The 286,201-nt window shown below is 46.4% G+C and overlaps 1 protein-coding gene and 2 long non-coding RNA genes across 3 annotated transcripts in view; 1 reads left to right on the top strand and 2 right to left on the bottom strand.

Moving 5' to 3' along the window:
• Positions 1–39,385, bottom strand: part of UBASH3B (ubiquitin associated and SH3 domain containing B) — a 73,761-nt gene extending 34,376 nt beyond the window's left edge. Inside the window, exon 1 of the mRNA XM_063417917.1 lies at positions 39,081–39,385. Within this exon, the coding sequence (XP_063273987.1) occupies positions 39,081–39,223 (143 nt within the window). The 5' untranslated portion in view covers positions 39,224–39,385. The remainder of the gene's footprint in view (positions 1–39,080) is intronic.
• A 42,151-nt stretch (positions 39,386–81,536) lies between these two features.
• LOC134561095 (uncharacterized) lies at positions 81,537–222,695 on the top strand. The gene is made up of 14 exons (XR_010082855.1): positions 81,537–81,788; positions 85,096–85,145; positions 118,597–118,788; positions 146,606–146,676; positions 146,918–147,028; positions 150,220–150,266; positions 158,223–158,347; positions 181,364–181,420; positions 187,866–187,897; positions 193,333–193,416; positions 195,300–195,475; positions 204,643–204,738; positions 217,641–217,715; positions 218,321–222,695. It is a non-coding gene; the product is annotated as an uncharacterized LOC134561095 (long non-coding RNA).
• A 52,971-nt stretch (positions 222,696–275,666) lies between these two features.
• Positions 275,667–278,035, bottom strand: LOC134561192 (uncharacterized). The gene is made up of 3 exons (XR_010082864.1): positions 277,965–278,035; positions 277,338–277,457; positions 275,667–276,436 (listed from the first exon to the last, which is right to left on the bottom strand). It is a non-coding gene; the product is annotated as an uncharacterized LOC134561192 (long non-coding RNA).
• Positions 278,036–286,201: the final 8,166 nt, after the last annotated feature.

Genomic DNA, 286,201 nt, shown 5'->3' with positions numbered 1-286,201 from the left:
AAGGCTGTCTTACAGTGCTGATCAGCATTTAGCAGTGCTGCCACCAGCTCTTACTCTCTTCATTCTTCCTTTTTAATCAGTGATTATTGTTGCATCTCCTGACAGTGTGATCACATATTCTGGTGGTATTTCAACAACTGCATTCCCTGGGAGCTGTAAACAGACCCACAGGACGAGGAGGAGAGAGGGGAGGATTTATTACCCAGCCCAGCCCTGCTCCTGACATTTAACTGGAGCCCTGATATTGGTGAAGGATAAAAATTTGCTCGCTGTGAAAGTCAAGGCTTTCATTTTCAGCACAGCCCTGGCGAGAAACTAAAAGCAGAGAGAAGAAATTGCCTGTCCAAGGTCATCTCCCAGAGTCATCACTCTCCTCAGTGCTGTTTTTGTGTATCCAGCACTCCCAAAAACAAAAAGGGGAGTTTTTTATGGGGGTGTACCCTGTGAGCACAGGGCTTTGCCACCTCCCAAACAAATGTTTCACACTTGCTCTGCCCCAGAGCTGGGTGTGCTCCTGCATTTCTGGAATCAATCCCAGGAGCTGTGCTGGATCCACAGCAGAGCTGCAGTGGCTCCATCTGGGCCCCCCAGAGCAGAGTCTGCCTTTTGTTTTGGGTGCCAGATGCTCACAGTGGGACAACAGCGAGGGTGGCTTGGTGTCACCCTTTCCTGGAGCCTCTTCCCTGGGTCATGCCCATATTTCCTCATTTTTCCTTTTTCTGGTGGCATTGCAGGCTGAATCCCCTCCTTTGTGTTTGGGTCATGTCCAGATTTCCCCACTTTTCCCTTTTCTAGTGGCATTTCAGGCTGAATCCCCCCCTTTGTGGCTGGATTAAGCCCAGATTTTCCCACTTTTCCCTTTTCTGGTGGCATTGCAGGCTGAATCTCTTCTGGGTTTGGGTCATGCCCAGATTTTCCCATTTTTACTTTTTCTAGTGTTATTTCAGGCTGAATCCCCTCCTTTGTGTTTGGGTCATACCCAGATTTCCCAATTTTTCCCTTTTCTGGTGTCATTTCAGGCTTACTCCCCTCTATGTTTGGGTCATGCCCAGATTTCCCCATTTTTCCCTTTTTCTGGTGTCATTTCGGGCTGAGTTCCCTCCTTCATGGCACAGTTCCAAACCCTCCTGCTGCAGCAAGGACAGACCTCACCCTGGAGGAGATTCTGAGTGGAAACCACCCCAAAGCCAGCAGTGGTGGCTGTCCCTGGGCTGGATGAGCCCCGAGGGGTGGCAGTCCCCCCTCTGGGCACAGAGCTGTCCCCACGGCCAGGGGACCTGCAGGGCCCCTCTGCTGGGCTGGGGGTCCTCCCCAAAGAGCTCAGGTGATCCACGGGCCTGGAGAAAGAGGGAGAGGCAATCCAGAGCTGGGGATCACCTGCAGCCACCTCAGGTTATACAGAATCCAAAATAATAACAGAATAACAGAATAACAGAATAACAGAATAACAGAATAACAGAATATCAGAATAACTAACAGAATAACAGAATAACAGAATATCAGAATATCAGAATAACAGAATAACAGAATAACAGAATCCAGAACAGAGGACAGAGAACACAGGATACAGAATAGAGAACACAGAATAAAGAATAAAGAATCACAGAATCCAGAATCCAGAATCACAGAATATAGAATCACAAAATAGAGAATACAGAATAGAGAATCGAGAACACAGAATACAGACTCACAGAATACAGACTCACCAAATACAGAATATAGAATCACAAAATACAGAATATAGAATACAGAATATAGAATCACAGACTCACAGAATCCAGAATCACAGAATATAGAATCACAAAATAGAGAATACAGAATAGAGAATCCAGAATAGAGGATAGAGAACACAGAATCCAGAATCACAAAATAGAGAATACAGAATATAGAATCCAGAATCCAGAATCACAGAATACAGAATATAGAATCACAAAATATAGAACACAGAATCCAGAATACAAAAACCAGAATAGAGGATAGAGAACAGATAATCCAGAATCACAGAATATAGAATCACAAAAGAGAGAATACAGAATATAGAATACAGACTAGGAAATCAAGAACACAGAATACAGACTCAAAGAATACAGAATATAGACTCAGAAAAGACAGAATATAGAATACAGAATATAGAATCACAGACTCACAGAATCCAGAATACAGAATACACACTACAGAATCACAGAATACAGAACAAAGAATTCAGAATCACAGAATCACAGAATACAAAACACAGAATACAGAACACAGACTACAGAATCCAGAATCACAAAATATAGAACACAGAATACAGAATCACAGAATTCAGAATATGGAATCCCAGAATCACCAGGTTGGAAGAGACTTCCAAGACCATCCAGTCCAACCCAGCCCCAACACCTCAACTAAACCACGGCACCACATCCAATCTTTATTTAGGTGAAATTCCTCCTCCCCTCTGCCTTTTCCCTGCCTCTTGCTGTGCCCCATCCCTTTTTCCCTGCACGTTCAGCCCACGGATTCCCCCAGCACTGCCAGCTCCTGCCATGGCCGATGTTATCCCAGGGCTCCTTGACAAAAATCCCCGTGCAAGGCTCCCTAATTAATCCAGGCAGAAAATAAATAATTGTGAGAGTGAACTATCCCCAGCCTGGTCCCTGCCCTCCCCAGGGGAGGATCTCTCACCTCACGGCAGGAAAGCAGCTTTTACCTCTCACTCACCATTTCTTTATCCTCTACTAAATACCTTTTGTAAAAGAGATGATAAAATTATCAGGGAAAGATCACCCTAAGTGAAATTCAGGTGGAAGGTGTGTCCCTGCTGTAGGCTGGTGCAGAGCAGCTCAAGGAGGACAAAAAGGGAGCTCTGAGTTCTCAAGGGACTTTTATTTGTACAAACATCAGCCCTGGGCTGTGTCAGAGTCTTTCTGTCTGTTGAACGGAAAAAATAAACTTTTCTTTTCAGTTCAAAACGTAATTTCCTGCATTATTTAATATTCTGTTCAGTGCATTTCTGAAGGATCACCTCTCCCAACAGATTCAGGGTTCCAGGATCCAGCTCTGCTGCTGTCAGATTTAAAAATAAACATTTCTACAAGAGGCTTTTTTTATTATTATTATTTAAAGTAAAGTAATTTTTACTTCTCTGCTGCCTTTGCTGACTGGGCACTGGTTTCCAGCTACAGGCTGCTGCTCTGAACTGCACATTTGAAGTTATTTTTGAGATGTGTTATTACCCTGAAGTTGCATCTCGCCCTTTTTGATGCATAATTTAGATTTTAGCCTCTCATAAATTACATGCCCAAGGAACTGCTGATGCTTCTGGGAAAGGAACAAAAAAACCCCTCCAACAACAATAATGAGAGTGTACAAAGTATTCTTTGTGGAGAGCGTTCTGGATATGAACACATTTATGCTTCTCTGAGTTTTCCTCTATTTTGGTCTCTGGGGTGTTTACACAAATACAGAACCTCCATTGTTGGGTGATTCAAGATCAGGGAGATCTCGTGAATCCTCCCATCATCTGCAGCATGAAATCACAGCCCTCTGTGGCACCCAGAGGGATGGAGGGAGCAGAAAAGAAATGAAAGGAAATTTGCTTTTTTTTCTCTCATTTTTTCCTTGCAGAGCAGCAAGGCCAGGCAGAAAACCTCATGGAAAAACAGAATTATTAAAGTCGTGAGGGGGTTTGAGTAACTCAGTCTCGTGCTGGATTTGGTTCTATTCTGCTGCTTGATGTTGACAAATATATTTTATTTTTGGGTGCATTTTGTCTTCTGCTCAAAATAGAGGGAGGGAGGTCTTTGCCTGTGCTGCTTCTCTTTAGGTTACCATAGAATTTCTTCTAAAATCTGCTGAAAAAATTCCCAGTGGCTTCCAAATGGCTCTGGCCTTAACATCTCTAATTAAAGGTGAGAGCATTTTGGACAAGTGTATGAAATGCCACAGCTCCCTCCTGAACCTGGCTTCAAATTAGTAATGCTGGGTTTAAAGTTAATTAAAATCAGGGAAAATCAACTTCCTGTTGCAAAACAAACTGAAGATTTCTGCGTTGTACCTGAGTAATTGTAGCTGATTCATCTGCTGCCCCCGGGGTTAAAAAGAAGAGGAAATTATTGCCTGAAATTATCTCTCCAACCAGAACTGAGATACAAAGGGGGATAGGAGAAAAAAAAAAGTCAAAAATGGGATGTTTTTCTAAGAATTGGAGGCAACATCAGCAGGTTTTTAAGTGTGTAATTTATAAAGGAAGTGATTCAAGTGAAATTAGGCACTTTAAAAAAATCAGTGAAGTGTCGAGGACATAATAACCCTTGAAGAATTTTAAAAGCCTTTTCACATTCGAGTTCCTCACTCCTGTAATTTCACCTTTTTTACTTTGTTGTTGTCAGTTTAATGGCACAGCTCCTAACAGCAAGGGATTATTTCAGAATCAACAGAAAAGGCAAAGTCAATCCATATCCCTCCTGTCTGCCCAGAAAACCTGAAGAAAACAACTCCAGTGTGTCCTAAATGCTTACAGGAACAAAAATAAACCTCGGGTTTTAATGATGATTAAATCTCACTGTCTTTAAGCCAGGCTCAGGAGTTTCTGTCCTTACTCAAATTCTGAGTTTTGCACATTTCTCTTGGAGGAGGTACAGGATGGTGAGAAAAAAAAGAGTTCAGAAAGTCCAACCCTAAAACCTCGTGGCAGTTCCCAAAGTTATTAAAAATCAGGTTTTTGTCAGGATGTGGCTGATTTTCTGTGCCATTCACAGGGAGAGCTCCAAGAGCATTTTCGGGGCAATCCACCACCATGGAAAAACCTCCTCAGTGAAGTTCCCATCATTCTCCTCCTCTCAAATCAATGTAAATTGAATTATTTCAGGCATTTCCCACACAGAAAAGTTTTCCTTGAGGTTTTTTAAAGCTTTTGGTCTCCTGCAGCAGCTGTAGGGCCTTTGCTAAAACCAGGAACAGAAGATCCTGGAGAAAAGCCAAACCAGCCTCACACCTTGTCCAAATCCATGAGGATTAAGCGCTTTATGTGGCCTGAAAAATCAACTTTTTTGATTAAAAAATAATAATAAAAAATCTGTCTGAGAGCTACACATTTCCAAACCCAACGTGCAGTTTTTGTCAGGAGAAGAGGTGGAATTTCCCAACCAGGATTTATTTTTTGGGGTGTTTTGAAAAGTTCTGCTCAAGCCTCCTGCCCAACATTTCAGCCTGGCCTTCCCTTTGTGTGATGGAAGGCTGGATTTATCATGCCCCAGGTTTATTATTATTATTATTATTATTATTATTATTATTATTATTATTAAGCCTCCCCTGGAGGCAAGGCTGGGTTTATCACCCCTCAGGTTTATTATTATTATTATTATTATTATTATTATTATTATTATTATTATTATTATTATTATTATTATTATTATTATTATTATTATTATTATACCTCACCTGGAGGCAGCCCAGGTTTCTTATTAAACCTCACCTGGAGGCAGGCTGGGTTTATCATGCCCCAGGTTTTATTTTTATTTTTATTTATTTATTATTATCATTATTATTATTATTAAACCTCACCTGGAGGCAGGCTGGGTTTATCCTCCCCCGGTTTTTTTTTATTATTATTATTATTATTATTATTATTATTATTATTATTACTACTACTACTACTACTATTACTATTATTATACCTCACCTGGAGGCTGGGTTTATCATCCCCCAGGTTTGTTATTATTATTATTATTATTGTTATTATTATTATTATTATTATAATTATTATTATTATCATCATGATCATCATTATTATCATTATTATTACTATTACTATTACTACTATTATTATTGTTGTCTGCTGACACTTCTTCCAGCAGAGTTTAACTCCTCCAGCCCCAGGAACTGCGTCCAGAAGGGTGGTGTAGTTTGTTTGGTTTTTTTGGGGGGGTCTTGTTTATTATTATTATTAATTATTTATTATTACTGTTACTATTACTATTATTATTACTATTACTATTACTATTATTATTATTGTCTGCTGACACTTCTTCCAGGAGAGCTTTAACTCCTTCCAGCCACAGGAACCACTTCCAGAAGGGTTGTGTAGTTTGTTTGTTTGTTGGGGGAGGGTCTTGGTTGTTGTTATTATTATTATTATTATTATTATTATTATTATTATTATTATTATTATTATTATTATTATTATTATTATTATTATTGTTTGCTGACACTTTTTCCAGGAGAGCTTTAACTCCTTCCAGCCACAGGAACCACTTCCAGAAGGGTTGTTGGGGTTTTTTTGGGGGTGTGTGTTTGTTTGGTCATTTTTTATGTAGTTTTGTATAATAATAATAATAATAATAATAATAATAATAATAATAATAATAATAATAATAATCTGCTGACAGTTATTCCAGCAGAGCTTTAGCTCCTTCTAGCCTCAGGAACCTCTTCCAAAAAGGTTGTGTTGGTTTTTGGTTTTGGTTTTTGGTTTGTGTTATCATTATTATGAATTAATTAATTAATCAAGAAATATTTGTTTGCTGCCAGTTATTCCAGCAGAGCTTTAACTCCTTCCAGCCATAGGAACCTCTTCCAAAGAGGTTTTTGGAGGTTTTTTTTTGGGGGGGTGTTTGTTTGGTCTTTGTTTGTTTAGTTTTGTCTCAGTATAATAATAATAATAATAATAATAATAATAATAATAATAATAATAATAATAATAATAATAATAATAATAATAATAATCTGCTGACAGTTATTCCAGCAGAGCTTTACCTCCTTCTAGCCTCAGGAACCTCTTCCAAAAAGGTTGTGTTGGTTTTTGGTTTTGGTTTTTGGTTTGTGTTATCATTATTATGAATTAATTAATTAATCAAGAAATATTTGTTTGCTGCCAGTTATTCCAGCAGAGCTTTAGCTCCTTCCAGCCATAGGAACCTCTTCCAAAGAGGTTTTTGGAGGTTTTTTTTGGGGGGGGTGTTTGTTTGGTCTTTGTTTGTTTAGTTTTGTCTCAGTATAATAATAATAATAATAATAATAATAATAATAATAATAATAATAATAATAATAATAATAATAATCTGCTGACAGTTATTCCAGCAGAGCTTTAGCTCCTTCTAGCCTCAGGAACCTCTTCCAAAAAGGTTGTGTTGGTTTTTTTCCCCCAGGAAGAACAGAAAGGAAGCCGAACCTGCGACTCGGGGTGTTAGATAACATGTAAATGACGGTGAGTCACAGTGGAAAATCGCAGATAAAAATTGCACAAAGGCTTATTTAGGCACCATCTCATGATTGCTGCGCTGTGAGCTGTGAGCTGTGAGCTGTGAGCTGTGCTCACACACACTCCAGAACGAGCCCCTGTCTGTCCATCCCTCTGTCCTGCAGCTGCCTGGGGGGAGAGGAGATCCAGAGCAGGAATATTCACATTTTCACATCCACCCACATCCCCCACGAAGGAACCCTGCAGCTTCAGTCCTGCTGCTTTTGTGACAAACACCCCAAAAGGGACCTGCACCAGCTTCAGTCCTGCTACGTTTGTGACAAACACCCCCAAAATCCCCACACTTGCAGGGTTTTTGCTGGGTTGTAAATGGGATATTCCTAATTTCCAGTCTGGAACACAGGCAGCTGCTGGGTGATCCTGAACCCAAGGACTGGGGATGGATTCCAAGGGATGCTTTCCCAGATTTTGCTCCAAGAACTGCTTGGAAAGAAGGTCAGGAGAGGCAGAAGATCTGACTTGTGGCAGGAAACACTGAGAACAAGGTGCTGGGAGTTTTTCCCTCTGTGCATGTGGTATTTCTGTAATTCAAGCTGCAGCAGCAGCCAAGCTCTGAAAACAAACCCAAAAGAGGAGCCAAATATGTCAGTAGGAGCTGGAGAGCAATTCCAGCAGTGCCTGAGAGTTTGAGGATGGGAGATCTTCCTTTCCCCTGAATCAGAAACCTGCCTGAAGTCCTGTGCTGAGGAAACTTGCAGAGAGGAGACACAAAACAGCCTGGCCAAAACAAAAGGAGATTTCATTTCCTGAAGGGCGCAGGTTCACAAATAAGAGCCAGAAACCGTGGCTGGATTTCTGGAGAAAGGCTGAAATAGAGCATTTTACTGTAGAGAAGGAGTTTCCATCTCACTCACCCTCCCCAGCTCCCCACAGCCCGGAATTGTTCCCAGTAGGATCCTCCTTTTATTTCCTCTCCAGCCCAGCTCTGGGAGGCTGAAGGAACAGGGCCAGCCGACCTCACAATTAGCAATGTTCCTCCTAATGCTCTCCCGTAATTTGTCTGCTTATTTTCATGCATTAGCCTTTATGAGCTTCACGAGGCCACCTTAATTGCATTCCCTTCTGGCTGCTCAGGAAAGGGTTTTGTTTGGTTTTTTTTTTCTTTTTCTTTTCCTTTTTCTTTTTCTTTTTTTTCTGTCTTTTTTTTTTCTTTTTCTTTTATTCTTTCTTTTTTTTTTTTTTTTCTTTTTCTTTTTTTCTTTCTTTTTTTTTAATTTTTTTTGCATGGATTGAAAGCAGAATTTGGAGCCGGAATCCTGCGATCAGGGAGTTCTGGCAGGGACCATCATCATCATCATCATCCTCCTCCCTCGTGGGGAGGAGCCCTGGGTGCCAGTCCCAAGGGATGCTCCAGCCAGGCCTGTCACCCACACAATTCCAATTTTATTCCTGTCATTCTCTCAGGGCAGCTGTGAAAAAGGCATATTGTATATGTGGCTCTACGCAGATATTTACTATATGTAATCTGATAGATAGAAAAGTTATACTATATTAACATTAGAATAATATAGTGAATGTAGTTTTGTAATTAACAGTAAGTTATAGTACAATAGAAGCTGTGTATGTGTGTTATATTTTTTTGCTCAAGAAGAGAAATTCCTCAGCACAGAGATAACATTCACAGAGGCCCCTAAACCTTACAGAGGCCTCTAAACCTTCTAGTGAAGAAGAATTTATGGCCTCTTATCCACAGAACCTAACTTTCTCAAGGACGTATGCTCTCATGCGTTCTTTTAATTAACAGAAAACTTTTGTGACAAGAAACAGCTGAAAATTACTCGTTTTACGTAAGATATGAATAGTCATAAACTGAAGGCTTAAAAAAGAAGACTTCTCTTTGTTCGGGGCCCTTCTCCTTCCTAGCCTTTGTCTGGGAGGGAGGGGGGACAAAAGCCCGGGCTACCTTCTTTGCTCTTGTTGTCTCATTATTTGTCCTGTCTCTGAAAACTTTTTTTAAACTTTTATTATTGTATTAATATTTTTGTAACCAATTTTTATTCTTTATTAAATATTCATAAATTTAAAAAAAAATGAGTGATTGGCATTTATCGCAATTTGGTAGCAGAGGTCGGTTTAAAATACCCCACTGCGGGTGCTGTGGGAGGATTAGAGACCAGGAAGACGCGTCCCGCCTGCATTAGGCGGCCCCGGCTCTGGTCCTCGCAGAGTACCCCAGAAAGGGGTAAGATCCAAGGACAAAGGGAGACAATAAGGCAAAGAGAAGGGAAAGAATTCCCTAAAAACCGCGGTAACCAGCTCCTAACATCAAAGTGTGCACGAAGAATAAAGACCCAAGAACAACGGAGTGGTAAGAATTGCTGGGACTGGGGGTGGCGGCGTTTGGCGCGGAACGGGGGCTGAAAGTGTGTGTGCCTGAGAGGCGGGCTGGGGTAAAACCCAGACCTTCCAAGCGAGAGCGGAGTCCCCTACGCTGCGGTTCCGTTGTCCCGCGAGGGAGGCGGCCAGCACCGGGACGAAAGTGAATGGTAAAAAGGAGTGAGAGAAACCCCCCAGGAAAAAGGTAAAGTGTGTGAAAAAGGGGACCCTAAAAAAAAAAAAAATAAAAAAAAAAAAAATAAACCCAAGAGCACCTGAGGTTGGGAAGGGAGAACCCCCCAACACTGTCAGATTGAGGGTTTTGATAACCAGCTGGATTGGAGGAAGCAATTCCGAGACATCCAGGGTTATGTTAAATTCTGCAGAATCTAGGAAATAAACCCAAGAGCACCTGAGGTTGGGAAGGGAGAACCCCCCAACACTGTCAGATTGAGGGTTTTGATAACCAGCTGGATTGGAGGAAGCAATTCCGAGACATCCAGGGTTATGTTAAATTCTGCAGAATCTAGGAAATAAACCCAAGAGCACCTGAGGTTGGGAAGGGAGAACCCCCCAACACTGTCAGATTGAGGGTTTTGATAACCAGCTGGATTGGAGGAAGCAATTCCGAGACATCCAGGGTTATGTTAAATTCTGCAGAATCTAGGAAATAAACCCAAGAGCACCTGAGGTTGGGAAGGGAGAACCCCCCAACACTGTCAGATTGAGGGTTTTGATAACCAGCTGGATTGGAGGAAGCAATTCCGAGACATCCAGGGTTATGTTAAATTCTGCAGAATCTAGGAAATAAACCCAAGAGCACCTGAGGTTGGGAAGGGAGAACCCCCCAACACTGTCAGATTGAGGGTTTTGATAACCAGCTGGATTGGAGGAAGCAATTCCGAGACATCCAGGGTTATGTTAAATTCTGCAGAATCTAGGAAATAAACCCAAGAGCACCTGAGGTTGGGAAGGGAGAACCCCCCAACACTGTCAGATTGAGGGTTTTGATAACCAGCTGGATTGGAGGAAGCAATTCCGAGACATCCAGGGTTATGTTAAATTCTGCAGAATCTAGGAAATAAACCCAAGAGCACCTGAGGTTGGGAAGGGAGAACCCCCCAACACTGTCAGATTGAGGGTTTTGATAACCAGCTGGATTGGAGGAAGCAATTCCGAGACATCCAGGGTTATGTTAAATTCTGCAGAATCTAGGAAATAAACCCAAGAGCACCTGAGGTTGGGAAGGGAGAACCCCCCAACACTGTCAGATTGAGGGTTTTGATAACCAGCTGGATTGGAGGAAGCAATTCCGAGACATCCAGGGTTATGTTAAATTCTGCAGAATCTAGGAAATAAACCCAAGAGCACCTGAGGTTGGGAAGGGAGAACCCCCCAACACTGTCAGATTGAGGGTTTTGATAACCAGCTGGATTGGAGGAAGCAATTCCGAGACATCCAGGGTTATGTTAAATTCTGCAGAATCTAGGAAATAAACCCAAGAGCACCTGAGGTTGGGAAGGGAGAACCCCCCAACACTGTCAGATTGAGGGTTTTGTGAAGGGCATTGTCTGGCCAGGTTAAAGAGTGTAAAAGTGTGTGGAAAGTAAAAGGTACCTTGTAGTTGTGATTGTTTTGTAGTGTGTGAGATTAAGTGAAAAATAGAGTGGAGTGAATGTGGACGAATGAAAGTATAGAAAGTGTAGATTTTTATTTAATTTTAAGTTTTATTATAGTTCCTCAGAGAAGATAAATTGTATTAAGAAATAGTGTGGGAGAAAGAAGAAAAATAGTTTTTGTGGGGGTAAAAGGGAAGGTGAACAGAGACAGGGATGGGTAGAATAGAGAAAATTTTGAAAGAAAAGGGATAGAAGTCCAGTGGGGAGAAATCATCGACAGAGATACCACCCTAAGATCGTCCCCTGGGAGTTGCACTGCCGGCTCCGGTGTTGGTGCCTGTCTCAGTCCCAGTGCTTGCCCCAGGTTCTGGCTTGTCGCTTGTTTCTGCCCCAGTTTCCATCCCAGGCAAGAGTCCGCTGTTCGCAGCGGCAGCCCAGCCGGTTTCTCCCCTCCCCCCCCCCTCGCTGTTCGCAGCGGCGGCTCAGTCGGTACCCGGCCCCCACCCCGGTCCCTCTCGCTATTTTCCCGCAAAGGCTTTTTCAGCCTCATTCCCAGTATTTTGTTTGTTTGCTAGTTTGTTTTGGCAGCGCTGAGCGTTGCCGCCACTGCCTTGCTTTTGTTGGAAGCGGCGAGTACGGTCGCCATGAGCCACGCGGGGGGGTGGCCGCGTGGTGGCTTAGCCGACCCTGGAGGGTCCCCCCCCCCCCCCACGGCGGCGGTGGCGGCAGAGCGGCCGGTTCCCCTCCCTCCTCCCCCCAGCAGCGGCGGTGAATCCCCCTCCGCTTGCGGCGCGAGGGGGGGGGCTTTTCCCTCTCCCCTCCCCCCCCCAGCGGCGGCGAGCCCCCCTCCGCTTGCGACACGGCGGCGGCAGGGCGGCTGGTTCCTTCTCCTCCCCCCCCAGCGGCGGCGGCGGGTTCCCCGTCACCCCCCCTCCCGTTCGCGGCGGCGGCGGCGGGGCAGCGGGCTCCCCCCCCCCCCTTCCCCCCTTCCCGGCGGCGGTTCCTCCGCTGTCGGCGTGTGGCGGGTTGGTCCGGTCCCTAGCTGCCTCAATAGCGATTCCAGCTCCGGTGGTGCTGGGCGTTGACTGCCGGAGGCGGCTGGACCCGCCAGCGTGGGCCATGCGGAAAGCGCGGCCGCATGGAGGAGACCGGAGATTGCTTCCCCTTCGGGAATTCCGGTGGCAGACCCCGCCCATGCCCCGTCCTTGGAGGACCAAAAAAAAACTCAGTGATCAGTCCTCCAGAGCTCCCCACTTCCTGTTGGGGAAGCCGTTCCCTTGGAAACCGCAGTCAATGCAGATCATCTCAGGAAGAAAGGGAGACGGGCGGCCGCACAGCCGTGCCATGGCAGAGGGGCTGCCCAGTGGAGGCGGCGGCGCCGAGCCGCGCGTGGGACGCGCAGCTCCCTGCCCGCCCCTCCTCCAGCTCGCTTATCAGCGCCCGCAGCTGCCCTTTTCCTTATGACCGAGAGACTCGGGTCATAGAAGTTTTAAAGATTTTTTCAGTGTTTCTCATGCGCTAGCCTTCAATTTCTTTTAAATCGGTAGCCTGTAAAATTCAGACAGCGTGCATGTGTTCTGGGATGTTTTAGGAAGGACTTGTAAGTTTTTTTTTTTTTTGGGAAGAAAGGAGACAGTGTCTGAAGCTGTGCTTTTTTTAAATGACTGCTGCTTGATGTGCTAACATTTTTTTTTCAAGCGTTTTTCACTTAGTGAGAGAGAGCTTGGCCATGTGAAGTCAGTGTTTAGTGCTTTCTAAGTGTCTCTTCTACAGTTGATGAATGAATGTGTGTGAAAGTTGAAGGAGGAGGAGTGAAGAAAGAGAAGTATTAGTGTTCACTGGATTATTTGCTTAGTCTATGTTATATTTTAGAAGATGCAGACAGGAGGAAGAGTTGGAATTTGTGGAAGGTACAAAAGCAAGAAGAATTTGTTTGGTAGATATTTCAGAGAGGCATGGTGTAAGTAAAGATGTGATGGAGTGCAGGAGCAAGAAGAGACTTTTGCCTGTCATCAGGGATGTGGTGATATAGAAAGATACCAGAATTTAGATAGGAGATGTTTAGTTAGTCCCAGGAACAAGGAGTAATTTGTTAAGATGAGAATTACAAGTGAAATTAGAAATAAGAGTGGCTCCAAAAGATGAAATAATTTGGCAGACCAGGAAGCTAAGGTGCAGCAGAGAATGAAGCTAAAAGGTTCATGTTAATATTAACTCCAAATAAGGAAAATTGAAAATTCCAGAATTTAGTGAAATAGAGGAAAAAGAATTGAAAGAAATAAGAGGTAAACCAGATGAATCAAAGAAACAGAAACTTCTTGATAGAAGGCAATTACTTAATAAAGTACTTACTAGAAAAATATTAGAAGACATGCATCAGAAAACTCACTGAGGTACCCAAGCTTTGTGTGATTATTTCCTAAGAAACTATGAATACATTGGGATTTGTAGAATAACAGAGAAGATAACTGAAAGATGTATAACTTGTCAAAGGATAAAATAAAAAGATAATGAGGAGAACTACACTGGAAGGTAAGGAATTAGCCTTTAGACCATTTCAAAGTATCCAAGTAGATTTTACAGAACTTCCTCAAGTTCAACGATGGAAATATATATTAGTAATAACAGACCATTTAACTCATTGAGTGGAGGCAGTTCCCACTGCCAAGGCTACTGCTAATGTGGTAAGTAAAACCCTTTTGAAACAAATTATTCCAAGATGTGAGATGGTTAATAAAATAGATTCAGACAGAAGAACACACTTTACATCAAAAGTGTTACAACAATTAATTCAAGCTTTGGGGACCCCAGGCCCAGCAGCTCTGGCTTTGTAAGAAAACCCTAACAGAAGCTGTGAGGCAGCTGTACCAGGACCCCCCTGACCTTAGGCCCCTCTGAGCATTGGGGTCTAAGAAGAGAATGAATGTCTTTGTCCCCAAGAGGGAAATCCCAGAAGCCCCAGGGTGTCCTTGGGGAAGTGTTCCTAAGTTCTGCTTCTGTTTGTCAATAATGCTGGGGTTGGTGTTGTTTGTTAACCTGTGTATATACACCAAAAAGGAACTGTTATTACTGTCCCCAGATCTTCGCCTGAGAGGCCCCTAATTTTCAAAATTACAATAATTCAGAGGGAGAGAATTTGAATTCTTCATTACAAGGGTGGCTCCAGCTTTTCTGTGGCAGATACCTGTCTTTCAGACTAAGACAGGACCATTTTTTTAGTTATCCTATAAAACTTAGGTGTGATATTTATAACAGTATTTTAGCATTGTACAGCTTATATTCCAAGATTTTGTTAAAACCTATGATCAATTTAATATGCTGCCGTTTCTGTCAGCTATATGGTGCACACACAGATAAATTATGTGTGCCAAAATGCAATTCAAAGGAATTATAAATTGCACCATATCAAAATTGTTGTGATTAATATCTCTAACTCCAAAATGAGAAGGTCCTTTTCAGGTATTGCTGGCACTGAGGCTGCGATCCGGACCAGGGAACGAGGGTGGATCCACGCCAGCAGAATCAAAGGACCTGTGGAAAAGCCTAAGGAGTAGACAATATCATCGGAACCGGGTGATACGAAATTAACCCTAAAACGGGAATGAGAGGTGATGAACTGGGGAGATCCACATGATCCAGGAAACATACGCAGGATCACACCTGACTGAAAACTTAGACTGAGTTTTGCATCAGTGGTTTCAAATACCACCTGAGAAAACTTTAAGACACCTCCAGTACCCTCCATGGGGAGGAATACTTCCACCACAGACAGGAGGATCGAGATTGTTTCGGACAGAAAACCCCTGTGTTTTTGCCTTAGCCTGTGATTTATATAAAGAGGAGGGGGAATTACAACCTCATATATTGCCAAGCCAAATACCCTGTTTGATTCACCCAAATACTGGACATGCTGGTTGGTTTAAATGTGTTTGAGCTGTGGGAAAAATTGGTACTGTAATTCACCCAAACGACACTCTCGTTGCATGAAGTGTAGGGTGTCACCTGAGCCCCCTATCCAAGCAGAATTTGAAACAACTAAAATAATAACTTGGTTGTGTGGTTGGGAGTTATTAGTGCCTGTTGAATGGGAGATAGCTGAGGAAAAGTGGGAGACCACCATTAAGGAGTGTCAGAAACGATTTGCCTGGAAATTAGCCAAGAGAAAGTGACAATAGACGAGAGGGCAAGACCAGATTGGCCTCTATAATCGCCACCGAGAAGATCACATACACCTGCTGTGGGCTGCAACCCCATAGGCATGGGAGGTGGGACTATAAGCCATACTGGACCTCTCCTGGTTCTGTCACTCATTTTCTGTCTCCTCCCTTTTGGGATATCGACCAGGCCATGCTACAGGTGTTACCAAAAATTGTATATGGAACGACACCGAGGCTCCTTCTTTATTTCTCACACTCATATCAACAGTCACTGTTATAACCCCTCCAAACTGGGAAACTGCATACACAATAGGAAAAAGTATTGGATTGCGGAAAATTTAAGGGGAAGTGAATGTGCAAAAGGGGACAAATAGATGTGTTTCACCCACATTACTGAGAGTAAAGCAAAGGATTTGGCCCAAAACTCCCCCCACAAGTGGAAAGGGAGCTGTACTCTGGGTGTCATACAACCAGGATTTTTTTCTTTTGCCTGGACCTGAAGGGGATCACTTAGGGATACTAGTTTATGAAGATCTAAAAAGAAGCAAGAGAGATGTAATTGGAAGATTCCAAAAATGGGGAGATGATGAGTGGCCCCCTGCACGCATACTAGAAACGTACAGACCAGCCACCTGGGCACAGGACGGGAGTTGGGGATATCGAACTCCCATTTATATGTTAAATTGTATCATAAGGCTTCAGGCAGTCGTAGAAATAATAACAAACAAAACTGGTCTGGCAATGGAATTAATATCCAGGCAACAAACTCAAATCAGAGCCGCTGTGTACCAAAACAGATTAGCACTAGATAACCTATTAGCTGAAGAAGGGGGCGTTTGTGAAAAATTCAATACATCAGATTGTTGTTTATAATGGAGATGCTATCCTAGATATAGTCAATGATATCAGAAAAATCGCCCATGTACCAGTTCAGAAGTGGGAATCCGTGCTAAGTACCAGCTGCTGAGATAATGTGCTAGGAGTAGAATGGTGAAAGAAACTAGGTTTTTTCCTCTTATGTGCTACAGCTAGTTTAATATTCTTTCCTTGCTTGATCCCTTGTTTTATTAGATTAATCACTAGTGTAGTTCAAGGTATGCAATTTGTAACCTTAGATCAAAAGATGGATACAACAAAAACGGTGCAAAAGATTATGGTATTAAGGAAACAAAATAGAGTAGAAGACCCCCCTCCAAAAAGCTAGACTGATTTATGAAGAAAATGAACATAGAAGGGATGCAAGAGAGCAGTAAATATCCGCTCGAGCCAATTTATTATAATAAGAAAGAGGAGGGATTGTGAAAAAGGCATATTGTATATGTGGCTCTACGCAGATATTTACTATATGTAATCTGATAGATAGAAAAGTTATACTATATTAACATTAGAATAATATAGTGAATGTAGTTTTGTAATTAACAGTAAGTTATAGTACAATAGAAGCTGTGTATGTGTGTTATATTTTTTTGCTCAAGAAGAGAAATTCCTCAGCACAGAGATAACATTCACAGAGGCCCCTAAACCTTACAGAGGCCTCTAAACCTTCTAGTGAAGAAGAATTTATGGCCTCTTATCCACAGAACCTAACTTTCTCAAGGACGTATGCTCTCATGCGTTCTTTTAATTAACAGAAAACTTTTGTGACAAGAAACAGCTGAAAATTACTCGTTTTACGTAAGATATGAATAGTCATAAACTGAAGGCTTAAAAAAGAAGACTTCTCTTTGTTCGGGGCCCTTCTCCTTCCTAGCCTTTGTCTGGGAGGGAGGGGGGACAAAAGCCCGGGCTACCTTCTTTGCTCTTGTTGTCTCATTATTTGTCCTGTCTCTGAAAACTTTTTTTAAACTTTTATTATTGTATTAATATTTTTGTAACCAATTTTTATTCTTTATTAAATATTCATAAATTTAAAAAAAAATGAGTGATTGGCATTTATCGCAGCAGCTCTGCTTTTCCACAGCTCCCTCCTGGAGATTCCCCCGAGAAGTCTTGGCCCTTCTTTCCTTCCTGAGCAGCTCAGCTGGAAATCCCAGCACCCTGAGGTGGGAGCTTCCCAAATCCCAACCACCTTGGCTTTGCTTCTTCAGCCTCCTCTGAAACCCCTGCAAGAACTCCTGAGTCAAAGCTCATTTAAACATCCATGGAATGGAGCTCAGAAACTTCCAGAGGGAAACACCCCCAAAGTGCCTGTGCACAGGCAGAGGAGTTAAAATACCCCAAAAAGTGCCTGTGCACAGGCAGAGGAGTTAAAATACCCCTAAAAGTGCCTATTCTTAGGCAGAGGAGTTAAAATATCCCCAAAATTGCCTGTGCACAGGTAGAGGAGATAAAATACACCTAAAAGTGCCTGTGCACAGCTAGAGGAGTTAAAATACCCCTAAAAGTGCCTGTGCACAGGTAGAGGAGATAAAATACACCTAAAAGTGCCTGTGCACAGCTAGAGGAGTTAAAAAAGACCCCAAAAGTGCCTGTGCAGAGCAGGGGAGATGAGGAGTCTAAGGGCTGCTCTAACCACCAAGTATCAACTTCATCCCCCACCCGCCTCCCACACACAACTGGAAATAACTTGAAATAATTCATTTAAGTGTGTCTGTAGTGCAGTTCCGTATCCAGTGTGTTAAAGGGACGGCGTTTCCCTTCGGAATAAAGGTGATTTTTCCCTTGTTGGAGGGGAAGCATCGCTCCTGCACCCAATTTCCTGAGTTTTCCTGAGTGCCTTGCAGGGCTCAGTGGATTGAACTGCAGGCTGCTGTCTCATTACCCTCATTAGGAGATAGAAAACCACAGCACAAATGGGTTCAGCAGCTAAACTTAGCACGCAGTAATTCAGTGAGAGAACGAGGAACGAGATAATTCTCCCATGCTGCTTGCTAAATATTAGAAGGGAGAAAAAAAAATTACATCTCATCTTCCTTCTGCTCCTGTTGTTTGTTGCCTCAGGCGTTGGATTTTTGTGGGTAATAGCACATTCAGGGCAAAGAGTTAAGCAGGAATGTTTGTGGCAGAATGAAAGGAGGAGTACATGCAGGAAAATTTCGTGTTGGAATTATCCAGATGGGGATAGAAGCACCTGACTGAGTCCCATCATGAATGTTGTTAACGTGGGGAAGAGTTCAAACCTCTGGAATTGTCTCTCCTTTTCTCTAAAGGCTTTTGCACGGCCCAGCTGCTTCCAGGAAATTCTGATTTTCATGTGTTTAGCATATCAGTACCTTTGCAGCATTAATTTGGGTTTTATCAGCAGAGGAATATCCTCGAATGTGTTTTGTTTTTGTTTTAATGGGCTCCACTCATTTTGGCCTTGCAAATGGGCAGGAGAGCTGATAAAAAGAAGGTTTTGCTGGTTTTAGCACTGCACCACCACTGAACTGTGAGAGAGAAATTGAAGCTGAAAGAGCCAACAAACTCCTCTGGTGGTTTCTGTGCTCACAGCTCGGCCAGGGCAGGACAGCCCAAAAAAGGGAGAGGATTTCAGTTCATACTTTTGGCTTTCATCATTTTCCCCATCCCCCTGAACCATTCAGGCTGGAAAAGAGACCCCTGAGTCCCGTCCTTCCCCCAGCACTGCCAGGCCACCTCTGCCCGTGTCCCCAAGTGCCACATCCACGGTGACTCCTGCAACTCCACTGCTCCCTTCCTCTGCCTCCACCAGTGGATTAAAATCACGATTTAGTGCCAGGGCTTGGAACAAATGCTCTTTAAGGCCCCTCCAACCCATCCCCTTCCCTGATCTGTGGTTCTGGGGCAGGTCTGGGGTGCACCGGGGGTGTCCCCACGTGAACAGAATTCCCCTCAGCCCTGTGGTCTGCACCCAGGGGTGACATTTGGGGACTCCTGCCCTGGGAGTGTTTCCTCCTTGCAGCTGAGTAGGAAGCACTCAAAGAACCACTTCCTGCACTGCCAGTGGGGCAGGAGGAGAGCTGCTGTGAGTTTTGCATTTCTCTGAGCCCTGCAAGCCTCAGCAGAGAGCAAACAGCACGTGGCACTGCCACTGTGCTACCAGAGGGAATCTCCTGATCCTTAAAGCACCTTTCCCCTCCTGTTTAGAGTGCAAAAAAATGGAATTACAGCCCCCAGGCTGGCAACTCCCAACAACACAAACCCCAGAGCTTCCCATTCCTGGGAAGTCACAGAAATGCTCTTTTAAAGGCGCAACACCTGAGCGGGGTGCCAGCTCACATTTCAGCTTGCCTGGGAGGAAGCAGAAATCAGGGAGGCAGCGGAGCCCTGGCAGCCTCAGAGCCTCCTCTTGCTTCCTTTCCCCTCCTTGGCAGATGGCAGCCTGGCAGGGGTGTTAAATCTGCTCACAGCTAGCGGGGTGTTGTTCCTTCGAGTGCTCCATCCTCGTTCCACGGGAACAAACCACCCCTCCTCACCAAAGCACGGCAGCCAAGAGACCAAAATGCGGCTGGGGGTAAAAGAAAGTTTAAAAAAAAGGACATCACCTACATCCCCTGACCTCCTCTCAAATAAACAGGGTTGTTCACTGGATTTTCTCATGTCTTTTGTCAGTTTTAGCGCTGAACCCTGTGTGCTGTTCGCAGCCAGGCTGCCCAGGAGTGCTGAAATGTGCAGGGTGGGAGATGCTGTTTGTTCAGAGGATGAGGCACAGTCCCTGCCCTGAAGTGCTCACAGCTCACCCAGAGGAGGGAATAAACAGTCCACGGGACAGAGGATGGAATAAACCATCTTTGGGACCTCTTAACTCCCAGGCAAAGCAGCTCAGATGTGCTGTGCAGGTCTCAGGGGTTGTTTTATTAAAAGTTTTCCCCTCCCAAAGCTGTGTGGTGTCTGCAGCAGCACCATCATTTTGGATTTTCCCCTTTGCCACCAGCTTGGCTGTGTCTGGGAGGGTCCAGCTGGCTGACAAGGCACCAAGGAGTAAATCCAGAATGGAACTGAAGGCCAAGCTGGGAGCAGGAGCTTGCAGCACTCTTAGGGACATGGGGATGGGGATCTGGAGAGCAGATTTCACCCAGGACACCCCACTCTGCACCCCAGGGTGTCCCTCCAACCCCTCATCACGCAGTGCTGTGAAACCCCGAGGTTTTTGCATAAAAACGCTCTTTTTCCAGTGGAATTGTTGTTTCAGATAACTAGAGGGGCTCTCTGTGGCAAACACTGAGTTACACGCGCTGCAGGCCCGGTGTGAGACGCGTGCAGGATGTGCTGGGGTGGGGGCAGCCAGTGGTTGTAGAATTGCCCAGTGCTTGGTCACTCACACGACTCTCAGCTCTGAGTTTGACAGTTCTGACCCGTTTGTGACTCTTTTTCCACCCCTCAGCAGCCGAGGCAGGGCAGAGCCCCCGGGGCAGCCCCAAACGCTGCTGAGGCTGCAGGTGGCCCCTGGCCAGAGCAGATCCTGCCCTCCCAGGCCTGCAGGGAGAGGATTTGGGGTTAATCCCAGCATCTGGTGTGAGTTTGGTTGCAGAATAAAGGTTCACTCATCCTGAACGTGCAGATCACAGAATGACCAGGTTGGGAGAGACCTTCAAGGTCATCAAGTCCAACCCCTGCCAGGTGTATCCCTCTCACAGGATGCACAAATCCCGCCTCACAGAAGGGAAACTGAGGCACGGAGGGGCGAGGTGGCCTGAAAAAGGATAAACAAGGCATTTTGGGGACTCGAAGGAGGAGCATTCCAAATTTGAGGCTCAAATTCCTCATGGCACAGCCATGTGCTCTTCCAGCATCTGGATTGTCCGTGGTTATTGACGGATAATTCGGGTGGGGATGAGTGCACAGAGAAATCACAGAATCACAGAATCACCAGGCTGGAAGAGACCTCCAGGATCATCGAGTCCAACCCAGCCCCAACACCTCAACTAAACCACGGCACCAGTGCCACATCCAGGCTTTCCTTAAACACATCTTCACCACGAAAGAGCTTCTGCCCCAACCCACTGGGGTGGAGCCCCCATCTCTGTTGGAGTGTAGAACATCCCTGTGGCCACCCTGGAGGGTTTGGAGACCGGACAGGGGGTCTGGGGTCTGTCCCAGGGGCTCAGGCAGCCTCACACAGAGCCCAGGAGGGCACTGCCTCTGATCCCTGCCATGGCAGTGAATGCCCACAGTGTGTGAAGAATCACAAGCCGAGAGAATTCAAAATAAGCAGTATTTAGTTTATCACAGAGTGTAAATGTAGAATTTAGGATTTTTAGTGTATGGGGTTGAAGAGGCAAGATGGAGGAATTGGGGAGTGGCCCCTGTGCTCCTTGTTCTTGTTCTCATCCCCCATTTTCTGCTGAGCTGGATCACAAGGATTGGTTTAGAGTAGAAATGACGTTAACATAGGCAGTGAGTATTGGTAAGATTCCGTAAATAAAAAGTTCATTGTGGACGGTGGTTGGACAGAGAAATGGTACAAAGGGTCCGGGACCCTCTGATCCAGTCCTGCTGTTGTCCCTGCACTTTTTGGCCTCTCATCATTTTCCTGCAAGCTGTGACCAGGGAAAACCCTCTTGCAGTGGATGTGTTCTGAAGGAAGGGGGATGGAAAGCAGCCGGCCATGAGCTGTGCTCACCTGGCTGAGCTCCTGGGACAGGCTCTGTGATCGAATGAACAAACAAAAGAGGCACCAACTGCGTGGAAGGAGTTTTCCCACCCACACAGCAACTCCTTGATCTGCCACCAAGTGAGAGCCCAGCTGTTTGCTGCTCTCAGTCACCTCTGGAGGCTGTGACCTTCCCTTGCAGGTCGGAGGAAATGGGGTGGCAGGGATCCCAGCCGTGTCACAGCCTGCCTCTGCTGCAGCTGCAGCTTTATTTACTGCAGGGTTTATGCTGAGGCTGTCCCAGCTCCTTGCTGGTGCAGATGTCAGCTCACATGGGGCTCCTTCCTTCTGCAGAACGGGGCAGAATTTCCTCTCAATATTCCTGTATCGCTTCCCCTCCACTTCCAGCTCACTGCTATCGCCCATGCAAGGACAGCTGAGCTAAGGATCCAAGGACAGGGCACTGGGATTTGTTTGTATCACACGGCACTGCCTTGGGAAAGCTGAGCTGGAACAGGGACTGGACAGAGCTGGAGAATAAAGCAGAGATTTATTGAAAGGGCTTTAGGGTACACCTTGGGCAGGACAAGAGCCTGGCCAGGGCTACACCCAAGGTGGACCCAAAATGGTCACAAAATGGACCCAAAATGGGCACAAAATGGGCACAAAATGGGCACAAAATGGACCCAAAATGGACACAAAATTGGCCCAAAATGGACAAAAAATGATCACAAAATGGACCCCTGGTCACGAGGTCTCACACTTTGACAAGTTTTGGCATATTGGGGTTGAATTGTCCAGTTACAACTCCAGGCTGTGAGGTCCCATCCTTCTTGTTCCTCCCTCCAGCCCCCCTTGTTTGTGCTTTGGGGCTGAAAGTTGTCCTTGGTGTGCAGCAGGAGAAGGATTTGTTTTGTGTCCCTGTGCAGAGCTGAGTGACCCTGAGTGTGAGCTCAGAGCTGCACCCTGGGCAGCACAGAGTGTGAAATACATGAAAATAAAACTCAAGGCATCACCCCATGCCTCTGTAGCTGGTTTATAGCTCTGTTCATCCCAGGGCTGGCTCGGAGCAGAGCCCCACGACTGCTCTGCCTGATCATGGCTGGCTCCTGCCCTCGCTGAATAATTTCTGGGGTGTTCCAGCAAGGCTGAGTTCAGAGGATTCCTCAGTGAGGTGACACGGCCGTGCTGGCAGCCAGGAGAACAGGGGGGTACTGGGCAGATAAGACTCTCACTCTGAAATGTTAAGATAATTTTTTTTTTATCTGAAAAGGAGAAGGGGGATTTCCCACTTCTGCCTTTTGGCTTGCCATCAAGAGGGAATTCAGCTCAGTGATACCCACCAGCATCGTGCTTGCAGTAACTTGTTTCCTCAGGTCTCTCCTTTTCCCTCAAGAATCAGTAAGATTGAACCCTAGATTTTAAACTACTTGTTATGATTTAATTATGAGCCAAATCTCTGCTCCCACTGATTTCATGTCTTTGCAACATTATCTTTGAAATCTGCATTACACTCCTGCCCTCAGCCTGGGGTCACAGCAAGGAGACCCAGCCCAGATGAACCATGGCTCTGCTAATCCCTCTCCTGAAGGCCAGGGTTTAAATCTACCTGACCCAACTATCAAAATTTACACTAAATTAATAACTAAACTCTTCCAAATGCATTTAAAAGAGTTCCTCCAAGGTCTCCCAATACAAATATAAGAGCAGCACCCACATGAGTGTTTGAGGACGTCGATACCTCTGGGGAGAAAGGAAAAGCAGAAGTTTGACTTTATTTTACCAATAAAACTCAGCCCTCTCTGCTGAACTCAGGTTTGGATGCTTCTAGATGTGGCTTAAGCCACCTAAAATAAAAGCTCAGGAGCTTTGGGCATCCTCTGGAGCTGATGCAGATCTTTATTCAGACAGCCTGAGCTCTGAGCTTGAGAGGTTTTGTGCTTAAATCCAGAAGCAAACACCCTCGAGTGCTTTGAAGATGCTGCACTGAGTGGTGGGACTTACTGGCACACACTGTGGTTAAAGGACAAACGCATTCAGAAAGGGAAATTAAAATTAGGATTGGCTAACAGAAATGTTAATAAAGGTGAGATTTGATTCATCAAGCTCCTGGGAGTATGATCAACAAAACCTACAAATATGTTGTAGGGCAGGTTTGTGTTTCCAGTGCAGCCTTTGCACATAATTTCCTTGGGGCTGAATCATTTCACCCCACAGACCCTCCACGACAATTCACTGGGTGATTAAGGTGCATTTTTCAGTTTTATTGCGTGATGTTTGCCGTCAGTCTTCATGTTCTGTTCCAAACCAACAAGCTCTCATGGTTTCTACTTCTAATTCTGATGGTCTGTGTTGTAGAGAGGGGGGGGATGGAAAATAAAGAAGAAACCAAACCACACACGGGCCACAAACGATTGCTTAACTTCAAATATCCATTGGAGGAACATTGTGTCTGTGGGGATAAATGTCTGCATATGCCTGGACAGATACAGAAAATAGGTAAAATAGGTATTTTCTGTGTGTCCTTACAGCTACCAGCCCTGAGGAACCTCAGGGATTTTCAGCATCACAGATCTGTTGTGTTTGGACGGATTTTCCACCGCCTCAGGATGTTCTGGGGGAGCTGGGGAGTTGCAGAAGTGCTGCAGGGATGGAAGAAGCATTTTCCTTTCCCTCCCCAGGTTCAGGAGTGCACAGGGGACAAACTCGCCCTGTGCTGGGTCCTGGCAGCTCCCCTGGCACTGTGAGGAGGCAGAACAGGGAGAAAACCCAAATATCAGTGCTTGGGTGGAAAAAGGGACCTCCACTATCTCCTACCACGCTCTTACGGCTGGTAAGGATCATGGAGATACTTAAAAGTCAGAAGTGACCCAAGAAACCAGAAGAACATGACTTTTAAAAGGTCACAGCGGTTCTAAAACTTGCACACTTCAGAAGAAGGAGAATTATTGTTCCTCTCCTTTGAGTGTGTCATAGAGAGGCGGGGAGAGGAAGACACAAAAATCCTGAATTTCAACATTTCTTTTCACCTAGGGTGGGCCAGCAGCCAAATCACCTGTCAGGAGAGCAGAGCTGCCAGCAGAGCTGACCCCAGGAACAGGCACTGCTGGCAGATTTACAGCCCACATCTCTGACCTTCTCTTCCTGCCCCCAGCAGGAACAGCTTCCTGCCCTGCTCCTGGGAGAGGGGAGGGATGGAAAGCAAGCCAGGGACGGATTCTGGGATGCGCTCAGTGCTCTGAGCCACCACACCACGGGATACAAGATTCTGCAACAGCAGAGACCCCGAAAAGGGAAAATATCTGAACAAAACCCCCAGGAGTGCCGAGGAGCAGGGCTGGGAAGCGTTGATGGGGTGGGAGGAAAGGTGGCCACGTGTTCCCAGCGATGCTGGACAAGCCCCGTGGGGAGGGCTGTGCTCTGCAGCTGGGTGGGAGCTCTCAGTGCCCATGGCCACCTCACATCTACTCTCCTTGCGTCCCCAAACCCCTGCAAAGGTGTCCCCTGGCACGGGGAGCCTGCCGGGGTGACAGTGGCCCCGAGCTGGGCGCTCACAGTGATTCAGGAGCCTCCTGAAAGTCAACCCCGAAGTTAATTCAGTCCTCTCTGCAAGCTTTGGGCAGTGACAGCAAACACAGCAGCCTCTGAGAGCTGCAGGCCTGGGTTTGTTGGGTGTTTGCTGTGGGACCATTCTGAACACGTGCACAGTGGGGAAATCACTCTGTCCTTAACCAGGCTGAGCTCAGCGTGCTCAGGGAGGCAGAAACAAAATATTCCTTTACCTCAGCCCGTGCCATTCACTGAGATCAATGGCATGTAAATGTAAGTTTTTATTCTTTCTTAAACCAGAACCTACAAGCCCCAGAGATCCCGTTGAGCCAGCAGCACAGGAGATTCACTGTCACCAGTCACTGCAAACATTTCCACGTTCCCTTCCCAGCCTGCAGCCCTGCCAATCCCCAGGCCAGGCTCACCACACCCCCAGAGCTGCTGGGACAGGAAAATCAATGCTTCCAAAGGATCCCAGGGAATGATTCCTCCTCATGGCAGCGTGCTCTGAATGAGGCTGGACAAAGGGAAGCTCTGATAGCCATTGATTTTTGAGGGAGAGGAGCTGCGCCTTTGGCTTGAAAATGAGTTGTTTAAAGGTAAAGGCAAAAAAAAATTAAAAAAAAAAATCCATGCAGGCTCGGGGAAGGTGACTGTGGCTGTGCAGAGGGTGCAGGGATGAGGCCCCACCTCTAATGAGGAGAATTGAGAGGGGCTGTGCTGCAGACACACAAGTGCCGTGAGCAGCGAGACGGGGGGAGCTGATAACGAGAATGAAGAACTTCCTTTGATTAGTGCCTCTCATTTCCTATAATACAATCTACATCTTGAAAGAAAGCTCTTGTGTTCCGTGTTCGATCCCCCTGCCTCCTTCAACCTCCTCCTCCTTGGGTGCTTAGAAGATGTTAAATAGCAGCATTGAAAGAGAAAGGTTAATCTAAGCGAGGTAGGATATAAAGGTAGAATATAAAGGTAGAATATAAACCTCTTTTTTTTTTTTCCTCTGGATTATACGATGCAACACAACACCAAAGGCACAGGAGGAGCCAGTTCAGATGCAGCCAAATCGGGCAGGCAGGAAAGTGCAGAACGTGGCTGTGAGAGCAGCCAAGGCAGAGCTGAGAGAATCACCGGGACTGAGCAGGAGGGGATGGAATCATTGTCCAGATGCCTGAACGCTGCTTAAAATCCATCCCCAAATCACCACTGAAAACAACTACAGAATTCCTGGCTGTGTCCGACATCCCATCCCAGTTGTGCTCTCCCACTGGACTGGTTTTGGCCACAGCACGGGCTCAGCTTGCCACGAGCAGGTGCAGGTTTTGGATGCCCCCGTTTGGGCTGTGGCAGGGTTTTCAGCAGGGCAGGACGCTCCCGGCAGTGCTCACACCGCCTGCTCTGCCCTGTCAGAACCTGAAAAACTGACAGCCAGCCTGGAAAACAGAAGCTGGATCCTTCTGTCCTTGCACTCCCCTGGCTTTGGAGGGGTGGGGATGACACTCTTCCCCCTGCTGACGGCAGAAAAGCTGTGGGGGGTTTCTGTGCCTTGCTCACCCCGCAGTGGGAGCAGAGCAGCTCTTGCAGGGCAATGCCCGTGCTCCAGCCCTGCTCCTTCCCAAGGAGATGAGGGCTGTGGGCACAGCAGAGAGCAGGGCCAGAGGATGGGATTGCCCATCTCGGAGCAAACAGGAGAGAAAAACAAACATCAGAGAAAAACCCTCCCTGCCAGCACCCGAGAGGAAATGCAATTGGAGCTCCATGCACCCAAAGGGAGCAGTTCTGGTGCTCAGCTCAGGGCAACACCAGCACCAAAGGAGTCCCAGCACAGCTCCACCCTGCCCTGCCTTGAAAACCAAACCTGGCCCAAGGCCGTGCTGAGAAACCCCAGTTAAAACCAACGGAGCTGCTCGTGTGTCTGGACTTGAGCAGCGCCTTTGGATCCTCCAGGCTGGCGCCAAAATCCATCCTGGGCTCCTGCCCCGAGGCAGGACCCACATGTGGGGACCTGTGTGGCTGCTGGGAGCATTCCCTCTGCCCAGCTTTGCCCTAAAGCTCAAAAATCACTCAATGTTTATCCCTTAAGCACCCCTCGGCAGCTCCCAAACCCGGCTGAGATGCTGCTGATGCTCCCTGCTTGTTTTACCACCACCACCACCAGGGAAGCCACAGTTTTCAGGAATTTTCATTGCAACCAAGAACTTGTCTCTGCTTTGACTCATACCTTGAAGCAAAGGGACAATTATCTAATCACAACACTCAATCCCAGTTTTCGTAAGCTCATCTAAATTGTTCAGCTGCTTCAGATACTTCAGTGATTAGAGAGATATTCCACAAATAAACTGCCTGTGTGTTCCTGACACTCAGAGCTAATGGGCTGCGAGCAAGGGGAAGATAAAGCAGCGTGGAAAAAAGGATTCCTTCCTCACCATGGCTTACACCTAGCCTAAGAGACCACAAAATTTCATGTCTATTACTGAAGTGAAAGTCACATCAAAGGTCCTGGAAGGTTTGGGGATGTGCTGCAGCGAAACTGAAATCAAATCCAGTGGGTGGAAGGTTGAGGTGGATGCCTGGAACAGCAGCTAATTTCCACCTAAGAGCACATTTTGGGGTTATTCACGGCCTGATGGCAAATCCAAATCACCCAGCGCTGCCAGAGCCTCTCTTTGTGTCCTCAGGCAAAAACCTCAAAATGCTTTCATGCTCAGGGAGGTGCCTGATTGCAGAGGCGCTGAGCATCCCTCAGCCAGCATTTCCCAGAGTGGCTGCTGACTTCAGCTCCTCCCTCCTGCCCTTCCAGAAAGGCCCTGGCTCCAGGACACAGCGAGGCACAGCACACAAACACACCTCAGCTTTCACAATTAGTTCCTTTCAGTGAACAAACCCAAACCCCACAACTTCCTCCTGTGTTCTGAGTGAGATTTTTAGGGGATTTTTTTGGGCTTTTGATGATCCAAGGGGGAATGGTGCCCTTTGTGTGCTCCAGACACAACTCCAGTGCCCCATTCGTGTCTTTGATGGGTTCATCCCCAAACACGTGTGAGGCAGGGAGCTACTGCACCCCTGAAGCCAAAAACAGGCAGCACCCTGCACTTGGGGCTGGCTGTGGCTCCAGGAACCAAGGAAGGTTCTTCTCCTGGGCTGGTGGCTCGGTTGTGCCATTCATTTCAGCTCCCTGTGAGGTCTGAGGAGGTTTTCAAGTGACTTTTTGCTGTCGGAAGGGATGAACCAGCCCCTGTGAGCGTGTCCTCCCCACGTCCCGCAGAGGCAGAGAGAGGTTTGGGTGCTGGGTTGGGTGCTGGGGCACTGCACAGCCCCCCTGGCTGTGAGAGAGGCTGAGGGGACATCCCTGTCACCCTTCTCCCCCAGAACAAGCTGCTGACAGCAAATATGTCAAATTCCTGAGCTGTCATCCCAGGGGAGTCCCACGGCACCTCAGCAAGCTCCTGCAGCTCTGCTTGGAGAGCAGCAGTGGCAGCAGCTCCAGGAGAATTTTGTCTCCATTTGTCGTGGGGATTGGTGGGGGTGTGCACAGGGAGGGAACATTAAGGCATGGAAATCCTGTTCCCGTGTTTTGTGATCAGAATTTAGTTCCAAACCCAGTCCTGGCCTCAGGCTCTTCAAGGATGACACATTTCTGTGAAAGATTCTTCATTTTCCCCCTCCTGCTGTTGCGTTTTCTCCGGGCAGCCTTGGCCCTGCCCTTTCAGAGCTCCCTCTGCAGCAGATGGGCCCTGCTGAACACCCAGAAGGAGCCCAGGAATCAGCAGCTGCTCCCTGGAGCTGCCCAGGAGAAGGTGGAGAGGGATCTCAGCAGCCCCTGGTGAGGCTGAGTCACAGCAGAGCTGGCAGGACACGGCCAGGGCGAGGAGCACGGGTGATGCACAAGTTCCTCCACGCGGGATGCGCTTCCAGAGGAGTCACAGGCTGTGCCAGGAAAAGCTGGAGGGTTTCAGCAGGAATGTGTGAGTCCAGCTGAGTGCCAGCACATCATCCTTCCCTCCCTGGAGTTCCCAGGGGCTGGAATTCTGATCCCAGTGAGGATGAGCAGCTTTGGAGCAGGCAGTGGAGGAGGATGGGGGTGATGCACTGATCCCCCAGTCAGGGTGTTTGCAGGGGGTTAAATCCTCTCTGTGGTGGCATCTGATGGCTTCTTTGGGAAGCTGGTGATGAAATGAAGGCTGAACTTCCCATGCCAGTGGAAAATTCCACCTCAGGGAGAAAAGAGGAAATGCCAGGGGGGAGCAGGTCATTTTCCCCCTGCAAATCCCACTCTTTCCACCAAAACCAAACAATTTTAAACCCCCCCACGCAGCTGGTTTCAGGTTGGTGTGAGGGGTTCTGACTGTGAGCTCAGCCCTCACAGGCCTCGTGGCAGGGATGGGCTGATGGCTAAAGGACACAGCGTGGATCCCCCTGTGCTTGCAGCATTCTGGAAGGAGGCATCAGCTCTTCTGTGCTGTGGGGCCCTTCCTGACTCGTCCTCTGGTGAGGAGATTCCCATGGATGCAGCTGCCTGGAAAAGCAGGGTTATGTGCCTGGAAAAGCAGGGCTGTGTGCCCCAGCTCCAGGCAGGGAGCTGGAGTCACTATTTGTAATATTCTCCACACATAAACGTGCTGTGAAACACCTGAGGTTTGTATCTTCCTTCCCAGAGGCTCTGGTGCTGACTCTTATTTATGCCCAGGCTTTTTTTGCACTCCCTGAATGGTATAAAATAGTCTAAAATACCCATTTCTCTAAAGGAAACTTTGCTAGCAATGAAAGTTGGGTTATTTCTGGTGAGGATGCTCAGCTGCTGCGCGTTGTTATTGCTCCCACAAAGGAAATGGTGCTGGGCTGATTTACACTGCTGGAAGGCTTTGCCCCTCAGCACATGAATGCATTTATGGTACAGCTATGAGGAGAGTGTAAAAGGAACAGAAATGTGATTTGCAAGGTGCAGCTGTAAACTCCATTCACTCCCAGGCTTGCTCCTGCTGCCCGTGCACTGCAGTGAATAAGAACCAGCTCCAAATCTGGGTTAGCTGGAGATTTCTTTGAATGGAGCCTGGGAGAAGTGGCTCATCCCTGGCTAATTTATTGTGATCTGACACTTGCTGGGGCTTGGCAGCTCCTCTCAGAAGGAAATATCGATTGGGAGGCAGAAATCCAATATAATTGTAGAGCAAGGGAGCAGGACATCATTGACACCACTTAGAGCTGCAGTGGTGGAGAGCCCTTTGTCTCCAGTGGATGGCAAATGTTCATTAAGGTGCCCTCTCTGCCAGCAGGAGCCTCCATGGATTGTCTGGAGCTGCATTTTGCTGTCTGTAAAATGGGAATGGTGCTCAGCTGCTCCTCATGCAGCTGTGGGTTCACCCATCAATCTAAATGGGGGAAAAAAGGGGATTTTGGAGGCAATGCTGGGATCAGGGCCTGTCTTTCTCCTTCCTCCTCCCCATCCTCCCCTCTGGAGGCTCTTTCTGGCTCCTGTTTCGTGCCAGCTCCTGCAGCAAGGAGGATTTACCTTTCCTCCTGGCACAACAGGGCTGTGGGACATAAAAATCAGGTGTCTGCTCACAGGGGGAAAACCATCACTGGGGTTTCATCTTGAAATTTGCATCACCAAACTGCAAATGGCTCTCGGTGAAATGGGGAAGAGCTCAGAAGAGAGGAGCACCACCTCCTCTGTTTCAGGTGTCCCTTTATGCCATTTGATGCCTGCTCAGAAATGTTTGGGACATCTTGGTCTCAGCCACTGCAGCCACACAGCGATTTCAGCAACTCCCTCAATTTCTCACTGGATTTTTTTCTTTTTTATTTTCCTTCCTTTTGCTGCTGTCCAGCTCAGCCTTTGTGCACAAGCAGAACGTGGTGGGGACAATAAAACACCCGTGACTCTCCTCCTTGGGTGTGTTCATAGAGGGGCAGAGCAGCCCGTGGTGGAGCACAAAGGCTGCAGGGAGCGGTGCTGGGATCCAAAACGCTGCCAGCTGCTGAAACACAGCTCCTTTGATGACTCTGCTTGCTGAGGATAATTAGACTGGTGCAGCACAGACACACACACGGATGTCTCCATTCTTTTTGCAGTTGCAGAGCACATGCTGTGAATCCACGATGAGCTCTCAGTTAAAAACCCAGGGCGGCGTCTCCAACTCTGAGCAAAATCTGGGAGTCCAAATTCACTTTCAAAAGTGACTTAAAAACACCCAAATGTCCTTGGGAGCCAGCAGGATTAGCGTTTGATATTTAAAAGCACCATGTTTTTATGGGGTTTTTATTTTTTTTTTTTCTCAGGATCTTTCAAAGAATGGAATTCCCCCCTGACTTCTGCCAGTCTCGAGGGCTTGCAGCATCCTCCGAGCACAGGCTGTTCCACAGGAAAGTGGCAACAATAATCCAGGGATGAACATCCAGAGGGCTTCACAAGAGGCAGAATTCTGCAGGAAACAGCCACTGCCCAAGGGGGACGGAGAATCAGCATTTAACGCCAACAAGGCTCAGTTCAGACCTGCTGTGAGGTTCAGGATAGCTGAAATCCTGAGCTCCTCCTGCCACTCTTTGCCTTGAGAATCCATCAGTGCATTTAAACTGGCTCCTGGCAGTGGTACCAGGCCTGGAGAGAGGTGAAGAGAAAGGAAAAGGGACAGAGAAGATAACCCCGGTATCTGCACCCCTCGGAGCTGATGGGAAGCTGGAAGGGAATTCCCTCCTAAGGATCGAGTCTTGAACTGCTCGGGGCTTGGACACAGAAGGCACAGAGCAATTTTCAGGCTCCCTCAGTGACGTGTGAGGTCTGGGTTGCCCTTTCTGAGCTCCTCTCCCTCCCAGAGCAGAGGGTAGGATCAAGTTCAGGACCTTGGCTCCGAGACAAGGAAATCATCAGAGGGACGGAAGCCCAAGGAAATGTTTTCTTGTCACCATGTGATTCTAACAGCAAAACAAACCAAGTACTCAGGGACCAGGAAACTCTCTGACATCTCTGTCAGCGTTTGCCAAAGGCAGACAGCCTTGAAAAGCACATCTCAGCAATCCAGGGAATGCTGGCTGCCCCAGGCCCTCGGGGCACACGGTGATGCTGCCCAAACACTCCTGATGAGCTCCCAGGGCAGTGTGGGGCGTGCAGGCACTGCAGAGGAGTTTGTTATTTTTGTTTTCCTCCCTGAACACACACGAGCTCGTTCTCTCTGGTCCTGCAGGGACTCCCTGCCCTTGGCTGAGCAATCTTTGTGCAGGGGTGCTCTGGCCTTGAAGCCTTCCCTCGGTGTTGGTGGCAGAAAGGTTTTCTCTGTGGGTATCAGCCCCGAATATCTGACTGTTCCACGGCTCCCAGCCATCAGATTTGACTCACGGCACTTCTGTGTCCGTTTGATTCATGGCACTTTTGTCTCCTTGTCACCCTGAACCACTGAGGTGACACCAAGCACTGCTGCTGCCATTATCATTTTACACATGATCTTATCACAGGAGTGACTCCTTTGCCTCTGATAAGAGATCTCCCTCCCTCTGAAAATGTTGCACCATGTCATGGAAATTGTTGTTCTGCTTGGAGCAGATCTAAGCCTTGTCATGAACAGACTGAAACTCTACAGATTCAGGTGCAAGTATCAGCCTAACTATAGATTTGATATCTAAGCTTCTCTGTTTTCAGATTATACTGTGGAAATGAAGAGCCCTCTGTGGTTTATCACTTTGGATCTTTAAAGTAAGGAACTGTCTCATGGAGATCCCCCCACCCCAAACACACTGGACCCACTGACACAGAGCAACCTGAATCCTGCAGGAATCATCTCAGTCCCACGGCAGAAACCTGCAGCAAAGCCAATGGAAAAAAAAATAAAATCCATGTGCAGAGCAGGCAGGGGGCTGAGTCCCAAATGGACCTTCCTGAAGCCTTTCTGAAGCACCTCCCTGGCAGCTGCTGCCTCACCTCACAGCCCCTGTCCCGCAGAGCTGCTGGATCCCCTCCAGCACAGAACTGTCCCGAGCCCCAGGGCTGACCCAGGCACTGCAAACACAAACCAGAGCAGTTCAGAGCTCCAACCTCACCCCCTAAACCCCAGTGAGAGCTGAGTGCAGGGAACCCAGGCCCCAGGGCTGACCCAGGCACTGCAAACACAAACCAGAGCAGTTCAGAGCTCCAACCTCACCCCCTAAACCCCAGTGAGAGCTGAGTGCAGGGAACCCAGGCCCCAGAGCTGACCCAGGAACTGCAAACACAAACCAGAGCAGTTCAGAGCTCAGGCTGCTCCATCCTCACCCCCTAAACACCAGCGAGAGCTGAGCGAGGGAGCCAGGGGCTTGTGCAGGTGATTCCCAAAGGAGACCTCCAGAGCTTCTCCCTCTGTCACCTTTGGAAACAGGTCCCCAACCCTCCCTGGGGAGCTCGTGCTCCCAAATACCCACGGGCAGGACTGGAAATGGAAGTGCTTTGCTCAGGTGGTTTCTCTGCCCCTCCATCCACGGCTCTGCCCAAGCCCCAGATCCCTGCCCCAGCGATCAGCACAGACAGAGCTTTAGGGGAAGCTTTTCCCTAAACCCCTGTGGCTGCAACACCTGGATTTTCCATTCGAGGGTTCAAGATTTCCTCCAGTGCTGCTAAACTTGGAAATCCCTCTCAGTGGAGCCTCCCAAGCAACGTTTCTTCCCTTGGGATGGGCTTTCCCTCCACGCCCTGGGCCAGCACGAGTCACTGGGAATCAGGAAAATCCTTCAAATTCTTGGGCTCAAGGGGGACTCGGGGCTGCTTTTGGGCTAGGTCTTTGTAGCAGGGTGAATTTCAGCCAGGAGCATTTGCAGAAAACAAAACCCCCTGAAGGCAAAGCCGTGCAGGAAGGGAAACCACGTCAAAATTGAAAATGATGAGCAGCACTTTGTAATTTCCCAAATCCAGCTCCAGCCCTGGAGGAAGGAGCGACTCCGGGCCTTGCTGGGCTGAAATCCCGAGATGTTGCTAAGTCTGTTACTAAGCAAAACATGTCTTAGCAGGCTCAAATCCCCTTCAGAACACCAGAGGAGCTTTTGCTGTTTGTAAGCTGGATCTGAGCTTCATTTCTTCCACAATAATGAACCCTTCAGTACTTGTAAATTCTCATCGTTTCTGGGAAGGCAAATCCACGTCAGCCTGGTTTTCTCCAGGTCCGGGGGAATTAACTCCTCCTCAGGCCATGAACACGGAGTTAAAGCCTTTTCCAGATGAGGGGAAGGAAGATCCATTTAGTTTTGGAAAGCTTTGCCACCTGTGTTGTCTCTTCTGCTTATCAGAGACAGCGCAGTGACAGGAAAAGCACAATATCTCTAATTTAGGTGTTCTGGTTATGGGCAATGATTTATTCAGCCTCAGTAATGGCAGGGACCAGGGAATTATCTTCATTTTTTTAGGCCTGGATCTCTTCTCAAACAGCGTCCCAGAGCTGTGGCTTGAATTCAGAGTTGTGTGCAGCAACTGAAACCTCTAAAATTTTATACATTTATATATCCATGTACATATGTGAACCCAGATTTTTTTTAAAAAAAAATCAGGATTAATTATTTTTTTTCATCCTAGAATACTAACTTGCTGGTTTTGAGGATGTTTTGGAGGAGTATAAAGGCTGACATGAAACTTTTAAAACCTTGCAGATTCTGGAGCCACATTGATTTCTGCACCGTGCAGGCTAAATAAGTTTCAATAATTCAAGTTTGGTCAAAGGTCTGAATGAAACTGCAGTCCATCACTAATTTTTTTTCAATTTCAGCCTTTTATAGACACATTATGGATTTTTTTTTTTAATTGCTTCTACATGCATAGGAGCTGTAAGTGATCCCCTGTGGTTTTGGTGGCCTGTAAATTACTTTGTGCTTTTCTTCTCTCTACTCTCAGCAATATCCAGGGATTATAAACATTAGTGAGAGGTGCTGGCAGGCAGACTGGATGACAATTAGGTGGAACCACTGATGGGAGGTTCATTGCAAGATGATAAATAATATTTTGGGGCAGCTGGGAAGTAATAATTGTATGAAATCTCTTTCTGGAGGAATCCTCTTGTTGTGTTTAGGGCGTTGAAGCACTGGGGTTTGATTAGGCCTTTGTGTAAAATGTTTTTCTTGGTGCCCAAATTTCAAAATGGGAATTATAACATCACCTCTGCCTTCCTTGCTTGCTTCAAGCAGAAGCTGCTGGGGATGGGGACAGCCTGTGGGACCAGACAGTGTGTAATGTAATGGAATAATTGCAAAATAAAACAATAATAAAGGCTGTGAGCTGGCAAAGGAACAGCAGCCCGCGGTGCTGCTTCAAAGGGATGACAATGCAGGGCTCTGGGCAGGTGCCACGCTCAGGTCAAAGCTCCCAAAAGTGGTTTGAACACCACCCTGTGATTCAGAGGAGCCCTGAGCTGAAGCTGGTGCTGGAGAAGGAAAACAGACAGAGCTGTGCCAGACAATTCTTCAGAGGGGACAGCAGGGAAAGCCTCAAAGGTGTCAGCGTGGGACACTGACATTGGTGCAGCCCCATAAATTGCTGTGATAGCTCAGAAAGGAAGGACATGTCCTTTGACGGGCCCTTCATCCCCAATCCCCCAAAACCACCTGTGGGATGGACACATAAAGGCTTTTTTAAGAACTCCTTGATCTGAACCCAAGATCCATGGCAGTTTTGCACTGGCTACCTGAAATCTTCTCTTGGCTCCTGCCTGGCTCAGCCCAACTTCTCCCCTTAGCTGGGGAAAAATCAGTGCTGGACTGCAGGCAACACCTGGAACAACACCTGGAACAACACCTGGAAATCACCTTCAGCCTTTCCCCTCGGATTATTTTAACATGTTCAGGGTAAAGCTGGACATCTCACTCCTCAGTACCACCCTGGAAATTCTGATTGCAGCTCAGCCCCGTGTCTGTGGGCCTGCCTGCCCTGTCCTCCCTGTCCCCAAAATCAGTCCCCCCCAGAGAGGCAGGAGGCCGCTGCTGCCAGCAGCCAGGGGATTTTGTGACATGCCTGACAGACTTGTCTGACAACTCGGAGGTTTGTTTTGCATAAGCCACTCAAACAGATGGTCACCACTTGAAAGTACCAGCCTGGCTCATGTTTGTGTGCAGAGCTGAAATCCCACTGCACTGAATTCCTGCTGGAGCTGTGGCTTTGGGGCAGGACACAGAGCTGGGAGAAAACCCACAAGGGCTTTAAGGCTTTTTCTCCTCTGGCAGGGAGGATGTTTTTACCTCGCTGGCATCTTGGTGTTCCCATTCCCACTTAGAGAGAGTTAAAAAGCATTCTCTGCACCTTTAGGGAATGTCCTTTTGCCCTGCACTCCTTTCTCCTGAGCTCCCAAACCTGTGCTCCATCCACGTCCCACCCTCGGCGGCACCGCTCGGATTTTATTTGGTTTATTTCTGTTTTGCTTCTTGTCTGAATTGGCATGATGAATTATTTGTAGCTTTTCCAGCAGGGTGGAACAGGGACACTCATTTCTCCTCAGATGGGACAGTGGTGCCTGTCCCAGCAGAGAGCTGAGCTGTCACACAGGGTTGTAGCTCTGCCCATCTGCCTGGCTGCATTTCCAACAGGTACTTCTGAAATTTTGCCCATTTTTCTGGCTCGTTCCCTGTGTTTAACCTTCTCTGCTCTGCTCAGTTGTCACACAGGGTTATCCTGAACTCCATATCCAGACAGATTCACCCATCTGCCCGGCTGCATTTCCAACAAGTACTTTTTTTGCATTTTGGGGTATTTTGCCCATTTTTCTGGCTTGCTCCCTGTGTTTAACCTTCTCTGCTTTGCGTGATGAAGCTCTGAGTGCATCTGAACAAATGTCAGTGCTTTTTGGGCAGGAATGTGACCCACAGACACAGCTCCTGAGCCAGCTGAGAGCAGGGCAGCCTGGCAGCCTTGATGGCACTGTTGTGCAGGTAGAACCACTTTCATTCATAGGATCAAGCTGGGTTTTTCAATTATTTTTATCTTATTCCAGCTCCACTGAAAGATGCACATCTTTTCTTCCGAGCTAAGCATGAAGTCACCGCTCTGCCCCGCTCCTCATTTGCATTCCCGGTGTCTAAAAGCCGTGTGCTGATCTCAGGAGATAACTGATAGCCAGAAGGAGTGCAAAGCAGCACCGTGGAAAACAAAAATAAGATTTCCTGCATGTGCTGGTGGAGCCGTGCAAACCCACAGATCCGCAAGGAACATATGCCCTTAAACTGCACGTGCCTGCCTATATTTATATTTAAAAAAACCCCGAACTGTGACAAGACAGGCTGCAACATCCCGGAGTTCTGATTGGTATCAACAACAAACGGAAAACTTGGGGAGGTCAAGGACCCATCCCGATGCCCACCGGTTTCATTTGCATCCCAAAAGGAGCAGTCCCACTTCAGGAGTCCCTGCCCCTCATTAAGTTATCATTACTTTGCTGCCTGATTAATTTAAAGCACAAGCACACGCAGGGAGGTTGCACCACGGCGTGAGTTGGACAAGGAAAACCGAACCACTTCGCTGTGGAAATTTATTTCTGTTGCCCCGTTACTTTTAGGGTGACTCGTACACGGCTTAAAGAAACCCCCCGGGTGTCCGAGCTAAAGCAGTTCCAGTCTGGGTGGCGAACGCTGCCCGCCCTGGCCATGCCCAGCGACCCGGGCGGGCCGCGGGGACGGGACCCGCTGTGCCCGGGGCTCCTGCCTGGATGCGAGCGGAGCATCCCGCGGGCGCCACAGCATCCCCGGGCCGCCCGGGGAGAGCATCCCGGTGCCGGGAGAGCATCCCGGTGCCAGGAGAGCATCCCCTGATCCAGGAGAGCATCCCCGGGCCGCCCGGGGAGAGCATCCCAGTGCCAGGAGAGCATCCCCTGCTCCAAGAGAGCATCCCCTGCTCCGGGAGAGCATTCCCTGCTCCGGGAGAGCATCCCCTGATCCAGGAGAGCATCCCCTGCTCCAGGAGAACATCCCCTGCCCCGGGAGAGCATTCCCTGACCCGGGAGAGCATTCCCTGCTCCAGGAGAGCGTTCCCCGCTGCCAGGAGAGCGTTCCCAGCCGTCCGGGCCCTTCGGAGAGTGCATCCCCAGGCCATAACCCCCTCAGCCGTCCCGGCAGCGCATCCCCCCCGCTGCCCGGAGAGCATTCCCCGCTTCCCTGGCTGCTCCGAGAAGGCATCTCCGGGCCGCTCCGGGAGCGAATCCCCTCGCAGCCGGGAGAGCATCCCTGCTGTCCGGGAGCGCATCCCCCCGTTCCGGGAGTGCATTTCCCTCTCCGGCAGAGCATCCCCCTGCTCCGGGAGAGCACCCCTGCTGCCCGGGCCGCTCTGGCAGAGCATCCTCCCTCTCCAGGAGTGCATCCTCCTCTCCGGGAGCTCATCCTCAGCTCCAGGAGCTCATCCCCCGCTCCGGGAGAGCACACCTACTGCCCGGGCCGCTCCGGCCGCGCATCCCCCTGCTCCGGGAGCACATCCTCCGCTGCCCGGGCCGCTCCGGCAGAGCATCCTCCCTCTCCAGGAGTGCATCCTCCCCTCCTGGAGCTCATCCTCCGCTCCGGGAGCTCATTCCCCTCTCCAGGAGCTCATCCCCGCTCCGGCCGCGCATCCCCGCCGCTCCCCGGGCTGCCTCCCCGGCTCCCCGGCGCTCCCTCCCGCGTCCGGCCCCGCGCAGCTCCGGAGCAGCGCAGCCTCGCGGCTCCCCCCTCTCTCTCTCCACCTCCGTAAAGCGAAAGAAAAGAACGAAATAAAACCCCCCGCGTCCTGCGGGGCAGCCACTTACGCCCGAGCCTTGGGGAAGCCCATGGAGAGCAGGATCTCCAGCGACGAGCCGTGCTTGACGGTGCCGGCGCGGTGCTGGCGGTGCCGCCGCGGGATGACTTTGCTGTAGAGCTCCTCTCTGGCAGCCATGGCGAGCTGGGCCATCAGCGCGCTGCCATCGCCGCCCGCGCACGGCCATGCACGCCGCGGGCTCGGGGACAGCGCCGGGGACAGCCACGGGCGCGGGGAGCGGCGGCGACACCGCGACACCGCCCCCGGGCAGCGCGGACGGGCGGGGAGCGGCGCGGCCGGGATGGTGCCCCCGCCCCGGAGAGGGTGGGAGGGAGGGTGGGAGGGGGATGAGAGGGAGAGGGAGGGAGAAATGAGGGTTTGCTTTAAAAAAAAAAAAAAAAAAAAGAGAGAGGAAAAAGGAAAAAAGAGAGGAAAAAGAAAAAAAGAGAGGAAAAAGAAAAAAAGAGAGGAAAAAGAAAAAAAAGAAGAAAAGAAAAAAAAAAAAGGAAAAAAGGCCAAAAAAAAGCAAAAAAGAAAAAAGGGAAAAAGGCAGGAAAAAAAGGCAAAAAAGCAAAAAAAAAAAAAAAAAAAAAAAGGGGGCATAAAAAGCAAAAAAAAAAAAAAAAAAGGCAAGAAAAGGGGAAAAAGGCAAAGAAAGGTAAAAATGCAAAAAAAAAAAAGGCAAAAAAAAGAGGAAAATACAAAAAGCAAAAAAAAAAGGCAAAAAAGAGAAAAAGGCAAAAAAGAAAAGGTAAAGAAAGAAAAGGCAAAAAAGCAGAAAAGGCAAAAATAGCAAAAAAAAAAAAAAAAGGAAAAAAAGGCAAAAAAAGGAGCATGGGCACATGTGGGTTTTTTCCCTTTGTTTCTTTTTTGTTTGTGTTTTTCTTTGTTTGGCCTTTTATTGTGATTGTTATCTTGATTTATTTATTTGTTTGGTTCAATTATGCCTTTATTAGAAATCTCTTATTTTTTAATTATTTATGCTTTTATTTTTGTTCACTTTGCCTTTATTGTAATTTTGATATTTATTATATTTATATATATATAACACTTTCCTTCTTTTTCTCCTTTCTTTCTTTCTTTCATTTTTGCTTTCCTTCTTTCTTTCCCTCTTTTTTTCCTTCTTTCTTTTACTCTTTCTTTCCTTCTTTTTTCTTTCCTTCTTTTATTCTTTCCTTCTTCTTTTATTCTTTTATTCTTTCTTTTATTCATTCCTTCTTTCCTTCTTTTATTCATTCCTTCTTTCCTTCTTTCCTTCTTTCCTTCTTTCCTTCTTTCCTTCTTTCCTTCTTTCCTTCTTTCCTTCTTTCCTTCTTTCCTTCTTTCCTTCTTTCCTTCTTCTCTCTCTCTCTTTCTCTCTTTCTCTTTTTCTTCCATTTTATTTTTTAGGAAATCCTCTCTGTGATCCCAACCAAACCCCACAAAGAGCAGAGAGGGGAGCTCGGGGCTCTCCAGGTCTCTCTCTGCTGCTTCCACTGGTGTGGACTGGCCTGGGTGGGAATAACCCAAACTCCAATCCCATCCCACCCCTGCCACGGCAGGGACACCTCCCCTGTCCCTGGGTGTTCCAGCCTGGCCCTGGGCACTGCCAGGGATCCAGGGACTGCTCTGGGCACCCTGTGCCAGGGCCTGCCCACCCTGCCAGGGAACAATTCCTGATTCCCAATCTCCCTCTGGCAGTGGGAGCCATTCCCTGTGTCCTGTCCCTCCATCCCTTGTCCCCAGCCCCTCTCCAGCTCTCCTGGAGCCCCTCCAGGCCCTGGCAGGGGCTCTGAGCTCTCCCTGGAGCCTTCTCCTCTCCAGGGGAGCCCCCCCAGCTCTCCCAGCCTGGCTCCAGAGGGGCTCCAGCCCTGCAGCAGCTCCGGGGTTTCTCTGGACTGGCTCCAGCAGCTCCACTCCTGCTGTTTGTGACCCACCTGGACGTGGCTCGAGGCAGAGGAGCTGTGCTCCAAAACTTTTACCTCATCCTTGTGTTTGCTGCCCTCCCTGCAGGTTCCTGTGGGCTGGGAGGGTCAGATATTCTGCTTTTCTCCCCATTGCATTTCAATTCATCCTTCTCATCCTTCTCTTTGCCTTTTATTTTTTTCCCCCTAACTTTCCCTTTTTTTTCCCACTTTTCCTTTCACTTTAAGCACAGGTAGATCCTGCTCCTCCCAGAGCAGGCCCAGCAGAGAACAGCCTGAAATCCCAACCCTGCCAGCAAATAAAAACCCATTAAGAGGCATTTTTAAAAATAGTTTATGTTGGGGAAGGAAATCAATACTGGCAATGACAGATCCATCACTGCAGTTGTTATTATTCGCATTAGGGAAAACCAAGAGCTCGTTTCCATTTTGTTGTATCAATGAAGGGGAAAAAAAGAATTCCCCTCCCAGCCCTCTGCTCCTTCTCCCCCTGTGCCAGTTGATTTTTCTGCCTCTTTATCCACAGGGAAAAGCCACCCCTGAACTGGGATTCCAGCTCCAGAAGGACATCGCACAAAAAAACGCAAACCAAATGAAAAAAGTGATTCTTGTTCCTCTCTTAAAGTCACTTTTACCTCCTCTGATGTTGCTGAGGTTAATTTACCCCAGCTTTTAATTGGCAAGGACTTCATTAAAGCCAGAGGGTGAAACCAAGGAATGTTTAGTCGTGGATTTCAGCTGTGAAATCAGGATCAGGCACCAAATCTACTCCATTTTAATGCAGAAAGAGAATTAAGGGTATTAATAACAATATTTTCCATTCCATTTTAATGCAGCAGGAGAATTAAGGGTATTAATAACAATATTTTCTATTCCATTTTAGTGCAGAAAGAGAATTAAGGGCGTTAAGAACAACATTTATGCTCAAATTTGGGTTGCTGGAGCCCCCAGAAGGGTTTGACACCCACGAGCTCCTTCCAGCCATGCTGAGAGCACCACAAAGACCCTGAAGGAGAAAATAAAAATCCCAAATTAACCCTGATCCCACCTCCCCAACACCCCAGGGGAGTGCAGGGACCTGCAGCCAGCAGAAAATGTTTGGCTTTTTCTCCCTGGGCCTCCCTGCTGAATTACTCAACCAGGAAATAACAATAAAAATGAGATTTGCTATGGAAGCAGCTTCCAGGGACTTTGCCCAGATGGGAATCTCTTTCCTCTGGCTGTGACAGATTCATAAAACAAATCAAAAAAAAAAAAAGAAATAAATCCACATTAGAGAAGCTGCAATATTGAAGTTTGGCTGGTTGGATGAGTTGCTGCATCAAACAAGAAGGAACAGAAATGGGATTTTTTTTTTAGGTGAGACTAAAATAATTGGAAATTATTCTCCAAGCCTGCCAAGATCATGTCCTTGGAACTTTAACATCCCTGCATTTGATCTGGCTGTGCTTTTTTACATGCAAACCTTTTCTTTGGGAAAAGAAGGTTTCTTTTTCTAGCCCCAGCTATCAAATGTGTGCCTGGAAATAAAACTGCCACCCACCTCTTTTCTTTTTTTCTTTTTTTTTTTTTTTTTTGATTGTAAGCTGAAAATGAAAGCTGTCACAGTGATCAAATAGGGAAAGGGAAGAAAGTAAAAGTAGAAAGCAAATTTTCTAAAAGGAGAACACCCAGAAAAATGTGTTGCAGCCTCCAAAATTAACAACAATTTCAGCAAAAAATCAAAATATACAAAATGGTTTGGCTTTCTATGAAATGTGTGATATTCAGTTGATTTAAAATGCTGTCAGATTTTCACAGAAAACATTTAATTTTTTTCTTTTCTCATGGCCTTGTGTTGCTGGCCTGGTCCCAGATATTTCTGTGTGTGCTCCCTCATTGCTGCTCACCATTCTCCTGTTTCATGGAGAAATTCTGGGTGCCCAAAGCCAGAAAAAAGAGTAAAAATCCCTGCCCAAGAGCTTTGACTGTGTCCTCAGTGAAATCCTTCAGTTTTCCTGAGTGAACTCCAAATCTTATCCCTGTACCTGCAGCAAAATGAGTTTTTAGGGGATTATTTTTATCACTTCTTTTGGTGCAATGTAGAATTGAGAAGGGAAAGTTTTAAAAAGCCACGTTGGACAGGGAGGGGGGATTTCAATAGGAGGAGCTCAGGCTCCTGGGGAATTTGAGGCAAATTGAGCCTTTTCCAACCTGATGCTCCCTCCTGCTGCTGCCATGGGAATGCTTTGCTCCCAAAAAATGGGAATATTCTGAAATAAACAGCACAGCAGCAGGAAATGGAGCAGGGGCTTTGCTTTCCCCTTTATCCCATATCCATCCTTGACAAGTCCATCCTCTTTTTTTTTATTATTATTTCCCTATGTGCTCAAAGGGTGAGCCTGTGCTAAATAATTAAAAATAAATTGAAATAAAAAATAAAACTCAGCCCACCCTCAGCAGTTCCCCTCCCCTCACCCCTCCTTTTATTTTATATTTTTTTCCCAGTCTCCTAAGTTTCCACATGTCAAGGAACGGTGATTTATGCCTGAGGAAAATCAACAGCTGCCTCACACTTGATTCAAAGCAGCACCAAAACAGGAGGGGAAATTATTCCGGAGGAGTTTTTGTGGAGCTGAGAGCACAGAAACAGCAAACTCCAGCCCCTTTGCTGTGCTGTGGGTGCTGAGCTCTGGTGGAAGTGGAAGAACAACATTCCTGAGAGCAGCCCTGAGGAGAAAATCACCTTTGTCCAGCTTTGGTGCCTGTTGGGGCTGGATGGAGGAGCTGGAATCAGCCTTTGTTCTCCGCAGGGAGAATTCCCTTCCTCCCCTTCCCTCTGCCCAGGTGCTCCCAGAGCCTCCCCTGCTCTCAGCAGTGTCTGAGTCCCCCTGGAGCCTTTAAAAACAGCGGGAGCAGCTGGGGAGGGAACAGGACCCTGTGTCCCAGGGTTGCTTTTCCCTGAGATTCTCCCCTGGGTTGCTGTTCCCAGAGTTAATCAGGTTTTCAGTCTTCTCTCTGCCCTGGGTGTTTCACACCAGAGGCAGAGACGACAAGCTGAGTCCCCAGTGCACATTTCCAAGGTTGTTTATTCTTCATTATCTCAGTTCTGTCCCAGCTCTGCCAGGCCTCCCTGGCAGGGAACCTGATCTCAGTCCTGTCCCAGCTCTGTGAGGCGTCCCCAGCAGAGCAGGACACGCGGGGGACTGGGCGGCTCAGAGAGCCCCACACCTTATGTACAGTACCCCTGACCCAACCACTGTCCACAATGAACTTTTTATTTACAAAATTGTACCAATACCAACTGCCTATGCTAACATGTCAGTTCTACTCTAAACCAATCTCTAAAACCCAACTCAGCACAAGATGGGGGACGAGAGCAAGAACAAGGAGCACAGGGGCCACTCCCCAATTCCTCCACCCTGTCTCTTCAGCCCCATATGCTAAGAATGCTAATTTCTATATTTATATTCTATAATAAACCATCCACTACTTATTTTAAATTCTTAGGATTTGTGATTCTTCCTGCCTGTGAGTGTTCACTGCCATGGCAGGGATCAGAGTCAGTGTCCTCCTGGGATCTGTGTGGGTCTAACTGAGCCCCCTTGTTCAGACCCCAGACCCTCCTGTACAGACCCCAGATCCCCCTGGACAGATCCCAGACCCCCCTGGACAGATCCCAGACCCCCCTGGACAGATCCCAGACCCCCCTGTCTGGTCTCCAAACCCTCCAGGGAGGCCAGAGGAATGTTCTAGACTCCAACACTGTGCTCTGTCCAGAGGGCTGGGAAAGGACTTTATCCCCCCCATTTCTCCCTGTTGGAACCCTGGGCACTCAGAATTTCAGATTTTCTGTGCTGGCAGCACTGACCCCCAGGCAAACCCTGCATTGACCTGAGGCCGTTGAACAGGCTCCAAAATTGAGTGACAGCACTGGGATTGTGGATTAAATAGAAGTGTGTGATATCACAGGGTGCAAAACTTAGAGTTTAAGGGTTTAGAATATAGAAATACATATAAAACAAGATGGAAGATTTACGGCAGGGGCCAGTCCTTCTTTTCCACCTTCTTCTTCATCAGGTGGTATTTTGTAATTGGGTAGAAAAATCCTCATTGCAGGCCACAGGTGTTTGGTTATTGGGTTAAAAGTAAAAATAATTCAGGTGTCATTTCTCAATTGGACGATTTGTGCTCGGCTGTCCCTGCTGCACTGGTGGGATCCAGTTTGTTTCCATCCTTTCTTTGCTGGGGACTGAGCCAAGAAATAACGTGGTACAATAGAAAGCTGCTGGGATTTCCCCAACTCCCCCACGCAGCAAAATGTGCTGAGCTGCAGGAGGTTGTACAAAGTCTACAAATCTCTTTCCTTTGGGGGCTTTTGTTTTGCTTAGATTTATTTTTTTAAATTCTTTTTTTTTTGTTGTTGTGGTGGTGATTTGTTTAACTGCATTCCTGGGCCCTCATTGTATTCCCTGGAGACAAAAAAATAAAAATTGCTTTTTTTTAACAGAATATTGGGAAGGAAGGGGATGGGGTGTTTGTGGTCATTTGAAATGGTCCTAATTCTTTGGTACAATTGGTCAAAATTGTGGAATTGTTTGGAATAATATGAGAATATCATATGAGGATATTGAAATAATACAATATACAAATAAACAAGGGTTGATTTCATTTGATCTCAAAGACAGGCAGTAACCAGCTTGAATCAATGCAGTGGAGCTTTGGTTTTTTCCCCTCATTTTTTCTTAGTTATTTTTGCTTTTTAACTTTCCTGTCTTTGTGCATAACAACAGCCTTTGAATGGAGAAGAGCCTGGAAGTGCTTCTGTGAAAATGCTCAGCCAAGTTTCACAAAGTTCATTGAAACAGAAATAATAAAGCAGCACATGGCAGAGATAAGCAAAATTTGAAAAGGAAACATTTCCAATGCAGTCATCAAACAGGCTTAGGGACACAGGAGAGCAATTTTTAATGTTTATGATAACAATATTATCTGGAAAACATCACTTTACCAATGATTGGAGAAGAGGATTCTTTTACATGTGTGTGCGTGCCCGTTATAAACACATTTCTGTAGCTTGAGAGGAACTTAAAGCTGTAATTTCAATATGAATGAGCTTCATCCAACATCCTGCTCCTGCTGGAAGTGTCTGCAATTTATTTCATATTTAAATCTTCATTAGATGAGTGGCTAAAAGGGAGAGGCTGCTCTGTGTAAATTAAATTCCCCCGTCTGTGGCTCCATGTGTAACTCTTTGCAATCATTTACTCAAATGTTACATTCATCCTTCGGAGCCTAAATTTCCATGGAGCTTTGATTTCAGCTGCTTCTCTCTTTGTGTGAGTGATGCAGAGAATTAAATACTCTCAGTCCAAACTCTGCATTGATAATATTTAGCATAAACCTTGCTCTTATAATCTAAAAAAAAATTAAAAAAAAAATCAAATTTCTTGATTGAGACAGTCCTAAAAGTGCACACATATGTTTAATTTTACTACTCAGAGTATCCTCGTTGTATTCCCAGCAAGGAAATGATTCCCTGGGTGTGCTGGGCTGGGGCCCAAGGTAAGAGTTGATGCTTTCCACAAGACATCCCATCAGAAATAAATCTGTCCGTGCTCTGCAGCCCTGGCCTGGAGTCACGTGCAGTTTGTGTTTGGTGTTGGGATTTTCAGGGATAAACAAAACAAGGGAGGCAAACGGGAAGAGAAGGGAAGGGAAGGGAAGGGAAGGGAAGGGAAGGGAAGGGAAGGGAAGGGAAGGGAAGGGAAGGGAAGGGAAGGGAAGGGAAGGGAAGGGAAGGGAAGGGAAGGGAAGGGAAGGGAAGGGAAGGGAAGGGAAGGGAAGGGAAGGGAAGGGAAGGGAAGGGAAGGGAAGGGAAGGGAAGGGAAGGGAAGGGAAGGGAAGGGAAGGGAAGGGAAGGGAAGGGAAGGGAAGGGAAGGGAAGGGAAGGGAAGGGAAGGGAAGGGAAGGGAAGGGAAGGGAAGGGAAGGGAAGGGAAGGGAAGGGAAGGGAAGAGTTCCTGTTTGTGACTCCCTGCCCGTCTGTTCCGCGTTCTGTGGGACCGCGGGAGCGTTTCCGTGCTGTGCTCGTCTCCTGTGAGGAGCTCCCCCCTCCTGAGCTGCACCCCCAGACCCTGCAGCGACAGGGGGAGGTGACAGTGACAGTGACCAGGCGACAGCAGAGCTCCCAGGGTGTGGGAGATGCTCCAGAGGTGTTCAGGAACGGAGGAAGGAGGGGATGGCAGCAGGGCTCGGTGGTCACCACCAATCTGAGACATCATCGTTGTCTCCCTGCCTGGACTGGCAGCCTAAAAACAGAGCCCAGGCAGAATTAAGAGAATAAAACCCAGTTCTGTTTATGGAAGGGCCTTCAGGTTCATTTAGGGCAGACAAATCCCCCCAGGGGCTGCACCCAAAATGGACAATGGTCACGGGTTTGCACACTTTGATCAGTTTGGGCCATTTGCAGATTGGGGCTTCATCTTCCAATGACAGCTCCAGGTAATGAAGTCATTGACCCCAAGTTTGCTGCCCCAACTCACTTTTGTTTCCATCTCTCAGGCCTGAGGCAGTGAGGTGTCCTTGACTGCCAGGCCTGGAGAGGAATTGCTGTGTCTGCCCAAAATGGGGGGGCAGCAGCAGCTCACACTGTGTGTGGAGTTTGGAGTTACACACTAAAGAATTGCAGGATCACAAACAGATGAAAAACATAAAAACTAAAATTCTAAAGCATCAGGACAGAAGTGCCAAGAAGATACTGGAGCACAAAGATCTTTAATCTTCTGACAAAAGGTCTTCTGACACTTCTAGAATTCCTAGAATATACTAGAATTCCTAGAATATACTAGAATTCCTAGAATATACTTCCCTGAGTTTTTTTGGAAATGCAAAGGCATCCTGCAAAAATCCTCTTTACACCCTCAATTAGAATTTTTTTTTAAAAAAGGGTTTTGTTCAGCAAGGTGTTTTTGAGCTGTTCTGTGGCGCTGTTAAGAGGGAGAGTTGTTGTGGCTGTGTTCAAAGTACAGCCTGAAAGCTCATTATCCTCATGGAATCTGCTGGGATTTCCTGCTCCAGCCTCTGAAATACGGGAGGAGAAAGTCCTAAAGTGGCTGGGCTCAGATTCCTGCTCTAGGTTTAGAAATGTTGGCATTTTAGGGGCCAAGAGCAGCTGAATTTAGAGGAGAAAAAACGTGGGTAATTATAAATGTACCTTGATGCAGTCCAACTGAACTTAAGCCTGGGTTTAAATGACTTTGAGCTTAAGCCTGGGTTTAAATGACAGCCTTTGCTCAAGGATTTGGGGTGAAATAAATGGGTTAGGGGAGGGGGGAAGGCTCCACCAGGGAATGCCCCAAATCCTTCAGGCGTGAGCACAGGCTGGATCCTGCTGCTCTTCCCCTGCAAAGGGCTGGATTTGGATTTTTGGATTTTTGGATTTTTGGATTTTGGATTTTTGGATTTTGGATTTTTGGATTTTTGGATTTTGGATTTTTGGATTTTTGGATTTTTGGATTTTCGGATTTTTGGATTTTTGGATTTTGGATTTTTGGATTTTTGGATTTTGGACTTCTGGATTTTGGATTTTTGGATTTTGGTGCTGCACTTCCCTCTTGTGTTGGCTGCTCGTACTGGATTTCCTCTGCCTCCAGTGTCCCCCCAAACCCTGCAGGATGCAGCTTCTCCCTTCCCTAAGATTTTCTGGGATAATTAAATAATTCCCCGTGCTATTTTTGATTTTTTTTTCTCCTGTTTACTTTTTTTTCTGCGCTGAGAGAATTCTGCCTGGCTTGGCATCCCCATGGCAGAGGCCACAAGAAGAGGAGTCACCCTGGGATGGTGGAATTTCGATTTTTTAATGAACAAAAATGAACAGATTTCTCCCAAAAGGGAAAAGCCCTGCCTGTCCTTTCCCCCTCCAGTCCATGAAATTTAAACCAGTGCCAAAATCAGGGTCTGTCCCAGAGCTATTAAACCCAAGGTAGGGGTGAATTCCCTGACTTTTCTTTTAGAAATAATGAGTTTTTCCATCAGCTGTTGTATCCCAGCCCTGGTTTCTAATTCTTTCTGTAAAGAACAATCACAGAGTCGTAGAAAAATGATGAAAACTGAAGCACAGTGACCCCAATTCATTATTTCTCACTGGGATGAAGAAAGAGGTCGAAGCTGCTTAATCCCAGTGTGCCTAAAAGTGGCTTTTTTTCCTGATTTTGCCATTCCTAAGCTTTGTTCTGGTCTCAGAGAGGCTGGAAATTGTGGGTGTGGAGAGGAGTCTGTGGTTACAGCAAATTCTGATTTTGTTGTGTACAGGTTGAGGCCCAGTGGGAACAGTTTTTGCCTGGAGGGGAGACATGGGCTGAATATCCCTGTAAATATTTGGATTTTAGGCACTGACTGCTCTGGAATGGTGGGAATTGGAATTACAGAGCAACTGGCAATGGGATTTCAGCGTGCAAAACCTCCCTGAGAGCTGAACTCCACCCTCCAGGTGTTTTTGGGGAAGGTTTTGAGAAAGGACCATGCCAGGGTGTCAGGAACCTCCAGTTTCTCTTTGGGAGCTTTTCTCTAATTCTTACACATCTCTCAGACCTTTTCCCTCCTCAGGGCCAGGTGAAAGCGGTGAAAGGAGCACCTGGAGAGCTTTTTAAATCAGAATGTGGCTTTTTTGCCCCATCTAGTGGGTACAAAACGTATTGAGCCTGGATTTGTTGTATTTTAATCCCAGCACTGAGATTTTCCAAGGCAGCTCGCAGTCCCTGATTTCTGTTTTTTCATCTTGTTCTTTGGGCAATAATTGTGAGTGGGAAATGCACAGAGAGAGGTGAATCTCACCCAAAAATAACTCAAGCTTTACTCATGTAGTGAATAAGCCACATTTATCCCAAAAAGAGCAGCTTGGGAGAGGCCAGGATTTTCTAGGTGAGGGCACAGGGTTAAAGGGATGGGTGTTCAAAATTGGGAAAGAAATAAAATAAAAATTTCCAGCTCCAGCTTTGCAATCCTTGGGTGGGATGCTGTAGATCCTTTTTTTTTTTTTCTATTTTATCCCTGCAAACGAATGTGAAGAGAGCACAGCAGCAATCACGGTGGTAATTGCTGGAAATCAGCTATTCTCCTGGAATATCTGATTTTTTAAATTATTGTTTTATATTCTCTGGATTTCCATTGAGGTGGAATGTTCAGTTTTCACCTGCTTTTCTCTGCCTGAGAAAATCCCTGGAGTCAGGGGCTGGAAACAAAGCGTGTGCATATCCCATTCCTTCCATGCAAACCCAATTATTTTCCTGTGCTGGGAGTTTGAGACAGGAAGGAAAATTTTGTCTCCTGTCCTCGGATTTTGGAGCAGTAGCTGCTGGCCTGTGTGTGTTAATATGTTAATAATTAATGTGTTAATAAACTGTGGGTGGAACTGCAAACCACCCTCAGCTGGAAAAGGTGCTGAGCTCTTCCTGGTGATGTGTGCTACTGGCTGCAATTCAAGAATGACAGGTTGCTTAAACAAAAACCAAAAAAAAGCCTGTGGTTTTATCACTTTCTTCCAGCCAGATGTTGAGTCCAAGCTGTGATTTTTCAGAAAACTTTCGCAGGGAAATGAGATTTCCCTGAGCAGAGCAGCTGCTGCCTCACGGGGGCCAAGCTGGGATGTGAAAGGCTCCAGTCTAAGCCTGGCTCAGAAAACAGATCTGAGCCTAAACTTGGCATTTTCAGAGAACCTCAGAGTGGTTTGGGTTGAAAGGAAAATTAAAGTTGATCCTGTTCCACTCCCCTGCCATGGGACAACTTCCACTGGCCCAGGCTGCTCCAAGCCCCTTCAAATCCCCTCAGTCCCAAGGGAATTTGGCTGGGTGGGCTCCCTGCCCCACCCTGTGCTTTGTTCCCACAGGGAATATCAGACCCAACACCCCTCACAGCTCTCCTGGTTCTTCTGGCAAAGGATTTCTCACTGGGAGTTGTAATAAAAAATTCAGCCCAGCTGCCGTGGCTGCTGCCAAGCCCGACTGGCCTTGCTGTGACAGGAAAATAAAATAAATCCACCTGGATTTATGTTATTATTTATTTATTTTCCACCAGGAAAGAGGGGCTGGATTTGGGAATATTCTGGATTGAGAGCAGCCCTCTCACACTGGTGGACAACAAGGTTCAGGTTGGATTTTCCAAGGGTTTGGAGCTTGTTTTGTCCTTGGACATCCTTGTGGAGCTTGCAGGGGGCTGAAACCAGAGAGCAGAGGAGGTTACAGCAAAAATAACAACAGCAGCCTCTCCATTTCATGCCCTGATCAAACATACAACACTCCAGGGATCTCCCTGGGCAAAGTTCAGTTCCGTCAGCCCAGGGATGCAGGGGAAATTCAGAATATCTGCTCACTCCTCAGCAGGCACAGAATATCCCCTTACCCACGGCAGGGCTGCAGCAAAGGGGGGAAAAGCCTCGATTGTCCAGCCCTGCTCCGAAAGATGGAACAGGGAAGAGGAAATCAATGCTGTTCCCAGTGTCCAGAGGTCTTCCCATGGCTGGGGCAGGCTTTAATTCCCAGATTTTCACACGGATCTGAGAGGGAGAGAGGTGATAACACCTTAGCAGAGTGCTGGGAGAGAATCTCTCTCGTCTGTCTGAGCAGCTCGGTGGAAACTTGCAGAGAACAGCAGAAACAGTTAATAAAAATAAAAATAAATAAAATAAATAAATTAAAATAATTAAAATAAATAAAATAAATAAATTAAAATAATTAAAAATAAATATAAATAAATATAAATAAATATAAATAAATATAAATACATTAAAACTACATTAAAATACATAAAAATACATAAAAACTATAAAATTAAAAAATAAAAAAAATTAAAAATAAAAAATAAAAATAAAAAAATAAAAATACATATAAATAAAAACAAATAAAATATCTATAAATAAAATAAATAAAAATAATAAATAAAAATAATAAATAAAAATAATAAATAAAAATAAACTCCCATGCTCAGGGCACAACAGATGTGTCACCTGTGCTGCAGGTCACTCCTCAGAGCTGCTGCCAGCGTGAGGCAGGCTCAGAAATGTCAGTGTGAGGCCAGAGGAGAGCTGCAGCAAGCACAGAGCCTTTTGTCACAAACATTTCAGGTTTTCATGCTGCACCAGGGCTCCTGGGGGGGTACAGAGCAGGAATTCTGTTCTGGGCATCCCCAGGCAGGCAGGAGGGACACAGAGAGGAGATGGAGCTGCAGGGACCTTTGGGGAGTGGTGCCCTGGGATTCATTCAAGGGCGTGCAAGGAGTTTGTGGCAGAGCCAGGACCTGCATCCAGCCCTTCCCAGCGTGGTGCCTCAAGAAGAAAGGCTATCTTTCATCTAAATTAAAAACCCCACAATTTTACAGAAGCTTCAGGGCCTCTGTCTAATCTATTCACGCAGCATTCATCACCATGGCATCTAGGTGCCACTCTCCTCATCCCTTAACCTTGCCAGAGCCTGTCATGAATATTCCCAGCATCTTTTATGGCTTTCCAAATGAGATGAGCACAATCTTCCACTCCCTGCCTCCACCTCCATCCCAGCACCCTGCCAGATAAACAACCCACCCGTCATACCCACCAAAAAAAATTAAAAAATAAAGATAAAACGCCGAGAGGGTTTGCAATTAGCAAATCTTGCACTTGGCCGTGTTTTGGAGGGTCTCTGCTCCCCTCCCCGGCAGAGCTGGGCGCTCTCACAGCTCGGGCTGTCACTGCTCAGCCTGGCAGCTGCATGAAATCAAGGCATCAGGCTTCTTTTAATTGAATGCATAATGAGGTGACTGGCAGGTTTAATTAACAAAACTCATCCTGTGTGTGCACCTGGAGGTGAAAATAAGTTTAATCAAGAGGAGTTGGCAAGTGCCAACAGCTCTGTCATGGTTTTCCCCCTCCCCGTTCCTGCTCCCTCCTCTTATTTTGGTTGGTTTCAGCCAGGCTTTATATTTGCAAAAATGGCTCTGGGTGCTGATTAATTATCTTTTGCCCAAGATTGATGAGTTGTTGCAGCCTGCCTGGTAATGAGAGCCCTCGCTCCTGGAAAAGCTGCACTGGAAGCTTTAATAATCAGGCAGCCTTGGATAAACTACTGATGGCAAACACTGGAGGTGCCTGAATTCAGAAATCCTTGGTCCATGTGAGGAGAACTGGGGGGTTCCTTGGGGTGTGGGGCCTCCTCAGGAGTGCAGGGCTGAGGGAGAAGCCCTGAGGGGTCTCAGTCACTTCTGGTTTGATGTTGGAGGTCACTGGGCTGGTAAAAAAGTCATGGGTGGAAGGTGGAAAGTGCCTGAACGCCCTCCCTGGCTCCTGGAGGCCGGGCAGGAGGGAATTCCCATGGGCAAGGACAACCTGTGCCACCCCTGCCTGTCCCCACAGGACACCCACAGCACCTCCAGCACCCCCTTGGCCCTGCTGGACCCAAAATGCACATCTGGGAGGTGGAGCTCCATCCCTGCCTGTCCCCACAGCACCCCCCTTTGTGGAAAATGGATTTATGGAGGATTCTCAAAGCCTGGTGAAGGCTCACACAGCCCTGTGCAGCCCTGTGCAAACTCTGAGATCAAAAATGCAGAATTAGAAATGCCATGGGATGGGACAGACATTGCTGAGAGAGAAATGGAACTGGAAACAAGTTTCAAATGATGGCCTTGTAAACAGACCGGATATTTTGGAGAACTAAAACTATGAAAGGTGCATTGCAGCAAGACCCACAAGGGGTAATTTTAAATAATTGGATTGAAAGCATTTACAGCATTTTGTGGATTTACAGCATTGTGTAGCAAAAGCTGATAGGCCAAGAAACACTCATGATGTATTGTAATTAACAAATAATTTGGCTTCTGGTTGTGATGGCATGGATTGTAACATCTGCACCGTCTCACCCTTCTCATGAGCCTGAAAATGGAATAAAAGTTTGTAAAATGCCTCTCTGGGTCAGAAAAGGGATAATCCAACCCCCCTTGGCCCTGCTGGACCCAACTGCCCATCTGAGAGGGCGCAGCTGCAGGTCTGGAGGTGACAGTGGCCGGTGGATGTCCCCTGCCCAGCCAGATGTGGGCAGTGGGGACATCCAGGGGTGCTGCTGGTCCTGTCCCCATGCCCAGCTGGGGAAGGCGTCCCCCAGGCCGGGTCCTGGCAGAGTTGTGGGCGTTGCAGGGGAGGTTAATTCATGCAGGCTGTCAAAATATCCTCCCTGCTGCTCCCCCCTTGACATGCCCTCTCTTTCTCCTGCCTGAAAAGGCATTTGCCATGGTATTCTAATGCATGGCCTGTGTTGGAGACGTTACTGACAGCTGTTGTATGACTGCAGGAAGGAAATTATGACTCCCTAATGATAACATGTCACGGCGTGTCTCGCTGCTTTTCTTCTCCCCCGGCTGTACATTCCTCCTGCCAGCGCCTCGCTCACTGCACTCCTGCTCTCAGTTGTGCAGCTCTGACGTGGGTACCGTGTGCTGAGAGCAGGGAAAAGGTCCTGAGTGCTCCCAGGTTTGTGAGGAACGTGGGGAAATTTTCTCCCCCTCTGGTCCTGTGGCTCCTCCTGGATTCCCTTTTCCAGGTCTGGTGCCTCCAGGGAAAGGAGGACATGGAAGTGTTGGAGCAAGGCCAGAGGAGGTGATGCCTGAAGTTTTATTTTCCTGTATTTCAGGCTCTGTGCTGCCCAGGGTGCAGCTCTGAGCTCACACTCAGGGTCACTCAGCTCTGCACAGGGACACAAAACAAATCCTTCTCCTGCTGCACACCAAGGAGAACTTTCAGCCCCAAAAGCACAAACAAGGGGGGCTGGAGGGAGGAACAAGAAGGATGGGACCTCCCAGCCTGGAGCTGCAATTGGACAATGAAACTCCAATGTGCAAATGAACCAAAACTCATCAAAGTGTGAGACCTCGTGATGGTTTATCCATTTTGTGTCCATTTTGTGCCCATTTTGGGTCCATTTTTTGTTAATTTTGTGTCTGTTTTGTGACCCTTTTGTGACAATTTTGGGTCCATTTTGGGTCCACCTTGGGTGTAGCCCTGGCCAGGCTCTTGTCCTGCCCAAGCTGTACTCTAAAGCCTTTTCAATAAATCCCTGCTTTATTCTCCAGCTCTGCCCAGTCCCTGTTCCAGCTCAGCCTTCCCAAGGCATCAAGGCCACAAAGTTGATGAGGATGGGAGAGCTGGGGCTGCTCAGCCTGGGGAAGGTTTTGTGGAGCCCTCACAGCACCTCCCAATATCTGGAGAGTGCCCAAGGAAGCTGGAGAGGGACCCTGCCTCGGGAAATGTAACAAGACAAAGGGGAGTGGGTTCAAACTGAAATTTGGGACAGATTTTGGGAAGGAATTCCTGGCTGGGAGGGTGGGCAGGCCCTGGCACAGGGTGCCCAGAGCAGCTGTGGCTGCCCCTGGATCCCTGGCAGTGTCCAAGGCCAGGCTGGAGTGACCTTTTCTGGTGGGAGCTGTCCCTGCCCATGGCAGGGGGGGAAGGAGATGAGTTTTAAGGTCCTTTCCAACCCACACCACTCCGGGGTTCCATGGAGCTGTCAGAGGAGATTCCCAGTGTGGGAACTTGGCCTTTTTCCCTTTGGGATGCTTCTCATCCCATCCCACCCAGCTTCTTTGTGGAGGTGCTGAAGCTCCAACCTGCCCAGGTAAGGATCAGGGTAATGACCATGAGCACCCTGCCAGTTTAATCTCTCTGTGACTGCTTTGGCTTTTCCCTGATAAACTCTGGAAAATAAAAAATATAAATGGCTGGAAGCTGTGGGAGAAGGAGCCTGTGGAGCACACAGAGGTGTCTCTCCTTGTGGGCCACCACGAGCCCCTCTCAGCTGTGATCTCACACCTCCAGCCCTCTCAGGGATCTTGGCACAAAAATATAATGAGGAGTGACAAAAAAAAAAAAAGACAAAAAAAGAAAAAGGAAAAAAGTCTTTTACATCTGCTTTAGGGACCTGACTGGAGTGACAAGTGTGTTTAACCCAGATTTGAATTCCCCTGGCGTGGGAGGGTTCTGTGCCCAGGCAGAAGGCCCAGAAGGGTCATGCATCATTTACAACCCCCTGCTCCAAACCAGGGGCAGGACGGGGGCAGCTGCGAGTGGAAATGCAGGTTCAGAGTCTTCAGCTCAGCAGGAGCCCCTGTTGTGAGCAGGGGCAGAACCCAGCTGATTAACAGCTTCTGGCAAGGGCGGCGGGGCTTGGTTCCCTCTTGCTGCCTCTGGCACGACAGGGAAAGTCCTTTCCCCACGGCTGCTGTCTGCCTGTCCCCTCTGAGCAGCTCCCAAGCCATCTCTGGGGGACTTTGACAGGTTTTGGGGTCCCCCAGAGCCACCCAAGAGGTAAAATGTCCCTCTGTGTGACATGCTGAATTCCTGTCTGTCTGTAAAAGGGGGGTGTTGCTGCTGCTCAGAGTAAAAATCTTCTAATTCTGGGTTATTTTAAAGAGAATTCTGAAGTATTTGAAGCTAGGGAGGAGCAGCAGCACCAACAGGTGTCAGGAGATGGTGTGGAGAGTCAAACTGGGGCTGCTGGAATTTCTGGGCATCCCAGAGGATCCCAGGGAGCCTGGCTGGGCTGCTGTGCTGTAATCAGCTTTATCACATGAGAATAAATGCAGAAATTCCCGGAGGGATCTGCTGCCTGGGAGGTGATCCCAGAGCCCTCCTCACCTTGGCATTTTGGAGGTCTGAAGGCATCTCTTAGATATTTTTGGAGTGGGAGCTGGATTTTGGAAGTCTTTACCACGGTGACCTTTTAGAACCACTTGAACGTGCTGTGGGATCCCTGGGTTTTGTGGAATCTTTGTTTTTGTGGGATCCCTTGGTTTTGTGGGATCCCTTGGTTTTGTGGGATCCCTGGGTTTTGTGGGATCCCTGGGTTTTGTGGGATCTTTGTTTTTGTGGGATCCCTTGGTTTTGTGGGATCTCGGTTTTGTGGGATCCCTGGGTTTTGTGGAATCTTTATTTTTGTGGGACCTTTATTTTTGTGGGATCTTTATTTTTGTGGGATCCCTTGTTTTTGTGGGATCCCTTGTTTCTGTGGGATCCCTGGGTTTTGTGGGATCCCTGGGTTTTGTGGGATCCCTGGGTTTTGTGGGATCCCTGGGTTTTGTGGCATCCCTTGGTTCTGTGGGATCCTTGGGTTTTGTGGGATCCCTGGGTTTTATGGGATTCCTTGTTTTTGTGGGATCCCTTGGTTTTCTGGGCTCTGAGCTGCAGCACAGGCCAGCAGGATTTCTCCTGGACACTCTGCCTTTGTGTCCCAGAAGGGATTTTCTTATTGCCTCTGGTTTCAGAGCATCAGGGAGGGAAAACACCCTGTGGAAGGTGTTTCAGCACCGGGTCACTGTGACAGCCACAGGAGCCTGAGGAAGCTGCTTCCCCTGCTCTGTGGGATCTGCACATCCTCACGGCTCCAAGATCCACTTCCAACACAGGCAAGATCCCATTTCTGCTTCAATTTATGCAGCTGTGAGGAAAAAAACCAGAAATTAATTCATATTGCCACTGAACCAGGGGTGGAATCCACCTGTCCGTAGCAATTCCACAAGAACTCTGCACAGCACACGCCTTGTTTTGTAGGAATGCACAAAACGGGGAGTTTGACACCCTAAAAGTTGGTTTTATTTTGGAATTGATGCCAGTAAAGGCACATTTCCCTTCATCCCCTTTCAGCCGCTAGACACACAGATGACAACACAAATAGATGTGCACAGGACGAGTTTTTCAGGCTTTTTTTTGCCCCCTCCTCTCCAGAATAATCTAAATATGGATCAGCTGGCTGGGAAAAGGAAGAGCAGCTCCGGGGCAGGGCTGAGGAGCCGCAGCCACAGGAGGTCAGTGTTGCACTGTGGAAATGGCAGAGAAAAATCGGAGTGGCCTTGGAGGAAAACTTGACCCGGGAGGGAGGTCAGCTCCTCCCGGGCACCTCGGGGAGTTCGCCAAGCTGAGCTGAGCTGAGCCCGGGGCTGGTGGAGGATGCGATGATGGGAGGAAGAGGGGATGTGTCCCAGTGGGGAAGGGAAAGGGCCAAAAGGAGCGTGGTGAGGATTTTGGGGAGGGAAAAAGGCAAAAGGAGTGAAAAGGGGAAAAATGGCAAAAGGAAAGGAAAACAGCAAAAATGGCAAAAGGAAAGGAAAAGGCAAAAAATGGCAAAAGGAACAAAAAAGGGAAATATGGAAAAAGGAGCAGAAAAGGCAAAGATGGCAAAAGGAATGGGAAAGGGAAAAATGGCAAAAGGAATGAAAAGGGCAAAAATGGCAAAAGGAGTGAAAAAGGGAAAAAATGACAAAAGGAGCGGAAAAGGCAAAAATGACAAAAGGAGCGAAAAAGGGAAAAAATGGCAAAAGGAACAAAAAAGGCAAAAATGGCAAAAGGAGTGAAATAGGACAAAAATGGCAAAAGGAACGGAAAAGGGGAAAACGGCAAAAGGAATGAAAAAGGGAAAAATGGCAAAAGGAACAGAAAAGACAAAACTGGCAGAAGGATTTGACGCCCCGGGGAGCTGGGAGCAGACACTCGGGAGCTGCAGGCTCTCCCTGCTGGCCCTGCTTTTGGCCTGGGCTGTTTGGTGGAGGAGCTCAAGCCCTTCCCCCGTGTCCCCATCCCGTGGCGCAGGTGGGCGGCTCGCCCGCAGCTCCGCTCCACTTATCAAGGCTTGAAAAGCCCTTCCCTGGCTGCTCCCGCTCCCTCCTCCTGCGACTGCTCCTTCCAGGGTGGTCCGGGGGCAGGTTGGAGCAGGAGGCGTGAGGGATGCTGGCGGGGCTGGCTGCTGAAAGGGGATTTGCATTCCAGGAGATTCCGAGGGCTGTGTCCAGCCACTCTCTTCCCTCAGGGCTCTGAAATATGTTTTAAGGCCCATTCCCAGGGAGTTCTGGCAGCTGTTTGATGTGGTGGCAGCTCTTTTAGAGAATGGCTGGGCCGGTGACAGAAGTGAAACTCGAATATTCTCCAGTAGGCTCTGCGGTTCCTTCATTAAAAACAGACAGATAAACAAACAAATTACAGCCCATTATGAGCATGTCCTTCAGTTCCTCTTCAAACAGACTTTTGCTGTTTTAAAAAAGCCTTAAATAAGGACACAGCCTCCCCAGTCTTGGCCATAAAGTGTTGGCTTTAAGCTTTCCCTGTGCCTCTGGATCCGTTGTCTTTGCTGTCTTCGAAGCGTCTGATGTGAGCTTTAAATTCGTTTGGCTTTTCCTGGTGAGAGGCTTCAGAACAAGATTCCTCGTGTGCAGTCTTTGATGTTACACCACAAAGGATCTCCCCCTTTTCCCAAATGCTCTGCTGAACCCCCATTAAAAACAAAAAAGGAGGAGAAGAGTTTCATGTAGCCGGGCTGGGAGGAAGTGGGGTGACCCATGGAAATGGTTTTTGTGTCCCTCACAAAGGCCCCAGTGCCACGGTGATGGGCTCAGCCAAAAGATCTGGGCAGGGCTGGGCTGAGTTGTCTTTGCAGGCTTGGAAACATCACGTGAAACACTGGGAAAAATCCAGCCAGAGTTTTTCCTCCTCCAAAAGGAGATAAGGACCTGTTCTGCCCCCTCTGACACTTGGTGGTTTGTGCTTTTTTGGCCCCAAGCTCCTGCTGTCGGGACTGTCCTGCTGTCGGGACTGTCCTGTTGTCGGGACTCTCCCTCTGTCTCACCCCTGTGCTTTGGGCACCTGAGTTTGCTCCCACCCCTAAAGCTGAGGGAGAAGGAAAACCATTGAAGCAGGTCAGAAATGTGAAGAAAATGAAAAAAAAAGAAAAAAAAAGAAAAAAAAGGAAAAAAAAAAGAAATGTGCTGACTTACAGGAGTTTGGGAAGAGAGGTGTCTGTGTGTTTAGAGAAATATTAATTGATTGAGTGGGAAATGAAAGCTTAACCTTTAATATTTGTATTTAGGTTTATTCAGTCCAGGCAGGTCAGAGCTCAGGGGCAGAACTCGAAGTGCAGGGTTTTGGTTTTGGGGTTTTTTTTTAATTTATTTTATTTTTTCAACTTTATTCTGCCCTTTCTCTTTCACAGACTGACACAAAGCTCCCCATTCCCCCTCGCTGGTTTTGCCTTTGCCTTTTGAGGGGTTTGGGGCTGTTTTGTTTGGGCTCTGCTCGCAGGCTGAGCTCAGAACAGGTGCCTTGGGTGCAGCCTGTGAATCCTCAGCCTGGTTAAAGGCCTTTGTTCCAAGTGTGTTTCTGCAGAGGAGAAACCTAAGCACTGACCCTTTTCAGGAGCATCTGATGCGTGCACCGTGATTAGAAAGAGTAGGGGAAGTTAAAAATAACCTGTGGAGGAGGCATTCTAATGAGCAATTATCATTCCTTTCCATTGACTTTTTGCAGCGAGACTCTCCATGTGTTTAGTCTTCTCCAAAGAACATGCCAGATGTTAGAGTGAGTGATTTGTTAAGTCCCTGAATTCTATTCTCACTGGTGTTCTGAACCATTGTCAGGTTCTTTTATTTATTTATTTTTTCTTTTTATTTTTTTGTAACTATTAAAATAATTGGGCCCTGAACATTCTGACCTGATAACGCAAAAGAATCTTGGCTGGCTTTCCTAGGGGTCAGGATTTGTGAATAGGAAACTTGGGGAGGGTTTGCCAGAACAAAGAAATGTTTCTGCATGCAAAGATCTTCAATCAGTTAATCTGAGGTGGAATCATCTGGCTTCGGAAATCATGCCTCCTGGCAAAATCTGACTTTTGCATTTCAACATCCTGAACTTTAGTCTCCAAGGAAGCTTTTGTGCTTGTGGGGCTCTGCTTTTCTCCCAGAAGAGAGCTCTTTAGAAATGATTGACGACGAGGCTGATTCCACCTTCGCAAAATTTTCATATGGGGGAAAAGCAAAGGTCCCTTTACAAAGCCACCGGAGCCCTTTGCCGTCCCCGTCCCCTCGCAGGAATCTTAATTGGATTAAAATCCAAATCTGTATATTGTGATTTTGCATGCCATGGATCCCACCCTCTTGTTTTTAGGCGCATTGGCCAAACTCAATGAAGTGCACGGTCAATGTTTGAGCTCTGCCTTTGGTGTCCCTCGGTTGGAGCTCATTAAGCATTCGGGGAATAATAATTCTGGGACTTGAACTTTGATCTGAGGAATCTGGCAAAGAAAGGGCCGGAAATTGCAGCAGCCTGATTAGCTACCCCAAGTTGATCAACTTTTCTGCCAGATGCAGGCAGAGCTCCCAGAGGCTCCCAGACAATGGTGGGGGTGAGGCAGAGCGGCCGTGGCCGTGTTGTGTCTGCGCTCCCATCACATCCCATTACTGTCTCCCATGCAGATGGCACTTTGAACCACTCCACGGCCAGCCAGAGCCTTTGTCCAAAATATCTACTTGGCCACGAAATTAATTATTATTATTATTAATTTTTATTTTAAGTGTTTGCTGATTTTCGCACACTTTGGAGTTGCGCGGTTTCGTTAGGGCTGGAAACATCAAATTATCGTGGGAAAACGTTTCCCTCACAGCTCTGCCTGAGCTTTGCTTGATTTTTCTTGAAATTTGTGGCAATTTCAGTGGGACATTGTGAATTAAAGTGAGGCAAAACTGGGCCGGGCTGTGGAGTTTTACATGAGCAGTACTTTACCCCCCAGGAGGAAATTTAGGTCGGGGTATAAAACCTAAAATGCTTAGATTTGGAACAAGACAGGGGTTGTAATGTGTTTCCATTTCCCCCCAAAATACCAGGAGAATCTCAGCTGGAATTCAAGCACATGTTGTGACAGCTAAACTCGATGAGGAACTGGATTTAGGGCTCTGCTGTGTCTGACTGGGGATTTTCTGACCTTGGTGACTGAAAACTCCCAGCTGTAACTGGAATGAGGCTGCTTCTCCCAGAGCAGAGCCAGAGGCTTGGATATCTCCTTTCTTGGAAAGGAGTTCTTGGTTCTGCCACCACCAGAACACCTCGATAACACTGAAATATCGACCCCTCCCATCTCTGGAAAACCCTCCTGGTTGTTGTTGCTTTTCCTCAAAACTTCGTGCAGTTTCAGTTTCTGTCAAGAGGCAAATCAAATGTCTACCTCAATATCCAAGGGAAATAAATATCCACAAGCTCAGTGCCATGTTTCTGGATGCTCGGCCAGCTGGCAGAGCAGGAATGGGATGTGGAGCTGTTCCAGAAGGGCTTCTGATGAAGACATTTTTTTTTTCCTTATTCCTGCTAGAAATCAAATGCTAAATATTGTAGTTGAAAACCCAAATGGTTTCGGTTCCAGCAGTGAGACATCCTGGTGCCTTGAGACTGCAGTGCTCCCTCCTTGCTCCCTCTGCCTGTCCCAGGCTCAGGGTGATGCAGTGCTCCTTCCCATGGAAATGTGCTCAGGATGTTTTCCAGGAGGAAAATCACTGTCAGAGCAAATAATGGTGTTTGAAAGAAAGTTTCCTTTTCAAATGAAAAAAACCCAGCGTGGTTTTGGCAGGCTCCCATCTGCCTCCCATTGCAGACACTCCACGTTATGGTTGTGTGTAGCATCAGGAACTGCCTTGAATGTGATTTTGGAAATTCTGTGTTGAGTGGCTGGGTCTCAGCTTTCATGGTGGGGAGGTGTCTCCCTGTCAGAGCGCCAAGCATTCTGTCAGATCCCGTGTTTTCTGTCCCTATATAAAGCTGAGCTTCGCTTCCAGGCTCGGTGACGGAGGAAGCTGACACTATTCCAACATGTTGTTCATATCCTGAAGTCTTTTAATTTCCCCTGGCTGCTGTTGCAACAGCACCATTTCACTGAATAAATTAATCACAAGCTAAGATTTGTTGAATATGAAGCCTCAAACCCCAGGTTCTGCCTGTGACCTGGAGAAAGCTGCTCCAGCGGGGTGGTTTGTCATTATTTTCCCCCTCCATGGGCGAAAGGGTTACAAGAACCTCTGCTATTGTTGCTCGAAAAAGTGGCTTCCTGTGATATAAAGTAATTTTTTCAAATAGGAAACATATGGCCGGTCCCTAACAACAAAGTAATATTCAGGTGCTGATGGCATATGCCTCCAGTCCTGTCACAGGAAGCGATCTTGGAAATCTGGTGGCAGGGGCTTATCCACACTGATTTGCAGGAAGTGGGCTGGGGGATGGAATCTGAACCCGGCATCAGAAATAAATACATTTACATTTTTAATTTCGCTGTCCCTGCCTTAGGAGTCTCTGCAGCGCATCCCTTGCTAGCTGTGATAAACAAATCCTACGTGAGGTCTGTGGTGCTCTGTTTAATACCCATCTGAGGAATAAAAAAAATCCAATAATTTCACAGTGAGAGCGATGAGGAGTCTCACATGAGGAGTGACAGGAAAAGAGGGAATGGCTCCAAACTCAAAGTCAGTGGGTTTAGGTTGGATATTGGGAAAAAAAATCTTTATTATGAGGGTGGTGAGGCCCTGGCACCGGTTTTCTGGAGAAGCTTGTGCTGCCCCATCCCTGGAAGTGTTCCTGCCTCTTTTGTGGCTTTTTGGGAGCACCAAGAGCTGCTGGGGTCTTTATTCTGAGTTACATTGCTCCTGTTGTGGTTCTCCTGTTCATACAGCCAGGGCTTGGGCTGAACCATAGTTGGGGGTTTTATTTTTATCCTCCACTGCTGGAATTTTTTGCCTCTAATAATTAATAATATTTGCCTCTGTTTCCTTTGTGAGCCAAACTTCTTTTTCTCCTGGGTTCTGCCTGAAAACTTGAATTTTTAGTTAAAAATTCAAGTGTTGTTTATCATAGCCCAGATATTCAGGTGTCTTCTCAACTTGAGCTTGGGCTGGGCTTGCAGCCCAAAGTTGGCCAGCAGGAGCTGGTGGGGATCTGGGGATTTGCTGTCCCCAGGAGAAGGGAGAAGGGCCAAACCAACCAGGGCTGGGTGGGATCAGCCTCTCTGGTGTGGGAATCTCACACCTTTGGTGTCAAGCTACCAAACTTCTTCGTGGTTTCCTCTTCCTTCACAGAATTCTGCATTTTGGGTTGTTCAGAGGGCTGCAGCCCCCCCTTCCCACCCTCCTTGCCTTCATTATTGCTCAGTTCCCCAATTAATGCTCTCACACCTGCAGCTTCTTCATCTACAAACACGCCTTGGCTTTAACCCTTTGGAGAGGCACAGCTGGAGAAATGGCAGGATGGGAGGGGAAAAAATCAAAAATCTCAGGATTTGGAGTGACTTTTGTGTCAAGAAGGGACCTTTGAGTTTGTTTTATCCCTATATTTCAGGGGCTGACACCAGGAATGATTTTTGTTTGGCTCTGAGCTCTGAGGAGGCAAATGGCCTTAACTTCCAGAAAGGAAATAAGGAAATAAATTAGGAAATAAATAGGCAAGCAAGAGTTTCCTCCTGGAGATCCTGGATCCTGGAGGAATCCTGGATCTCCAGAGCTGCAGCAAGTTGCAAAGAGACACAGGAGCTGGGCAGGATGGATTAGGGACCTGCAACTCTGCGTCCCTGCTAGCGCTGCAATAAAAGTGACAAAGGGGGAGAGGAGTGGGGCTGCTGGAAACTCAGCGTGACTGAAGGAGGAAAAAAACCACGCACAGGGTAATTTATTGGCAATGAAGAACCATCAGCAGGAGAGAGGGAACCTAATTCAGCCCCGTTAATTAGGTATGGGACTGAAACCTTGGTCTTGCACAGCTCCAGCCACCGAGTCACCGGGGCTCTCGGAGGACTCTGACTGCAAAACCTTGAAATTAATTTTAATTGTTGGTTCAAGTCCCTGCCAGAACAATAAGCAGGAAAACCCCTCCAGATAGGCCTCGGGTGGGAATGCCACCATTATCAGCAGCTTCCAGAGCCTTCAGCTGGGTGTTCTGAGTGTCCAGAGCTGTTTTAGCACCAGGTTTTAAAGGTTTTCTGCTGTCTAAAAGGGCAGTGAGGGGTGGCACAGCCTTGTCCAGCTTTGTGTCACCTTGTCATCTCCAGAGGTCCCTTCACCCTCAGCTCTTCTGTGATTCTGTGACCCTGTGCCCACCCAGCCCCTCAGCAGCCCCCCCAAATTTTGGAGGTGTTTAACCCCACCCTCCCCTCCCCAGCCCCATAAACACAGAGCCCTGCTCCTAACAAAGGAATTGGGGTTGTTCCCCAGGTAATTTTCCCTTCTCCCAGACCTTAGGAAGCACTAAATCCAGAGAAACAGCAACACCATCCCGGAGAAACAACCAGAAAAACCCTTCTGAGGCTTAAAGCACAAAGGAGATGTTTTTATGGGGCTGGGTGAGGCACAGAAGGGATCCCGGCATGCTGATAAAAGGATAATTTTTTTTTTTTTCCTGGATAATTCCATGTGATGTCATTCCCAACACTCCTGGGAGGCTGCAGGCAAAGCCAGCGTGGTCAGCTCGGGGCTGGGGGGAGCAGAGAGGAGGAGGAGGAGGAGGAGGAGGGCTGGAATCCCAGACTGGAAATGTTTTTACAAATGAAGGAACAACAACAACAACAAAAACCCCGCTCGGGCTCTTCCTGCGCGGCTCTGGCGGGCTCGGGGAGAGCCGGGAGCTTGTCCTACAAAAATGATTTGTTAGACAGGTCCAGCCGGAGCTGCGAGCAGGGGGAGGAGGATGCGAGGAGCCGGGGCGGAGGGGGAGCCTTGGAACGGGTTCAGGAATGACTGATGGGCTCCGCTGAAAATTTCATCCGACTACTACCTTATGGAAAGGGAGGGGGGCTGAGCGGGGGAAGGGGGAGAAGTGAGAAAAGGCAAATGGAGAAAGGCTGCGCTGTCTGCTCTCCGGCATCGTGATATTTTATTTTTCCACCGCTAAATGCAAAATTGATTTTTTTTTTTTTTTTTTTTTTTTTTTTGGTGCATTAAAAAAAAAAAAAGGCAAGCGAGCAGCTTCTACCTCTCTCTTCTAATTCCCAGACAAAGGAAGCTGAAGCAGACACCCCAGACAATGGATAGTCCTGTCTCTCCCTTAAGCATTTGCCTTTCTCAGCAGTTAAGGTTAAAAAAAAAAAAGAAAAAAAAAAAAAAGAAAAACCAACCAGCAAACCCTAATTGAAGGAATGAATTAAAAAGATGACCCCGGAAAAACGTGGCAGCCTTTTTATTTGATGAGGAATCAAGTTCACAGCGTGTCAGCAGAGGTGCTGCGGGCCGGGCTTTTATTTGTTTCCTGGCAATAAGAACATTCCTTTCCAGCCTGATATCATCCTCTCATCTTCTCCCTCCCTCTTTCTATCCCTCTCTTCCTCGTCTCGCATCCTTTTTCCTTCCTCTCTTTTTTCTCGCTCACCCCCTCGCCCTTTTTTTCTCTCCCCGCTTGCCAGTTCAGGCATTCTCACATACATTACCCCTTCCTTTCATCTCGGGGCTGACCTGAAATGACCTTTTGCCTGGCACTAGACGTGACTTAACTGATAATAGCAGATACTCGGGGGCCTCAAGCGGTGGCTTGTCTCGGCACGTAGAGGGAGGGGAAAGAAAGAAGAAGAAGAAGAAGAAAAAGAAGAAAAATCCCTATTTTTAATTTATTTTTAATTTATTTTTAATTTATTTTAAATTTATTTTAAATTTATTTTAATTTTTTTATTTTATTTTTATTTTATTTTTAATTTATTTTTAATTTATTTTTATTTTTTAAATTTTTAAATTTTATTTTAATTTTATTTTTAATTTATTTTAATTTATTTTAATTTATTTTAATTTATTTTAAATTTATTTTAAATTTTTTTAAATTTATTTTTAATTTTTTAATTTTATTTTTTTCTCCTAGGAAAAACATGCATTCTCTGCAGCAGCATTTCCTGCTAGGCAACGATTTAATGACACTTTGCCCATGATATAAAAAAAAATCCTTCAAAAGCTTTCCCGGGAGTGTCGAGCCCGAAGCTGTCGAGGAGCAAAAGGAGAGAGGGGAGAGAAATCTGTCTGCAAGTGGTTAAAAACTCCACGGCAGCGTTTTGATGCCACTGGCTGCTGGTGCTCTGCATTGCGTCTCCCCCGTCTTTGTGCTCCAAATTCTTGTTGGAACAGCACAAATGTCCTTCTGTCTCCACTAATCGCCACTTTTTAGGTGACTAATCTGGGCGAAAGGTTATTATTTGGCTTCTTAATGTCCCTTGAAGCCATCGCGGCAGATATAAGATTGCAGGCGGCCCCGCTGGGGCTCTGATTTTTTAATTTTCACTATTTATTTGGATACTCGGTGAGGCTGGGTGAGTTACCACAGCAACGACTCTGAGTCTTGAACATGAAAGGGCTCTTATTGTGCCATGTGGTGCCTCAGAGATACAGAGAAAGAAGGAGGCGGGGAGGAGAATTCCTCTTTGCAGAAACAATAGCCAGACATTATGTGAACTTTTGGGGCTTTATTATAAAGTTTGGAGCGGGGCGGGGAGGGGGGAGAAGGAGCTGCGAGGGTCTGAAAAAAAAAAGAAATGTGCTGACTTACAGGAGTTTGGGAAGAGAGGTGTCTGTGTGTTTAGAGAAATATTAATTGATTGAGTGGGAAATGAAAGCTTAACCTTTAATATTTGTATTTAGGTTTATTCAGAGAAATATTAATTGATTGAGTGGGAAATGAAAGCTTAACCTTTAATATTTGTATTTAGGTTTATTCAGGCCAGGCGGGTCAGAGCTTGGGGGCAGAACTCGAAGTGCAGGTTTGTGGTTTTGGGTTTTTTTTTTTTAATTTATTTTATTTTTTCAACTTTTCTCTCGAGAGAAAGGGAAAGGGGTGGCTGTGAGGATGTGGAGAAGGTACCAGAGTGCAGCCTGGCTTTCACTGTCCCGGATAAGGGAGCCACTGCAGCCCCAGACAATGGGAAAACCTGGATAAAGGGGTCACTAAAGGGTGCAGAGCAGTGAATGGCTGCGTGTGGGAGCAAGGCTGGTGCAGGGGAGCTCATTAATTCAGATTTTCTGCTACCTCGGCTGGCTCCAGCGCCACTCCAGTGCCCCTGTGCCGTGTCCCCGTGTCCCAGAGGGGTTTATTTGCTGCTGTGCTGAGCTTTGGGGTTGGTTTTACCCCCCCTGTGAGGGAGCTCGGGGTGTTCCTGCTCCGTGGCACGCTCGGATTCCCACCTTGTGAAAAACCTGAGGTGGGAAAAGCAGAGGTTTCGGCTTCTGGGTGCAGAATTACCCAAAATATCCAGGCATTGACCCAAGCTCCGGGGTGGCAGCATTTTGTGGGGGTTCCCATCCAGTTTCCCCCTCCCCAGCTGCTCTGGCTGTGCAGAACTCCTGAGCTCTGGCCCTGCTGTAGCTCAGGGTGACCCATTTCCCTCCCATCACCCATTCCAAGTCAATTTGGATTTTCCTCTCCCAACTGCAGCTCCAGGCACGGAGTTTGGGGTGAGGGCAGAGGGGTGGGGACGGGGGAGCAGGGATGGAGCTGCTGGGGATGGGAATTCTGCTGCTTCAGCTTCCAGGGCTCAGCCTGAGGTGCAGGGAGGTGTTATCCATAATATTCTGGTTTGCCAGGATCTGGCCAATCCCCAAAACTCCCTATGAAGCTCATGCTTGGATATCCTTGGATATTTGGGGTGATCCTGCAGCTTGCCCTGCAATTTTCACCCTTCAGCCATCACAAAGTTCTTGGAGTTCCCCTAAAATTTCAGGGAAATGTGGGCTTCTCATGAAGGAAAAGGGATTTCAGTGGGATTTAGCATTGCTGCAGCAACTTTGGAACAACCCTGAGAGATTTCTCTGGTGCCTCCCATTCCTCTCTGCCCTGTGACGTGCAGATCTTGGTGTATGAACTGTCAGTAAATTAACATCAGACATAAATACAAACGTGGCTGAGTTAATATTATAATATTATTAGTTAATATTATTATGATTGTGGGAGTACCCATCTCTCTGTGGAGTCTCTGGAGTGTTTGGCTCCAGGTTTGTCCACGTTTTCTGTGTACATTGAATATTTGCTAGCCTGGAATATTTTTTATACCAGAATTCCTTTTCCCTCACCATTTCCTGCAGCTCAGGTACTTTAAATTTTGGCTGATATCATGTAACTACTTCAGGATTCCTTTCCCTCTCCAGCACAAGTTCCAACCCTTTCCTTAATTAATTACCTGGGTTTCCAGCTCTTCTTCTAAGCAGCCCGTTGCTAAATTGAGTGGATTAAATGAGTGCTGCAGGTGGAGAACGAGGCAAATCAGGGTTTATTGCTGAAAAGCATCACTGGAGTGATGATGATTGTGCATTCCCGGGGAGGTGCCAGTGTCAGCTCCTGAAGGTCTCTGCAGCAGAAAAGATTCCTGGCTCCTTTCCTGTATGGGGTGCCTGGGACCTGTCAGGGTGATGTTGGCACTAAAGCTCCCTCTAATTCTCCAGCCACACACGAGGGTGAGATTAAGGGGGAAAAGTTGGGTTAAATCTCTAATCTCTTCATCAATAAGAAAAAAGGATCGTGGGGAGGTGATTTGGCTTTGAGGCTGAGGAGAAATGGGTCAGAAGCAGCATTTTCCTGGCTGTTCCTATACCAAAGACACTTTAAATATGTTGTCATCATCTTGGTCTTCCCTGCTTTCCTGTGGTTGGGCCAAAGGCCACATCCAGGCCCCAAAATCCCAGAGATTCCTTCCTTTTTCTTGGCACGGCTCCCTCTGAACACCTGCAGGGGGAACATTGAACAGAAAGTGGATCTGAGGCCACTCCAGAACCTCCCGATCTGGTTTTAATTCAGTGTTTGCAGAATTAAAACCTCTCAGTCTCTCGCTGCAGGACTGCAGCCACTGCAAGAGGAATAACAACAGCACATAGGGTATGGCAGAAATGGGTATAAGCAATAAATTCGCCTTTTTATCCTTAAAGATGAGGATGTGGCACCTTGAGGACATAGTTTAGGGGTGGGCTCAGCACTGCTGGGTTGAGGGTTGGACTGGATGATCTTGAAAATGGATCATTTTCAATCTAAATGATTTTATGATTTAATATAGAAATGCTTCTGTATAAATACACCGGTCACAGGTGAACTCCTCATGTGTGTGGAGAAATCAAAAAAGAAATGAAAGGACAGAAAGGGAGACAGGGGCAGAGCAAAAGCAACAGGAGCCACAAAACCCCTGCAGCTCCTTTCTGTCCTGAGTGGAACCCACCCCATGCTCTGAGGTGTGGGAGCTCCTTCCACATCCCACACCCAGCAGTTGTTTCCTCTTTCACCAATTGCTAAACTCCTGCAAGTTAAAAACACCGACAGGACGGGATTTAGGTAAGCTTGGGTTGTTAGGAAATCTCTTCACAAACTGGGGAGTAAATCAAGCATGTGGAAATGGCTGTTAAAAGCATTTATATTGCTCAGCAATTTGAAAACAGAGGAAGATGAAAAGGGAATGATGTCCACGGCGAGTTGGAGGGGGTTTGTGCATCCCAGGGGACGTGAGCTGGAAATTGGAGCGTTGCTGAAGAGTTGTGACCCATGAACAGTTGTGTCTCCTTGCAGCTGGCAGGGGAGCAGCAGTAACTGTGTGAGTGCTGGCCCTGCCTTGCTCAGTTCAGGCTTTTGGTAAAGAAAGGAGAGGAAAAGCTTTGACTCTGCCTCTGCCCTTGCTGCCTGTCCCTGGGATGGGATGTGAAGCCTGGCTGGTGTTGAAGTTGGGATTCCTGGTGGGTGTTCCCATCCTTTCCATGAATTCCCATCCCTATCCCTGAGCGCAGACCTGCAAACCCTCCTTTGGCAGGGGGATTTGGGGTTCCCTGTCCGTGCTTTCCTGCCCTGGAACAGAGCAGCTCCCAGCAGAGGTGCTGGGCTGGGCTTAGCAAGGCCGGGATGCAGGAACAGCCCAGGGGAGGGGCACAGCCAGGCTGGGCTCTCCCGGGGCAGCAGCACCATCCCCAGTGCCTGGAGGAGCAGCTGGGGCTGGGAGGGGTTCAGGGGATGCTGTGAGAGCTGAGGGATCTGCAAACTGCAGGCTCAGCCTCAGAGTGGAATTTGGGCTGGGCCTGAGAGCTCTGCATCCCTCTGGGCTGCCTTAAACACGGGCACTGCTGGGACAGGGGCTGGAGGCTCCCTTGGGAATGATTTCCCCTGGAAGTTGCAGGCAGAAGGAAGAGAAGCTGCTAATAAAGAGGAAAAGCAGAGATTTATCCTTGAATATAATTTTTCTTTGTTTTATTTAGGGATTATTTGCCGTGAGAGGCTGTGGCTGGAGTTGACTCTGTGCTCTGTCTGTGGAGCTGTTGTGCTCAGCAGAGATTTGAGAGGTGCAGGGAGAGGAAATGGGCTCAGCTCAGGGCTGACACTCCCCTGGAGAGGGGCAATGCAGGTGCCAGTCCAGCTCCAAGCATTTCCTCCTGGACTGCCCCATGCAAAGTAAAAAGATAAATTATTGAAATAAACCCGTTGTGTTTCCAAATTGATAAATGCCTGTCCGTAGAGGCTGCATTCCAAATGTGCATCCACTCTTTATTATGAATTTCAGCTGAAGCTCATAACAGAAACCTGGTTTAAATCCCACTTTACTATTTATTTTCGCTTCCTTTGAAACATTTTCTCTGTCTGAGGCACGTGAAGTGCTTTGATGGCTCAGCAGAGAGGTAAATGCAGCATCTCCTTGTGCATGGAGCAGGAATGGCAGAGCAGCATCCACTGCTCCTGCTTTGTTCACATTGCCTCTGAAATAGCTTGGCTTTTCCTCCTGATGCATAGGTTATACTCATTAATATAATGAGTATAATATAATATATAATATATAAAATATAAAATATAAAATATAAAATATAATATATAATATATAATATATTATACATAATATATTATACATTATACATTATATATTATATATTATATATTATATATTATATATTATATATTATATATTATATATTATATATTATATATTATATATTATATATTATATAATATATATTATATAATATATAATATATAATATATAATATATATTATATATTATATATTATATTTTATATTTTATATATTATATTTTATATATTATATTTTATATATTATATATTATATATTATATATTATATATTATATATTATATATTATATATTATATTAAATATTAATTTAATTCCATCAATTCCTTGCATGCTGGCAGGAGCATAAGCCCCCAGCAGAAGTGTGTGAAGCAGTCTGGAGTGATTTTTCCTCTCCTGCTCTATTTGTTTCTCTAAACCTTGTTTGTATGCAATTGTTTGTTTAAACACCAAAAAAAAAAGCTACAAACATTTTACCACGAGGTGTAGCACTCAATACCAAGAGCTTCAGTCCTGCTGGCTCTTCTACAATTAGGGGTTTATGGCAGGAACACATCTGAGAGTGGTTTCCAAGTAAACACCAGACAAAGTTCTGCTTGCTGGAGATGTTGTGGGTATTTATTGCATTTACCTCTGCAGCAAATGAAAAGCTTTCCCTCCTCTGGCAGGCACCAAGGCAGTTACTCTGAGTCCTGTGGTGATTCTGGGAATTCACCCAGACACCTTAAAAGCTTTAAAAGAGCTAAAAGAGCTCATAGAAAAATAAAAAAAAACCAAAGTATTGCGTGTGGTGCACAGTTAAGGAGGTGATGCAGCCACGGGGACAACAGCATTTTAAACAGGGACTTTTAAATTCATGGGACACAGGACAAACATCCCCTGACACTCGCTCTGACCCTGCAAACTACTTAAATGGGATAAGCCAAGTTACCAACAGGCAAAGAAAGGATAAGGGAGATATTGAGAAGAAAGGAGAGTTCTTGGAATAAATCAGCGGCCAGGCAGTGGCTTGAAAAGGCAGGGGGTGTGTATTTGATGGAAAAAAAAATCTCCAGGAAGGAGTAGATGCATTCAGGTGAGAGTTAAAAATCAATTGGTGCAAGCTAAAGCTGTTTAGGGAAGGCTGGATATAGAAATTTCCATAGTGAAGTGTCAATATATCCAAAATCGAAGCGTTCCTCTCGGTTGTGATGACATTTTTCATCAGCTCTCTCAGGTGGGATGGGAAAGAATCCTGCTTGTTTTTCCTCTGGTCACAGAGGATATTGTTACATTATCAAGGTTGTTCAATTTAGGGTGATCACGTTTCAAATGCTCCATCTGGGACCACCTTGGCTCATGGGGGTGCTGGGAGGCTCCTGCAGAGCTACGAGACCTGGGGACCCCCTAAATCTCCTTGGGGATCCCCTAAATCTCCATGGGGACACCCTAAATCTCCTTGGGGACCCCTAAATCTACTTGGGGACCCCCTAAATCTCCTTGGGACACCCTAAATCTCCTTGAAGACCCCTAAATCTCCTTGGGGACCACTAAATCTCCTTGGGAACCCCCTAAATCTCCTTGGGGACCCCTAAATCTCCTTGGGGACCCATAAATCTCCTTGGGGATCCCCTAAATCTCCTTGGGGACCCTTAGATCTCCTTGGGGACCCCCTAAATCTCCTTGGGGATCCCCTAAATCTCCTTGGGGACCCTTAGATCTCCTTGGGGACACCCTAAATCTCCTTGGAGACCCCTAAGTCTCCTTGGGGATCCCCTAAATCTCCTTGGGGACCACTAAATCCCCTTGGGAACCCCTAAACCTTGAGGATCCCCTAAATCTCCTTGGGGACCCCTAAATCTCCTTGGGGACACCTAAATCTCCTTGGGACACCCTAAATCTCCTTGGGGACCACTAAATCCCCTTGGGAACCCCTAAATCTCCTTGGGAACCCCCTAAATCTCCTTGGGAACCCCTAAATCTCCTTGGGGACCCCTAAATCTCCTTGGGAACCCCTAAATCTCCTTGAAGACCCCTAAATCTCCTTGGGAACCCCTAAATCTCCTTGGGGACCCCTAAATCTCCTTGGGAACCCCCTAAATCTCCTTAGGGACACCCTAAATCTCCTTGGGGACCCCTAAGTCTCCTTGGGGACACCCTAAATCTCCTTGGGACACCCTAAATCTCCTCGGGACACTCTAAATCTCCTCAGGGACCCCCTAAATCTCCTTGGGAACCCCCTAAATCTCCTTGGGGACTCCTAAATCTCCTTGGGAACCCCCTAAATCTCCTTGGGGACCCCTAAATCTCCTTGAAGACCCCTAAATCTCCTGGGGAACCACTAAATCTCCTTGGGGCAAGGCTGTGCTGGTTTTGCACGTGGTTTTTGTGGGTGCCCTGGTGTTGGTTAACCCATCACAGACCCCCACATTGTCCCACACATTTGCAAAGTGCTTTAGGAACCCCTAGCAAAGTTACAGCCCTGGAGGTGTGGAAACTTCAGCAAAATTCTCACTCCAAAATCCAACTCTGCTGCTGCTCTGTTGTTGTAGACCTCCAAAACAAAGGGAGGAAATTCCCCAGTCACCTTTCCCCTCCCTCAGAGCGCTGGGAGTTAAACGCCACGGTCCATCTGAATTTCTTGTTGCACTCAGAAATGCAGTGGAGAGTCCAGAGGAGAGCCCAGCAGCTCTCCCAGTGCTGCAGAAGTCACTTTGCAGATCCTCTGTGCTGCTCTCACCATGCAGAGAGGGCTCCTTTTGCTGCAGAGCCAAAGTTGAACTCGGCAGAGACTTGGAGTGGAAGGATTGAAATGATCCCCTTGATTTTCGGGGATGAGGAGCTCCCTGTGGAGAGCTCTCCTTGCACAGAGCTGGGATTGAAGCCAGGCCGTGCCCTCAGCCCCGGGGTGTGATTAAGGAAATGGATTTTATTGTCTTTTATACCTCAGCCCTGCCATGGTGCCCATGGACAGCTGGCATTTTCCTCTTACAGACATGCCCGTGCTGCCAGCCCCTGGGAAGTGCTAAGTCTGGAATTTTGCACGTAGCAATTCCGAATTGATGTCCAAATTCTGGCCAGCCACGGCACAGGGTGCTTCATTTAGGTTGGGAAAGTCCAGCAAAGAAGTGAGGAGTTGCCTTTCAAAGAAATGTCAAGGTTGTAGGATCAAGGAGGCCAGAAAATCAAATTCCTGGCCTGGTTTGGGTTTTGTAGAGCTGGCTGGATTTAGGATCCAGCGTCATTCCTGTGCCACTGTGGTGGCTGAAAAAAACCTGCATTTTGATGCTCCTTGTGGTTGTTTTCTGCTCTAAACTTCGTGCTCAGCTCTGATATTCTCTGCACTCTCAGCTGAGGCATCTCTACCAGGCTGGGGTTGGGCACCAGGAAACTCTTTAATCCCGTAGGGATTGATACACAGCAAGTCCTTTTATGCTGGCAAAAAACACACCCAACCCTCTCAGTGCAATAAAATGGCTTTTAGCTCTTCTTGCTCAGAAGCAAACTCCTAAACCTTCTTGCCTTATATCAGAAATTACGAACAAATCTTGATTTCCCTTCCCCCTCCTTTTTTTTCCCCCTTTCTTCTCTTCCCTTCTCTTTTAAAGTATCATGTCTCATTGAAGTTGAGCTGTTTTCAGGTTAGAGGCGCAGCACAAATGATGCAGCTCAGCTCCTTCAGAAGAATTGCACTTCAGCATCTCTCCACGAGTTATTTATCACATGTACCTGTGCACACAAAACATTTAGCCTTGAGACAGCTCTCTCCTGAGAGAGGAGAAAATTAAATTCCCTGAGCTCAACGCTGCTGCTTGTGCAGTTTGTCTTTTTCTCCTCCTTCCATCAACTTTATTTTGCCTGGAATATAAAACCAGAGGTTGTCACAGGTAAATGCCTGCTGTCATTTATTACCCTACAACAAGACACTGAAAAAAATCATCGTTAATCCAATTTGTTAAACTGAGTTGAGTCCCCTGGAATTCTGTGGCTGCATCTTTCCTGCTTTATTTGCTGTCTCAGCTTTATCACAGCAATCTTTGGTTACTTTTAATCAGGGAGGTGAAGGGCCTGGCCCAAAGTTGTGTGGAGGATCAGGGGGATGCTGGCACAGCCTCGGGAGCTGCTGTGCCTCCTGCTCTGTCCTTGCACCACATTCAGAGTCCAACTTTCTCCTATTTTAACATTAAACATGTCTGGATTACCTGCTGCACACTGGAAAACGCGCCAGCTCCTCTTATTTAGTGTTCAATCAAATGAATACAGTAAATTCTTTGTTTGAGCAGGTCCCAAAGTTGGAAGAGACCAATAGTTTGGCAATTTTTTGTACACATCACACACTTCCACTCTGTTTCTTCCCTCTGATTCTGCCTGCTGGGGGTTTGACAGAAGAAGCTCTTTAGCAGGACTTGCAATCTTAATTTCTGTACCTGAATTCCCCACAGAAGCAGCCCCAGAGTCCCTTTGAGTCAGAGTTTGCTTTGCCTGTGGTACCAGCTCTCAAGTTTCCTCCTTGACTCTCTTGTCTGGCCCTTCTGATCTCTTGGGGACATTTGGGGACACAGCATTATCTCAAATCCGGCTGAGTTCCTTGTCCTGTCCCAATGAATCCTCCTGGGTCACTTCTTCTCTCAGTGGAAGGTTGGAATGAGCTTTGCTGGAGCAGCTCCACCCACCCCAGCAGCTCCAGGAGTCACCCCAGTCTCATCCCAATACCCGGAGCCCCTCCTGGGGCTGGGAAATGCCCATGGAAAAGCCGAGATGTTTCTCCAGACACTCCCAGGCAGAACAGGCATTCTGCAGCTCCAGAGGAGCCCAGCTCCCGCTGAAAACCAAAAGATTTGAGGCTTCTGAGGCACTGAAAGCCTTTTGAAAAGCTCTTGAGCAGCCAAAACCCAACACGACAGTTCAGAGGAGCAGAAACCGAGCCCCACCCTTCAGAGCCTTGCTTTAATTTGTCCTTTCCCACCAAGAATTGAAGGATGGACTCAACAGAGCGCCGAGAACAATGGGGATGCAGACAGAATTCCTTGGGAAATCCAGTTTTTTTTCCCTCTGTAGTGCTTCCAGTGGCCACAAGGCAGCAGGGACAGGTAGGGCCGTGCTGGCACAGGCGGCAGTGCCCGCTGCTCGCGTACGGCGGAAAAATCGGGACGCGCCTCCAACCCCTGCGGGCAGAGAAGACGCTGCAAATAGCATGGCCACGTTCCAGGCTCTGGCAGCACAACGGGAAACAATCCAGGCTTTTCTGGTGTCAGGAAGGAGAGCAGGAACGCGTTTTATGCGTCCTGAGGGGGAAAAGAGGGAGGCAAAGCCGTCCCAGCTGGAGCTGTCGGCTCTGGGAGAGGCGGGGGCTTGGCGCTGGCTGAAAGCGGCGCATCCAGAGGAACAATGGTCCCCTCGTGGGTGTGTGCACCGTGGAGCTCGTTGGGAGGGAGCTGGAGCCACAAATAAACATCTCCTGTGGAAAAGCCACTCGGGGAAACTCAGTGAAGCTCTCACATCCCCACACGCCACGTGGCAGCTCAGCAAGGAGAGGCAAGGAGGCCTTGCAGCAGATCAGCTCCAGCCGGGTTCATTTCCAGGAGCCAAAGGGGGACCCAGAGCAAGGAGAAGATCTTGGGCTAGATGTGGTAGGCAAGGACACAGGCGCCGCGGAAGATTTCAGAATGTAACAAGAAAGCAGCTAAGACTCTTCCTCCCCCTCATCCACAGCCTTGTCCATAAAAATAAGCAAAAAAAATCCCTCTAAAGTATACAACTCCCCTCTAACTTCAGTAAATTTCCATTCCCCTTTGCTAACTACTAAAACCCACCATCCCTTTGTAACATAACAAAACCCCTTCAAGTATTTAACCTCAAAATCCAAGCTAATAAATCACCATTTTGACCATCCACCATACTAGTGTCAGTGTTTATCCATAGCCCAAAGAGCTAAAGCAAAGCTCAGCCGCCGTACTATCCTTTAATACCAAATCACCAACCTTCTACCTAAAAACAACAGCTAGTCTCAGGTTTAAGTATGAGCTTCAGCAGCCTAAGGCCTTGAGACAGGGGGTGGTACAAAGGGCAGGTAAGGTCAGTAGGGAAAACAGGAGTGGTCACTGGGGTCCCACCACCAGTGGAGACACAGGAAAGGAGGAACCGAGGGGATGGGGGGATTAGGAAAGGGGGGACCATGGCAGAGCATCCGAGCACCATCAGGGAGTTCTCTCTCTCAGGCTGGGAGGAGATTTAAGTCTGTCCTGCCAAGGTCAGACTTAAAAACCCACCAGACTTAAAACCCCACCAGACCCTGGGTTTGAGCCAAGGGGCTGCAGGGGCTGCACAGATGTGGTGCCGTGGTGGGCTCTGTCCTCACCCTGGCCAGTTCCATGTCCGTGGCCCCGGGCACGGCTCTGCTGGTCAAACACAACCCGTGGGCAGCAGCCCAAACCTGAGCAATGCCCTGCCCAGAGCTTGTGCCACTCTGCCAAGGCTCAGACACAGAGCGCTGCTTTCAGACATCCTCGTGTCCCTCAGTTGTTCAGAGAGCCCTGAAATGGTTTGGGTTGGAAGGGACCTTAAAGCTCATCTTGTTCCATGGGCAGGGACACCTTCCACCATCCCAGGCTGCTCCCACAGCAGCTTTCACTCCCCCAGCCCTGCTCCTGCCCCAGGGCTGCCTGGAGGAGGCTGTGCTCTCCTCTCACTGCTGTTAGTCCATCTAAACGTGGGGAATGTCCTTTTTCCCCTGCTCTTCTCCATCCTGCCCAGCTTTCTGCCATTTGTTGCAGAGCCTAAAGGATGTTTAATCATCTCAGGGGTTGAATGGAGTTACCTGTCCCAGCTGCAGAGTCACAGGTGGGACTGATCCCTGTGTGAAATGAAATTACTCTCAAAAAACCATGTTATTTCCATGTCAGAACAGAATATATATATATTTAATATATAAAAATATATTTATTTTCAGGTGGAGATACTTCTGAGTTCATTTCGAGGTGCAGCCACCCTAATTTTTGCATCCAGTGCTCCATACAATTTCTCCCACATCACTGCAGAGAAGAGTTCTGTGGCCTCGGATGCCCTGGCTGATTTTCCTTTCAGCAGGAGAACGGGAGGGAGCGTGTTTTCCACTTGGACACGGGACCTGTCTGAGAGCTGGGCCAGGCTGCGCTAAATAAATCATCGTGCCAGGCGCTGCTGGCTAATTAGGCATGAAGGGAATCAGCAGCCTGCTCCCCCTGGTGTGACACACATTTGCCATGTGCCTGCAGCTCCCAGGCCTGCGGATCCACCAGGAGAAGGCAGCCAGCAGCCCTGGGGGGCAACAGAGCCCCTGTCCCCCCATCTTCAGCCCCTGTCTCCCTTCTCTCCATGAACACCGGATGATTTCAGCTCTTGGCACATCCCAGAAAACCCTCTGAGATGGTCCAGGGGAGATAAAATTGTACCTGCAGCTCCCAGGCTTGAGGATCCTCCAGGAAAATGCACCCAGCAGCCCTGGGGTGCTGGGGAGCTGCGGGAGCAGCCGTGGTGGGGTGGGATTTGGGATTTGAGAGGGTGGGGTTTGGGATTTGGGAAGGTGGGGTTTGGGATTTGAGAGGGTGGGATTTGGGATTTGAGAGGGTGGGGTTTGGGATTTGAGAGGGTGGGGTTTGGGATTTGAGAGCATTTGGGATCTGTGGGTGCAGCTGGGGTGTCTTACTCTTGCGTTTAATTTTTTGAGATTAGGGCAATAAATTGTTTTTGTTTTTGATGAGTTGTGAGCTGGGTGCAAAGACACACACAGAGTTTTTAGGTTTTTTGTGGGGACTCTAACACCTTACACAGTCCTTGTGTGAGTGACAGGAGGGCTGGCACGCTGCAGCTCTGGGGTCCCTGGGGCGGTGTCGCGCTGTCCCCTCAGCCAGGTGCCACCTCAGTGTCACACCAAAGGAGCTGCACTGCTGTGTCCTGCTCCTGGTGGCACCTCGAGCTCCAGGCATGCCCTGTTCACACAGCTGGGCTGCAGGGACGGTGATGGAGAGGGGATTCCTCACTCAGAGGGTGGCAGGCCCTGGCACAGGGTGCCCAGAGCAGCCGTGGCTGCCCCTGCATCCCTGGCAGTGCCCAGGGCCAGGCTGGAGCAGCCTGGGATGGTGGAAGGAGTCCCTGCCCATGGAACAAGATGAGCTTTAAGGTCCCTTCCAACCCAGACCGTTTCAGGACTCTCTGAACAACCGAGGGACACGAGGATGTCTGAAAGCAGCGCTCCGTGTTTGAGCCTTGGCTCCATCAGCTCAGAGCCCAGGGTGGATCCTTCCAGCCCCTGTCCCTGCTCTCCATGGACATCAATGGACACCTGATGGTTTTAATTCCTGGCACAGAAAAGCCTCTGAGATGGTCCAGGGGAGATAAAATTCCAATTTAGCTGCCTGTTAGGAAAGTCCCCTGTTAGGGACTTTAATGCATCTGAGGGGAACCAGGGACTTTCCTGACCAAAGGAAAGCTTTGGGATGTGAAGTGGAAACAGCAAAGAGAAAAATGTTTTGGTTACTGCATTTGGGTTTAATTAGCCTGCCATGGCTGCTTCTCCAAACCAGCTAAAAACTTTCTCTGGGGGTTTCCAAAACCTCTTCAAGCTCTGTGCACTGGAAATGCAGCACAGCTTGGTTTTGTCACGTAGGATTTGGGCTTTTCCAGTTATGATCCTGAAGGAAACAAGGGAGACCAGGGATGTGTGGGCAAGGAAACAATTTTTTAAAGAAATGACATCACTTGGCTGCCCTGAGGAGCAAAGCGGTTCTGAACTGCGTTAGTGTGAATATATTCCCACTGTGCACAGCCAGAATCTGCAGGCTAAATCGGGTCTGTGTTCTCAAGGTCTGGGCCGTTTGGACTCCAGAAATCTGATTTCTGTCACGGTCTGTCCTGCTCTCATCAGGACCTGTGGAGCCTGGCTTTGCTCAGACACTGAGGTCATGATGAGTTTTAACCTGGTTTAAAATTCAGAGGCCCCAGAGTGTAATGTCCCATGCGGCTGTGACTGGGATTAGTGCTCCTTACCCTGGCAATGTTATGGCCTGTGTTATTTCACTTTAAATCTTGCACTTGGCTTTTTCCTGAAGGCTCTGCCGGGGCAGTCAGGGCCAGCAGAGCCTCCAGGACAAAAAGGCTCCATTTCTGCTCCTCTGGTGGAGGAAGATTGAGACGTGAGAGCCAAGTGGAACCTCCAGGAAAAACTGGAAATACACTGGAAAGCTTTTAAAAAAACCCCATGCACTTTTGCACAATTGCTTCTCTTCAGCAATTCCCTGTGAATTTGGGGAAGGAGGGGTTTGCTGCTGCGCAGGGTTCAGGCACAGCGACGGTGTAAATTGCAAATTGAAGTGCCAAAACCAGTCTGGCCTGTGCAGGTCACTGGAGTAGACACAGCTCTGGCCTGAAAGCATTTGTAATCTAAAACCCCGGTGCTATTCCCGCTGGAGGTAATGACAAAACTCCATGTGATTGCAAACGGAACAGGATTAGACCCTAACTAAATAAAAGGAGCTTTTTTCTTTTTTTTTAAGTCATCAGATACTCCTTCCCTACGACAAATTCAAACAGCTTTTGTTCAGGAGTCCGAGAACTGAGTTTAGTCTGGGCAAAAAAAAAAAAAAAGCACAACTTCTTTCCTCACTTTCAAGCAGGTTTGGAAAGACAAGATTTGAAAGAGAATTCCCATCTGTTATTGGAGCATTTAATCATTCTCTAAAAGCCAGCACAGTTTTATTTTCTCTGGGGAGCGAGCAGCATTAGCTGAAGCATAAAGCAAACTCCACCAAGTGTAGAAAAAACTCACCCTGATGTCCTGTTTGACAAACTGACCTGCGGGTCACAACCTGAGTTTATTGATCCGTGGGGCCTTGTCTGGGTGCCGGGCATGTTTTCTGGACTTTGGTTTCAGCTGCATTCCTCACTTCTCAAAGAGGGGGTGTGGATTTCTGCTAGGAGTAACCACTGGGAAGGAAGTAATGTTCATTAAGTGTGCAGGCAGTGCAGGACGAAGCATGCTCAGTGGCAAAAAGCTTCGCTCCCGTGCCTGTCAAGCTCGAGGTTTGAACTCGTTCCAGAATGCCGGATTTACTTTTCAGGAAGGAACAGTACCTGCCTGGGCTGCGATTTTTTTTCCCTTCCCTCCTCCTGCTCAGAGGAGTGCAAACAATGTTCTTTTGATGCTTTCCTGCCAGTGGGAATCTCGCCCTGGAGAAGGAGACCAAAACTTTGCTACCTGTGAGAAACGAAGACTGCGTAGGTCAGTACGAGGGGGCGCAGAGGAACTGTGCCAGCAGCTTTTGTGACTTTTGAACTGCCCTCTTTCTGCTCTCCTCTATCCCTTCCCGTCTTCAGCAGAGCTGAACTTTTTTTGGGGGGGGAAAAAAGAAAAATGAAATAAAAAGTTCAGCGGTTCTCTGCTTGTTCGTTCTCTCTGCTGAAGGTAAACTTGGTTTTAAGTGGAAACAGCCCCAATTTGCTGGGAGCTGAGCTTAACTTCTGCAAAGTCGACTTGCTGAGAGAACAGAAATTTGTTTTCTCTTTACTTTTTCTCCTCTTTCTTCTTTTTCCTATCAGTGCAACCCTGGGCTTGCAGCGTGTGCTTTAAAAGCCTTTTCCCCCCTTTCTCTCCCCGCCCTCTGCCTCAGAGCTGAAAATGAGACTCGTTCTTGAATAATAAACTCTGTGTTATCAAGCAAATCTTGTGGCTTGTTCATGTGATTGTTCCCAGTCCCAGCATCGATGGGTTTTGTCTTTTAATATATTTTCCAGTTCTTTCTGGAAAAGAAATTGCAAATCTGTTAGCAGAGAGGTGAGAGAAAGCAATTTTAGTTGGTAACTAAATTTTACTTGGTGGCTGAATTTTTAAGCTTTTGTCTTTTTAAGTGCTCACTACTTTTTGCTTTTAAAAGCATATTTAGAACTCCTGTCTCTCAAGGATTAAAAATATTCCCAGCCTTAGAATGGGAAAAGAGAATTTTTCTTCTTTCTGGGAGACTTTGTGCTGCCTAATGGAGATTTTTCTGAACATAGGCCAAACGGCCAAGAAACAAAATGACCACTGAATAAGAAGTGAAATGGACTTAAATAATTAGAAACTGCCTGTAGTTAATGATTGTTTGAAGTGGGTCAGAAACATTTGGCAGCTTCTGGTGTTAAATTCTGTCCTCAGATATACTTGGGAATAGTTATTTATCAAAAGTTGGGATTTAAGTTTGTGTGTTTGAGGAGGGGGTAGAGATTGGATATTTGAGTTTTAGAAACCGAAGAAATTACTTAAACCCATGCAAAGGTGAAATCCTTGTGTTTAAAAGCTGTGTATTTATTATGTATTTGTTCTAAACTGGGAGATATCCCACGCAGAGGATCTCAGGAGGAAAAAGAGGGATAGCAGGTATGATGAATAACTCCTAGCTGGAGGGTTAGGAGTGGAAAATATCTTTGCAAACTGCACAAGGTTTGCTAAGAAAGCTCTAAGAGGAGGAGTGGGTCCTGCTGGATCTCCAGGGGGGTTCCCACTGGGATTACCTGCCTCATGCCCAGGGAGCAGCCAGGCCAGGCAGAAGGAATCTGCAAAGACCCAAAGCTGGAGCTCTCTGATCTCTGCCCACGCTCACCCCCTGAGATCCAGGGGAGTTTTTGATCAGGGAAGGGCTGGGGAAATGTCTTTGCCTTTTGATTTGGGGCCTGCAGATGGACGCGGTGTGGCCGCGGGGCTCCCTCTCCCCCCTGTACATTCCAGCCCTCCATTTCCTGGGAAATGGGGAGGGTCTTTTGCGAGGCACTTTGCATATTTATGGCAGAAAAAAAAAAAATGCCTTGTGCTTTGAGAGATGAATAAACCCAGGCTGCAAAGCTGCACATCCTCGCCTGAGTTTTGAACAAACTTTTGGAGCCTGAGATTTATCCCAGATCCAGCGGGAAGGCAAAGCATTGTCCTCGTCCAGGCACAAACAACGTGGCCTCCCCATTGTTCCCTTGCAGGTATCCAAATTGCACAAATCCAGCTTTGTAAAAACTCACTTGATGTTTAAAATTATAGTTCAGGATAGGAAATATTTGGGATTATTTAATTTCCCTGCCTAGGGTTGAAATTTTGCCATTTGTAGGTTTGCAAAAGTTGGAAGTGGAAAACAACTCTTGGTTCATGGAGACCAGACTTTCTCCTGTGATGTGGAATATTCATGTCCATTAAATGAGGGTCAGCCAGATTTTGGCCAATAAACCATTTAGTCTCCTGTCCTTCTTTGTTTTCATCCTTAAGCACAGATTTATTTCTTCCTCCGCCTACCCAGGTATTCCCAAGGCAAGTCTGCTCCTGTTCTCTGGTTGCATTTAAACCTTTCTTCATTTCTAAACCAAGGGAGGGGAATTCCACAGTTCCTGGAAAGGCCCAGGTCTTTCTAAGGTTTCATTTACCATTTCTAAGCTTTCATTTACCTCCAGGAGAAAACCATTGCAAATGCGCTTAACCTCATTTTCTGTCTTCCTTTTTTGTGCCGTATCCTGGTTTTTTTTGGATGATTTAAATAGGGGGAAAAACCTTCATGTGTCTCTCCAAAGTTCCATGGTTTTGATCTTTGAAATGGAGATATCACCTTCTGAATGCAGCCACAATCAAGAGGCAGAGGTGAAATTTGGATGGAGGAGGCAGGAGGAGGGGAATGGACTGGATCCTTGGGGTGAGCAGAGCAGGAATTTGGTGCTCTTGGAATTCTGGAGCACTTCAGGCACCCCCAGGGCTCACACATCCTTTTTTTTTTTTTGAAGATGGGGATTTCTCAGCGTGTTTTGAGCACCAGGATGTCGAGATCCAGCTGAAACAGCCTGGCTAAACCCCCTGGGAAAGGAGAGGCAGCTGGGATGAGGGAAGCAGCCCCACATGGGGGTGTCTCTGATGGGTCATTCCTGAGCTGCATCCTAAATGGGATTTAGGAGTGAGCACATTCCTGGAAGGACCCTGTGGTCGTTGGGATGTTCTCCAAAGAACAGGGCTCTCCCTATGGCAGAGCACAGGGACGTGCAGAACAAGGGATGATTTATCTGGAGGAAGCTGAACTAGGTGAGGACAAGGAATCTCTCTGGAGGAGGCATTCAAAACTCTATTTTATCACGTCTTGTAAGGGGAAAACTGCAAATGGTGCCTCGGGCAGTGTTTGAGGTGTCTCAGGCTGAAATGTGCATTATCATCACCCTCCTGTCCTTGAGAAGAACCAAGGAACAGCAGGACAGGTCACTGGAGGCTCTTGTGCCTGATGTTTGGTGAGGATCAAGTGCCTCAAAACCCTCCTGGGAACATCCAGAATGTGCTTCTTTCCCCACCCTGCCTCTCCTCAGGGTGAGCACGTGGAAGTTGCTGCAGGGAATGAGCCATGGAGGAGTTGGAAACCTCTTTACAAGTTCATAATAAAACCTTTTCCCCTTAATGTGTTGAATTTATTCTGATTTTTCCTAAAAGGCAGAGAGGTGTTGCAGGTGTTGCTGCATCATTTGAGACATGGGACAGTGATTGTGAGCAAAAGACAATTCCTGGTGTTAATGGTGAATTCCTGCCTTTATTTTTGCAGGTAGCAGTGGAAATGAAAGCAATTCTATTTCCCACACAGGCTCCGTAAATGTAAGTACAAATGGAATTTATTTTGCCATAGGTGGAAGCGTGAGTCTAATAAAGCACAAGACACATGTTAATGTTGTGTGGGGTTTTTAAAAAAGCAAACAGACAAAGAGGTCAGGGGAAATGTACTTATTTGACATTTTCCTGCTGGCTTTGCAGAAACTCAGGGTTCATTTGGATTTAGATCCAGCTGCATTTGGGCCAAAGTTGTCTCTGGAGAAGTCTGGGAGGGACAGGAGAGGAGAAAAGCTTTTAGCTCTGTCTATTGAGAAACCTCCTGGGTAGCAATTTCAGAAACTCCTGCGGGACTGAGAAGTTTAACTCCTATTTTTAGAAGTATTGTGGGAGCTTAAATCAGGCTTCAAAGCTTTTAGGAACCTGGAAAGGCAGGTGGGAAGCCCGTGGGATCTGTGAAGTGTCTGAACAGGTTCTGAGCCTCTCTCTGAGAGTTAATACTTAACTCACCACGGGGACATTAACAAAACCCACCTGACTCCTGCATCAATCTTCCCATACCCAAATCCTTACACATCTTCCATCTCCTGATTTCAGAGGAGCTGGCATTCGGAAATTCTGAAGCCTGAGTTTGAGGCTCTCGATGAGTTTGAATGTATTATGCACTGCTTTCCTATCCCAAATTAAAATATTAAAATATTAATCCCAGTATTAAAATATTTCAGTGCCTGTTGGTGCCTCGTTGTGGAGTTCACCGAAGTTCAGGGGAGTTTGCTTTGTTTGAGGCAACCCCTTGAGAGTGCTGCAAAACTTAAGCTGAATTTCAGTGCAGACCCTGCTCTCTGCAAAAAAAACCAACTTTTTAGAGCTGCAACCTGGGCCAGAGTTCATCATCTGAATCCCCTTCCCCGGGCAGAGGTGCAAAGAAATGGAACTTTCCGCATCGAGATGCAAATTCTCCATAGAAATGGGGCTTTTCTGAGCTGCTCTTGGGGTTCAGGTGGTTGAAAAAATGAGCTTTGTGTTCCCGAGGCAGCAGGGACCGGGGTTTCTCCACAGTGCCTTTGTGTGGGGATGTGTAAAGCCCTCAATGCGTCATTCTTTCTGCTTCAGCTGTTAGAGACTCCCATCTTCTCTATTGATTTTACCCAGAGCTCTGCCTGCCCTTGAAGGTGTGACCTGTACCTCGGGCTAATTTATTTCTGTCATGGCTGCAGCATATTTGAGAGGGCAGCAGGGGTAGGAGGGAGAACAATGAATTCAACGTGGAATATAAATCCCAAGCCTGCAGCCCTCAGACATTCCAGCACACAGCCCCATTCTCCCGCCTGGCATTCTGCACGGTCTTGGATTAAAAAGAGGGAAAGAAAAAAAAGAAAAAAAGAAAAAAAGGGGGAAAAAAAAGGGCAGGCATTTGTATAACTAATCAGGTGAGCCATTGTGGGTAATCCCTTTGGTCACACACGCTGGCATGGATATTAAAATTTGCTGGGCTTCTAAACCACTTACAATGACATCTTAGTTTGTGAACCTGAATGAAAAAGCCTCACCTTGATGGCCTGGGAGTGTTTTTGGAGCTGAGCACTGGAAATTTGTGTTGTGGATGGGCAAACCTTTGGTTTTGTGCTGAAAACTCGTTTTGGGGGGCAGAGTGACGGATTATTTTTTTTTTATTTCATTTTATTTTGCGTTGTACCACATTTACTTTCCTGTTCACCTTTTATGGACTTAAATACAAATTTAAATGAGGTTTAAACTCTGCAAGTCCTGAGCTGAAGCACCTGGCCCCTCTCACCATTCTCTGGGGCTCAGTGGGGTTTGCTCTGATGCCCTGCAGCCTTTCCTGCTGCCCCACACAGCTCAGCAGCAGCTGCATTTCTCCAGGGAATAGGAACTTGTTGCTCCCGAGTTCCCCTGCAGGAGAGCTGAGCATCCTGTGCTGCCCTGGCTGCAGGAGAGCCCTGCTGGAAAACCTGGGCTGGGCTGGCACCGAGTGATGCACTGGGATGGCTGCAGTGATTTCCAGCCTCCTGGATTGAGGTTTTGGGTCAAATCAGTGAATTTGGGCTCCCCAGGGTGATCAGGGTGATGGTTGGGATCAAATCAATGAATTTTGGCTCCCCAGGGTGATGGTTTGGGATCAAATCAGTGAATTTTGGCTCACCAGGGTGATGATTTGGGATCAAATCAGTGAATTTTGGCTCCCCAGGGTGATGGTTTGGATCAAATCAGTGAATTTTGGCTCCCCATTTTGATGGTTGGGATCAAATCAGTGAATTTTGGCTCCCCAGTGTGATCAGGGTGATGGTTGGGATCAAATCAGTGAATTTTGGCTCCCCAGGGTGATCAGGGTGATGGTTTGGATCAAATCAGTGAATTTTGGCTCCCCATTTTGATGGTTGGGATCAAATCAGTGAATTTTGGCTCTCCAGGGTGATGGTTGGGATCAAATCAGTGAATTTTGGCTCTCCAGGGTGATTTGGGATCAAATCAGTGAATTTTGGCCCCCCAGGGTGATCAGGGTGATGGTTGGGATCAAATCTTTGAATTTTGGCTCCCCAGGGTGATGGTTGGGATCAAATCAGTGAATTTTGGCTCTCCAGGGTGATGGTTGTGATGAAATCAGTGAATGTTGGCTCCTCAGGGTGATGGTTGGGATCAAATCAGTGAATTTTGGCTCCCCAGGGTGATGGTTGGGATGAAATCAGTGAATTTTGACTCCCCAGGGTGATCAGGGTGATGTCTTGGGGTGAATTCCTGCAGTTCAGGCTGCTCAGGTCAGAGTTCTGCAGCACAGGAGGGGCTGTATCAAAGCTGTATCAAATAATTCCGATTTACTGCCTTCCCTGGAAGTTCAGGGCTCGTCCTTCAGGAGGGCTGAGCCAGGAGAAGCTGCCCTGGGGTTTCTGCTGGGGGCCAGCAGGAGAGGTCGGGATGCTGAGGAATGCAGAGCACTCTGGAGCTGGGTATATTGAATTTCCAGGTGATTTTCTGGCCACAGAAAGCACTAAATTAGCCTGGGATAGCTGAATTTAGTGCAACTACAACCGCCCTGGCCTGAATTCCAAGTTTGTAGTTAAATCTGGTTACTTTCTGTGGGATTTGGTGTTGAGTGGGTCTGTGCCCCACAGCCATAAATGTTTGGTGTTCTTACCCCAAAGATTTTGTGCAGAAGGATTTTGGTAGAGGGGAAAAAAACAGGACAAGAGATGTCAATTCAGGGTAGAAATGTGAATAAAAAGAAGGTTTAGGATTTATGGAAGGGGCACAGGGATATAATAAGAAATTAAACAATATCTTTTGGCACCTCCACTTTCCTCATATGTATGTCCATTAGATCGAAAACACCAAAGATTTTGTGCAGAAGGATTTTGGTAGCACTTGTAGAAGGGAAAAAGCAGAACAAGATTTGTCAATTCAGGGTAGAAATCTGAATAAAAAGAAGGTTTAGGATTTATGGAGGGGGCACAGGGATATAATAAGAAATTAAATTATATCTTTCATCACCTCCACTTTCCTCTATTTTCCTATATTTTTCCATATATATATATCTGTATATACATTGGATCTGTGCCAATATATTGATTATTCCCAGGGAACAAAGCAGCCAGGGCTGGGCATTCCAGCTGCAGCCTCCTGTATCTTGGCATCTTTGTGTTTATGGGGCTCTCCCTTTTCACTTGGCCCCCAAGGGCAATAAAGGCAGCCAAGATCCGGCTTTTTCAGAGCCCTGCCACTCTCCCAAAACACAGGGAGGAGGGAAGGAGAGGCGGTTCCAGCACAGAAAATACCCTGGGTGCTTCTGTGAATGATTTGCATGCTGAGCCTCCTCCATCTGCCTTAGCTGCAGCAAAGCTTTGTGGTATAATCTTATTTTTGCACGTGGTGAGGCTGTTTGGCTGTGTCACACCAAGTGCAGCCTTCCTTTTGAGGAACCACCACTCACCACCAGTTTCCTCCAAGGGGCTGGAGAGGAGTGAGAAATTTGGAAATGGACTCCAGATTAAAAAAAGAGTGGTGGGATGGAGTAGAAACCTCTTGGAAAACCCAAAGGGGAAGATTCCTCTGAACTGGTGGATTTCTTTCAAACCTTGCAAAAAGAGGTTATTTTATGTTAAAAACAAACCAAACCAACCAACCAACCAAAAAAACCCAAAAAAAGAAAAAAACCCAAAACAACAACAAAAAAAACCCAAAAAAACAAACAAAAAACAAAAAAAACCCCAAAAAACCCAAAAAAAACCCACACACACACAAAAAAAAAAAAAAACCAAAAAAAAAAAACCAAAAAAAAAACCAAGGAAAAGCTGAAAGAAAGAGGGGGAGATATTGATCCTTAACTGATACACCAAGGCTGGGGGTTCAACACCTCTGGAACACTCAAATTCTGGCTAGAACTCACCCCATGGGGGATTTTTTGGGAGTATTTCACTGCAAAAAAGTTGCCCAAAATGTTATTTCCCCGATTTTTTTTTTCCTCAAGGAAAATTTTTAGTTGAAGTGGGAAAATAAGGGGCAGTTCATGAGCTGGAGTGGAACCTGAAGTTCTCAGTGTTTCTCTCTTTGTGCCACCTCCACCAAAACTTGTGCTTTGCTTATGAATTGTTGTTTGCAGCTTGGTGATTTTTGTGCTTCCCTCCCTGAAATGCAGGTTCTGGCAGAGGTTTCAGCTCTTGCTGCAGAGGGTGGTGTGGCACAGGGTGAAAGTTTCTGCTCCGGCCACTTTGGCTCCTTCTGAGGCTCAGTTTCATCTCCACATCATCCCAACCTTTCATTTAATGGGTATTTTCTCCCTGCATCCACTGGGCAGCTTTGGAAATTCAGAAAGGAAAAAACAGAATAATTAAAATTATTCTATAATTGGGAATCTGAACATCTTCAGTGGAGTCCAGGTGCCCTCCTGAGGAGCTGCTGGGCAGTGGGAATTCTCCTTTAGAACCCTTGGAGCTGTCAGCACTGAAGAGATGAATCCAGTTCATGTTTCCTTGATGTTCTGGAGGTTTTGGGATTTTTTCCCTGCTTTTCTGGGTGTTCTAGAAAGTGTTTGAGTGCTCAGGTTAACCCCAGAGGCAGCTGTGAGTCAGTGAGGGGAGAAACGAGTCCCAGGGCTGATGGCAGGAACAGAGAGTGCCAGCACATCAAAACCCTCTAGATAAGATGTCTGAGGTGTAGTGAGGGATTTTTAGGGCTGAAAAGCATCCCAGTAATGCACCTGAGATTTTAGTAATGAATATCTTATAAACTAAAACCATAAATTTTTTTTTTTGGTAGGAAACGAACCAAAAAAACCCAAAAAAACCCCCCAAAACAAAAAACCAAAAACAAAAAACCAAAAAAAACCAACAACAACCAAACAAACAAACAAAAACCCCAAACCAAACAAAAAAAACCCCTCCAAAACCCAAAAAACCGCAAAAAAAACCCCAAACAAACAAACAAACAAACAAGCCACAAAAAAACCCCCCAAAAAGAAAAAAAAACCAAAAAAACCAACAAACAAAACAAAAACAAAAACAAAAAAAACCAACAACAAAAAAAAACCCCAAAAAACCCAAAAAAACCAAAACAAAAAAACCAAAACAAAAAAAAGCAAACAAAAAAACCCAAAAAAAGCAAAAAAAACCCTAACAAAAAACCCACAAAAAACCCACAAAAACACACAAAAAAACCAAAAAACAAAACAAAAAACAACAACAACAACAAACAAACAAAACAAAAAACAAAAAAACCAACAACAACAAAAAAAACAAAGAAAAAAAACAAAAAAAAACACCCCAAATCTGGGTGTGAAAAAGGAGCATTATTGCACCTCTAGGTGTAAAGCACTGAGGGATTGTGGCACTGGGGTGGGCAGAAGTTGATTTTTATGAAGTGGAGATCACAGATAAAGCACATTAAAGTGCCCTTTGTGGTCTCTTGTTCTTGGTGGAAGTGATTTCGTGTGAATTTGATTTGGTTCCAAACTAAATTGGGTGAAACCAAATTCGAGCCACTCTGATTGTGAAGTAGGAAGTCTAAACAGGGTTTTAAGCTGTGCTCAACTAACTCACCTCAAGAATTAATATAGTTTGATTATCTTGAGTGCTCAGAGTCCACTTTTGATTTTATCATTCACTCCTTGAAGTATTTGGGTTTTTTTGCCTTTCAGACTCCAAGATAATGTGCTAATTTCAGCTTTCACAAGAATAAAAAAGACATTGCAGAGAACATCTTTGAGAATATGAACCCCAAAGGTGTCAATATCTGAACTCAGGTAATTTTAGGCTAATTTTAAAGGTGTTCTTGCTTTTGAAAGTTCAGATTTGTAAAGGTTGGGGTTTATTCTGTGCTCTGGAGGCAGTGATGGAGTTTTGGTTGGGAATTTGGTTTTTGTGAAGTGGAGCTCGTGGCTTAGCACTGGATTATTCCACACAAGGAGGGGAAAGAGCTTGGCTGAGGGAGATCCATGGTTAGGATGGAACAAATCCCATGGAAGGACAGGATGGGATTGGAGGGACCTTAAAGCTCATCCTGCCCTGGCCAGGGACACCTCCCACTGTCCCAGGCTGCTCCAAACCCCAATGTCCAACCTGCCTTGGGCACTGCCAGGGGACAGGGACAACCCCAGCTGCTCTGGGCACCCTGTGCCAGGGCCTCCCACCCTCCCAGCCAGGAATTCCTTCCCCAAATCCCATCTAATCCCGGCAGTGGGAGCCATTCCCGTGTCCTGTCCCTCCATCCCGTGTCCCCCTCCAGCCCTCGGGTGCCACCTCAGCTCCCAGGACAGGGTGGGGAGAGTTCCTCACCTGCAGTTAAACCCCAAAAACCTGCAAACCCTGTGATGGACACCTCAAACTTTGCTGTTCCTCTGTTTAGGAGTGAAGGCGTTTCCCAAACCTGTGATAATGATAATTTTATAGAGATCAGGGACTGAGAAAAGCCTGGTGGGTTTTATTTCCCCTTGTGCTGCTGTAATTTTGGGGGGCGAGCAATTCAAGAGCTCTGCGTGTCTCAGTTCCCTCACCTGTCAGGGGGGGAATTACTTCACAGGGGACTGGAAATATCATTATAATGATCCTTGGAATGTGCTTTCATATGCTGGGAAGGAGAGTGGGAGCGTTCACATGTACCAGAGAAAAGGGGGAAAAAGTAGGTTAGGCCTGTCTGAGCTTGTCATGCTTCTCCTGTGTCAGCAAACTCGGGGAGACAAGAGAAAGGAGAGGAAGAGAGATCAAAAGAATACATTAAATTAAAAGGTAAACAGGGAAAGTTAAACTTGGAGCAGCAAGGAGGGAGCTGCACGGGGCCTGCGTTCATCCGGATTTTCCCGGCGTGGGCTGAGATCTTGGACATCCACAAAAATTCCAAGGAAATCCCTGTGTGGGCATGAGCTGGGGGTGCTCTGCAGGTGAGCAGAGCCTGGGGAGGGAATTTGGAGGGAGGGAATTTGGAATTTTCTCCCTGGTGATGGAGGAAGCAGGGACAGGTAGAGCCGAGGTGCTCAGAGGGTTTTTGCGGTTTGATGGCAGCGAAGGAAAGGGTTGTGACACCTGGGCCTGCACACTGGGGAAAAATTATTTATAAAAGTGGTTTTATGTTGTCCCAGCTCTTGGCAAACTGAGTTTTAGGGACTTCCTAAAGCGCAGGCTGCACCTGGAGCAGCAAAGTTGAATTTAATGTTGAATTTGGGCTAATCCAAGTGTCCAAGGCCGTGTTGGACAGGGCCTGGCATGAGATGAGTTTTAAAGTCCTTTCCGACCCAAACCACCCCAGGATTCTGTGAGCAGAGTTCTGAGCTGTGCTCATGTTCTATTCACTTTAATCTCTTCTGTCTGCTCATGAAATAGGCCAAGGCAGCTTTAAATGCAGATCTATATTTTCCATATAAATTTTCCATATAAAGTAGATGGAGGAGAACAAAAAGCACATGGGGGAAAATTCCTGACAGTCAATAGATGCAGGGTTAGTTACATTTTTACAGAATGATAGGTCAAACACTAGGCTGCCAAAAGCAATCATACCACTTGTAATCTTCTTTAACTGTATCCAGCCAGAAAAGATGAAAAAATTGTTTTTCTGCCTTTGAAGAATGGAAATATCTTTTCCCATTCCCGCCCTGACTTGTTTTACCGTGAGAGATTCTGGGTCCACTCAGCTAAATCATCATAAGCAGAGTGTGATGGAAACAAATTGAGCCTCAGAGCTTGTCCTAAAACTCTGCCTTTTGCACCTTCAGCAGCTGGGGAGGGTTTGTTTGGTTTTTTTAAGAAAAAGTGCTTGATTTGCATGCTGAGCCTCCTCCATCTGCCTTATCTGCAGCAAAGTTTTGTGGTATAATCTTATTTTTGCACGTGGTGAGGCTGTTTGGCTGTGTCACGCCAAGTGCAGCCTTCCTTTTGAGGAACCACCACTCACCACCAGTTTCCTCCAAGGGGCTGGAGAGGAGTGAGAAATTTGGAAATGGACTCCAGATTTAAAAAAGAGTGGTGGGATGGAGTAGAAACCTCTTGGAAAACCCAAAGGGGAAGATTCCTCTGAACTGGTGGATTTCTTTCAAACCTTGCAAAAAGAGGTTATTTTATATTAAAAACAAACCAAACCAAAACAAAAAAACACACACACACAAAAAAAACCAAAAACCCAAAAAACCCCCAAAAAACCACAAAAAAACCCCACAAGAAAATCCAACAAACAAACAAAAACCAACCAACCAACCAAACAAACAAAAAACCAAACAAAAACCCCAAAACCAAACCAAAACAAACCAAAACAAAACAACAAAACAAAACAACAAAACAAAAACAAAAAACAAAAACACAAACAAAAACAAAAACAAAAACAAAACCAAAAAAAACCCCAAAAAAAACCCACAAAAAACCAAAAAAAAAAACCAAAAAAAAAAAAAAACCAACAGACTTTTTGGGAGGTGTGGAACAGTCATCCACGTGCCTGAGGATTTTGTGTGTGATTTTTGTGTGTTAGACTCACAGGGGAGATTATCTGCAAGGGCAGGGGGTGACAGCACAAGGAGAAAGAGCTTCAAACTGAGAGAGAATAGGTCGAGACTGGATATTCAGGAGGGAATTCTGCTCTGTGAGGGTGGTGAGGATGCCCAGAGAAGTTCTGGATACCCAAAACATCCCAGGGCAGGTTGGAGCACCCTGGGAGGGTGGGAGATGTCTCTGGAATATTCCATGACCTGGTGGAGGTGACAATCCTCACCAACACCACTGAGACAGGAGCTGCAGGCTGAGCTTGTGGTGAAACATTTCCCCCAGGGCTGTTAGCAAGCACTGGAGCCAGCTTTAACCCAAACTAAACTCTTGTGGTGCTGATGTGGTGCAGTTTTTGATGGCAAAATCGCTTGCATAGTTTTAATTGCTGCCTTCATGGAGAATAAATTGCAATATTCTGGTGCGTTTGCAGGATAGAGTGACCCAGAGCCAGCTCAGGTTCCTCAGCAGGGTGAGCTTCAGGTGAGGTTTGCAACTCTTGCTTTGAGGTTTGATGCAAATCTGGGTTATACCAGAGAAGAATATTTACCTTTTAATTCAGAACTGCATGTGGCAGGTATCTACTTCAGGAAAAAATGGGGGTTTTGAGGCACTCTCCAAACCTCTTCACCTTTTGCTGCCATTCCTCAGAGTCAGCTTAGCTGCTTGATTTAGTGATGCCATAAAATAGGAGCCATCTCTGGTATTTACAGACTTGTTTTCGTGCTTCCCCGACGGTGCTTAAATCTTCTTACCCCTCGTGCCACCTCCTGAGCGTGTCAGACCATCACCCCCTGAACAGCCCGGTGCTTGTTGCTCTTTAAATCCTATTTTCTTTTGCTTTTTTGCAAACCCAACAGCAGCCACTTTCCCTTTTCCCAGTAGCCCCTAAGCAGTGAGGAAGGCTGGCCACTGGCCAATTCATTTAAACCTCTGGAATAATAGTTTGCTCTCTAATGAATAGTTTGGCTTTAAATCTCTCCATTCAAGGGTGGTGGCACTCCTGAAGCTGACAGGTACTTATGAGACGCTGAGGAAAGGTCATTTGTTGGGTGTTACTTTCATTGATCTGTCCAGAAATCCTCCTGGTCGTTCCCCTGTGCTCCTTGAAGGCAATAAAAAGAGGCAAAAAACAGGCAGAAAATTCATTCATTTTCTCATATTTGCTTCAGAAGCCACAAAGAGCCCATTTGAAGTCAACATTTTCCTATTTAAATGTCACAGAATTCAGCCTCACAGTTGGCATCACCTTATTTTGATCAGGGAAACTGAGGCACAGAGCAGGAGGAGGTTTTTTTTTTTTTTCCCTGGACATCAGGCGTTAATCCTGGGCTGGAATCTGGGAGCTCCTTGCTCTGCCTTGCAGAGAGCTGGAGGAACACCACCCTTGGGAGATTTATTGCGCATTTCATCCCTCTTCCCCCGTACCCATAAATCAAATGCTACCATTTTCTTCCTGAAGCTGGAGCTTAATGAACCTAAAAGCAATCCAAGGAAGGAGCACAAAAACCCGGCTGTGCTAAAGCCCTGGTCCATTTACAAAGGAGAACCAAGAGCATTGGTAAAGTTATTTTTACTGTAACTTGAGTTTATTTTCCATAGGAGTTGCCAGACCTGGATTTCAAGGCTTGGCTTCTTGATGCCCAGGAGAATAAAGTGACTTTGACATCTCTTAAACAGGCTGGGAGGGAATGGCTCCTACCTGGATTAATGATTGGACTCCATGGATTTTCCCAGTTTTAATGATTCTCTTCTATTAGCTGCATGCAGTGGACAAGAATGGGCTTAAATCTCACTATTTTTGGCCTAAATCTGAATTTTTCGGTGTAAAAGTTTGGTGTTTGGAGGAGATGAACATGATCAGTGTTTGTGCAGGACTCTCAGCGTGGTGTGGAAACCTTGTGGATGTGGAGCTCCAGCTCACAGGTCACTGGAATTCCTCCTGAAAAGCTGAATTTGTGAGAGAAGAGGGTGGTGAATTGTTAGAAATTAGGCCTTTAAGAATTAAACAGGAATAAAACAAATCTTTTATCAGGACAGACAGCAGAGAGACCACAGCATCTCACCACAGCAGAGAGATGTGTGGATCTTGGGAGAGGATGGTACAGAAGATGTAGAGATTGGGGTAAGAAAAGGGGAAAAAAGGGGTTTTGGCATAGCAGGGTGAAAGCTGAAGTCAGAGGGAGCAGGAAGCTGCTCCCACGAGGTGTGAGCGGAGCTGGGAATGCAGAACCCCAAGGATAAGGCAGGAGAAGGCTCCTGGAGCTGTGGCAGGGCAGAGCTGGCAGGAAGGGGACGGGTCCCACTGCAGAGAGGAGCAGAGCAGCCCCAGGCGAGGAGCTCCCAGCCCAGGGAGGTCCTTCAGGGTCTGAATTCCTGGCCCTGGCACACGGTGAATGAAGTCAGGTGTGGGCCCCCACCATCAGCTGGGTGATATTTAATATTTAAACCTTTAAAAGTGGAGGGAACTGCACTGGAGCACCTCTTCAAGAGGAAGGAGCACAGTCCCCAGTGATGGACTCTGTGCATCCTCCATGACTTCTGCTCAGAGTGATCCCAGAAAATGAGCTCAGGCTGAAAAAAAATCTGGATTGATGCCTTCCAGTTGATTCTCAAGCCCTAATTGCTCCTTCTCTCCACTTTTTGCTTGGTTTTGTGGCAGTCAGGGATGGCAGAGCATGATCAGAAGCAAAATAATGCCTGGTTTGGGTTTTCCTGTAGCAGTTTTATTTCCTACAGGACCAAACCTTCCGTGTTATCCCTGTCTGACAGAGGGGAGTGCAGGACTGGGGAAAGGACCAAAATGATGGGGTAGCCAAAAATGAAAGCAAGGTCTGCTCCTGATGGAGAGGAGCTGGTCAGACTGGAGCATTGTGTTTTCTCCAGGGTACAGGATGGAAAATCTGCTTCAGAAATCGGCCATTTCCTACATCAGAAAATGAAGGTTATTTGGTAAAGAAACAAAGTGTTGGTCCAAAGGTGACTGGAGTCACTGGAATTCTTTCCATGGGAGCAAATCTTTGTTTAGCAGTGGTTGGCAACAGGCAGGACAACACCCCAGGAGCTGTTTCCCATCTCAAGCTCTGCAGCAAACACTCCTCACTCAGAGCATGGTCAGCTGTTGGATTCCCATCTGGAAAACGGTCCCTGTTGGTGATGAAGAGGTGCAAGACTCCCATTTTTTAACTCTGTGGTCTCTACATATCCCTGAATTCTTTCACGAGGTCAACCGACTTCTGTTTGGAGCAGGAGGCAAGAAAAGAAAAATGGAGGCAAATTGCAACAACAAAAGTGAAAGAGAGAGGAAGCAGAAGGTATTTACCTCTCACCTGCTACAAATTACCCTGCAGCAGAAAGCAGGGAGGAGGAGGAGGAGGAGGAGGAGTGGGATGGTGCAGGAACAAAAGGCTTTTCTGCCTCGAAATGCACCAAGGTGGGAGCCCTGCCTTTCTCAGGAGTTTGGTTTCAGCAGCCAGACACATCCTTGGGAAGGGCTGGCCCAGGGCTCGGGGGCTCTGGTTGCTCCCTAATGACACTCAGGCTTTGTCCCCTGGCCGGGCAGCGTTTTGCTCGCAGGCTAAAGTTACAGAACTCGTTCCATATTGGCGTTTGATCCTGGGAGAAGGGAAAAAATCTGCTCAATGCGGTTCTCATTAGCCAAAAAAGCTGTAACATGCTGGAGTCATTAGTAGTTTGTTGATTGAGTTAACCGTGCAAGGCGGGCTGCAATTGATCATCTGCATTCTCATTAAATATGCCGCAGTCTCGGGGAGGTTGTTATGGAGCTGCTCGGAGGGCAGGCAGGAGGAATCTTGGTTTCAGCCCAGAGCACCAGTTTGAAAATCTCTTTTGACTTCAGGCTCGAAGTGTATAATTAATATCAGAGATGGGACTGAGGTGTGACATAAAAATAATCTTTCACTGGAGTGTTACTACGCAGGGTCGTGTTTCAGCTTGAAACGGGGAGGGAGATGGAGGCTGAAACTTGAATCCAAATCTAAACTTTCTCAGTGCTGCAAGAGGCGAGGGAAGTGGTGAGGGGTCTGTGGCTGCAGGATTTCCACTTGGCCCTCTCCAGCAGGTATTTGAAGGAAAGAAGCATTGCTGTGCTTCATTTAAAGATAATGAGGTCTAATAAACCCTAACCAAAAGTCAAATTCACTTCATCTTTGCCTCGCTCATAAGCGAGTCAATAAGTGAAAAAGATCTATATGCAGAGAGGCGATAGAATTTCACTTTCAAGAAATGGGTGAACAGGAGTTGCTGAAGAGGGTTACCTTGAAAATATATCATGATCACTTTAAACCTTGTCTATGTCTTTCAGCTTTTGAAATGCTGAAGATCACATCTTGAGGGAATTTGTTGGAGCCTTTGAAGTATTTTTATGTTAGGCCCCTATGGCAGAAGATTGTACAGATCAAGAAAGTACCGAGTAGATTTATTCACAGAAAATGCATTTAAATTACCCAGCTATACGGGTGCACATTCTTCATTTATAGCCTGGTGTCTGGGCTCTGAAATCCTCCCAAGAATTGAGGTCATAGAATTGGAAAATGAGCTTCTGTACACCATCCTTCTGGCCTTTCGGATGTAATGGAGTCTGCACTGTGTGGTAAATTGGACGGAATTCAGAGAAGAGCAACAAAAACAATTAAGGGAGGAGAGGAACTGACTTACATGGAAAGATTAAAGCGTTACAAATTTGTGGCTTGGTGAAGCAGAGACTACTGCGAGTCGCTGGAAGTTTCTGGAGACAGGAATGCGGCTTCAAAACCCCTGGTCTTGTCTGAACATGGTTTTGTTTGTGTGTTTGTTTTAAAGGAAAATCTTTTCCGAGCAATATCCTCATCTGGTGTAACTTACCCCAGTGCCAGTGAAAACAATGGAGCCGGGGGATCTGGGCCAAATTATACTGTCTAAAAATGTGGCCCTTGCACTCTTTTAAAGCTGGCACAGCAGGGGTGGAAGTGGTGGTTTAGGGAGGCAACTGGTGTTTAACTCCTGCAAGGAAATTCCTGGTGTATCCAGGACGCAGAGTGGTTAAATGTGGAGGATTTTTGGACATCTCCCTTCCATAGCACCTCTGCAAAACGCTGGCCAGAGCCAGCAAGCTTAAAACGTTCCATTCCTCAGCTGAATAGTGGCAAATAATGGGCAGAGAGGGCATTTCTGTCACCCTGTTTTTCACATGCTCCTGCAGAAATACAGGCAGCTTTTGAACCAGCAGAGAAACACCCAAAACAGCCCCAGAAAATGGGGAATGTTGTCATGGGAAGTTCTGAGGGGCTGCAGGTGTAACCCAGCCCTGAGTGTGAGTGGTATTTGCCCAGAGGAGCAGCCCACGAGCTCCTCGAGTGGAGCTGGCTGGGGCAGGCACAGCAGCTCAGGTTTCCAGCCCCAGGAGCCCCGAGCTGTGTCCCTGCTGAGGGGAGCAGGGTGGTGGCTGCTCTGCAGACACAAGGCACGGATTGTTCCCCGCGGCCCGCGGGGATTGAGTTACGGTGAGGCCGGGCAATTAAAATCGTGGGCTGGCTCTGAGGAGAATGAAGTGTGAAGCCCGTTGGACTGCGAAACAGCCTCAGAAGGGAAGTGATGGAGGCCCTGGTGCTTGGGGAGTGGGACTCGTCCTGAGGATGGAGTGTTAATTGAAGCATCGTGGCCAAATTTGAAGCGAGGTTAATTCCTGGCTCCCTCGCCTGCTCCCTGTTCCAGCTGGGCAGGGAGGGATCCCATCCAGGGCTGGAGCCTGGAGTGCTTGGCTGCATGGGCAGTGGAGAAGCTGCCACCTTTGCCATGAGTGATTGCTTTCATGGGATGGGTGAAGCTGCCAGGGAGCAGAAGGAGGAGGTGGAAAGGCGGCAGCTACAAATCGCAGTTTCCTTCGTAAGCCACGCTCTTCAGTGAGGGGTGAAAGGGGCCAAACCTCTACTAGGACTAATTTTGAGTCTTACCAGCTGCACCAAAACACCAAAAGCCCTAAAGGGCCTGTGGAGATTGTGTTGCCATTGCCTGCATCCTGATTCCTCTGAGTCAGGAGCTGGGAGCAGTGAGTGCCCCATTCCTGATCACCCCAGCAGTGCCCAGCTCAGGGGGTGAGAGGAGGGAGCAGTGAGTGCCCCATTCCCCATTCCCCATCCCAGCAGTGCCCAGCTCACTGGGTGAGAGCAGGGAGCAGTGAGTGCCCCATTCCCCATTCCCCATTCCCCATTCCCCATTCCCCATTCCCCATTCCCCATTCCCCATTCCCCATTCCCCATTCCCCATTCCCCATTCCCCATTCCCCATTCCCCATTCCCCTTCCCCATTCCCCATTCCCCATTCCCCATTCCCCATTCCCCATTTCCCATTCCCCATTTCCCATTCCCCATTCCCCATTCCCCATTCCCCATTCCAGCAGTGCCCAGCTCAGTGGGGAGAGGAGGGAGCAATGAGTGCCCCATTCCCCATTCCCCATTTCCCATTCCCCATTCCCCATTAATCATTCCCCATTCCCCATTCCCCATTCCCCATTCCCCATTCCCCATTCCCCATTCCCCATTCCCCATTCCCCATTCCCCATTCCCCATTTCCCATTCCCCAGTCCCCAGTCCCCATCCCAGCAGTGCCCAGCCCAGTGTGGAGAGGAGGGAGCAGTGAGTGCCCCATTCCCCATTCCCCATTCCCCATTCCCCATTCCCCATTCCCATACCCCGTGCCCCATTCCCCATTCCCCATTCCCCATTCCCCATTCCCCATTCCCCATTCCCCATTCCCCATTCCCATACCCCGTGCCCCATTCCCCATTCCCCATTCCCCATTCCCCATTCCCCATTCCCCATTCCCCATTCCCCATTCCCCATTCCCCATTCCCCATTCCCCATTCCCCATTCCCCATTCCCCATTCCCCATTCCCATACCCCGTGCCCCATTCCCCATTCCCCATTCCCCATTCCCCATTCCCCATTCCCCATTCCCCATTCCCCATTCCCCATTCCCCATTCCCCATTCCCCATTCCCCATTCCCCACCCCCATTCCCCATTCCCCATTCCCCATTCCCATTCCCCATTCCCCATTCCCCATTCCCCATTCCCCATTTCCCATTCCCCATTCCCCATTCCCCATTCCCCATTCCCCATTCCCCATTCCCCATTCCCCATTCCCATTCCCCATTCCCCATTCCCATTCCCCATTCCCCATTCCCCATTTCCCATTCCCCATTCCCCATTCCCCATTCCCCATTCCCCATTCCCCATGCCCCATCCCAGCAGTGCCCAGCTCAGTGTGGAGAGGAGGGAGCAGCAGACCTCTCCCCGCTGAGATGAGTGTTTGGGGAAGAGGGATTTGGAGTGTGAGAAGGAGGCAGCCAGACAGGAATACCGAATGTGGACTGAGGATGCCGGGGGAATTGTTTCCATAGAAACCCAGCCATGGAGGCTCGCACTGCTCCCCCATCTCAGACTTACAAATTCATGTGATTGCCTCCATGGTCAGCAGAACGCCTGGAGAGGAGGTGGGTGATGAGGAAAATTCGAGTTTGCTGCAGATGTGGGAGCGTTGTGCTGGATTCTCTGTCTGAGGGAACTCGGAGCGGCCCCAGCTCTGGGATGTGCTGCAGTAAATCAGGATTAACTCCTGGGCACTGAATGGTGCCCTACTGGTGTCAGACAAAGGGAAACAGGCCTAGTTTCTTGTAGTTAAATGAAGGAAAAGAGAGAGAGAAAAAAAAAAAAGCGTTTTCATTTGTTTCTTGCTGCATTGTTCTCCCACCTTTGTTGGCCAGGCCTTTTGCAGACATCATCTCTGCCTGTAAATCCACGGCATTCAGAAATGCCTCAGGAAATGTTGTTCTGAAATGTCCTCCGTGGAAGCATCAGGTCTCTCCTTGCCAGGATTTATGAGGGGCCCTGGGAGCCTGTTTCCTTCGTTTGTTCCTGGAAAGATTTCTCCTTGGAAAATCCAAGATGTTTAGGACTAATTTATGTTCTCCAGCCCCTTTGAAGAAACCAACACCTGCAGGAGCTCCCAAAAAAACCCAAAATGCAACCCCCATCTGGGAGTCAAGGTTTGTGTGGGAGAAGAGGCTAAAGGAGGTCAGAGAACCCCAAATGAAATGTGGAGGTGCCAAGGTTTGGTGTAAATGTGGGCGTTGGGTTCCTCTGACCATCTCCTGGAGTTTAATTTGGGCCCAGCTGATCAGGGCTGTCTGATTTTTTTAAACCAGCCAATCTTCACAATCCACAAACTTCATCTTTTATCCTCTTTTTGGATGAGATTTTAGGGGTGGAGGGGAGAGCAGGAAGTGGAGATTTGGACAATTCTGGACATGATTTGCCCACTGTCCTCTTCTCCAAGGAATGGCTCCACAACCAGAAATTTATGTGCTGTTGTTTTTCTGGCTGCACATGGGGGGAAAAGGGAAATAAAGGCTGAAATTCTGGAGGAAATGGCTCCCATCTCTCCTCCTGGTCTCCCCACCCTCTCAAAAAGTTGCTGGAGACCCTGAAAGCCTTAAGAGTAACCCAGCTCTGGGCTGGTCTCCTGATAAGCACAGATAATGCTCCTGCAGCTCCGAGAGGAAAACATCTGAGGTTTAGGGAGGGTCAGCCAGGAATGACAGCTGCAAATATGCAGGGAAATGAAAGAGCTGCAGGGTTCCACCCAGGAGAGAGGAGAGCCTGAGACAGCCCCAGAGCAGGATTTACAGGAGGAGGTGCCCAGGGAGGAGCATTTTCCTCTCGGGTTTGTGTGAGCTCAGCGTTAACCCCGACCCACGTTTCACTTGCTTTGTTTTGGAGATGCTCTCCCTTGGACTCGGGGTGAGATTGCTCTTCCAGGGCTCCTCAGCTGCCTGTTTTTTGTGGTGAATTGAGCAATAGTTGGTATTTTCCTTAAGGATCTGGGTTGTGGAGTGAGAAGGGAGCATTCTATAGCGTTGAGGTGCCCTAATTTCAGCTGAAACCTCTGTGTGAGGCTAAAATTAAAACTTTGGCTTCAATAGAGTTAACTTTCCTCCTAGAAGCCAGCACGGGGCTGTATTTTGGATTTGTGCTGACAGCAGTGCTGATAGCACTGGGATGTTTGAGCTCCAGCAGAGCAGGGCTTGCACAGAGCTCCTTTTTGCACCTCACCCCACTCCCAGGGGTGCACAGGGGTGCACAGGGAGGGGGCACAGCCAGGACAACGACCCTGAGTGACCACAGGGATATCCCAGACCATGCTCAACATAAAAAAAACTGAGCAGCCACTCTGGACTTCCCAAAACAAGCAGAGAAAAGGTGCAGCCCAAACCCTTTCTCTGAGCAAACATCTGCTCTGCCACTGTTGGAAGGAGAAAATTGTTCATTTACTGAGGGGTTTTTTTCCCTCCATCAGTTAGTGAGGAGAGCAGCTTGGCCCAACTTTGTCAGGCTTTTTAATCTGGGCTGACTTTTTGCTGAACTGCCTCTGCATATGAAATGGAATTGGTTCCATTCCCCACTCCCCTCACCCATCTCCAAAACTGCTTGGTTTGATTGTGTTGGACGATCTTTGTGGAATTATTCCTTGACTTTTATCTGAAATCCATTGGTAATGGTTATTTAAGCTTTTTTTCCCTGTGCTCTCTGGTTGTTTTAATTTCAGGGAGTCCATCGAGGAGTTTAAGTCTGTATTAGTTATCATATTGATGGATCAGCCAAGCAAGGAGCATTTGGAAATGCACATATTCCTGTTCCATTGACCTGTGATATTTGAAGGATAAGGCTCTGCATGCCATTAGCAGCTGGAGCATCCATAAACATTCCTCGGCAGCTTTCGATTTGGGTTCGGGATATTTTGAATGTGCACATGGAGATTTTTTTGTTCCCATTAATCCATCCAAAGGCATTAATTGGTTTGTTTGCCATTTATTTAACATTTTTCCTCAAAGGGATGTTGGGTTAGCTTGTGCTCAGCAGACTCAGGGCTCTGCTCCTGCTAAATCAACCCTGCTGATGCCAAATTTGGTGGGAAATAAATCCCAGCAGAGGCACGAACAGCATCAGTACTTTGCTTGTGAGTCTGCTTGGGGTTGATACAAGGAAAAAGAAGAAGAAACTGTGGCCAGAATTTGCTTCCCACGAGCAGGTGTGCTCTCAGTTCAGCGTGTGAGGATTTTTGATGGAGATTGGGATTTTCTCATTGCTTCACCCAAACTTTCAGATCTAACTCTGTTAAAATAAGTAGAAACTGGTTAAAACTTGGTGATTTGGTGATCCAAGGAGATCCCTCCAGTCTTTAATGGAGGTGATCCAGGTGTGGAATCCATATTTACCCCCTCCCTAGGAGTGTTTGGAGGCTAAATTCACTCGAGTGTGGAAATCACGTTGTGATCCTTGGATAAAAAAGTATAAAATGCACCAGCACAGGCTGTGGGAGTGGTAAAGAATATTCTTCTCTTTAAAATTCCGTGGGCCTCTGAGGTCTCTGCCACGGCGCCTCTCCAGAGTCCTGGTGACTGCACCAGGAGTTCGATCTGGTCCTTAGGCAGAGAATTAATCTGGATTATTCTTACAAAACCCATCTCAAGTGAAACTTTTGCCGATATTTTTCCCAGAAGATCCTTCTCTTTCAGTCCAGAATTTTATCAGCAATTCTTATGCTAACAGGGGTCAGGAGATGAGATGTTTCTCACGTTACACTTGAAGCTTCTCATGAATAATGGCCTGTATCACCTCTATTGTCTGTCCAAAACATAAGCAACCAGACATAAGGCCAGAGGAGAAATTTAAAGGGTGCTGAATAAGCCAGCAGGACGGACCAAGAGCTGAGATAGTCGGGGAGTGAAACAAATACAAGGTGGAGCAGATGGTTATTTGGGGAATATCCGAGCAGATTAACTGCCAGGCACTGCAGAATGAGCCAGGCCCAGTTCAAAAGTCCCCTGAAATCTTCAGAGTGAGATTAACGAAGCACAGACGAACATCACTGTAGCCAAAATAAATTAGAGGTCATTATTCCCCAGTGAATTTTCTTAAGTGTTAAGTAGAGCACATCAGGCTTTTCACAGAAATCTGAGGGGGGTTGCCATGCTTAAGACCATCACTTGCTCCCGTGCAAGGGCAATCTGTCCACTTGAAAACAATTTTTATTGTCCTTCTCTCCTTCCCCTAATTATTTTCTTTGCCCTTTTTGCTCTCACATATCTGTGTGTGTGTGTGTGCGTTGTATTAAAAATAATTTTTAAAAAAGGATTGCTGCAGTTTGAGCAGGACGAGAATCCCCAAAATACGTGGAAATTCCCATCGTGGAAATTTCAGTTCCCCCCAGGCCCTTCAATCTTTTTCCTCAGCGAGACTGCAGCTGCCATCTGATTTGTATTTATATATGCTCTTTATAGATATTAATGCAATAACAGATTAAACCTAAAGTAACTGTTACTACACAGAGACATCTCAGGGGTCTGATCTTGCAAACATTAATGCCTCTGAATAACTTTAATCTTGTGCATTGTGTATTTGAATTTAATGGGGACTCTGGCATGCCAAAGTTTCTCACATTTGCGAATGTTTGCTGCAACTTCAGACTTCCCCCATATGTTGATGTCAATTTGTTTTTGCAACCTCAATACGGTTTAGAAACCTCAGCCTCTGATCACGGTTTGTGGATGGCTGTTTTCTCAGTTCTGCTGCATTCATTGGGCCAGAATTCCAATGGGAGAAATGGGAAAAATGGGAAAAATGGGCTAAACCCTCACTGCTGGCCCCACCTGCTCACACCAGGCTAAATTTCCCTCTCAAGGGCTTCTCCAGGTATTTTTCTTTTTAGCTGGCCCGTAGGTAATGAGAATTATGATGTGGCAATGCTGTTTCTTCCCAATCCTCTTTCTGAAGGTGAGTTTCCTGAAAGAAACCAGATTGAAAAACTTGGGAAATATCCCAGTGGTGCTGGATAAATCCCTGGAGTGTCCAAGACACCAGGGAGCTTCCCCAGGGCAGTCGGACTCTGCTCCCTGTGGAAGGGCTCAAGGTGAGCACAGGAGTTCAGACCCTCTGTTGGATCATCTGCTCTGTGTTTTTAGATTACAAGAACTCTCTAGAGGGTATTATTTTCATTATGTTTGTACTAAATAGAAGGTTTTGAATAAAAAAACCAAAAAAACCAAAGAAACAAAAAACAAACAAACAAAAAAAACCCCCAAAAAACAAAACAAAACCAAAAACAAACAAAAACAAACAAAAACCCACAAAAAACCCGAAAAAACAAAAACAAAAACAAAAACAAAACAAAAACAAACCTACAAAAAACCCAAAAAACCAAAAACAAAAACAAACAAAAAAACCCACCAAAAAACAACAACAAAAACAAAAACAAAAACAAAACCAAAAACAAACAAAAAACCCACCAAAAAACAACAACAACAAAAAAACCAAAACAAAAACAAAACCAAAAACAAACCAAAAAAACCCCCCAAAAAACAAAAAAAAAACCCCCAAAAAAACCCCAAAAAATCCCACCAAAACAAAAAAAAACCACAACAAAAAAACCCACTAAAATGGGGTTGATCTGGGAATATTTTGACGGGCAACCAAAAATCTTGACCTGTCCTACAGAGGTGTTGAACATCCCCCAGTGAGCCCAGAGAGTTTAAATTCCTCATCCTCTGCCCCTGAAGCTCCGAATCCCGCTCAGAGCACACTCAGCCTGTTGGAATCCACTGCTGAAAAGCAGCGCTCACTTCAGAGTTCAATAATAATGGTAATTTTACAGCCTAATGTCAGGGTAATAAACTCTTCCACCAGGCGACTACTGTGAGCACCAGGAAAGTTTTATTTCTCCAGGTTCAACAGTTTCCCTGTGAGTAATGTACCCTTGGAGGAGAGGTGACTTCCCTCCAACGAGAGCCCTGAGATGTCTGTGTTTGCAGTTAAGGCTCACTAACCACTGGCATCAATCTGATAAGCATCTGATAGGGCCCAATTATGCCATTTCTCAGCTTTGGAGTGAATAAAATTTATTTCCTAGCCCACAGGAATGTGAATAGATTGGTTTTGTTCCGTTATCCTGGCATTATTTAAGATTAAGCTGCTTTTTCTGGGAGTTATCACCACACCTGCCAAGAGCAAATCTATTTGTGTGTTATGTTTAAAAGTGTAGGAGAAGGAGAAGAACAATAAGAGGGTGAGAACCAAGGTAACAACCAAAAGGAAATCATTAGACACTTGAATTAATGAGCTATTTGCTTAACTAGCACAAATAACATTGTCCATAACCACGCTCTCCCAAGCTCACACTGCTGGGAAATTCAAGGAATGCACAAAACTGATGAGTCTGGATGGCACAAAGTTGTGTGGGACAGTTAAAACGCTGGGCAAGGCTTTGGAAATTTATTATTTTCCAACGTCAGAGGAAATTCAAAAGTTTTATCAGTTTTTGGCTGCCACAGCCCTGTAGGAAATCCTAATGTTCCTCATCCAAGGGCTGCACACTTGGAGATGTAAATGTCTAAAAATTAGGAATGCTGCTGGTCAGTCAGAATCTCTTTAACCAGTGAAGAGAACGGGGCCAGTCCAGAGATGGAATCATCTGAACTACTCTGGAAATGAATTTCTTGGAAGTGTTTCACTTGTTTAGGGAGGCTCCCTCAATAATTTTGCATCCAAAATCATGAGTACAACATGTAATGGCCAGATTTAAAAGTTTAGTAGTTGGAAGAGGCAGATAAAAACCCAAAGGCTGATTTGGGGATTTTTGTGTGTTTTTAAGTAGAGCCCATCATTCTGAAAATCTTTATAGCATCTCTAGGCACAACTCTTGAAATAAAAAATAAAGAAAAATGTAGAAAGATTATTTTAAAAACTAATAAAATTTTAAAAACTAATAAACTAATTATTTTAAAACTAATTTTTGTTAATGAAATGACTGAGGGCACACTGCTGATGAGGGAACAGGAGCTAATTGCTGCAGTCTGGCTGTGATGGGCTCTGAGGGTGGTGGAGGGTGCTGGTTCTTGCTCTCAGCTGTGGAGCAGCCTCCAAATTTCATTGGTAATCCTGTTCAGTTTTCCATTTGTCTGGAAGGAGAAATAAATCCACTGGATTATATCCACCCCAAGCCCTGTGGCTCTGAGTAGAGATCCCAGCAGGGAGATTGAGAGAGGGCAATTAATGAATAAACTCCTTCCTGTGCCTCTCCTTCCCCTGCAGTGTGTCCTTATCCCATTTCAGGGGGCCTGAGGAGCTGAGCTGGTCCAGGAGAGGCTGTTCCAGCCTGGGAGCTGCACTCTGGGGTAAACTGGGAGCAGCAGTGGCCCCCAGAGATCAGAACCCCTTCAGAACCAGGGAAAAACAAACCTGGGAGCTGCCAAAACTTGTGGATGTGATTTTGTTGTTTTATTAGTGGAGACAACCCAGACCAAAACTTCAGGGATTTTTTTATTTCCTGGCACGGTGAGGAATGGGGAGCTGGGATCACCCCTACCCCACCCTGGGCTTTGACTCCTCAACCCGTTGTCATTCCAGTGGCACCAGTGTCCTTTTTGAAGGAACCAGTGTCCCCCTGTCTCACTGAGCTGCCTAGAAAATACAGAATTGTCCCAATATATGTCCCTCCCTTTATTTAAGAACTTAAACCATGTCCAGCCTTGTAATTCCATGCACATCCTCCAGATATTTTAACACCTGGATGATGCTGAAGTTCCCTTTCAATCCTTTAATTCTGTGATCTCACCCACCTTCAGGTTTTCCTCTCATTTGCTCATCTACCTTTCAATGATATCGTGCTGCCAGATAATTATTTGTAAAAAGCAGACATTGGAGTACTTTTATTTGGATGGAAAGGGGTGATTGCAGCACTCTGGATCTGGAGAAAGCTGGGGTTGGATTCCAGATGAGGAGACACCAGGGACATTTTACAGGTGCTGGCTGAGGAGCAGAGCTCCTGATTGCTTTAACTCTGACCCCTAATTGTTGTATTAATCACGGGCAGGAGCACCAGGAGCATGGAGAAAACGTCTTTTTAGTGGAAAGAAAGCAAAGGAATAATGATTATTGCAATGCTGGGATTGCACCTTGGCAGCTGAATTCCCAGCTACCAATGGGACAAAGAGTTGGATTTTGGGCAGTCCAGGTGGGATTTTTTTTCCTTTGGGCAGTCCAGGTGGGATTTTTTTTTCCTTTGGGCAGTCCAGGTGGGGATTTTTTTTTTCCTTTGGGCAGTCCAGGTGGGATTTTTTTTTCCTTTGGGCAGTCCAGGTGGGGATTTTTTGCCTGTCTGTCCAGAAACAAGGAGGTACCTGGCTCTGCTGGCAGGCACCCCACAGTTTTTGCTCACAGATGCTTCACCACGAGCCCAGACTTCCTTTGCCTCAGCCCTGAACAAGGCAAACAGTTAGAGAAACCCTCTCTTCATCACATTCATTTGCAGTGATCACTCCCCAAGCTCCACTGAGAGAGAGGAGGACAAGGAGCCTGAGAAAGCCTCCCGAAAGCTTGTCCAAACCTATTTTAAAAGGAAAAAAATATAGAAAATAGCAGTGTGCAAGTCTGTCTGCAGCTACAGCAGAGGGAAGCAGATGCAGGCAGGGCTGCCCATGCCTGGTGAAGCTCTGGGAGCTCCTGGAAGGCAGCCAGGGCTGAAATCATGGCTGGAGGCAGCAGCGCCCTTTTGTCCCCTCTCCCCGAGCTGCTCACCCACAGGACATTTGCACTTTATTGAGCACAAAGTGTGCACAGGGCACTGCTCAGAGCCGGGGATCTCCAGGCGTGGATGAGCTGTGGGAATCCTGTGCAATCCTGCAGGAACAGCCCCAGCCCCTGGGATTAAAGACACCTCCCTGTGTGGGGCTCCTGACACGCTAAAACCACTCAGGGCTGGTTTTCCTTAGGCCAGGAGAGGTGGGGTGGTCAGTCCTTGGAGGTCACTGAGGTGGGAATGCTTCCCCTGAGCTCCAAAAGCTGCTCCTCAAAAATATCGTGGGGTCCTGACACAGCTCCAGTTGTGTCTTTGTGTCCCCTGCAGCGAGAGGACAAGGTGTGGTGATATATAAATATATAAATATATAAATATTGTGATGCAATATCAATATTTTGCATTTGCCTTCCTCTTCAGAGCCCCGTTCAGCCTCGCCCCGCCTCATCCCAGATTTCATTTTTTTTTCAGATTTCTTTAGCCTGCATTCAGCTCTCCTGTTTTATTGCAGAGGGATTGTCTCTGCTCAGACATGATTTATTTATTTATTGTTCTTTGTCTGGGCACCTCAGACTGTGCTTGAGTTGCAAATTTTGCAATTCAGCTCATGGGCACTGTCCCATTTCGCTGTTGCTGCCCTGGAGTTTGCAGTTCCCATCCTGGGTGCTCAGCCTGTGTCTGGCTCCCTGTGTGTGGCACGGATGGGCACATTCAGCAAAGCTTTCTCCTTTTCTTTTCTTCTTTTCTTTTTCTTTTCTTTTTTTTTGCTGCTGAAATTTGAAATTGCTGAAATTTGATCGTAAAAGATGTCAAGGGACAAAGCCAGAAATGCTCCTTTAAGGGCACTCTTTGATATTTGGGGAAGTGAACCTTGAAAACCTCCTGTTTCCTGTTGTTCCATTCCTTGTTTTCTCTCATAAAGTTCTTTTTTTCCCTTTTCTGAAGACTTCCAATGTACACAACCTCCCTGAAAGTCTAGTGCTCCCAAAAGAAGGTCTTTCTGTAGGTTTTGACCCAGCTCCATCTCCTATCCCAGCTGCAGCTCTTTTTCCTTTGAGGTGAAGCCAAAGCTGCTGAAATTCGTGTCAGTGCTGGAGGTTGAAGAATTATCTGACCCAGAGGAGGGGCTGGGGCTGGTGGGGACACTTCACCTCCAGTTTCCTGTCCAGGACAACACAAGGGGATCCTTCTGGAGCCAGGATTTGTCTCTCACCACCGCTGACCCACTCTTGTCTCCTCTAAATCTCTCCCTCCTTCCACGGTGGTGAAGCCCCTTGGTTTGAGTTCACTTCTCAGAAATGGTATTTTGTAAGCCGGGCATTTTAAGGCACACAATCTACCTTTTAAGATGAAAAAAAATTGCAAATTATCTCCTTTTAATCACGCCTGTGTTCTGGTGAGCTGCACTTTTCCCTTGCCTGTAGCTCTCTCCTTCTCCACACAATCCCCCCAACGCCTGCAGGAAGGGAGTTGTGCTCCCTTCTGCAAAGCCTCGCTCATTTTTTGTCATCCATCCAAAATATCTTATGCCACTTTGCTGTGGTGAGGTCCCCCTAATCTCATCCCAGGGCTGCTGCTGGAGGTTTTTTTTTGGTGTGTGTGTGTCCTGCCTGCCCTCGCCCCCTCCCCAGCTCGTTTTGTCGAGGTTCAGTCGCCGCGTGAGGCAGCTCCGTGTTGTGATCTGGGGTTTGGGTGGATAATTATTGCCAAAACCAGGCTGCACACCCTGCCCTGGGACAGCCCTGACCAGCCTGCAGGAAAAACAGGCTCCTGTTCAGAGTGCCTGCCTGGAAAACACTCGGTCAGCAGCACAAAATACCTGTCTGCAAGAGAGACTGCGCCGCCTTGAAACGGCGACAAAAAAACCCCCGTGGGATTTCTGCTCTGAGCAGGGCTCGGGGTGACACCGAGCCTGGTCCAGCGTGGCTTCAACACCCCCCAAAATCTCACCAGGAGGATGAAATCTTCTTTTCTCTTCCCTTTCTGGTCACGTTTTACCACTGGAGTTACTCAGCGAATTAATAGGTATAGAAATGCAAAGCTCTTTTCTTATTACACGCCATCGATCTGATTGCAGTGTCATTAATTGAAAGACTCGGGAAATGTGATGGATGGTTCAGTTCAGGATTCCACATTCGTTTTGGCATAGCCCTGCAGGAGAAAAGCTGCATGAAGCTGATTGAAGGGCTCTTTTTGTCTGACATGAATTATTCTTTCATTGTCAAACCTTGTAACAGCATTCAGACATAGGGAGATTTACAATGTGAAATCCTAAATGGGGTCTATTCTTAAAATAAAATTAGAAAAAAAAAGGGAGAGAGCTTTATCTTGCAACGTTGAAAATAGCTATGTTTAAAAAAAAAAAAGAGACAACCCCACAACTATTCCTCCAAATTAAATATCTTCTGCAAAACCCAAGGGGCTGATGTTTCTCACTTAATTTTAAATTATTCTGATGGTGAGGACTTAAATGAATAAAACAATTGCTTTAATCACATAACAGTTGTCAACATTTTTATTACATTCAAATATATTTGTTTGTCTGAGAGGGTTTGTTTGTTCTCCCCACTGCTGTCATTTCCCCAGCAGAACGATTTGTCCGATTAGCTGGGAATCCTGCTGGAAAAATCCTGGAAAAACGACACAAGGCTTTCCTCTCTCTTTGGGGAAAACCTAGGTGGACGCTGCCAAAATGTTTATTTAAGGAAATCATTCTGCATTTTAGAAAACATTAAAAAAAAACAAACCCAAAAACACCAGCTCTGTGTGCAAAGATTTCAGCTTTTCCCAGCTGCTGGCTGCAGGCAGATCTTATCAAACGAGCTTGGGTGGGATTTGGGTTTATTATTTTTTTATTTTTTTTTTTTTTTTTTTTTTTTGCTGTTGATCCGGGGCAGTTCTGTGGTTAAATCCTGCGGGTTCTTTTGTCTGTACAAAAAATTCGTGCCAGGCTCTGAGGGTTGGGAGATGCAAGCACTGAAAAGCAGCAGAGAGGAGCAGCCCCGCTCCTCTTCACACCCCCAGATCGCCGTGCGAAGCTGATGAAGAGTTTGGAATGCCAAGCAGCCACCCAACTCGTGGGCTCATTTAAGAATAAAACACTGAAATAACATTATCCGAGATGGGAATCAATGTCATGCCTGTTACAAATGCTGGAGCTGGGAGAATAGCGAGATTACACAGAGCAGACAGATTAGATGAAGAAGAGTATTCCATTACATTACATCTGATTAGTGCTGTCTATTCATCAGTGTGCGGCTTTTTTTATTCTTAAAGAAAGCTGGCTTATTTTATGGGAACGGGCTGTGCTGAGGGAACGAAAAGCTGGAAGAATTGGATGTAAAATCGTGCTGGGAATAGGCAGCTCCCTCTTTGAACCACCTTCCTCCCTCAGCTCCTTTCCCATCCCCAGATCTGCGTGCCCAAGTGTTTTAGCAGGCGGATCACCACAGAAAATATCATTTTTTACTGTTATTTAACCACTTTTCACCCCCAGAAAGGCATCGAGTGCTCACTCTCTGCCTGACCCCCTGAACAAATGCCCCTTCCCACCTGAGCTGGGCATTTGCAGGCAGCGGGACCAGCCCGATGGAGGAGATGAGGAATTCCCACTAAAGTGGGGAAAGATTCTTTTTCCTCCCCGAGCCCAAGGAATGAACGGCACTGATGGGAAATGTTGTCCTCATCCCCCGCCCCCTCCCCCTGCCTATCTGCATGGAATACCCCCCGAAACGTGGATTTTTTAAGGTCTCATTGTTCGGCGAGAGGGTTGAGATTATTTTTGTAGAGGTTTTTTTATTTTTTTTTTTAATTTTGGGGAGGGTTTTCCCTGGTCCTGCCGGGGATGCAGAGCCCGGCCACTGCAGGTGGGAATCTCCAGTCCTGCCATTCCCAGAGCTGAGTTTGGGACTGGAGCTGCCTGGAGGGTCAGAGCACGACACCCACCGAGCAGCGGGCTTTTTCTAGCCCATTCTTGTTTTATTTTCAGGCTCAGCTCTGGGATGCTCCCACCCAAAGCCGGGCTGTTCCTGCAGCTCTCCTTTAATCTTGAGCACCTCCAGTGTCGTTAGCAGCTCCAACCTTCCAGCCACTGGCTGTCCCTAAAAGGTGAGGGAGCTGGGGAGGGGTTGCTTTCGTTAGTTATTTGAAATTGAAGATGATTTAATTTCATTTTATTATATATATATATATATATTTTTTTTTTTTCCTTTATGCCGTCTCAAGCTAAATAAACTCAGTTCCTCCCAGCCCAATAGCAGTGAGGATATTTTGATTTTGGTGTCACTACTCAGCCTCCCACGGAAGCTGAGATCAGGAGAAGGGGAGAGAACGAGAGAGTTTGTGCAGCCTTGCAGGACTCTCAGCATATTCTGCAGCAAAGGGGGGGGAAAATTTGCTTATTCTCAGCCCCAAACTCTACAAAACCGCTTCATTTTCGGAGTTGCCCGCACTCTGAAATGCGGGCTGGATAATTTCTGCAAATTCAATTAGAGTTTGGAGCCCGTGGCCGCTCTGATCAAATCTGTGTAAATAACGTTGTCCCCAGCCTGAGCTGTCACCTCTGAAATGCTCTCTGGATTGCAGCCTGGCTCTGTCTTTTCTTGTGCTGGAGTCAGGGTGGTGCTGGATTTCGGAGCTTTTTTGCATTTTGTTGCTTTTGGTTTCGTTCAGGGCTTTTAAAGAAAAAATAATATTTTAAAAGGTTTTTTGGGGTTTTTTTTTAGTCCGTTTTGACTCTGAGAGTTTTTAAAGGTGAGGCTCATTTTTTGTGAGGTTAAGAAGAAGGAGAGAGTAAAAGGTACCGTATCTTTCTTCTTAATTGTTTGGCTTAAGTCTAAAACATCTGAAAAAACACCCTTAAAATGATCTTAGAAGTACTACCAGTCGCTTAATTAATAAAAAATAGTAACAGATTTAGCTTACCCTCTTTATGGACTTAACTTCAGGAAATTAGGCATCCACTCTGTCTCCTCTGTAATAATCAGTTTCTTATCTAACAGATATGAAACGACCAAATACATCTTACATCATTCCCATCCTTAAACTCAGGAACAATTGCTCCAAAAAAAAAAAAAATTAAAAAAATAAATGGAAGCACTGCTACAGCTCAGAGCATCCTTTACTTTAAACCCTTTTAAAGTGCCCCGTTTATTCCCACCCCAGCTCAGCTTAATTCCCTTTTATTGTGTCGTTGTGCTGAAAATATACAGTGCCATGCCTAATTGTGCTGCTATTCCACATTAATAACCTGGAACTTTGCATCCCAACGAGCGAGGAGCACGGCAAAAAAAAGAAAAAAAAGAAAAAAAAGCAGAAACAGATGCAATTATTTGTTGCTGGCTAAGTTACTGTACGTGACCCAGGTGCTGGAGGAGTATTTGCATGTGTTTCTCACCTTTGTTCACCCAGACACATGGGGATCTGGAGCTATTGCTGACTAATTGATAGTTGTAGTAACTGCTATAGGCTCCTTAGATTAGAAATGCATGCAGACGTGTGTCTGGATTCAAACATTAAGGAACACACACACTCTCACTTACTTACACGGGCAGAAAGTCTTCGTACTATTAGAGGTGTGTGATGGAGATAGCAGGACATAAAACAGAAGAGAGAGAGACACAGGGAGAGAGAGAGAGACAGAGACAGAGAGATGGCATGCAGCATATATACCCCTACAAATAGTTCTAAAATGCGTTTGCAAATGCAGAAGTCTTCAGAACCATCCAACAGTTCAGCACAACCCTTTTTATCTCTTCTCTGCGGGACGTCTCCATCCAGATTACTCGAAAAAAAGCGGAAAAGGTGAGAGCTCTGCCATCTTAGCTCTGAATTCATCTGATTTCCCTCTCTTTTTTTTTTTTTTTTTTTTTTTTTTTTAATATCCCCCCCACCCCTCTCTCCCCTTGTATTCCTCATGCCATTGTCCATTCTTATGATGGCAGCCGCCCTTGCTCTTGAATGCAAGTGTCACAGCGGGAGCAAAAAGGGTTCAGGGCTGCATTGTCAAAGCCATGGTTGCCTATTGTTTCTTAGCCTTTCACTGCTCTGCTTTTCCGAGCCTCTTTCCCTATCAGTGGCCCCTGTCAAGGGGAGGAGTAGGGAGAAAATTGCAAGAGTTAGTCGTCCTTTTTATTGCACACTGTTATGATAAACAGCCCCAGCAATACATCCCACAAAATTAGGAATTATAACGACGGGACGGGGGGAAAAAAAAGAAAATTTCTTTGTAGGTTTGCGTTTGGCGCTGCCCTTATGTCAAAAGCTTGGTTTTCTTAGGAAAGACTTTTGTATTGGTGTGGTTTTTTTGTTGGTTTTTTTTGGTGGTTTTTTTTTTTGCCCAGCAAAAAATAGAGGCAGCTGCAAAGTGAACAGTGAGCTATTTAGCCACAAGGTAAAAATTTCCTGTTGCTATTTGGGTACTGATGCTTTTCAATTTTAAAGGTGTGTGTTGGGGGGGAGGAAGCATGACTGAAAGCATTTCTCTAGCTGTCCATCCATTCATCCATCCATCCGTCTCTATTTTATGTTTTAAAGCAATTGAAAACGGGTTTTAAAAAGGCCAGGGAGGCTGTTTGCAAGTTGGTTTTATTTGGGGAGAAAAAAAAAAAATAATCTCTCAGAGCAGAATGAGGTTTGTGTTTCAGCTGATTGAATCTTGTGCTGGGAGGTGAAGGGGGATGAGTGTCCTGCTCGTGCCACAAAGTGCTGCTTTGTCAGGGCATTCAAAGTAAAATCTTGTCACAAATTTCTCCCTTTGGTGGAGGGGGAAAAAAATTAATATAGACAGGAGTTTGCTTGACATTTCAGCATGTGTTTGATTGTCTTGTGTGCACAGGCCAGCTCTGCCCGTGTTCAAAACTTCAGGGAGGTTACAAAGTCATGGCCTCAAAAGTTTTTTTTTGTTTTACTGCGTTTGAGATGAAATTGCTGAGAGGAGAAAATGATTTCTAAAAGGGGGTTGCCCAGAAGAGTGCAAACATCTTTATGTGTTCAAGCTGTAAATATTTGACTCATTTCATTTTCATTTTTTTTTCTTTTTACTTGCATTAAAAAAAAAATCTAACAAAGTGAAAGAGAAGCAAATGCACTTTGGTTTGTGCTTTTAACTGTTTCTGTAAATTTGAGCATCCTCCTTTCAATCCTTAAATTCATCCTCACTGCCCTCAGTGTGCAGGATATTTAACAGTCTGGGGGTTTAATTTTTGCAAGCCTATTATTATGTTCTTTTGGCTGAGCTGTTGTACGATCAGGAATTATTAAAAGCAAACACTGCAGACCGTTCAAACATGAGCTGCTTGAGGCTGAATATCTGAGCCATTGCGAACGTCTGGTGCTATTTTATCATGTCTAATAATACCAGAGTGCTCGCACAGATGTAAATATGGTTTAAGTCTTCAAGAAGCTCGCAGAGAAATGCTCCTTGAGCTGCTGGCTCCTTGGGCTTGTCTTTGGTTTATTGCAGAATATCGAGTCGGCCGAGCCTCCCCCGTGAGAGCTTTTCCTGGGAATTTGGAAAGGGGGCCAAGCTATTTCACCTGGATTCCCTCTTAACTCCCAGGATGCCGAAATAGGAGCGATTTGAGGAGCAAATTCTCCCAGCCCATCCTGCAGAGCACTCGCTTTGCCTTTCCTCCCCGTGCTGGTGCTTTTTACACTCATTTATTGCCCCGCACCACCAAGTTCTAGGTCAAGTGTGCGCCTGTTTGGAATATCGTTATGCTTGAAACTTTTTTATTTTGGGGTTTTTTTTTGATTTTTTTTTTAAGAAATGATGAAAGAACTCTGGCCTTGTTTTAAATCAAGCTCTGAATGCAGCCGAGGCCACCCTGGGAGCACAATGTTTAATTTCCATTCGACATCTGCCTCATATTTACCATTGCAGCCCGGGGTCTGCGTGGAAGGAGCACTTATCGCCGATAAAAAGTTTGGCATCTCTTTTGTCAGAGGTTGTAATTTCTGTTCTCTCAATCTGGACTGTCATTTTGTAAAATCTTTTGTCACCGGAGCTGAATGGAAAACCTGGAATGTGCCAGAGATTAAAGAAATGGGGGAAGAGGATTCAAATGTGCAGAGCAATTCTGGTCGCTTCACTCCCCGAGACAGATGGTGCCTAATCCTGATTTTTCCTTATTCCAGTGTAAATTCCGAGCTGTCCCGCTGAATCCACGGCTGAATACTGATGAATCAGGATCAGGCCTGGCTCATTTCTTTGCTTTTTGAGGCTGTGGGTTTATCTGGCAGAGCTTTCTGCATGCACAGCTCTGGTCCTGCACTCCTGGGGAGTCATTGAGTGACTCCAGCACACGGGTCCCACTCCTCCTCCTCCTCCTCCTCCTCCTCCCCTCTGACCTTCCAAACCTAGGAATAAATATTTGAATGACTTGAGGTGTTCTCTTTAGGTAGGTCTGGGTAGGGAAATCTTAGAGCTGAGGGGGGATTTGGGGTGCCTGGACACTCCAGAGTGGCAGGGGAGTGTGGTGGTGCTGGCTGAGATGTCAGCTTTGCCAGGGGGGAAAAAGAAGTTTTTTTCAGAGCAAAAGCAGAAGCGTTTGACCCCACAGATGAATTTTGCTGTAAAAAAAGTGATTCAGGGGAGAGGTGTTGCAGTCTGATCTGTTTCAGGTGGAGAAGGGAAAACTTCCTTCTGTGGTTAATTTTTTAAGTTTATTTTATCTCCTTATTAATCAGAACAACTTGTGTTCGCGCTGCTCTTAATGTGAGAATATAAAAATGTCTTTTTTTGCCCCAGATTCTGCTCTGTAATCTGAAGTTGAAGTGCTCTGTGTGGTGTCAGCTCCAGTCCCACCTATCTCACTCCTTCTTGTGGGATTTCAGTGAGCAACACTTACAGTTCTGTTCTACAAAGAAATAAATATTACTTTTTTTTTTTTCCCTCTCATAGGAGTAACTTCAGTGGGAATTGCTCATGGAAAAGAGAAAGGATCACCTGGATTCTTCTGGAGCTGGGAGTCAGGGCCAGGAATCTCCAGGAAGGACCTGCCCAAGGCACAAGAAGAAGATCTCACCTGTCCAGAGGCTCCATCACACCTGGAGCTTCAGGCAAGTTCCATCTCCCCTGCTTGGAGCTCCACTGGTGAGTCCTTACGAGTCCTCACACGCAGGAATTGTGTCAGTGAAGTTTTATTTCATTAAAATTTGATGAGAATTTGGTGCGTTAATCAGGGTTCCTGTCCCCTGCCAGTGCCATTGCACACTTGTGGAGGGTTTGTAGAGTCCAAAATGCAACCAGAGCTACCGCAGGAAAAGCTGAACCCTTGATTTCATAATTAGCCTTTTGCTAATCCCAAATCCTTTTTTGTTACCACTTTAAATCTCTGATTAGGCAGCCCTCTGCCTTTTCAGGGTTTGGGGATTTGCAAACCCCCAGAACTGAGCCACTGCCATGAATTTTGTGTCCAGGTCGGCTCTGCTGCCATGGGCATCACCTGCCCGGGGCCTGTCCCTGGTTTCCTTCTTCTTGCTCAGGGAATTTATCCCTTGATAGCAGCAGAGCTTGGCAGGTAGAAAAGAGATCCTTTAAAAGTCTGAAAGGAGTCTGAAATCAGGCATGAAAGAACTCCTTATCTTCCACTGGGAAAAGCCTGCTTGGAGAGACTCAGGCAGGCAGGGGAAGCTGTGGGAGAAGTGTGGAGTGGAACACCAGCCAGGCAATTATTCCCCTAATGGGTGAGATGATGTTGGTGTTGAGGAAATCAGGGGAAATTTGCGGTTAACCCTGCGTGCTGGGAAGATTCTGAAGGCAGGGGGTGTGCAGGGACAGTCCTGACCTGATGGGAGCTGTCACAGCAGCAGCTGGAGGCTTCAGCAGGTTCTTGTGGGGAATGTCAGGGACTCATCCTGCCTGGACTTCCCTGAGCTCAGACAGTTTTGTGCTCAGACAGTTTTAAATGAGGAGGAGATTTCACTCCTCCTCCTTCAAAACACCAAATCAGAACTCAGAAAGTGAGCACAGCAGAAAACTTTTGTGTGGCAACATTGGCAAGGAAGAGGAAGAAGGATTTTTTAGTGGTTGTTGTTTGCTTTCCAGCTCGGGTCAATCGCTCTGTTTTGGTGTTGTGTCAGAGGTGCCTCATGTGCTCAAATCTGTCTTAATTCACATTTCAGAACATTATTGCCCTTCGCCACGAGGTGATTTGGGTGGGAAAAGCATGGTACAACTTCAGCTGTACTTGTACACCTGCAATCTGCTCTCTTGCTTTCATCAGGCTGTGCATGGAATTCCCACTTTTATTGACAGGAATGCCTTTTCCTGAGCCAGGGTGGTCGGTGTGGAAATGCTGGGCATGTCCTGAAGATTGTGGGGATTTTTTTGTTTCTTTCCATTTGCTTTGACTACAAAAGGCCCAGCCTGGGTGCGAGTTACAGGTTTAAAAAGGGAATTTCACAGATTGTGTTTCTGCCTGTTCTTTTGGTTTTCCAACATTTTTTTGTCCATGGTTGGAGAAGGGACACTCGTGTCTGGTGTCACCTTTGAGGGCCTGGCTGCTTTTTCAGTTGCTGCAGGACTTGGAGGCTTTGAGAGAGTTTTGGATGGAAGGAATTCTTTGGATGGAGAGTTTTTGGGGAAGGAATTCCTGGCTGTGAGGAAGGTGAGGCCCTGGCACAGGTGCCCAGAGCAGCTGTGGCTGCCCCTGGATCCCTGGAGGTGCCCAAGGCCAGGCTGGATGGGGCTGGGAGCAGCCTGGGATGGTGAAAGGTGTCCCTGCCCATGGGATGAGCTTCAGCTTCCTTCCCACCCAAACCATTCCATGATTTCTTTAAGGTTAAGAGGCCTCTCCAGGCCTTTATCAAAGTCAAAATGAGCTCTGCACTGTTGGCAGGTTCTCCATCCTTCACAGCTTTTCATTTTCTTATCCAGCTTCATCCTGTTCCCTGTGGCCAAACCACCCAGGAATGAGATGAAGAAATTAGAAATAATGTTCTGGATTGAACACAGGGGAACCCAAGTCCCTCAGTGCTGGGTTTCAGAGCAATAAATCAGTTGCCAGTCACGTTCCTCCTCCAGAATTCACCCCAGCTCTCATTTCTGGCTCTCTCTGCCCCCGTCCTGCTGTTGATAACCCCCCTGATTTCCATCTCTGCTTCATGTTCCTGCCAGTGCACAGCAAATCCTGCCAGGTTTCTGCCAAGTCATCACCTTTCCAACATGAAAATCCCTCCTAAAACCTCCCTCCTTCAGCACTGACCACATGAAATGATTTCTTTTTCTCAAATATCTGCATTTTGTCAGGGCTCTGGAGAGATGAGCCATCTCTGAAGGAACTGGGTGGTATTTTCTCTGTAACCATGGTTCTTTCTCCTCATTTCTGGTTTTGTTGTGAAATTATCTTGAGCTCAGGCATCATGTCAAGGGATTTTAGTTATTCTTGGGTGCCTTTTTGGGTTCTTTAAAATAACAGGTGATTAAACAAAAAAAATTAATTGATTCAGGGGTGCAATCTGCAGCTCAGAAGAAAACGCCCAGTTGGTTTTAAAATCCAGGAATGGGGAGGGTGGTGATTACCCAGAGTAACTGGTCTGGAGGGAGGTGACCCTGGAATTAGATGGGTTTTGAGGTTTTGAGGTCCTTTCCCACCTCTCAGTGATCTCATGAACACCAGTGGAGGATTTTCTCTTGCTGGAAGCCACAGGGTGGATGAGGAATGGGATAAAACCCAAAATACTTTGGTTGGATCCCAGGAAGTTGCACCAGAGACCTCCTGAGTCCTTTCCCACCTGATCTGGCTCAGAAACTTGGGTGGAGTCACAGAATTGATTAAATTAATCTCTTTTTTCCTCCTTGGACAGTATTCCTGTATTTAAAGGTCCTGAAATCTGCCAATGTCACACTGCTGCTGCCTGCCTGTTTGATAAATATGCATTTTCCTATTTGCATGTATTATCTTTTAGTAGGAGTATTTTTTTCTTTTTACTTACTGCTTGTGTTCCCTCTTTGAATTGTTGGGTAACATATAATAATAATAATAATAGTAATAACAATAATTATATAGATATAAGAGTATCAGGTAGCAGAAATGTTCTACCAAACCCAAAATGTCTCAAAGGATCTCTGGTATAGATCCCATAGGACAAGCTGTAGGTTTGGGGCTCCTCCAGGAAGAAACTTGCCCAAACTTTCTCCTCCCTGATCTATTTTAGCCATTCCTGCTAAAATCCCAAACTCTGGAGCTGCAGAAAGTGCCTTCTGTCCTTTTTTTTATTATTATTTTTTGGCTGGTGGGATCGTTGCTTTCTTTCCACACAGTGATGGGGAAGAAGGGATCCCAAAATGAGATTACATCTATCACAAGGGATCCCAAAATGAGATTATATTGTCACTGTCATCTTTTTTTCCTTTAATTTGTGACTTGTAGAAATCAGGCAACTCAATCTCGGCTCTTCAGCCTCTGCTTGGTGTAAAATGCTCAAATTTGGCTTTCTGGGAGAAATCCACTGGGCAAATATCACTCCTCTGAGGCTTTAGGAGCTTTAGGAAACAGGTCTGGATCATGGAGCATTTCTTCATTGTAAGAGTTCCCCTTAGAACATATTAATAAGCTTTTTATTATTTTTTTTTAATTTTTATTTTACACCTGTAGAAGCTGGGAGCAAGGAGAAAAAGACTTGCCAGTGTTTAGCAGTGGATTCAGTCTCAGATAAAATCTAAGCCCTTAATTTAAAGTAAAAGCTGATGAGGAGTTTTTCACTAAGATGTTTTTTCTATTGAAAACTGTAATAGCTCAGTGAGTTAAATCCTGGGAGAGATATTTTTTTTTTAATATCTCCTTGCAAAGAAATGGAGGAAGAGTTCAGTTTTGCTGAAGTTTCCAAAACTGCTGGAAGCAGCACGAATGCTGGTGTGTCATCTCTCGTGATTTAAGATGATCCCAGAGCTTTGTAAACTTTCCAGGGGTGACTCAACTTTTGTAGGTGCACTGGGTGTAAAGTGGAAAATGGAATGAGGAGACAGAGGATGGAAGGAATTAGAGGGAAGGAAATAAATAATCCAGTTTACAGTTGAATTCAGTAATTAATAAAATGATGGTAAATGAAAGCAGTGAGAGTTTAGCGTTCAAAGCCAGTGTTGGATGGGTGTGACTTAATTTCGTGATGGAGAAATCTAAACTCTTGTAAATGTTATTTTGGGACCTTCTGGGCCATCTGGTTTGGGGACAGGCTTGAGAGCAGCTCAGGCCAGGGGCTGGATGACAAATCCTCACTGTCCTGAGGTTTAAACCAAACTTGTTGTGGCTGCAGATGACAGGATGAGCTTCCCAGAATTCTGGTTGTCCTTTCAGTGTGTGCTTCATCAACCAGGCTGTGATTAATTGCAGCAGGGCTGCTTTTAATTTGAAACAGGATCTCAGGCTGAGCTTTCCCTCCATGTACAGATCATATGTGGGCTGGCTGTGCTGATTTGTAAAAAAAAAAAAGTATTTACTCCACATAGTATTATATATTTTAATTGTATAAATATATCTATCAAATATATCTACTTATCTATTTAATCAATAGGTATCTACCCATATAAATAAATATTTGCTCTCTGATTCAGCCACAATGTCAGCAATGCTTCTGTGTCTGTGCTGCTGGGGAGGGCCCAGCTGAAGTCACAGAGGCTCTGTGTGAGTTCAGCTGCTTGTGGCACCTCTGGAACGTTCCTGACGTGTGTCCCCTTTCCCTGGCAGTGCTGCCGGGCTCTGTCCTGCCCTTCCCTGCACAAACCCAGGAATTTGTGCTGTGTCTCCCCAGCCTCCCCAGGATCCCATCTGCCGCCTGCTGAGCCGGGTCTGGGAGAGCAAACTGGAAATGGGTTGGTTGGGATGCCCAGAGCTGGGCTGGCGGGGATGCAGGGGTTAATTGTGCCAGGTTAATTAGCTCTCTGCATGGGGCAGGGCTGAGCACTGTCCCTCTGTGAGGTCACACCTTGGGGGCTGTGTCCAGTCTGGGTCCCCACTGCAAACAGGACCTGGAGGGGCTGGAGCGTGTCCAGGGCAGGGAACGGAGCTGGGGAAGGGTCTGGAGCCCCAGGAGAGGCTGGAGCATGTCCAGGGAAGGGTTTGGAGCCCCAGGAGAGGCTGAAGGAGCTGGGGAAGGGTCTGGAGCCCCAGGAGGGGCTGAAGGAGCTGGGGAAGGGTCTGGAGCCCCAGGAGAGGCTGAAGGAGCTGGGGAAGGGTCTGGAGCCCCAGGAGAGGCTGAGGGAGCTGGGGAAGGGTCTGGAGCCCCAGGAGAGGCTGAAGGAGCTGGGGAAGGGTCTGGAGCCCCAGGAGAGGCTGAGGGAGCTGGGAAGGGGCTCAGCCTGGAGAAAAGGAGGCTCAGGGGGACCTTGTGGCTCTGCACAGCTCCTGACAGGAGGGGACAGCCGGGGGGATTTGGGCTCTGCTCCAGGAACAGGGACAGAAGGAGAGGGAACAGCCCCAGGCTGGGCCAGGGGAGGGGCAGGGGGGACAGCAGCAGGAATTCCCCCATGGAAAGGGAGCTCAGGGATTGGAACTGCCCAGGGAGGGTTAGGATCCCCTCCTCTGGAGCCCAAGGAAGGGCTGGATGTGGCACTCAGGGCTCTGGTGGGGAGGGGTCACAGGTTGGACTGGATGATTCTGGAGGATTTTTCCCAACCTTGCTGATTCCGGGCATCACTGGAGTGCCCAGATCCCAGTGGAACTGGCTCTGTCTTGGCTCTTAGACTTGGGACTTGCAGCTCAGGCTGGAAGGAATTGTTGGTTCAGCTCTGGAGGTCCTGGCACAGCTGGACAAAGCAGCTGTGACAAACCAACAACCTAAAATGCCCTGGGCTGCACTCTGGGAGATAAAAACCTCATGAAGTACTGAAATAATTTCATTTCTGTGACATTCCAGGCTGATTTTAAGCGACTTTAGACATCTTCATGAACTAATTCACCCTAAAGGTGGGCATTGATTATGATGCTCACTGGGCTTTTTACAGGAGGAATAGAAACAATAACCCAAATTCTCATCTCTCCCTGCTTTGTCCCCCACTGTAACATCAGTGGGATGCTCCACCAAGGCTCTAGAATAGGGATATTACAGTGGTTGCACAGATTTTGTTTGATTTAGATTTAGATTTAGATTTTATGGGAAGTTATGGAATTACTGCAAGTTGTGAACCTGTTCCTGGTGATTTCTGTACGGATTCCAGTGAAGCCCAAATCTTGGGAAGCGATTCTGGCTTTAGGAAAAGACTGACAGACACTGGCAGCACGTGCAAACCACAAACACAGAGGAGGAAATCTGTGTCAGGATCTCTGTCAGGTACAATTTAAGCTGGGATGTTTAAGCAGAATGAAATAGTTTGTGGGGAAAACTCACAATGGGAATGCTGGAAGCTGATTTAACAAACTGCTGGGGCTCTTTCAGGGAGCTCCAGTGGATTTTTGGGTCAAACTCTTCCCCACATGTGGATTATCCTACCTCAGCTTATTGACAGTGGGGTTTCTCCCTCTCTAAAGAAGAAGCTGCTGGCAGAACTCAGCCCCTAAAGGGCACAAAGTGAACTCCTGTGGCAACCTCAGTATTGCAAAACCTCACCAAACTCTGGGTAACTCCTCTCAGCAAGGTGATCTCGTTCTCTGCAGGGCTCCCAGCCTGAGCTGTGCCAGGACAGGCACTGTCAGCCCCACACCTTCCATCTCCTGTCGAGTTCTCCTGCAGAGCTGAGTCCCATCCTGGTTTATTCTGCAGGAGCCCTCTCGGGAGGAGCTTCAGGAATGCCCCAGCCCATCCCCTGAGTTCGTGTGGCCCCACAGATTTATTTAAGATTAATTCACTTAACACTTCACTGAAGTGATGCAGGAATTTCTCATTATGTTACTCAGTTTGAGTGCAGTGAGCTCAGGGATGGGGCTGATTTGAGCAGAAGCCCCCGAGTACCACAAATATCCTTCCTTCCTTCCCCTTCACAATCTCTTCTCATTCTCTTCTGGTTCCCCTTGGCTCTGGATCTTCCATATTCTTCAGAATTTGGAATTAGCCTTGTTGATTTATTTATAGATTAGTGCAGCCTGGTTTTAAAGTTAGAGAAGGGACCGAAAAAGCAGAATTTGCTCTTCATCAACATGAAGATCTCTTCCTTTGCTCTGACAAGCAGCTCAGCTGTAACCAGAACAGCAGATATAGATACAGCATAATAGTTAGGATATCATTTATATACTTATATAAAAAAAAAAAAAGACAAAAAGCCCTACATAATTCATAATTAAGCTGTTTTGTCATTATTTTATGGATTAAAATAGGGTAGAAATGTGCTTGTGAATTCCTGAAAACAGCAATTTAAAAAAAAAAAAAAAAAAGAGAGAGATTTAGGAACCTGTCCTTAAAAATAAGACAACACTTCAGCTCAGAATATAGCATTAATTGGAGGCAGTTAATTCCCATGGATTTCAAAGTTTTTTACTCTTTGTTGATGCTGAGCTCAGTAAATCACCCCCTGGATAAGTTAATCACTCCCTGGTTGGGTTAATCACCCCCTGGTTGGGTTAATCACCCCCTGGTTGAGTTAATCACCCCCTGGTTGGGTTAATTACCCCTGGTTGGGTTTGGTGCCTTCTACATGTGTAGGAATAGAAATAAAAAGCCTTGGACAGTTATGGGTGGGTCACAGGGACCGTGTGATCATTTGCAGGTCCCCCTCATTCCCTGTGGTTTGTTTTGTTCAGGCAGAGGTGAAAGCCTGGAGCCTTCCCTGCCCCAGCCCCTGGGTGTCTGTCCAGCCCTGTTTGTTAATTGTCCTGTTTTAATTTGGTCAGGAGCTCCTCCTGGTGAGCTCCTCTCCACCCCCAGTGTCCTGGGCTGGCTGTAAACTGGAATTCATCCCAGCCTCAGGTGCCCAAAGGGCTCAAAACTCTCAAGATCAGCAGCTCAAAGTGGCCCAAGAAGCTCCTGCTGGACCCTGTGACCACAGCAGAGCATTCGTGAGGTTGCTTTGACTTTTCTCCAGCATCAGAAATATCAGTGGGGATTTTAAGGACAGAAAGTCACCAAAATTCCCCTGCCATAGAGCCCAGGGGAAGGGAAAGACCCCTCTATCCCAGCACTCCTCACTTCCACTTTGCTGCTCAGGGCTCAGAGGTGGAAAGAACTGAGAAAACAATCCCTAAAATGACATTTCCCTCTTCTTTAAAGGCAGAGAGGGGTTACCCATCCTGCCAGCCCTGCCAGTTGTCTCTGTTTGCACACCTGAAGTGCCTCTAGTTGCTGTGGCTGTTATTTGGGGTAGCTGCTGCCTTTTCCTCTTTCCCCAGTGGTAATTTCTGGATAAATGGGAGGCACTGGAGCACCTCTGGGAATGAGCAGGTCCCTGGCTCCTGTTGGTGACACATTTGTGTCCCTGCCTGCTGCCACCTGAAGGACTCTTCACCACCCCTCACGTGCTGGGGACAGGCAGGGGGGCACCTGGGCCCACAATATTATGTCACAAAATAGAAAACACCCGACCCCGGGGCAGCTGTAATGGCATAATAGGATAAATGCGAGGGGAAAAACAGCAGGGAATAAATGGGAATAAAAGCTGCCTCTGAGATGGGGCTCTGTATTTACCTGGACAGCAGAGAGCTGGGGAACTGGGCCAGCACGGGGACAGTGACACTCTAAGTGCCCCAGGAGGTGTCTGTGGGTGAAGTGGAAACGCAGCAATTTATTTTAGATAATAAATAATAACAATAATATCTGTGCTGGGGCCTGAAAGGCTTCGCCCAGCTCCCGGCGCTGCTGGGGCCTCTTTGGTGTTGGATTTCCTGATTCCTGCTCTGCTCCTGGCTCTCTGAAAGCCTCTCTGTGGTGTTTTGTGCTTTATTATGTCTGGAGTGGAGAGCAGCTTTCATCTGCCTGTCTTTAGCCAAAACAGCCCTGGGTTTCAGCTGTTTGTAGGGCAGAGGAAGGTGGATGGACGGCCAAGGCTGTCCGTGGCATTTCCCAAAGCTGGGAATGTCCAGGGCCAGGCTGGAGGAACTGGGACAGGGAAAAATGTCCCTGCCCACGGCAGGGGTGGGATGGGGTCAGATTTGAGCTCCCTTCCAAGCCAAGGCAGTCTGGGATGGGGAAATGGGAAATCAAAGAGGGGAAATCCCAACTCTGCCTTCCTCACCCACCCCGCAGCCCACAGGAGGGGTTTTGCTGCAGGTCACAGGAATCTGGGCTTGCTCAGCTTTGGTGTTAAATGTAGAATCTTTCAGGCCAAGACACGACTTTCTGGCACTCACACCCATTTTTAAGCTGGGGTTTTTTTTCCTGCTGCTCTTTGATGTAGGCTCAGCTTTGCTCGTGGCTTTGTGGCTTATCTACGTCCCTAATTTCACTTTTCACTTCTTTGCTGACTGGGGTGAAGATCCTCCTGTTTAAGTGATGAGTCATTTTTACTTGGATGAAAATTTGCATTTTTTTTTTCCACAGGGGCACTTAGGAACAGGTTAAATGAACCATTTAGATGATTGAGAGAGGGAGATGCCAGGGGAAGTGGAAATGTGTGCTCTGCTATTTTGTTCCTCTTTGCTTCAGATTGCTTTTATTCATTTAATTCCTGAGATGGGGATTGCTGAGTAGTGCCTCCCTCTGCACTGCCTCCCTTTCCTGGATTTCTTGGGCTGAATTGGTTGGAATTCATTGATGGATTTGAAATTGTTGTTTTCCCTATAGTGCTGTGCCATCTAACAGAAAAATCCACGTTATAATTCCAGGAATTGTCAAGGTGGACTGAACTGTTGAACATGCACAGAAAAAATGCACGTAGGAGTCTGTAGGAATGAAAGATGTGGAGTTAAAAAGTAGAAAATGAAACTTTAAAATATGTATTTTGTGAATTTTCTCAAGTGGGGCCAGTGGTTTTGAGGAGGAAAACCTGGTTTTAAAAGTCCTAAAGTACGAAACATAATGAATTTTAGATTTTTTTGCAAGGGGCAGGGGATGTTTCCATAGCTTTTATGGAAAAAAAAAAGTTTTTTCTTTTTCCATGATGTGCTGAAGTACAGGTGCTCCCACAAAGGGAGGAGCTGAGGGGCAGAACCTGACTTTGAATCCGAAATAAGGAGGGGAGATTTGTTCTTATCCCGAATATAATCCCAAAAGACAATGCTATCACCTCGTTTGGATTTAAAGGTTGAAATAACTGAACCCTTTGGAGCAAAGATGATTTGCAAAACCATCCCTTGGCTGAGCCTGTCCCAGAGAAGGAGAAGGACCTGTTGAAATATCACTTATTAGGAGTTTGCTGCTTTTCAGTTGTGGTTAATTCTGAGTAAATGGTGTATTAATAATTGGGTTAAACCAATTCTTCCCACAGAAATGTAGGTCCTTGCCTGGCCTATTTACTGGAATGTCAGGGGCTGTCCTATTTTCCAGGTGTATCCCTCTCACAGGATGCACAAATCCCGCCTCACAAAAGGGAAACTGAGGCACGGAGGGGCGAGGTGGCCTGAAAAAGGATAAACAAGGCATTCTGGGGACTCGAAGGAGGAGCATTCCAACTTTGAGGTTCAAATTCCTCATGGCACAGCCACATGCTCTTCCAGCATCTGGATTGTCCGTGGTTATTGACGGATAATTTGGGTGGGGGTGAGTGCACAGAGAAATCACAGAGTCACAGAATCACCAGGCTGGAAGAGACCTCCAGGATCATCGAGTCCAACCCAGCCCCAACACCTCAACTAAACCACGGCACCAGTGCCACATCCAGGCTTTCCTAAAACACCTCCAGGGATGGTGACTCCACCACCTCCCCAGCAGATCATTCCAGTGCTTTATCACCCTTTCTGTAAAAAACTTTTTCCTCATATCCAACCTGTATTTCCCTTGGCACAGCTTGAGGCTGTGTCCTCTCCTTCTGTCAGTGCTGCCTGGAGAAAGAGCCCAACCCCACCTGATAAAACCACCTTTCAGGGAGTTGTGAGAGTGATAAAATCACCCCTGAGTCTCCTTTTCTCCAGGCTGAACACCCCCAGCTCCCTCAGTGCCCCTTTCGGGGCTGGATCAGGCTGTGATGGCGAGGGGGTGCTTTGGGAAGTGGTCTTTGTTATCAAACAGCCTCTCTGCGTGGGCACTCTGCGTGTGCTCCCAAAACCCGGCCTCTCCTTGCTCTCCTCCCATTTTTCACTGCCTAAAAAAAATAAAAAATATAAAAAATATCTGGATCTCGCCCATCCCTGCTGCAGCACGGAGCAGCCTGGCAGGACCATTCCCGTCCAGCTGCAGGAGGGTGGGCATCACTCAGCCCTGGTTCTTCAGCATCACCTTCAGCATCATCCGTGCGCTCCTTCAGCATCCTCGATCCCCCGGGCCGGGGGCTCTGCCTTTGACCCTGGCACCTCGCCGGCCCCCGGGCGATGCCGCCCGGCTTTGTCCTCGCTGCCGGCCCGTCCCTGCTGCCCTCGGCAGATGTCCTTTGTTCCCGACAAAGATTGCTCATCCGATTGTGCGGGGTTAGCGGGGCTGCCCCATCCCGCCCCGGGTCCCGGCCCTTCCCAGCCGGACTCTGCCCCTCCTTCCCCAGCCCGCGAACACCACAAGGAGCCTGCTTGGCTTTGCTTTTTTATTTCTTTTTTTTGTTTCTTTTTCCTCCTCCTTCTCCCCAGGGGTCTGGCTGGATTATTTCTGAAGCTGGTTTCTTTCTTCTGTGAAAGTAAGCCAGGGAAAATAGATTTGATTTTTTTTTTTGAGGGGTTTCTTCAGGTCCCACCTTGGCTAAATCAGCATCAATCTCTCCTCGGTTTTGATGTAAATCTGACCCACAACATCTAAATAAATTGGTTTTTGGGGAGGGGGGGGTGGATTTTTTATTTGTTTTTAATTTGCTGTGTGTTAATGCAATGCATCAACCTACCAGAAGGGATGGGAGAAAAATTTAAGGACAATGACGAGGATTTGTGTGGCAGCCTACAGGATCTGAGTGCCTGATCCACTTCTCTGTGGTGCCAGAATCTGCTGAATTCAGCACTCAAATCCAGGAAGACAAATCCCTGTAAAGCAGGAATTGCACTTTTTCATGGACTTTAAGGCATTGGGGGTGCACGGCTGCAAGTGAGAATTTGGGAATGTTGGAAAAGCAGGGATGTGGCAGCTGCAGGGTGTCCTGGAACGGCTCAGTGAGGAAAATGGGTGCAGGGGCAGGTGCTGGGCAGCAGGGAGGGAAGGATGAGCTGTGAGCCTGGGGCAGGGAAAGCTGATCAATTCTTAATTGTCTCCTAATGACTTCCGAGTTCAAGGTTTCCCCTTGAATTCCAAGATTTTGGCAGGATCATTTGAGCCTTTTGCTCCTGGTGAAACCCAGGCCAGCCCAGGGGTTGGCTTCTCCCCCACTTGAGGAAGGAGTGGGAAAGTTTCTGCCCTGTTCTCTCTGTGTGCTGAGTTGTTGTTTCTCTCTCCAAAATGAAGAAAAAGAAGAATAGATGTGATTTCTGCCCTGCCCCCCCAGCCAGGCTGTTTGTCAGCATTTTGCTACTTTATTGGAACTTGTGCAACCTGAATCAGGTCCACAAGAGCTGCTCAGAGGCCCATTATTTTCCATTATTATTCCTTGTTGCTCCAGTATTACTTTTTCTTAGGAACTATTTTTTTTTTTCTCTTTTTAATTTAGTGTGGTTTCACTTAAACCCACACTTTTCCTCCTAAAACCACCATAAATTACTCTGTTACCACCTTGCCTCACTGACTGCAGCTCTTTTCACATGGGATTCTTGGAAAGGAAGGGATTTTTTTTTTCCCCGTGTCACCAGTGGGAAAAAGGGCAAATTTAAATTAATAAAAAAATCTGTTAAAGGAAAAGTGCTTCTGGTGCTGAGGTCCCCTTTTGGTCAGTCCTGTATGTGATCCCCCTCTTCTGGCTGTCTGCGGAATTGGATACGGAGGGAAGCGGAGACCAGCACAGACAATGGGATTTGGGCAAATCCCATCATTTCCATTTTGCCGCCTGAAGGAGCTGCGTGGAACGAGGGAGCAGGATGGGATTTTGCCGTGTTTTGGTGTGATGTGTGCTCTGTGAGAAGATCCCGGCTATGTTTGACCTAACTCTATTTTTAGTGTCTCTTGCAGCTTGAGGGGGGGATTGGTTTGTGTCTGGGAGAGGTCAAGGTGTGAAATGTGAAATGCTGTGGTTGGGTTGTGCTTTACATTTTATTTGTCTGCATTAAAATCCCTTGGGAAGGAGGCAGTTTGAGAGCCAGTCCCAGGATACTCTCAGGAGGGGCTGTGAGAGGCAGGAGCAGAAAAATAAACAAGGAAAAAACCAAAACAAATCTCCTCAGGTGCTGTGGATGGTCCTGGTTGCAAAGAGCAGATCTGTGAAGGAATGTGGGGTGAGGAAGTGAGATGGAACATCGGATTGGGAACCTCTGGGCTGGAATTATTGCAGTATTTTTTTGGTTGTAGGTTTTTATTTCAAAGCAATTTCAAAGCCATATTTATATCCATGTCCCAGCTCCATCTTCCAGAAACTGAGTCTGATCACGAAGGTCATTAAGCACAAACGTGTTCCTGACTAATTGTCCAACATTTGCCATCTTGCTCCGTGGTGTTCCTTTCCTTTTTGCAGCAGGAACCACACTGGAGTTCATAACCTCGAGCCAGATGTTTTAGAGGAGGCAGGAAAATATTCTGGGGAAGGTGTTAAATTACAGGCTGGGGTTGGATGGGAGAGAGAGCTAAAAGCAGGGAGAGATCTCCTCATTCCCTCCCTTCCCAGCTTAAGGAAGCAGCATTCCCTTACTGCAGCCCATCCTTTCCAGGGTGAACCAGGAGCTGAAGAGTTTTCTCTCTTCTTTTGTCCTTCCTGGGCTGAATTCGCTGCAGTTCCTGGTGCTGGAGACTGAATGTGGATGCTGGACCCAGTGCTGGGTGTAAAACAAGCCAGGGAATCTTCCTGGAGTCCAGATTCCTCTGGAGCAGAGAAGTCTCCTCTGTTTATGGGGGCTGTAGGAAATGGTGACCCTGAAATGAGGCTGGGATGTGCTCCTGGCACTCAGGGAGGCGTCAGACAGGAGCTGGACTCACATTTGTGCCAACTGGGGGAGACACATTTTCCTTAAAGCAGTGGGAGATGAGTTTTGAGTGCCAACGCACCCTGAGCACTGCCAGGGAACCCTTGTCCCCAACAATGTGTCCTCTTGGCCTTGGGGAGGAACCAGCTCCAGGCTGATAAATGGTTGGACTCGAGGAGATGAGATGGTGTCATGAGTGTGTTTGAAACTGCCTCACCCCTCTGCTTCTCCCTCTCCCTGCCCCTTTCTGTGCCCAGCAATCTCAAGAACAGAATCTGGGCCAAACGGTGCCTTGGGAAATGCCACCACGCCACTCGTGCTGTGGGAAATGCCACCACGCCACTCGTGTCCCCCTCAGGGCTGGAGTCTTCAGTCAGGTGCCCAACACCTTCTGGGGGAGCAGTGAGCCAAAAACCGCCGCAGCCCCGGGCTCTGCCCCCGCAGATCCACCTCCCCTTCCGCTGGGAACCTTCCAGGAGTAATAAATCCACCCTGCCCTGCTCTGAATGCAGAATTGATCGGGCTGCAGGAGCCGGGGGGATCAATGGTGCTGCAGCGCCTGCGCCGCGGGCAGCGCGGCCCAGGGCGTGCCCTGCGCATCCGTCTGTGCCCATCCCTGCTCCCTCCTGCTGCCCCTGTGGGTGCCACTGGAAATTCTTCTTGGTTTTTGTGAAATCCAGAGGTGCAGCGTGGCCGGGAGCCGCCTGTCTTGTCAGGGCTCCTGTCGGAGGGACGGGGTGGCTGTTTGGGGTTGCTCATTAGGTAAAAAATGACAGAAATCGCTCTGAAGACGTTTCCCTCTGCGGGAGGGAGCGTTTCCTTTGTTTTCCCTACAAAACCCGTCAGGTTCTCCTCCCCTGTGTTCTGGTTTGATTCGAACCAGGCACAAACACCAATTTGTGTTGTAGTTTCACCAATTTTAACTTTTCCCTGCCAGTGCCCCAAATCCGTGATGGTTTTTGTGCTCATTCTTTTCCTTTCTGTGAAACAGATTTTGGGAGAGAAAAGGCAGAACAGGCCCAACTTAAAGGTTACAAAGGTAGGTTTATTAACATTCATTAAAAGAAGAAATCGGAGTTGCACGTGTGCTGCACACGTTTTCCAGCCACCCAAGAGCCACATCCTGCCAAGGTGCTGAATCATTCCCCCCCAAAAAAAACCCCCCAGGCACCTGCAACATCCCCCATCCCACACGGAGACAATTCCAGCTTCCAGGGATGTCTTTTAAACCGACCCAATGCAATAAGGAAAGGAGCAACAGATGCTGAGTCATCACCCAGCAGTGCTGTAGCACCGTGCTCACCCCAAAAAGCTGGAATTGGGTTGGATTTCCTTAGCCTGGGAAGCAGGAGAGGATACGAGGGCATTGGAAAAAATAAAAATAAAAAAAGGAATGGAGTTAAGGTGGTTTTGGTAACCTGTGTATGACTGAGAGGATAGGAGAGCATGGGAAAAAATAAAAATAAAAAAAGGAATGGAGTTAAGGTGGTTTTGGTAACCTGTGTATGATTGAGAGGATAGGAGGGCATTGGAAAAATAAAAATAAAAAAAAGGAGCAGAGTTAAGGTGGTTTTGGTAACCTGTGTATGATTGAGAGGATAGGAGGGCATGGGAAAAAATAAAAATAAAAAAAAAGGAGCGGAGTTAAGGTGGTTTTGGTAACCTGTGTACGATTTTCAGCACTGCTTTGTTTTTGAGTGCATATATCTATTTTTTATTGGTTTTCTCTATTTTTTTTTTCATTTTAATCTCTCTCAGTTACTGCTTTTTGTTTTGTTTTCCTCCTCCTTTTATATTTTGCTGCAGTCTGTAGGCAGCTCCTCAGCCACAATGGTGTAAACTGCTCTGAAGTAAAAACAAAAAGAGATTACATTGTCCTCCTCCTTTATTTCACGGATGCTCACAACACCTTGAAGAAATCACCGAGGTTTTTTTGGGAAGGATTCAACCCCCAGCCTGCAAACGGAGCTCTTTGGCTTTCCAAGGGCCGAGCTGCATCTCCCTTTCCTCATTTCAACCTCGCACCTCTGTTTTGAGATCATGACAAAGCCCCACAAACCCCGAAGAATCAATCAACCCCAACTAATACTTTAATGACTCTTTCCTACCGAGGAAACAAATTCAGGAGAGCACACACACACACACACGCATGAACAACAAAAAAAATTCTATTTTTTTTTTTTTTTTTTAAAAAAAAAAGGGAGCTAGAGGCTGAGGAGGACCTCGTCTGGTCAATGAAAGAAAGAGACGGATGTCTGGTGCCATGGCAATGGAGCAGGGATTACTTTGCACTGGAAAATAGGTTCTTTTTTTTTTTTTTTTTTTCCTTTTTTTTTTTTTTTTTTCTATTCCATTTTTTTTTTCTCAGGCAGCTAAGAGTTGTCACCGAGTCTGAGAGGCCCATTTAGAGGAAAACGAGCCTCTGAGGAGAATTGAATGCTTGCTTTCAGCGGCTGCTGCATGAACAGTCTGCTTTGCTTTTCGGGCAAGGCAGGATGCAAACACCCAGATTTGTTTGGAGCACTTTTCCCCAGCCCTGTGTGTGTGCATATGTGAGAGAGCCACAAAACCCCAGCAACTGCGAGGGACGTACATTAATAACAAAAATACATTTCTTTATCCTGGCGGTGATTCCATGAGCGTTTCTCACTCGATTGTCTGATTTTTTGGGGTGTATTTAGAGTTTTCTTGCCATTAGGCTGGATTCTGATCAAGATTAATTCGTTGCATTGAATGCAAGTCAAGACATTTTGTGACAAAAGGGGTTTTTTTTTTGTGGAAAAGGATGATTTGTGGAGATTCTTCACTGGGAGCATTTTCCTTCTCTGCTGCTTCCTCCCTACCCCCAACTCTGAATGTTCCAGGGTTGTTTATTTGTTTGACTTTGACTTTGTTTTTTGGGTTTTATTTGGGTTTTTTGTTTCTGTTGTTGTTGGTTTTTTACCAAGTCGCTAAGTTGCAACCTGCAGAAAATATTTTGATCAAGACTCCATTTTTTTTGTTGTTGTTATTTTTTGAAAATTCATTTTATTTAACAAAGAAATTGTCCAGTGGAAACAAACCAAAAAGATGCCATTTTCAATATGGCGTTTTTTTAGCTGCCGTTTTGAATTTCTGAACTTTGAAAGTATTTTTTATCTGTTTTCTTTTCTTTTTATTTTTTTTGTTACCTCTTGGGGTGAAGGAAAGGCTTCTTGCCTGTCTGCCAGCCAAGAGATGAAGGTGTTCTCTGATCTGTGAATCATCCACCCACCAGGTTCCAGACAAGCAGATACCAAGTAGATTTTTTTTAAAGCAGGTAAAATGGAATAAAAGACCTTGAGGTGACTTTGCTGGGCTTGGCCAGGGAGTCCCAGGTGCCACCTGGGGCAGTTCTTGGTGAATTCCCCCCAATTTCCCACCCCAGAACGTTCCTTGCCATCACACGTGGGGGAGATCAGGAGGTAATTCCACTGCAAAATGGGATTTTTCCGTGCTTTGAGCTTTCCCACATGGATTTGAGGGGAATTGGGTTGATTTCTTCCATTTCAGGGACCAGGAAGTGCATTAATTTTGCACTCTGGGTCATTTAAACACACATTTCACTGACATCAACAGTGGCACAGGTTGCAATGTATTTATTGATGTTCTGAGGTGATGTTGCTTTTTCCCATGGTAAAACTGCCTTAATAAACAAGCCAAAAAAATGTTTTTGAGATATGTTAATCTTGCTCTACATGTGCCCTGCCTTTTGCATGGCAGGGCCACATGAAAGCCTTGAAATCCGAATTTTTTCGTGCTCTCTGTCCTTTCTGGGCTGAGTTGATGTTCTGAGCTCTGTTGTTGTAAATGGAATGTGTCTCCTTTCTCCTGTCTGCAGTGAAAAATAGCTCCTGTCTTTGATCTTCCCCTCATTGACTAAAAAGTAACCAAAAATAATCCCCCCCTTTTTTTTTTCTGTGTTGGGGGGTAGGTGGTGAAATGTGCCAGGATTTAAAAAAAATAAAATAAATGTGACCCTCCTTTTCAGCAATTCCAAACTGTGAAACAGAAAATCTCTGTCCAGGTAAAAAATTTGAGTTGTCATAGCAACAGCAGGATGGCTATTTATTTTTGGATTTCCATTTTCACTGATTTATTTAACACATTGACAATCCATTTATAATGAAGAGGAATTCAAGAGGGTTTTTGTTTCTGCCTGGGTTTATACCGAGCCAAGGTTGGGTTACTTTTCACCAGAGAAAATAAGCAAAGATAAAAGAGGTAAATAAAAAGGAAACCTTGTGGCTTTCGGGGGCTTTTCTTGTAGGCAAATACGGGCTCACAGGAGAGTGAAATCATGACTGGCTTGTTTATTTTGTCTTTTAGTGCTGTAAAACAGAACAAAGCTTTGAGTGCAGGGCAGCTGCAAGGCACAGGAGCCACAGATGCTCACCCACCTCCACCTGCCCTCCTCTCAGGGTTGTGATTCCCTGAGATTCTCCTTGGGGTTGCTGGTCCCCAAGGTGCTCAGGGTTCCCCCAGGGTTGCTGTTCCCTGGGAGTTTCCCCTGGGTTGCTGTTCCCAGAGTTAATCAGGTTTTTCATCTTCTCTTTGCCCTGGGTGTTTCACACCAGAGGTAGAGACGACAAGCTGAGTCCCCAGTGCACATTTCCAAGGTTGTTTATTCTTCATTATCTCAGTTCTGTCCCAGCTCTGCCAGGCCTCCCTGGCAGGGAACCTGATCTCAGTTGTGTCCCAGCTCTGTGAGGCGTCCCCAGCAGAGCAGGACACGCGGGGGACTGGGCGGCTCAGAGAGCCCCACACCTTATGTACAGTACCCCTGACCCAACCACTGTCCACAATGAACTTTTTATTTACAAAATTGGACCAATGCCTACTGCCTATGCTAACATGTCAGTTCTACTCTAAACCAATCTCTAAAACCCAACTCAGCACAAGATGGGGGACGAGAGCAAGAACAAGGAGCACAGGGGCCACTCCCCAATTCCTCCATCCTGTCTCTTCAGCCCCATATACTGAGAATCCCAGATTCTACATTTACATTCTATGATAAACTAAATACTGCTTATTTTGAATTCTCTTGGCTTGTGATTCTTCACACCCTGTGGGCATTCACTGCCATGGCAGGGATCAGAGGCAGTGCCCTCCTGGGCTCTGTGTGAGGCTGCCTGAGCCCCTGGACAGATCCCAGACCCCCTGCCCGGTCTCCAAACCCTCCAGGGTGGCCAGAGGGATGTCCTGGACTCCAACACCCTCCCTCCCTGCCCAGGCTGCAGGGAGAGCTCAGCAGGGCCTTTGGAAGGGATTCCTCCCCTCCATCCCCCTGCAGGGGTCAGGGGGAGCCCCCAGGGCAGGGATAAAATCCAAATTTCTCCTTTTGCTGGTGACCCCTGTGCTCTCAGGGCTCCCTCAGGCTCAGCTTTGCCTGCTCTGTGCAACCCAGCCCTGCTCCAGGGTTTGGGGGGATCTGCTGGACTTTGGGGAGCCCAGACGCTCCTTCTGCTCGGGTCCCAAAATCATCGACCCTTCGAATGAACTCTTCCAACCCATCTCTGAGCAAGGTTCCCTCTCTGAGATGCTCCTCAGTGCTCTGAACAGCCCCACTGCATCTCAAATTCCCCATATTATTGTTATTGTGATGATGATGATGATGAATATTATTATTATTTTCCCCTATATTCTGCCTTTGCAGCAACAGCTCCCATCCCCTGTTGGATGGCAGAATATAGAGGAGAAATAATAATACCATGATGAATATTATTATTTTTTTTCCTATATTCTTCCATCCAACAGTAGATGGGAGCTGTTGCTGCAAAGGCCTCATAATGATGAATCTAATTTTATTGTCTCATTAATATTAATTCTTCATATTAACATTAATTATTATATGAATAATATGATAGTATTAATTTGTTGCTTTGCAGCAACAGCTCCCATCCACTCTTGGATGGCAGAATATAGGGGAAAATAATAACAATAATATTCATCACCATCATGGTATTATTATTTTCCCCCCTATATTCTGCCATCCAACAGTGTTGCCTGATTTTGGGCTGTTTGTGCCCAAACGGGCTGTGCTGTGCTCTCAGGAGGGGATGGTTTGCCAGGCCAGGGTTGCTCAGCCAGGGGATGTGTCTGGAATGTTCTGTGCCTAAAAATTTGATCCACCCATCTCTGGATCCAGGCACTCACAAAATCAGAGGTGCCTGGGGATTTTCCTGCCTCCCAGCACTGTGAGAGCACTTGGAAATGCAGCAAAACACCCAGGAAACCCCTGGAATTCAGCAATTCTTGTGCACCTTCCTCCCTGGAGATTCAATTTCTCTGCCTGCCTTTGCCATCACATTGACCTGCCACAATTAAACCAAAACTTCAGCGTTTGGTGGCTGGAAATCCTTGGAAGATCGGGAAGATTTGGGCAGATTTTGCAGGAGGGAGAGGTGGAATCCAAGTGGATCAACCCAGGGAGAGCAAACCCAGCAGATCCTGCTGCAGAACCTGTCTGGGAGTGTGGGGATGGAGCAAATCTCGGCCTGGGTCCTCTCCCAGGCTGCATCTCCTCTCTGGGATTTGTTTCCTGGGATGGATTTGGGTGACTGGGATGGATTTGGGTGACTGGGATGGCTTTAAAAGAACTCAGTGCAAATTGTGGCACACCGGGGGAAATCTCCAATCATTTCCTCCCATTATTGCTGCACCAATCTTGCCTGGTGTTCAGGACAGGAGGGCAGCACCTGCCCAAAGCGTTGCACTTTTTGAGGCCAAACCTGTTAATTTGTGAAACATGGGCTTGGTTTTGAACCAGGAAAAGGCGAGGTTAGAGGGAAAAAATATAAAAAAATAAAATCAGGTGTTATTTCTGGCTGGGATCTTGAGCCTGGGATCAAGCCTGGGATTTTGGGAGGGAGGAGAGTGTCCATCAGCACTTCCCCCTTTTCTCCTGGCAGAGCATCAAGTTTGCAAATTCTCTTTTGGGGGCTGGCAGGGTTGGTTTTGTGTTTTTTTGGGTTTTTTTTTTGGTTTTTTTTGTTTTTTTTGGTTTTTTTTGGGAGGGGGGAAGGGTGGGAAAACCCAAGGCATCAACTTCCAGACATAAATACAATATGGACAAGTCATAAACATTATTAAAGCAAGTCTATCCCTGCAGGGCAGGTTTTTTTGCTCATAATGCTTTCCTGATTGCGCTTCCGCAGCGGCGGGGCCGTGAATAGCGCGCTGATTATCCACGGCCCGCGGAAAAGCGCTGCCTTTGTGTGCCCGGGGAACTTTGCATTTTCACTGCCGGGAAAAGCCGCCCTCCCCTCGGCCCTGCAGCCCCAAAACCTGCAAAAAATCCCCCAAACCTGGCACAGCCCAGGCTGAGCCACCAAACACTTGGGGGAGTGGGGAGGATGAGGAGGATGATGATGGTGATGATGAATATTATTATTATTTCCCCTTATATTCTGCCTTTGCAGCAACTACTCCCATCCACTGTTGGATGGCAGAATATAGGGGACAAATAATAATATAATGATGATGAATATTAATATTATCATTTAATATTATCATATATTATTCTTTATATTATATCATTAATAATTATTAATATTTCCCCTATATTCTGCCATTCAACAGTGGAAGGGAGCTGTTGCTGCAAAGGCAGAATATAGGCGAAAATATTATTATTAATTATTATTAATTATTATTAATTATTATTAATTATTAGTATTTTTTCCTATATTCTGCCATCCAACAGTGGATGGGAGCTGTTGCTGCAAAGGCAGAATATAGGCAAAAATTAATTAATTAATATTAATTATTATTAATTAATTTCCCTTATAGTCTGCCATCCAACAGTGGATGGGAACTGTTGCTGCAAAGGCAGAATATAGGCGATAATAATAATAATATTCATCATCATCATCATGATATTATTATTTTTTTCCCCTATATTCTGCCATCCAACAGGGGATGGAAGCTGTTGCTGCAAAGCCACAAATCAATATTATAATATTATTAATATAATAATCAATGCTAATATTAATAATTAATATTAATGAGACAATAAAATGAGATTCATCACCATGATGCCTTTGCAGCAACAGCTCCCATCCCCTGTTGGATGGAAGAATGTAGGAAAAAAATAATAATATTCATCATGGTATTATTATTTCTTCCCCTATATTCTGCCATCCAACAGGGGATGGGAGCTGTTGCTGCAAAGGCAGAATATAGGGGAAAATAATAATAATATTCATCATCATCGTCATCACAATAACAAAAATATTACTCTGAAAATAGACTCTGTGACATATTAACAGAAATGTTACTAATTTCTTCTAAAAAGCCCCAAAAAGTTGGAGAAATCCAAGTCTTTTTAATGTAATATTTTCTTGGAGCTCATCTGAGGTATCCTGGAATATCTTGAGTTGGAAGAGACCCCCAAGGATCAAAAGTGCCCCTGACTTGTTCAATATTCTGAACTACACAAAGGGAGAGTCCAAATCAGACCTGTGGTCAATAACCAGAAAAAATCTAACTTTACACAAAGGTTGGTGTTGGCAGAAACGCCGCATAAAAGACCCCTGGTGCTGGATCCAGTCAGAGCAGCAGAGTTTTCAGGCAGATGCTCAAGGTGCAGTCGTTTCATTATTCAATTATGACAGAATTCTCCCCAACAACTTAATGAACATTCATTTGTGATGTATTAAACCACTTTTTTCTGTTGAACATAAAGATCAGTGCTAGGAGCTATACATTCTGCGAGATAATTGCACCGTGTAATTCTGGTGCTTCAACAATTTATACTGAAATATTGATGGATATGTTCCAACACTCTTCTTTTTTTTTTTCCTTTTAATTCTTTTTGCAAGCATATTTCATAATCTTTTAAATATCTCTCCCCTGAAAACTTCAATGTAAAGTACAAATCCTCTTATGTAAGAGAAGTTTAATGCATCTGGATATTGCTAAGCAAACAAAAGCATTTCAGGGCCATTTCTGTTCTCAGAAATAAAAGAAATTGGTAACAGAAGGTATTGTAAATATGAATTTATGAGGAATATGCAATAGCAGAAGGGCATGACTAAGAAAAAGTTCAGGGCTTCTCTTTAATATCAGAAATACAAAATATCTTTTCTGATTTTTCATTAGCATAACTAAGAATTAAAGAAAAAAAAAGAAAACTCTTCCAATTTCAAATAGGAATTTATGCTAAGTGACATTTTGCATAATCTCCTTAGGAGAGGCCCTCTGGAGTTTTCTGCGTGTGGTTCCAGCATTGACCCAAGACTTGAATCCCGAAATTGAGATGCAGTGGGGCTGTACAGAGCTCTGAGGAGCACCTCAGAGAAGGAACCTTGCTCAGAAATGACTCGAAAGAGTTCATTCGAGGGGGCTGAGTGCTGTGAAAATCCAACTTCAATCAAGCCAATAATAGTCATTAACATGCAGCCAGGATAAAGGATTTTGTTGTGAATTTATATAAACTGTGCTGAAAGCTCTTGGCTTTGCTCTGGGAGGAAAGTGTTGGGAGATTGCTGAGAGCTTGGCTTTACCCTCTGGGGTTAATTGGCACAGAAAATCTGAGGGTTTACCTGAAAGACGCTCTTGGTTCCTGGCACAAGAACAAAACCTGAACTGGAGAGAAAGAGCTGGGGAATCCATAAAAGCTCCTGGAGTTTGTCACAGTGTCCTGCCAGGTGTGAACTCACAGTCCGTGTCTGGTGCTCTGGGTTTGTTGCTCCCCTGAGCACGCCATGCCAGGATGGATTTCTGGTTACTCCTTTCCTACTTTTTTCTGTCTTTTGGTGCATCTTTCCTGCACTTTTGGTCTGCCCCACCCCTGGGAGTGTCCAAGGCCAGGCTGGGTGGAGCTCTGAGTGCCCTGGGGCATGGGAGGTGCCCCTGGCCAAGGCAGGGGAGTGGAACAAGGTGACCAATCATGTCTCTTCCAACCCAGACCATGCTGTGGTTCCTGCTAAGTACAAACTTTGACCAGACAAAACTTCAGAACCCTCCTGGTTGTCCCCAGCCATGTCCTGGAAGTCCCCTGGCCGACAGTGAGCCAGGATCAGCCTTTTTTCCCTTCAGCTCCTTCCCTAAGCCCACGGGGCTGGATGCTCTCTGTGGGAATGGTGCCAATCCCTCACCAGGAGCTGCCCCCAGCCCCTCATTCCCAGGGCTCCAGTAGGAATCAGATCCTAAAGAGTGCCAGGCCAGCTGCAGTGTCCCAGTCCCAGTGTCCCAGTCCCAGTGTCCCAATCCCAGTGTCCCAATCCCAGTGTCCCAGTCGCAGTGTCCTGAGCCCCTTCTCCACTGGAGCTGCACTGTTCCAATCCCAGTGTCTCAATCCCAGTGTCCCAGGCCCAGTGTCCTAAACCCATTCTCCACTGGAGCTGCAATATCCCAATCCCAGTGTCCCAATCCCAGTGTCCAATCCCAGTGTCCTGAGCCCGTTCTCCACCAGAGCTGCAGTGTTCCAATCCCAGTGTCGCAGTCCCAGTGTCCCAATCCCAGTGTCCCAATCCCAATGTCCCAGTCCCATTGTCCCAATCCCATTGTCCCAGTCCCAGTGCCCTGAGCCCCCTCTCCCCTGGAGCTGCAGTGTCCCAATCCCAGTGTCCCAGTCCCAGTGTCCCAGTCCCAGTGTCCCAATCCCAGTGTCCCAGTCCCATTGTCCCAGTCCCATTGTCCCAGTCCCAGTGCCCTGAGCCCCCTCTCCCCTGGAGCTCCTGGGCACTGCTGCAGCCCTGCCCTGGCACAGGGACGTTGCCCAGGCAGTGCCCACCCAGGGCTGTCCCCTTGGGCTGGCTGCCATCCTTTCCGGGCAGGGGTACAGCTCGTGTCCTGAGCCGTGCCAGACACGCCGGTTGTGCCCCATTTCTGCACGTGAGCCTGGCTGAACAAAAAACAAGGAGCTCTCTCTGTGTATTTATATCCATGGCAGGGCTGTTCGTGGATGATCTGACACCTTGGGGTGCTCCTGGGGGATGATATGAGGCACCCAGTGCTGCACAACGTGTTTTGGCAACCAGGCAGGGGTGGCAAACCCCGTGCCCTCCTTTCCTCTTGCAAAGTCTTCGTGTTTCTTTTTGGCACATCCCCGCAAAGAGGAACAAGATGCAAAACCCTGCCAAAGCTTCTCGTGGAATAGATGACATTTATATTGTTATGCAGTTTGATGATCTAAACATACCATTGCCTTGCCTTGATAGCCCAGGGCAAGTGCTAATCAGCTTGTTTGGTGGGCAGCCTGCCATCTGAAGGGGGGACACAAATAGAGACAGTTTGTGCATCATCCACCAGCCTTGCAGGAACACGATTCCCAGCTGAGAGCATGGAAATGTGTCTGTCTCCTGAGCGTGTGCACGTTGGCATGGAAAAGAGAAGTGACAGCGTTAAAGAGAATGTTTTTGGAATAAATCAGGCTTGGGTTTTGTAGCTGCTCCAAGCTGGGTTTCGCTGTGTGAGTCACTGGTGGAGATGGTGGGAGCTCTGGGGGTCACCAAATCTGACCAGCTGAGCTCAGACCCCGTGGGACCGCTCTGCGTGAGGAGCTTTGCTTCGCTCTTCATCCTCTGGGGCATCTCCAAAAGATGTTTGGGCTCACAGGTAACAGGGAGGATGAGGAGTTGGGGTTCCTGTGTTTTCTTCTGGGCTGTTTGTCCTCTCTGTGTGCCTGGCACCAGCTCGTGCGTGTTCCAGGAGCTGGATTTCTGTGGGGTTTCAGGATTAGGGACTTTAATCAGGGTTTGCTGGAAAAGCGTTCACTTGTCTGGATGGATGGAGGGATGGATGGATGGATGGAGGGATGGATGGATGGATGGATGGATGGATGGATGGATGGAGGGATGAATGGAGGGATGGATGGATGGATGGAGGGATGGATGGATGGATGGATGGATGGATGGATGGATGGATGGATGGATGGATGGATGGAGGGATGGATGGATAGAGGGATGGAGGGATGGATGGAGGGATGGATGGATGGATGGATGGATGGATGGATGGATGGATGGATGGATGGATGGAGGGATGGATGGATAGAGGGATGGAGGGATGGATGGAGGGATGGATGGATGATGGATGGATGGATGGATGGATGGATGGATGGATGGATGGATGGATGGAGGGATGGATGGATGGATGGATGGATGGATGGATGGATGGATGGATGGATGGATGGAGGGATGGAGGGATGGATGGAGGGATGGATGGAGGGATGGATTGAGGGATGGATGGAGGGATGGATGATGGATGCATGGATCCATTGATGGATGGAGGGATGGATCCATGAATCCATGGATCCATTGAAGGATGATGGATGGGTGTTGACTCTTCAACAAAGGCATCCATGGAAAGCCAGGAGTAGAGGTTGTGTTTTGTGCCGAGGAGGATCTTGTGGCTCAGGAGCAGAGTGGGGAGGGTGTCGTGGTGGTGTCACCTGTGAGTGAATTGAAGCTCCTTCTGTCACTGCAGGAGAAATTCTGCTTGGATTTAAGGGGAGGAAGAACCAAGACGTGGGAGAGTGGTGCAGCTCAGCGAGGCTGTGGCATCTCCTGAGGTTCTTCAGGTTCCAATTTTAGTTAAGCCACAATTTGAGTGATGGTTCAGGTGACTCCCAGCCATCTTTTACACCCTCTGCCCTTTTGTTCCACAAACCTCTGTGACTCTCCTGGGATGTTCTGGATTGCAGTCAGATGAGGATGCGCCTCTCCATCCTCATCCTCACTCCCAGCAGCATCTGAAGTGCTCTCAGTGCCATCTCCCACCTTTTTTTTTGGCTGTTTGATGCACACCCCTTCCCTCTTTCTGTGCACCCCTTTCCTGTTTGCTTGTCTTTCCCTCAGAGTGGATTTTAGGGCTGTGTTTCAGGGAAAACTCGACCTGTGGGTGTTCCACAGAAACAATTACCTTTCAAACCCCTGAAGATGGGCTGAAAGTGGATATTGCATGCAATAAAGGGGGACTTTGGGTGTACAAATAGAAATTGAGTTATTTCTGGTAATCTGGCCCTCATCCCAGGCTTTTTGAAGGATAATCATCGTTCCAAGAGAGGTTTTCATGGACTATAGCATACACTTTATATTTCACTGTGTAATGGAACCTTCCCTACACTCAAGGAAAACAATTTACAGAGCTAATTGCTGAACTCTGCAGATATAATCCTTTAAATGGGTTCTGTCAGATAAGAGTTTATGTTAAAAAAGAAGAAATGTTCTAGAGGAAAATTATTGTTTAGGGAACATTGATTTGCATGAATTAATGTTTTCACTTCAGCTGAGAGTTAAAAATGGATACTTAAGCTAAGCCCCATTTCAGTGTAACATCAATGCTTCATTAGTTCTGGTGAGAGCTGAAATCCATTGTTTGTTTGCTTTTTTTTCATGCTGTCAAACTTCAGCTGGCACCGGGTCAAACTATCCCAAAGATTTCATTTTTTGAATTAAACTAAACCAAAAAAAAAGAAGAAAAAGAAAGAAAAAGAAAGAAAAAGAAAGAGAAAGAGCCGTGCATGGACTCTGGGAGGGGAGGATGGCTCAGAGCTCTCTTTGTTACTCACTGCTTCAGTTTAGACAATGCTCTCCACCCTCCTGTCTCAGCCTACTCATCAGGGAAATTAGGGGTGGTGTTAATGATCTTACCTGACACCGTTGTGGCAGCACTGAACTGATGAGCATTTGCAGAGTACAATATTTGTACAGAGGTGCTGCAGGAGCAGCCATCTGTCACAGCTCTCACCTTTAAAGGAGCGTTTGGGGCTGGGGTAACTTTTGCAGAACTTGGGGGTTTTATGGTTTAGGTTTTAAGTCAGGGCTTAGCCCAGCTCTGAGCTTTTATAGTCTCTAAAATCTGGGTTGTGGCACGAAGTGAGAGGTTCAGCACTGTTTATGATGTGTTAATAATGAACTAGATAGAATATTTAATTTAATTTAATTTAATTTCAACCCCTTTTCTCCCATGCAGCCGAGTGCTGGTGGCAGACTGAGGGAGAAGGAGCAAACCCCAGCATGTTAAAGCCACTCGTGGAACACAGGGTATGTGGATTTGTTTTCCGTGGTTTTCTTTAATTATCCTGCAATTTCTGTGTTGTGCTTACCTCGATTATATTCAGAGGAAAGTTTCAGAATCAGAGATATCCAAAAAGGAAGAAATTAAGGAAAATATTCACGTTGAGGCCACTCCAGCTGTGACCAGAGCTGGGCTCTCCAGCACTCAGCAGCTGAGGAGAATCTGGAGATAATTTCTAATTCCACCATGGATTCCCTTCTTTTCCAGGCTCTGCCAGTGCTGGTGAAGCCTCTTCTGAGAAGCACATGGAAAATCTCCAATCCCAAATCCAGCTGCTCCTTCCCCCTGGCCAACAGCCTGAGGAGGAGCTGAGCACAGGTGAGATCTTCATCCTGGAGCCTTTTGGTCCTTGTGCCAGCTGGGAATTGAACTGAGATTTCAGACCTCAGGAACGTTTAAACTCAGATTTATTTGTATAATATTTGTACTGTGATATATCACACAAGCCCACTGCTGCCACAATTTTTTAACTTGAAATTAAGGGGTTGGAAAGGAGTAATCTTTAAGGGCCCTTCCAAGTTAAATGATTCCGTGATTCTGTGAAATTCCTGGGTGCAAAAACACACATTAAGTGGAAAACAGACTTGACTCTCACATTAAAACCTCCCTTTATTTCATTTGACACCCACCATCCTGCTCAGAAAACTGGATTTATTTTTGAAATCCCTAATTAAGGATGGGAATTCCACGTCAGGCAGATGCTGTCACTGTCTGCCAGCCCTTCCAGCAAAAATCCATGTGCATTTTGGGTGCCTTGGGCTCTGAGGATGGCTTTGAGAAGCCTCTCCCTCCTGGGACCTGCAGTCAGATGAGTTGCATGGGCCAAGTTTAATCCCAAAGTTAAAGGAAAAACACCCTGAAAACAGCAGGAATTGCCACAGGATTTGGGCAGTAAACACAGGTTAGGACAGTCTGGGTATTTGCTTTAATCCCCTCTGGTTCTATTTTGAATTTGCTGTGTTCCTACTCGCTAAACCACTTTCCTTTTTCGCCCTGTTTCCCTGTGGCTGAAGGAGGAGGGATATTTTGGAAGCTGGAAAAGTGCCATTAATTCTGAACTGAGCACTGCCACCCTCAGACCCTGAGCCCCTCTAGGACTCCCCACAGGGATTCCCCATCCTCCCCCAAGGCAGGACCTTTCCTGAAGGTTTGAGGGGATGAGGGAGTTGGGATTTAGGGGGTCCTGCTCCTTAGGCTCAGCAGGAGGTGTTCAGGGAGCCTAAAAATTGTAAAAATATTGTAAAAATATTGCCAAAATATTGCCAAAATATTGCCAAAATATTGCCAAAATATCAGGAGTGCAAGTGCATCCTTGAGCTGGATGGATTTCTGAACAGCCCAGGATAGTGGAAGTGTCCCTGTCCATGGAACTGAATGAGCTTTGAGGTCTCCTCCAACTCCTTCTGGGAATTCTAGGAGGCTTGATTTATTATTTTTTAAAATTATTTTTTGTTTCCTCCCAGCACAATGAAATATTGAACCACGTTTTGGCGTGGTCCAGCAGGAATTCCTGGGGGCAGAATCTCCAAACCTGTCACAGAGCAAAGCCTCCTTTATAGAGGAGTAAACAAATCTCACTTCTACTTTTTGGGGTTTTTTGTTGTTTTTTTTTTCCCCTTTTTCCTTAAGCTGATATTTGGGAAAGTCATCTCACCTCAGGTGGTGAGGCTTGGAACAAGCAGGAAAAAAAAACCCCTCTGGTGTTTGCTCATTTCTTAGGTGCACCACAGTGCCCACAGCTCCTCTCACCACTGCCAGAGAAAGTTTGTGTAAGTCCCAAAATAATTCAAATATTTCCGTGCCTCTGGCCCACCAATATCCCCATTTGGTCAGCCTTTTATAGAGTAATTGCTGTTTGACACGGCACCACAGCTGGGGCTGGGCTTATTTTGGGTCAGGAGATATAAAAAGCTGCTTGTGAAAAAGAAAAAAAAATAAAATAAATAAGATGCCTGTGTTTGTTGATCTGTCATCCTAAACAAATGAGTGCAGGGAGTTGCTCATTTGCTTATTCTTTTTGATTTTTTTTTGCTGCAAGGGTCATTTGTGAGAGCGTTGGTTTGGCACCAAAGGCATCCAGCCTGGCTAATTCAGATATGTCTCTAATTACCCAAATTCCAATTATTCCGGGGTATTGTGGTGATACTGGGACAGTTTTATGGGGTGGCACAAACCCAGGAAAAAGGGTCAAGGCTTAACCACGGGAAATTCATTTTCCTGAGCAGGTGATGGGTGGGAAGAAGCACCTTGAGGGAAAGTCCTGTCCTCCAAACCCTTGGATTTCTGAGCAGGCAGCTCATTCCCACAGCTCTGCGTGGTGTCAGCAGCGTTTTTTTCGAGTCCAACATCAAAGCCCCTTCTAATTTTAATGCCTTTGATATGCACATGGGTATTTATACACACGGATTTTATATTCTGGTCATATATGGATGTACAGGAGTGCAGCCAGGGAAAGGGAAAGCAGCACCGTGTACAAACACGTGTCACTTTTGTCTGTCCCCAAAATACAGGTGCCTGTGTGGGAAACGAGTTGTGAGGCTGTTTATGGGGCCAGAGCTCAGGAAGTTGGGGTATTTTATCCCCTTTTACAGTTTCCCATGCTGGGCTGGTTGGTTCACCTCAAAAATTAGGCGTCCCACTCGATTTCACAGAAAATCCCAATATTTTTAGGAAATAGGAAAGAATGTTGTCCTCTGGGATGGAGCAAGTGGCTCTGGATCAGGAATCAGGGGTTTGGTTGTCTTTTTCCTGCTGTTTTGATGGCCTGGGACAATCCTTAGCACTCTGCTGCTCCTCTGTTTAACAGCAAAATGGGATTTTAACAGCGAGTTACCTCGCCCTGAACTGCCTCAAAATGAAATTAACTTTGGAGAGCTTTTGGCATCAGAGGAACGGAGCAGTTAGGAGAAGTATTCCTGTGGTTTGGCTTTATTAACAATCCCAGCTTCTTGAGGAATTGTGTCCATGGAATGGGGCTGGGAAGCAAACCAGGAGCTCAGAGGCAGGGATCAAATCCCTCCACGGGCAGTTACACAACAAAGCAAGGAGGGCTGCAGCCCTGGGTTGATTTTCCCTGTCAAAAATTCCAAAATGCACGTGGAAAACCATTTCTTAGAACAAAAAAATAAAAAGACAGCTGATGTTTCAACGGCTTTTGAGGCAAGGAAGATCTGAAAAGGAATACATTGGGGATTTTATCTTTTGAACTGAAAAAAAGTCTGAGAGCAGAAGGGATCTGGGCACAGTCCTTGGCTCAGGAGGGGCTCTCAGGTTTCTTGGCTCCTTGTGCTCCCTCAGCTGTGCCAGGCAGGTGGGGAGTGGAATCCTGGGATCCTGGGCTAGAGGCAGATCCATCCTGATAAGGGAAACAGAGACACAATTTTCCCTCTGCTGGGTTGGGGGTTCCTGTCAGGACTCCATCATAGGGGATGGATATTGCCAATATCCATCATATTATCCCTATATATATTATAAATATATTCATATTTACCTTCTTGCTGTTCCTCCAGGTGCTCCACCCCAGCTCTGACTTCTGCTGGATTTCTCCATATTCCTGGTAAGAATCTGATTATTTTTTTCCAACTACAGCAAATCTGACATGTCCAGGTGAATGTTCCTGTAGGAAGTAACAGGAAGGAGAAAAAATATGGAGCCAGGCTGTCAGGGATGGAATCTTTTCCATCCTGAAATTACTCTGAGAGCTTTCGTTTTATTTAAAAGGCTTTTATTGATCAAAAAAGCTTCATTCAGAGTCTCTGCCTTGAGCAGCTACAACAGGTTTAACTCATGGTAGAAATTCTTACTTGAGTTCATTTTATCACCCTGGGTTTTGCTTAATTCTCTTAAAGGTGACAGGGAAAGCCTCGCATAAGAGATGGAAAAATAAGTGTATTTATTAATTCTCCTCCATGGAGCCCTGCACCAGTCTGAGCTCCCGGCTGGGAGGATTCACAGCACAGACCCCTCCACACTGCAGAAGCCCCAAAAACGAGCGGGTTGGTTCTGAAGCTGGGTTTGATGCCTTGGTCCCATTAATCGTGGCCGTTTTTGGGAGCTCAGAACATCCTTGCTGTTCTGCCTCAGGATGAAACACAGATCACAGGAGCTGCAGAGAGATCCCAAAATATTTGAAGCTGTTTAAGGAACTGTAGACCCAGTTCAGAGTTCTTTGCTGGGCGAGGCCAAGCAGGGATTTGAACCGGATTTTTATGCGCGCTCTTTTCTTCTCTCTCCTCCTTTCAACTCCAAGTTCCATCTTATATTAAAGAAACCATCCCTGGGGATTTCACAAAAATGCTTTATTCAGGTCAGACTTTTTTTTTCTAACAGACCTGGTGTCTTATGTCCAGCCACCCCCACCCCTGAAACAAATAAATTGGTTTAGCAGTGGAAATTTCCTGAGGAAATTTTCCTGTCTTGATCAACAATTTGTGTTATTTTACAACAGTTTGGGTTAGAACTCTGCCTAAGTGTGTAATATAAAGGACAGAGAGCAAGGGGCATGTCCAGGATGGGAAAATCTGGTATTTAGGGGACAGTGTCCATCCACTGGATGGCTCTGCTGGGTTCATTGACCTCTCGCTGTCCTGGACAGAAAAGGAAACTCCAGTTTTTCTTGCTTAGTCCGGATGTGACTCACCTGAGTGGGGAAGGAAAACAGCCACAGGGCTGGTGTCTCACTGGTGTCTCACTGGTGTCTCACTGGTGTCTCACTGCTGTTTCACTGGTGTTTCACTGGTGTCTCACTGGTGTCTCACTGGTGTCTCACTGGTGTCTCACTGGTGTCTCACTGGTGTTTCACTGGTTTTTCACTGGTGTCTCACTGGTGTCTCACTGGTATTTCACTGCTGTTTCACTGGTGTCTCACTGGTGTTTCACTGGTGTCTCACTGGTGTCTCACTGGTATTTCACTGCTGTTTCACTGGTGTCTCACTGGTTTTTCACTGGTGTCTCACTGGTGTTTCACTGCTGTTTCACTGGTGTCTCACTGGTTTTTCACTGGTGTCTCACTGGTGTTTCACTGGTGTCTCACTGGTGTCTCACTGGTGTTTCACTGGTGTTTCACTGGTGTCTCACTGGTGTTTCACTGGTGTCTCACTGGTGTCTCACTGGTGTCTCACTGGTGTCTCACTGGTGTTTCACTGGTGTCTCACTGGTGTTTCACTGGTGTTTCACTGGTGTCTCACTGGTGTTTCACTGGTGTCTCACTGGTGTTTCACTGGTGTCTCACTGGTGTCTCACTGGTGTCTCACTGGTGTCTCACTGGTGTTTCACTGGTGTCTCACTGGTGTTTCACTGGTGTTCCAGTGTGCCTGGGGATGGCTCCCCAGCCCAAGAAACTTCCTGAAATCTCACTGGAGAGGTGGAGTGGTTTTATGTATATTTGGTTTTGTTTGCTAAATTTAATGTGGTGGTTTGAGTGTCTTTTGTTTGGTTTTTTTTTTTTTTTTGCTGTGAGATAGGTTTTGGAGAAAAAGGTAAAACAGGTCTAATTTAAAGGTCAATAGATTTATTAATGCATATTAAAAGGAGGGGAAAAAAGAATGAAAATGAAACTTTCAGAACATTCTCTTTTGCTTACAAACTGTTTCCATTTAAAGTAAAACTCAGCTGTGTTAACCCATGACAAGAGGGCATCACTTACGCTGCTGTGACACCTCCCCTGAGCTGGGGACACCAGTTCAGCCAGGCTACTGGGAAGGAGCTGGCTCTGCTCGGTGCCCGGGCAGGATGCTGATGGCCCTGGGGTCCCTTTGGCTGTGGCACTGCAGGTGCCAACCTGCCACCCTTCCTCTCCTCCTGTGGGAGCGCAGAGACGCGGCAGACGGGGCTGGAATGCAAATGCAGCCCTGCACAGCCCCGTTCCCCCTCACAAACTATTGACTGCGTGTCTGGCTGGCTCTCCCCTGGTAATAGGCCACAGGCAGAAGGCAGCAGGGTGAGGAGGAGGAGGAGGAGGAGGAGGAAAACCTGTCACGATCGTTCGATGCGGCTGCCGAGCCAATGGGAGGAGAACGCCGTGGATTGGGCTGGGAGAGAGCAGGGCTGGGGGGGCCTGTCTTAGCAACAGCAGAGAGCAGCTCTGCCCCCTCCCAGCCTGCCACCAGGCTGGAAAGTTCCTGATGATGTCCCTTAATGGATTTGTCTCGCTCACGCCAAGTTGGTACGTGATCTGGGTGACTTTGCCGCTTCGTCCCTCTTCCCCGTGGCCCTCTGGAAAGGCTGGAAGGGAATCTTTGCTTTATCTCTCCTGCTAAAACCAGCAAGTGAGCTCCAGGTAAAGAGATCAGCTGCTGGATTCAGTGCTGTGTGAGCCCTGAGAGCAAAAGGGAGTTTTGTATTCTCTCTTTGTGGATGGTGCCTTCCTCTTGACACCTTTCCAGGGCTGTCTGGTGCTCAGACAGCCACTTTTGTGCCAGTCTCTTGTGCCAGCAGGAGCTGGACACCTGGACTGTGTTCCCATCTCTGCTAAAGAGCCCTTCCATGGAGCCAGGTGAATCCCTTCCCTACCCTCCAAAATCCAGGTCACTTTGGTCTTTCTCAGTTAAACCCATCCCTGTGACCTGTGGGCTGAGAAAAGCCCGTCCTGCCTCACCCCTTCTCTGCCTTACAGCAGGAGTTGCTCTTCCTGCCTCTCTGCCTCTCCCCTGCTCAATCTATCACCCAAAAAAAAGGAAAGAACAGCAGCTGGATTTGTCCAACCACTTTGGGAACATTATTTGGAGACGAGCACCGGCACTGGCAGCACGGTGACCTTGGCTGTCCTCCCCTCCCTCACCTGCTCAGCATCCCCAGGTCCCCCCAGGAATTGTGCACAGGGTTTGGAGAGCCCTGCCTCTGTCCAGACGGCGGGGACAATAACAGCAGCACCGTGGGGACCGGTGGCTGCTGGCCTTCGGAGGGTGGCCAATGATGTCTGGGTCAGGGAGCCTTTCACTGCAGTGTCAGGGAATTCAGGCAGCTGTCATCGCTTCTTAATTAAAAATAGCTGAGACTCACTCACATTCCTGTGCTGTGCGCTGGCTCATTTGTCATCTTGTCCTCTGCTCTGCAGCAAAGCCCCTGAGCAGGAGCGGGCGGAGGGGGGGAATTCCTGCGGCAGGTAAGGGGAGCAGGGAGCAGAAAATCCCTGCCAAAAGCTGCTCCTCTGAGCAGGGTCCAAAGGGGATGAGGACACAGAATAAAATGTATTTATTTGGAATTTATTTATAAACCCATTTTGTATTTATTTATATACATAAAAACTCCCCCAGCAGTGTCAGGAATAAATCAAACTGTCCTGGGGCTACAGGAAATTTTGTGGACAAACCAACTTCCATTTTTCCATCTTGAATTTCCAGCACCTTCCTCCTGCCCAGTGCTCGCAAAAACCATTTTTTTTTCAGTCTGAGCCAGGCAGACCTTTCCTAGGTGACTTGATTCCTAATTCCATATGAAATGGAATTTAGTGCTATCTGTGATTGCTATCACCTTCCAGCAGGTTTCACTAATTTATTTGGGATATTCCTGAGGGCACAGCGAGCTGGGAGCTTCCCCAGAGGTTCAGGAGCTGCAGAGGGAAAGAAACAGCAGGGCTGTGATATCATTACTGAAGGAAAATGTATCCTCCTCCCCTTGCCAAAAAAAAAAAGGATTTACTGCGATTCTCACTCGTGCTCGGAGCCAAGGGACAGTTTTGGCATGGTGAGAACTTTTCCTGGCTTCCTTTTTCCAAGCAGATCAGAGATGGAAGGGCATGAGGCTGCCTGACTTCCTGAACTGGAAGCTGCATCCGGATTAGCATATTTAATTGTCTGAGATTGGCCTAATTTCCATGAATTTCACTAATCCGTTTTGGAACCTGGTTACGTTTTCAGTCCCCACGGCCTTGGGTAGTGATGAATTCCAGAGTGAAATGAAATATTGTTGGGAAAGCCCATCCAGGATGTCCTGTACACCCTGCCGGGGAGGGAAGGGATGGCTCTGCTGCCTGGGCTTTGGATTTGCTCATCCCAACCCGGGATAACTCCCCTGGGACCACCAGGGAAGGGAGGCAGGACCAAACCTCCCCAGCTTCACCACCCAGTGACCAACTGGGACCAGTCTGAGCTCCCAGTCCCACTGCTAAAAGGGGATTTTTCTGGCCATACAGTGATTCCCCTCAGGAATGTTCCTGCTGACCTGACTGAAGATCCAGAGACACTTATGGATGTTCTAAAACCAGGTTTATTTCCTGCAGAGGGGAATTTCACTCCATAAGAATGCACCTTAAGGGATACACCAGGTTTAATTTAATTTATTATCCTCAAACTGATAGGTTTTTTTCCTGAGTCCAGCTCAAGAAAGTCATGGAAGAGTCCATAGGGATAAACAGGGAAATGAACTGATTTGTTTGAGGATTTTAAGTTATTCTGAGGTGGGCTGGAATTGAAAATCAGAAGCAACAGGTAAAAGCTCATCTGAAGCCCAAAGGTGAGGACAGAGCTCCATGTTAGTCGAGACATTGTCACTGCAGAATCTTTTTTTTTTTTTTTTTTTTTTAACTAATTAAACTCTGATGACTTCAGCTGCATTTTCAGCCTCTGATTAAGGGCATGATACTAATTAAACTCTTGAATTATTAAAAATGCAAATAGTCAGACCTGTGTGCTGCAGCAGACTTGCTTTTCCATGCTCCAGGACAGCAACGGGAATATTTGACAGAGTCCCTTGTGGCCACAAGTTTTTCTTTTCCCTTTTTTTCATTGATGGCTGAACTCCACTGGATGCAGAACCAAAAAATTCAGCTGCTGGGGTGTAAATGTCCCCAGTGCCTTGCAGCTACATAGAGAAGTTTGATTAAAACACAGCAAGTTTGGGGAGAAACTCTGGGTTTTTTTGACATCCTGGCAGTGGCATTTTGGCTGGATGGAAACACCACCCAGTCCTTGGAGATGCTGCCAGCAGCAGAACTCTCGGAGCTGCCTCTGAGCTCCCACTTTGTTGTCGTGGCTCAGGATGTGAGGCAGGATGAATTATTTGCTCCTCTTGCTGTCCCCTCAGCTCCCGTCCCCAGCACGCCCTGAGAATTTCAGAGAGGTGTCCCCAGCCCAGGAGGTCTCACTGGGGCCCTCCCTTCATCCTAGCTGTGTTTTGAGGTCTTCTTGTGGCCCTTCCTTCATCCTAGGTGTGTTTTCAGGTCTCCCAGTGGCCTTCCCTTCAGCCCAGGTGTGTTTTGAGGTTTCTTGTGGCCCTTCCTTCATCCTAGGTGTATTTTGAGGTCTCCCTGTGGTCTTCCCTTCATCCTAGGTGTGTTTTGAGGTCTCCCTTTGGCCCTTCCCTCAGCCCAGGTGTGTTTTGAGGTCTCCCTGTGGCCCTTCCCTTCAGCCCAGATGTGTTTTGGTGTGGCCCTGCTGCACAGGAGGGATCTGAGGGACCTTTTGATCTCTTTGCTGCCCCATCTCAGCAGGCACCGAGCCCCTCTCTGGAGGAACGGCCGTGCTGCTGTACAAACACCTCTTTGGGAGGGGTTTTGGGATCACAGGTGGGGCTCCTGTCCCGTTGGAGAGTCCTGCAGGGGTGCACTGAGCTGGGCTTTGGGCTGAGCTGGGCTTTGGGCTGAGCTGGGCTTTGGGCTGAGCTGGGCTTTGGGCTGAGCCGGGCTTTGGGCTGAGCTGGGCTTTGGGCTGAGCTGGGCTTTGGGCTGAGCCGGGCGTTGTTGCCTCTCACTGTCCCCCAGCGTCCCCATGTACCCAGATCGTGGCAATTTCCGTGTTTATTATAAAAATTTTGTGCTGTGCCAAAGCCAAGAGCTTCAGTGGTCCCTTGAGTGCCACTTGTGCATCTCTGCTCTGCCCTGGCCACCCCTTGGGGCCGTGGGACTGGTGTCTGTCCCCTCCTGGAGCCCTGTGCCCCTCTGCAGCAGTGCCTGCAGCCAGGACACTGGAAGGACATTCCAGGAGCCAACACAGTTTTCACCTGCCCAGAGGGAAATTTCTTCCTCCTGCCTGGTCAGCTCCTCACAAAGACACCAAATGAGGTGCAGGGGGCACTGTTCAAATGCAGCAAGTGCTCTTCATCTTTAATAACCTGTAAATCTCACCGGGGTGAAGGGACAACAAATTATTGGAGTCACAAAAATGGCCCAGTGGCTGCAGTTGAGGCCAGTCAGATAAGGTGGTAAAGCCATGGGGTTTTTTTTGTTCTCCTCCTGACTGTCCTTTTGGTGTTAAAACAAAGGAGGAAGTGGTCATTACTTCACCTATGACAAGGGATTTTATTTTTTCCCCCTCCTCCTGCTCTAATGGGCTGCAGGTGTTCCACAGCCAGCCCAGGCTAATCAGGACAGACTTTCTGGCCACAGGCCAAAATTATAAAACTGTCCAGGGAGAGAAGACAAGAAAAGACGAGGGGTGGGGGTGTGTGGGAAGGAAAAAAAGAAACCCCAAATAATAAAGCGAGCGAGGGAGTCACTCCATGCTGAGATTTTGTACTTTTGTGTCTCCTGAAGTGAATACATCAGGAATCAAAGGTTTGAAAAGTCATTCAACCCCTCCAAAGGAGAGGGGGAACCATCTGCACGCCAGGCTGGAGCTCTCTCCTCCCCGTGGCACCGGGGTAACCCTGGAGTAGCTCCTCCAGGGTTACAACCAGCTCTGTTGGGAGGTGGGATCCTGGCTGGGTGTGGGCATCTCCCTGCCAGGATGAACGTGGGACCAGCCCTGGAGCTGCATCTCCATAGTGACAGAGCTGCCAGGGAATCACTGGGGGCTTGCCCACTGCTCATTAATTAATCCCTTTCCTGCAATGCTGGAGCTGCAGAGACAAGGCAGAGCTCTGCAGCTTCTCGCCCTGCTGGACTTCAGTCCTGCCCTTCACCCCGCGTGGGCAGCAGTTCCCTGGGGTCTCCCGGGAGCTGGGGCAGTGCTGTGGGAAGGGAAGAAGGGCTGGGGAGGGGGGCAGCCCCCTGTGCCCCCTCAGCTGGGGCTGTCTGGGGAGGCTGGGCTGGGCTGGAGCCTTCCCCAGTGCTGGGTTCTTGGGTGGGAGCCAAGGAGCAGCCAGGATGAGGGAGCACAGGGAAAAGCTGGCTCCGAGGCTCTGGCTGGCTCCCAGCAGCTGGTTTGCCTTGCCCTGAGGCACCGTGGCTAATGCTGGAGCCTCCAGAGGAGCCCCTGTCATTGCGGGAGCGCCTTGGGGACCCTCCTCACCTTCATCCTCCTCAGGCAGTCCCCGAAGGTAAGTGAGATGTGTGCAAGCCTCAGGGCATGTCCATGGGAACAGTCAGGGTTTGGGGTCAGAATATCAAAATAATGAACACTGAGGGGTGAACTCATGGGATTCCACGTGACAGAGCCCAGGCACCAGCAGCTCATCCAGGTTTGTTCAGAGCCAGCGTTTGGTTGGGCCCAAACACTTTGTTTTGTCTGTTTATCTAAGATATAGAATGGATCTAAGATATAGAATAGGTTTGGATGCTTAGCAGGGAGAAAAAAACCCAACAAAACCACCAAACAACAAAACCACGAGTGACTGATGTTAATTATTTTCATTTCAGATCTCCTTTTGGCAGCTGGGTGAGAAGGGAATGCCATGGCCAAGGAGGGATTGCCAAGGAGGGATTACCAAGGTTCAAGCTGTATTCCAAGGGAACACGAGCTCTGGATGTCACCTCTGCTCCAGGTCAGTGCTTCTCCCTGGACTCTGCCAGAGCTCTGAGGAGCATCCCTGATCCCTCAGGTTTTAAAGGTGATCAAAATTGCACAGTGGAAATCCCCTGGTAGCAGGAATTACGTAGCTGAAAGGCTGAAATGATTCAATAAATTGTATTAGATCCATTTTTTTTTCTTATAGGAAGCAAATGGCCAATGAAAAGTTTCAGAAAGTGCTTTATAATCAGGCAGAGTGAGTTGGGTTTGAATTTTCTGCTTTTTTGCATTTTGCAGTTGGTTGGAAGAGTCTGTGAGTTCTGGCTTGTTGTTTGCAAAGTGCTGAGAACACCGAGACGCTTCTGAAAATACAAATAATAGTGGCAGTGACCAGTAGCTTATGGCTTAGAAATCCCTGGATTTCTTTATTCTCCACCCCCTGGAGTATCCTGTGCTTCGATTTCTGGCTTTGGATGCCAGTAAAGCACAGCTGGGGCTGTGGGGATGGGATGCAGAACCACCCGGATTCGGGGTGGCAGGGACATGACTTCATGCTCCTTTCTCCTTCAGCTTATCTGAGGGGAGGAAACTGGAGACCTTATCTTCTTCTGAGTGGAAAAACTGATTTCAAGTGCACATGTTTGAGGCTGCAGCAGCGAGCCAGGTTGGCTTGACTAAACCACAAAATCTGACTGAGCCTAATTAGAAACCAGGATGCCTCCCAGCACTTAAAGGTTGCTTTCAAGATTCTGATGAGCTGACAAAACAGATTAGTGAGAGGTGGGATTGGTATGAGCCATGTTTGGCATTTCCCTGCTCCGTGGCAGCAACAAGAGGCCCTGTGTGGAGATCAGAGCCCCCCGTGCATGAGCCTGGGTGAATTCACTCCAAATTACTGCACAAAACTCCCGGGGCGGATGGGCTGCGCTCGGCTGGAGATGCTGCTGATCTCAGGGCTAAATGTGGTTTAGTTCTAAACTGCAAGAGGAGAGGTTTAGGTGAGGTGTTAGGAAGGTGATCAGAGGGTGGCAGGCCCTGGCACAGGGTGCCCAGAGCAGCTCTGGCTGCCCCTGGATCCCTGGCAGTGTCCAAGGCCAGGCTGGACATTGGGGCTTGGAGATGTCCCAGGGGTGGCTCTGGATGCGTTTTAGGTTCCTTCCAACCTAAACCATGCTGGGATTCAAGGAAGGCCAGCCCTGAGCACCCCAGGCTCTCAGAACTGATGCACAGAGAGCAGGCACTGCCAGCTCCTAAGCCCTGTGAGCAGTGGTGAGGATTTCAAAGTCCAAGGAGGGCCCTGCAGCAGTTTTTCACACGTTTCTCCCCAGGGTTTGTTTTCCTTTGAGGCAGTGCTGGGTCCCCGTGCTCCCCACGCTGTGTTGGATGGGGCTGTGCCAGGCTGGCTCACACTGGGCACTGCTGGCACCCACTGCAACCTCCCAGTTCGGGACCAGTGGCTACTTTGGCCACCAAAGCTTCCCCCTGCTGCTCTCCCCAGTTCCAACACCCACCTTTGCTCCTGCTGCTGTTTACGGTGCCCGTGTCCTGCCTAGAGGCAGAAACATTTCATTCTGCTCCCTGGGCTTCAATATAAATCAAATTTTCCAAAATCTCCACTGGAAACCTTCTCTGAGCATCCAAGAGCTGCTGCTGAGGGGTGCAAAGGAGCAGCCACTGCAGAGTCTGAGCTCCCCTGGGGCCAGGGTTTTCCTCCCAGGCCCCGGGCACGGAGCTGAGCCACCCCTGGCAGGTCCCCCTGCCCTCCCTGCACACACGGGGAGGTTTGAGGCTGAGCAGACAGCTGGTGCTCTCCCAGGGCAGCCTCCTGTCTGGGCCTCCGCTGTGCTTTGTCCAAATCCCATCTGACTCCTTTCCAAAAGCGGCTCAGTCTGCAAAACCAGACCAGGTGCCCTGGGTCGGGCTCATTCCTGAAATACCAGCTAGCAGCAAAAAAGCAGTTTGGATTGGGCTTTAAATAAGTAGGAAGTTCATTTCAAACTGGTTTTGTGGTGGCTTTTTTTTTCCCCCTCACTTAAAGCATTTGAATCTTCCCTTACACTTTCCAGATAGAAAACTGACCTTGCTCGGACCAGTCCCTGCTCTCAGACCTGATTTATTGCGTCCTCTTTTAGGAGAGCTTCAGAACTGCTCAGTGCCACCCTGCAGCCTCTGAAGCCTCTCCTCTCACACACATTCTCTGCTCCCTGACCTCTCGGGTGTTTCACAAAGGGTGCAGCTCCCAGCAGGTCAGATGGGAGGTTCTGCCTTCCCAGTCCACCCCTTAACTTGCCAAAACAGTGAGGGAAATAAAAAAGCTCCCAATAGACCTCACCAGCCAGATTTGGTGGAAGAGCTGGAAGGCTCTGGTGGCCTCTGAGCTGTGGTTTAGTTCTGCACCCCTGCTCCCTGCCAGGCTTTGTCCTCCTTCCTCCAAACAGCGCCACTGGCGCTGCTGCCAAGGAGATGGGCCCCGATTTGGGAGAGGAGCTTTGCCAACCTTCTGTGCCGGGGCCTTTGCAAACTTCCCCAAAGCATCTGCTTTGTTTCTGGAGCTGGGCTGCCCTGAATGGTCCTTTTGTGTGCTCTGCCCACGGCTCCAAGCGGCTCTGGAGATAAATGTGACAGCTCCTGCTCCGGAGAGTCCCCTGGCACTGCCCCTGCCCTGTGCCCGTCCCTGCTGTGTCACTGGGGATGTTCCTATTGCTGTGTCAGCCCCACAGAGGGACCCAGGGCGTGGGGACAGCTTTGCTGGGCCCCTGCTCTCGGGGTCAGCCACGGGGACACAGACGGGAGCAGCACTTTGCACTGAGCTGTTCACCCTGTCAGCGCTGTGGGCTCGCTTGAGGGGCAGGCAGAGGAGTGTGAAACGACAGCAGAGCTCTGCTCCTGCAGTGGCTGCTCCTTTGCACCCCTCTGCAGCAGCTCTTGGATGCTCAGAGAAGGTTTCTATTGGATATTTTGGAAAATTTGATTTATATTGAAGCCCAGGGAGCAGAAATAAATGTTTCTGCCTCTAAGCCAGAAGCTGGAGTGTCCCCAGTTCCAGGCATCACCCAGAGCTGTACTCCTGCAGGTTGGGACTGGCTGCTCCTTTGCACCTCTGACCAGCAGCTCTTTAATGTTCAGAGAAGGTTTCCATCGGATATTTTGGAAATTTGATTTGTATTGAAGCCCAGGGAGCAGAAAGAAATGTTTCTGTCTCTAGGACTCTCAGGCCAGCTGCTGACGTGTCCCCAGTTCCAGGCATCACCCAGAGCTGTACCCCTGCAGGTCGGCAGTGGCTTTGCACCCCTCACCAGCAGCTCTTGGATGCTCAGAGAAGGTTTCCACTGGATAATTTGAAAAATTTAATTTATATTGAAGCCCAGGGAGCAGAAAGAAATGTTTCTGCCTCTAAGCCAGAAGCTGGAGTGTCCCCAGCTCCAGGCATCACCCAGAGCTGCACCCCTGCAGGTCAGCAGTGGCTGCTCCTTTGCACCCCTCACCAGCAGCTCTTGGATGCTCAGAGAAGGTTTCCATTGGATAATTTGAAAAATTTGATTTGTACTGAAGCCCAGGGAGCAGAGGGAAGTGTTTCTGCCTCTAGGATCAGGGGTGTCCCCAGCCCAGGCACGGCCCCGAGGGAGCCGCTGGGAGCCCGGCTCTGCCCTGGCTGTCTCTGGACAGTGTTTGGCTGCTTTTATCTCTCCAGGCTGTCTGGGGGAGCCGGGGCTCTGTGCATTGCTCGGCATCTAATCTGCACTGCTGGGCCCAGGCAGGCTGATAAGGAGCAGGGGGAAAGGTGGGAGTGGAAAATGCCATTTTTGAGGGGACAGCTCAAGCTGGGCTCGCTGGTCCCTTGGGAATTGCTCAGGACACGGCCTGGGGGTGTTCCCTCATCCCCTCTTTTCTTTTTTGCTTCCTTTTTTTCTTCCTCTTGAAGGCCAGGAGGAAAAGCTGCCTAGTAGGGCATGGCTGAGGAATCTCAGCTTGGGGGGTGACCTTAGCAAACGTCACTAAAAGTGTCCCAGGCGGGTGGAACCTTGATCCACCTCAAGGCAGCTGAGTTGCAAAGATTTCCTTTGTATTCTTTCCCTTTTTACCTGGGTTTCCATTGACCATCACCTGCTCACTCCAATCCTTGCCTACCCCTGGAGAGGAGACCTCTGCCTGGAGCACGCTGCAGTTTGTCCATTTTTGCTTTTTGCTGCGGGGAGATGAATCCAGATGAGTTTCCTCCGTGAGGGGAAGACAGCAAAAATTCCTAACAGATAAAAGACATTATTGCTGGTGGGTGAGAGGGCTGGGAGGTGCTGTCAGAGAGGGGAGGTGGGGCTGTGGGGCAGGGCAGAGCTGATCAGCTGTGTCCTTTCAAGTGCTTCAGCATCAAAGCCCGCAGTGAATGTCACACCCTTCCCCCTGTTAGGACATTTGGGGATCCTCTCACCCTTCCAGAGATGAAGAACCCCACGCTCTGTGCAGGGCTGGGATCACAGGGTGCTCGTGGCACGTTCCCCATTCCCAGGGATGGGTGGTGCCTGCTCTTTGTGTGCCCTGCTGAAATCAGTAAACGCCTTTGTGGGCACCTGCGTGGCAGGTGACGAGCGAGGTCGGCGAGGAGGGCACCCGGCAGCCTTTGAAAAAGAAAAGGATTTTGATCCAGAATAGTCCTCATGTCCTACTTTCCCAGTCCCCTGGGCCAGCCTGTTCCTAGAGCAGGGCTCTGAAAGCAAAGAGAAGAGAATTGTCTCCTCTCAGGGATGATCTAAGGAATCTGCTGTCCCCAATCCTTGCTGTTCTCTCCAGCTGTCACCTGGTTTGTTCCTCCCGTGCCTCTCGTTAACATCTTGGTGACAATTAGGTGAGGGATGACGTGGCAGGTTCATGATTTATTTTCTGGTTCTGATTTAGTTTCTGGTTGCTCTGGGTGCTCAGGAGTTAATGCTGGCGTTTGTGTGAGCCCAGTGCTGCCTCATCAAGGTGAAAAGAAATTTGGGTTCAGACCCCTCTGCCTTCTGTCGCTGTTGAAACCCAGCCCGACCCCAAATGGACCCGAATTTTACATGCAATCCACATTTCCCCTGCATTCAGCCCGGCCCAGCAGTGACACAGCCCCATTCAGAGCCGTGAAAACAAATGCAAATCCCTGTGCCGTGGTTTGTTCTGCTGGATTAGCCCATTTTCCCCCCGGATTGATGCAGGGGCATTTGCAGGTGTTTTCTCTGTGGCAGTCCTGGCATGCAGGGTTTGGGAGAGTGGCACTGCGGGCTCTGGGAAGGACACTGCCAATAAAAGGGATTTTTTTCAGGATAAAAGGGTGGATGCAGCATCCTGACCCTTTGGATCACGTATCCTCCCATCCCTGGGACCCTTCATGATTCCTCCAACCTCGAGGATTATCACTGCAAAATAAAGCAGCCCTGGTAGGATGGGCTTTTTAATTTTATTTTCCTTTATTTGCTTAGAGGTATAAAAATGGTATCTTTTAACCTGTCAATTTGCATTTAGAACACAGCTGAGGTTTGAAAGAAGCTGTCCAAAATGAAACCCAAGAGTAACAGGAGTGTGTTAGGAGAGCCAGTAGGCATTGAATAGTCTCTGTGGTGGCAGAAAAGCCTTAGGCTTCAACTGATTGCTAATTATGTGGCTTTATTCCTTTTTAAGAAAATACCATGCAAGGTTTGTGAAGGAGGTAAAGTGTGTTAATCTGTGGCAGAGTTACCAGTTTTGGGATTGGTGGTTTTTTCTTTATTTTTCCCCTTTTATTTTATTTCATTTTTTTAAATTCCCATGCCTCAATTTGGTTTTACAGCCTGGTTTGAAAACGAAGCCACATTCTCAAGTCCTGCCACCCATCTCTTGGAGCCCCCTGTGCAAAGGGCACGAGTTATTGAGTTATTCCACCTTAAAAAGAAAAGGGAAAAAAAAAGAAAAAGGGAAAAAAAGGAAAAAAAAAAGAAAAAAAAAGAAAACCAGCTCCAAACCCACGCTGTGCAGAGAGGGAGAGAGTTACAGCAAGTGGGCCCCCCGCTTTTCTCCGAGGGGGAATGTAAGCAGATCCTGCCTCAAACTGCTGCACTCAGCAGTTTTCAGCTTGTTTTAATTGGCCTGGCCTGAAAGAATTCTGAATGCTGTACCTGTGCCAAGGAAAATGCAAATGTTTCCCCAGCCCGGGCTGGCGGGGCCTGTCCCCAGCATGGACAGGGGGCATGGACACGGGGACACGGGGACACGGGGACACGGGGACATGGGGGTGGGGGACAGGACCTGCCCCAGCTCAGCTCTGGGGACAAAGGGCTTTGAAAATCCAGTGTGAGCAGGGAAATGCAGGGTTACCTGCTGGATATCCAAGGGCTTTGGAAAATCCAGTGTGAGCAGGGAAATGCAGGGTTACCTGCTGGAAAATCAAATGTGAGCAGGCAGAAATGCAGGGTTGTCTGCTGGATGTCCAAGGGCTTTGGAAAATCAAATATGAGAAGGGAAATGCAGGGTTACCTGCTGGATCTCCAAGGGCTTTGGAAAATCCAGTCTGAGAAGGGAAAAGTGCAGGGTTACCTTCTGGAAAATCAAATGTGAGCAGGGAGAAGGGCAGGGTTACCTGCTGGATGTCCAAGGGCTTTGGGAAATCCAGTGTGATAAGGGAAATGCAGAGTTACCTGCTGGAAAATCAAATGTGAGCAAGCAGAAATGCAGGGTTACCTGCTGGATGTCCAAGGGCCTTGGAAAATCAAATGTGGGCAGGGAAAAGTGCAGGGTTACCTGCTGGAAAATCAAATGTGAGCAGGCAGAAATGCAGTTACCTGCTGGATGTCCAAGGGCTTTGGGAAATCCAGTGTGAGCAGGGAAAAGTGCAGGGTTACCTTCTGGAAATCCAGGAAATTCAGGAGCTTTGTGTTGCCTGGCACTGGGCTGGGGGATCCTTCTCTTCTCCCTTTCCATCTTTTGGTTTCTCTGTGGAGTTTTCCTGTCGGGAATGGCCCTGGGGCATCCCTGCAGGCCCTGGGGATGGTGCTGGTGGCTGTCCTTGGAGAACTGAGCTCTCCCACTGCTCCCAGGAGCTGCAGGGATGGGCAGGGTGGGCTCTGGGCTGGGCCCAGTTCCCACTGGACTCCCCTGGATGGGAACTGTCCCAGGTTTGGGAGTGTTTGTAGGGGCACAGCTCAGGACTGCAGCCCCATTTCCCATTTTTCTGCTGCTCATTCCCTGGAGATGTTGGTCCTGCACAGGACTGTCCTTCATTCAACCCCAGAACGCTTTGCGTTGGACAGGACCTTAAATATCTTCTCCTTCCACCCCTGCCACGGGCAGGGACCCCTTCCACTCCCCCAGGATGCTCCAGCCTGGCCTTGGACCCTTCCAGGATCCAGGGGCTGCTCTGGGCACCCTACTCCATCTCAAAACTATATATATATATATATATATATATATATATATATATATATATATATATATATTTAATCCTGTTTATCTCCAAAAAGAAGTAGCAAAAATCCCCAAAAAACACCAAACCAAACTAACCCAGCCACAATTCCTTTGGAATTACCGGATTTTGTGTGTTTCCTGTGGTTTTACACACCCCTGTGGGGCTGGGCTCCAATAGTCCTCACAGATGGAAGCGTTCCTTGTGCTGGGCATCCCTCAGGGTGACCACTCTTGGTGCAGATAACTCCACAATACAAATATTACAGATTAAAAGCACGTTTTTAGGCATCCACAAATCATCCCTCCTCCTAAAGGGCACATCCTAAAGTGCTGGAATGAGAGGATAAGAAAAATTACCTGAATTTCCCTGAAAAATTACCAGAAGAAGAAGCTGGCTCAGCTCCTTCTTCTGCCTCGGCTGTGATTTGGGAAAAGAATTAATTTTCAATAACTGGTTGATCAATTCCTTTCTGTCTTTGCAATTCCCTATCCAGTAATGAACATGCATCCTCTGCATTTTCTAGAGAAATATCCAGCATCTTAGGGTATTTAAAATTAGATCTGTATACATTTACAGAGTAATGATTATTCTGAATTTCATCCGAGGCAATTAAAAAAGCATCATGATGACATTTAAGGTGATATTTTTCTCCCCTATGTTAAATAATTATAAATAATAATAATGATTAAACAAATTATTCTGTTCCTCCCAGTCTGGATCAACCTTTAGGTTAATAATCTAAATCATTAAAATTCATCTGTCTCTCCAAGGATTGAGTAGTTAAAAAAAAAAAATCGTAGGAACCTTTCTGCAGAAGGGTGATTGATAATTACCAAAGCAAAGATGTTCTGTGGGTGAAAAATGGGGCAGCTCAGCAGATTGATTGGGTTTGATGCTGGTCAGGTTGAGGTGATGTTTTCAGCAAGTAAACTTTGTTTTTTAAATCAGTTTTATCACTGGCATCCTCTTTGGGGGATGATGCAGGGGTCAAGCCCAAGCCAGCTCCCACCAGCAGAGCCATGGGGCGACCCCAGGTCACTGAGGGACATTTTTGGAGATTATTTCTTAATTAGAATTAGAGTTAAGCCCTTATACCTGCAATTTTTAATTGTTTTTCTTCAAACTGCCTCCATGAATGAGATTTTCCTTGACTAACTTCAATCATTTAAAATCCAGAGCTGAGACTGGAAGTGTCCATCATTTCCTCTACTTTAAGTGTGGCTGATTTACCTCCAGAGCTGCCTAAATCTCTTTATTTAGGCTTTAAAACACCAAAACAAAGAGCCGAGAAAGTCAAATTTTAGGGCCCAACTTTTGGAATACCCAACTTTTAGGATACCCAACTTTTGGGATACCCAAATTTTGGGAAATCCAACTTTTGGGATACCCAAGTTTTGGGATACCCAGATTTTGGGAAATCAACTTTTAGGATACCAAACTTTTGGGATACCCAAATTTTAGGATACCCAAATTTTGGGAAATCCAACTTTTAGGATACCCAACTTTTAGGATACCCAAATTTTAGGATACCCAAATTCTAGGATACCCAAATTTTGGGAAATCCAACTTTTGGGATACCCAGATTTTGGGAAATCAACTTTTAGGATACCAAACTTTTGGGATACCCAACTTTTAGGAAACCCAACTTTTAGGATACCCAAATTTTAGGATACCCAAATTTTGGGAAATCCAACTTTTGGGATACCCAACTTATAGGCTACTACAGCTGAGTTGAGAATGCAAACCCAAGTTTTAGGACCCAGCTTTTAGCAAACCCCAACTTTTAGGAGATTACAGCTGAAAGGTGAACAAGGTTCACGCTCTCAGCCTCTTTTCCTGTAGACACTGCAACAATAATGTAGGGAATAAAAAAAACCCCAAAATGCTCAGATTGTGCCTTGCTCCACCTCTTTGCAGAGTTTCTCAGGAATTATCTGTGTTCATCCATCTTCTCCTCTCCCTCTGGGCTGTTAAATCTTTTCCCTCTCTGCTCCAACCAAGCCTTTATGTTGTCTTTATAAATTGCTTTTTTTGTCGTCGTTGAGTGTGACTGAGGTTTGCAGGAAAACAATCCCCCTCCAAAGGAGCTGGACCAAATGGATTCCCTAAATACAGAATTGGAATAAGGGTGGGGAAACACCTCCTCTAGGGGAATTGGGATCAGAAAGATTCCCTATATAAAGATTTTAGAATTAGGATATAAAATAAAGATATATGAACACCCCTTTTCAAAGGAATTGGGACCAAATGAGTTCCCTATATACAGAATATAAACTAAAGATTTAAAATAATGATATATAAACACCCCCCTCCTAAGAATTGGGGCCAAATGGATTCCCTAAATACAGAATATGGAATAGAAATGTAGAATAACAATATAGAAACACCGTTTCCAAATGAATTGGGACCAAATGGATTCCCTATATGTGGAATAAAGATTAAAGATATAAAATAAGGGTATAAAAACCCCTTCCTCAAAGGAATTGGGACCAAACGAGTTCCCTATATACAGAATATAGACTAAAGATATAAAATAAGGATATATAAACACCCCCCTCCTAGGAATTGGGGCCAAATGGATTCCCTAAATACAGAATATGGAATAGAAATGTAGAATAATGATATAGAAACACCCTTTCCAAATGAATTGGGACCAAATCGATTCCCTATACATGGAATATAGATTAAAGATATAAAATAAGGGTATAAAGCCCCCTTCCTCAAAGGAATTGGGACCAAATGATTTCCCTATATACAGAATATAGACTAAAGATATAAAATAAGGATATATAAACACCCCCCTCCTAGGAATTGGGGCCAAATGGATTCCCTAAATACAGAATATGGAATAGAAATGTAGAATAATGATATAGAAACACCCTTTCCAAATGAATTGGGACCAAATGGATTCCCTATATATGGAATATATGGAATATAGATTAAAGATATAAAATAAGGGTATAAAAACCCTTTCCTCAAAGGAATTGGGACCAAATAGTAGAATAAGGATATAGAATAAAGACATATGAACAGCCCCTTCAGAGAAATTGGGATCAAATGGATTCCCTAAATAAAGAATGTGGAATAAGGATATACAATAAGGGTATATAAACATCTCCCTCAGAGAAATTGTGGCCAAATGGATACTCTGTATCCAGAATATGGAATAAAGATGTGGAATAAGGATATACCTACACCCCCTTTAGAGGAATTGGGATCACAAAGATTTCCTATCAGAAATAGGATAAAGAATATAGAATAAATAATGTAGGATAAAGAATATAGACTAAGGATATGGAATAAGGATATATGAGGAAGGTCCTGCTTTCAGAGGAAGCAGGACCAAACAGATTCCCTAAATACAGAATATAGAATAAGGATATATAAACCCCACCTGGAAAGGAATCAGGTGCAAACAGATTCCCTTTATCTGGAATAAAGCCTGAGGATATGAAAAACTCAGACAAAATCTGGGGGACTGCAAAATTCCATCTTGCACACAGACCTGGCTGTTGACAACTCTCCTCTCTTTTCCCTCTTTTCCCCTTTTAAACACTTTTTTTTTTTTGACTCCCATCTCCTCCCTTATCCCAGCTCCTGCTGGAAATGCAGGGATCCTCCCGAGCCCGCAGCCCCTGCTGCTGCAGACAGACAGACGGACAGCCAGCCAGCCTGCCGTGCCCTGGAGAACAGCCCTGCTCAGGAAATGTAGCTATTTCCGCTCTGCTTGCAGTCAGGAAATGAGGAGGAGGCAGCACTGGAGATATTTTTTGAATTTGACAGGATTTTTTTTCCCCCTCCCTTCGGAGCAAGGAATGCTCTGGGCCTGCAGCAGGGGGGGAAACGCGTGGTGGTGCCGGATTTTGGGGTGGTGCCGGATTTTGGGGTGGTGTTGGATTTTGGGGTGGTGCCGGATTTTGGGGTGGTGCCGGATTTTGGGGTGGTGCCGGATTTTGGGGCGGTGTTGGATTTTTGGGGCTGTGTCAGAGCCAGGTTAAGAGCTGGGGTTTGAGAGCAGAAAAAAATGGGATCAAATGATCCAAATATTCCAAGCCGAAAGAGTAAACATGACCTCATAAAGCGTCTCTGCTCCCCTTGCTGACGTCCTCGTTCGCTTGCTTGACTTAAAACCAATTTTTTTTTTGAGTTGGTTTTGGTTTCAGTGTTTTGACATGAAATAAAAGGATTTCAATTAAAATTTAATCATTTTAATTCTGTTCAGAATCCAGAGCAGCACCTTTAGGGTGCTGCACGTGTGGAAATTCCCATCCACTGCACTGAAAAGGGATTCAGCTCCCACATTTCAATATTGGCCCACTTTTACATTCATTTTAAATAGACTTTCTTCAAATTAATCTCATGAGATTGTAAAGCAGTCAAGGGTGCTTTAGTTTTAATGGAAGATGTGTGGCTAATCCCCTGGATTGCTGTAAAAATCTCCTTCTTATTCGTGGGAATATCCTGGAAATTCCTACTGCAAGTAGTGCTTGAAACGCTGCAAATGTTTCCAGTGGAGGTGGAAAAATATGAATGGTGATCATTTAGTGGTGTTTGAGAAATTTGTTGGTTTTAGAGTTAAACAGAAGATAATTCTTGCAAAATATTTCAAATTTAGCTATTTTCAGAAGCAGGCCCACACTTGGTCCGAAGGAAGGTTTTCCTCTTTTCTTCCTAAAAAAATACAGTCGATCAGAATTTGCCATTTCATCAAAATATTGACTATTTCAAAAAGGCAATATATTCACTAGGGATGGATTAAAAGAGTTCTGCATCGACATTGGATTATTCTTTAATATAGGAAAAAATAAGAGTAAAGCTATAGTCAAAACTATGTAGAAGTAAAATGCAAAAAATAATTTCTAATGAGATATAAACCCTTTGTTTGGAAGTTTTTGAATGGAGTTTTAAAGGATTTAAAGGTTTTTCCTGGTGTTATTCCCCGCAAAAATGTTGTTGCACCATTATCCTGATTTTTCCCAGGATGTTTCCACCACGGTTCCCTGGAATTTTGTGGGATTCTGGCTGAAATATGAGCTCCAATTGTTGATGTTTTGGAACCAAAATCCCGCCACCACCTCGGGAAGAGCCTCTGCCCCAAGCGTGGCTATTCCAAGAGTTCCTACAGCAAACCTTTCCCAAGGAAGGGATTTCTGGAGCACCCCGGAGCAGCCAGACCTGGAGCCCCAGGCGTGGCCTCCAGGGGTCAGAAATGTGTGCCTGACATTCCAAACTGGGATCCAGCTCTGACATTCCAAACTGGGATCCAGCTCTGACATTCCAAACTGGGATCCAGCTCTGACATTCCAAACTGGGATCCAGCTCTGACATTCCAAACTGGGATCCAGCTCTGACATTCCAAACTGGGATCCCAGCTCTGACATTCCAAACTGGGATTGCAGCTCTGACATTCCAAACTGGGATCCCAGCTCTGACATTCCAAACTGGGATCCCGGCTCTGACATTCCAAACTGGGATCCCACCTCTGACATTCCAAACTGGGATCCCAGCTCTGACATTCCAAACTGGGATCCAGCTCTGACATTCCAGATGGGAACATCCCAGTCTGACATTCCAAACTGGGATCCCAGCTCTGACATTCCAAACTGGGATCCAGCTCTGACATTCCAAACTGGGATCCAGCTCTGACATTCCAAACTGGGATCCCAGCTCTGACATTCCAAACTGGGATCCCAGCTCTGACATTCCAAACTGGGATCCCAGCTCTGACATTCCAAACTGGGATCGCAGCTCTGACATTCCAAACTGGGATCCCAGCTCTGACATTCCAAACTGGGATTGCAGCTCTGACATTCCAAACTGGGATCCAGCTCTGACATTCCAAACTGGGATCCCGGCTCTGACATTCCAAACTGGGATCCCACCTCTGACATTCCAAACTGGGATCCCAGCTCTGACATTCCAAACTGGGATCCAGCTCTGACATTCCAAACTGGGATCCCAGCTCTGACATTCCAAACTGGGATCGCAGCTCTGACATTCCGAACTGGGATCCCAGCTGGATTTTCGTGCACATCCTCGGTGTTTCTCCTGCGGTTCCCAAAATCTGCTTGGCTGTGCCACGCCGTGTTTGGCTTCCCCCAGGTGGAATCGTGGAGGGGTTTGGGCTGGGAGAGACCTTAAAACTCCTCATTTTGTGTTTAGGTTGGCAAAGGAAGTTCAAAGTGCTTTTGGTGCAGCTCAAAGAGCAGCAGAGCCGTGGATTGTGGGTCTGGAGAGACAAAAAGGAGGGAGAAGAGGTGAAATTATTCTCTTGTGGTCATCCAGAAGGGAAACAGGAACAGATAAATCTGACCCAGCTCGTTCCCTCAGCACCCAGCGCCTCCCAAGCCTTGTCCCAGCTCCCTGACATTCCCTCTGAGCTCAGCTGTGGCCAAGGAAACGCAAATATTGTTCCTCAGACGTGCAGAGCTGCCCAGGTCCCCACAGCCTCCATCCCAGCACCACCCAGCACCCAAGGGGGCGTCTGGAGGCTCCAGGAGCCCCTCGGGATTTTTCCTGGAGCCTGCAGGAGCAGCCCCCGGCGCGTTTGGGTCGGGTTTTCTGCGGCAGAGCACAGGAAAAACATTTGCTCATGAGGCAGAGCAGGGACACGGTGCCAGAAATAGAGGCTCCCGCCGAGGCTGCAGGATGTTGTGTGGTGTTATCATATGATTCATCCACTCTGAGGCTGAACAATCAGCAAGCCCAAGGCACTCTCACTTTCACGCCCTCTGACACACATTCCAGCGAGGACAAATATCCTCTGCATGAGTAAAACCTCCGGGCTGGGGTTTTTAACTCGGAAAGGTCACTCTGGGAGCGTTCAGATGTCGAGTTCGGGCTCTGCTGCCCGGTCCTTGAGTGTGGGGAGGGTTTCTGGGAGCGCTGTGACGTGCTGGCTTAGAAAATCCTTTCTGGATGCTGATCACAGTGATGGCTGTGGAGAGGGACTCCAGAAAGGCCACGGTGGAAACCACTGAAATCAATTACAAAGAGAATAAATCTGGCCCAGATGTTGTGATACAACCGAGCTGAAGGCAGGAGGGAGCTGGGCTGAGGAGGAGATCCAGGAAAGCTGGAAAAGGCATGGCCAGAGGCATCCAGGGGCTTGCAGGAAGGTTCTTCTCATGAAAAATGTTGCTTGGTGGCAGCAACAACACCTGGTACCAGGTGAGCAGCGGATTTGGAGACTTGTGGCACATCCTGAATGTCCCCCAGCATGGAGAACAGCTGGATAATGGATGAGCTTCCATGCAATTCCTTCCACTGGAGGTGTTTTGTTCTTTTCCCATGGTCGAGGGCCACCACTGGCTGTGCACTCGGTGGTTCTGTTTATTTAATTGAATTTCATTTACTCCTGGGCCCCCTGTCCGAGCTTGGCTCTTGCTGCTGGTGGCCCCTCCAGGCCTGGGCTCTTTTCCCTCGCAGCACTAGATGGCAGTGTAATGGCAAAAACCTCCCCTGCCGGGCAGGAAAAAGCCAATTTCACCCCCAAAACCACCCGGGATCAAATTTAAAATTTGAAGACGAAACAAGCAAACCTTAAAAAAGCCTCCCCAAGCTCCTTGAATTCCCACAACCAGGACAAGCTCTTCACTGATGACCCAGTGGCACAGGAGTGATGCAAATTTATGCCACCCACAGATTTGGCCCACAGCAGCAGCACGGCCAAACTTGTACAGAATATTTGGTCAGGAGATTTGGGTGAGGTCTAAAATGCAGAAGCACCAAAACAAACAAACACGATATTTTTCTTCAAAATGAAGCTCGTAATTCTTTAGCAGGATCATGTTTGGAGTTGCTTTGCAGCCCCAGAGGTTGCGGTGCAATAAATTAAGCTCATTTCAGATCCCTGCAGGATTCAATCCCGATTTTGTGGCCCAAAAAGGGGATTTAAGTGGTGCACAGGTTTGATTTTCTGTAGGGAAAATTCCATGCCATGGAAGCACACGGGGTACGTGCATTCGTGTCTGTTTTCTGAGGTCTGGATTAGCGCCCTCATTTATGACCAAGCCTTTAAAAAAAAGGGAGGAAAATGTCACAGTATAGAAAAATAAACAGGGTAAAAATAAATGGCAGAAAGAGCAGGCTGAACATGGCCCTTTCTGGACGTCACCAGGAGAGCTGCTGGCCCGGAGCGAGATCTGAAGGTCTTTGTTAGGAAACGTTATTGCTGAGATTTTCACTGTTTGGATTTCCTGTTTTCCTCACTTCTGGACCCTTTAACTTTTGTAATCTAAGCAGGGTCAGGTCTGGTCATCCGTGGGGAAACAGGCTGGCTGTGAACAACAAGTGCTGCTGTAGGTGAGCGCTGGGGAGGCGCTGGGGCCAGCCAGGATCCTCAGCACAGGCTGCTCTGACCTCCTGGGCAAAAGACTTCCCTGTCTGGATGAAAAATACCCAGCCTTGATTTTGAAACGTTGAGTGATGGAAATCCACCTGCTGTCCTTCAGGAGAGTCTGCAGGGGGGGATTGCCTTTGGCTGATAAAAATGAAAAACCAAATGTCTTGGTTTTGGTTTAATCTCCTGGTGGTTCTACCTGCCTGTATTTCTCATGGAATTTTTTTTGTACAAGTCTTTGATGCCCTTAGATAATGATATGCTCCAAAAGATGTTCCAAGAGCCATCATCTCCCAGCTAAGATGTGAAATCTGATGGGAACCAACTGATCTCTCTCAAAACCTGTAATATTTTTAGGCTGTGTCAAAATCCATTCAGGTCTGACCATCCACAAACTCCCCAGGCAGTATCAGTGTCATAAATGCTTTTAGCAGTCCTGGGCTGGAGTGGGGACTCTCCGTGTTCCCATTGGGCATTGGGACAAATTTCCTTGCAATAATTTAAGCAAATTCAGCTAGAAGGGATGAAGTGAAAGCAGTGTCAAGGTGCAGGACTGAAAATAAAGGTTGAGGAGTCCCACCCACTTGTTGGCAGGGGATTATAACCCCATTGTGGTCGGGGCTGTGTGAGGTTCTTTGTCACTGTGTAATATTTAACAGTTGCTCTGAGGGGAGTGATTAAAGCTGTACAACGTGGCCAGGTACCAGGTGAGCCTGGGAGTGAATCCATCAGCTTTGTGTGGAGCCTGAAGGAACAATGCCGAGGTGTGCTGAGCTCATTTTCCCTCCTGGACGTGCTTTTGGTCTAAGATTAACTTGGTCTTGTGTCCCCATCCCTGGGGAATGACCAGGAACTCTGCTGGGCACCATCAGCATCCTTCTTTTCCTTTCCACCATTCAGTTTCCTACCTCAAACACTGATTTGGGCCATTGGCTCTGCTCTGAAAGGTGATCTTCACATGGCTGAAAAGCTCCATTCCCTTCCCAATTATCCACTGGCTTTTCTCTGGGTTATCGTGGCACAGCTCATCCATCAGTTCTTTGGGACAGTGAAATCGTTCTGGCTACAATGAAATTAAATTCAACTGGGAAGACTCTCATAGGGTAGGATTTGTGCCAGGACCTCCACACAACATTTTGGTTTTCACCTTCAAATCCACAGGTGTAATTGATGCTGTGCAGGCATTTAGGGCTGCTCATTTATGGGGCTGTCTTGAAGGAAGGCAGAGAAATCACCTGGGGTTGTATCAGTGTCGTTCCTGTAAAAGATTTGGGTCCGTGCGTTGATGGATGGACAACGCGTGGTTCCAGTGAGGTTCTCAGGAATCTGAAGGTGTCAGGGCACACTGAATTATGAATTACTGAACTTTGTGTGAGTTCTTTGGGACAGTGAAATCGTTCTGGCTACAATGAAATTAAATTCAACTGGGGAGACTCTCAGAGGGTAGGATTTGTGCCAGGACCTCCACACAACATTTTGGTTTTCACCTTCAAATCCACAGGTGTAACTGATGCCAGGCAGGCATTTAGGGCTGCTCATTTATGAGAAATCACCTGGGGTTGTATCAGTGTTGTTCATCTAAGAGGAGATTTAGGTCCGTGGGTTGTTGGATGGGCAATGCGTGGTTCCAGTGAGGTTCTCAGGAATGTGAAGGTGTCAGGGCACATTGAATTATCAATTACTGAACTTTGTGTGAGTTCTTTGGGACAGTGAAATCGTTCTGGCTACAACTGAAGTTCACAACTGGGAAGACTCAGGCTTGGATTTGTGTCAGGACCTCCAAACAACATTTTGGTTTTCACCTTCAAATCCAGGTGTAACTGATGCCAGGCAGGCATTTAGGGCTTTTCTTCTCAGGAATCTGAAGGTGTCAGGGCACACTGAATTATGAATTATTGAACTATGTGTGCTTTGTAACCATGAAATCTCTCTGGCCACAACTGAAATTAAATTCAACTGGGGAGACTCAGGGTAGGATTTGTGCCAGGACCTCCACCCAGCTTTTGGTTTTCACCTTCAAATCCTCAGGTGTAACTGAGGCCAGGCAGGCATTTAGGGCTGCTCTTCTCGGGGATGTGAAGGTGTCAGGGCACACTGGATCACGAATTATTGAAGGATTTGTGCAGCAGGAGGACGCGGGGCGCTGCTGCGCTCTGGACACAGCGCTCCCACCCCTCCTTCCCCCGAGCAGGTGCCGAGGGAGCAGCCCCGGCTCTCCCTGAGCTCCAGCGCTGCTCCAGCGGGACTCGGGGATTTACAGGGCCGAGGGCCAGCAGGAAACTCCGCCCTGCGCCGCCCCGGAGCCCGCAGGGAGCCCGGAGGGAGCCGGGGCGCTCCGGGTGACTCAGAGCCGCTCCCGGGGCTCCGCTCCTGACCCTGCCCGGCCCCAGCCCCAGCCGGGATTCACCGGGAGGAAACGAGCGGTGAAAACAAAAAAAAAAAAAACCCAAAAAACCCACAAAACAACACAACCCCCCCCCCAACCCCCAAAAAACAACAAAAAAAACCCCAAAAACCCCCCCCACAAAAAAAAACCAACCCCCTCCCCAAAAAAAAAAAACCCCAAAAAAACAAACAAACAAAAAAACCCAACCAACAAAAAAAAAAAAACACACCACCAAAAAAAACCCCAAAAACCCCAAAAAAACCCCACAAAAAAACCCAAAAAAACCCCCAAAACCCCCCAAAAAACCAAAAAAGACCCGCCAGAATTTGGTTAATGCTATTCTTTAATAAACAACTTCTGGCAGGTGCCTGGCAGCTCATGATAATTAACGGGGCATTTATTGCGATCAGAAAATGCGCTGAGCTGAACAAGTCTCCGGTCTGTCCTTGGCCGGCTGCAGCCGCTGGGGTCATTATTGCCTGTCTGGCTGCGGATAATAAATCAAAGGCGTGGGGAAGCTGCAGGAGAGAGGGCATGAACTGCCCGAACATTCGGCTCATTGTGGCACCGTCCGCAGCCGCATTTTCACTGATTTCCAGCCCCGCCGCTCCCTGCAGGCGGCTGAGCTGTCCGAGTACACAGAGCTCACTTTTACCTTGCCTAAATAATGATTTTTCTATGGTGGGTGCCAGCTCTGGAGCAGCCAGGGCGAGCTCTGCGGCTGCAGAGGGGGTCAGGGCAGGGTTTGGGATGCTCGGCCGGGCTGGGAGGGCAAAAAGCAGCGAGCAGAGAGGCTGAGGAGGAAACAGGCAGGAGCTGGGGGAGTGGAGAAGGGATGACTTTCCTCTGATGTCAAAATCCCATCATCCAGCGCTCGCCGTGGAAAAGGCGAGAGGAGAAGAACGTGGAGAGAGGGAGAGGCACAGGGAGAAGAAAGGAAAGGAAAGGGTTGGTTTTTTTTCTCCTGAATCTTGTAGGTTAAGCTTGTCCACCCTGGCAGGATGGAGAGATAAGGCTGATCCCGAGAGCCAAGCCCTGCAGAGCCCTGCGAGCCCCAGGGATTGTTCCCAGCCCCATCCCGATCTGGACTTGGTTAGTACTGCCTTGGTATGAATAATCAGGGAGATGAAAATTGTCAAGAAACTCACAGCACTTTCCACAGGGCTCTCTCTTTGCCTGAGCCTTGATTTGTGGCAGTTTGAATTTCCTGCTCACTGTGTTTCACAGGATTTCTGCAAGGAGCAGGGCTGGATGGAAGTGAAGAAGCAGCAGAGCTGGAGCTGCCCTGGAGCTCTGTCCAGGTTCTTATTCCTTCCTTCCGAGGGGCTGAATATCAAAAAAAAAGGTGCCAGGTTTTGTCCTTCATGCATTTTGCTGTGTGCCGTTGCCTGTAATTAGTTTCTCAATTGAAAAAGTTTTCTCAACTGGAAAAAAAAAGGAAAAAAAAAAAAAGCAAAACCAACCCCCCACATTTTTGGCAATGGGTTGTTTTTCTAAGCAATTAATTAAGCGCTGATTTTAAAAGAATTTGAATGAATCCTTCCACTCTGTGTCAAGCATGGATTTTGTATTAATCACTTCACTACTCGCTGGCTGAATAAGGACTGAAAAAAAAAAAAAAAAAAAAAGATGCAGGGAGTAAAAATTTCCCCAGGAAATGAATCAGACGAGGAACCTATGCCTCATCCCGCCTGCTGCAAGTGAAGAAAAAGAGGATTTTGTCACTGGTGGGTCATTTTACAGACGTGTCCTTTGCAGGGTGAGTCAGAGCGAGCGATGCATTTCACAGCAGTGCAGCCACAGATGCAGCTGCAGCTAAAGACAAGCAGTGAATCAGGAGAAGGAAAATTCAACCTGTCAGATCTGCTGTGTGCCAGGCAGCCCCTGCTGCGTTTGAAACCAGTGTCAAAATTCCCTCTGGGAGCAGGGAAATCCCTTGGGACCGTGATTTCCATGTGCTGATGAGGGAGAAATGTGGATTTTTGTAAGATGGAGTTGGTGGAGGATCCGGTTTTCCCACTGGGATTTTCAATCGGATCCAGTGAAACGTGGATGTTCCCAGGTGGGCACCACCCCATTTTTGATAAAAAAAGGGTGATGGGTATCACCCCTTTGTGATAAAACACAGGTCAGGGACATCACCCCATTTGTGATAAAAATCAGGAGCAGGTGGGAAGCGCTGCTGTCTCCAGAGTTGGCTGCAATGTATTAGAAGTTTGAAGTTTTCCAAAAATGCTGGACAAATATTTATGGTTTTTTTTCCCCCAAGCACCAGCCTTTGTTAGTGTTAAAGCTGTTAAGGGATGTGCAGAAGCTGTTGTTGTGAAAGCACCATCAAGATTTGTTGTTGATGTTTTGCTTGTGGGCGAGATAATGAGATTTAGCTGAGAATTTGAGCTGAAATACGAAAATTTTAGTAATTTTCCCTGCTGCCACTTTCCCCAGCGTTTCCCAAGACTAAACCTCATTCAGTGTGTTAGTCCTTGTGGGTTTGGGGTTGCTTTAGTGAGTTTTCTGTAGTTTTCCAGGCTGTAAAAGTGTTTAGGCAAGAGGGTGAAATACTTGATGGGTCAGTGGTGAGATCACAATTTATTGCTGGCCAAGATTGCTGTCCTGGAGTGGGGTAAGAGGAATGGCTGAGGTGCTGCAGGTCTTTTTTTTTGGATAATGGTCATGTTTGGAAAGATCTGTGATTAAACCAGTTCCTGGATGGAGTGTGTGTTTATCGGTGCAGCTTTTCAGCCCCTTGCCTCAAAGACCATCCCGGTTTGCAAAGAAGCAAAGTGGCAACGCCAGGGGAAAAATAAAATAAAAAAAATAAATTTAAAAAAATTAAAAAAAAAAAAAAATTGGGAAGGAGGTGGAGAATGGCAGCTCTAGAGTCAAATTTAAATTTCCCAAGTCCTTGGCCACTTCTTTAACCACAAGTTCTCTTGTCTTTAGGGTTAAACGTTTCCTCTTAGAAGAAGAGCCAGAGGCTCTTGATTACCCATGCAAAACAAGCCGGGGCTTTGATTTGCAAAGTTTTGTCTGCCACACTTTGAAACGGATGAGGCTTAATTTAGATCCCCACCAGAAAACCAAAACTCGAGGAGTGGGGAAAAAACCAAAGAGAAAACCAAAACTCGAGGCACAGCCCCACTTTCCCTCTCTTACCCCAGGCACCATCCCCACCCTTCCCCTTTTTCTCCCCAAAAAAACCCCAAACCTCTCACTCTGAGCACATTTGGGGAAAAATTAAAGCAGTGATGTGTGCGCTTCAAGGAGAAAAGCGAGCTGCGGTAGCTGTGCTTTGACAGGTCTTTGGAGGATTTCAAGGAAGTTACACCCACTTCATTCATGATAATCGGCTGTTTAACGCAGTGTTATGAATGAAAAGGGAGCGTGTTTTGGCTTGCAGAACAACCCGCGGATCTAATGCTTCACTCGTCAAATAACCAGCCACGTTCACCCCAAAAAAAAAGAAAAAAAAAAAAAAAAGAAAAAAAAGAAAAAAAAAAGAAAAAAATTATAAAAGAAAATTTTACTTCATTCTTGAAATTAATGGCAAAAAAAAAATCCTGCAACTCCTAAATCTGCATCTCTGCATCTTCTTTTTCTGTATCTCTGCATCTTCTTTTTCTGCATCTCTGCATCTTCTTTTTCTGCATCTCTGCATCTTCTTTTTCTGTCGGGTTCCAAAAACTTTTTACCTCCCTTTCTCATATTTGTAACTCTTTGTGGCTGGAGGAGTTGGGGAGGAAATGAAAGCAGCTCTGCTGGACTTTGATGCAGCTCAGGCCAGGTCCTGGTGACTTTTTGTGAGTTTGAGCAGAGCGTGCTGAATTGTTGGATCGTTTTGGGGACAAAAAAGCAAACGGAAAGGAAGAGAGTATTAGGAGGGAATAAATTTTGATTTGGATGGATTGCAGAGGCTCTGTGGGCTCTGGCTGGGCCTGAGCAGACTCATTGATTAGGGATATATTGATTTTTGGGGGTGTTGGAGCTGGATTTGTGGAATATTGTGATTTCCTGGAGCTGCCCTGTGCCGGGTGCCTTCATCCCTTCTGCTTTATAGACTTGGATGACTCCTGGGAGGTTGTTGGAGGCCAATGCTGGTTAGGATATATTGAATTAAAGACAAAAATCCTTTGAGGGAGCCTTTTTACCTTCCATTACTTCAAATTCTTTGGGAATAAAATGGCTTTTTGGAGGAGCAACGTGCCTATCCATCCCACTGCCCCCTCCAGCAGGCAGGGAAGGGATCTGTGCCTGGGCAGGAAGGAATGCAGCTCCTCTGATCCCAAAAAACACCCACGGGTGCTTGCAAAACCTTCTTCCTCATGGAGCTGAATCTTTATTAATTGCAGTTTAGGCAGGAAGGTGTGGAATCATTTCTCTCACTGCTTCTCCTCTGGATTTGGGGTAAAAGTGCCAGCTGGGGTGGTTTTAATTCGAGCAGAATTAAAAGCATTAATTGGTGCATACCTGGAGGGTTGTGCTGTGTTTGTGGAGCTGACCTCTCCCTGAAAAGAGAAGTTTTGCTCAAAGGAAGCCACAAAAAAAAATCAATTGGAGAAAACACAATTCCATCCGATGATCTTCCATCTTTGGTCAGCAACTGGGAGGTGGGAAAACAAATAAACAAATTTCCCTCATTGTTTTGGCACTCAAATAATTCCCAGAACAGGCTTTGGCTCAAGGCAGGATCTCACTGGAGCCCTTTCCACTTAAAAGTAGGGGGGAAAGGGCAGTGTGGGCAAAAAGAGAAAAAAGGGTAAAAAGGGTAAAAAGGGCAAAAAGGGCAAAAAGGGCAAAAAGGGCAAAAAGGGCTGAAGGCCAAGGTGGGTTGGATGGAGCCTGGGATGGGAGGGAGGGTGGCATCACTTCTTCACCCCCTCCACAATAAATTAACTCCTTTCTTTCTTCTTTTCCTCCACAGAACCGTGTGGAAACCAAGAACTGAGCAGGTCCTTTTTTATTTCCACTCATTTTCAGGGTGAGTGAATCCTCTTGTCTCCGCTCCTGCTGTCGTGTCCTGTGCAGCTCCAAAGTGTGACTGAGGGTTCAGAGGAAAATCTCTCTTTTCCTAATCTTTGCACTGATAACACCGAGCTTAATTTAGCAGCAGTCAGGCAGAACATTTGGATTTTGTCATCCATTTCCAAAACTATTGTTGGATTCTTATTCCTTTGTTTCCACACACCACCACCCCCAACTCGTTTCAGATTTACATTTTCTTGGAGGTGCCAAAAGATAAGTTAATGCCAACTTGATGATTAATTAGCTAATACTTTCCTCTGCCCTGAGATGGAAAGCTTTTATCTGAGCCACCTATTAGTTATTATTTTATTTATTGCTGCATGGGTACATTCGAAGGGATTTGAGTTCTGCCCTCCTGAGAAATTTGGGCAGGAATTTATAGGAACAGCATGAAAGAAAACCAAAGGAACCTTTGACTTGTTATCAGAAAATACCTCTTAATGTTGAGATCAGGGTACTTTATCTATATTTTGCAAGCCCCGAGCAATATCAGAGTCTCCTTGTCAAAATCACTGGAAATGTGGAGTTCCGAGGCTCTCCAGCATCCTCAGAGATGCACAAATCAATCAAAAATCTTGATTTTCCAGAGGCTGTGGGAATGGCTCAGCTATTCCTAAGCTCAGCCTGCTTGCCTGGGCTTGGAAAAGTTGTGGGAAAAACACCCCTGGGGCACTTCCAGTGTGGAAGTTTCCAGAAGCTTGGTACTGGTGCACATCCCCTTTTTTGGGGAGCTGGGAAGAGGCTGCAGGCATCTCCTCCCGAGTCAGAGCCTTTCCAGTGGGATATTTGGAATTCGGGGTGGAGCTCAGCCCAAAGGAATCGTTATTCCAAGTGCCATAAATGCATTAACACGGGAGCAGGGATGTGAGTAAGTTTAATTTAATGATGATAAAAAAGGGGGAAGCTCAGGTTGGCTAAGGATGATGACTTTATTGGAGGGTGAGCTCGGTTACCTCATCCTCCTGCAATCAGGATGAGGAATGAGGTAAGGGCACATTTTATGTGAGAACCCTGCCCGTGGGCAGCAATTAATGCTGTGCAGAGAGCCTGAGATCACTGGGGCAGAATTCTCACCCTGTGGATTTCACCTGCAGGAGCTGCAGCCCCCGGGAGGTTTTTCTGGACCTTGTGAGCTGCAGAAAAGTTGAGGGCAGTGCACTGACAGCGATTCTCCCTCTTCCACATCCAAAGGGAATTCCCAGCCGAGGCAAAAGAGCGTTTGTGGAGCAGTTTCCTAATTTAGAGCAGTTGCTGGATGTTGAAAGGTTGTGCCAGTGGAGCAATGTCCAGCTCTAAATTTGGAGGGCATTAAGCTGCAGCCCTGGGCTCTGTGTCCTGAGGCCTTGGCGTGGGGACGTGGATTCTCCTGGGCTGTGGAGCAGCTGGGAAAAGCAGGGAGATCAGAGCCAGTGGAGGTGACAAAAGGCAAATGTCACCCGAGGCTGAGGCTGGGGGGAAGGCACAGGGATGCTGGGGCTGAGCACAGTGCCCTGAGCTCAGAGAGAAGTGAAAACAAAGCGAGGAGTGAAGAGAAAACAGAGAGGAACGAGGAGAAAAGCGCCCAAAAAGTTTGGAAGCAGCTGGTGAGGAAGATGAAGTCCCACAGACGGGTGGGGTTTAGTTGATGTGTTCCTCCCCAGAGGGGCTTTGGCTTGTCAGAGGGGTCTGTGACCAGGAGGGAGAGGTGGAAATAGAAGCAGGGAGAGGTGGAGGTCCTGCCTCTCCCTCCTTCCACAGGGATTTACCTCTCTTTCTCCAGCTCTGTGCTCTTCCCAAGGCCTCTCTCCTTTTCCCCCCAGCCTGTGCCATTCCCTGGAGCCCCGGGCTCTTTTCCAGGTGCTGTCCCATGGCTGAGGCTCAGCTGAGCAGGTTCTGGGCATCAGCACCGACCTCCTCCCACCCTGCAGCCACGGGGGCACACACCCAGCACCACCCTTGGAGCATCTGGGGATGCTGAGCTGCACAGGACTCACCATTATTGGCATTTTCACGGCCTCAGGGCAGGGTTTGGAGGCCGCAGTGCCTTTGGGAGCTGGGGATTCCAGCAGGAGCGAGGTGAGGCTCCTGGTGTTTGCTACGTGGCCCATCAGGCTGTGCCCTGGTCCTGCTCACTCACCCGTGCTGGGAACAGCTTGTCCGTGGGGAAAGCCACGCCAAAATCCCCTGGTAGCCCTTCAGCAGGGCTGCCAGAGGCTCACCAGGCTGTAAAAGGAGCAAAACCCTATCAGTGTCTGTGGATCCTTCTCCTTCCCAAGAAGCAGGGGATGCTCAAATTGCTGGGGCTTTGTAGGAGGTGGAGGAGTGGATGAAGGGGCTTTGAGCTGCCAGGAGAGATTCCCCAGGGAGGTTCTTCCTCTGAGGTGTCACATACCTGTGCTCTGGGTCACAGGTACCCAAGAGACCAAGAGCTCCCTGTTCTCAATTTTATGTGGTTTGTTTTGGGGTTTTTTGGTCCCATTCCTTCCCTGTGCTGGAGGCAGAGGAAATAGGATGTGAGTACCACACGTGGTTTATGATTTTTGGCAAAATATTCCGTCCTGGTTGCAGCTCTGAGCTATCCTCATGCAGTGGGTGGTGCTTTAAACTGTGCTTTGCTTGTTCTGGAGAATCTCAGAATGGTTTGGGTGGGGAGGGAAGTTCATCCAGTTCCACCCTGCCACCTTCCACTAGCCCAGGTTGCCCCAAGCCTGGCCCAGCATGGCCCTGAGGACATGCAGGGATGGGGAGCTGTGCTCTGAGGGGTTTCTCAGTGACTTTTTACAGGTCTGGAGGGTTTGAGTCAGGTGTGGCTGTGGGACAGCCCCTTCACAGACACCTCCTCTCCAGCTGCTTTGAAACGTGCCCCAGACCTTCCAGCCCCTGCCTGAGGCCCAGAGCTGAAGGCAGGAGGGACCCAGCATTTCTCTGAGCCCCTGGCAGTGCTCTGCTCATTTCCACCCCTGGTTTCTGTTCCCTCTGCAATCCCTCTGCTCCCTCCCTCCCTCCCGACACAACGCGTCCCTTTCTGGGTGAATCCCCTGCTCCACGCAGACATTCCCTGATTAAATCCCTCTCTTCGGGATGCCTTTCAATGGGGAGGAGAGGGGAAAGTATTCCTTGTTCCCAGTGAAAACCAGCACTGGCAGCCTGGGTTATTTTGTCGGACGTGTGGCTTTAAGTGACGCCTTTGCCATCTGTTCCGTCTGCTAATTAAGAATGCAAAACAAACGGAGCCCACAATTGCTTCATTTAGAATAAGAGAGATGGCAGTGACCAAAACAGTTTTATTTTGGTGTCAGATGCTCTTTTTATTCCTCCTGTCTCTTCCTAATCCAAAGCAGGGCTGGAGCCCTTCTCCCTCTCCCGGTTTGCAGCAGTGGATTTTGTTCTGGCAAACTTCTACGTGTTCAACCTTTAGGGCCTCTGAGGGACAATCCCACAAGAGCAAGGAAAGAGAAAAAAGCTTCATTTCCAACTCTGAGGGCTGATTTCAGCGTTTATGTTTTCAGTTCAGCCGTGCTGATCTTAGATCTGCAAAGAGACACAGAAAAGTTTGGAGGACACGAATGAATTCCCTTTCCTCAGCCTGGTGACAGTGAGGAACAGCCTGGAGCAGTGACTGAGGGGTGGCAACGCCAGGAAATGAAGCCAGGGCACATTTTTGGTTAGATTCCCAAAGAATGAGTGTCCATGAGCAATGCTGAAAGGATCAATGTGAAAAGGAATTAATTTTGTACCTCCAAAGCTGTATTTAGTAAGTTCTGGTCATTGAAATCCCTTTAATTGAAGAAGTTCTTTGCCAGTGTCACGATCTGATGGATGAGGGTTTGTCCTCCTGGTACCTGACATGTCAGGAGGGAAGGGAAGAAGGAAGGACAATTTCTGGACACTTTATTTAGGTGTGTCAAGGTCTATTTTCTGCTAAATGAATTTATACTTGAAGGTCTGTGTATCCAGAAGAGTTTACAGGATCAGCTGCCCTGTTCTGATGTTAAAATTTGCTTTTGGTTTCTTTACCACAGCTTTAATTTCAAGCTGGAAGAAGGCGAATTTTCTTTTCTCTGTGGGATTTCTAGAACAGGGCATGTAGAGGTCAAAATTTCTTGCTAGAAAGCCTTGACAGGTGTGAAAAATTTAATCCAAACCATTCATGACACGTGATTCTCTTCACCACTCGATGCATTTAACCTGCTCTGGGACAGTGAGTCAGCCTTTTATTCCAAGTCTCAGCAGTCTTAGGTCAAATTTGGGCTGTTGCTTGTCAGGAATGGAAATTCTGCACATCCTGGTGGTGTTTTCATGGCACATCTGGGTGTCTGCAGTTCCATCACTCCTGCTCTGCCTCAGGTTAACCCAGAGCTGGGGAATTTGGGTTTGGTGCTTCTGTGTCCAAATTGTGGTACCTGTACCAAAAAAGGTGTGTTCTGCCTGCTGTGGGAAGAGATTGGAGAAAATCTCATTTCCTTGGTGATGAGGCAATAAAAACCCCCGTGGCCATCAAAAAAAGAAAAGGAGCAAATAAAAACCCCCGTGGCAGCAAGGTGGATCCGTGAGGGAAACTGCAGAGGGGAAAAGGCTCCCTAAATTCAAATTCTGAGCTGCATTTAAAGCACATTACAGGAACACTGAAGTGGGGTTTTCTCCTTCTTTTCAGGCAATTTTTCTACTCTGTGGATGCTTCCAAACAGGTTTTTTTGGGGGTTATTTTGGGTTTTTTGGGGTTTTTTTTTTTGTTTGGTTGGGTTTTTTTGTGTTGTTGGTTTTTGGTGGGGTTTTTTTTTTGGTTTTTTGGTGGTTTTTTTTGTTTTGTTTGTTTTTGTTTGTTTGTTTTGTTTATTATTATTATTATTATTATTATTATTATTTTATTTATTTATTTATTTATTTTTATTTTTGGTTTTTTTCCTAGATAACTTGGGATTTCTTTTCTTTTCATTGGGATGCACCAGCATGTTCCAAGTGGCAGGTATCATCCCAAAATATTTGCTGGAGGGGAAGCAACTCTCAGCCCCCCTGCAAGGATTTTATCTCTCCTTTAAATTACCCCGTTCAAATGCAGGGATAATGACACTTGTAATGATGATAAAATGGGAGTGTGGCTGCTCGGAGTAACGTTTAAAAATAATGATACACCTCTAAGTAGGTCTTATAAAAGGAAATCTTAAATAGCTCCAGGGAAACAGATGCTTTGGGGGACTTGTGGATAAAAATAGTGGCTTCCAATTGGCAACCAAAACAAAAATGTAGCCCCACTCAGCCAACCTCAGCCCAGAAATTCCTCTGAAAACCTCAGGGCTCGAAAGTGGGGAGGTGCAAAAAGCACCTGGTGCTGCACCTGCAGTGGGGTTTAGCATCTTTTTGCCTCTTCTGCTTTTGATCAGAGGATCGTGGAAGGGCTTGGGTTGGGAGGGATCTTAAAGCTCTTCCAGTTCCACCCCGACACCTTCCACCATCCCAGGGTGCTCCCAGCCCCGTCCAGCCTGGCCTTGAGCACTCCCAGGGGAGAATTCCTCCCCAATATCCCAATTAAACCTCCTCTCTGCCAGCTCAAAGTGATTTTTCTGCTACTTCCCACCTTTCTCTCTGTGATGGTGCCTTTGGAGTGCTCTGTGCCATCGAGAGCTTTGCCCAGGGTTCATTTTGGGGCTGCTCAGGGCTCGGTGCTGTTCTGGGGAGAGGAAAGGGAAAGAGCTGGGGGTTTCTGCTGTGCAGGGAGAGGCTTTGTTTTCATTGTGACTTCCCCAGAGTTGGTTCCTTTCCAGAGGAGCTGCAGGTGCTGGCTGGAGGCAAAGGCAGGGAATGTTTTCCCTGCTCACCTGGGCTGCTTGAAGGTCTGCAGGCAGCTCCCCCAGGGGACAGAGGTGTGTGGGCAGCCCCAGCCCAGCTCAGTGTCTGCTCAGGCACCAGTTCCACTGATTTTAAGTTAAAATAACCAGTTCTTCATGGACATGAGGAGCTGTGGCTTGATTCCTTCTCCTGGCTCTGCTGTGGAAGTGAAAACCTCCTTCAGCAGCACCCTAAACCTCATTGCAGCTGTTTGTCCTGCACAAGCCTCAGCGAGGAACCCCTGAAATCTCATTCCAGCTGTTTGTCCTTCACAAATTCCTTAAATCTCATTCCAGCTGTTTGTCCTTCACAAATTCCTTAAATCTCATTCCAGCTGTTTCTAAGTGTGTGGATCTCAAGGCAGGTGCCTCAACCCCACATTTTTGGGTTTGGGACACAAACACCAGCCTGTACAAAGGAACTGAGCGAGCTGAGGGAGGGGGATGTTCCTTTTGTGTGCTTTCGTTTAACTCAGAGAAACACTCCAAAATCCTGTTTTTGTGGTGATTTCTGCCTTTTCCTTAACTGTTAGGGCAAAAGCCAAATCTCAAATGTACAGTTTTGACTTGTTGGTTTGTTTTTTTTTTTTCTTTTAGGTGGTTTCTCCCAAATCAAGACAAGCAGTCAGGTGAGTCAAACATTGATCCCCTACTCCAAATTCATGGAATATTTCTCCTGGCTGGGGGGTGACATCAGCAGGGGCCTCTGAGGCTGAGCACAGGGAATTCCCTCTGCTCTGCTTTTTCCATGGGTGGAAAGCAAAGGTGATGCTCCTTAGGGAGCCGTGGGTTCCTCCCATGGACAATCCCTCACCCAGAGAATCCAGAGTGGTCTTGGCTTTGTTGGGACTTTAAATCCCACCTCATTCCAGCCCCAGCCATGGGAAGGCTTTTCCTTGGGAGTTGAAGGCGGCACAGCCCATGGAATTGGCTTTTCCTGTGTGTGGGATTGGGTGGTTTTGTTTTTTGCTGTTTGTTTCGTGGATTCTTCACGTGAGGATGGAAATCCTCATCTCCCGCAGTGCAGGGCACAAAAGGAGCAGGAAAAGCAGGTGGTGAATGGTCCCACTGTGGGTTCCTCTCATGGACTGTGCTGCCTTCAGGACAATCCCTCACCCAGAGAATCCAGAGTGGTCTTGGCTTTTTTTGGACTCTAAATCCCACCTCATTCCAGCCCCAGCCATGGGAAGGCTTTTCCTTGGGAGCTGAAGGTGGCACAGCCCATGGAATTGGCTTATCCTGTACGTGGGATTGGGTGGTTTTGTTGTTTGCTGTTGGATTTGTGGATTCCTCGTGTGAGGATGGAAATCCTCATCTCCCCCAGTGCAGGGCACAAAAGGAGCAGGAAAAGCAGGTGGTGAATGGTCCCACTGAGCTGTCCATGAGCAGGAGAGGATTTGAGATGGGGAAGAGAGGGAAGGAGAGATCTCTTAAAGAAAGAGATGGATTTCTGCACCCAAAACAAGGAGCAGCAAAAATAAAAATAAAAATAAAACCCCACCAAGTTTAATCCTGTCCCAGACAAGGTCAGCAGGCACCACTCACAAATAGCTCAGGCTTTGATTCGATCTGCCCCTTCCTAAAAGTGGAAGGTGACCGTGTTCCATCCAGTGTGTGCTTTGGGAGCAGCCCCAGAGGGGGAGGACAGAGGGGGTGTTTAATGTGGATACGTGACCCCAGCCAGCCCCAGCACAGCGAGCAGCTCGGACATTGTTAGACCTGGCAGGGATTCAGACATCTGCCAGGGAATGGGGAATTTGTCAGGAGAAGTGGGAGAGAGAGAGAGGGAGAGACACAGCCAGAGCCTCGCAGCGTTCTATATCTGCCCGGATAACACTTCCTCTTTAAAATTCCCTTACTAAGCCGGGCTCTATATTTTATATTCAGCAGCGAGGTCCCCGCCCCCCCAGCCCTCCCCACCCACCGCCACCCTGGCTGCCTTTAACTTGTTAAGTTTGAAAGATGATCCACACACACGCTCTGCTCTGCCAGGCAGCCCCGTTTAAGGCCAAGATTAATGCAGTGCATTGGTGCAATCGTGCCGCAGTGGTGCGTGATCGGAATACGAGATGGAATATGGGGGGAAAGGCCAGAAATGTGCCTGGATTCCCAGTTTACACAAGTCTCCTTAGCAACTTGTCTGCTTATTTTCTTTTATTTTTTTCAATTTTTTTTTCCCCCTTTTTTAATTTTTTTTTTTCTCATACATGTGCGTGCAGCAGCGTTGTCCCAAATCTCCAGCGAATAAAACATTCCCTGAGTTTTTAAACCGCTTCGGTCGATGGTCTCGGTGTCGTTTTGCCTTTTCCTTTTGTTGAATTAGTGCCTTAATTTTATTTTATTTCATTTTTTTTCCTCCCCTGGAGAGAGTCCCCCCCTGTACCCTCCGAACAGGATGGCAGAGGGGCTGGGGGTGGGAGAGTTTTCATTGTGACTTCCCCAGAGTTGGTTCCTTTCCAGTTGTTCACATCTCAGCATGTGGAATTATTGTGCTTTCTCCCGATTTGCCACAGAATTGGCAGTAGCCTGACATTGTTACTCACTGGAATTGTATTTGGAGCCGGGCTGATTTATTTTTTAATTTTTTTTTTTCTTTTTTAACTTATTTATTTTAATCACCCGCTTTTTTTTTTTTTTTTAATTTCATAACAAACCCTTTGATTTTGCGAACAATATATTTAACAGTCTGTAAAATGGAGGAGAGGAGGAAAAAAAAAAAAAAAACCACCAGGGAGAGAGGATTGTGGCAAGCCTGTCCCTGAATCCCACATTCCCCTCCCCGTGCAATTTTTTTTAGTTGCCTCCTGAAGAACCCCCTCCCTCCCCATAGGAGGGAGTGGCCTTTTAGGGATCAAGGTACGTTGGATTATTATTTTTTTTTTTCACAGTTTGTGTGATATTTTATTAATAGCATGGGGCAAGAGAGAGGCTGAAGGGTGGGGAGAGCAGGGGAGGAGGGTGGAGAGAAGCAAGAGTTCTCCTCCAAGTCCTGAACCTTGAAATAACTCAAGGGGAAAAGAGTTGCAGCCTCACTTGAATTGTTTCAAAATCTTCCTGGGTGCTTTTACTTTTTCTTTTGCTTCTATTTTTTTTTTCTTCAGAGGGGAGGGGGTAGAAAAAGAAAAAAAGAAAAAGAAACTGAGCCAAAAAACATTTTGAAGGCTTGATCTTGGCTTCTATACAAACAGATGTTGCCTGTCATTCCGTTGTTAAGCAGGCAGCAGATTGGAGCAAGCAGCAGCAGTTTAGGGGGAACTGCAGCAGAGCTGGAAAGTGGGAGATATAGAGATTTAGAAATATGTCTTTCTTTTATTGTTTTTCCTTTTTTCGGTCTTTTGTTTGGTTTTTTTTGTTTGTTTGTTTTTTATTCTACTCATAAATATTTTTTCCCCTGGAATTACCTCTAATTACAACACATCTCTCTTCATTTTTTTTTTTATTCAATTTTTTTTTTTTTGAAGTGGGCAGAACAACCCCAAAACCAACTGGAAAACCAGTAGGAGCTTTCTCCCAAAATTTTACCACAGCAGCTATTTTTTTAGGGCTGGTTTTGAGCTCTTTTATTTTGTTGCTCTCCTTCCCACGTGTAGGGAAGGGGGTTCTGTTGGAAATGCTTTGGCGTTCTCGGTAAGTGAAGGTTTGCCATGGATCAGGCCAGGGATTTCAGGGATTTCAGGGATTTTGGGGTTTTCCTTGCTGCTGGCCCTGCTCCTGGGGGTTTTACCCCGGAATTCTTGCTGGGGGTGCAGTTGTGGAGCTCCAAGGCCTTTCTGTCTCCTCTCCAGGATTTAGGAATTCTGCACCTCGTTGTTTGTCCAGAAGTTCTCCCGGGGCTCCTCTGGGGGTTTCATCCCCCCATCCTTTTTATATCTCACATTTTTTCCTTCCCCACTCCCTCTTTGCCTTCTCCCCTCTGATTTAATCGCTTGGGAGGAGAGAGGAAGCAGCAAACGCAGCAGGCTTTGAGGCGAAGGAGTTAAAAGTTTCTTGGCACCAGAGCAGCAGTTTAGCAACAGATCAATTCATTTAAATGAAAGAAATCACAGCCCGAGCCATCTGATTTTGAAATTTCACATCTTCTGCTTCCACTTTAGAACAAAGCTTCTGTTTTTCTTTCCCCCTTTTATTAATCCACGCTGCTTTTGTTCGAGACTCGCTGGGTTTGCACAGGAACTTTGGAGTTGAGCTGGGTTTTCCCTGCAAATGTGAAATTGGGGGTGGCTTCATCTGCTGCTTCTGTGAGGCTCTGCACACCCAGGGCTGTTTGCACCTCGGGTGTTGTGAGTTGGGAACATTTTTATCCCATTTTCGGGATAAAAAATGGGATAAAAACAGGCACCTCTTCCCCGGGAAAAGGAGTTGTGTCCAGCAGGGTTTGGTCTGGCTGTGCAGGGATCCCGAGGAAGCCGAGCTGGGATTTTCCCTGCCCACATCTGGAGTTTGTGTCCCTCCAACATCTGCAGCACCAAGTGGTTGCTCAGAGTTCCATTCTGCTGCACTTTACGGTGTACACAGAGCATAACCCCCATCATGCTTTTAATATTCCGGCCCGAGAAGGATCACAAACAACTTTTTTTTGTTGTTGCTGTTTGTTCATTTAAATGCGCTCCAGCCTTGGCACCAGTCCCAGGAGTTTTGTTGCTACGTCAAGGAAAATGAAATAAATCAAGTCCTCGATGGTGAAGCTGGGGATTTAAAAAATAATAGTGATTTGAAAAAAAAAAATAAATAGTTAAAAAAAAAATTTTAAAAATGGGAAAAAATTTAAAAAAATTAAATTGATCTATTGATGAATTATAAACAGTTTTTACAAATGAAATTCAGTGGCTTACGCTGGAGGAATGTGTTTGGAGGAGGACCCTGCAGGGAACTGGGACAGGAGGCTTTTCCGTGGAGCTTCTTCCCAGTGTCATCGTGTCCAAGAAAGTCTGGGATGTTTGGGAATGGGTGAATCCTACCAGGGAAAAAGGCTGGGCTGGGCTGGGTGTGCAGGGGGAATCCTTTTGTCAGGGGGCTGCTCCTCAGCATCCCTGCACCCCCTGGGTGAAATCCTCCGTGGGGAGAACAGCCTGAAAAATTAAAAATTCAAGTGGTGGTGCTGAGAGGAGGGAAAAGTATCGACCTCCAGCTCTGCCGTGGCTGCTCGTGGGTCTGGCTGGGTTTGGGTTTTGTCCTTCCCTGGAAGGAAACGCCGGGATCGGACCTGGCCCGTCCCCCCCGACATTGGGAATATTTCTGTGGGTGTCGTTGTGGTTACATCACAGCGCGCTCCTTCCTCATCTCCATTCTTGTGCAAAATTCAAATAATTCCCCCCCTCCCTGACAGCAGCTGTGCATGGATTGGGGTTTTTTTGGTTGTTGTTGTTGTTGGTTTTATTTTTTTTTTTAAGTCGCTCTTTAACGTTGCGAAAGGAACAATAAAATGAAAGGCAAAACCGGCATCTTAAAACTTGGCAAGTGAAAGCAGCTTGGACTGGCAGCCAAGAATCCTGCTGTGGTGAAAAAAGAATAGCATCCACGGAGCCACCACAATCCGGGGCTTCTCCTCTCGTAACAATCGCGTCGGCACAGAGAAATTATTATTCCGTGTATCAGTGTTAAAAGAGTCAACAAGCTTCCAAAAGCTTGCTTGGTGAACCTCGCCCAGCGCAGGTAACGATGCTGCTCTTTGATTCTTTCTCCAGCCGGACTTTGGGGAGTTAGATGAGCACTAACCCCTTCCAGGAGTTGGTTTCTGACTGCGTTTGCCTCCCCGTTTCTTTCTTTTTCTGAGTGGTTTTGGTGGGAATCTGGCAGTGGTGGTGTTTCCAGGAGTGTTTTATTTCCACGGGTTTCACTCCTCGCGCGGGGGGCGGAGCGCGAGTGGCTCGATCCAAGGTGGAACAGAGAGAATAATCATTAAAAAAAAATTAAAACAAGAATATTCAGGGAGAGGGGGGCAATTTCTCTCGTTGGAGCTTGGCTGTTCCTTTTACTCCAAAGCTGTAGCCTCTGGGTGTAGGAAAGCAGCGTCCATTCCTTGAAAATGTGCCGTGAAAATATCCATAAATGTTTTGTCTTCCAGAATTCCTTCCCGAGGAGTTGGGCCTAGCAATATGGCAGCGCACGTTCCATAGGAAATCCTGCAAATGCTGCTGCTGCTGCTGAGGTAATTTGGATTCCCAGTCAGTATCTCCCTTTTCCTTCCAATTCCTTAAAATTATTTCAAGCACAGAAACCCTTCAAGAGTTGCTCTTTCCAGCTAGGATATGTGTGTGTATCTATATATATTTATTAGTCTAGTTGCATTAGGGTTAAAACCAGGGAGGGGAAAGAATGGGAATTATTTCACAGTTGTGTTTCTTATTTGCCTGAATTTCGGGGCAGAGGGATGAAATGGCTGCAAGCAGCTTTTCTGCTCAGGCACACAATGCATTCCGTAGTGATCGATTTTCCTGGACAGGGCATTTCTGCTTTGTGGTTTGCAAGAAAACCACCCACAGATCAAACCCCAGTGTTAGGTCTTTGGAGATTTTATTTCTCCCTATTTCCCTCTATATTCCTTTGGCTATAAATCTTTAAAATACCAGCTCTGTGTTGGGTTGTTACCGGCGAAAATATTCTGTATTTTTGGCTGTCCCACGTATCAAAGCCTTGTTGGTCCTGCAATCACTGATATTGTAAAATTAATAATGAAGCAAACTCTGCTCAGTGTAAAGATATCAGAAACCTAAATATAAACACCTTCATATACAGGTTGAAACTTTTGATTTGTAATCTCAGCATTCGAGGCAAATTCAGGCTGATGCTGATTGATTTGTTTGCCTCTGATGGATTTTCTGCCACTGTGAGGATGTTCATCAGGTTTTCACAAGGTGCAATAGCTCTGGGATTAATCAGTGGGGGGAAACATTTCCAACCCCACACCTTGGCAAATCCATGGCTCTCTTTCAATCCCCTGAATATATTGGATACGAGTGAAATTCCTGTTTAAAAAGCAGCGCTCATTAAAAAAAAATAATGAAAAATCTGCATTTTTCAACAAACAAAACTGTTGGTTTGCTGCTGCATTTCTCAATCTGCTGTCCTAAAGCTTGTCCAGGAGTTTGTTTCCCAAAAGGAGCAGGCTGGTTCCTGGATATTTCTCATTTCCAGGTGCCATGGAATGCCCTCCCTGTGCCCCATTCCCCCAGGGCTCTCAGGAATGCAGAGAGGCACAATCAGATTTATAGTGGGGATTTATTTGGAGCTTTTCCAGGGATAACTCTCGCTGCTTTTCCCCTTTTTTCTCCTCCTTTTCCCCCTCTGAGTGAAGCTCTGGCAATGGATCCCAAATCTCCTTCTTCCCTTTTGTGCTGGGAAAGCCAATCAGGTGGGGAGTGGGAGGTGCACAGGGATCAGCCCTGCTTTGGGCAGGGAAAAAAGGGAAAAAAGAGCATTTTTTCCAGCAAATCCCACTTTTCCTGGAGCCTGTGCCAGGCTCCTCGAAGGTCTGGCTCAGCCCTGGCTCTGGGTGTTCCCCCGGGCAGAGCTGGGCACACGTGTCCCGTGCAAAAAACACCCAAATTTTACAGCTTGGTTTCCTTCATGGATTTAACCTGTCCCAGGGAAAGGAGATTAGCCCGGGAATTAATGGGAAATGAAAAAAAGAAGTTTTGGAAATAGGTGAAGTGAGGAAAATGTAACCTCCTCCCTGCCTTGGGTACCTCAGTGAGATCATGTCATATGAAAAATCAGGTATTTCTCTGCCACAGCCATTCAAATGAGCTCACTTCATGCACAAAACTGAATGCAAAGAATATTAGTGCTAAAATGAATACACTGAATATAAAACAAACCTTCTGCCTGATGCAGTTTTGCAGAACACAGTGAGGCTGAGGGCAGAATTCCCTGCCAGGAGAAGAAATCCCAGCCACAACTGACCCCTGATATTGCACCTTTAGGCCCTGCTGGAAAACCTGGATTTTAACCTCAGGTCCCCTGCAATAAATGAGCTTTGTCGTGGAGGGCTGGGGTTATTTTTGGGTAACATTTGTTGTGTTCCATTTGCAGCTCTGTTCCCAAGGAGGGCACAGATCCCTGTGCTCCCTGCCCCGCTCCAGCCTTGACCACTGAGAGATTTCTGCACCCCAAAATTCCAACAGGAGGGCAAATCCTGCGTTTTCAAAGATGCTGCAGCACCAATTTTGGCTGCTGAAAACTTTGGGGAAAAGCTGGACTCTTTTAAGGTGAGTGTCAGTGTGGGAATCTAAACTTGGAGGATGAATTTAGATAACCTTTGGGCAGATGGTGAAAGTTTAACAGCTATAACAGGAGTTTCTTGCCACCCAGCGATTCCAAAGAAAGGAAAATTGTATTTTATAATTGCATATTTACCAGGCTGGAAAGGTTGAAGTGATTTATTTTAAGAACCTTCACCAAAAAAATAAAAAAAAAATAGAGAGAGAATGTTCTAACAGCATCCAAATAGCAAAATTCTTTTCCAAGTGGTGCCTGTTTGATTTTACAGAGGATAATATTAACTTGCACTGATATGGTTTGTCTCCTGAGGGAAGAGGAGTGAAAAATTGGTGACACTTTTGAGCAAGAGTTGATTTTCTCCACCAGGCTGCTCTCCAGCCTGACTCCCCACCAGTAAAATGGGAAATATTCCTTCTGCAGGAGAGAAAACTTGGAAAGCTCAGGGAAGGAGGGGAAGCCTCCTGCTTGCCGTGGCAAAACTTTGCTTTTCAAGCTTTATTAGAAAAATCCGAATGAACTTTTTTATTTGTCTGTGTGGAAGAAATACAGAGTTGGGGTTAGAGGGAATTTCCAGCTTGTTTAGCAGAGTGACAGGGGTTTTGTTTTTTGCCTTTAAAAATAGAATTAAAGTAGAACCTCAGCCCAGGAATGACTTTCTCTGAAAGTTGAAACAACTCTCACACAGTTCTGCCTGCTGCAGCCAGAATGGAAACAACTTTTTGCAGGGTGGGGGGGTGGCTGTGTATTGCAATTCTATTTCTATCCCCAAATTTTGCTGCTGGATAATTTCCTATCCTGTTTTAGTGATCCACCTCCAATGCTGCCTGTTAATTCAATTGCTGTGTAATCACCAGAAATTCTGTCCAGCAAAGTGCTTGTGAGGAAGAAACACAGATCAGCTTTATTTTGGTTGGTTTAAAATTTTTGTTTTATTTTATTTTGCTGATTTTCTTAAGGAGTGCAGGAATCCGTGCTTTTATATCCTAACAAAACCAATAATCCACTCCAAGGAGGGGCTTTAAGGTGCTGAGACAACGAAAGCTCCTGGTTAAAAACTCAAAAATTCCATTTACAGAAAGGCTTTTCCTCTTTCCATCTTTTTTTTCCTTTCCAAAGGGAAAGGAATCCTTTCCTTTTCCTTTCCTTTTCCTTTCCTTTCCTTTTCCCTCTTTCCAAAGTGACCCCAGGGCCTGGCAGTGACAGCAGGAATCCCTGCCTGCTGCCACAAACCCGTAGATCCGAACTTGTGCTCATATTCCTCACAAGCTTGTATCTATAGGTCTGTGGCTGCCTGGCGAGTGCACCCTGGGGTGCTGCTGCCAAATATTCCTCGCTCTTTCCTCCTTTTTTATTTTCCCTCTTCCCTCTTTTTTAATTTTTTATTTATTGGGATATAGACATCTCTGGGCAGGGTTCAAATCCCCTCGTGTAAAGGTTTCTGTGCTTGGTTGGTGCTGGGGAAAAGGGGAGGGGAGTTTGTTTGACATCAGGCTGGAGAAATTCAATCCCACCCATGTGCTGTGCCCTGCTCTGGTGATGGGGATGGGTTAGGGGTGTTAATTCTGGAACAGATAACATAATTTCATTTATAAAGGAACATGGAGCTATTCTCTCCTTGCTTAGTCCAGGAGTTTGTGAGAGGAACAATCATTTCTCTTTTATATCCAGGAATTGGGATCCCTTCTCTGACATGGGAGGGGCTTGGGCCTCCAACTCCTCTCTCAAAAATCAGTTTATTATAGAATCCCATTCCTCCTGATTTCATGGTATTTGTGTCTTTTCAAGTAGTTTTTCAGAGAAAATAACCATGCTAAAAAATCCAGAAGAAGTGCTAGGGCAGGAAAAACCATGGGAGCAGGCAGTGGAAAAGTAACCTTTAAAGTTGAGAGAGTGGAACAATTATTTTTGAAGAAAACATTCATTTTTTAAAACCCCAGTGTACAGATTCTATATGAAAATAATTAGTCTGTAAACTCAAAATAAAGTCTGACTACTCCTTTCCTGCAGCTTTCAGTGTTAATTCAACCAAAGATTTTCTCTGCATTTCCACTTTTAAATTTCTCTGGGTTTGAACTTGGCTTCTTTGACACACTCTGCTGTAGGCCAAAATTTTTTTTCCCCCCTCTTTGCTGAATTTCCAGGGTTTTCTATGTGTTTTCTATTTATTATAGAAGTTTTCTATTTATTATATTAAAATGAACTCAGAGAAGTCCAACCACTCTTCTTTCTCCCTGTGAGCTGAAACTAGCTTTAAAAAAAGGGTGAAAAAATTTGCATTTTGGCATCCTGTGTGTTGTAAAGTTGGGTAGAGAAGCTGGTCCTCAATATTCCCCAAATGTTTGGATGGGAAATCAAGGAATAAAAGCTGGTGAGTCGTTCCCAGCAGAACTTTTGCTGCTGGACTGTTCTGTGGTGGGATTTTACCCACAACAGGGACCTGGAGTTAAGCTCTCCTTTGGGATTTTGAGGGTGGAGGTTGTTCCATCCGTGATGGGATGAGCAGGGGCTCACCACAGAAGCAGCAGGAGATTGTGACAGTAAAAAAAAAAGGTTTTTCCAGAAGCTCTGTGGATAATCTGTGCTGGTTTGGGGTTGGTTTTTGAATGCTGTGAGTGTTCACCGTGTTGGATTCCCATGTGTGGCTCCAAGGGAAGCATGGGCTGGTTTAATCTGAGCCCCAAGGAGAAGTGAGCTGGCACAACCCAATAAAATCCACATTTCTGTAGGGTGGGCTCTCCTCTGCAAAGCCATTTGTGACAGAGTGGGCTGAGAAAAGCCTGGAATTTGTCCTGGATGTTGTGGCACTTTCAGGTGACATTTCTTGGAAGGTGCCAAAGACCCCTGGCAGGGGAATTGGGTCAGAGATGTCCCAAATTGAGGTACCACCATTTGATTTGGTATTTTTTTTTTTAATTAGAAAATCAATACCTGAATCATAAAAGAGGAAAGAAGAAACAGATTTTTTGTTTTCTTCTCTGTAAAATATTTTAGAGCAGCTTCTCTCTGCTAATCAGTATCTGATTTTTTTTTTACCTCCTTTTGGTGAGAGGCTTGGTCTAAACACAGCTGGATGCTTAGAAAGGGAACGTCAGAGGAGTGGCAGCAGAAGTGGGGTGAGCTGCAGGGCTGGGAGGAGGAGCAGGGAGCTCTTTCTGAGGCTGAACATGTTTTTTTGGACTGCTCCTGGTTTTTTGGGGTGACTTTGGGAATGCTGTGGCCTCAGCTTTGTGCACAAGGAGCCTCTTGCAGGCTCTTGATTTGTGCAGGGAGGATGCCAAGGAGGGCACCTCTGGCAGCACAGCTCCCCTGAGCTCAGGTTGTCCAAAAAACCAAACAAAACCTGTTCTTTGTGAGTTTTAAAATACATTTCAGTTTGTCTCTTGTTAAACTGCCCCCCTGCTCTTTTTCAGCTGCAGCCTCCCATATTCTGCCCCTGCCCCTTTGTTTTCCAGCCCTTTGAAAAGCCCTGCATCGTGTCCCAGCCTTAATTTGGATTTCCTTGCTGCTGCTTGTGTTGCACTGCACTTTGTTAAGTTCTGGAGTGAAACTGGAGTCTGACAAAATGACGTGAAGAACCTTGAAATGTGTCTTCCTTTGAGGCTGGAGGAGAATAATCGCAGTCTGTGCAGCTCCTACCTGTGTGTTTCTTACCAGGGATGTTTTTTATGATGATGATTATTATTATTATTACTATTTTCCCCTGGTGTTGTGGATAAGGAGCTTGCATTGCTTTGATGCAGGTGCACAGAGCTCCGCTGAGGCTGGGAGCCTTCACCCACCTGGAGGCTGCAGGGACACTCAGGGCACTGCTGGAATCCAAGCAGAGCACTCAGGAATTACCCCAGAATGTCCCAATATCCTCAGTCTCTTAATTCCTGCAGCTCCTTTCTCTGGAAAATGGGCAGAGTGGCTGATTTAGAGGTAAAAAAAGAAAAAACCAAAACAACCCCTCCTGTGTGGCTGCATCTGGGGAGGTTTTGCTCTGCTTGTTTCTTTCAAAAGCAGCAGAAATTCTTCTCTGAGGAAGCAAAGTTTTCCCAAATCTCCTTTTTTTTTTTTTAATTATAATATTTGGCAAATCTTATTTTTTCTCCTCAAAATGCCACGACCATTTCTCACTCCTCTTGCTGCCTGAGAGCACCTGTAAGGTCTCCTGCAGACAAGGGTGTCCCGTGGTGCCCACGGAGGGATGAAAAGGGAATTTATTTGTGTGTTCCCTCCTCTCCCAGCCTGGTGAGGAGCACAGTGAGCCCTTGTCAGCAAAGGAGCACACAATAGCACTCGGGTAATTAGAATAACCATATGCAGTGGCAAATGGGATTCGTGATAAGCAGAATGGAATTGTGCACCCTGGAATTTGAACCGGGTCCAAATACTCTTATTCAGATAATCAAATCTGGTTAAACTCTTAAAAGGCAGATAAATTTCACTATTCTGGTTATTTCAGTAATCTGATTTTTTTTTCCCTCCCCACCCCTCCTCCCTCTCTTTTTGTTTGTTTGATTCCAATCAGGAAGGGAGGAAATAAGGAGAGGATTTTTAGGGGAGGGATCCAAGACTTGGACACCTGCCCTTGTGCCAGGAGTGCTCAGGAGCATTGCAGGAGGGGCATTCCCTGAGCTGCCAGAGCTCCAGCTGCCCTGGGGACCCTCTGGTTGTGTTTTTGCAGGTTCATGGTGAAATCCAGCCCCAGATTTTAATTCAGTCTCCTGCCAGTTCCTTCATTTTTCAGCGTGCAGGTGAAACCAGCCTTGGCTCCAGATCATGCTCTGCAGGGTTTCAGTCCCAAAGCAGGCCTGGGATAAGCCAAAAAAAACCCCAAAAAAAGTTTTTAGGGTCATTTAGAGTCATCAGCACTTTGTGCTTGTGCCTCCTTCACCCCTTAGATCCAGCACGGGGTGTTGGGGTTGGTTGTGTCTCCAGAGCTGATGCTCCAGCTCCTCTCAAAGCCAAAGTTTGGTCCAGGAGTGAGAGCCTGGCCCCTTTCCCCCAGAGAAGCCCAGAGACTGAAATGCAGCGTTGAGCAAACCCTCAGATTGCTGCAACCCTGCCTAAAAGCTGAGGCACGGTTTTTGTCCTGCGTTGAACAATTTTGGAGAGCTTTCAAAATATTTACTTGCTGTGGATTTCAGCTGAGCCCAGATGAGGCTTCTTTCCCTGCTTTGCAGCCTCTTGGATTTCCAGCCCTTTTTTAGGGTTTATCAGATTCCAGGAGAGCTCTCTGAGCTGGGGTGAACCTTTGGACCTCTTGAGGTTCCTCACTGCAACCAACTTCTCATAAAGTTTCACCAAATAAAGCAGAAGGAGTGAGGTGACCAGCAGGAATGGGGTCAGCATTTCCAGTGTCTCAGGTTTACGAAAATCAACAAAAAAAAAAAAGGAATAAAAAGAAAAGATCACTCCAGGCTCAAATTTGGCAAATGGTATCTCAGCCCTCAGACTGGAGCCGTGGCATTTTGGGGTTTTGTATTTATTTTTTGCTCAATGACTTAAGGAAATGTATTTGCTTTGGGAGTATTTTCTGCTTTCCCGCCCCCTCCTTGGCGAGCCCTGCCTGGGATCTGACAGGGAAGGTGGGTTCCTCCTTCTTCTGAAAGATTCAGAGCCAAACCTCAGCTGATGATTTTCCTGATCACAATGAGACAAAACTCACCTTCCCTATCATCTGTAGTGAGTGTCCATTGCTGGAATGCTGTTTGAAGTCTGTAAATGCATGTAAAGTGTGATTTAGTGCAGGGGATTACTGCATGAGGCACGGGTTTGTGTCATTATTTGGGAATATTCTGCTCTCTGCACCCCCTGCTTTTCCGTGTGTCTGAATTGCTGCCTTACACTGAAGGGTGTAATGGGATATTCCAACCCAAAAATCAGCTCTGGGCTGGGATTCCCACCTCACTCCTGGGAAATCCAATGGGAACTGTGGCTGGGGGAAGCAGGTTTGTGATTTTTCCTCTCACCTGAAGGGAATAATAAAACCAGGGATGGGTGAAAACTCCCCTGGCTAAAGCTGGGACCTGGAGGCTCCTGAGCTCGGTGGCAGGGACAGGTATGAGAAGAACTGCTCCAGTGGCATTCTCTCTCTTTTTGAACATAAATACTCACTGGATTTATATTTATTATTATTATTTATATATTATTTATAACATAAATACTCCCTGGATGTGAATACCAGCGTTTCTGTGGAAGGACAGCAGCTGGAGTCACGTTTCCTTCAGGAATCAGAGAGTCACAGGGAGTGGAAAGACAGAATTTTTTAATTACACTGTAGCTTTAAAATAAGGCTGGGCTGGCCCAGAGATTTCCCTTTTGTCCCCAGAAGTGTGAAATCATTTCTGGGATTCTGAAACAGCAAGAGGCCTAAAAGGGGTCCCAAACAGAAGGGGCTGATTTGGGAGCACAGAGCTGCACGTGCTGGACTCCTGACATCGATAAGGGAGAGAGTGAACGTTGTCATCAGCTCAGAGATTCGCCCTAATTGCGTAATTAGGTGTGATCGTGCTAATTGGGTACAGGCCTAACTGACAAAAATCACCAGCAAACAGACAGGGAGCTGGGTGCCACCACCAGGGAGTGCCACGAGTGCCTCTGCTCCCAGAGCCAGGCACAGAGAGGGGACACCAAGGGACACAAATGACGGCAGTGGGGCTGCTCCTGCCTTAATATTTGAATTTAATTCTCAACTCTCTGCTCCCTGCCATGACCACCAGCAGATATTCTGAGTCAGGGCATGGCTCGAGTGCCTGGCACTTCTTTTTTCCCTGCTGGAAATGACAATTCCTCTGGGATGTAAATACACTTTGAGCTGTCCAAGCTGGGAGGGAACCAAACACCTGCAGTGAGGGATGAAGCCATGAAAAAGGGGAAATCTGCCAGGATAATTTGTGGAGCAGGATGAGGAGGAGCCCAAAACTTGACCCCAGAGGGTGAGTTAGGTGTCAAACCCTGGGACAGAAATCTTTTTAGCGTTTAGAAAGTTCTTGGAGTCTCTTTGTGGAGATGGAAGAGCAGCAAGGAGAGGTGGGCAGTCATTAGCATTGGCCAACTTGAGAAACAATCAGGTTATTTTGGCTAAATCTAAAGTAAGGAATTAATTATTGTAATTTATCCAGGAAAATACCTTTGCTGAGTTGAGTATACAAATGAAACAAAACTCTCTACCTCTCTATCTTCCACTTTAGAGTGAATTATTGGAGAGTTTTTGGTTTTTTGCTCAGCTCTGCTTTAAATACCTTTTGTGCAAGAGGTGCCTGTGTCAGTGTTAACAGCACCTTCTCATTAAACTGATCAGGTACAGGTAATAATTTATAAATTTTCAATTATGGACTGTTACCTATTACAAGATTGAGGTGCAGAAAAAATACTTGCAGGGATAAGTTGTAGAAAACGAGTGATTTATCTGTGTGACACTGAAATGTTTTAGTTTACAGCTGCAAAATGTGGAACAGGTTGTTTTGGGAGGTGTGAGTGGGAATTTGGGTAGAATCTGGGATTTTCCATCAGCCTAGCTCAGCACACAGGTTCACTCCCTCCCATAAAACGGCCTGAGTGAAATAATTGGATTTCACGTTGGAGAAAAGCTGTGTAATGCACAGAAATGATGATGTTGCATCGAGGAGTGGGGTCCAGGATGTTTTAGGCTCCTGCTGGGAGTACAGGGCCAGAAATCCATGATTTCCTCATCCAGAGCTGTGCTTTGGGCACTGCTCTAACAAATCAAACAGTTAACAGTGGCTCTGCTCTGTGCTGTTAACTAAAATACGCTGGAGTTTGGAATATGCTCCGTTCTTTGGTCAAAGTAAACTTTACCGAATATGGAGTCATTAGAAATCGGGATACCATCAACATCATGGGCACTCAGACATCACAAAAATGATTATTTTGCATTTTTTCCAACATCTCCTCCTGCTGTTGCAGGCTGGACTCTGAACAGTGATGCTGTTCCCCATCTTCCTCTTTATTTCCTGCCAGCCTTGGGGTGCACAGGCAGGGCAGGGCATCCTCTATAATCAAAATTCTGCTTTTTCCTGGGAAAACAGAGCAGCACGGGCATTCAGCAGAGCTCAGCATCCCCTCCTGAGGTTTGATTCCCTTGGAATCCCCTTCCAGCAGGGGATTATGTTATTTCACCTGAGGGGCAGCGGCCCTCAGCAGCATTTGGGGATGATGATGATAATAATAATAGTAATAATAATAATAGTAATAATAATAATAGTAATAATAATAATGATAATAATGACAATAAAATTAATAAACAGGCAGCCTGCTGACTTGGTGGGTGTCACAAGGATCCCATCCTGCTTGTTTGGCTGGAGTTGATGCAGGTTAAGGACCTGTCTTGTGAGGGGAAGGATTTTGCTTTTCCAGGATGGTTCTTTTGAGCCCTTTGGTGCAAGGGGTAAATTCACCTCAGGGTTTCCACCCCTCCTGCAGCTCTCTCCCAACCCCATTCCTGCACATCCCTCAAACATCCAGGAGCCAAGAAACGTGGTGTGTTCAGAAAGGAAGAGATGTGTCAGGACAAATCTCACCCTAAGCCCTCTTTAAATGCTTAAAAAAAAAAAAAAAAGTCTGTGTGTGTTCTGAATCTGCCATGGAAGGGGAACACCATTATTTTGGCCAGGGGAAAGAATTCCACCTCGTGTGAAAAGCTCCGTGATCTTGTCCAAATCCAGCAGGAATAACCCCGGCTTGTTGTGTCTCATCACATTTCCACCGTGGGGAGCTGAATTTGGGGTTGGTGTCTTTCCCCCAGCAGTTTCTTTTATTCCCTCTAAATTAAACCACCGAGGATTTGGAGGCCTTTTTTTTTTTTTGGTAACTAGAAGCCCCTGAGATTATTGAATTTTTGACTGCATGCATCCAGGTTGAGGTAGTAGGTTGTATAGTTTAGAATTACACCAAGGGAGATAACTGTACAACCTCCTAGCTTTCCTTGGGTCTTGCACACACCGGCGCCAGGAGCGACCACAAATCCTCAGCTCCCTTTGCTCTGGACACGTGGAACAGGAAAGAGCAGGTAAGACAAGCCAGAAAACCTTTTTGTTTCCTTCTGCCTCTTTAGAATTTCATCGAAATATCAATTTTATCAGCGTTTTGCTACTCGTTGGTGCTGAGTTTTTAAGCAAACCCAGTGATGTTTGTCTTCCTTCATTAGCCCTCGAGCAGCGTGGTGTTAACATTCCCAAAAAAAGCACCATGGCAACCCCTCAGCGTTCCTGCCTTCGTGGTCAGCGAGCAGAAGTCTCCAAAGGTAAAAATATCCTGTATTTTTATCCCCCTTTCCATTAGTCTTTGGCTGGATCAGTTAATTTTACACTGGGAGTTAAACAAGGCTGATGCTTCCAGATAAAACCTTGGAGGGTTTTGGTGAAAGTACCTAAATCTACAGAGCCCTCAGGAGAGCTTGGGAATATCCAGTGGGGAATGCACTCAGCTCAAATGGGGAATTTTAGGGGTTTTTTGCACATTTGGGTGTTTCAAAGGTTGATGCCTCCAGCAGAGCTGGTTTGTTCTCCCCCACAGCAGCTTGGGTGAAGGAGCTGGGGAACACCCCAAATGTCATGGACCAAAAAAACCCCATTTCTGATGTGTTTTACAGGTGTAAAATGCAGAGAATTGGGAAATCCCTTTTACCCAACTGCTCCTAAAATCCGTGGTTTTATTTGCCTGAATATTGGAGACCTGAAAAACCCTTGAAACCCTCCTAAAGCTGGAACAGAAAAATGAACATTTCGGTGCTGGCAGCACTCAGGGTTCAGCTCCTCTGGGGCCTGGGTGAAGGTGGTGGCTGCAGCCCTTGGGCAGGGCCCAGGACCTGAACTTAGATCTTTTCACTCTCTATATGAGTAATTCTGGCAAGGTTTTCTCAATTCCCAGAAATAAGAGGCTCTGTCTCTTCCTAAACTTGTTCACTTAGCGAAGAAAAATAAAGAGCAGGCGCTGGGTTAATTTCATTGGGTTAATCTGAAAGTGTGAACATGATCATGATATTTTAAGATATCTAAATAACAAAAAATTGTTGGTTTTTTGTGGTAAAACAGCCCTTAAAAACTTGAATATCTTCAAACCCTATTTGCTGAATGAAAAGAGAAGCTGTGAGGGTTACTCAGGGCTCACTTACGAGTTATTCCAAGAGTGGATTAATGGGATTTTATCCCATCTTGCTTTCAAAGAGGTTCCAGGTCCATGGTTTATATCCCTCAGGACAGGGAAGGGATCTGGGATAACACAACGCTGCTTCTGTCTTTCAGCAAGGCACATGCCCCAGACACATCAGGTAGTTAAAAACTGAGGAACCTTCTTGGCACGTTCTAGGCACTACCTTATTTCCCCCCCATAAATCTTTTTGCAGATGGAAGTGCAAATTTTTCAGCTGCATTGATTCCCATCCAACTCAGAGGGTTTTTTTCCATGAGGGTTGGGTTTTTTAACCTGTTTGGGGCTTCTCTAGGAGCAGCTTTGTGAATAATCCCAAATAAGAACAGAATCTTTTTTTTTTCTTTTTTTTGGTGTTTTTTAACCTGTTTGGGGCTTCTCTAGGAGCAGCTTTGTGAATAATCCCAAATAAGAACAGAATCTTTTTTTTTTTCTTTTTTTGGTGTTTTTTAACCAGTTTGGGGCTTCTCTAGGAGCAGCTTTAAACCAAATAAGAACAAGCTCTTATTTATTTTTTTTTTTTTTTAGTTTTCTTAACCTGTTTGAGACTTCTTTAGGAGCAGCTTTATGATTAATTTCAAATAAGAACAGGCTCTTCTTCTTCTTCTCTTTTTTTGGTTGTTTTTGACTTGTTTGGGACTTCTTTAGGAGCAGCTTTGTGAATAATCCCAAATAAGAACAAGATCTTTTTTCTTTTCCTTTTGGTGGATTTTTAACCTGTTTGAGTCTTCTTTAGGACAAGCTTTATGATTAATTTCAAATAAGAACAGGCTCTTCTTTTTTTTTTTGGTGGTTTTTGACTTGTTTGGGACTTCTTTGAGAGCAGCTTTGTGAATAATCCCAAATAAGAACAGGCTCTTCGTTTTTTATTTTAGTGGTAACATTTCAGATTCGCTCTGCACACTCAAAACATGAGGAGGCTCAAAAAATAGTGATTATTTATAATAATAAACACAACTTTACGTTAATGCTCTGAGATATCAATGCAAGGATCCATCCCACTCCAAAACCCGAGGAATCGCAATTAAAAAAAGCAGAATGGTCAGTGGTGAGCACAACTCAGCGTGCATATTTTCCCTCTGAACAAAACAGCATTCCAGCTCTCCCCCTGATGAGAGGAATGTATTGTCAATTAATTAGACTCCCATCATATGTCCTCGGATGCCCTTCCATCATATGCCTTCCATATGTCCCCATGTCATATGCCTTCCATATGCCCCCCGTGCAATTAAGCTCCCATCATATGGCTTCCATCATGTGCCATTTAAGTGGATTTCCAGGAGAACGTGGCACTGTTACAGTTTTGGACCTTTAGCAACGAGGAAAGGAGCTGGAAACGAGGAGAGGAGGAAGCAAAGGGAAGGTGGCTCGGCCCTGAGCGCTGCCTTTAATTGCCGGTTTTGTTTGGCTCGGCTTGAGCAGCGAAGGCACAGAAGTGTCCTGTTTTCCTTGGGTTCCATCCCCGGGTTTTGTTGGGAGAGCCAGGGAGATAGCAGCTGTTTTCCAGGGGAATGTTTCCACTGGAATGTGAAACGCAAAAAGAAACAGTCCACCTCCCAGGAAAGTGTTTGTGCTGCGATAGGGAAATGAGAGATTTGTCCTTGGGTCCCTGAACGTGAAGTGAAGGAGCAGAAACAGCCTGGGCAGGGAATCCATGGAGAGGAGATGGAAAACTCCCCTCCCATCCCTGCCCTCCCTCATGGAGGGCATTGAACTGTCCTAGGAGGGCCTGGGAAATAATGCCCAAGCAAATGTGAGATGGATTCCAAATTTACTGGAGCTTTTTAGGGGTAAAGACCAAAAACAGGCACTGATGGTTCCACGTGTAATGAGGGAAACTGCCAACATCCAAGGGATTAGGAGGTCTTGAATGGTGTCTAATTAAAGGACAGCTCGTTTGGCTCTTGTGCAAATGTCTCTCTGTGCCTCCTTCTTCCCAACAACTCCTGAGACTCTTTCCTAATCCAAATCAGACCTGACAGAAGAGCAGTGACTTCCAAGGGTGTTCTGCTCCAGCTTTGCAGCAATTGCAGAAATCCCAGCCACGCACCCTGAAATGCCAGCCATGCACCCCAAAATTCCAGCCATGCATCCCAAAATTCCAGCCATGCATCCCAAAATCCCAGCCATGCATCCCAAAATCCCAGCCATGCACCCCAAAATTCCAGCCACACACCCTGAAATCCCAGCCATGCACCCCAAAATTCCAGCCATGCACCCAGAAATCCCAGCCATACACCCCAAAATTCCAGCCATGCACCCAAAATCCCAGCCATGCATCCCAAAATCCCAGCCATGCACCCAAAATCCCAACTATGCACCCTGAAATCCCAGCCATGCACCCTGAAATCCCAGCCATGCATCCCAAAATCCCAGCCATGCACCCCGAAATCCCAGCCATGCATCCCAAAATCGCAGCCATGCACCCAAAATCCCAGCCATGCACCCAGAAATCCCAGCCATGCACCCAAAATCCCAGCCATGCATCCCAAAATCCCAGCCATGCATCCCAAAATCCCAGCCATGCACCCTGAAATCCCAGCCATGCATCCCAAAATTCCAGCCATGCATCCCAAAATCCCAGCCATGCACCCAGCAGTCAGGAAGGAGCTTGAAAGGACAAAGAGAAGGTAAAATGGTCATTTGTGCTGAGATCTCTCCATTTAAAAATTCAGAGTATTTTGTAGCATATCCCAGTTTACCAATGGTTCAAACTCCCACAGGCTGGGAACCAGTGTATCCCTAAAAACTTTGTATTCCAGCTGCTGGAGCATGGAAAAACCCAATATTTGGATGTGCTCTGCGCAGATGAAGTCAGTATTGACCCAAAAATCATCCTGCATTTGCTGTGTAGGCATCCTGCCCTGTTTGTAATACAGGTGCATTTCTGAGAGACAGGTGACAGCTCTTGTTCTGTCTTAATCTTTAATTTTCAACTCAATCCTCATTTAAATCACACACGGAAAATACAACCAGCCCATCTGAAAGCTTTAGGTCATTAGGGAAATGATTTAGGAAATATTTTGTGGTCTCGCACCATCATCAGTTTGCCACAGTTGTAAAGTGCATATTAAGGGAAGCTTTTAAGCCTCTTGTAGAGCACCACTGAAATTATCTGCCCAGAATTGCTACTTGAGTGTTGTGTTCTGAAATATTTAATTCTTCTGGCTTGCTGGGCAGCAAGAAAATCCTCACAGTAGTGCTCATGGCAGATTTTCTCTTCTCACGTGGCTCTGATGCTTGTGGAAGATGAAACTTTCATCATTAGAGGGATTTTTTTTTCCCCTTTTTTTTTTTTTTTAATAAAAAGTGAGTTCCCTCTATTTCCACAGCCACTGCCACCCTCCTCAATCAGATGCATTCGAGTCAAATTTGTCCATAAAAGTTGTGTAAGGGCTGGGATGAGGTGGAGTGGAATGCCAGAATGAGTCATTGTTTCATGAATAAGGCCCTGAGTGTTCTATTGATGCCGTTTCTAAATCTGTGTGATATGGAGAGAATTCCTGCCATAACTGGAATTCCAAGCACAGCAAATGATAATGAGGATGATGATGATGATGATGATGGGGTTCTGCATGAATTGATCTGGACTCTGACAGCTGATCAGACAGTTCAAAATAAACCAATTTTATTCCCCAGACTCAGAAATGCTGCTCCTCACGCCCTCGGGGATGCCAGGAGAGGGAAGTTCTCTCTCTGTGCGCGTGTGTTGGAGTTTAAAAGTATAAAATTTTAATCTGTAAGGGACACAGGCATCCTTCCAGTGAGATGGGGACACCAAATCCAGTTCTCAGTGGAAGGATGAGCTGGTGTGGAGCAGCTCAGTGTTTGGAGATGAACAGTCTGAGGCCACAGCAGAGACAGGAATGCACAGCTCTCTCTTTTAACCAATTTAACCAATTTTTAACCATTTTTTCCTTCCCCTTCTCACTTTTCCCTCTTCATAGTTTGGAGATTCAGGTGTAAAACCAAGTTCAGCCTTTCCAGTGTGATTTTTTGGGATAAATTCTTTGTCCACTCAGGCTTTAATCAGGGACAAACTCTTAATTGTGGTGTTGGGCTAGCAGGGTTCAAGCAATAAAAGCAAACTGGAACAGAAAAGAAATCTCATGTCTGGAAATTTCCCACAGCAGAGGAAAATCCAAAATATTTGGGAATGCATTCCCCCCCTTCCTTTAATTTTCTCTTTAAATGAGATAAAACTCCTGCTTGCCCTGACTCTGCTGGTGCTCCAGGCAGTCCCACTTGCATATATTTAGATTTATACATTCAAGATATAAAATGTGTTCTCCCTGAGCAAATAGACTGTTCCTGCTATAGGGTGAAGTTGGCCTCTTTGTGCAATGTCATGGCCCTGTTTCCCGGTGAAATAAGTTCAAGAATCAGGTTTCTGGGGCAGACATGGAAAGAAATTGAAATTCTTCTTTCTGTCTTATAAGCAGGGGCTCCTCCTTCCCATCACCTCCACTCCAGACCCTTTTTAGGAATCATTGAATTCTTGATGGGCAACCAGCCTTTGCTGGTTGTTTTTGTCATATCCAGTAGATTTATAACTCAACCCATGAATTTTAAATTTTTATTAACATTTTAGGCCTCGTTCCTCTTATAAAATTGGAGTGGATAAACCCCTGCTCGACACAAAAGGGAAATTTTGGGGTCCAAAGGCACTAACATGGCACAGGAGCTCTTCCACCAAATCCGAGAGGACAAAAAGTGGCTAAAAAGGTGCCAGCAAAAAGCAGAGATAAATCTGAAATGGATGCACTGAACCATTCCTGTCAGAAAGAAAAAAAACCAATGGATGTTCAGAGGAAAAGAAAGGACAGGAGGGAATCTCTCAATTCCACAAAGTGAGTGCAAGGAGACGGGCACTGAAATTAAATAGTGACAAATTGAAACTGTTTTATAAAGTAACTCTTGTTCCACCAGCAGTTAATTAAAAGGAAAAGGAACCTAATTGATTTTAGAAGTTAATGGGACCTTTGCAAGTCTAGAACAGATTAGATACTGATGTGTGTAATAACCATACACAGAATTATGGGCGTTCATTGTAACAAATTTGGAACTGAGTTTAGGTTTGGGATGAAAGGTTTGGGATGAAAAGCAGCAACACAGGAGCAGGGAAAATCCAGTGGGAAGATTTGGGCTGTCCAAAGCTGCTAATTCTGGTCACTATGGGGGGAAATTTTGGGGACCTCTGGAGCGTGGCCCAGTCCGTGGGTGGCTCCTCCAAAGGACTGAGCACAGAATTTCCCACTGGCAAATAAAAGGGAAGGGGGGTGTGTTACAGTGGACACGGGAAGAACCACATGAGGACACGCTGGTGAGCGAAGCAGGAAAAAAGGCAAATTTATTTACAAAACCCAGTTTTATACATTTCCCATGGTGCCCGTGGATTGGAGGATGGAATTCCACCTCTCAATCCACGTTGGTCAAGCTAACTGTTAATCACATTTCTCCTCCTACCTAGAAATATGTAAACAATAAAAGACAGTTAGCAAAACATGGCCAGTGTTTATAGTAGAAAATGTGATAAGGTGAAACTTCTGACTCCAATATGAAGAACATAACAGAAAGCTTAAAGAAGTCTTCAAAACCAGGGTGATATCAGTGGATGTTTGCCCTTCTCATGGGCTCACTGACAGCTGCAGGGTTCAGGGCAGCTCTCCAGATGTGAGAGGTTCCTGTCCAGTGCAGATGAGAGCAGAGGGAGGGGAGGGACATCCATGGCCAGGCAGAGCAGCACTGGAGGGCTGGGAACAGCATCCAGGTGAGACAGATCTGCACCTGAACATGGCCTGTGGCCTTTCTCCTGCTCAAGAAATGAATTCCTGCTCAGCCTGGCGTTCCCAGAAGTTTCAGCAGCAGTGGGGATCACACCTGGCTGTGCCTTCCCAGCCTCTCCTGGGTGTGAGCTCACCCCCAAACCATCCTGAGATGGGTGTGAGGTTTGGGGTCACACAGTCCCCGGCCAGTGCAGGCAGCCCCTTTGTGCTGCCCAGCTTAAGGGAGATTTGAGGAATTGCTGCAAGCATCAGGTCAAACCCATTCCCGGATTAATGGCACTGGTGTGGATTTAGTGAGGAGTTTGTTCTGCTGGGGTTTGGAGTGGCCTCTCGTCTCCTCTGACAGCAAACAGCAGCCAGGGCACCCCAGAGCGGCTCCGAGCGGGGGCTGCAGCCTGGCAGGGGCCTCAAATTCCCCTTTTTGTGTTTCCTTTCACAAAGGATGAGGAGGGTTTGGAAAAAAGAATGAGGAAGAGGAGGGAAAAGAGTCAAAAAAACCAGGAAGGAAATTGGGAGGTAAGAAGGGAGAACAGGAGGGAAATTGGATGAGAAGAAGGGAAAACAGGAAGGAAATTGTAAAGGAAGAAGGGAAAACAGGAAATTGGAAGGAAAGAAGAGAAAACAGGAGGGAAATTGGAAGGGAAGAAAGGAAAAGAGGAAATTGGAAGGGAGAAGGGAAAACAGGAAATTGGGAGGGAAGAAGGGAAAAAAGGAAGGAAATTGGATGAGAAGAAGGGAAAAGAGGAAGGGAGTTGGGAGGGAAGAAAGGAAAACAGGAGGGAAATTGGATGAGAAGAAGGGAAAACAGGAAATTGGAAGGGAAGAAGAGAAAACAGGAGGGAAATTGGAAGGGAAGAAAGGAAAAGAGGAAATTGGAAGGGAGAAGGGAAAACAGAAAGGAAATTGGAAGAGAAGAAGGGAAAAAAGGAAATTGGGAGGGAAAAAGGGAAAAAAGGAAGGAAATTAGAAGGGAAAACAGGAAGGAAATTGGATGAGAAGAAGGGAAAAGAGGAAAAAAATTGGGAGGGGAGGGGAGAAGGGAAAACAGGAAGGAAATTGGAAGGGAAGAAAGGAAAACAGGAGGGAAATTGGATGGGAAGAAAGGAAAATAAGAAGGAAATTCGAAGGGAAGAAGGGAAAACTGGAAAGAAATTGGAAAGGAAGATGGGAAAACAGGAAGGAAATTGAGAGGGAAGAAGGGGAGGCTCCACTGCTCTCTGCTGCAGATCTACAGCTGATTTTAGAGAGAGCCCTTCCCTTCTGAAGCGGGAAAGGAACTGATTTTATAAGAGCCCTGAGATTATTCAGTCACGTGCTTGCCTTCATTTGCATGTGAGAATAATTAATGAATGAGGAGTTAACCAGGGGAGGTGTTAATGGAAAAAATACAATTGGTGTCCAGTGCATTCTGTGTTAGTAAAGGTGACGCTGCTGAATCAGGGCTGGTGGGAGGTTTTAGGATAGAAGTCACTGCTCAGAAATATCATATTTATTTTTATGTAAATCATATATGGCACAATAACTTCATAATGTAAGAAAATATGGCTTATAATGTATAGTATTATAGATGCAATATTTATAATATTATATCATTTTTTATGTTTAGTTTATTACTCAGCTCTCAGCAACAGGGAGCTCTCAATCCATACTCAAGTCAAGGGTTAAATGTTTAATCCAGGAATTAGTGCTGGGAGTCAAGAAAAGTCTGCTGGGCAGCCCAAATCACAGGGAGGGTTTATTCTCTGTTAGAAAAAAAAAAAACCTCTCCAAATTATTTAAAACCTTTTTCTCTGGGCCAGTGTTTGCTCTTGGTCAGGAGTGACTTGGTTCACTCGGGATTTTCCTCTTTAAAGGGAGCTGGCTCCTGGCTGAAGTAGAGGGAATGTTTCCAGGTGCCATTCCCAGGGATTCTGCTCTGAATTTGGGTTATGAGATCGATGTCCTTGGTCACGTCCCTGTCCCTGTGTCAGCTCCAGCCAAGCTGTGGCAGTGACACTGTCTGTGTGTCTGTCTTTAACAGCATCGCCTTCACCCCAGGAGTGATGAGCTCTGCTGGAAATTCACTTTTTTCTTCTCTTCTTACTCTGAAATCTCAAAGGGTTCAGAATCCCAGGATGGTTTGGGTTGGAAGGGACCTTACAAATCATTTAATTCCACCCCCTTCCACCATCCCAGGCTGCTCCGAGTCCCATCCAACCCGGCCTTGGACACTGCCAGGGATGGGGCAGCCCCAGCTTCTCTGGGAAATCCATTCCAGGGCCTCCCCACCCTGCCAGGGAGGAATTTATTCCCCAAATCCCATCCAGCCCTGCCCTGTGTCAGCCTGCAGCCCTTTCTGGGATAACAGCAGGCACAGAACCCATCTCTCCTTCTCCTGAGCAGCTGAGGGAGGTTTCAAAGCCCGAACAGGACAGAACCCCCTTGGGAAGCTGCAGGGCAGTGAAGCAGCTCCCTCCCTGCCACATTGCATCACATCTGAACGGGGCTTTTGCATTATGGATCAGCAGAGGCCTGTCCTCAGATACCCTCCTCTGGAGAAGACCGTGTTTAAATCTTTAATAGGGCATTAGAGCAATTTGCCTGTGATTTAGCTCTAAGTGGGCAAGGAGAGTGGTGACAAACGAAGCCGGGAGGCCCTGAAATTCTTTGAATATTCCATGTTTTCCTGGAACTGGGAGGAGAACGCTGCCAGAGAGGTCTTGGCAGGTTTTCGAGGTGGCTGGCCAAGTCTGAAGCAAACGTGGATGGTTAACAGGCTAATGCAGCTCTGGTTCCAAGCTCAGACGTATAGAACATACGTTTTTATTTAAGAAATCCCACCACATGGAGGAGCAAATGTAGTGCTAACATATCTTCCTGAAGGAAAATGGCAAGGGGAAAAACAGTGTCATCTTGCCACCATAAAATAAAAGTTGTTTTGCCCTTGCTTTTTAGGGGCTTGGGGCTGTCAGCTGAAGGAAATGAAACCCAGTGGCTTTCCCACGAGGGCCCCTTGTTAATCAGGAATGGCTCACAGAGCAATAGTTTGTGTCTGAGGGAAGGGGCAGAAGTTGTTCAAATAATGGATTTCCATTGCCAGATTGACTTTTTCTTGTTGCCACGCCAGTAATTAAAACTGGCAATTAAGCAGGGAAGTGATCAAATAATCACTGAGGAGCTGCTGCTGCTCTTGGCTCCAGGTGGGCCAGCGAGGAGCAGGGACCACCCATGTGGGCCAAACTGTGAGAATTAGGGGCTGCTGCTGAATTATCCCAGGTAAAGGTGGGTTTGAAGGGCTTTCCCTGGGGATTGGTGTTTCCTGTGGGAGCCTGGAGCTCTGGAGACACCAGGTGAATAAAGGTTGTCCTTTTAATCTTGGCTCTTGTTGGTGTGCAGCTCGTGGGGGTTGTTTTGTTTTATCATTTATGGGGCAGAGACTGCACAGCCTCTCCCTTCAGAGTGAAACCATTTCATTTTCTTTGTCAAGCCCTCGGTGCAGGCCCACAAGTCCTGCCGTGGACTCCCTGTGGGGTCTGGGATGAGTCACTCATTTTTCTTTGGTTCTGTTCCCTGCCTGTAAAACAGAGGTCCTTGTTCCCTCTCAGGGGAGTTGTAAAGGCAGAGGAGCTGATCCTGAATGAGCTGTTCAGAGACACTCACGTTGGAATTGCAAGGATCACACTGGGAAGAAATGCTGCTGATGGACTGTCTCTGTGCTGACACCTTTATTTTTTTAGCTTTACAGTGTTAATATTGATAAAATTGATCATCCAAACCTATTTTTATGCAATGGACTCCAGAACGTTATTACAACACATTAAAAACCCTTCGTAACGTGATTTATTCTCACAGTAAGCAAGCTGAAATTCAGATTTTTCTGCCTGTTTTCTTCACGTTGCCTCTCCTGGAAGTGCTGAGGCTGTCTCTTTGCATTAGGGCCAGGAGGAGCTGCGAGTTTGGGGTGGAGCAGAGGCTGCAGTGAGGCGATGCACCAGTGCAGAGGGCACCTCCCGCTGCTATTCCTGGCACACTGAGCAGCGTCTGCCGGGCCCAGCTCGGTCCTGACGCTCGCCCTGTCTGTCACATCCCTCTCCAGACGTGGCTCCCTGGGTTTTAATCCCCTCCCAGCAGCAGTGAGTGGCTGGACACGAGCTGGGCTGTGGAGATCTCTGTGTCCAGTTCTGCAGACGGAATTCCCCAGCTGGAGAACCCAGACCTTTCATTTCTCTGGTAGCAACACCGAAATATTTCAGCATCCCTGAGTGAGGAGAGATCCCTTTTCGGCAGGAATTTGCAGTCTGGGTGGGTCAAGGAAAGAGGAAGGAGAGGCTCAGAGTCTCGGTGAGCGCGTGGAGCCGCAGGGCTGGGACAGGCTGGGAATCCTCACTGCAGCTTTGGGATTCCTCTGCTGGCTCTGGGCCAGCCCTGCCTGTCCCTGAGCAGGGAACGGTGCCTTGCACCCACCACCAGCTGGAGAAGATATTTTGGTGTCCTACCCTTGGGTTTCACTCTGAAGCAATGGCTGGAACATGGGGTTTTTTTTTTCTTGCAAGAAGTATGGTTTGGGTTTTTTTTTTTTTTTCCTTCTTTAAATTGTGTCAGGTGTAGTAACACAAAACCTGGGAAAGACGTCTTTGTTTCATCCTTGAAGTAATTCCAGCCTCTCTTTAAAAAGAAAGCAGGGCTGGTGAGAAGGGTGAGGAGTCTGACAGGAGGTCTGGGGGATGCTGGAGAATTCTGGTGCTTTGAGGTTCCTCTGCTCTCTCAGGGCTCTTCCCAGACGTTAATGAAGGCTCAGGGTCCTTTCTTAGGTGCAAGAGTTGTCACCAAGGATTGACAAGAGTCCAGTGAACTCCTGGAGGAGATGGGAATGGATCTGTGGAGTGCAGCCTCCAATCTGGGAATTATAATCTTTATTTTCCATAGTGACCCCAGCACTCCTTTCCTACTGAAATACAAGTCATTCGAACTCTTCTCTCCATCTCAGGGATCTTTAATTTAATTTTTCCACTCTTCCTGCCAGCTCAGGTTGCCAAAATGTCCCAAAACTTTTTGCAAGTTGAATTTAAGTTCAGCAGTTTCAGCTCCAATTGAACAGCCTCAACAGGTATTATTTTTACTGGCTTGTTCAGAAAAAAAAATAAAAAAAAGGAGAAAGGTTTGATCAAGGGACTCCACCGTTTCATGCAATGATTCTATTGGAATTTGAATTAAAGTTTAGAAAAGCATTAAATGTTGACAAGCCTTTTTTTTTGTGGAAGCCTTGTAGGGTAACATGTTCATACAGCTCCATCTCTTAGTAACTGATGTACTTCAAAATTTACCAGATTTCAGTGTGAAACCTCAAATCTTAAGAAATTAAATCCTCAAACCAGGTTAGATTTATCTAAGACAGAAATGAGGCTCTTGGAGCTTTTTTAACGTTCTGAATTAATCGAGTCTTAAACTTTTGGTGGCCCCAAAGCCACCAAATCTGAAACCTGAGGGGTTTGGGTGCTTTATGTGAGTGGGAATTGGCAGATCATGCCACAGTGATATAATCATTATTTGTGTGACTTCATCCACGTAACTTTGAGTTTCACCTTGAGTTTCAGTTTGGTTAAATCCATTTTGTTTTAGGAGAACTGGGGATCAGGGCAGGTTGGGAACTCCCCACAGACAAAGCACAAATTCTGGGTATGATGTTCCCACTTCTCTGATTTTGGATGGATCTTTGTAACCTTTCTCTCCAAATCCCTCTGTGACTTTGGCTGACCTTTTGTTGAATTCTTCCCTTTTCTCTAATCCTGGGTTTCAGTGAGTGCAGAGTTCCAGGGCCTTTCTCACTGCCTCGTTTTCCTTTTTTCTTGCTTTACCACCTCAAGAACCAATCATTTAATGGCTTTTCCCCTTTATTATTTCAATTTTCCCCCATTATCCAGGGAGGGGTGGAGCTGGAGCTCAAGGAGAACCTGCTGGCAGGATTTGGGAGTGGGGGGAAAATCCAGATTTTTAGTGCTTGGGGGAGGCAAAACCTGCAGGTTTGGAGGGGAAAGTTTCTGGGTGAAAAGGATTTGGTGGTGTTGAAATGGGACTGAGAATTTGATGGGGAAATGGGACTGGGAATGAGAATTTTGGTGGTGAAATGGGACTGAGAATTTGATGGGGAAATGGGACAGGGAATGAGAATTTTGGTGGTGAAATGGGACTGAGAGGATTTTGAACCGTGCTCTGTCCTCTCTGTTCAATCCAGGGCATCAGCTGAGGGGGACAAAGGCAACGTGGACACTGCAGCTTCTCCAAGGACTCACAGCCCTCCAGGGATGTGGTGAGTGCTGTCCTGATGGTTCTGTCTTTCTACAAAATGTTGATTTTATCAGGGATTTGGTGTGGAATTGCTTGGCAAAACAGTGAGGCTCAGATCAGAAGCTTTTGGTTGTCAAGAAGTTCTGGAAGTGTCCAAATTATGACAACTTTGCCCATTTTGCTTTCCAGAGTGCCTCACACTCTGAATTTTACTTTTCCTCACACCATTTGAATTCCTAATTTCTGTTACTGAATGCTTTTTTACTCCCCTGAAGACATTTTATTAATTTGGGAACTATTCTCATACGTGCTGTCCTTATAGCTGAGCTCTAACCAATATTTTAAATTTATTTCCTAAATGATCTCTGCCCATTTTGCCCAGAGTGAAGTTATTGACTGGTCTCAAAAAGGCCTCAAGGTTTTATAGTTAATGCTGAAGTCCCTAAAGCTTCCTCCCTTCTCCTGTGTGTCTTCCCCTTTGAATTGCTAATTCCAATTGATCTGAGGAAAAAAAAATGTAATAGTTTGTATTTACTCTACTTTCTGCTATAACAGCACCTACCAAGGCCTCTCCTTCCTTTGATCCTGTCTCCATGATTAAATTCCTTCTTCCTTTCTGTTTTCCAGCTTCTCTCTGCAAGCTTTCACTCCATTTCTGCAAGAATTTCCTGCAAACCATGTCCCTGAGAGGATTAGAGGAGGGGATACCAATTTTATTTATATTTATTTATAAATGGACTGCAGAGACTTGGCCCCTTCTTAAATATGAGAACAATTTTCAGGCCTCTTTCAGTTGTGGTTATTTCACTCCAGAAAAAAAAAAAAAACCAAACCCAACAAACCACAAAACAATAGAGAAATACGAGAAGTTGTGGAAACCCCTCAAATTTTCTCTGTTTAAATTTTGAATTCCTGGTGGTCACAGGCCCAGGTGATGCTGCCAGTTGTGGGTTTTTTGTGTAGTGCCTGGCTCAGAGCAGCAAGTTGAGTTAAATGCAAAGCTGGGATCAAATCAAACAGAACGACACCTCTATTTTTATTTTATTTTTATTTTTTTTGCCAGCCTGGAGGCCTTTAACATTTTGGAATTCGAGTGTTTTGCAAAACAGGGTTGCTGGACTCCAGTAAATGAAGTGTCCGGATGTGGGTGGTGATTCATAAAAGCAATTAAAAGAGGAAAGTGCTTTTCCTCTGAGCGTAATGTCTTGGTTGTAGGATGTCCTTAAGTGAGTGTGAAGTGCTCAGGCAGTGGGCAGGGGATGGGGGATCTCTGTTCCAGGTCATGGATCTGTTTCCAGCCAACACTTCTTTACACGTGGTGCTGCTGATTAAAATCAACTTTTTATTCTCTCACAGAGTGCCGGAGGTGGGGAGGGAGCTCTGGAGATCACCCAGAACAGCCCCCTGGGCAGGCAGGGTCACCTGGGGCAGGGACAGGGACACATCCAGCCGGGCTTGGGATGCTCCAGAGCCCAAAACCTCCCTGGGCAGCTGTCCCAGGGCGCTGCCACCTCCGATGTTCTTCCTCACGTTGAGGTGGAACTTGTTGAGTTTTACTTTCTGGCCTTTTGTTCCTTTTCCTGTCACCTAAACCAGTCTGGCACCCTCCTCACACCTGCCTTGGGGATATTTGTATGGATTTAACAACTGAATCTTATTTTGTTTCTATTTCCATGTAGTTCCCATTTCTTCCTTCTTAAATTTGGGAACAATCCTCCTGAAAATGAAACATTTTCAGTGGGTGAAATGTGGTTGTGGCAACAGAAATATTGACAGATAATTGAAACTCATCAAATGTGATTTTTTTTTTTTCTTCTCCCTGGTGCAACTCCCTGGCATTTCTGACCTTCCCCAAAGACAAAACACCCCAATTTTATACAGCTTTAAGGTGATTTTCCAGGAGCAAGGATGGAGGTTGTTGTTGTGCACAGGATCCAGCGTTACCTGAGCCAGAAGCAGAGCCCGAGGCCCTCCCTGCAAACTTCCCAGGTGCTTTTGCAGCCTTCCCCAGCAGCCTGGGGGCTGTTAGGGATGCTTAAACTTCGGGATGCTGAAACTTAGGGATGCTTAAACTTCGGGATGCCTAAACTTAGGGATGCTTAAGCTTAGGGATGTTTCTCAGGCTGGCCCGGAGCAGGCACTTCCAGGGGATTCCTCTGTGGAGCTTTCACACATGGAAGTTCTGCCTCCCCCTGGCTCTGCCCTTGGTTATCCCGTGCTAAGGGAAGCAGAAGAGTTTCCTGATTTATCATGGATCATTAGGTGGAAGTAACAATTCCTAAAACATCAGGATGGATACAATAATTAGGGATGTGCTTTTGTTAACACCGCCAGCCTCTACCCTCTTGTACAGTACCCTTGGGTACTAAATAATTACCCACTTTGTGTGGTTATCTAGCTCACTAATTACCCACAAAAATTGGGGTCAGGTGTTAACTGCTTGAAATAAGTATCCTCCAAAGGCTTGGCTAAAGTGTGTAAAGAAATTATGTGTTTGCCACAAAACTTTGGGAAAAAAAAAATCAAACATTTTTTTTATTGGGAAGGAAGATAAGGAGACAATGGGTGTGAAATGCTCTGTGTGATGGCAAAATGTTGCAGTGGTGGTGAGAGACTCTAAATTCAGTGAAAGGATGGTTGGCAGATCCAGTCACTAATCCAGACTACTTTTCCCAAAGATTAGATCCTTCAGTACACAGGGTTTGAGTCTTCCCCTATCTAGGCTGGTGCCAATCAGGATTATGCCGATATAAATAAGAAAATTTGTATCCGTGGATTCCCAGACCGACTTTGCTGCATAATCCCACCTCTTCCATCACCCAGAGACTTCTGCATTGCGCCCAATAATTGAATTATGGACAGTGTGTTTATTTCCACGCGTTTATTTTAGCTGTCCCCAGCTCTGTGTGCACGCAGAATTTCACTCTGAGGCTGCTGCTCATAAAACGCAGCTCGCTCGGAGCAATAATTTGATTCCTGTGCTCAGGGAGTTACCCCAGTGAGTCAAAGATTTCTAGATAGCCCCACCCTCCCCAACTTCCCGAACACTCACACTGCAGCCACTTTTCTCTTTGCCAGACCCACACAAGCTGCCTAAGCAGCCAAAATCCCAAGGGGCGATCCCAACCTCCTGCCTGCCCTGTTTGAGCCCCAGAAAATGGGAAATAAAGGCAGGGCAGCCCCGAAGCCCTTGGAACACCGGCCCGGGTGACAGAGGGTTGGTTCACAGCCCTTCTTCCCACCCTGCCTTCTTGCATAGGTGCTCCCTGCCTTCAGCACAAAGGGATTTCAGGGGAGCTCAGAAGGTGTTTCTGGAAATCCTTGTGCCTTTGGATACCTTTAATTCCTGAGTGTCTGTGCGCTGCTCAGCGTAACAAAGAAACCGCCGGGATTTATCGCTGTATTTTGCTTCTATTGAGGCGCTTCCTCTCCTCCATAGCCAGATCCACCTCCTGTTCCTATAAACACCTTTTGAAGCCCGTGTGGGATTCAGCTATTAGACATCCCCATCCCCAGGTTTTGGGGGGTCTGGGGGAGGCCCCAGGACGAGGTGTGAGCGTGGTTTTGGGGCTACCTGCGCCCCGCATTGTGCCGAGCATCTCTGGGAAAGGCAGGGCTCAGGCTCTCGGAGCACAATGCAGATTTAGTCGTCATCTTTGTCTCTCCCCCCGCGCCCCCCCGCTCCACTCCCCGCTGATGTTAACTGTCTGTATTATTATTTATTGTTATCAGGGGATTTGGTTTGATCAATGAAGTGTATATGCGTCTGACGGACATTCGGGGAGGAAATGCTTGGAGAATGAGTAACATGTCTGCAGTGGAGGGTGTGTGTGAGGGAGAGAGAGAGAGAGGGAGCATCGGTACCAGAAACATTGACTGATGAGTTCATTTTAAAATCCAAGGGCATATAGCTGGTAAATTAGCACATATTGCAAATATAGTCTGGTGCGAGAGGCAGCGGCGCTGCCATTGAGCGCAGGGGTGGGTGTGGAGGGGAAGGGGGGGTCGAGGAGAGGAGGTTGTCAGCTCTAAAGTCATCACGGGCATGAGCCAGGCAGTCTGCCTGCCTCACTGCAGACGCGGGGCGTGCGATTTCCACGGGCGGCTGCGGCGTGGCGGAGGGGGGAGCGGGGGGCACCCGCGAGAGCCAGCGCCGGGCTTTATTGTTTTAAAATGCACAGCCAGCCGCGGGGATGCGAGGGAAAGGGCTGCAGCCCCTCCGCTTCCCCTGCAGCCCCCGCAGCCCCTCAGGAAGGCGGAGGGGGAGCGGCTGCCCGGAGGGTCCCGGGGCCGGTGCCCGGCGGGGATGCGGCGGGGCCGGGGATGCGGCGGGGATGCGCCGGCAGCTTAAGAGATTATTGGGAAGGGAAAGCAATGGTGTGTGTGAGTGTGTGAGTGTGTGAGTGTGTGCGGGGCTGGCGGCGGGGGGAGCCGGGTCCTTATTCTGTTAAAGATTTAAGTAGGCATGCAAGGAATCTCTAGGATAGTTGGCAAAGGGCGAGGGTGGGGAGGGGGGGGAAGGATCCAAAAGAGTCTGTAACCAGACACTGAAGCTTTCCAGGAGTGAGAGTGTGTGAGAGAGAAGGAGACAGAGCGAGAGGAAGAGAGGGGGCAGTGTGGTCTAGTACATTTTCATCTGGTCGTTGATTTGAGCCTGATGCTTGCTGTCCCTCAACAGCCTCCCTTGCCTGGATTTTTTCTTTCCCCCTCTCCTCTCCTTTCCCTTCTAATTCATCGAAGCCTAGGGGAGCCAGGAAAGATTAAATGTGCTTTCGAAAAGGCAGCCACTTCATGCAGCTATGTCTGCTTCCCCCCCACACCCCCCAGCCACCCCCCCGCTCCCCCTTTTTGAAATAAAAAAAATAAAAAATAGGGGGAGACAGAGAGGGGGAGAAGGAAGGAGGAGGAAGAGGAGGACTGTAGTTTAATGATGTCGGGACTGGCTGATCCAGAAGGAGGAAAAAAAAAAAAAAGGGAAAAAAAAGAAAAAAAAAAAAGAAAATATTTGAGCTCCTGGACGAGGAAGGACTTTGGTGAATGGGCTGAGACTCCGGAGGTGAGAAAAGGACGGAGTGAATGATGATGATGATGATGATGATGGTTCCGTAATGGTGCCTGTTACCGCTGCCCCCGGCCGGGCGGCGGCGGGGCCGGGGCCGGGGGGGACCTGCCTTCGGCAGCGCCGGATATTTTGCATTTTTAACCTCGGGCCCTCCGGAACGTTTCGGCTTCTCCCCGCTTATGCCGCTGGGCCTCAAGCGGTTCCAGAGCTGGGTGGAGGGTGCGGATCCGTATTATTTATTTGGGCGGGGGGGTGGGGGGGGGAAAGAGGGAGGAAAGGGAGGGAGGGAGGGAAGGGGGAGAAGAGCGGAGGGAAGGAGGTGGCAGGCTGGGGACGAAATCCTGCTCTGGGTTATGGCCGGCGTAAATTTCCATTGGCTGGGGGTGCACAAGGTGCTCGGAGAGAGGAGTCGGTGCAGGATGGAGTCCCTTTGTGTGTGTGTGCCGTGTGCTGTGTGTGCGCGGGGCTCGCACCCTCCTCTCCCGGGCGAGCGGCTTTTTCTCCAGGTTTTCCTTTGAAGCCGCGGCCGGCGGCTGGCAGGGGAGGGCGGCCGGGGCTGCGGCGCTGCTGCCCGCGCCCTTCCTCCCTCCTCCTCCTCCTCCTCCTCCTCCTCCACCTCCTCCTCCTCCTCCTCCTCCTCCTCCTCCCCGCTGACAGTCTGGGGCTCGCTCCGGCACCGGGCTGGCCCCGGCTCCCGCAGCCCCCCAGCCCCGTCTCTTCATCATAATAATAATAACAACAGCGGCGGCGGCAGCGGCATTGCCGGGCAGCGCGGAGGGCGGCGGGCGAGAGGAGCTGCGGAGGAATTCGGTTCCTTTTCCTTTCCTCCCCCCACCCCCCCCAACCAACCCCCCCACCTCCTTTTTTTTTTATTTTTTTCCCCTTTTCCTTGATACATCCCCTATTTTTTTTTTAAACACCCCCCACACCCCCCCCCAAAAAAAAAAAAAAAAAAAAAAAAAGGAAAAAAAAAAAAAAAGAGAGAGCGATGTTTTAAAAATGCAAGCGGCTTGCCCAGCTGCACACACCCGCCCTCCCGGGCCGCCTCCCTCCCCCGGCTGCGCACACACCGCACGCTCGCAGCCGCTCGGGTGTCAAAGCCCGCCGGGCGCGCAGCCCGGCGCGGGCACTGCCCCGGCCCCCCCGGCCCTGCCAGCGCCGCCGACCGGAGCCTCCCCCGCTTCCAAAGGGTGAGTTTTACCTGCTTTTGTGGCGACTCGGGGGTTTTTTCTCCATCCCCGGGGCTGGCGGAGGGGGCGGGGAGGCAGCGCCTTGCTGCTGCTGCTGCACGCTTTGTGCCAGGGGCCGGGAGCGAGCCTGCAGATTCCTGCTCTTATTTCTGCATTCCTTCTCGTTGAAACAATGAAAATAATTCCGTCACTGCCCCAAACTTCCTCTTCGTTATTTAAATGCGGAGACTTTTCGTGTATTTGTCGCAAGAGACCTTGTTGGGAGCTGTAAGGAACCTGCCGCGCCATGTCATTATTTTTTTTTTTTTGTATAAACGATTAAAAATGGAATGTATTCTCTCAACAGAGGGTCCTTAGAGAAGCTCTTTCCTTCCACCTGTGTGTCCTGTTTTGTAATCTTGAGCCATGAATTGAACTTGCCTGCTATTCTTTTCCTCTTTCTCCTTTTGATCTTTTTTTTATGATTATTATTTTTGATCCCCGTTGGTTTTGCTATTTCTTTTTTTTTTTTTCCTTTTTTTTTGCAAGGACTAGTTTGTTGCACCCCTCTCAATCCCTGAGACCCTAACTTGTGATGTTTAGCTTTTAAATCCACGGGTTAGGCTCTTGGGAGCTGTGAGTTGTGCTTTGACATCTTTATTTTATTTTAGAAATATATCCTCTCTCTGTGTGTATATGTGTGAGCGCGGGTGTGTATATTTAGAGCCGTATACACACACATACAATAGTGTTTAGAGACCTTTTAAGGGAAAAAATAAGTGTATTTCTCCTCCTTAAGCTCCATCGGCTGATGTAGGGCGGTGGTTATGGCCATTTTCTGTATAAAAATCAAATTAAAATTAGCGTTCGTACCGCAGAGATTTTTTTAAATTTTTTTTTTCTTTTTTAACGTGTGTGTGTATATTCACGAGATAATTTTCCAGCTGATCCAGATATGGGGGTGTATGTGTGTACACACAGAATGATTATTATATATGCATGTGTAGATAAGATATCCATGATATGGGTGCATGTAAATACAGTTATTGAGGTGTGCGTGGCGATCCCCAGATATATCAATTAATACAGGCAAAATTATAAATATCGCTATTTCCATATGGAGGAATATTAACATCACGCCTGTGGTAAAACAGGGAGAATTTTTTGCTGCAGGCCACTGCATAGAGGACCTGAATTTTGATTTTTTTTTCTTTTTTTTTTTGCCTTCCCCCTCCTTCTTGAGAGCAACACAGAGTACCCTGAGAGCGTAACAGTAACAGCTCGGTACATTGGTGCTTGACCTCAGCTCAAATCCCAGCATGCCTCATGCTTCCAAGTTTAAAACCGAACGATTAATCTTGGAAATGTGCTCTATGGACACACCAAAAAAAAAAAAAAAAAAAAAAAAAAATTTAAAAAAAAAAGGAGAGGAAAAAAAAATAAAAATAAAAAGCCAGGAGACGAGTTGGATTTTTTTTTTTTTTTGGATTTTATAGGTTGGAAAAATAAAGTGCAGAATAAAATGGTTGCATGTATTAATGGTTGGAAAGTAAAAAGAAATGCTGAAGTTTTTCTTTGAGTCCTTTTCTAGAACTTCCAGCTTTGCTGCTTTTCCGGGCAATATGATATGTAAATGATGAATCAGAAATGTTCGAAATGTTTCCTGCTGCTGCTGTTTTTCATTATTAGATTTTTTTACGTTGCTGTAAAATTAATTATGGTTGGAACTGTATTTCTTATCTCTGTTCTGCAAGGCGATTTATAATGAAGTTACTGTACCTTGTTATGGCACCGAATTACTGTTTCATATTTGAATGCAAATGCTTGAAACGATGCACCAAAAATTAATTGACGGTGTAACATTTTGGTATTTAAGGGCTTTAGGATATGTTTGCTGGTTCCTGTTGTTTAACAGTTATTGAACTGGAAAAATTTGCTTGTTTGATTTTGATTTTTTTTTTAATGAATCTTAGCTGCTTTTTCTTGCCACTGTAATTTCATTGAGCGTTTTACCTCCGCGGGAAAAAGAGGAAAAAAACCCCAAAAACGCCAAGAAAGCCTTGTCCTTCAGAATTTCTAAATTATTCCAAACGTTCTTTAATTCCAAAGCCGCATTTCTTTTCTGTTACCTGCTTGGCGTTGCAAATTGGAATCCGGAGCAGCCCCGCACCTTTGTCCAGCCATTACCACACCCGCAAAAAAAAAAAAAAAAAAAAAAAAAAATTCGGGTTTTTGGGGGGGGTGCTTTTTACCCTTTTCCTCCCAATTTCCACCCCCCCATCAGCAGAGGGAAAAGGGAAAAGGGAAAAAAAGGGAAAAGGGGCGAGCGCTTTGTCTGCCGGGCTGGGCTGGGTCCCATCCCCGCGCATCCCTCCGCGCCTCCCGGGGGGGGGTCCCCGCGTTGGGAGCCCCCCTGGCTGTCCCCGCTGTCCCCTCCCCGGGGGTCGCTATTGTGTCCGCGGTGCGGGGCGGGGGTTGCGCGGGGCTGCGGCAAAACAATGGGCGGGGAGGGCTGGGGAGGGGAGGGGAAGGGGGAGAGGGGGAGGACGGAGCCCGCGCAGGCTCCGCGCCCCTGCGCGCAGCCGAGCCCGGAGCCGCCGCTGCCCGTCTGGAGCGGCGCAGACACAGCAATTCCAGGCTGGGCTTGCAAGGGACACAGCGGGGGCTGCGCGGCGGGGCGGCCCCCCAAAATTTATATATATATATATATTTATATATGTGAGCGGAGGGGATGGGAATGAGCGGGGGAAGGAGAGCGAATCCCGCGCCTTGCCGAGAGTGCTTTTCCTCGGGGGAAGCGGGGAATAGCGGCTGGAACAGAGCGAGTCCCCCCGCCCTTCTCCCGTCCCTTCCCGCGGGTTCAGGGGGGTTCTGAGCCACGGCCGTGCCCCGCAGCCGCAGAAATGTCAGCGCTGCTAAAACTCAGCCCCGCCATAAATTCCCGTTTCTTTTCGAGCCGGCAGGACTCGATCCAGAACGATTCCTGCAGCGGTTTTTACCTTCTGCAGACAAAAGGAGGGATGTTTGCGCGTGGGGTTGATTTTTTGCTTTATTCCCGTGGCTCCAAGGCTTTCTTGTCTCAGTGTTACAGAGTTCTTCCAATAATAATTTCATCAGTTTCCATGATTTTATGTTTTCATTAGAAAAAACCCCCACCGAATCTGTGAACTAAATTCCTTTTTTTTTTTTTTTACAAGGAAAATGGAAGAGAAAATAAATATTAGGCATTATTTTAATCAATAAATAGAATAAGTAAAGCTTAATAAGGATTGAAGATCTTTTTCAGCACTAAAATAAAAACCACCAGGCTGGAACAACTTTCAATTAAAAGTATATCTAACGTGCTGCCACTATATTTAATATAACACATTGCTAAATATTCCGTGCAATATGTGATGCAAATAATTAAAAAGGAGAAAGATAAGCAGGTGAGGCTTGGGATTTTTTTTTTAATGTAGTTATTAAAAAAAATCGTAAATTTTGCAAAACTCTGGTGTCTGGGAGTTTTGTCTGAGCAGCAGCCATAGCTTTGAGCTCGGTGACTTTGACCTCGTTGTGGCTGAGTTGGAACTTGCTCTCCCAAGTTGAAAGGCACAGGGTTTGGTGGCAGGAAAAGGTAAAAATAAAAGATCCGAGGCATTCTGCAGTTTTCCATTGTTGCTCTTTTATTTCCAGGGGTTTAACAGGACCTAAAGTTACACGGTGCTGCAGCTTGAAAAAAAAAAATTAAAAAAGAAAAAAAAAAAAAAGGAGAATACTTTTACTGCCTTTCTTCCCTGAATCATTTCCAAGGTACTTAAGGATTTATAGGGCTGGATAGCAAATTGCAGTTGAGATGCTGTGTAGTGGCTAGTGCTGATTAGATGATTGATTAATTCCTGATCAATTTCTAATTCCGAACTTCAATCACATTATAAATGCTCGATATTAAAATGCAGTTTATTCCGAAATCTGATTGCAAGCTCTTCACAAAGTCGGCTGAAATGCCAGCTGGAAATAACCACAATATTCCTATTTTTTGTTGGATTTGTTAACCCTTTAATTCCTCTCTAAGGAAGTGCTTGGCCATAGCTCAGAGTGCTTTAGAGCAATGAAATGTTTATTTGTAGGAGGTTTGTGCACAATCCCTGGAATACAGGAGACACTGCAATTCCCAGAGCGTTAATTCCATGTTCATCTGCACCTCTGACCATCGCCAAACCATTTCCATGATTTTTTTTTTCCCTTTTTTCCACCCTAAATTTTGTTCCCTTCTCCGTGAGCGAGGCGGGAGGGGGGAAGGCAGGCAGGGTTGAGGAGTTCAAGGCGTGGGTTTCCCAAAGGTACAATTCCAGTTCTGCACGAGGCTGGAGCTCGGGGAGAGGAGCCTCGGTGCCAACTGTGCCGCCTTCCTGCTGCCCTGCCTTTTTCCCAGGGCTCCCAAGGAAAGAGCATCCCAGTTCTTCCTCACTCTTGGGAACACACACATTGTTTCAATAATCCAGGCAATAAATGCTAATTAGTAATGCTTAAGGACCCTACCAGTCAGAGTAATTATCATAATTTACCTCTTCCTTAGTAAAAAAAAAAAAAATTCCTTGGCGATTTTAATTTTTTTTTTTCCAAAAATGGTGTTTTTCTGCCCTTTTTCCCTCTGGATAAAATTCCTGCTTGGATTAGCAATAAATGTGTAGCTTTGAGACACGCTTTGTGTATGGAGCTGAGCGTGTGTAAAGATTTTCCCACACATCAAAATTTCTTTAAAACCTGAGATTTTTTTCCTTGGCCTCCCCTTGCTGCTCTCCCCTCCTTCCCCAGCACCACCAAAAACCACTTGCAGAGGGAGAACAAAGGAAATCAGGAACTCTAAAGGCATCATTAAGTATGAAGAGCAACAGCAAGACAGAGTGTGATATGACAACATATTTTATGGCACAAAAGTCGAGATAATTAAATAATTCAGTGGTATTCTTAGCTAATTAGCACCAAGATCTTTCAGAAGCCATCAAGAAAATGGATCTCATCAAACCTAATAATACTCTGGGTTTCCCGAAGATCCTCTATTTTCCAGCATTGCTGCTGCTTCCCCACCTGATACTGGAACACCAGAGGTTGCAAAGAGTTGCACAATTTAATTGGGCTCTCCCTCAAAATAATATTTTCCATGGAGGGGGATCAGGTATTAAGAGGAAATGAATATGCACAGCTGGAATTTTCAGTATTAGTCAATAGCAGAGGGGAAGATCCCAGCTTCAGAAAAGCCAGATGTGTTCCGAGGGATGCACTGAAAAGATGAAATGATCAGCCAGGAGCCTCTCTGGGGTGGTTGGGATGGGGCTGACTCCTTGGTTTTGGAGCTGCTGGATGAGTGCTGGAGTCCAAGATCTTTTTATGGAGTTAATTGGATTCCTGGATTGGCTGATTTCAGCTTTTTTTGGGGGCACTGAGAAATGTGTGGCCAAGTCCAGAGGAGGTTTGGGAGCTCTGGTTTAACCTGGGCTCTCATTCCAAGGCCAGAACCAAACTGGGAAGAGCTCCATCCTCATCTGTGGAGTTGTTTTAGCTCTTCAGTAGGATGGCTACAACTCTCATGCCATGCAAATATATTTTTTCCTTTGGATTCACGAGGTTTTTTTTACCTGGAATCAGTGACTGCTGATGTTCCTGAGCTCAGTCCAGGGTGGCAATCCACAGATTCTATCCTTGGTGAGGACCTGCAGGGCGTTGATCCTGCTCCTGGAAAAGTCAGTGAGGCACATTCTCAGTAATTATGTGCATCAAATATTGCTCAGAATATTGTGCTGTATTATTCAGAATATCTCATTATGCTCCTGTGATCTGAATGCATCCCCAAGTTCACGAGAGGCGTTTGCAAACTCTCATTCACTGCCTCTGTGTTTGAAATATTTGGGGTTCCTTTTGCCTCTGCCAAACAAAGGAATGCCTGAAAATTTGACTTTGCCAGCCAGTTAAAAATCTCCTGGTTTAAATAATGGAAGGGCACGTGCATCAGTCTTAGATTCAGCAGTAATTCTGGTTTTTACACTGGGCCCAGACTGAGCTTTACTCCTGTGTTACAATTTTCATTTTTTGAGTCAATTTTGATTCCATGGATACCCAGACGAGTCATGCAGTGGGGTAAGATCTTACAATTTGTGATTATCGTTATGCATGGAGGGGAAAAACCTCCAGGCTGCCCCTGAAATTGTCCCTAGAACATGGAAATAGATTTTTCCCTGCCCAAAAAGAGAGGGAGACTCATTTATACAAGGTAAAAGGAGGGAATAGGATGGGGAAAGGCACCCAGAAGTGCTTTGCCCAAGGAAGCAAAGCACATCACGACATTTCTGTCTCCTGGTTTCCAGGGCTGCTGTTCTTTAAGCACAAATTCTTCCTCTCTGGAACTTTCCTGGTTGGGAATGAGGTTCTGACATGCCAGGAAAGCCTTTGGTGTACCCCCACATGTAACAATAAATCCATGGTACTTCTCTGAACAAACCATGCATTTTTTCTCTTCCGTTTTCCTGTCGTTCACCCAATGCTCTGCCACTGTATTTGAATATATGAGGGCATTCTAACCAATTAAAAATGTATATATTTATAATTTCCAAGATGAAAGAGGAATCTGTGCTTTCCGTGGCGGGCCTGCTTGCAATTGCTTTTATTTAACAGCTCTTCCCACACTGCAGTCAGTGAATCTCTAATCTCCTGGACTGAAATGTCTGACACTTCCACAATCATTTATTTGCTGCCTCGACTCGCAGAGCTCCACCTACAGCAGAGTCTCAGCAGTGGGCTGGGGGTGTATCTGGTGGGATGTCTGTTCTCTGGGGGTGGGAGGGTGAACACCCTGCACTGGGTGCCTCTCACGCCCCCCTCTCAGCCAGGGGCGTCTCCAGCAGCTGAAGGATCTGAGGGACAACGAGTGGATGAGCTCTGGCTGAGTTTATTCCTTGCTGCTGAATAAACTGAGTTTATTCCACGGCTGCTCCTGCTGAACAACAACACTGGCCAAGCCCTGGTGCTCTTTGTTGCATCCCTCTGGAAGGTGGACAAAACAAAGAGGAGGAGGAGCTGAGCTCCTGAGAGAAGTCTCCAACCTGCTCCCTCTGGCTGCTCCAAGAAGCTGAACTTTCCCTGGAAGCTGTGTCTGGTGCTCCCAGGCCATCGCACACTTCTCACTCGACTGCCCTGCTGGTGGCTTCACTTTTAGGATGAATGATGCAAGAAATGCTGTGAAGCATCAGAAATGCTGAGGATTGAGGAGAGTCCTCTCCGTGGATCACGTCACACTCACCTGGATTCCAGCTCCTCCAGAGAAGGACACGAGGTGTGGAAAGGATCACAAATGAATCAGTGGACTTTGGCTTTGCTTTGGTGTGCTTGTATCATGTCTGAACATGCAAAGAACTTGGTTTTCCACCAGGAATCCAGTAAATGGCACCTCTGTCAATCAGTTACTTGCAGTGTGTTTGTCTCATTTGCTCACCCCTCTCTCCCCTTCCCACCAGGGCTTTCAGAGCACCTCCTTCCCTGGATGCAGAGCTTGGGGCTGGGTTTCTCCCAGGGTTTGGATACCAGCTTGGGAAGAGGTTGGTGGGCTCGTGGAGCACCTCAAATGCAAAATTTGCCTTTCAGCTGAAGTGTGTTTTCACTCCACCAATGCCTGCTTGTTGCATCTCCCTGATGAAGGCCCAAATAGGAGAAAAAAATCCTGAGATCTGTATTTTTCTCTCCCCTGTTTGATGGATAATTCAGAAATAACAGCACAGCTTTGGTGTAATTCCCGTTCTCCTTCATCCCCCTTTGCTCTTTTCACATGGCCTGACCTTCTGTGTGTAGTTTTGAGGAATAATGTGGATTTTGGAAGATGCTGCAGCAAATTTGGAGCAGGAGGGAAGCCCTGATTTTGAATTAGTGGTGTCCTTCTTGCTGTCTTTACATCAGGATCCAATTCCTTTTGGAATATACGAACAGACAATTTAAAAGCAGGGATCAAAACCCAGTAGAAACACAACATTTTGGTTCAGTTTCTAAAAGTATTCAACAAGGAGCTGAAGTCCCCATATTCCTCAGGCAGCCAAATGCTGCTTTTCCTTAGAGCCATGGCACAAAGCTGGCATAGCAAAGACAAATAAAATCACTCCTGTTCCCCCAGCCTCTATTTTAGGATATTTTAGGAAGGATTTTCCCCAGATTCCAGCGAGCCAAAGCACAGCCTCTGTGTGTTGTGTGGAGGATTCTGTGCTGGTGTGAACTCTCTGGGAGGTGAGGGGCAAGAGGAGACTCCAGTGGCAAATCCAAGCAGTTCTTTCTGCTGAGGGATCTCTCCCAGCCCAGCCAGGACACTGCAGGGGACACTGGGGGAGGTGTTTCCACATTTATCTTTTCAGCTGAGATATGAAACCCAAGGTCTCCTCTGTTGTTCAGGGACAGATGTCCAGGGAGAAGTTTTGTTCCTTTGGCACATGCTGTGTGAAACCTTCCCTTCTTATTTCTTTTTTTTTTTAATCCCATTTTTGGTTTCAATACCCCAAAAAGAGACAACAATGGAGCTATCTCCTCATCTCAGAAATAAAAAAAAAGACAAAATATTTTGGGAAGTGTTTGATCCTCTGCAGGTTGGAATGGATGAGGCTGCTGGAAAACAACACAGTGTTCTAAAACATTGTGGAGAAATAGCTACGTGTGTTTTATTCACGTGTGGTGGCTCCTCATTGTTTAGTGATGCAGCCCTTCTACAGCAACTTCATCTGTGGAGCTCCAGCCTGAGTTAAATCTCACAGGTCCCTTTGTGAGGTGGGTATGGAAATGTTCCTGATCCTGTTCCTGGTTCAAACAGGAAGGGAATCCCATCCCTCATTTTTTGCCATTTTTAACCTCTTTGCTTCACTTTGATTATCCTGATAACTTGGAGTAAGATTATTGATTTTCAAGCCAGCTATTGAAAATATTTATCAGCCACAGTAGTATCAAATATAATCTGGTTTAATGGGTTCTTCTGGGTTTTTTAATTATTTTTTTTTTCTTCCTGGCTTTCCACGCTGAGGGTTTGCTTTGCAGAAAGTTGAGGAAATGTCATTTTTGTGGGGTGAGGAAGCGCTGAGCCCCTCTGAAAACCAACCCAAACCTAAAAGCACTGATTAGAAAGTTTGGCTTAAGCGTTTTGCCTGAGATGGCAGGGCTGATAATTGGATTTCAGCTTGCTGAGACCCAGTCCATTACTGCAGCAATAAATCACCGTGCCGCAGTCACTCCTCTAATGCACCCTCAGTTTTAAAATATTTCCTTTACAACCTTTTCCATCTGAAGACACCTCCAGTGTAGGTAATGGAGCAGTGGGGGGATAAAGCTGTGCCCTCAGCAGCTCTGAGTGCACTGGGAGTGGTTGACTCCCACCCTTCAAGCAGTTTTTGGATGTTGGGAGCTGAGTGTGCTGCTTGCACGGCTTTTAGGGAAGATTTTCCTCTGTTAACTCATGTTAATCAGAAGTAAAGTCACACAGAAAAATTGCACAGAGAAATCTTAATCAAGACTTCTTGAGATGCTCAGGTTGTTTTGACCTTAAGACTCAAAAGCTGCAGAAGTCCTGCTTCCTTAATTATTAAATAAGTAATTTATTTATTATTTTAAATAGATCACGATAAACCCCTCAGTGACACTGCACATATCTCAATTTATCATTAAATTCAGCCTCACAGACATCCAGATTTCACTGTAGATAAATACAAGAGCAGTGAGGTGAGTCTGGGAGCGTCAGGATCAGGGAATTCCCTGGAACAAAGCACAGGGTTTGCCATGGCAAGCCCTGACTCTTTTGGGATCCCTGCACTTCACAGCTCCATCTCCACCACTGAGTGCAGAATTGTCTTCTTGGACTTTTATATTTAATGTAAATCTTGCCAGGAGAGCCTGGAAAGCTCAGCCCAGGGGGGCTTGGAAGCTGCAGCTGGGGGATAAACCAGGAGGGCTATTCCATGAGGGAATTTCAGATTTTGATCGCAGCCTGCCGCTATTTTTACATCACATGGGTCAGAATATCCTTTCATATCCTTTCCTTTCAGCTTTTCCCTGCTTGCTGCTAAAACAGAAGACAAAGGTAACAGCTCTCTGGTGACCCCCTCCCCAATTAGCAATATCTAAGCAATTAATCCCTAAAATCCTCAGAGTTGGTGGTGCCTCCATGTTTCTTCTATAAACCCAAACATTTTTACTGCTAGAGGAGACACAAAAATAGAGATGTTTAAAACAATGAGCTTTTAAACCTGCTCCTTTTTTATTTTTAAATGAATCTGCTTCTGAGTTTTGGCTTTTTCTCTGTATCTGCTGCCTTCAGAGCCTTGCCTTGTTCCTGAGAGCTGGACTTTGGTGGATTCAAAACCCACTCATGCACTGGAAGGAATTCTTTCCTAAGCTGACCCTAATGTCATTGTCAGAATTGCACCAGGCATCATTTTGACCCAGGGACAGTAAGATCAGATGTTAAAACACTGAACCAAGAGCTCAGCAGCAGGAGGTCTCATTCCTGCTGGGATCAGTCCAGCCAGCCCTCCTAGACATTTTTTATCCATATCAAGAGGAAGTTTGGAACTAGATTTAATCTGTTTCCCAGAAGCTGCTGCTGCTTTCATGTAAAATGAAGAATTTGCTGTCAAGACAGGAAAGTTTTAAAGTTTTTGAAGCCCTCAGGGCCTTTCCCCTGGTTTGTGTCCCGAAGAGCTGAAGCAGTTTGGTACAGGATGGCCAGAGTGGTTAATGCTGCCCTTCCAAACACAAATCTCGAATTCCCTTCCCACCTAAACACGCCCTCAGCCCCTGCCCCGCTTAGGAACACAAGAAAAGGAGAATTCGGCCACACCTGAGCACTCAGTGCTCCTAAAGTGACCCAGCTGAGTAAACCAAAGGGATTGCACCAAGCCTTTCATCTCCTAATGGGATCCCTTTGTGTTGATTTTAGCACTTTCTCCTCTTGGCTGAATCAAAGAACCCACTGCACTAACACTGCACTTTCATTGTTGTGCCACGTTATTCATGAATTATTCCAGTTTCAGGGTTATTTTTGCTTTGGCGTGGAGCCTTATCCTAAAATATTTTGTCAAACAAAAGACAGGAGCATCTTTTTTTTTTTTTTTTTTTTTTCCCGTTTCCTGTCTGTCTGTCTGGAGCTGTGGGTCCGAGCAGCTGCCAGCTTGGAGGATCCACCTGATAATTTATGAGGCTGGGATGGTGTGAATCAAGAACTTGGCATCCAGAGACTTGCATGTGTTCTAGGCAAGCTCCAGTCCTCATAAATTATCATTTCTGACCCATTCCTAGAGAATGTGGGAACACCAAAATCCATGTCCCAAGTCTCTTAAAACTGCAGGCAAAATTTGGGCTTGGTTTATCCTGCCAGCCTCCCTCTCTCAGAAGATTCAGCAAAGGGTGTCAGGAGCTTGGTCTCACCTTTGATGAATAAAATCTTGTGACATTGAAATCTCCACTTTAAAAAGAACAGAACACAGAGGTAACATCAGAACCAGGAGATAAAGGAAATTCCCCTGCCCCCTCAGTAAAAACCAGATCAGGCCATCTGATATTGCACAAACCGACACCTCTCCCCTAAAAATAGCTGTCTGCACATTCAGTCAATGGGCTAATCCAATTGCCTGAACATTCTTGGGTGCTTTATGATTTAAATTGTAATAAATCACAGCGTGCCACGAGCTGCATGGAGCTGCATCGAGTTACACTCCCACCAAGAACATGCGGGGACCAGATGAAATCAGGGTGACATGATGTCATTGAGCTGAAAATTCAATGCATGCCCTGTTTTGTCTTAAAAAGTTGGCTTGAAGGTCTCATTAAAATTAGGGGGATTTTCCAAAAATCGCTGCCCCTGTCACATTTTGATTCACTGTTTCTTCCCTTCATTTATTTTAAATAATGAGCACATGGGGCCTGCCTGTAAATCCATGGAGCTCTATTGAAAAATTGCTATTGATTCCAGACTTTGGACCTGCCTGATTGGGAATTTTGCAGTAAAACATGGAAGAACAACTATCACACATATTTTAGGGCAGCTGAACTAACACACTAATGCTCCCATGAGCTCCTCAGGAAAATGCTTCCACAAACTAATACTCACCATTGTTCAGAAAAATTCTATTAGATTTCGTTTCCCCTGGTTTCTTTCTTAAGAAAAAGTAATGGGATAAACTAATTTTAACTCTCCTAAGTAGCCCTTTGTTTCTCAGAGCAACATTCCCCTGGACCACCTTAATGAATTCCCTCCTCTCCTTGGTTTTATACATGTTTCAGATATTTATACAAGATGTAGGAACATAAAAGGATTATTCATAACATTATTGTTTCTGAAACAGGGGACTAAAGCTAAACATAATCTGGTTCAATCCCCAGCTGATATAAATCATTCCTGCTCTCCTGGAAGTTGCTGGATGCTGTGCTCCCAGTCAGGAATTACTTTCTGCAGGGATGGGAGGAGGGAGAGCACTGGGTGAAACTGGTGGAAACAAAATGAGGTCGCCTGTGGATGGAAATTCATCCCAGAGTTGGGCTCTGCTGCCAGAGGGGAAGGTGTGATGAGACTGTGGCTCTGCTCACAGGTAAAGGTGGGGTGGAAATGCAGCAGCACAGAAATGAGCCTGACCCAGTTCCCTGGGTAAAAACCCAGAGCCCTCACTCAGCTCCATCCCAGGAGCTGCAGATTTTGTGGTTTTGCTGCTTCAGACCCAGATCCATCTCCTGCCCTCCACTGCTGTGCACTTCAGCCCTGCCCAGTTCTGCCAAATTTGCTGCTGCAGGGTTCCAATGACCAAAGTGAAGCCCCTGGGGTTGGGCCAGGCTGGTGATGGGCAGAGCCGGGGTGTGGGGAGGGGAATTTCACATCTGACTCATTGTCCCCAGCGTGAAAGGGGGATGGAGGGAGGGGGTGGCTTGGTAAGAAAGATGATGAGGATGGAATGGGAAACTAAAGGAGAAAAATGTGGGGAAGGGGGGAAATAAACCAGTGAGGGCTCTGTCTCCCAGTATAAACCCTGTTAAAGGGAAGGTGCTGGCCAGCATCAGCCACGGGGAGCAGGTCACTGTCCCAGTGCAGGGACACTGGGGTGTCCCTGGGGACGGGACAGGTCACTGCAGGGAGAGGTCACTGCAGTGCAGCTCCAAAGGAGGGCAGAACTCCCCTCCCTCACCTGCAGCTGCTCAGCATTGCTGCAGGGTGCAGCCCTGCCTCTCCTCAGGCTGCTCAACAAGCTCCACTGCACCTCAAACCATCCTTTTTAACCCCAAATTGAGATGGAGTAGTGCAGGCAACGGTGCTGGCACATTTAGTGGGAGATGCCTCCCCTATCCCCCCTCCACTGGAAGCTGCAGTGAGCAGCAGCTGCTGAAAATAGCCTTGGAGAGAAGCTCTGCTGCAGTCAGAGCACACGAGAAGAGCTCAATGTTCCACCCTTCTTTCCTCACATACTTTAGAAAAGTTAATTAAAGGAGGCTGGGATCTGAAAAGTGAGAAGTGCCATTGCCAAAGCAGCTCCTCCGTGTTCCGTTTATTGCTCCTCTGACCTGAACACGAGCACAGGCCTCATTCCTGCTCCTTCCAGGCCATATTTCCACAAAACTTAATGGTTACAATGTGGGAAGCAGCAAGAGATTGTCAGATGCTCAGATAAGATGGATCTAATGGATGAATTGCAGTTTACAGGGTAAGTACAATCATTATTTACCCCCCCCCCCTCTTTTGCAGGTGCAGGGAAATTGAATTATTTACCCCAAATTTCACATGAACTCATTCAGAGAGTGAGGGAATTGGGCAAGGTATTAACATGTGCAGAGTCCCAGTGATAAAGAGGGTATGGAATTGAGAGCAGTGCACCTTCTTTTCCTGCACCAGATGAGTGCTCATGGCTATCACCTTGTTGTGGAAGAGATTTTCCCTCTCCCATCCTGTGAAGTCCCAGCCAGTTATGATGTACTGAAGCAGCAGAGACAAAATCTTTAACAAATGGGGCCAGGAAGGAAACAGCTTTAATTCTTTGGCCAGAAAGCCTCTCTGATGAGCAGTGGTTTACATGACTACACACAGACAAGAACCCTCTGGGCTTTTTTTAAAGCCTTGTGGTCTTCATATTTATGGGAGAAAAATGCCAAGAAATATCAAAGCTGTATCTTGTCTCACTTTGTTAGCACGATTCCCCAGCCTGCAGAGTTGATTCATTTTATGGGATATTCAGGAACCCCTCTTCTCCCATCTGTTTCCAGTGAGGACCATCCAAACTTGCCAAAGAGACCCTCCAACAGCTTTCAGTAAGGCCTTCACCCTCTGGCCTCCAAGCTGAAAGTCACCATGGCCTTTTCATGCTCAAATTCCTGGTAGGAAGTTTGGTTTTCATGCTTTACTATAGTTTTCCTCCCAACTTTGATCTTCACTCTTGGGAGTCTCATTTACACTCAGCTGCATCCGCATCTCTGGCCTTAATCTTTCATAACGGAGTGCCCTACTTATCGAAGTGTGACAGCTCTCCTAACCCCCCACCCACTCCCCAGTGGAGATGCAGAAACCTCTCCAACTGTTATAAAAACAGATAAGTTAAATTGGCTAAGCTGCTTCTTGTCATACTCCAAATATTTGGTCTCCTCTGTCACTGCAGCTCGAGGCCTTCAGTTGTGGATCGAGAGAGGCCCCAAATCCAGAGTGGCTGAGGGGAGTTTTTCAGTGTTTCCATGGATGACTGCGTCATTTTGGCTCATCATTTTTACTGGACACTGTTTTATTCTTGAATTAAAGAATTGTAGGATGTCCTGAGCTGGGAGGGACCCACAGGCATCATCAAATCCCACCTTGTCCAAAGGAGCTGTGGCAGCCTTGGGGCCGTGCCCATTCCCTGGGGAATGTTCAGATCCCCATCACCTTCTGGGGAAAGAATTTTTTCCAAACACCCAAAAATCCTTCCCCTGCTATCCCTCAGGCCCTGTCCGTGGTGACAGAGACAGAGATTTGACCCCAAGGGCCGATAATTGCTGTGATCTCAGCACGCCTGTGTGGCACCAGCGTGAGTCAGCAGTGCCAGCGCTGGGGACGTGAGTAATCAACCTGCAGAGCAGGGCAAAACCTCCTCCTGCCTCTCTGCTCCTGCAGGAAAAAGAGTGTTTAGAGGTTTATGAGCAATGGCTTTTTTTGGGGGTGTAAAAAAAAAAAATCTAAGGGATTTGTTTATTATTTTATTGGAGAGAGCAGAAGGCTGAAAGTGAAATTTGAAAATTGCATCAAAGGGAGAAGCAGAGCTGGGAGCACACAGTTCCCCGTGTCCACAGAGATGAGTGGATCTCACATAGCTCTGGGATTCTTCTCAAAGAGAAAAACTCTCCTGTGCCAGCTCCATCTGACAGAGAGGGGATCTGCAGGGTATAATACATTTTGCCTGCATTTGCTGGCCTGCTGTGGGTTGGTGACAGGTTTTTTTCCCCTCAGCTTCCTCCTCAGCAGTCCATTTAGAAGTGGCTCATATTTCGTTATTACCTCTGGTGGTTTTGCAAACGGCCGTATCTAGGAGTTAACTCTCCTTTATGATCTCCTCATAATGATAAAGTGGTTCTTTTAAGAGTCCTGTTGCTTGCCAAAAAGCTCTTATTGCAAAAGTCTGAAGCCATTTCTGAAATAATTTATTGGACAACTGCACTTGGAGCGAGAAGCTCTCATTTAATACCAGTATTTAAATACATTTTAATGTCCCCATAACCAGAAAACCCAGATGCCATGGATATAAGCTGAGCATTATCTTTCTCTTCAAAAGAACCATTTTCCCCAGTCCTTCCTAAACGTTCCGTTCATCCCTGAAGCAGATTTCAGGAAGGACACTTGGAGAAGTTTGCTGAGCCAAGGGATCTCCACGAAGAGGAAGCAGCACAAAAGGACAGGCAAAGGCATCAAAGCTTCTCCTGCCTGAGCTCCCCAAAGGGACTGGCTGGGGTCTGCAGGCTGTGCTGCCATCTCACATCAATAAACCAGGCTGGAGCTGCTTCACACCCACGGCTGAGTGTTATTTTATATAATAAATGAATTTGCAGCTGGGCTGAGGGGTGCAGGAGCATCCGGCTCCATGGGATGAAAGGAAGCTCTGCTCTTCCCCAGAGCCAGTTCTTACAGGGGCTGTCCATGAGGGTGGGTTTATGCCCAGCTGCAAAATTCATTTATTATATAAAAATGTGTAATTTCACATTTATTACTCATCCTCTCTCCCTCAAACACCGAGTCATTCACAAAGAGGAAAGCCTTGCTGAGTTATTTCCTTTTTGTGAGTCTCTCAGATTAAGAATTAATTGAGGTTTTATTTTTCCTTTTTTTTTTTTTAATTTTATTCTTCCTTTAAATCACATGAGTTGTGTGACTCACGAGGGCTGGAGGTGGTATTTGTTTTGGTGTCTGGAACCCCAGAGTCAAGCTTGTCTTTGTCGGGGAGATTGATACAACATTGGTTTTGGCTGGGAGCAGGGGAGGAGCAAGGACATCACTTAGCAGATACTTAAAATGTGGTCAGGCTCTGAAAAGCGACTCTTAGAAATGACATTGTGGTTTTCCATATTTATTTTCTCTCAACAGCTTCCAGGAACAATCTGCTGAGCTCACAAATCCAGGGGTGATTTGTTGAGCTGTCACCTCTGCGTGGAGGGGTTTGAAATCCCCGCTCTTTTCCAGGGGCCTCTTCCATCACCACTGTTAATAAGAATTCCAGGACTGGAAACTGCCTGACACGGCGCTGATGGATGCACAAGGCTGAGGAAACTCCAATTTTTGCTCTGCCACAGCTCCCTCTGCTTATCAGGGAGAAGAAGGAGCCATAATTCAACCTCAGCCTGAGTTAACGCAGAGATGCACGGAAGGAAGATGAAAAATCAGGATGGTTTAGTGGGTTAAGACAGCTCTGAGACCTTAATTCAATCCCAAATGTAAAATAATCACGTTGGCTGTGCTCTACAATGCCTCACCCAACTCTGAGAAAAGCAGTGTGGAATTAGTCAAAATTATTCATATTGTAGAATTAGTCAAAATTATTCATATGTAGATAATTTATTTTAACAGGATTGTTTTTTTCTGACCAAAGCAGGTAGAAGGAGTGCCCAAGGTTTCAAGGAGAATTTCCCAAGGTCTAAAGGAGCATTTTCCAAGGTTTCAAGGAGCATTTCCCAAGGTCTAAAGGAGCATTTTCCAAGGTTTCAAGGAGCATTTCCCAAATGGTTTTCATGGCTCTGCCATTTCCCCAATGGTGAAAGACACCTGGGCTACGTGATGGGGGAAAATAGAATTGATGTGTGGTAGCTGGAGAAAGGCTGTAGTTTAATGTGGTGTCCAAATCTCCTGCTTTGTGGGAATTAGTGACTCAAATAAAGCAGAACTCCTTTTCTTCCTTTCTCACAATGCACAAACAGGAGAATACAGAAAGGATAGTAAAGGGAAATAGAAAAAAAAATGGAAGGAATAGAAAAAGGAAATTTAAAAAAACCGTAAATACTGAAAAAAACCCTTAATAAAAAGCCCTTTTTGCATTGGACAAAACCAATTTGGGGGTTGCCAGGTCATCAGGAGTAACACCTTCACATATAAATGCAGCTGCTGACAAATTCTAGTGCAGATTGCTGTTGCTTCTCAAAAACTGAACAGAAAAGAAGGAATAAGCCAACCTTCAAATGAAGGGTTTGGAAACAGCTTGCAATAAAGACAAATTTGTAATTTTTTAATTGCCTTGGTGACCACTCGCTTGGATGGAGACTGGAGGAGCAGCCAGATCATTCCTTCAACCCCAAAAACTAAAATTGGCTTCCTGATACCCGTGCAGGAGCTCAGCTGGAACACGGAGATGCCATCGTGCAGCTCCAAAATTTTGTGTGTGAAATGCCACATCCCCTCCCAAAACACCCAGAGCTAATTAATCCATGTGGAACGAAGCTGAGCTAGCAGGGGTTCCTCTCCTCAGTGCCACAGATTAGATTTTGATCTCTTGAGGTCTCCAGAAATTTAATTTTTTGTTTTAGAAGCACAGTAATATTAATCTTGGTGTACCTTTTGCACACACAGGTGTGGGGTAACAGTCAGGCAAAAATAAATCAGCACAACTGAAACGTCCTGGGCTTGCCACAGCAGAAAAGCCAATCACACGAGTGATGGTATTGAGAAAAATCACTTCATTTCTTCCATGGAAAATATTCAAAGGCGGTCAAGATGCCAAAAAATTCAGTCATTGTTTTATAACCCATTAGACTATGGAGGAAAATGAGGGATGATCACTTCCTTTAGATACCTTAAAAATCAGGTAACTGACTTGCCCATGTAAAAACATGCAGAAGTTATTAATTTTTATTTCCAGAACATGTCATCTCTATGACTGACATGCTCAGAGTATAATTTTCATGTGCAAAGGTGGAGCAGTTTTGGTTAGGCAACATTTATTGCTTTGCATTCTTTTCTAATTGAATTGACTACGTTTTAAATCAGTGTTTTCAGAGAAAACACTTTCTTTCCCAACCAGGGAAGAAATTTGGCCTAATGAGACCTAAAGTTGTGAGCCAGGGATCCAAAATCCTTTTTTCAAGTGCTGTTAAAGCCAGGTCCAAACTGAAGTAGGGGGAAAGAGTCCTGTGGACTCCCAAAGGGTCTGACTCAGGCACCTTTGTCTCTGTGGTGGTTTCCTCATCTTTAAACTTGGCAGAAATGCCAATTTCTGAGGTACAGGAGCCTAATAATTCACCCACGTTGTGCAAGGATCACGGGGAGTTCTGCCTGAGGGACTGCAGAGAAATCACAGGAGGTTTATTTTATCAACAGCTCTTCCCCCAAACTGCAGGAGTGAAGTTTAATCTGCGAACCCAGGAGGTTGGGGGGTGAAGACATCCGTAAAAATCTCTGGAGGGAATGGGAGAGGGTGAAACACGAATATTGTGAGGTCTCAGGTTACGGGGCTGAGGAAATTTGCTGCAGGTTTAATTCCTGGGGCTTGGGCAGGCGGAGTTTTTGGCTCAGCTGGGAATATTTTGAGTTTGTGAAGCCTTTTACACCGTGCATCTACAGCTTCAACTTTGCAATTGGGGTATTTTTAATAAACCCAAGGCTTGTGTGTGTGGTGATTCTATTTGATTCGAATTTGTGGGTACAAAGGAGAGAGTTTAGCTCATATTTAGCTCATCTCTACAAAGCCCAGGCTGAACCAGCCCAGATCCAGCCACTCTGGTGTTTCAATTCGACCCCAGGCTGGAGTTGGTGAACTGGCCCCTCTTGAGCTGTTCTGCTTTCAGCCTTTGGCTGAATGTCCCCAACTTTGTCCCTGTGAGACAAAACCAATTCCTGTGGGGATGGCTCTGATCCGTGAGGACTTCCAAGAGACTTTCCCAGGCCCAGGTGAAGGCGTTGGGTTAATCCTTGGGGAATCCTTGGGCTGTTGGGGTCCTGTTTACCCACAGAAATGAGTGTTGCACTCCACTCTCAGCTCCCAGCTCCAGCCTCTTTGGGACTGGGAGGAACTGGGAGAGCTTCAGAGCCACCTCTGTAAAGGTGAGTGCCCTAAAAAGTACTTTTTATAGCTTTTTTACCCCCTCCACATTTCTGGAACAAAGAGAGCGGTGGGGAAAGCAGGGCTGGAAGCTTATTGACAAATGATAGCTGCAACCCAGACACACACAGCGAGCACAGATTACAGTAATTTTAATTGCTTGTAATGCAGCCCCCTCTCCCCCTCCTTGCTCTCTCCTTCCTCCTCCTCCTCCTCCTCCTCCTGTGCTCTCTCTCCCCCCGCCAGTCCCCCCCCCCCCCAGAGTTAATCTGTCGCTCGATTCTCAGCTTTTCTTTTGCTTCTGGTTTCATTTTCAGATGACAAAATTCAAGGCACACAGCTCTGCTGTCTGGTTGCCTTGGTAACGGCAGCCTATTATCGTACCTTGTCATTCATCAAGAAAGAATTGCACTTGACAGAGATAGACCAAAATGCCTGCAGTCTGCAGCATTAAAAAAAAAAAAAGAGGGAGGAAAAAAAGAGAAAAAAACTGTTTTCTTTTCTTCCAAGTATGTAAAAGGCCTTTAATGCCTATTTAGCTACATGTTTTATTTAACGTTGCTTATTATCCACTAAAGTGATTGTCGAAACTCGTCGAAATAGATATTCCCTCCTCAAAATGAGATTGAAGTCGAATTTGTCATTCTGCCCGGCTTTCAAACCCTCCTATCCTGGTGCACAATATAAAGGAAATGGTTAAATGATAAACGTTTTGCATGTTGGATTCGCCAAGTGACCACACAAATGCTGCCTTTCTGCTTAATTATGGCTTGTGTTGGGCAGCTTTTCCTGCTCTCTTTATGGAGCTTCAAAAATAATTAGCAGGGTATGTAATAAATAATTGAATTTTATCTTTAATTAATCCTTCAAGTGTTATGGAATACAGATAAGTGGATGGCCACAAAAAGTACATGTGTACACATGTGTTGTATGTCTCGAGGAGGGAGAGGTTTCTCTGCGCAGAAAATCTGTAATCACTCTTTCTAAAGTTGGACCAGTTCCCAAATTCATTGTTCTTCAAAGGCAGGAAAAGGTAATTGCTTGTTATTTTGCCTACCTCATCTCTGCCATCTGAATTAACCCAAATTAATTCCTGAAATCTGTGGCCCCATACCTTTTTGGTTGGTGAGCACTGAAACTCCCAGTTTTGTGATTTATTTTTTTTTTAAATCTGGGTATTTTTCAGGGGATTGTTTAAATAGCTATAATTGAGGGTTGGGGTGTTGAGGGCTGTTTTATACCAGGATTTTGGGTCATTTTTTTCTTACAGTGGCCAATTTGCTCGTTAAAGGTGAGATCTGCTGTAAAATAGGTTTTATTGGCCATGTGGCATTTTAAGTACATATCCTCCTCGCTTGGTGTTTGCATCTCTGATTGTGGAATCTTTTGTCCAAGGAGATCAGAGGGGAAAAAAAATGGGAAAGGGAGAGATAGCAGAGCTGAGGAGGATGGAGAGCACTTAAAAAAGGGGAGAAAAGAAAATTCCTTGCTCAGATCCCGATGCCAGCTCTGTTTATTTTCCTGGAGCGTGTCATGGGCGTTGTACCAGGAACTTTGGGAGCTCATTTTGCACTCCCCCATCAAAAATAGAAACCTGAGTGTTGCTCCCTCTCCCTCTTTGTGTCTCCACAAGCTCCCACGCGGGGAGGGATCCACGGGGAGCAGGAGGGGTTGGGATGGCACCAAAGCAGAGGCAGAGCTTTCCATCAACAGGGTCGAGCCACACACTCAGGGTTTGTGGGGGATATTTGGAGAAGTGACAACAAAACCAACCAAAAAAAAAACCCCACTCCAAAACCCAACAACAACAAGAGCAGGGAGTGAGAGGGATATCCTTAAATTCATATAAATCCACCCATTCCAAGAGCCACTCCTGAGCATTCTCCTTTAATTCCAGAGTCACAAACGCAGGGTTTGTGGGGTTTATTTGGATTAGAGATGACAGAAAAAACCCCAACAACAACAAACAGAGCAGAGGGAGAGGGGGACACCCTGAAATTCGTGTGAATCCACCCATTCCTAGAGCCACTCCTGAACTTTCTCCTTTAATTCCAGAGTCACAAACGCAGGGTTTGTGGAGTTTATTTGGATTAGAGACGACAGAACAACCAAAAAAAACCCCAACAACAACAAACAGAGCAGAGGGAGAGGGGGACACCCTGAAATTCGTGTGAATCCACCCATTCCTAGAGCCGCTGCTGAACTTTCTCCTTTAATTCTGCCGCGCCACCAGCGTTCATTTCCTGCCCAAGCCCCGTCCCACCTTTTGATTCTGCAATCTCCCTAAGGCGAGGGGGCTTGGGCGGACAAAGGACTGAACAGGCAGAAACAATTAAACCAGCAGATACAGTGAAAACCAACACCACAGCACCGGGGCAAGAAATTGCGCCCCGCGAACGAATTCTGTTGCGCATTTGATGTTTCCAGAGTCGCTCTCATTCCTGCAGTTTCCTCCAGCCTTCCTCTGGGCTAAAGGAACTCTGCCATCCCTTAGGACCTCATAAATACACAGAGGCACTGGAAATAATTCTTTTTTTTTTTCTTTTTTGGCTGTGTATAAATATTGCATGATAATCTAATCGGAGGAAAATAAAACAAAACGCTGGAGCTCGATCTTCTCCCTTCAGCTGCAAAATGGCTCTTTCAAGCCCCTTTTAAATGCTTGCATATGTCTTGATGAAAAATTGGAATTTGGAATGTTTATACAGCCCTGAATAGTGCAAGTGAATATCCTTAAATTAGCTTTTCAAGTTGATTTACAGCCTGAGAATTCTGTAACAAGACATGAGTGTTATCTGGTAAGAAAGGAATAGGTTTTGCTGGTGTTGTCTGGCCGGGTATCTTTGCTGGGAAACAAAATGGGAGCCAAAATGCCAGCTCGAAAATGAACTTCCAGGAGGAGAAAAGGCTACGTGGGAATTAGCAAAGGGAGGAATGAACTTGCTCAAAAATTAAAGTGCTGATTGATTTTCTAAAAAAAAAAAAAAAAGGCATTCTAACTAAGATTAATTGATCAAATCTCGCAATAGAAGGGAAAAACCAAATCCCTGGGAGCTGATATTTGTTTTATTTGAGAGAGGACTGAACATCTATCAGCTATATCTAATTAATTGCTTCTGTCTATTGATGGGTGTATCATTTATCCCACTGTCTTTCCAGCCTCTTATTTTTTAGTTATATTTCTGCTACCTGTGACAGATCAGGAAATAAGGGTGGTGGGACTGAGCTTTGTGGATTTCTGAGCATTTTTAACCCCATGTTCTGATCCAGACACCAAAAAATGCAGTGACTGAAGCTTCAGTTGGATGGAAATATATTTGGGGATGGTCAGGGCATGAAAGACCCTCAGAACAGCAGAAAAAATGAGGAATTTCACTCAGGGAACTCCACTGAAAGTGTTTCAGCAGCTCCCTCAGCTTTGCTTTTCCCCTGGCTCATGGGGGACAGCTGATTCTCCAAGGACCAAGATTTAAAGCACATTCCCAGGGTTTGGAGTCACCCTCTCCCCCAAGTCCAAGAGATTCCTTCTCTGGAGCTCAGGAAAATCCCTGTCCTGCCGTGGTGGGAGGGAAACCCAGGAAAAGCCTCCAAAAATTAAAAATTGCCTCTGGAAGGTGAGGAAGGCTCTGCGAGGTCTTGGAGGAGCTCTGTGTGTGTGAGGTTTGATTGAATCCAGCCTTTGGGTATCCACACAATAAAACACCACCAAACTTTTTCCCTCTCTCTCTCTTCCCCTTTTTTAATTTTTTTTTTTTTTTTTTCTCTCTCTCCTCCTACAGCAGTGAAAATTTGAGGAATGCTGTGAGGAAAGCAGAACCATGGCACAGCGTGTGCTTATCTAAAGTTCAGGCAGAACAGAGTGACTCTCCTACCTTTGAATATGTCTGAAATTAAAATGCCACGGCTCACATTCCCACTTTAGCTCATCATGAGTTATATCCTGCTGCAAATCTTCCCTTGCCGTGACCCAGGCTGTGCTGAAGTGAGATGAAATTGTGGAGCAGCACGAGGAGGACACTCCTTGTCTCCTTGCTCCATGTTATATAAAATATAACTTATATTTTTATTAATATAATATTAATATTAAATATAATTTCTGGGCTCTTTTTTGTGCAAAATCTCTGCTTTCAGGGGCTCCAGTGGAGGTTCAGATCCACCTTTTCTCAGATTATTTCAGAGCTAACACCTTTCTCTAGAGGCACTGAAACAACACACTTTTAATTCTTTTCTTTTAAATCAATTAAAATGCAGTGTAAAGCACTTGGAAGATGTAGCTGGAGAGTTGAGGGATATCCGTGAAGGACAGTGTGGTGACAGTGGCTTTTTTATTGAATTATAGGAAAATATCTCAGTTGTGCCACCCAATCCAGGATCTGGCTGGGATTATTCTCCTCAAAGAAAGAAACCTGAATTTTTATCTACTTCCACTATTCCTCTCTGAGGTGCAGCTCATTTTAATCTCATTATGAGCTCCAGATTTTAGGTCTGATTTCCATCCATGGGATGGCTGTGCCAGTGATCTAAGAGGAATTTATTTCCAGTATGGAAAGGGGACATTGTGAGTGTCCCTAAGTTTTCTGCTCACTCCAAACCAATAAATTAACCCTGGATCTGACTTCCCTTAGTCCAGCCTGGCTTGGAGTTCTTTTTTATTGTGCTGAGGTTGGTGGGGAGGATTTTCATGGAATCTCTTATGAAAAAAGAGGCTGCTGGAATTCCCTTTCCGCCAAGAAATGCCATGAAAACCGGTTTATTTCTATTCTGATTGCAGGACTAACACGTCCTGCCTAAAAATATCTGAAATTAGGAAGTTCTAAGTGAAAGGCACTTCCCTAATTCCTGATTATATTGTTCCTGTATGAGAAAAGGTGGCTACAGCTCAAAAAAATTAAGGATTTTGGACTTAGGGACTCAAATGATCCATTGTAAACTGTCAAGGAAAAATGTGACATTTCCAAGCTACACTTACACTTTCAAAAAGAGCTTTAAAAGCTGAAATAAATCTTCCCTTCCTCATCTAAACCAGTGGAAGATCATTTTTGTCCACCAGGTAGGTTTCTTTGGAGTTGTTAAATCCATACAAATGCCTTAATTTATGCACTAAGACAACTTTTCTAATTTTTTCAGGCTTCTCCCAGAGCAGGTTTTAAATTTAATTGAATTAAGACAATGAGGGGAACTTTATTTCATACAGAAGGAAAAACCAAATGGCCCCATTCAAAAATCCACTTCTTCCTTTTTGAAATTTGCTTCTCAATTTCCATCAAGATTAAAAATTTCTGGTTGGGGAATTGGTTTAATCATTAGGTCCAATGTGTTGCCAGACTAAATATCTGCAGTGATTTAGGGAGGCATCAGTGGGTCTTTAAGGTCTCTTTTCTCAATTAAATCTGTAAAAATCCCCAAATGCTGTTTTGTCTCATTACCAGTTAAGTGTTTTGGCAAAGATTTTGGGCAAATTTTGCAGCCTTTCCACCTTTTCCCTCAAATTCCTGCAATCAGGCTGTTTTAAACGTTATTAAATGATTATTTCTCTTTTAATTTTCCCCAGAACATTTCCTCTCAGGAGCAAAAAATAATCAGAACCACACCCAGCACAGTCACCTTTAAAAACTCCTGTTCAAAAAATGAACCAGAAATCCAAAACTGGACGAGGATTTCAATTGTGGGGGGGGAAAAAGGACATTATAAAAATATTTGAATGTTTTTCTGTTCTTTCTATTTGTTTCAAGCAGATCATTTCAGGCATGGAGGTGAAGGCACAGATATTCCCCACCACCAATACATGGGATGCAGCTCAAGGGAGTTAAAGCAGAATTTTACCACCCAGCTCCTGTTAAATACTTCATCAGTCTTTGATCTAATGACCAGTATGGATTTACATAGAAAAAAAAGCAACAGAAGGAGGAGAAATGTAGAAAATTTCCTGTATATGTGGATCCCGTACTATAAATAAAGGTTTCCCTGTGCACCACAAAGGATGAGCGTGGCAGTTTGGGTTGATATTTCAGCATTAATTTTTAGCAGCAGCCGAGCTGCTGGGCTTTGATTCTCTTTTCCCTCCTCATCAGGCAAAAATGAAGTGAAATATTGGGGTGGGATTGTGACCTGAAGCAATTCCAGAGCCGATGCCCATCCTGAGTCTGAAAAGGGTGAGACTGGGAAAGCAACACCCAAAACTTCTCACTGCCTTCTACCTTTGGAAATTCTTGGTGGAAAGCAACACCCAAAACTTCTCATTGCCTTCTACCTTTGGAAATTCTTGGTTCTCTTTGTGAGCAGATTTTCCTTTTCCTATATCCACCCCTCTTTTTGATGCTGTCACAGATTTCAGGAGCTGTTTCATGGATAAACCTTCCTAAACTGGTGCTCAGGACTCCATTGCCGGAGAGCTGGAGGTCTCTGAGATATAAAAAGAATTTCTAGCTCGTGGTGGAGGTCAAATATTTCAATTTTTACCTTGGCTGGGCGCTGGTGAGGCCTGGGATGGGGAGAGGGATGTGCCCTACTTAGGAGCGGAGCCCCGTTCCTGCTGGCAGGGGGTGGTTTTGTTTGCTTGTTTTGATTTGGGAAGCCTCGAAACAAAGGCAGCCCCAACCAGGCCGTGCTCATCACAAAAGCATATTTGTAAAGATATTTACTGATAGGAATTAAACAGAGCAGAAAATGTATTTTATTTGAGTTTTTTAGGGGTTTTTTTGAATTTTTTTCTGCTGGTTCAGGTGCTTTTTTCCCCCCCACTGCCTTTGCTGCACGTGAGAAGCATTTGGATGTGTTCAATTCAGTCCAGGATTTTAGGGCAGGATCGTTTTCTTCTTCAGTTTTTTAAAAAGAAGAAAAAAAAAGGAGCCAATCTCGTGTGTGGCTGATCTCACCATTTCAGGGCATATAAAACCTCCTGTCTCGAGCATTTCTGTCAGGACCCCTTGGGGAACGTGGAGGGGAAGCCGGGAAAAACAAAAATGCAAAGGCAATTTAAAAAATTACGTTTTGAAATGCCTTTTAATGAGCAGCTCTGCTAAAAGCACCTGTCATTCCCTCCCAAATAAATTATCCTGCAAGTTTGGTGGATGCTTTTGCCATGGTTGTGGTAGAATGGATTAAATATAGTTTTGGGCACGCAATTTCCAGCAGAAATCCTATTGAAATTCCTCCTGGAAAGACAGATTTCTCTCAGGACCAGTGGATTTGAACATCTGTGGGTAAAAATCACCCCCCAAACCTGCAGCTCATTGAACAAGGTCCCATTCTGGCTCAGCTCTGACAGCTCTTTGACCAGCCACATGTCACTGCTGGCTAGAAATGATCAGCAATTCCCCAAAAATCAGACCTTGCAGCTTCTTTGTTGGCTGGAGAAATTGGTCACTTCCATGTGAAACAACAGGAAAAAAAATGGGCAGGCTGCAATCTTCATTATTTTTAATAATTTAGCTGCAAATATGTAATTATTCTTGGGATCAATGCACATAAAATCTGTATTTTTCCAAGTGATTCGACCTATGGTGGAGGGAAAGGGATGGATTTGAGAAGAATTATTGTGAAGAATTTTAGGAAATATTCCTCATGCGAATCTTGTCTCTAATAACTGAGGTCAATGCACTTGTGGCTGTATTCACACATGAATAAATATATCCAGGGAAAAACTCAGTGGAGATGGATTTTTGGTCTTGTTTGAGCACACCTAGAGGAAAAAAAAATCTCTTTTCTTTCCTTTTAGCATCTTCATTTAAAATAAACCCCCTCAAAACTACGATGCTGAAAAAACAAAGGAGAAAGAGCAGCTCTTAAAGGAAATGCTCTTAAACATAAGGATATGAGATAATGAAATGGGCTGCTGGGATAAGCATATTTATTGGGTTTGTTATGTATCAAATGTAACAAAAGTAAAGTGTCTGAAGAACTCCATGTGTGGTTCCTTCACACTCTTTGATCACACAATTCCCCCTTTAATTCAGATGCAGTAGAGCTTAAGTGCCTTCATTGATGTGTTAAGTGTGGAATGATTTTTGTATAAAATAAAAAAAAAAAAAAAGAAGAAAGAAAAAGGAGGAAAAAAAAAAAAAAAAGAGCCCATTATGTGTCCAGAAAAGCCTTGTGTGCACTTGTTTATTGAGACAGGAAGTCGCTTTCCCACACCGAACAACGGTGCCGAAACACTGAAAAATTGTGTCGGGAAGAAAAGTGAAGGAAACTTAATTTTCTACCTGGCAGAAATCGGCCTCCGGAGGAAGAAGTAGACAATGAGATTGGGCTTCGAGTGAATAATAGAGGCTGATTGATTTTAGGAAAATGCTCCCCACCATTTATACAGGGGGTTCATGTGCTGCTTTTGTTAGGAAAATGGGAGGCTTTGGTGCAAGCTCTTTGTAGCGAGGCTGCTGCTGCTGCTGCTGGAGGAGAGAACCAGCAGAAGGGCTGGCAGGTACAAACACAGCATTTCAATAGATATTAAAAAGAAAAGAACCACTTTTAGGTCATTCCTTTCTAGTTTATCACCGGCAGGGATCTACGTGAGGCTCTCTGCAACAAAGCCTCGGATGCTGCAGTGGTGTAAAATCAGGAGAGTCGCTTTTATCCCAGACAAAGGAGCGACTCCCAGCTCCCACACCTGATACCCTGGCCTGAATTTTAATATCTCAACCAGCAAAAAATAAATCAGATGGGCTGTGGTTTTTTTTTTAGGCTGAGGGTTAATATGTATTGTCTCCCACCCAGGAATTTTTACAGGAATGATATCAGCCTCGAATATTCGGATTATCTCGGTGTCCTCTTTGGTCAGGGAGCGTTGTGGGCTGAAGGTGAAATATTGAATGCAGACATTTCTCGGTGCTTCAGGAGCAGCTGTGAGTGCCCACAAAGGTCAGGAGTGCAGCAGGCCCAGTGCTGTGGGCTCAGAGCCCGGAGTTTGAACCGGGGGGAGCAAACCCAAGGTCTGGGGAGCACGAGTGGCACAAAGACATCGAGTGGCTCTCCAAAGGTCACCTCATCCATAGGCAGCAGAGACCAGGCTGAAGATCAGAATTTGCAGGTTCTGTGTTGCTGTATTTTCATATTTCCTGGCTTTTTTTCCCCTGGATTTACTCAGCAAATAATGCTGTGCCACCGTTGTGTGCTTTTGTGCTCAGCGCCGAGGCCTCTTTTTGCTTTGGAATCTTGTAAAAATGTGTGGTTTCCTCGGCCCTGCTGCCAAAACCAGGGCTTTTCTAACCAAACAAACACAAAAGCCCTCCAGAATGCAGAGTGGGCTTCGTAAATGTTACCTCGAGGTGGATTTGTGCAGAATGGTCAGAGGGAAAAATCCCAAATCCTCTCTTCACGCCAAACCAGGTCTGCGGGACTCAGGGACAGCCACCCTGGCTGTGTCCCTCCGACTGCAGGACACTTGTTCCTTTTACCTGGATGCCAAATCCACTCCCAGAACGTGTCCTGGACTTTGGGATTTTTACCAGCCCCTCTTTAATCCTTGGAAAGCAGGACTGGCAGGGAAACCAGCCCATTTTCCTTGCCTTCCCGCTGGCACACACAGCTCCCCCTTCCACAACCCTGCTCTCCCAGAGCCTTTTCCAGCCCGTATAAAACTCTTCCTCCTTTCAGCACCATCTCCCCACGCCCAGCACATTCCTTTCACGTGCTCAGCCCCATGGCCTTATCTCTCCCTCTCGCCCGAATTATGAAATGTGTGGTATGTTGGTGCTCTGTGAGAACAGAGAGAGCTGCAACTGGGCAGAAGTTAAAGGACTCGTCTTATTGCTCTTCAGGCAAGTCAGGGTCAGGAGAAATCAGCAGTCCTTGGTTGTTTGGGCGGAGTCTTTGATCCCTCTCTCCTTGGGAATGAAAATGAAATTAGCGTTAAACCCATGAGCTAGATCTTGATTTTAAGGGTGGCTTAAGGCAGGATGTTTGCACTGAGCACTGATTTGGGGTGTGAAGCGTCAGTCACACCTGACAGACACCGAGACAGCCCAGAGGATTTGGGTGTGGAGCTCCTGAGCTCCACCTGGGGCTCTGGCTGTCGTGGTCTTGCTGCCTCTCTCCATCAGCACCGATTTTCCTCTCTGCTCCTGAGAGCTGCAGGACCTCGGCACGGAGCGGGAGAATTCCCGTGCCTGGCAGGCATGTGCCCCTTGAAATGCAATTTTCAGATGCTTTGCAGAGGGCTTTTCAAAGAGGATGACTACTGCCTTGTGTCTGCTTCCACCAGAAGTGGCTGGAGCAGCAAGGCAGGGATGCCTTTGGAAAGCCTCAGTGGATGGGAGAGCTCTCTCAGGGTTGTTGTTTCTCTGAGATTCTCCTTGGGGTTGGTGTTCCCCAAGGTGCTCAGGGTTCCCCCAGGGTTGCTGTTCCCTGGGAGTTTCCCCTGGGTTGCTGTTCCCAGAGGTAATCAGGTTTTCAGTCTTCTCTTTGCCCTAAGTGTTTCACACCAAAGCCAGAGATGACAAGTTGAGTCCAGCAGTTCGTGTTATCAGGGCTGTTTATTCTTAATTATCTCTCAGTTCTGTCCCAGCTCTGTGAGGCGTCCCCAGCAGAGCAGGACACGCGGGGGACTGGGCGGCTCAGAGAGCCCCACACCTTATGTACAGTACCCCTGACCCAACCACTGTCCACAATGAACTTTTTATTTACAAAATTGTACCAATGCCTACTGCCTATGCTAACATGTCAGTTCTACTCTAAACCAATCTCTAAAACCCAACTCAGCACAAGATGGGGGACGAGAGCAAGAACAAGGAGCACAGGGGCCCCTCCCCAATTCCTCCATCCTGTCTCTTCAGCCCCATATGCTAAGAATCCTAATTTCTATATTTATATTCTATAATAAACCATCCACTACTTATTTTAAATTCTTAGGATTTGTGATTCTTCCTGCGTGTGAGTGTTCACTGCCATGGACAGGGATCAGAGTCAGTGTCCTCCTGGGATCTTTGTGGGTCTAACTGAGCCCCTTGTTCAGACCCCAGACCCTCCTGTACAGTCTTCAAATCCTCCAGGGCGGCCAGAGGAATATCCTGGACTCCAACAAGCTCCTCGGAGTTGGAGGATCCCCCCGTCCCCCAATTATTTGAAAACCCAGTCTGCATTAGCCTGGTCATCTGCTGAAAAAGAAGAACATATTCGTGACCTGCCATCCATTCCTGCTCCTCCTGACCCTCCCCCCCAGCCCCACTTTGTCAGCCCTTAGTGAACCAAAAACTGGCTTTTCTGATTTGAATCATGATTCAGCCTGATGCGATTTGAAATGCCTGAATTCTTAACCCCCTGCATGATGGGATTTTATCTAATGGAAATGCCAGCAGCCTTTAAGTCAGGCATGGCAGAGCCTTGCCAGCCGCTCTGCCCAGCATGCTAAATAAATGATAAATATTGTTGCACATATGTTACATCTGTCAAAAGTCTCAGCATCACGCAATCATTGTGTGGCCTTTATAAGGTGATGAAAGGAGCAAAAACAACAACAAACCCTAATGCAAACATCAGATAGGCATTAGAGATTCCCTGACAGTGCAAATAAAATTCCCAGTCGGTGAAATAGGCTTTGAGGAAGGGGGATATCTTTGTTGGGTGAGGTAAAGAGCTGAGAACACGCGATGTGCTGTGGATTTAGAGACTTTCCATCAGCTCAAGTAGCCCCCAGCTCCTTACACTGCAGTGGGGATGGTGCTTTTACTGTTTTCATTTAAGAGGTCCCAAATTCTGCTTTTAAACAGCAGGTTCAGGTGTGGCAGAAGCAAAGTAAATAAAAAAAAACCAACAAAAAAACCTCTTACTGATGTGACTCCTAAATGTTGACGTGCAGTCTCACACCACACTGAGATATTTCAGCCTGCTGAAGGCTGGCAAATCCAGTTTCACTCTTCCCCAAGGCAGGAAATTGTAGCATCCCTTGCTCCAGACAGGGCGTTTGGCCAGGCACGGGAGCTGGATCTGCCCTGATGCCAGGAACCCGCGGATTCCGTGTCTGTCTGAGCCTGGCCAGGGTCACCTTGAAGGCCACCCCAGCCCTGCAAAGGTCCCGCCGTGCCCGGGGGAGGAGGAGGCAGCAGAGGGAGGAGAAGGCTGTCAGTCTGCTGAGCCACAGCCTGAGCAGGGATGCTGCAGTGCTGATGCATCTCCAGGAGCTGCACATCCTCCAGGAGCATTTCAGAGCCTCCATCCCTCCCCAGGGCAGCAGCAGAGCTGCTCCACCTCCTGCCCAAGGCTCTGCCTCAGGGTAAAATCTCAGCCCAAGGAATTTATTCCTCTCTCTTCCTCTCCCTCCCTGCTGAAAAAAAGAAGGGTCGCAGTGGCATTTACCTCCAAGTCTATTAAAAAACATTGAACTCCCAGAGTGTGGCATGTGTGTTTCCTATTAAGAAGGCAGTTCCAGACTAATAACCATTTTTAATGGCTGTCGTTGTGCTCTGCACTAAATGATATCAGCCCTTATTGCAGGAGAAAGGCAAAGAAGCCTGGAAAATTAAATGAAATCCTTCTGTGGAAATTTCAAAGGGGATCAGAGATGCTCCCCAGCTTTTTTCCTTGAGCCCAGGTGGAGTTTTCCTTGTTCCAGTGTGAGGTAGGGAAACCCTGGAAAAGCAGAACGCAGGGATGATTTTCCCTTTTCTCCTTTAAATGAAGGAACTGTTGGAAGTCAAATAATTTTCCTCGAATTGGGCCCACAGAGGCTTGGGGAGGTCAGTGGAGGGTGGCAGAGAGCAGAATGGAATTTGGTCAATCCTTTGTTTGCTCCTCCCATCTGGTTGTGCAGAAATAAATTCTCCTTGTAGGATGTGACTCACCTTACCCTAAAACGCAGGTGAAAATGACCCAGTACCCCAAAAATGTCTGTTCCTCTTCTTTATCTGTATTTACCTTTATTCTGATCCAAGGATGATTGGGTCTGAGAACTCACCTTGAGGAAGAAGACAAGAGGGAGAGGTTTGCTGACCTCCAAAATGTGTTTTGAATTAGTTGTAGACTACGACCTCAAGTTGAGAAAAATTCAAACCAGCCTGGTGGTGCTGAAGCACGTCAGATTTGGCTGAGGCCTAATGGTTTGTAATTTAGTTTAAGACCATGACTGTGAGGCTTAAAAATCCCAAACAGTGGGGCTTGCTGGCACGTCAAGCATCTATTAATGACATGGCAGTGAAAGCAGAGGGGTTTTTTTTTCTTAGGGTTCAGCCCTGCCAGGTTTTGAGCTGCCCAGACCTCCCACTATTTCTGTGAGAAGGGGAGGTGCTCACAAATTTGTAGGATTTGGCCCTCACAGGGATAAAATTATCTTTGTCCCCTAATTCCAGCAGGGTTACCTCATTTAGAGAAGTGCTGAAGTGAACTGGTACCTACAGGGAGACTCTGCAGGTCAGGGTGATCCATTTAGATTATCCTATTAAAAAAAGATGCAGCCTGTTTTCCAAATGCACACAAATCTAACTAACTTCGTTGCTCTAATTAGCCCCTGCTGCAATTTCCACCATGCCATTAAAATAAGTTATACTCAAATGCAATGAAATGCCTGTAAATCAAGGGAGATTAAAAATCCCTCTGGCTGCAGAGATGTGTTTATCATAAGGGCTTTAACATCCTGAATTTTAAGAGATGCTGCACACTGGGTTCACAGGGAGGAGCAATCTGTCTTCTTACATCCTCTCACGGAGCTGAGGAACCAAGACAGACACTGCCATTGTATTTTCCTTTGGTTTTTCCAACAAAATATGTGCAAATTCAGTTGTTTAGGCTGAAGGTGGATGTTGTTCTGTGCTGCCTCAGAGCCTCCTCCCTGGGTTTTATTTCCCAGTTGATGGTTGGGTTGGAATGAACCTACATCTGAAACAGAAGAATTGCAACGAATTCGGTGTAAATCATATTTTTTTTTAAGAGAAAGGATTTTGTTAAAAAGGAAATCAGTGTTTTTAAGTTTTAAACTTAACTTTGAAGTTAAGTTGACATTTGACTAAGGGAGTGACATAGAATAAAAATTATTTTTGATCCTTTTATGGAATAAAAATTACTTTAGGTGCTTTAAGGCTATTTCAGCAAGACTGGAGTGTGTCAGGTGAGAACCCAATGCTTGTATTTGTGCCAGTCCTCACTCACTGCTTATGAAGTTAAATTTGATTACTGAATTCCCTGGTTTTCTCCTCTTTTGGATTGGATTTCCAAAGGCATTCAGCGCTAGGACAACAAGGGATGGCTTTAAGCTGAAGAACAGTGGGTTTAGATGGGATATTGGGAATAAATTCCTCCATGTGAGGGCGGGCAGGCCCTAGAGAGTGCCCAGAGAAGCTGGGGCTGCTCCATCCCTGGCAGTGCCCAAGGCCAGGCTGGACGGGGCTTGGAGCACCCTGGGATGGTGGAAGGTGTCAGGGTGGAACTGGGTGAGCTTTAAGGTCTCATCTGACCCAAACCACGCCGGATTCTGTGATCTGTTTGGTTGTGTCCCTTCTCACTCACACTCCCTGCTCTTTTCCCCTCCTCAGCACCAGCCACAGAGAAAATGGGCCCAATCTATTTGAAACACACGAGGAGCTGATAAGATTTATCCTGGGTCCAGCTCCAGAGAGATTAATTGCGTGGCTGAGAATGGGCTGTGGCTAATCTTCAACCCAAGCTCCCTTCCCAGCATCACAGGAGAGCACAGCAGTTTATTTTCTGCCCTCGCTCCTCGTGTTTGTTCTGGCTGAATCCTCGCATCCCTCCCCTCCAGCCCCGCCGGCAGCGTTGCCATGTCACTGCAGAGCCTCCCTCTCCCCAACAGTTGTGCAGAAATCTCTCCTCCTCTGTGTCTGCAGCGATTTGTTATTATTTGTTATTTGTTATTCCCCAGGAATAGCTGCAGCTCAGCACCACGCAGCCCGCGAGGAGCTGCACAAACAGAACTTGTGCTGGCGGCACCGGACCGGGACCCGCTCGCGGTTCTTTCCCCCGACAGGATTCTCCTTCTGTTTCACCAGACAAATAATCTGTTGCGACTCTTATTGCTTCTTATCTTTTGCAGCTTGGCCCGGTTCCATGCACCATTTTGTTCTCAGAGATGCCTAAGCTGATTCCTCAGCGCCAGCCAAAACAAATGAGAGTCTTGGCTGGCGGCGTGGCAGCAGCAGCTGGTTCCACCGCGGCTCCTGCACCCAACGCTGGGGCAGCTCGGGCTTGGATCGGGATCCTCGTCCCTCCTGAGGGCTCTGGGGAGCAGGCAGGAGGGAAGGGAAGCCTTGTGGAGTTGGTTTGGTGTGGGTTTGGTATCTTCTTTTCTTCTGTTAGAGCTGGGATTATTATGAGAGAGGCGCAGTGTTCGTGTTTGGACTCAGATGTTTATTAATTGTTATCCATAATACAGTCTCAAAAGTTGTGAGTTCTAGCTAAAAAAGTGAAAAACGGCTGTCTCTAGCTCTTTCCAAGGTCTTTTAAGCACTAATTATCCAATAATGAGATGACACCTCTATTATTTTTACTTTTAACCCAATAACCAAATACCAGTGGTCCTCATGCGGATTTTTCACCCAATTAGAAACCATTATTAGTCTGAAATTCTCAGCTTCCAGGGTCCCAGCAGTTGGGTGATCTGGATTTTAGTGGAACAGTGGAAGTCTATTAGAATCTTAATTAATCTTTATTTATCGTGTGTTGTCCCAAGGCCTCGGCCATGAGGGACAGAGCACGGGGCAGGGAACTGGGAATCACCCAGGACCTCCCTGGGACTCTGAGGTGTCCCTGCCTTGTCACCTCCATTCCGGCTGCCGGGACACCACAGCTGGAGCTGGTGTGGCTGCAGAGCCCCAGGGGAACAGGGCTGGTCCCAGCCGGCCCTGCAGGCGCTGCTAATCCAAATATTCCTGTTCTGTCCACTTTGTCAGCCCTGGTGCATAGGGGAGGTCGTAGAGCATCCCCAGGGGGCTTCTGAAGACCTCAGTGAACACAGTTTGAATTAGAGAAACAAAGGGAAGGTATAGAAACAAGAGAGTGGATAGGAATAAAAAGTGCAAAGAGAAAAAAAAAGGTCCAGCAAGTTTCTGAACTTCTGGAATTTGGGATCTTGCCTCAGTCTGCATCTGAGATTCCTGGTGCTGCTCTATCAGTCACTACTGCTCTGGAGTGAAGCTGTTGCAGGAGCAGGATGAGTTCTCAGCTTCTGTTTCACAGACTGAAACCTTCTTTTCCCTTTTTCCTGCCCATTCCAGTCCAGCTGAGGGATTTGTAACTGAGAAAACCAAATGGGTTTGGAGACTTCTTGTGACTTTGGGCAAATTCCCTGATGGATCACTGATTCTCCTTAATGCCCATCTTTAATAACATTTTCCTACAGCTTCTGTGGGGCTTTTTTGGGATAAAGATAAAACTATCGAGGTGTGGGGATGTGCAGAGACTGGGAAATTCGGATGGATGGATGGATGGATGGATGGATTTATAGATTTATAGATTATAGATTTATAGATTTACAGATTTATAGATTTATAGATCTATAGATTTATAGATTTATAATATGGGAAGGCCAAGCTGGTCAAATAACTCGTAGCCACGCTGTCTCTGCCGAGCCAGAGGTACATTATGTCACCGTGAAAATGCCACGGTGCCATTTTATTTTAAAAGGACATCATGGCAAGGCTATAATCAGATCCCTCAGTGCCTTAGACAGCTTCAGAACCTGATTCAATAAAAACATGGCTGGACTCCAGCAGGATGAGGAGAAGCAGGCTCGCTGTGGGGACTTTGCCTGCAAAGCCTCTGTTCCGGAGCACTTTGGAGCACTTGAGCTCCTTTGGGGTGTTTGCACTTGAGCAGGGAGTTTCTGAGGGGGGACATCAAAAAATATGATGTTTGGGTGGGGAGAGCTAATTGATTTGACAGTTAATCAAAAAGTACTAAGGGAAAATCAATATAGAGTAAAACAATCTAGTCTTCAGTTCTATATTGTATTCCCAGTGGCATTGTTGATTGTATAGCATCAATGTCATCTATTTTAGATGGAAATGTTACCAACCATAATGCCACTGTTGATGTTTCAGAACGCTTCTAATCTCATTTCAATAATAGCTTCTGTCTCTCTCAGTGACACACGTGCCATAACATCCCTGGCTAAATTGACAGCACTAATAACACGCCAGGAGTTTTTATTATTCGGACCCCCGGCTGCATTTTTGATCATTTGGGGGCTGTGCAGCAGGAAGGGCAGGATCTCCCCGAAATCCTCAGGTGAAGGGGTGCCTGGACATTCCCAGGGCTGTGCTGGGATCAGCTCCTTGGCTAACAGGGATTTGGGGGTTCAGGGGTGGCCCCAGAAGTCTCAGGATAATTCAGTTTAGGGCTGAGCTGGTGGCCAGGACCGTGGTTTAACTGCTGGGTTAACTGTGCTGCCTCCTGAGGTCTTGGCTCTCTTCAAGTGGACTGAAATAAACCCCACAGGGAAATTCCTTGCTGGTTTTCTGGAAACTCTCCCTTTGCATCAAAGCCTGACACACTGAACTCAGAGCCTTTGGTGTGGTTTTAGGGCTTGTTTTGTTTTCATCCCTCGTGCAACCCCAGAGTGAAAACTGGCTGTGTCACCAGCCTGGATGCTGCAGGGATGGCAAAGGGTGAGAGGGACAGCTCAGGATGAATCAGGCTCCCCAACAAAGCAGGGAGCTCTCAGTTCCTGGATGTCTCATCCCGATGAAATTCAGAGTACAGCTCATAATCCTTTTTAGTGATAATTTAACTTGAAAACTTAAGGAGGTCTCTGGAACTTTTTACGGGGAAAGCTGCAGCACATTTTGTGTCTTCCCAGCCTCCTCCTGGAGCAGGCTGAGCAATAAAAGCACTGACCAGGCAAAGCACTTCAGCAGATGCTTTGCTCCAGACTAATTTCAACACCACTGACCTTGACTCAGGCTTAAGTTTTACCAAATAAAAAAAAAATCACATCTGAGTGACTGGACTTGAAGCCTGTGCTGAATTTTAAACTTGGACTTTGCCAGAGCCCTGCATTTGAACCTGTTTCTGGAATATACAGGATGTAAGTGGGGACACAGAAACAGAGTCTTTCCAATAGATCCTTCATTTAAAACAGCTTTGCTCTTCAATTATCAGCAGTGGATTTAAATGGGATGAAAATTCAGTCCCTTATTTCTGATTTTATCTTTTCTTTCCTTCATTCTTTTGCAGAGGAATTTTCCCTTTATTAAGTTTTTGAGCATAAAACACAGAAAATAAATGAACAAACAAAACCTGGAGCAATATGTGAGATCTTTAAATTAATTCAGGAGTCGTTATTACTGACATCAGGAGAAAGAAATGCAAGAACACAGATCTATTGCTTTAAGCTGGGATTTTCAGAAGAGCCTGTTGGAGTTTGGCACTCAAATCCCATGAAATCCCCTTTATACTTTTCACTTCTCTTTCTTTTCTTTTAATTTATTTTTCCTCGACATGGGAAAGGGCCTGGTGCATTTTGTTGGGGAGGGTTATTACACCATGTTTGGGATCAGCATCCAGGACTGGAGCCAGGTCAGAGCTCTTGTGGAGCACAGAGAAATTTCTGCTCTGAGGAGGGATGAGGGCTTGTGGAGCCAGATCCAGTATTTAACACATCACCTCGAGTGCCCAGAGAAGCTGTGGCTGCCCCTGGATCCCTGCAAGTGTCCAAGGATGGGGTTTGGAGCAGCCTGGGGTGGTGGAAGGAGTCCATGCCCATGGCAGGGGGTGGAAAAAATAAAAAAAAGGATCATCTTGAAAGTCTCTCCCAACCAAACCATCCTGGGATTCCGTGCTAGGGAGAAGGGAATCGGGACACAGCAGTGGAAGGGAGAGAGGATGGAGAGGGAGCTGTGGTGGGGACAAGGCAGCTGAAATAAGGCCCAGAGGATGGGCAAGGGCTGCAGTGTGGAATATTGACAAATTATAGATATGCTCAAGGAATTTGGGCGCTTTACAAGGGGTTGTTGTTGTTGTCAGGTTCCTCCATGAATTCCTCCAGCCAGAAGATTCAGCTGGTCACCATCAGCCACCTTAGCATGTAATTATTGATATTCCTTGGCAGATGGACACGCTGGACATGGACTGGTTGTGACCCCGTTCCTGGGGTAGGGCCCTGCACATCCCATAACAAATCCTAATTAAAGGAACAGCCACATCCCACCACCCTGACCTCACCTTGGGGAGCTGCTCTCTTATCTCCCCACAACCTGTGCTTCTACCCCAGGAATATTTGAGTAATTTGTGGCAGACAAGCCAGCCTGAAGGTTGCTGTAGTTATCCAGCCCTCAGCTCTGTTTCCCTTTCTCTTCCTGACAGAGGAAAATTGATGTTTTTGTACACACCCAGTAGAATTCGCTCAGTTTTGCTTCTCATTTTATTCCTAGGGAACCACATCCCCAGCACAAACCAGGGGTGTGAACCAGATTCTCTGCCCTGGCCATCAAAACTCTGAAAGATTTCAGGACTGCAGCGTGCCTTGGATATTTGGTTTCCTATTCCAGCCCTTCCTTCAGTGCTGATTTCTGACCTCATTACGGTCTCTCTCACGAAGATGAGGTACCAAAAATGTGCTGCCTGATGCAGCCCCTGAAGTGAGGCTGCTGCTGGGGTGACCTTTTCATTATTCTGCAGTTTGAGTGACTCTCCCAGCCCTTCCCCACACGGCGAGGAGGTGCAGGCAGCAGAGGAAGGGAAATGCTGGATAATCAGCATGCGGAACGCAGGAAAGGTCAGGATAATCCACTCTGCACCAGGGATGGATGTGCAGAGAGCCAAAACACAGGCACAACTTGAGTTTTCCACCTTCAAAGAAAGCTGTGCTCTTTCCCCACTCCCCTCCCTGCCCAAAGCATCCCACAGTGTTGTTATTTTTAAAAATGCTCAAAGTCTTTACAGGTTTTCATAGACCTGTCTGTAGGACAGGAGCAACAAGATTCAGGGGGAAATATTAGAAACCTTCCAGCACTCTCTTCTTTCAAAAAATCATTTCAAATGTCTTACCCCAGCTCGGTTTTTTACTCCTTTCCCTTAAAAAAATATGAAAAGAGGTATTACATGAATATTGCAAGAGGCAGCCTGTTAAAAACTGCAAATAGAGTGAGCCGTGCTCCCTTTTTCCCCTGGTGAAACAGAACCAGCAAGAGAGAAAAAAGGAAGATGGCAGAGATTTTTAAAAGTAGTGTTTTGTTCTGTTCCCTCAGCTGCAGGGTGGAAGATTCAAAACAATGACCAAATACTGGGGTTTTTTTTCTGAAAATTTCATGGCCAGCTACTTAATATTTCTTATTATTAACCCTCCTGCAGAGCAGTACAAATTCCTCAGCTGCAAGGAGATGCTCAGGGACAGCACCACTGTGTTAAGTCGAGATAGCTGAATTTATCACAGGAATTAGATGGATGTTCTAGCTCAAATTTACATGCCTAACAGCAGCAGAGGGACACAACTGAAGAATAAAATCGAAATAATCTGTGGGAGGAAGCTCTGTGTTATTACAAATCAGCTTGGTTATCTTCATTAATCAAGCTAGAAATCAGCCCTCTCCTTTCTTGGAGGTTCCCTTCACGAAATTCAGCATAACCCAAAGGGGAGGAAATAATTACCCACAGTTGAGGAATGTGCAGGAGAAGCCAAGGTCGAGGTGGAGCTGGAGGGAACTTTCATCAGGCACTGTTAGGCAGGTGGAGAGCAGGCTAATAAAAACCCTGACCTTCATTATTTTGTCATCCAAGAGCAGCCCAACATTGCTCAGCAAGGAGGAGGGAGAATTCCCGGTGCCATTGCTCATCTGGGATGAGTTTTAGTCACAGCAAAGTTGATTGGACCCAACCCCTGCAGACTGCTCTGAAATGAGAGGAGAACCTGGCAAGGAGGGTTTGGAGCAGTGCTGACTCACCCACGGCTCGGTTTTGTCGTGATTTTGGTTGTCCCTGTCCATCTCTGCTGCCTGGGGTCCTGCAATGAGCATTTCCTTTAATCCCCTCCCTCCTGGTTGTGCCAACACCTTTACCTGGTTCAGGTCTCCAGCATTTCCTCGCATCCTTTGCTCCATGGATAGAGCCCAGCCTCTAAACTGATGTCCCTCAAAACATTTTTTAAAACTTTGCTTTAAAATGTATTAAGAAACACCACTCCAGTTTACTATTCTCAACAACAGTAGTTCTGAAATGCCTAAGCAGCTAGAAAATAAAAGGAAAAATCTTAAAATGACATGTACCTTGTGGATAATTAGAAAAAAAATATTAAAGCATCTAAGAAGCCAACCATAAACATAGAAAATTATCTAGTTCACATCATGTAATCAATAGATCAGCACTAATCATCTTAGGAAGTTGAGATAACACCTTTTTAAACTATCATGTACTTATAATCTTGAAATAGAACACAAAAAAGCTGTAACAGTTTACAACCAATAACAGGATTGTTCCTGACTCTTCTGTGTTATCTATGGAAGATAAAATAGCAAAGATCATAATGAATAATAAAATCTTTCAGGAAATCAAGCGTCCCACAACTTTGTGTCTTCTTCCACCTTGTTTTATGACTGAGTTCTTCAGGTGTTTGCACAGCTCCTTCCTGACATCTCTGCAAGGTCATGGCCATGCCCAGGTAGCCAGAAATGCAAAGATCTTCCCAATTCCTGCATAAGGAAGGGGAAATAGAGCCACATTCACCCCCAGACACACCTGGGTTTGCCTCCAGGTCTGAGGGTTCTCTACACCAGCTCTGTCCCTGAAATCAGATTTGGTGTGGAGCACTGCTGGGGACAGGATTTAATCTGGGTCTTCTCTGGAATTGGATATTTGAAAGCAGAACTCCTTTACATCCTTTAGCTTAGGTGTGGAATGGATTCTCTGCTTTGAATCCAGCCCTTTTTTTTTTTTTTTTTTTTTTTTTTTTTTTTTTTTTTTTTTTTTTTTTCCACAGAGTGTCTGGGGCCAGATTTTTTTTTTTTAACCTGCTCTGATCCTATTTTTTTTTTTTTTTTTTTTGGCTTCTAAGCCAGACTGCACCTTGTGCTGCTCAGGCACTCTTTGTTAATTATCCCTGATGGAAGCAGGTGGAAGGGTCAGTGTTAATTGTGCCCTGAGGCTGCCATGGCCTCTCCCTCCTGTTGGAAGCAGGTTCCAGGCACTCCCTGCCCACCTGAGCACTAAAAAATCCTCTTTCCTTTGGCACCTCGAGGTGTTTGTGACCAAATAACCCAAAAAAGTCTGGCATTTCCATGGGCAGTGCCCGGTGCCAGTGCCCGGTCCCCAGCCCGGTGCCACCCTGGGGATTGCTGAGCCCCAGGATGGGCCAGGCCGTTCCCCGGGGTAAATCACGTTGCAGCTGCCCAATTCTTGGGAAATCCGATTGGATTTGTTTGGGAATTTGCTCTCCAGACACAGATTTGATCACTTTAACTCTGTGGATGGCCTTCCACACTGAATTCCCATCCGAACGCAACTTCATCTTCCTTTCCCTCTGCCTTTCCCATGAGGGCTCTGAGGGCTGAAATATCCACGTTTTTTTCCCCTTTTCCCTCCAGCCAGCTCCACCAGCTCAGCCTCCTGCAGCAGAGGGGGGCAGATGTCACCTCCTGCCACCTTTCTCGTGAAGATTGATGCCTGCCCACCTCTCTCTCTCTGTGTAACCAAACACCCGCTAAACGTTTAGCAGATGGAAGCTGCAGGGCCTACCTGGAGAGGGGGAAGGTTCAGGACAACCCGACAGTGTCAGGAAAAAGGGGATAAATTTCATTTTCTGAGAGGTCTGGACCTTGTCTCTTGGTGGAGAGAGATGAGCAGACTGTAGGTAGATCCATAAATATATATATTTTATATCTGTATTTCAACCTGGCTGAGGTGATGCCCACGTGTGAGGAAAGGGAAGCTGCTCCTGCTTTTTTCATTTCTGTGCTGGAACAATTTTTTTCCCCCCCTTTGTTTCCCCCTGACTTTGGGAAACAATATAAGAGAGATTTATTGCTAAGACAAGATGTCAAATTGCTGCCATTAGATCCAGGTTAAATCTACAATCTCTTTTAGCCCCACTGGCTCTTCCTCCCCATATTCCAAACACCAAGGGAGAGCAACTTATGAGCTGAACACTGTGAGGAAAATGAAAATTTAGGGAGGGAGAACTTGGTGAGATGGGACCCGAATAAATCCCGGCTGTAAATCCATCGCAGCCCTTGACAGATTGCTCTGGGAGCACTGCAGGTGATGGGAAGGAGGCAGAGCCTTGGGACAGGGTGACTTATTTCTCTTTTTGTTTCTATTTTGTTCCTTGCTGCAGCAAGTTAATAATGTAGGGATGGCTAACAGGGAACTTAATGGTTCTTACTCTTTGAGGGACTCCTTAAATTTAGGGGCACTGTCCTTCCAGGAGCTTAGCTCAGATTGTAAAAAAGTTTCCAGAGCTGCCTGCTCCCTCTGATTTCCAAAATCTCCCGTGACTGCAGCAGCCCCTGGATGCTGGGAAGCACCAGGAGTGTTCCAGGAGGGAGAGTGGAGTTAAAGGCCACGGTTTGGGAGACAGGGAAAGTCCTCTGCTCCTCCTGGACCCGTTTTGGAGGCAGGAAAAGTGAAAAGCAGGGATGTGCTGCTAATGTGGGACGGGAAATCTGCAGCCACGCAGGTCCAGAGTCCTCCCAAAGGGATTTACCTGTCAGGGAATGAACAGACACAAAATTTGGCTTCTCATCAGTGGGAGTGCCCCGAGCCCTGGTGTGTAAATTTGTAATATCTCTGATTTTTTAGAGCCAAACCCATGTCCAAGGAATGGCCTGGAGCAGAGCATTTACCTTGACACTTTCTCTCAAACCCTGCCCATTATTATTTCCCCCCTCTTCCAGAACAATAATCTGAATTTCAGCAGGACAGGGATGCTAATTATTAATATGATATATATGGCAGCTCATTAAATAAACAATTTGACTTTAGACTCTGCTGCCATTTAACCATAACTGAAGTCAAAATATATTCCCTAAAGCCTCCAGAATGAATCTGCAGTGTTCTTTCTGTGAGTGTTTTCATTGTTTGGAAACAATTAAATCTCAGGAAGCAATTACAGTGAACTGAAGTGCTGCTGTAACAGCCAGGTGAGGGAATGTTCAGGTGCTGATGAGCTCCTTTCACAAAAATAATAAAAAAAAGAGTTTAGAAATTATGAATCTCAGCTGAGCAAGGCTTGCTTAATCCATGTCCAGGGTTAAACAATTCTTTAATTTAATTCTTAAATTCTAAATGCTTGGACAGCTGAAATAAAAATTCAGTACCAATCCCTGGACACCAAGGGCTTGCTGTTGGTCCAGAAAAGGGAAATAAAAATTATTTAGAGGAAGTGAAAAGTCCCAGGTAGAAGAGATCCTCATCTTTTCTGGGGTTCAGCCTACAGAGGGCCAGATCCAGCACACACCAGGCCTGGTTCCACATTTTCTTTCCTAGCGCCTGATCCAGCAATTTTAATTTTTAATTTTTAATTTTAATTTTAAAATTAAAAAGGTGCTGCCTGTCCCACAGATCAAACTTTCAGGCCCTGCTGCCTTAAGGCAAGCCTGGCTGGACTGGTGCTGTCCTTTTAATTCCTCGCTTCCTCTGCTGCAGTGGCTGATAAGCCACTCCTGGCTGTCTAGTCATGTAATCCTTTAATTTTTTAATTTCAAGGAACTGTTTGCAGTTCACCATGACTCAACACTTGACTGCAAACTCATCCGAGGCGAGGGAAAAGTTGATTTGTGCAGTGAAGGCAGCACGATGACAGTGACAAATCTCAGCACAGTGCCTCTTCCAGAAGATTTTTCCAAAAAAATTGCTGAAAAATTAAATATCTGAAATGGTGATTGGCCTGATGGGCTTCATCCTGTGATATTTACACAGTGTTTGGTGCCACTCTGAGAACATGAGGAAGGGATTTCTCTGAAAGGACACTGAGCTCCCAAAAAAGTTGTGAAGGGGAGCTGGGAAGTGCAGGAGGTGGAGAATGACAGAGCTGTCATTTCATGCCCAGGCAATGGAAAATTATTGGGAAAAAAATAATTGAATTGAGTATCTGTTCACACCTAGAGGGTAACAAGGAAGAAAAGACAGCAGGGATTCATTGGGCAAATTGTGCCTGAGCTGGGTGAGATCCTGTTCTGGGAGACTCAAAATAAATCCAAATAAAATTGGGAGTTACAGACAAATTCATGGGCAATTTTAGGGATACTTCATCGGTTTTATGGCATATAGATGATAGAAATGCCTGCCTTCAAAAAGAAACCTGTTCTTGGTTGCATTTCACTGTAAGGACTGTTCTTCATGGTGAAAATTGGGGTGGCTGCACCAAAAATCACCTCCTGAGCCACAGATCCCTGGACAAACCAGCAATAAGCACTCAAGGAGCAGTGATTAAAAACAAAAAAAACAAAAAAACAACCAAACCAAGGCTGGCTAAACCAGTGAGTTGATTCTGAAGTGTTTCCAAATGGCCACACATCTTTGTTTTGGTGCTGAAAAATCCCTCTTTAAAAATGATTTTATTTGATCAATTAAACGCTACCAATTTCTGGATGCACTAACCACAAATTTGCAAAATTCCTGAGCTAATGAAAGGCTGGCTCGCTTTGACATGAATGGGAGTTTTGTTTGAGGAACAATCCAATAAGGACTTGGCCCAAAGATAGCAAGGAAAACATTTAGATGTTAAATATGTATTCAGAAGACCTTTCTACAAATCTTTTCTCTTGCAGTAACAGGACAGGAATTGTGTTCTCCAGAAGGGACAGTTCAGAGAGACGTCCAGCACCTCTCAGCTTTTAGCAGAGAGAGCAAGAAACTATGCAAATATTTTAGTTTAGAAATACTTGTAGCTCCTTTTCAAACAATGAAAGCCTCAATTAAAGCCAGATCTCTGTTATTTAAAAATTCCAGGCAGCAACTGAGAGGGAGAGAGGGAGAGAGAGAGAGAGAGAATTCAAATTTTTTTTCTCCTCACTCTCAAACATAAAGTCCAAGGTATTTGAGAGTCAGAAAAATTGTGTCTAACATTAAAACTGTGTGAGCTGAGAAGGCTGGAGCTGTGATTCTTATCTTCTAAAGAGTTTTGCAGTCATCAATACCTAAAGCAAGCTGGAGTACAAGAAATAGGTGACCTTAATAGATATAACTCTGTATGGGTTCATTGTAGCATGAAATTAAATTTTTAATCTGAATTGATGAACAAAAATGCCGGTTTGATCCTCCCCACAAACACACAATAGTTTAAATAGTTTGGTAACTATTTCATTTCCAGAATGGGGCTGCACAAACAAGGTCAGCAGCAGAATAATCCACTCCACGGGCACTGGGCTGGGGTGAGCCAGGAACAAAAAGCTCCAGGAGATTATTTTTGCTTTGTTAAATAGCTGCAAGCAAGGTTTGGGATTATGGGGAAGGTAAAATGATGGGGTTTTGCCTCTGGTAATTAAAAGCATGGGGGTTAATCCAAAGTCACTGAGATCTGTGGGCACTGAGCCTTTTGATGGACTTCAGTTCCAGGCTCCTGTTTTTTATCCAGTGGAAGCCACAGGGTTTGTGCATAAATCACATTTCAGCAGCACCTTCTCCTCTGAGCTCACCCCACTGCAGGCATCTTCCCCTGAGAGTGATGCAATTCCTGCCTGTGCACCTTCCAAATGCTGCCAGCCTGAAGTCCAGGCAGACCTCTTGTCCAGGAGGGAATTGCTAATTAATTTTTGGGGTTATGGCCACATAAATGCTGCTTTAAGTTGGAGAAGCTGAAATTAAAAAGGCATTAATAGAAAATAGTTTAAAACCCCCCGTAATCCATTACAAAACCAGAAAGAAACCAGAAAAAAACCAGAAAAAAACGGAAAAAAACCAGAAAATCCATTTAACTGCATAATCCAAAAAACTGATAACCCCCCCCCAAAAAAAACCCAAAATACTTTATTTTCATTATTTCATTTTTAAAAGCCAGCTCCTTTTCCATTTTTTTCTCAAGTTCATCCTTACTAAACATGACCCTCACCTTATTTACTGCTGCTCCTTCCCCTACAATTACTAACAGAGATCTGACCAACACAAATGAATGGGGGGGTAAAAAAAAAAATTAAAATAAATAAAATTCCTCTTTTCATTGGACCAGAAGCTGAACTGGGCTCTGTTGGTCAGCTGAGGCTGTCAGGAGGGCTGGAGGAATTATCTGTTATTATCTGCCGAGCAAACACCATCCCTGGGTGAAAACTGATGCCGTGGCATTTTTCAGAATGCACCAGGCCCTCGCTCCTGAGTGTCGGAGCCAAATGCTCTGCCCTGGCCCTGCACAATAGCCTGACAATAGCTCAGGGTTGGGGTTGTTATGAAATCCAGGCTATTTTGGGAGGGCCCTATTGTTCCTGGTTTATGTGGGCTGCAGATTTGTCTGGGGAAATTCGGGATTTGTCGCAGAATCTGCTGGAAAAATGAAGGGTTGGCTAAGAGTGAGAGGGGAGAAGGGTCCCTCTGCCAGCCAGACCTTCAGGTTTGTGGGATCATCGTTCCTTCCAAGCAGGATCAGCTCCTCACCCTTTTTGGAATCATCTCTGGAAGTCCCAATGCCTATCCTGGAGCTTTCTTTGGTGCTTCTCATAGAAATATCTGATTTATCACCAGCAATCATCTCTGGAAGTACCAATGCCTATCCTGGAGCTTTCTTTGGTGCTTCTCAGAGAAATATCTGATTTATCACCAGCAATCATCTCTGGAAGTCCCAATTCCTATCCTGGAGCTTTCTTTGGTGCTTCTCAGAGAAATATCTGATTTATCACCAGCAATCATCTCTGGAAGTCCCAGTTCCTATCCTGGAGCTTTCTTTGGTGCTTCTCAGAGAGATATCTGATTTATCACCAGCTCCTGAAGGAGGAGATAAAGCAGGAAATGCCCACTCGTGGAACTCTTGAGTTTGCTGAATTAGGGGAGGGTTTGTCCCCATAATTGGGCTGAGTCACTGCTGCCATCAAAGAGGGGCTGCTCTCTCGTGGCCTGGTTGTGCCCTCCTTTCTCTCTCAGCAGACAAGGTCAGGCCAGGGAATTTAATGCAATGATTCATCTGACAGGAGAGGGACACGAGCTGATTGTGTGCACTCCTGTTTTCACCACGGAAAGCAGGAGCCTTGGGGAGGAGTGTCTGCAAAGTCGAATTTTGATGGGTTTTTTTGCAGTTCCAGGGGATGCTCCACTGCAGCAAGAGTCCCTGAGCGTGTCCATGTCCCAAAAATGCCCCTGTCTCACTTGGCTCCCCCTGTGCAGATCCATTCCTGCCTCCAAAGCTGCCTCAACTCCACAGATTGTTTCTGATCTTGGCCAAAATCTCAGTTCCTGCTGCAACTTTGCCCAATTTCAGTTAATAATTCCAGGTAAATCAACAATCTAGGGGTGCATTCAGGTATATGGAAGGGAATTCTAGCCCTGGTCTGTTTTAGAGATAAAACCAAGTAGAGCCCATGAAGATGACCAAAAGAGAAGGGAAAAAAGTCTCACTGACTCATTTCTTTAGCTTTCTTTGGACTATTTTTGCATATTTTTAAGTCATTCCTGGCTTTTCAGAACTCCCTGTGTGCTTCTAGACACATCCTTCCCCAAACTGGGCACTCCTAACAGGCTGAGAAATGGATTGAGACTGGTGGAACAACCCATTGAGGTGTCCTAAGCTTGGTGTGGGTTCCACAGAAGAAACACCTTCCATCATTTCTGATATTTTGCATTTGATCAGAGCCCCAAAGCTCAGCAGAGCTGGGAGTAGCCTTTCCCAAGCCTTCCCTAGTCCACAGAAAATGCAGATTTGTGCCTCCTCGTGCAGTTTTAGTGGAGTTCCTGTAAGTTTGGACAACCAGCTTGTCCCTGCTGAGACCCACCTGATTGAATTTAGAGCTAGGAGCCCTCATTAAATATGATCCATGTGTACTTTTTTCCCCTTTTCCCCCCATTTAAGCAAATTCCAAGTTTGTGGGCAGAATGCAGACCAGCAAATGAGAGGGGACGAGGAGCTGGCAGATAAATAATGTTGGAGCACCGATTGCTGTTTCATCCTTCCATTTTGGGAGGCAGAATTAAGTATTGAGGAGCACAGAAGTGGCTCATCCTCCTGCTGCCAGAACCTCCTGCAGGACTGGGAGCATTCCTGGGAATTAGAGGCACGCAGGGAGGAGTGGAGAACACAGAAATGAATATTTGTTACCAAACCCTCGTGCCCAAACCCAATCCAGGTGGAGGGAGCTGGGCTGGCACAAGGGAAGCACAAGGTGTGCTCAGCCTGCAGGAGGGAGCTTCCCTCACTCAGCTGCTGAATTCCAGCACTGATCCCGGGCAAGGAAACATTCCCAGCCCCTTGGGAGCTCCCTCAGGAGCTCTGGGGGGTTCAGGGCTGGCAGCATTTGATGCTCCCGTGCTGGCATTTGTGTGTTTGCCCCTTTGCTCTCTCGAAGGAGCCGTGGCAGATGCTCAGAATGAATCAGGTGCTGCTGCAGGAAGGCTGAGCTGCCTTGTGCTGGCTGAGCACCCAGCCTGACAAATGTATGGATGTGGTTTCCCTGGTTTGTGCTGCTGTCTGAGGAATGGTTTGTTTTGGAAGCTCACCAGCCTGCCCAGCCTAAATTTGGAGAGCTCCCACGTGCCCAGAGTGTTCTAGGTGAAGGACTGTTCACCTCCTCTATTGACAGGAACAGCGTAGCCCCAGTTGTTTAAAACACAGCTGCTCTCTGCAACATCAGAGCATTTTATGTCCACTCCAAGTGCTCCATTCTCCAAGGAAAGCCTTTTTCTTTCCTGCCTCAGGCCCCCAGCCCAGCATTTAAACCCAAGGAGGCAAAGCCTGAAGGGTCCCCGCCTCTGTCTAATCATGGGAACTATGGCTTAGTATTGATATTGCCTTATTAAAGCAATTAGCCGAGCATTTCAGAAGCTTGTTAATGCTTCTAGAGTGACTTCTAATGAGGGATAATGATAACAAGCATGGAAGGTCTCTGGTGAACTTTAGATAATGATGTAAATCTGAGAAAGGTCAATGGTATCCGTGGATTCGATGATGGCCATTCCATTTCCGTTCATTACCTGGTTCAGCTTTTATTTTCTCTTCCCAGGCCATTTCCATCTGCAGGAACCTGTTCCTTATCCAATCTAGAGCCCCAGCACTCAGAGCACAGATTGACTTAGCCATGAAATAAATGATGCTGAGCCTTTAGTGCTCCTTGTAATGAGCTCAAGTCTAGACAAGAACAAATCAATTAGCAAAAGGAAAGCAGGAACAACAGGAGGCACCACGCAGGGACAGTGTTTGCATTTACATAGCAAAACATTCCCCCAGAGGATCCCAAAACAGGCCCTGCTCTACCAAAAACCGGGCTGGGGAGGGGATAATGCCACAGAGAAGGGAGATCAAACAAAGATAAAAAAGGGCCCTGGAGGGAGGCAAGAAATGGAGCAGCTTTGGCAGAGCTGGGCTGGGAAGTTCAGGTGTGACAGCGAGGTCTGGGGCTGTCACACCTGAGCTTTTTATTAACTTCTAGGCAAGTTTTAAATATTGATGTTGCTGTTAAGTAGGCATTTTCTGGCATAGAGTTTCACTAATGTGTCTGTGCTGAGAGATTCCTGCTTTGTCCTTGTCCCTGTGTTTTAATTTGTGTATATATCTATATATTTGTGCATATAGAGACATAAATGGGGCAGATATTCAGGCAAACCCTGCTGTGATAAACTCAAAGCAATAAACCACAGCCCTCACCCCCAGCCCAGGAGTGCAAACCAGGCTTTCCTGGAAATGCTGGAATTCCAGAATGCTGGAAGTGAGCTGGGAAAGGCTGGGGGGACCAGAGCAGGCACTGCTCAGTGCAGGGGGCACCCGAGATTTGGGCTGCAGCCCTTGGAGGAGGCAGTGTGGGCACAGGGAGGGCATTTCCACCCCATCCCAGTGGAATTCTGACATGAACATTGCTTTTTGAAGAGGTTTGGGGGGCAAAGCCAGGGTGTCTTGGAGACAAACTGAAGGAAGAGTTTATTTAGGAAGAAGGATGGGCAGAGATGGAGCGATTACTCCATGCTGGCACTGCCCTGGTACATTCAGGAGATACCAAAAGGCCATTTAATCTACTAGAGATAAGCATAAAAGCCTATTACCGAGCCAGGCAAACTCTAAACAGAAATAAAGAGCAATTTTTCCTTTTTTTTCCCTCGAGAGAGGGTGATCACCCAGGGGAAGGAACTCCTCAGTGGATCAGTGTGGGTGAGGGACCAGCAGGAGTGCCTGGCCTCACCTCTGGGCTCCTCATTGCTCCCACAGCTGGATTTAAATTCAGATTAGAACCCCCTAAGCTTTGCTGTGGGGACTGCCCTGCTCTTCCTGACCTGCAGATTGGTTTTCCCAGGTTTCTCCATCACTGGAACACAAACTCCATCCCTGCTCCCCATGCCTCAGTTTCCCCAGCAGCCCCAATTCTGCCTGAATTCCTGCCCTGCCTGGGTACTGTTGTGAGGATTAATAATTAACAATGAGATTTTTAAATCTGGGCTGAGTTCAGAGAGTTGTTCCGGGCTGCTACAGAAATCAAAGGAGGCACAAGGTAATTGTAAATCATTTTCAGGAAGTCGTTTCATGCCTTTGGTGGAAAGATGTGTAGAAAGGAAAAGTATTAAATGCTTTCCATCCATCCACTCTTTGCTGAGATTTTGAGTCCAATATTTAGATCACCTTCTGATTATTAGTGCAAATATTTGCTCCTTGTTTATTATTCTGCACATCTCTAAGGTGGAAGAAGCAGGGAAGGAGGAAGGGCTGGTGAGAGGGGCAGATGGGAATTATTAAATAGGTAAATAAAAAGCCAGTCAGCACATGAATCACTCCAGATCCCAGCCTGGAAAGGTCCCCAAGCTGGGGAACCCCTTTCCCTCAGCACAGGGGGGCTGGGGTGGGATTGGGATCCGGATTTTTATCCTAATTTTTAAGCTGCAAGGTTGTGTGTGATGGGATAAACTCTGTGATCCCTGGGCTTTCCCAGGTATCCCTTTCAGTGCTAAGCTGCTTCCCCCAGTGCTGCCTTCATCCGAAATTCTTTTCTTGACTGATTTACCCCAGGTTTGTCTGAATATCTGCACTATTTATATAGATAAATACACACATATATATATATATTATACACACTACATATCTGTGAAAGCACACTATACCCACATATACACCACATAATTAGAATTTTAGAAGTTCTCATTCAAAAGAACCAACCCCAAACAGCCCCCCAGACCCACCCAGCATTGCCATGGAGCATCTGCTGCTTCCTCCCCAAGTTCCTCCCTGAATGGATGAAGAGGAAGAGTTGCCCCATGGCTTGGATGAAATTATGTCTCTTTATTAGGCCTCTCTTCTCGGGAAACAATTTATTAGCCACAAGAATGTTGTGTTATACTACCTCCTCCTTTTTGCCTGGGAATTTACAGTTCACACACTGCACCAGCACATAAATCCAGTTTTATTTCTCAATTTATTCACCTGGAACTAAGTGGATTAAATCTATTTTTTTTTTTTTTTAAAGGAGACCAGCACTGCATTCCCAACCAGCACCACTGCAAACTACAGGCAAGCAAATTAGAGAAATTAGAGGTGGCTGTGGCCGTGCAGTCGCTGTCTACTCAAAACTTTTATGCTCGCCGGGCTTAATGGCGATTTTTCTTCTTTTTTTTTTCCCCCCTCTTTAATTTTACCTTTAATGACCCTCTTAATAAACGGGGATTGATTAGAATTTGGCTTTAAGAGATGAAAGGGCTCTGCAATTATCTACTTGTATATGCCCTTCAGTAAACTACCTTGTCTGCCCCTCTCCCACCTCCCCTTCTTAAGAAGACTTTCCCAGGTCCCTCTTGGCTGCGGTTGAACGATGTTGGCTCATGTCCATGCTGCAACAAAGACCTGGCATTCCAGCTGTCTGCTTCTAATCTCCAGTGTCAGCTCTTGTTAATGTTTCAGCATGAAATCAGAGGGGGCAAAGCTGCATGGAATATTAAAACCATGATCAGAATTCCGCTGAAATGCTGATAGTCTGCGAGAGCGCCATTAGGAGGGCCGGCGAATCGCTGCCTGGCGTTGAATAAAAATAAAATAAAATAAAAAAAATAATAAAAGGAGGGGGGGGTGAAAAAAAAAATAAAAGATTTCCATCCACGGGGGGAAGTACAATCAGTGAATCGCCGGGCTAAATTAGCATTTTTTCAATTGGGGATCGAAGTTGATTTATTGTTCTACACAACATTAATGTAACTGTGTGCTTGACCTGTTAAGGCGGCTAATTTTTCATTTAAATGGGTCCTTTCTGCATGCAAAAAGGTTGTAATCATATTTCAACTTTGCAAAGTGATCAGGGAAGTACTGGACTGTTTCAAAATTGTCTTAAGGAGTCTCCCTTCCCTCCCTCCCTCTCTCCCTTCCCCCTCCCTTCTGCCTAGTGGTCAAGGGCAAGCAGTTTGGGGTTTTTTTTTCCTTAAAAAAAAAAAAAGCTGTCTCAAGTAATAAGCTTAATTGTCATTTGACTTGAGCTGTTTTACACCACTTTGACCATGTAAAAAAAGCATCTGAGTGGGTGTAAATATCACAGCCCCAAGCCCTGCAACAGGAGCTGAGTGTGCAGGGAGGGTCTGTCCCGTTAAGAATTGCAGGCTTTGCATAAAAAAGGGGATTCTTATCCTTCCACGTTTATTTTTCTGACTATCCTGAGCAAACAGTTGCTCGATATGACTGCAGAAAACTTGTATATTATGTAGAAATTAAAAAAAAATATAAAACAGCTCTGATATTTTGGCAGAAAAAATAGGAATTATTAGAAATAAGGGCTGAGCAATGTGACCAACACAAAGCTGGGTACAGAATGAGCAGTGCAGCAATTCCTGCTGCTTTTAATCGACTTTGCACCATCTCTGCATGGGCAGAGTTGTAGTTTTCCAGTTTTTTCCAGTTTGTTTTGCAAATGGAAGCGATGACTTACTGGAAGTGACGCTGCCTGGGAGAAAGTGTTGCTGATGCTGGCTCCGGAGAAAAATGAGGCTGTCCAGGAGCAAATTTAGTTTTCTGCTCTGAAAGGCCGCTCTGTTTTGTCATTTCTGGTCTGCAGAGGGAGGGAGGGAGGGAGGGAGGGAGGGAGGGATGGGTGTTTAAAGGCAGAAATCCGAGCTGGCTGAGGAACCTGCTGGGGCTGTCCCTTCTGGGAGGAGGGTGAGGAGGTGGAGGTGGGAACCCCTTCCCCACCTGAGGCCGGTTTGTTCCCTGTTTCCACCCCAAACCTCGTCATCCCCAACTGTTGCTGCCTTCCCAACCTGGGAAAAGCCTTTGTCCCGGGTGACATTCCCCAGATGACAATGGCCAGCCCCCCAGAGCACGGGAAGATAATATACATTTCCAATTAGTGGCACACATTCTGGTCATGTTCTCTTTTTACTCCCTAACTATCTTTGTTTTGCTCCGGAGCTGTTCGGTCATTAATGAAATCCTGCAGTTCTGCTAATCCTGGATACAATGCAGCTTTTCTCTGGCAGGCTATCCCTGACATAAAACTACAGTTACCCAAGCTCCCCACCACATTAAGATTCGTTGTCATTTGCCTTTCATTACATACCTGATGTAGCACAGTAGCAGTCAAATGTCCTTGGCAGGCAAAGCAAAGTATTTAATTGTATTAGTTTCTGCTTGCTCCGCCTTAAGAACATTTTTTTTTTGCTTTGGGTGGGAAGGAAAAAAAAAACCAGAGAGAAAAAAAAATCCTGTATCACGGAAACTTTATATTTCTGTTGGAAAATGGAATTATACTTCTCCAAGGCGTGCTGCAGCCCCCTCCCCAGCAGCACTGTATTGCCAGTGCCATATGAAATGCCTCTCCGGCAGGGAGAACAATGAGGCATTCATCAAAGGCAACCAGTGATTAGATGTTTTTCATTTTCAGAACTTTAAGAGATAAATAGGGGCCCTGTTCCTCCATTTGATGTACAGTACTGGTGGGATTCAATTAATCTCTGCTGATAAATTCCAAATTTCTGCAAGAGGGTTTCTGAGGGGGGAAGAGAGGCACACAGAATGGTGGCTTCAGTTCCTCAGAATGGGGGTGCTGGATTTCAAGAAAGAAATATATTAAAGAGGGCTGGGATGACCATGGGGCCTGGAGCAGGGCTGTGAAGCTGTACAGCCTCCTCCTTGCTTTTTCCCAACATTTCCCTTAAAAAAAATTAAAAAAAAATTAAAAAGGACATTGGATGGAATAAGGAGCAAAACATTAAATCTCCAGCTTATGTTTTAAGAGGTCTGAATTCTAAGCCTGAATTTTCTGTGGAGGTTTTGAGTCTCTTGGTGCCTTTGTGCCCAGTTCTGTTAAACTGCCTAATTTTCTTCTTCATCAAGACGCTGGGGAAAGTTTTGGTTGAAAACTCTTTTGAAATGCTCAAGTGCCACGGGGTTAAAATACTCAAGTACCGTGAGGTTAAAATACTCAAGTACCACGGGGTTAAGAGTACATAATTCTCTACAGGTAAATGAAATCCTAAAGTTGAATTTCTTCACTTTTCTTCTGAATATGCAGAATTACAACCCAAGGGAGGGCAAAGCCTGGCTGCTCATTGCCTTAAAAAAGGAGAGAGCACAGTCTGGGCAGTGCCTGTGTGTCCCAAAAGCTGTCCCTGCAATTGATAATAATTCCCCCATCTCTTCCCGTGGAGGATTTTATTAATCAGATTGATGAGTGGCCAGGTCTGGAGCCCTGGACGTGCATCTCGTCCTTGCTGCAGCAAATGGAGGATATTGATGGAGCAGGTCTGCGCTGCTGCTGCTGCTGCTGCCACCAGAGCTGGGTGGGTGCACCAAGAAAATAGGTCAGGTTTGATCAATACAGAGCTGCTTTCAGGAGGGCTGAGTCTGCCTGGTGGAAATGAGCCAGCTCAATTAAAAGGAATAAATAAGGTGGGGAACGATCAGGGTTGATTTAGGGGTGGAAGGAAAAGGAACGAGCGCGGTGCTGGAGCTGTGGGAGGGCTCTGAGCTCAGCGAAGGTGCTGCCCCTCAGAGAAGTTCCTGGCTGGTGTCACAGGGAATTCAGGTGGCACACGAGCCCTCTGGGGGGGTTTAAACTCTTTAAAGCCCGGCTCAGCACAATCCCAAACTTGTAATATCATGCACACATTTTAACAGATCTGCCTTAAATCGCCACAAGCCCTTCTGGGTCTATTTGTGGTTTTTATCACGGTCATGTTTCACTGCTAGAATTTATAATCTGCCTTCCCTTGTGATTATTCTGCACTAAAACCACACTCTGGGTGTTTTGCTGCAGCACCAGCAGCCATTTATTTATGGTGGCACTCATTGGGAAGTCAAAAGATTTAAAAAATGGTGTTCATTAAAGGTTTGATCCCGCTCCCATTCACCTCTTTGGGAAACCTGCCACTGGTTTTCCCAGAGCAGAGCCAGATCCTGATCAAACACGAGTTTACCACAGAGGAAAAGATGGGAATTCATGGTCAAACCCTGCACCATTTCCCAGAAAAATCAAGGGACAAGTGGCAGCTGTACCTGTGAGATGAGAAATGGTTCTGGCACAAATTTCCGTCTCTGTATCTTAAAGATGCAGCAGCTCCTTTGTTGTCCCCAGGATTGATGTCAGCCTTGGTGGGGTCAATAGGAATCTCTCAAATTATTTCAAGGGCTTTGGATCAAATCTAAAGCCAAACTGCTCATAAAAAGTCAAGAGCTAGACATAGATTTGGGGAGGTCATTGGGTGAAAAAAGTGGATTTTTTTTTTTTGCATTTCTGCTGGTTTTATCAGGTGCTTTCTGAATGCAGCTCAGCCTGCATTATCTCCAAGATTTTATGTCCCTGCAGTATCTCAGGCTGCACCGATAACAGGATCTCACAATGGATCCTTAACACAAAACATGTAGAGAGTTTGGGAAGGTTTAGTCTCTGGATTAACTGAGTGGAAAATGTCTTTCATTGGAGCTACAGATGGCTCACAACACAGGGGAGGAATCTGGAGGAAAAAATCAGAACCTCTTTGTCTTTTCAACTTCATTAGGTTTTGCAAAGCTCTGAGCAAGACTGTTCATGAAATGAGAGAAGAGATGGAGAATTATTAGTTTTCATACTCCCTCATTTGTTTTCATCTCCTCTTTTCCCTAACAGAAGGCATCGAATGCATTTCTCATTTTAAAAAATATGAGTGTGGGGGGAAAAAAACGAAGCCTTTTGTGGTTTTTTCATGCATACGAGAGGTTGATACTTGAAGATCTAGCTGGAAAATAAAATGAAAATATTTTAGACCCAGTTCTGAATTTGGGGGAGTGGAAAGCAGCGATTTGATGGTAATTCTGACTTGTTTGGGTTTTCTCCATGAGGTTTTCTCCCTGTGAGGAGTTGGATTCCTGATGTGCTGGGGTGATGTTGGTGAGTCCCTGCTGATGAGTTGTGCTTCGTTAGGGCCCTCACCAGAATCCAAATCAAAACTTTTTTGCTGACTGTGCCTCCAGTCCCAGGGGGCTGGGGAGAGCTGGGTGGGAGAGGCCAGCAGGGACAGCGTGACTGAGCTGGGGACAGAATATCCAGAATATCCAGAATATCCAGAATATTCAGAATATCCTCCTGCATGAGATTGCTTTATCTAATCAAACCCCAGCGCTGTGATCAAGAAAGTCAGTGCTCCATATGACAGAATTTCCAATTTGGACCAATTTTCTCTTGGATTTGAAGCCGTGTGTGGGGATAACTCTGTCCAGGTTGAAGTGGAGCTCTCAGTGCTGGGGGAATCACCACCAGCAGTGTGTGAGCACCACTCCTGGCTCTCTCCAACAACATCACTGAGATGAGTCTCATTTAATTTTTCAAGCCCTTTACTGTAAAAGCCTCACAGCTCCATGACAGAACATTTAGAAAACAACTCCTCATTGTGGGAAAATGAAAAATCAGCCCAGCCAGCAACTGCAGAGGAGATCTGCAGCCTGTGTTTGGAGCACATTAATAACATGACGAGTGACCTTTCTGGAGACAAGAAATGCCTGGAATTGATTGTCCTACCCAGGAGCTGGGCAGAGCTATAGATCGGTTATTTTCAGCCCAATCTTTGTTGTGGTCACATCTTTGGCCAGTGCAGGCTCAGTGTGGGTATAGTTTAGTCTGGTTAAATCCAAATACAGCCGAGGAACGAGAACAATGCCTTGGTGTGGCTGCCAAAGGTGCAGCTGCTGGTGGCCATGCTGGAGCTTCTACATTGCAGAGCTGCTCCTAAAGAAGAGCTTGTGAAGTCTCTGCTATCCTTAAAGCTGCAGATTCTCACTTTTCTAATTTAGATATATTTGTATTTATATGCATATCCATGTGATTTTTTTTAAGAGCTGGTAAAGCAATGATCATTCAACCCTTGGAATTTTTTAGTATTTTGGTTACTTCATATTTTATGAGGGAATAAAAATCCCAGAGTCCAATGTCCCCCTTATATAGAATTAATCCTAAGGGTATCTTTGTTGCTGTGACAACCTGGACATCCCAAATCTGAGGCAATCTCTTGGTGGGTTTCTCCAGCCTGAGAATTGGAGTTTTCCTCAGCTTTACTTGGAAATCAGAGAGGCTTCCCTGGGTTATATCACAAAAAAACCCCAACCCTTAAGTATTGCTTTATCCACCCAGTGCCACAAACTTCCAGGACAAAGCAAGAAGGTTAATTCAGGGAGCAAACAACTGCCCTGAGCCCCTGCAGGTAATTTTCCAGCTGGGTTTTCTGCCTGGTACCCAGGAGTGGGGTGGATGTCTGCTTCCTGCCTGTATCCAGGAGTAATATCCAGAATCCATTAGAGGGATGCCTAATCATCTTAACCTGTCAGATCCCAACCACCCTCTTTTAAGAGCCAATTTGTTTTTCTGCCAGATCGATGTTCTTATCTGTAATTGCACAGGCCATGAATGGCACCCAATAACCAGTTAATATTCAGTTCCATTCCACAGCAGGGTGGGGAGCGGGGAAATGTCTTAATTTAAACATTTATTGTACAACTGTGAAAATGTCCTAAGTGAAATTAATTGAAGCTCGGGGAGAATAACTTATAAATCACCTTGTCTGGCTTGCATAAAATGATATAAGGATATGCTGAATTCTTATCGTGGGGCTCTGTGGAGCTGCAGGAAGCTTTAACCCTGAGGTTACTGCTGTTATTCCAGCTCCAAGATGGGAGAAATCTGACTCCTACAGGTGATGTGATAAAGGCAGGGCCGATCTAATTAATAATAAGCCACCAATTTGTGCTGTTGCTCATCAAACGTGGCTCGTGCCAGGCAATTTGAGTGTTGGTGTTGATCCCCTCGGCCATCCCTGCCTTCTACTTCAGCAGCACTTAAAAAAAAAAGGGAATAATGCTTTTCACGGGACAAATATCACCAGAAAGTGGGAAAAAAAACAACCCCAGAGCCGTCAGCAGAGCGGGATATAAACAATGCTGGCTTAAACTCAAGCTGGAAATTAGGAAGGGTGAGGGGGGGATTTGAAGAGCGCATGGAGACGCAAACAACTCGCAGAGAATTTATTGATTTGCCAGAACAGTGGGCCTGGGAGGGAAAGGAGTTGTTACACTTGAGGGAGGCTTGAAGAACACTTCAGGAAAAGCAAAGTATTGCAGGGAAATAAATGCCATATCTCCCTGTTAACTCTTGGAGGGCAGCCCTGGAGCTTTGAGCACACACCTGGGATTTGTGAGAGACATGACTGAGCTACTGACAGGAAGAAAAGGGCAAAAAAAAGGGATAATCCTGCTGAAATCCTGCTCCATAGGAAACCTGCCCCTTTGGAGATGTTCCCCCTGCACACCACAAATCAGCAAGGCTTAATTAAGGGCTGGGCAAGGCTGAGTGAGGAGGTTATTGAAAATAGACTGTAGGAAAAGAGTTACTGGAGATGGGACAGGTGAGCCAAAGCAGCACCTGGAGGAGGAATCACATCTCTGTGACAGATTCTGGGAGCAGGTCAGCAAACCAGGGGGTAAAGGAGGATTGGGTGACAGAATTTATATATGGACACAGAAAGTTTTGGGATTAAATCCCTGACAAGGGCTGCCAAGGAAGCCCAGAGTCCAAGGGCTGACTGGTCAAGCCCTGATGGGGTTTGGTGGGAGGAAAAAACCCTTCCCATCCCCACAACACCCCAAGATGGGAGGAAATACTCCTTTGCCAACTCAAAAATCACTGCTGTGCCCAGGGTTCTGTAGTGGCTTGGATGTGTTTGCTACTGAGTTGGGAAAGTGGAAAAATAAGGCAGAAAAAGGGAAAAATAAGGCAGGAAGAGTGAAAAATAAGGCAAAAAAAGTGGAAAATAAGGCAGAAAAAGTGTTTTAGGGGCTAAACTGGAGGTGGCTGAATGGTTTTAATGGAACCCTGCGTGGTCAAAGGGAAATCTTGGGGGCTGGGTGGAAATTCCCAGCTGGCAACTCCAAGGGAACTCTTCAAAAGAATATTTGGACAGCCCATATCTAAGTTATCACCAAAGGGGGGGAAAAAGAGGTCTGTGAGTGAACAGTTCAATGGTATCACTGTTCAGGCTGCAGCAGTGGCTAAAAAAACACCAGAGAAGTGGTAGGAAAAACCCACCAACTCACAGGGAACACGATATTGAAAATATAAGATATTATATCAGTGTCCTGTGACATTGGTCACTCCTGAGCAAAGGGGGCCAGGGAATAAATAGAAACAGCTGGGAGATGGACAACAGAAATAATTAGAGGCCTGCAAAAGTGCTCAAAAGAATAATTTCTTGAAAGAGATTGTTCAGATGAGGGAACATAGGAGTAAATAATAAAAGGAGCAGGGAAGGTGAATTGCAGTACATTGAAAACGCTGAGAAAGAAGCGGGTTTTGTACAGTTGACAAAAACCTGTGGAGCTCTTTGTCTCTTGACATGGCTGAGGCCAGGAATCTGGTGGGATTGAAAAATTCATTGAACATTTGTACAGTGAATGGAAACATCTGCAGTGAAATGGGTGGGATGCTATTCTTAGCAAAGAACCAGCACCAACCCTCCTACTTCAGGGCATAGTTTAAATAGTGGCTGAGGAGAGGGGAGGGAAGAAAATTCCTCATTAAAGGTTTTCCCTTGTGATCCAGGAGGAGATAGGCACCAGAAAAAAAAAAATTATTATCACTGCAAAATAGGTTTGGCATTGCCTTAAATAAATATTTCAACGCGTAGTTTTTATTACAGTCTGTAGTTTTTTATGATGGTTTATGGCCGTGTTATCTGAATTTTTGTGAAAGGAAGGGGAATTTAAGAGTGAAATGAAATTCCTCCTCTTTGTAAATATGGCATCATCAATGCACAGCTGTACACAGGTGCTGGGGGTAGTGGTGGAACAAGTTTATTACACTCAATTAAAATTTATTACACAGGCAGATTTAGGTGCTAGAACTAAAAAAAAGAAGATTTTTTGTGGTGTTCCTTAATAGGGAGGATGAGACTCCTGCACAATTTGCATAGGAGGGGAAGCACGGAAAATGAGGATGAATTTTGATTTATGGTAGGAGGGTTTGGTGTGGGTTTTTTAATTATTATTAATTTTTAATTGAGAGGAAGCTCATCTTCAGCTGGGATGGGGGGCAGGGGACAGAGGGGGTGCCCTGGGCAGGGCTGGGGGTCCCAGGCAGGGCACCTGTGGTGCTTTGGCCCTAAAACCCCTCAAGCCTGGCAGGTGCCTCAGCCCAGGGCAGGGGCTCAGCCCAGCTCCCCTCAGTGCCCCTGGATCCCTTCACAAAAGCGTCAAAGAAAACCTGGGGAGCCCAAAATTCACCGGCCAAAAATTCATCCCCGGGGAAAGAAAAGAAAGCAGAACAAAACAGCAAAGCCCCAGCTCGGGATTTTCAGACAAGCTGGGACTTGGTGACACGGGCAGTAAATTTGACAGCTTCTTGCCACCTCCTCCTGGTGGGATTTACTTTGAACTTTTCAGTATAAACAGTGCTAAAACTGGGCTCAGGTAGGGCTTTTATGGCCAAGCTTTGCAACTTTCCTGCAAACCACAGGACAGGGCACCGGGACAGTCCTGGCCACCTTCCCCTGCTGAAAAATCGTCATTAAATAACTGAAAATGCACATGCAGGGAGCAGAATCTGATCTTTGACTCAAAGGAGACACAAAACACGTAAAGAAGGAAAAAAAAGCATCGCATTAAGAGCAGAAAATATGTCAGGCAAAAGAGTTTTGCTGCATTCTTCAAGTGGGATAAATATGCATGTATCTGTGTGTGTATTTATATATATTTATATATATAGCTGGCTGCAGAGGGAAATTTTGTTCTCTTTTGAAACCCAGATCAGTGCAACAGGAAAATAAAATGCTGAGCCACCACACAAACCTCTTGTCTCTCTTTTCTGTGTCAACTCTTGCTCACAGAGAATAGCATTTCGTTTCCTACTGTCGAGGCAGCAGCAACTAAAGTGAATGTTCATATGTGTGGTGAGGCATTTGTCCCTGGAAAAATAACATCTCTTCTTCTATTAACATTTTAATTAATCCCTTTTAGTTATGAAATGTAACTTTACATTACATAAAAAAAAATTACATGCAGTCTCTTAATCTGCTAATCCTTTCTCCAGACAAGCTGGTTCTTTTTAAATCAACTGCCATTTTATCAACCCAATGGAGCAGAGATCCGGACTCAACTCTATTCAACAATACATTCTTTTCATGAGAGACTGGCCTAGCTAATATGACACCACAAAGGGCTTGAGGAATTCCAAATACCCAGCTCTTTGGATTAAAAGCATAATAATCCCATGCAGTTTTTTGTTCAGAATTGATAGAATGGTTGTATAGTGAGTCACACTTGTTTGAACTTATCAAA

Source organism: Prinia subflava, chromosome 22 (genome assembly GCF_021018805.1).
Source record: "Prinia subflava isolate CZ2003 ecotype Zambia chromosome 22, Cam_Psub_1.2, whole genome shotgun sequence".
NCBI lineage: Eukaryota > Metazoa > Chordata > Aves > Passeriformes > Cisticolidae > Prinia > Prinia subflava.
The sequence above is the reverse complement of the archived record's forward strand: the minus strand, read 5'-3'. Positions and strand labels throughout refer to the sequence as shown.